The 241,041-nt window shown below is 42.8% G+C and overlaps 4 protein-coding genes and 1 long non-coding RNA gene across 11 annotated transcripts; 4 read left to right on the top strand and 1 right to left on the bottom strand.

The window, feature by feature from the left end:
- Positions 1–17,744: 17,744 nt before the first annotated feature.
- On the top strand, positions 17,745–131,461 carry MAPK8IP3 (mitogen-activated protein kinase 8 interacting protein 3). Of its 6 annotated transcripts, XM_089682639.1 has the most exons (33): positions 17,745–19,139; positions 57,343–57,463; positions 58,959–59,029; positions 60,372–60,463; positions 64,190–64,213; positions 67,452–67,596; positions 70,151–70,385; positions 72,878–72,980; positions 73,080–73,198; positions 74,839–74,850; positions 77,531–77,548; positions 80,142–80,199; positions 82,823–82,975; positions 83,614–83,668; positions 85,582–85,730; positions 89,621–89,677; positions 91,871–92,041; positions 94,466–94,625; positions 101,145–101,240; positions 101,346–101,504; positions 102,641–102,806; positions 104,196–104,381; positions 105,172–105,355; positions 107,036–107,155; positions 108,928–109,008; positions 110,115–110,182; positions 110,276–110,424; positions 110,750–110,921; positions 114,374–114,487; positions 116,782–116,820; positions 121,541–121,723; positions 123,166–123,309; positions 125,205–131,461. In XM_089682639.1, the coding sequence occupies exons 1-33, from the start codon at positions 18,831–18,833 to the stop codon at positions 125,327–125,329; spliced, it is 4,038 nt and encodes a 1,345-aa protein (XP_089538765.1). In that variant the 5' UTR covers positions 17,745–18,830; the 3' UTR covers positions 125,330–131,461. The 6 variants fall into 6 exon arrangements, with proteins under 6 accessions (XP_089538765.1, XP_089538751.1, XP_089538743.1 ...); XM_089682625.1 differs by lacking the exons at positions 74,839–74,850; positions 77,531–77,548 and having other exon boundaries at positions 67,452–67,503; XM_089682617.1 differs by lacking the exons at positions 74,839–74,850; positions 77,531–77,548 and having other exon boundaries at positions 94,499–94,625.
- Positions 131,462–133,453: 1,992 nt separating this feature from the next.
- NME3 (NME/NM23 nucleoside diphosphate kinase 3) lies at positions 133,454–147,619 on the bottom strand. The gene is made up of 5 exons (XM_089682651.1): positions 147,491–147,619; positions 145,817–145,947; positions 142,573–142,674; positions 139,217–139,329; positions 133,454–136,349 (listed from the first exon to the last, which is right to left on the bottom strand). Exons 1-5 carry the CDS (start codon positions 147,534–147,536, stop codon positions 136,232–136,234), a joined length of 510 nt encoding a protein of 169 aa, XP_089538777.1. The 5' UTR covers positions 147,537–147,619; the 3' UTR covers positions 133,454–136,231.
- LOC149473132 (uncharacterized) lies at positions 147,197–160,887 on the top strand. 2 transcript variants are annotated; one of them, XR_016313503.1, is made up of 4 exons: positions 147,198–147,842; positions 156,294–156,366; positions 158,731–159,022; positions 160,801–160,887. It is a non-coding gene; the product is annotated as an uncharacterized LOC149473132 (long non-coding RNA). The 2 variants fall into 2 exon arrangements; XR_016313501.1 differs by lacking the exon at positions 160,801–160,887 and having other exon boundaries at positions 147,197–147,842; positions 158,731–160,447.
- Positions 160,888–184,187: 23,300 nt separating this feature from the next.
- Positions 184,188–187,623, top strand: LOC149473131 (histone lysine acetyltransferase CREBBP-like). The gene is made up of 3 exons (XM_089684292.1): positions 184,188–184,600; positions 184,720–184,837; positions 186,215–187,623. The coding sequence occupies exons 1-3, from the start codon at positions 184,503–184,505 to the stop codon at positions 186,320–186,322; spliced, it is 324 nt and encodes a 107-aa protein (XP_089540418.1). The 5' UTR covers positions 184,188–184,502; the 3' UTR covers positions 186,323–187,623.
- A 7,773-nt stretch (positions 187,624–195,396) lies between these two features.
- On the top strand, positions 195,397–196,959 carry LOC149473130 (E3 ubiquitin/ISG15 ligase TRIM25-like). Its single transcript, XM_089684129.1, has one exon. The coding sequence runs from the start codon at positions 195,397–195,399 to the stop codon at positions 196,957–196,959; it is 1,563 nt and encodes a 520-aa protein (XP_089540255.1).
- Positions 196,960–241,041: the final 44,082 nt, after the last annotated feature.

Genomic DNA, 241,041 nt, shown 5'->3' with positions numbered 1-241,041 from the left:
CAAGCAGCAGACAGCAACAATAGACCACTCCCTCAACAGTAGATCAGTTTCAGCAACAATATATCCCCCACCAGCAACAATAGATCCACATGCAAACACAGATCACATCCAGTGACAATAGATCCCCCAGCAGCTAGCAGCAATAGACCCTCCAGCACACCACAGCACCCCTTGCCATTACATACATTCAGTACTGGAGGTGCTGCGTTCCCCAACGTTTCCCCATGTTCCCCCACGTTCCCCTGCATTCCCCCACGTTCCTGCGTGTTTCCCCATGTTCCCCCACGTTCCTGCGTGTTTCCCCATGTTCCCCCGCGTTCCCCCACGTTCCCGCATGTTTCCCCATGTTACTCCACGTTCCCCTGCATTCCCCCACGTTCCCGCGTGTTTCCCCGTGTTCCCCCACGTTCCCGCGTGTTTCCCCCATGTTCCCATGTTCCCCTGCGTTCCCCCACATTCCCACGTGTTTCCCCATGTTCCCCCGCGTTCCCACTGAAAAAAGGCCCTGCCTACAGGTAAGCCTATAATAAAGCTAATCTGTAGGTAGAATGAATATCACCTGAATGTGCACCGTGTAGGAGATCTTCTATAGAGAAGCAGCCGGTGACAATACCGGTGCATGCGTTCTGAAGGAACCGCATACCAGTGCAGTTCCTTCAGAGCTGTGTGCTGTGGCCGAAACTCTCGTGTGCTTGCGCAGAAGTGATGTCATTGCGGCTTGGCCATTTGAGCAGCCACAGCCCGGGATCCCGGAAGGAAGACCAAGTGAAGATGGAACCTCTGCAGCTGTGACATCATGCCGCTGGAGGGCTTAGTTCTAAGCGAAGTCTTTCATATTGTGTTGGTATGTGATGCATGTAGCACATTATATTGCCTTGCAGGGAGAAGATTTCTGTTTTTTTAAGGCAAGTTTACTACCACTTTAATTATGACCTATGAGGCTGAATGCATGGTGAAGTATCAAAGCGGTATTAGGTCTCATGCACACTGGGGATTTTAAAACCGCCGGTAGCGTTAGCTATATAAAGTTGCATTAAAAATGCAAGTTTTTCCATCTTAGCGTTTAGCCACATTTTGTCACATTTTGTAACTTTTTTTAGTGTTTTTTACCAAGAAAAAATTTGGCCTCAAGAAACAATCAAATGCCGTGTTTTACCGCATTTACCAGCGTTAGAGCGGTTTTACAGCTACAAAACTCCTCTAGAAACCCACTAGTTCTGTTCTTTTTCCAGCCAGAAAATGCTCCTGCCAAAAAATGCTGATTAAAGCCTATGAATGCATGGACACATAGGATAACATGCTTAGGTAGGAAAAAATGGCAGAAGCCAAAAACAGCAGCTGTAAAAATGCCACGTGTGCATGAGACCTGAACCTAAAACTAAAAAATGTTATATATTACAGCTTACCAATCAATAGATGTGGTGGCTGCATTAGTTTTCTTATCTTTGGCTTTTCCCACTTTGTTTACACCTGGTGATTTGGCCCATCATACATATGCTATGTTAATGACCACCATATGAATGTAGAAGAAGGAAAATCCTAAAAAAATGCAGCGATCAAATCTAAAAATTGGTAAGCTGAATTATAATAAATGTTTACTTTTGGGTTTAATACTGCTTTAAACCCGAAAATGTAATACAGCATATTGCAAGTTACCAATCATTAGATGTGGTGGCTGCATTAGCTTTCCTTTTTTTTCCTTCTTTTTTCACCTAGTGATCTGGCCAGTGACACACCTCCTGTATTAGAGTGCCCCCATTCTGGATGAAGAAGAAATACAGACACCTTTGGACAGCAGCATTGTTGATGAATGTGAAGAGTGTTAGGTGTACTAGCAGGTTTGCATACACTAACAATATGAAGCCAAACTCCAGCTCACACTTTATAATCAGTTACAGCAACATTTTTTTTCCTTTTGAGATAAAGGTTTAACATAAATAAATAAAAGTTGATCACTGTGAATACTCCTGTGAGAGTTAAATGGTTTGTTTCAACCCTGTAACTGTTACTTCTGCAGGATAGCTTGTGCTGTTGAAAAACAACAGTTTTACTGGCAGGATCACTAGGTGACAAAATAAAAAAAAAGAAAGCCAAAAAAGGAATACTAATGCAGCCACCCCATCTAATGGTAAGCTGCAATATAATAATGTTTGCTTTGGATTTAATACCGCTTTCATATGCAGGATTCTTGGTAACTTTATTAAGACTTCTACCTAGCTGCCACATTGATCCAATGGCTTTGTTACTCTGCCTCGCTGACCCAGAAAGACTAAAGACGCCCAACATTCTGATTTTTCTCCAACATTCTGGCTGTGCAGGACTTCAAGGGTACCCAAAACTCAGCATCTCCTACGGGGGTAGTGCTACAATCTTTTACATTTTCTTTGCATGTTTGAAGTGTATTTAAAGATATGTCTTTATTTATTTTAGTTTGGAAGGGTCAGTTTTTATTGCTGTGTGTCTCCCAGCTGGAGAGATTTCGCCTTGTGCAGGAGCATTACTAGTGTAACAAGGTACTGGGAGCAAATTTAGGACACTGTGCTGCAGTTGCTCTATTTGTACTCGTCTCAGACTGCCATACTGAATGGATTAATGCCATCTCACCTCCACCCACCAGGGGGAGCTGAAAAATCAAAAGCGCTAAGGAGACTTGTATGCTGGTCGCATTGGACTGTTAGAGGTGAAGTTCAGAAGGGGAGCCAACTGTGAAAGAGAATGTGATAAGGAGGATAAAGGAATTGTATTTGCCCGGGCTGCAGATGGAGTGACCCTCACTTGCTGCACGGGGATTGAAGTGTGCACATCTGTGCTGCTGAGTGCATGTAATTTAGCCATGAGCCATCAGTCTAGCCAGAGATTGGGGTCCTGTGTGCTGTGGAGTAGAGAGAGCAGGCCGGTGCACGAATGGGCCACAGACTAAACTACGGTGTTTTGTTGCAGGGAGACCAGAGTGCTGTTGGCCTGAGGGCTGAGGACCAGAGCCACTCCAGGCAGATCCAGAGGATGTCCAGACAGTGGGACTGTTGCGGCTGTATCACTGGGACTGGTGAGAGGGCATTGCTGCCATTGACATGTTGCTGCTAGTAGAGACTGAGCATGTAGTGACTGGGCATTTGATTAGCAACATTTACATTTGAATGCAGACTTTAATGGGACTGTACTTATGTGCACCATTTTAAAGACTGGGCCCCAACACTAGCTGGCTGAAGAACTAGGGCAAAAGACTGTCTCCTCAGATAGCTCCGCTACAAGGACTTCACTTGCTACTATAGAAAGGGGTACCTCTGCAGTAAGGTCTAGATCTTAGCATAGTTATTACCATAGAGTGCACTCTACCGTATAGACTGAACATTTTGAAAAAAAAGTTTTTCTTTGTTTCTATTATAAAATTTTGCAGAGAGGTAATTATTCTCCACTGATGTGCACTGATGAAGTTGCGCTGGTAGGCAGCACTGATGGGCATTGATAGGCTGCACTGATCATGTGGCACTGGTGGGCAATGATGAGGCTGCACTGATATGAGATTACTGATGGGCACTAATAGGCAACACTGAAGGACACTGATTGGCAGCACTGACTGATGGCACTGACTGGCGGCACTGACTGATGGCACTGACTGGTGGCCCTGCTGGGCACAGATTGTCAGCACTGATGGGCACTTTTGGGACTTAGTTGATTTTCCTCTGAAGACGTGCGGTTGCACGAAAGGCATCAGGAGATCAACTAGCTGTGACGTCTAGCCGCCGGAGCCACGAGCTGGTCCGGCGGCCATCTTTTTAATGGTCTTTATGGAGCCTTTTAAGCCTGCAGGGCCTGTGAGAAGTACCAGTCTGAGCAAGTATCCAGAGGAAGGGAATCCCTGTAAACAGGTGGCTGACCCTATAGGAGATCTCTGGAGCCAAGCAGACATCTTCCCCTGACCGCAGAGCTGCCCATTCCTAGACAGCTGCCCCACTGATATCCATCATACATCACTACCATAAGTCCCTGAGGAGGAATTTTTATATGCGCATATTCGATGCGCATCTGGTAAGCGCACAATCCTACCATTTTCTACAGTTATTATTCACATTGGCGGACTTCTGGAATATTCATACGTGCATAGACTGATTCCACCACCATAGTTGTTTACTTCAAGCGCTGCACTTTATTTTTTACTGTAATTATTCTCCACTGATGTGCACTGATGAAGTTGCGCTGGTAGGCAGCACTGATGGGCAAGGATAGGCTGCACTGATGATGTGGCACTGGTGGGCAATGATGAGGCTGCACTGATATGAGATACTGATGGGCACTAATAGGCACTGACTGATGGCACTGACTGGTGGCCCTGATGGGCACAGATTGTCAGCACTGCTGGGCACTTTTGGGACTTAGTTGATTTTCAGGGCACTGACAATCAGTTTCCTAATTATCAGTGTAGCTGTGACAGCATGAGAAAAGTACTGCTGATAACGGCAAGTGTATTTACATGGTGATCAGCTGTGATTGGACACAGCTGATCACGTCGTAAAAGGCAGCTGTGATTGACCCTTTACTGTGTCATGTGATCAGCCGGGTGTGCGCCGCAGGGTCATATGATGCCCTCCCAAAAATGGATAACCACACTGTAGCTGTCATTCAGCTACAGCGCAGTCAAAAAGTGGTTAATGTTAGTTTTCATATTTCCATTGAAAAATATAGAACTTCTAAATTGCTACAGTATGGTAATTCGTTTGTCTAAAATTGCATTTAACTTATTTTCTAACTGTGTTTATATATACATACCGCCATCTACTGCGCTTCATTATTGTATACCACAGTTCTCTATCCTAGTCTGCCGTTTGCTGAATGGCAGTGTGTGTGGAGTAGTTCTTTTTGTGACATAGTAGCGCAATATCCTCTAATATTTAACCTGGTGAGTCAGAGGAAGTCGTTCACCGAATCAAGGCAAAAGAACAGAGAACCCAAACTACCAAGTGGCCCCATTCAGGGGGAGCGCTACACCAGAATTGTAAAAGACCTGGGAGCACTTTTAGGGACCCCAGGGATGGTAATAATGCACAGAGCACTGTGGGAGTGGCTAAAATGTGACAACAGGGGGAGGGGCTTAAAGGGGCATGGTTAAATAAAACGCGGTCCTCCTTTTATCCATAAAATATACTTTGATTGCTGTGCCACAAGCAAGAGTCTGACAGATCTGTATGAACTAAAGCATAATCCATTTTACATATACTGTACTTTTCTGCAGGTAACACTTTCTCTGAGTCTACCTTAAAGAAGAACTTTCTTAAAAAACGTTAGGGACTGCTTAGCAACCAGCAACTGTGGAGACAATGTACACTTTGGTCAGAAGTATGTCATGTACAGCATAGTGTATATAGTGCAGGGGTGTGCATTGTACAGAGTGCTGTGGTCATTGCCAGGTTTAGGAATACATAACACACACATGCAGTGCACGGGTCAGGAATACGTAACTCACAGAATGCAGGGGTCAGGAATACGTAACTCACAGAATGCAGGGGTCAGGAATACGTAGCTCACAGAATACAGGGGTCAGGAATATGTAGCTCACAGAATGCAGGGGTCAGGAATATGTAACTCACAGAATGCAGGGGTCAGGAATATGTAACGCTCAGAGTGCAGGGGTCAGGAATACGTAACTCACAGAATGCAGGGGTCAGGAATACGTAACTCACAGAATGCAGGGGTCAGGAATACGTAGCTCACAGAATGCAGGGGTCAGGAATATGTAGCTCACAGAATGCAGGGGTCAGGAATATGTAACTCACAGAATGCAGGGGTCAGGAATACGTAACTCACAGAATGCAGGGGTCAGGAATACGTAACACTAAGAGTACAGGGGTCAGGAATACGTAACACTCAGAGTGCAGGGGCCAGGAATACGTAACGCTCAGAGTGCAGGGGTGAGGAATACGTAACTCACAGAATGCAGGGGTCAGGAACACGTAATGCTCAGAGTGCAAGGGTTGGAGCATGTAATGCACAAACTACAAAGGTCAAGTGTGTGTAACATGCCAAGTGCAGGGGTCAGGAGTATGCAATGCAGGCATACAAAAAAATGAGAAGTCAGGAATTAGGATTGTGTAATGCACAGAGTGCAGGGGTCAGCAGAGTAAAAATGTATCATCCCATCACAAATCCTCCACCCCATTCCCCCTCTTGGCGCAGCGCCTCCTCCCCCAAATCCCCCCCCCCAGCACAAATTGTCTTCACTCCATGCCCCTTCCTAACAGAAATCCTCCCCCCAATGTCCCCTCATTGTACAAATCATCTCTCCCCTCCTAAAACCACTCATCAAAAATCCTTTGCCCCATCCTAGCACAAATCCTCTTCCCCCAGATCCCCCCTATTAGCAATCCCCCCCAATACCTTCTTCTAGCACAAATTAAAGTGGTTCTAAAGGCTGTCTTTTTTTTTTTTACCTTCCTGCATTCTATGCTTGAAAGTAAAATACATTCAGTGTGCAGCTCTCCCCCCAGCTTCCCTTTATACTTACCTGAGCCTGATTGCAATCCAGCGCTGTGTACAAGAGCCTCGGCTCTCCTAGATCTCTCTCTAATCATTGGCTGAGACACAGCAGCTGGAGCCATTGGCTTAATCACAGCCAGTGAGGAGGTAGCAAGGGGCAGGGCCAAGCCTCGTTCTGAATGTCTTATGGGCGAGCTCAGGAGCAAGCATGCATGAGTGCCCCCAGAGCAAGCAGCTTGCTCCAAAGGCAATTAGGTAGGGGGAAGGGGCCAGGTGCGCCGGCAGGGGACCTGAGAAGAGGAGGATCGGGGCTGATCTGTGCAATAGATTTGCAGCAGGTAAGTATAACATGTTTGTTATTTAATTTAAAAAAAACAAAGCTTTATAACCACTTTAATTTCTACAGTAAATCCTCCATCCTAACATAAATCCTCCCTCCTCAATCCCCTTGCCTAGCACAAATCCCCCTCCAAGCCCCCCTCCTAGCACAAATCCTCTCCCCCCAACCAAATCCTACCTTCTAGCACAAATGCTCTCTCCCCCAACCCCAATCCCTTTTTCCAGCAGAAATCCCCAAACACACAAATCCTCTCCCCCGCAATCCCCAAACCTAACACAAATCCTCTTCCCCACAATCCCCAAACCTAACACAAATCCTCTCCCCCGCAATCCCCAAATTTAACACAAATCCTCTCCCCCGCAATCCCCAAACCTAACACAAATTCTTTCCCCCGCAATCCCCAAACCTAACACAAATTCTCTCCCTCCAAATCCCCAAACATAACACAAATCCTCTCCCTCTCAATCCCCATATCCTAGCACAAATCCTCTTCCCCCAACCTAACACAAATCCTCTCCCTGCAATCCCCAAACCTAACACATATCCTCTCTCCCGTAATCCCCAAACATAACACAAATCCTCTCCCTCCCAATCCCCCATCCAAGCACAAATTCTCTTCCCCCAGTCCCCAAACCTAACATAAATCCTATCCCTCCCAATCCCCAAACCTAACACAAATTCTCTCCCTCCAAATCCCCAAACCTAACACAAATCCTCTCCCTCCCAATCCCCAAACCTAACACAAATCCTCTCCCTCCCAATCCCCCATCCAAGCACAAATCCTCTCCCCTAATCCCCATATCCTAGCATAAATCCTCTTCCTCCCAACCTAACACAGATCCTCTCCTTGCAATCTGGAAACCTAACACAAATCCTCTCCCTCCCAATCCCCAAACCTAACACAAATCCTCTCCCTCCCAATCCCCCATCCAAGCACAAATCCTCTCCCCCCAGTACCTATATCATAGCACATATCCCCTTCCCCAAACCTAACACAAATCCTCTCCCCCAATTTTAGCACAAATCCTCTCCTCCCCAAATCCCTCTGTCTAGCAAATTCCTCCCTTCCCCCCAACACTTCCTACTCAAACAAATATCCCCCCAGCACAAATCTCTTCCTCCATTTCCCCTCCCCTTCCAAATCCGCTCTTATAGCCCCAAATCAATTTTATGGAAAGTTTGCCTTCCCAGCACAAATACTATCACCCCCAGCACATATCTTTATTCTCTCCCTCCAGGTCATTCTGTCTCCCTTGAATTTACCTTAGATACAGCACGATATGAGAGATGTTCTTTCTTCCATCCTCCTCCTTGTGTTCCTTCATGTGACACTTCAGAGGAACAGCCTAGGGGAAGTTTCCCTCGACTCTAAAGTCAATTACTATGACAGACACTTAGCAGAGGAAGATATCAGCTTCTGCAGTGGCTGGGAATCCCAGCATCAGGAACTAGTGATGCCTCTGCCCCTATGTTTGTCCTGGGAACCATCATCACCAAGACAGAAAGTGAAGGGATATCCAAAATTCTAGAGTAGAGTTGTCACCAGACCAGGAGTGACAGTAAATTTTCCAACTGGGATAAATGTTCTGGTGACAACTGTCTATGATGGGAACTAATAAATACACAAATCCAAACCAAACACTTAGGTGAAGGACATAAATTAACAGGTGGAAATGCCATAGTAAAAACTGCTCACAAAACTCATCTGAACCACATGAGATAAAGCACCACATAAACCCAAAGTGGAGCACATACAATGCTTGGTGTTCCACCGCCATATGATGTAAATCCAAGTTTAGCTTGAGCCCAAATTAATACCAGGCAGTAAGTCAAAAAAGGTTAAAATCCATATTTATTTATGCATTTGTCTTTATAGTGCAATTATATTTGTGCAACAATTGTATATGAGGACTTACATGCAGCTTGATAGAGGAGATAAACTTTCCCCACGAGCTGTAGAGATGGAAAGATGCAAAATCGACAAAGAGCAAAAAGCAACACTAACAAAAAAGGAACACACCTTTATTTGAATGATGGAATCCAAATGTGGGTGCTCAGGCTCTGAAGTGTTCTCCAAAGACTGGATATAATATGTAATGTACTAGGAAGAGCCGGCGACTCCAAGATCCATATGAAGACTTCATTTGTTACATAGGAGTGACATAAAAACTGACGCGTTTCAGCAAGTAGCCTTGTTGACAGCATAAGAAAAAAACAGGACATATATACACAATCACTCCACCAAAGACAAGGGCTGGCTCCAACTAATAACACAATATATTTATAATTAGACTATTAAACAATTAAAACCAAGTAGGACAAGGCAGTAGACAATGCATCACAGTAAGGACTTGATAATATAGATTATGAAAAAAAATAGTTTTTTTTGTGTATATACAGCTCAAAAATCCAAACGCAAATGCCTTTAAAAAGACTCGTAAAAGTAACCCATAAAGATAAAGAAAGAAGGAAAATACAATATTATAAAATAGGCATTGCCATTATTCCAAAGGTTTATACTATGAGATGAGTCTTCTAATCGTCTAATCTCCTCTAGTCACATTTCAAAGTCTCATGTAATATTGGGCATTTGGAAGCCATATGTCCCAGTCCTTGGCACTGTCAGCACCTAATATGCCATGTCTCTCTCAAAGAAGAGACTTCATTTGTGCTAAAAGGCCACTCACTCATATATGGCATCCACAGGTGTCTGACCCCTTTCCTAAGAGCCTGTTTACCCATTACAAAAAAAAAATTACCTAAGGTCAACCTTCTCTGGTTTTAAGGGCTTATTAACTTGGAGGAGAGATCCTGGAGATAGTCCTCTGTAGCAATATGTTGTTCCACATGAGTATCTGATCCACCCTCTTGGAATCTGTGTGCCTAATGCACCACTGTATCCTTACAAGCAAGGCTCTCATGTAATCGTTGCAGACCATTCACTCCACAATCTGAGTGGTTGCAATGCAGTTGCAACAAGCTGGTAATAACGTGGAACAAATCATAGATCTAAAACCTTGTGAGGGCTTGCCAGGTTAATTCTCCTATTATGACATATGCTGCACTCAGACAGCCAACATAACCCTGATCCTGGCTAGGATTTATTCTTTGAGTTTAGGATACTCTCTTGCATCCTGAGGCTGCAAGTCATAGTATGTCTTTTGTCGCTTCCTGGTTCATAAAGGCTTCCTGGTTCATCCATCAACTGCTCCTTGGGCAGTTTCTCCCATTCAACAATTCTCTCAAGTTGCTGAGGTAGGCTTCAACATTATTCTCCAGTGACAATTTTCATAATGCATTCTGCACCAGCTGTCAAAGTGTCCACGTGCCACCATCTGCCTTTCTGAGAGAGCCTATATCTGCTTCTGTAGAGAAGGGTTCACTTGCTGCTGTCCGTTTAAGGAGGCCTGGAGAGCAGTTGTATCTCTGGGGCAGTTAAGTGGTTTGCCTCTTGCAGTAGTCTACTGTTGGGCAACTGCATACTGCTGCTTTCAGATCCTTACAAATGACAAATTTAAATACAATTTAAATACAAATTTAACTACAATACGTATGTAGGCAAGTGCAGTCTATGCTTTCCGCTGTAAGTGACTCTGTGTTATAGCGGCAATACAGTAGGAGGAGGAAGTTGTGTGGAACTTAGTTCCTCTATGATTTTCTTTGCTCACCTGGGAGCAGCTGTGTGGTTGGGCACAGTGGCCCACATTACCCCCATGGTCATCTTAATCAGGCCAGAACTTATTTAAGTCCTCGACATTGTGCAAGTGGGTAGTGTGGGGTCAGAGTTCCCATCTGTTAGGGATAGCACTGGCAGCAGATAAAGAGTAGGGAAAGCACAGGGACTACAGTTAGGTCAATATATATTTAAATACAGGCACAATTTTATTTTTTTTCAGGTATTTACCAAAACATATTCAAGCTACAGTCATATAAAGGAAATGGGCTGAAAGTGCACAGTCTCAGGTTTAATTTGAGGGTATGTACATCAAAATTGGAGAAGGGGTTTCGGAATTACAGCTCTTAACAGTAGCCACCCCCCTTTTTCAAGGGACCATATGTAATTGGACAATTAAATATAATCATAAATAAAATGTTCATTTTTAATACTGGCAATGTTCCTTTACTGGCAATGACTGCCTGAAGTCTGGAACCCATGGACATTACCAAAGACTGGGTTTCCGCCTTTCTGATGCTTTGCCAGGCTCTAGCTACAGCCGTCTTCAGTTGTTCTTTGTGGGTCTTTCTGCCTTTAGTTTTGCCTTCAGCAAGTGAAATGCATGCTCAATTGCGTTGAGATCAGGTGATTGACTTGGCCATTGCAGAATATTCCACTTATTTTCCTTCAAAAGACCCTGGGTTGCTTTTGCAGTGTGTTTTGGATCATTGTCCATTAGTACTGTGAAGCGCCATCCAATCAACTTTGCTGCATTTGGCTGAATCTGGGCTGACAGTGTATCTCTAAACACTGCAGAATTCATCCGGCTGCTTCTGTCTTCTGTCACATCATTAATAAACACCAATGCCCCAGTGCCACTGGAAGCCATGTATGCCCATGCCATCACATTGCCTCCACCATGTTTTACAGATGACATTGTGTGCATTGGATCATGAGCTGTTCCAAGCCTTCTCCACACTTTTGTCTTCCCGTCATTCTGGTACAGATTAATCTTAGTTTCATCCGTCAAAGAATGCTTTTCCAGAACTGGTCTGGCTGTTTTAGATTTTTTTTTTCGCAAAGTCTAATCTGGATTTTCTATTCTTCAGGCTTATAAATGGTTTGCACCTTGTAGTGAACCCTCTTTATTTGCTCTCATGAAGTCTTCTCTTGATTGTAGACTTTGACAATGATACGCCCCACCTCCTGGAGAGTGTCCTTCACTTGTCTGGATGTTGTGAATGGGTTTTTCTTTACCATAGAGAGGAACCTGTGATCATCCACCACTGATGTCTTCCGTGGACGTCTATGCCTTTTTATGTTGCTGAGCTCACAGATGCGTTCTTCTTTCCTCAGAATGTACCAAACTGTTGATTTGGCCACGCCTAATGTTGCTACTATCTCTCTGATGGATTTGTTTAATTTTTGAAGCCTTATAATGGCCTGTTTCACTTGCATGGACAGCTCCTTTGAACACATGATGTACTGTAGGTTCACAGCAATAGATTCCAAATGCAAATACCACACTTAGAATCAACTCCAGACCTTTTACCTGCTTAATTGACGAAGAAATAATGAAGGAGTAGTCCACACTTTGCCATTAAACAGCTTTTGATTCAATTGTCCAATTACTTTTGGCCCCTTGAAAATGGGGGATGGCTACTCTTAAGAGCTGTAATTCCTAAACCCTTCCTCCAATTTTGATGTACATACGCTCAAATTAAACCTGAGAGTGAGCACATTCAGCCCATATCCATTATATAACTATAGTTTGAATATGTTTTGGTAAAAAGGTGTTCTATCGGGTTGAGGTCAGGCAGGCCAGTCAAGTTCCTCCACCCCAAACTGGCTCATCCATGTCTTTATTGACCTTGCTTTGTGCACTGGTGTGCAGTCATGTTGGAACAGGAAGGGACCATCGCCAAACTGTTCCCACAAAGTTGAGAGCATGAAATTGTCCAAAATGTCTTGGCATGCTGACGAGTTCCCTTCACTGGAACTAGGGGGCCAAGCCCAACCCTGGAAAAACAACCCCAGACCATAATCACCCCTCCACCAAACTTTACACTTGGCACAATCCAGTCAGTACAAGTACCAATCTCCTGGCAACTGCCACACCCAGACACGTCCATCAGATTGCCAGACAGAGAAGTGTGATTGGTCACTCCAGAGAACGCGTTTCCAATGCTCTAGAGTCCAGTGGCGGCGTGCTTTACACCACTGCATCCCACGCTTTGCATTGCACTTCTTCTTGGGTCCCCCAACAGTGCTCCTAGCTCCTCCTCCCCTGCTGAGTGCCCCCATAGCAAGTCGCTTGCAATGGGGGCACTCATGTGGGCTCATGCCCTTGCCAACTCCATAGACATGCAGAGTGCACCTCAGCCCTGTCCACTGCTACCTGCACACTGACTGTGGTTGACAGCAGTGGGAACCTTTAATGACACCCTGTTTAATGGCAACACATGGTAACCCACCATGACAGAGTGAATCCAGCCTAAACGTATATGTATATAGCACTACCCTTGTAAGGGCCGCTGGATTTGATTGGGTCCCCCTGAGCTCTGCACAGCAGGGCAACATGCATTTTCCACACTTGCGCTCTGAGAGTCAGTATAACAGTCCTTGAGCTGGTTGTTAGTTGTTTTTATAAAGGGGTTAACAACTTGGATGGGGTCTAGGGGTATATGGGATGCCCACGGAACTGTAGGGCTCAAGGACAAACTTCTCAGCAACTATGTACAAAAAGGTTGAATTGGCAAAATAAAGCAAATATAGCTCTGTCCCTTTCTTTGGTGTACCTCCTCAGACCCTAGATGAATTCTCCTCTTCACCGAGCTGTACCGAGGGTATCCCCGAGTAAAGGGGTGCCAAGAGCTTACAATCAAGCAGTCCCAGGTGAAGACTAGTTGGGTATTGCACCTGACCGTCCTCTACCCTTATCCAGCCCAGAAAATGTAGGAATACTCACACTGTCCTGTCAGTGTGGTGGGTTGGTAGCTGCTTTCAGGACGTTCGCTGGGCTGGCTCTTTCCCTGCTAACAGGCTGTCCCCCCAAGGAGATGGTGAGGCAGTGGAGATCCTCCCCTCCAGCGACCTGCCTGTAGGTAGGCGAGCCTACCTAGGGCCTCTCCCAGGCTCCACACTCCAACCGTCCTGTAGTCCATCTTCCACCAGACTCCTCTCTCTCCCTAGGCTGTCATATTTGAGGGTTGGCCTGGTCACCATGCTCAACCTTCTGCCAGGGATTGGCCACGTTCTTACGTTTCTAGAAAGGTGGGAGGGCTCCTTAAGTAGAACCTCCCAGCCTATCCTGAAGTAAACTCCTGCCTCACTACCAGGCTGACTCATCCCAGGCTGCTACTAAGCCTCTATCTAAAAAAGAATACAACAAACTCTATCCAGCTAACCTAGAGGGTGTTACATGTAGATCCTAGCAATTAATTTCTTTTATTTGCTCTTTTGCTCTGCTAAATATACCATTGGAAGCATTTGTTATTTCTGTTACTTTTAGAGAAATGTTAATGATAAAAGCATACCATACATTCTCTTTAGAGTTTATGTTGATATACATTCTGGTCAAATGTTGCATTTTCTATGCAAACATATGCAAGCTGCTTGTGAGCTGCTTTGGGCTCATGTCTACAAGCGTTGTTTTCCTGCACTTGACATGCGTTTGGAATTTACATGAAACCCAGGTTAGCAAAATCCTATTAACTTCAACTGACCAGTACACATGGCAGTTCAGAGGCTGCATTTGACCTGCTTTGCATTGTTGTGCATTTCTTTGGATACAGCATGTCCTAATGAGGTGCGCAGGAACTGCCAAAGCAGGTCGAATGCAGCATTTTTTGGGGCAAATGCTGCTTGTGCCATTCCTACTGCCCTATAGGAAAACTACTGCTACAGGGCAGCAGGGCTGCGCAAAATCACGTTTATATACGTGATTTTGTATTTCCAGATAGGGGGCGCCCTACCCGCACTGCCATTGGCAGCAACAGCTGTCGATCACCAGGTCTCAGCTGGAGATTCTCCGCCAGCACGTGGCGATCACCGAACACTGGCAGGGGAGAGGTCTGTATGTAAACAATACAGATCTCTCCCCTGTCAGCTCCAGCACACTGCTTTGTATTGCTCTGCATAGTAGAGAAAAACAAAGCAATGTGCTTACACATGTGCTTACAGCACAGCGCACAGCACACAATGTAAAACACACACAGCACATAGATAACCCTTTGATCGCCCCAGATGTTAACCCCTTCCTGCCCAGTGCCATTAGTACAGTGTTAGTGCTTTTTTTTAGTACGGAGGGCTGAGGTGAGGAACATTTCTGAGCAATTAAATTATAGAACCCACTCGATCCACCGCAGTGCCCAGGGCAGGGAGTCCCTGTCTCACAGGCTTCTACACCCACCCATCCCTTAAAGGGACCTCTGGTTGACTGGATCCTTTACCACCTGAGAGTTGCTGAGGCACCACCGATATCCAGAGGGAGGATTATCCTTGTCTTGATCTACATGCGATTCCTAAAGGGGACCTCCACTGATTGATTTAATGCGTATTAACATTACGCATCTGGTGAGTGCGTATTCTTACCTCACTATTCTGGAAGCACCAGCACTGAAGCATTGCTGCTATTTCACCTATACCTGCACAGATTGTCACTTATGGACTAATACCGTTTAGTTGACATGTAATATATTTCATTTTATGTGGACTATTTCATATATTATTTTAAGCACTGCACTTTCTTATTTGATTGTTTTTATTAGTACCAGGGGCAGACTGACCATTCAAGCACTCGGGCAATGCCAGAGGGCCCAGGGTCAGTAGGGGGCCCCATGCGATGCCCTGGTACCTTTCATTGGCTTTTTCATAGGCTTTTTTGGGTGTGGGCGAGGACACAGGGGCCCAATGATCCCCTATTGCCCGGGGGCCCCATGAGTTTTCAGTCCGCCCCTGATTAGTACTGATCACTTAGTGTCACTGGGGATGTCAGTGACCGTTAGTCAGTTCCCCCCCCAGTGTCAGAATGCCTGCTTCAGTCCTGCTATACGTCGCTGATTGCTGCCATTACTAGTATGAAAAAAAAATCCAGTATATATACCTCCATTTGTAGAAGCTATGTAGACCAAATTTGATTTTTTAAATATTTTTACTGGATATGTTTTATTGCAAAAAGTTGAAAATATTGGTTTTGTTATCAAAATTGTCAGTCTTTTTTTGTTTATAGTGCAAAAAAACGCAGAAGGGATCAAATACCACCGAAAGAAAGCTCTATTTGTGGGGAAAAGGACATAAATTTCATTTGGGTGCAGCATCGCATGACAGCGCAATTGTCAGTTAAAGTAATGCAGCGCCGTATTGCAAAAAATGGCCTGATCAGGAAGGGGGGTAAATTCTCTGGAGGGCAAGTGGTTAAAATGCAGGCTCTGAATTTCCATATATGCTGCTCAAGTTAAAAAGATTTTGCTGACCTGAATTACCAATCCACATATAACTCAGGAAAGCAACACCTGCCTTATGCCCCGTACACACAATAAGAAAATCGTTTGAAAAATTTTGCGGAACCACTGATCGAACAATTTTCTCTTCGTTGATGAGCAGGATGTTTTAAATGATAACGATATTGTGAAATAAAAAATCCAGTTGAACAACAGTGAAAAATGTTGTCGTTTCGCATACAAACGACCAATTTTCTATGCGGTGGTATGACGGTTGTACGAAAAAAATCTATCAAGTGCTATCACACATGAGCGGAAACAGAAGATGACCCGGATGTTTATGTCCAAGGAATCTTCGTAAACACAAATGAAAAATCCAAATGTTAAAAGTAGATCGGCCTAATGAGATAATGAAAGCAGAATTCTGCAGATTATATTTTATGTATCACTATTTATGTATATAGGCCATGTAATAAACGATATTATACTCATTGCTGGTAATTGTTGTGTATATCACTCATTCTGGCTGGAAGGGCGTGGCTACAAGGTCACACGCACGCCACATCACTTCTACTTGTACGGAAGACGTCAACGCTACGTATTGTCTGACAAACGATATTTTTAGATTGGTAAATGTGGGCCACGATTTCAACCAAAGAACGAATGCCTCTTGGTCATCAGATGAACGATCGGTCGATTTTCTATTCGTGTATTCTCACCTTTAGGCTCAGATCACACCAGCAGGTGCGACTGAGCATGCACTTTTTTTGTGCGTTTCTACGCATTGCGTTTGGGGCAGCACAGTATTTCCAACGGGCTGACTACACATGAGAAGCATGCAAAAAGTTGTCTACAAGATTTTTGATTGCATGTTTACAAGATTCATGGGGCTGCCATTAAGAGTTAATGGCACCGCCGGGTGTCTGCAAAGTGGCAGCATATTTTTGTGCCTTGCAGGAAACCGCGCAATTTTGCATGCGTTCCCACAACGCATTGGTGTCCCAAAGTGTTGTTAGCTACAGCAAAATGTTTTTTTCAATACTGATTCAGGTTACATCAGTTTTCATATCTGTCTTCAGTTCATTTCAGTTTATATCAGTCTACATGTGTTTTTGCATCTGTTGTTTTTACATGCCCATTGTTTATTTTTTTTAGTTTTAGAAGAAACTAGTGATGGATGAAAAATGATAAACAGACATAAACAGATTGGATGTAAATGAATGCCATCTACTTACACCCATCTACGTCCACAAAAATGGACAAGGACGCAAACCTTTTCTAATTTTTTCTGTGGCCATAAACTGACGTAAGTCCATTTACGTCCTCCCACCAATAGACATAAATTGCGGTTCAGTCTGGACCCGTCTGAAAAACTGACAGATGGATCTAGACTGAACCCCCATGTGAAAGGGCCCTGCGGAGAATGGAATTATAGAAACGCATTTCAAAGCCAACGTCCTATGAGCAAACAGTGATCTGGAACCTGCCAGGGAAGTATGGTCATCAAGGAGGGATGGGATATATGTTCAACACTTTGAACAGGAAACATTATTTTACATTTTGGCCACTTAAAAAAAAATTTTTTTTTTAAACTATCAAGATGCAGTTTCCTGCATTCTTCATTAGTGACACCTAATGACTCTTGCATAGCTAACGATGGATGTGATGGTATCTGAGGCAGCGCAGGGAGGATCTGGTTAGGTACCAGCAGCCAGCCTCCCCCTCCCTCCTGCCCTGGCCTCCAATAGTAAACAGGCAATGGCTTTGCAGTGCGGGAGATGCTGGGAGTGAATCAGCTGTATTCTTTACCCATAATGCAGACAAGCCTGACGTCAGATCAGCAGCCTTGTCAGAGGAAGGAGGGGAGAGCCTGCCTCCTATCCCTACACACAGCAGAGCTGGGAGGTGCCTCTGTTTGCTGGGACCACCATCACCTCTATAATGAGATGGAGGGGTCCCTGTGACACCTAGGCAGCAACATCATCATCAGCAGGATCAGCCCCAGGACCGCTGCAGGTGTGTTCTATCCATTTTACAGACATACATTTGCATCCAGGGTGGGGGAGGGAGAGGAATCAGGTGCACGGATCCTATAAGAGAAAAGGAAGATGCCTCTATTTCAGGGCTCTGCCTTGGCGACCATCCATACCATGGACGTAACCTCTGTATAAACAATTACCCTAATTACCGGCAGGGATGGACTGTTAGGATCTGCCGTCAATCAAGTAAATCTACGTAGGCAAGGATGCCCTAACCCCCCTCTGATTCATAAATTTTGCATGTTCTAAGCTTGGTTGGTAAATGATTGCACTGACTGTATTTGCAGGTGTAAATCGGTGTTTTTGCACGTCATTTTGGCTTGTTGTTGCTGCTGCCGGGCCCGTCAACAAGACAGCTATGATTGTAAAGGTTGCCGAAGAAGAGGAAAGATAAGAGATTTGCACAGATTTGGGGGCAGAGAAGTCAGATGGAGAGCGGTGCTTCATTACCTTGGCGCAGATATAAACCCTTATAGCAATAGCAGGCCACGTCAAGGTTGCTTGTATATACTGTACTTGGAGATGTGCATGTAGCATTGATGTAGACATTTGCCTAAAGTATCACCTTAAGTGAAGATAAGTGGACTGTCCTTTCAAGAGTTTAACCTTATTGGCAGCTTTTATTTATTTTTTATCTTATATATTGCACTAATAACAAGAACAGAAGAACGAGGAAATCACAACCCATTGATAGAACATCAACTCTGAACTGATTCCATATTGTCTTAAAAAAAAAAGCAAATCAATGCACCTGATTCCTTCTTTAAGGAAAGAATAGAAACAGCTAAAAAGGGATTTATTTCCCCAGAAATCAAAGGGACAGGTCTAAAGGCAAGTAGCCTTTTATTGGGTGCCATCCCTGGAGCACTGGACAAGCCGCCAAGATGATGGAGATACAGATAGACGATGGGGTGGTGTACCAGGATGACTACTGTTCCGGGTCGGTTATGTCAGAACGGGTGTCGGGGTTGGCCAATAGCATCTACAGGGAGTTTGAGCGTCTGATCCAGTGTTATGATGAAGAGGTGGTCAAGGAACTGATGCCCCTGGTGGTCAACGTGTTGGAGAACCTGGATGCTGTCCTGACCGAGAATCAAGAACACGAGGTGGAATTGGAGCTTCTGAAGGAGGATAACGAGCAGTTATTGACGCAGTATGAACGGGAGAAGGCCCTCAGGAAGCAGGCGGAAGAGGTGGGTGCAGATCTTCTAACTAGCCAATGTTGTATCATGGCTGCTGAGTCACTAGTCCACACAGCTTACACTTCACTGTGCTTGTCATAGCTGTCTTACCTTTGTTGTAATGTCATGATTCACACTATGAATAGTCTTTTGACACTCAGAACGACTTTGCTAATGGATGAGTAAGATATCACTACAGATATGATTTTGAGTGCTTGGTTGTGTCAGATTGCAGGACTTCAGGAAAATCCTGCATAATGATGTTGGTACATACAGTATGTGATTGTACAACTCAATAAATAGCAGCCTTTCTCAGCCAGGGTTCTGTGGAACTGTAAGATTCCTCCAGAGCAGCCTTTCTCAACCTTTCTACCCTAGAAGAACCCTTGAAATTATCTTCAGATCTTGAGAAACCCTTTCTAAAATTAACTCATTTGGGTTCAGGAAAAATACTCGGTGACTCTGTAACTAGTGGTCAGAATGCCACCCTTATAGACTGCAAAAAAGATCATTGGTGTCATGTAGCTGGTTCTGCCAAGCCCTGGAACTATGCAGGCACCATCAAATGGGAGGAAACTCAGCCACAATTCAAGGAATCCCTATCAACCTATGGAAGAACCTTAGGGTTCCATGAAACCATGGGTGAGAATGGGTGCTCCCAAGGTTGCTAGGGGTTCCTTGAGCTATAGCTGATTGACTTCACACCTGATGGTCCTTGCATAGTTCTGGGGCCAACACCACTTGACACAGCCAGTGGCATGACTATAAACTATTAGGGCTTACCCCATGTATTGGTGGGTCAGAATGCCACCCTTGTAGACTGCTAAAAAGATCATTGGTGTCATGTAGCTGGCTCTGCCAAGTAGCGTATGCCCTGGAACTATGCAGGCACCATCAGATGGGAGGTCAATCAGCCACAATAAAGGAAGCCCTAACAACCTCTACAAGAATCTTAGGATTCCATGAAAACCAGGATGAGCATGACTGCTCTTGAGATTGCTAAGGGTTCCTTGAGCTGTGGCTAATTTACCTCACACCTGATGGTCCGTGCATAGTTCTGGGGCCAACACCACTTGGCACAGCCAGCTGCACTTGGCACAGCCAGCGGCATGACACCAATGAACTACTGGGGCTTGTACAGTCACCTTTCTTGACACACAAAGATTGTGATTGTATAATCCTTCTGGCTGCCATAAAGAATATTCTATAAAACGGTAAACACACTCACTCAGCCCCTCTGCTCTGATATACTATAATCTTCATCCAATTACTTTACAGCTTTATCAAATGTTATGATTGGATAGGAATGTTTGTGACCCCCACACACAGAAAGACGTCTGAGTCAATCTAAACTTATTACAGTATGCATTGAACTTGTAGCATGATTGTAGTAATTTGGTTTGACTTATTGGGCTCTGATGCCCGATTTGTATAGTTAGAATCCAACCTACAAAGGGGAAATCATAGTCTGATTGCAGTGTGTACTGCATATAGGTTAAAGTGTGCAAAATCGTTGAGCGCACACAATACAAGTCAATTGGAGACATGCAATCATATTGTGTAAAAAAAAAAAAAATATTGCATGACTTAGAATCGTTGAATGCTGTATGATACGCCTGTAATGCAGTGTGTGTGTAGTTGTAGAACTGTATAAATAGAGCCCTGTAACAGCATACACATTACAATCTGTCTACAATATCTGTAGGATCTCATTTAGATTTACCAAACTTGTAAAATGAGGTCTTATCTGGACTATCCAATCAATGTCTATCCAATCAGGCAGGCTCTTTTGTTGGTAGATTTAGGCTCCATTTACTGTGCATGTGTTTTGATGCAGAAACTCAAAGTGTAACCTTTTTGCAGGCGTGTTGCGGTGCTGTTAATTTTTAATGGCACCCCAACACACCTTGCTAATGTGTGTGAGAAATCACGTGCCAAAACGCAGTACAATACCATGTGTTTAGTGCGGCGCCATTTTACAAACAATTCACTGTTGTGAAATATTTTGCGTAGGGAAGCCCATGGAAATGAACAGACTGCCATAAATACAATGCAAATGCAAAGACTCGCGTACGCTATCACACCTGCATAGGTATGGAGGGAGCCTTAACGCAGGATTAAACACAAAACCAACAATGTATTATATTGCAGCTTATCAATCATTAGATGTGGTGGCTGTATTCATTTTCTTTTTTTAGGCTTTCCCCCCTCTGTTTTCACCTGGTGATCTGGCCAGTAACATACCTCCTGTATTAGTAAGACACAACACTGGATGAATGAGCACAGGAGGCACAGCATACAGCAGCATTGTCAGTTTGATTGGAGGGTTGTGTTAAATGTACTAGCAGATTTAAGTACACTAAACAACCTGAAGCCAAACTCCAGCTCACATTTTACAAGTATTTACAGCAACAGTTTTTCCCTCTTGAGATAAAGGTTTTACATGAAAAGTAAAAGCTGATCATTGTAAGCACCCATGTCAGTGGTAAGTGATTTGTCTCATCCATGTAAACCGATACCTTCTGCTGGAGAGTTTGTACTTTTTAAAAGCAACGAACTGATTGGCCATATCACCAAATGAAAACAGAAGAAAGCCTAAAAAAGAAAACTAATGCAGCCATCTCATCTAAAAATTGGTAAGCTGCAATATAATAAATGTTTGCTTTGGGTTTAATACTGCTTTAAGTGGATTGTACAGCCAGACTGTAATGTGTGTGGTGAGCCTAACAGGAACAAAGTTTGTACAATCACAATCTGTGTGTGTATGGAGAAATGTAATCTTCTCCTTTGTAAATTATTATCACACTATTCTCTCTGGTGAGAAAGGATTAAGGATATGAATGAAATATAGACAATATGCATGTGTAGTTATTGTATGTACATACCTACCTAAGACTGAAGGATGGAATTAGCATTAAAGGAATCTTGTAGGCAGTCATTGCTGACTTACTGAAAATGCTAGATGCCTGGCTGTCTTTACGAGTTAAAAGCTGCAAAACGATTGGTCTCTGACCTGGATCCAGCATGCAGATCAGATGATCTGACTTCACTTGCTGCTGGTCCCAGGTCTGTGACTCAGGAAGTATTGAAGCCAGAGACAGCCAGGTATCTAGCATTTTCAGAATCGAGTCATTAGTGATGTTTTGTTTCTTTTCCTTAGTTCAGGTTCTACTTTAAAGATATAGGTTGTCTCCAGCTTTAGAGTTTAGTCTTAGGACCACAGGTCCCAGCATGACCTGCTGGTGACCCTGTCACTAACAGCATAGTACATTTTGGGCATAGATTTCCGTTAAATGGCAGATATAGGGCTCATTCACGCTAGCAGTTGGGAGGGGGGATAAAACACACCGGTTGAGCTGCGGTTTTACCTCCCCTTTTATCTGCAGAGGCAGCGGTCGAGGGTGTACACATGCCAAGGCTGCGATGCTTTGCTTCGTGGCTGTGGCAGAAATTACACCCCCTGTCACTTTTATTTATTATTATTATTCAGGATTTATATAGCGCCAACAGTTTGCACAGCACTTTACAATATTAGGGAGACAGTACAATTACAATACATTTCAGTACAGAAGGAATAGGAGGGCCCGGCTCATGGAGCTTACAATCTAAAGGAAGGAGGAGGTGATACAAAAGGTGATAGCTGCGGGGGAAGATCTGATGCAGGTGATTCAAGTACAGTTCTTAGGTGGAGGTGGGGTAGGCTTCCCTGAATATATGAGTTTTCAAAGATCGCCTAAAGGCTGACAGGGTGGGGGCTGACCTGACATACTATGGTAGGGAGTTCCAGAGGATGGGAGAGGCTTTAGCCGATAGCCACCCATTCAAGCGAATAGAGCCACTCTGCAAGCACCCTGCAACTGTGTGTAAGGGGTTAAAGCAACACATACTTATTGCCTTTCAAACACCTCTTAAAAGTGATTCAAGTGTGGATTACTTTTCAGAGTATCAGCATATATGAATGAGCATATGGATTTGCAAATTGTCTAAATACAACTTGATTTAAAAATTGATACTGATGGTTTTTTGTGGATGCTGGCAGACCAATGTAAAGGTACATTCCAACTTTAAGGCCATATTCCCTTTTACATCCATATTTAGGGTGTGGCATGAAACATGGTTGCATTCCCCAACCCCCATCCACCCCCCCCGACTTACCTGAAGCGCAGGGTGCTTCTCCCTGCATTCTTCTGTTTTTGTTTGAATTTTGCGCAGCTGAGTGTGGATCCGACTGCACAGCCATGTCATTCGTTCATAGGGGTCTTGAATGGGAAGACTACAGATCCCATCTGCTACCAAGGCACAGGGATGCACAGATCTCAATGGAGCACAAGTGCAGTGATATCACTGAACTTCTAGGGCCCGGTCACACTGCTCTTGCCATATGAAGCAGGTGTCAGCGCAAAGTTAATGCAAGTCGCAAACCCCATGCATTTGCCTGCGTCATATCGCATGGCACAAAAGTACCATGCACTCCAGTGGCAGCGTGTTTCAAAACGTGGTGAATGCATTACTTGCAGTGTGATTTCAGTCTATTCAAAGTGCTGAAATCTCACTGCACATAACTGCATATGAATCGCACAGGAGCCACACAGCGTTCCTGTGTGATTCACATGCGTTTGCTAGTGTTAATGTACCTTAAGCTGGCCATAGATGGATCGAAATTCAGGCCAGTTCAGCAGGGAGGATTCTTCCATTCACTTCACATGTGTGGTTAGTCCATTATTTATTTCCTCCAGCCTTAGGGCTCATTCACATGGACAGAGAAAATGCTTGCTGACAGAGCTACAAAAGATTATGCGTAAAATACATGTCTAAAGTACTCGCGGCTATGTGCGCTTACATGCATTTATAAAAGTTATGTTACCAATAAAGTAGTGCCTATCCAATGCAAAAAAACAGATATACAAGTAAAAACAAAATACACGCAGATTCCAAATTATGCAGCTGCCCCTTTAGGTGTGAAACGCTAGTGATACAATATGCTGAAATAAACAGAGGCGCTTGCTAGATTCCTAATAATACATCATAAATACGTATACACAAATTTGTGCAGAGTAGAAAACAAAAAAAAGAGACAAAAAATAAAAGTTAAAGTCCGCCAGAGTGTATTACCCAACACTACACAATGATGTAAGTCCTTAGATGTTTAGATGTGCTCAACGCATAATTTTGTACCCATCTACATGCAGCAAATACAAATTTGTGTAGAGTAGAAAACAAAAAAATGTGAAATAAAATAAATGTAAAAGTCAGCCAGAGTCTATAACCCAACACCATACAATGATGTAAGTCCTTCAATGGATGTGGGATCAACCCAATCTCCTCAACTCTTTACCACTTATGTCCAAATAAAATGCGCACTCACCAGAGGGTTTTGACTCCTTTTTACAGGTAGGTCAAACAGCATATGATCAGAGGTTTTTCTTTCCCCAGTTTACACTTACCTAGGTGGATGGTGCACCTGTCCCCGACAATCGCTGATCTCTCACTGCCGATGTGAGTAGAGAGCGGTGACTGTCAGTCACCGCTCTCTGCTCTGCTCCCCCTCCTGCTCATTTCAGCACTGGGCTGTAGAGGGGGAGGGAGCAGCTGACTCAGGATCTCAGCAGATCACTGAGAGGCTGCGCCAGGTGCCACTCCAGAGTCTGAGGAGAATCCTGACTTTACAGTCGGGATCTTTTCCCAGCCTGGACCGGCTGAGTGATGTCAGCCGACAGAGGGCTTCAGTCCGCTGTAGGCTGAAAACGGGTCACAGGAGTGCAGAACGAACTGCACTCCTGTGATCTGCAGGAGAAGTACAGCCAAAAGAGCTTTCTCCTTTAAAAAAGAATTTTCATTTTTGTCTTTTGCTGCATTTTTTATCACTTCCTGTCTTTTGCAACCTTTGTAACCACAACAGAAAGGAAATCTCTCTAATGTAACCCCAGATAGCAGTTAAAGCTGAAGAAAAACATCTTGCAGTAGGGCTCCTCCAGCAATACAAGGGTTAAATGCACATTTTTGTCTAGGGGGGGTCAGAGAAAGCAGTTATACTTACCTTTCCCTTGCTTTCCCAGTGGCCGTCCCTTTCTCCTTTCTCTGGTGGGTTGGTTGTTGGCGGGCCTTCAGCATCCTCACTTACAATGTGGGTCTGTGGGCCTTTGGTGGAAGCTGGAAATTGTTGTAGTGGGCATCCCTACTATAGTGATCTCCACTAGCTTCCGGGTCCCGTGCCAAGAGGTTGGCCTGCTGCATTATGAACACAGGAGGTTACTCACCCGACATTGATGCCCCTGCCTTTCCACCCCATCCATTTAGAGACACTTTGCATTAATTGAGAAAATGCAAAGTTTCCGTGAATGCCACCTATGTTGCGCGAGCGACCTCCTGTGTACACAATGCAGCAGGGCAGCTGACTAGCACAGCACCCAAAACCAAGTGGAGATCAGTGAAGTAGCAGTGTCAGTGATTTCCAGCTTCCATGGGGATCCCAAGCTGGCCTAATGTACAGTAACTATGTAAACATTGCCATACCTAATCTTTAGCATTAAAGAATTTTGCATTGCTGTGTTGCTGTGTCCAGACATATTTTTTTCTCCCTAGGTATGCATTCCCATTTTACGTTTTCTAAACGCATGCAAAATTGCACCATGTTTTTGCACCATACGCATAGGGCAGTCCATTGATTTCAATGGGCTGTCCTACATGCAGAAAAGTAGCTCACGTACCTTTTTGAGCGTCAAGCTTTGCACAGTTTTTTACTTTGCGGTTTACGGTGTTTTACGCACATTTTTTCATATGACAAACATGCATCTTTTTTGTTGCATTTGGGGTGCAATTAACAATGAATGGCAATGCTTGTGCAACAGACATTTTTTGTGCGGTTAGTAAACATGCGTGAAATCGTGTAATTTTACGCACATTCCTGAAATGCTAAAGTGTGAATGCAGCACAAGTTTGTTACTTAACAAAAAGAAAATCAATTCTAGAAATCAGACAAATCAGCATACTGCTATTTTTTTTCCTGTGCCTGAACATATGGCAGGAGACTTGTCTGTCTGCTAAAAATTATATATTTCATAGCTCAGGATTGTCTCCATTCCCTGGTTGAAAGATTGTCTATGGATCAGAAGGTTCTTCATGTAGATATCCAGAAGAATAGAGAAACCTGTCATTTGGTTATTTTCCCTGAGTGGATCATCACTATTTATAATAACTTGTCACACTTCATTTATAATGCTGCAACTATTTGCATAATTTTATACTCCTTTTGTATGCTGTATTTCCCAGAACAGTGACAACTCTGGTAAAAATAATAATCCGATTTACAGACTTTGAAGGCATTTTTAAGTATGACTTTTTTTCTCCCAATGTATATTGTGATCTGGTTTGCTGTCCATCCTGTGTCTCCTGTCTCTGGGAACCTTCTACAGACAATTGAAGCTGACACAAGAGACTCAATCCTGCCCCCATTAGACTAGGTTCACACATATGTGAGTCAAGGAACACGTGCTCATTGCATGCATTCCTCGACCCACAGGTAAAACACGCTGCTGTTTAGTAGACACCTGGGGGTGCCATTAATTCCTAATGGCACACCCAACACATTGGAAAACAGGGTGCATTTTCGGGTGCACATGGTATCGCAGCACCTTGTACTGATGACATTTCTCGTATGAAAGTTCGTACAAAAATCTACCAGTGTATGGCCAACTTAAGTAGCTGCTGAATTTTATGGACCTTCCTACCTTTTCCACTGGTGACTTGCCCCAAACACTCACTAACCCACCAACCTACAGAAAGATGTCCACATCATCAATCTTCTTTTAGCAGCTTTATTTGCTCAAAAGTCTAGTGAATAGAGGGTCGGGGTAGAGCATACCCCACAACAACAGTGCAACTTCCCTCCATTCTGTATTATCTATTAAGATGTCTTGTGTCTTCTGTCTTTATGCCTTTATCACAAGCCATTGCACATTAGGTAGGCCAGATGGACAGCTACCTCTAAATATCATCAGCCCTCCTCACAGGCTAGTAATGGACCATTAAGCTGAGACTGGCAATCTGTAGTTGTGGGCCTTTAGGCCAGGACCGGCAATTGACTAATTAGAACTCTTGAGCTTCTTTCCTTGGACAGCAGGCCTAAGAAGCATGAACTGGACTTTTCTGGAGGTTTACTCTCTCCACATAGTAGGCCTGGGAAGAAGGATTTTCCAACACTATATCTTCTCCAAGGAAACCTGGGAGGGATGGACTGAGCCACACATGAATTCTTTCTAGGCAAAGCTTGGGAAAGCAGGAAGCTTCGAGAGGGTCTACACAAATATTTATTCCCTTCCCCAGCCTACATTGCTGGCCTCAGAGATCGGCCAGGGCAGAGTAAATATTGAAAAACGTTAACATTGTAACTTCTTCTCACTCTTTCAGCTGGAGGGCACTCCTCAGAAGCAGACAAAAGCAATCCTAATCTTAATCAACCTACAAACCCAACAAACCCAGATAAAACAAATAACCAGTGCTCAGGCTGGCTACAGCCTAACTGCAAACACTACATTTTAACTAGAGACACTTCAGCTTTTGGCAGGGTTCCTATAGTGGGGAAAAAAATATTTAGTCAGCCACCAATTGTGCAAGTTCTCCCACTTAAAAAGACAAAATGAGAAAAAAAATCCAGACAATCACATTGGCTGATTTGGAAAGAATTTATTTGCAAATTATGGTGGAAAATAAGCGAGATTTCTGGCTCTCACAGACCTGTACCTTCTTCTTTAAGAGGTTCCTCTGTCCTGCACTCATTACCTGTATCAATGGCACCTGTTTGAACTTGTTATCAGTATAAAAGACACCTGTCCACAACCTCAAACAGTCACACTCCAAACTCCACTATGGTGAAGACCAAAGAGCTGTCGAAGGACACCAGAAACAAAATTGTAGACCTGCACCAGGCTGGGAAGACTGAATCTGCAATAGGCAAGCAGCTTGGTGTGAACAAATCAACTGTGGGAGCAATAATTACAAAATGGAAGACATACAAGACCACTGATAATCTCCCTTGATTTGGGGCTCCACTCAAGATCTCACCCCGTGGGGTCAAAATGATCACAAGAACGGTGAGCAAAAATCCCAGGACCACATGGGGGGACCTAGTGAATGACCTGCAGAAAGCTGGGACCAACGTAACAAAGGCTACCATCAGTAACACACTACGCTGCCAGGGGCTCAGATCCTGCAGTGCCAGACGTGTCCCCCTGCTTAAGCCAGTACATGTCCGGGCCCGTCTGAAGTTTGCTAGAGAGCATTTGGATGATCCAGAAGAGGATTGGGAGAATGTCATATGGTCAGATGAAACCAAAATAGAACTGTTTGGTAGAAACACAACTCGTCGTGTTTGGAGGAGAGAGAATGCTGAGTTTCATTCAAAGAACACCATACCTACTGTGAAGCATGGGGGTGGCAACATCATGCTTTGGGGCTATTTCTCCGCAAAGGGACCAGCACGACTGATCCATGTACAGGACAGAATGAATGGGGCCATGTATCGTGAGATTTTGAGTGCAAACCTCCTTCCATCAGCAAGGGCATTAAAGATGAAACGTGGCTGGGTCTTCCAACATGACAATGATCCCAAACATACCGCCCGGGCAACGAAGGAGTGGCTTCGTAAGAAGCATTTCAAGGTCCTGGAGTGGCCTAGCCAGTCTCCAGATCTCAACCCCATAGAAAACCTTTGGAGGGAGTTGAAAGTCCGTGTTTCCCAGCAACAGCCCCAAAACATCACTGCTCTAGAGGAGATCTGCATGGAGGAATGGGCCAACATACCAGCAACAGTGTGTGCAAACCTTGTGAAGACTTACAGGAAACGTTTGACCTCTGTCATTGCCAACAAAGGATATATCGAGATGAACTTTTGATATTGACCAAATACTTATTTTCCACCATAATTTGCAAATAAATTCTTTCCAAATCAGCCAATGTGATTGTCTGGATTTTTTTTCTCATTTTGTCTCTCATAGTTGAGGTCTACCTATGATGCCAATTACATGCCTCTCTCATCTTTTTAAGTCAGAGAACTTGCACAATTGGTGGCTGACTAAATACTTTTTTGCCCCACTGTACATGTAAAAATTTTGTATGACACACTTAATGCTGGCCTTTCTGGGATGAGAAGAACAGAAGGTGGAAATGATGCATGCCATTCATCATCTAATACAGAAGATCGTACAGTGACAGATTGTCTACCAGTGTATGGTCTCCAGATTTACATCATCTGAAATAATAGTTGCATTTCTCCCATCATACTGAGTTTCAACAATTCTATAATCATTTATTCTATCTCCATCTCTGCTGCACTACCCATTATTTAATTGGTCAGGTCAAGGCTCTCACAGTAGCTCACTTCTATGTAGAGCAATTAGTTCTATTGTTAACACCTGATCTTGAGATTGGTGGAATCTGTGAGTGTCAGCGTGACCATTGGCAACATTTGAAGACAGCAGTGTGATATCCCGTGCAAGCTGAATATGGCACCTTGGCTTTTGGCCAAAATGAAGACTAACTCCTCCCACTCAAGGTTCTAAGCTCTACCAGATGTCAATCAATTGTCCAATGGCAGAAACCTAGGCAGCTCATAGATGGTTCGACTTTATTTCCTTCCAATACGGGGCATGGGGAGCCTTCCCGGCCAGCAGCACACAATGATTACTGCTAGTGGCTATAGCTGCTGGTAGTAATCGCATGTAAAAAATCCAACAGGCTGGTTATACCCAAGTTGATGGATGAATATACTTGGGTACAATCAGCCTGCCCATACATGGATCAAGTCTCGGCTGGTCCCTGTTGAACCGGTTTAATTTCGATCCATGTATAGCTTTAGTGGCCAGTAGAATTTCTGCCTTTTGATAATTGAATCACAAGGGAACATGTGCAGCAAAATTAAACAGGGGTTTTACTCCCTTACTTCTCTATCCAAAATGAAAATAAAAAGGTATTGGCTATACATTTAACTGTCAGCTGCACCTACTTACTTTTCCTTCAATCCTCCACCAATCTGCTAAGCCTACCTAGTATTTGTAGCTTTGAAGAGCAAAGACTACAGGGACTAATGATGATGGAATGGCAACAGGACCACTCTCTGCTCCATTAAATTGTGAGCGCAGGGTGCCATGGTGGGGCCCCCTCTGGAAGAGGGCTCATGATGTCTTGCTCTCACAATGTGCTCTCAGAAAAACAGAGGACATGTTGTGGTTGAAATAGATTACTGTGGGGACAACTTCAGATTGAAGGTGAGCATTAGAGCCAGATCTGACTTTTCATCTATGGGGGGACATACAGAGAAAAAAAAAAGAACAGAGTTGAGATTGAAGGTCTTTGGGAGTCACACCCAGCGGCAGCTTTGAATTGCTGAAGAATAGGAACATCAACTCAGAGTATTTTACTGCCTTAGAAAAATGGGACTTAGTAAGCAAAAATAATCAAGTGCTTATCTGTTACAGAGTCCTTTTTTTTCAGTAATGATGGTGAGGTTATGCTATGTGACAGTTTAGATGCAGAAAGTGCTTAGCAGAGGTCTTCTTTAATTACATTTGTTTTCTGTCTCCGGTTTCTGAATTTTTGGTCCAGGGTTGGCTACTCATAGGCTAAAGGCAGTTAAGGTCACCAGCAGCAAGGCATTTCCAGGCTTAAGTTCAGAGTACCGGGGATGATGATAGTGATCATGACGTTTCAACAACTTTATTTTCATACAAGAACGGAATCAAAAATAAGACTCCCCTTTCGAGGAAACTATTAAGTAAAATCAATAAAATGTTCTTCTGTGGGTGTGTTACATAGATGACATAGCAGTATACATAATGTAAGACAACTGCTTTACACCGCTGTAACTTTTTTTTTTAATTCCTTTATTTTCAGGGGTTGAGTAAAATACAAACATTGAGCATGAACATACGGTCACTCAAGTATTACAATCTTGAGAGAGTAAGTCGAGCCAGATCTGCTAGTATGGTACGCAGTAAATAACAAAGAATAGTCAGTGAGGTTAACTAATATCCATACAAAGCAAACGACATGCACCGTGGCTAGTCTTACAAATATTTAGTTGTATTGGCTAATAGATACAGTATTGGTAGCATACTTCGTATAAACTGGTGCGGTCAGTAATAGAGCAATAATGCCAATGTGCGGGGAATCAAAATAAGTATTATATAGAGACATGGCTGAAGTGGTAAAAAGGGCATAAGAAATAGGGGTGGAGGAAAAAGTGAAGGAGAAGAAGGCAGGTGAGGGAGAGAGGGGTGGGGGCGCAGAATCGCTCCTCTCTCGGAAAAGGGTAGGGAAAGCAGGGCTTCACTGGGAGTTGGGCAGCTCGTTGACATATGAATCAATGCAAGAGGATATATACTCTTAGTTGTCATTAAAACAAGTGTCCCATAAGGAAAATTTCTCTTCACTTGTTCACATGAGAATTCATAAAATTTGGATTTTCTATCCACATGGGTTGACTTCCCATGCAGGAGCATAGAAGAAGCAAAAAATTGACAGAGGTTCTAACCCTTCACCACTCTATGCAAAACAAAACAAAAAACATTTTTTCTGCACCAACACAAGCAGACATGGCCTTCCCTTTACCCCATAGCATGCTCACCCCAATTGTTAGTGGTGTTCTATGGACAAGCATTAGGTGAATGTATATAGATCAGGGTAAGCAATTCTGGAGAGGTGGAGATGTACCTGAACAATCTGAAGGAGATCAAAGATTACCAGGGTACAGTGTGCATGATTATTTTAAGGAAATATGCTAGAGAAGCAAAGGAAGGTTGAAGAGTTAAGATGTCAGTAGTAACACAGCGGTCAAGAGTAAATAACGCAGAGCGCAGAGGTCCGTAGTAAGTAATGTTGAGTGCAGGGATTAGGAGTAAGTAACACAGAGTTCAGCAGTCAGTAGTACGTAATGCAGACTTCAGAGGTCAGGAGTAAGTAAAGCAAGGTTCAGAAGACAGTAATATGTAATGCAGAGTGCAGGCGTCAAGAGTAAGTAACACAAAGTGAAGATATCAGTAGTATTTAACACACAGAGCAGGGGTCAGGAGTACGTAATGCAGAGGTCAGGGATATGTAACACACAGTACTGGGTTCAGTAGTTTTAATGTCATGCAGCAGTAGTGCAGAATGCAGGGGCAGCATCCACAGCAAATTTCCTCCCTTCCCCTGTAAAATTTTACTTACTACACATTAGATGCAGCAGCCTACGGAAAAATGAAGAAAGTCCTCCCAGGTCTCCCCTCAGCTGTGTAATATGACATGCCAGACCCAAAATAGAGCCTAGAACTTCCCTCAGATCTGTATTCAAATTGTCACTTTGATCTGAGGTCTGAGAGGCAGAAAGCAGGGCCAGGAGCTGGCAGCATGGCAAGGTTGCAATCTATCCATCACATAGTCTCTAGTGATTGACCGGTTGCTGACCCCCCGATTAGAACAACATCAATTGGATAATGTTGAAGAACCACCAACAATTGAAATGTGAATTTTTAACCTTTGATAAAAAGTGTTTAAAGAACCCTGCACCAATTTAAATATGTATTCTGACCTCCTTGTAAAAATACTATTCGCCAGGTCGTGACCTTTGTACTTTAACACAGTCTTTGTACTTGAGAGGGCACTTTGGTAGGCTACATTATCAGAACAACATCTGATGAAGGGGGTGGCTGACAGGCATTACAGAGGTGCAGGCGTCTTTAGTAACCAGGTAGGAAAGTCCTCATCTCAACTCTCTAGGGTTCCCAGATGGCAGAGTCAAGCATAGTATCCCTGCCCTGTCCCTCCTCGATCAGTACCTCTCCCTAGCATTAAATGCTCTTTCTCTAGACAGCAGGGATTGTTTCCCTACACTATCCATTTCACGAATGCATGCCAACCACAGTGGGACAGTAGTATTTATTAGCATTGCCCTCCTAAAGATGGTCACGGAGGTCAGCCAGGGTGGCAGCATCTATAAAGTCATGGTTTGATGAGTTTGCTGTGGATGAAGTCAAGTGTTTTGCACTGACCTCAACCACACTGAACACCTTTGGGATGAACTGAAATGGTGATTGTGAGCCAGCTCTTTTTGTTCTATATTAGTACTTGATCTCACACATGGTTAAACAGGTACAAATTCCCACAGACACACTTTAAAATCTTGTGGAAAGCCTTTCTGAAAGAGTAGAGGTTACTGTAGCCATAAAGAGGGAGTCAGCTCCATACTCATGGTTTTGGAAAGGCATGTCCAACAACCTCATGTAGGTGTGATGGTCAAATGTGGAAAAACTTTTGGCCCTATAGTGTACACCAAATTTAAAATGACCGTAATTTTAGAGTCTTGAGTGTCAACGAGGTCTGTGCAATAACGCATAACCCATGCTGTATTTCTGTATATGTTATGTACGATGTGCCATATTTGTGTAGTACCCTCTAGGTCATGTTACTGCAGGTCAGCTGAATAACTTCACAGGTTGTGGCTCTTTCGCCTCCTCCTGAACCTGGAGGACCATAGAACCTTCTAGAAGCCGGTAAGCAGGAAGGGGTGGAGACCTAATCTGCATGTTTATGGTAGTCTGGCGAGTCCCAGGTTTGGAGGCCCTGGTAGAGTGGTGGACTGGGCCAAAAATATGGGATAGTCAGGTTGACAGGGGAGTCAGGTGGAAGATGGGGTGCTGAGGAAACTGTCGGTGCCTGGGAGGGGTCCCCTAGGTTTTGGGGGGGGGGCAGCCTCCAGGCTAGGTTTGGATTGGCTTAGTAGGATACATGCAGCAGTGTAGCATCAATGGGATCGAGACCTGGAGCAGTGGGAGCAAAGAGGACAGAGTGAGTACATCAGCACACCCTGGGATCCACAAGGCGAGAGACTGCCACATGTAGCAATCTTTCAAAGGAGAGCGCTGGGCTCGATCCTTTATCCTTGTCCTGGTAGACCTTCAGAGCAGCCAGGAAGGCTGGTAGTGTCTGCAGGTTGTGGATCTGGGAGCAGTTCTACAGGGGACAGGAAGTGTCTCTGCATGCAGTTACAAGAAGCTAAGCTGATTTTCGAGGGGCTGCGAGTTCCTTTCCCATAAAGGGCAGTTGCTACTGATCTGTAATGACTCCAGGAAAAGAACAGTCAAGGATCTGTTTCTGTATATCGGAAGGACGTTCTCCTCCATTAATTAATTCAAGCCAAACTGGGCATCCCATAATCCCTATTACCCTAGCCAAGTTATTTCCCCTAATAATATAACAAAACCAAGCTCACGGACTGACTGTGGATGAAAGTGTAAAAAATGCCTGTTGCCTGGCTGTGCAGAGCTTACAGGGTTCCCACAACATAGCGGCCCTTGCAAGGATAACACTACATTCGCAATTTTTTTTACATTCAAAAACAGTGCTGTAAATTCTAGCTTTTATGATAGAGTGAAGATGGGTCTGAAACCCTGTTATGCTTTTATTGCTCCCTGCGTCCCAGTTAAAGGATAAGTTCACCTTTCATAACATGTTACATGTTACACCCATATTCTAGCAGGGGATCTTCTCTCTAGCTGTCAAATTTTTTAAAATTAGAGAGCACAAGTGGTAGTTCATTCATTCTTTCTGTCAAATTGGACGAGGATGGCAAAATATCTAAGAGGGGTGTTAAACATTTCCTATAGTTTCCAAAATGAAAAAAAAAAAAAAAGTTTTGGCTTTGCGATATACTTCAAATCCACATATAACAAGAACTATAGATAGACACAATGCTAGCTTGCCCATTCAGGGGCATGGCGACAGTGCAAAAAAAAAAAAATAAAGTAAAAATATTTGTTAATTATATATATATGTATATGATTCAATCAGTTTGATGAGAAAAAAATGATTGAGGGATAAAATAATGAGCCTGCTTAAAACAGGCCTTCTGCTCTAGATACCCGGGAGACTATTCCTATTCTTTTCTCTCTGCCTGGGTTTTGTGTGTCTGGAATTAACTTTTCCCACAGGATTCTGCATTTAAATAATCATCGTCTGGTAATAATAAGCAAATACCTGGCAGTGCTTGTATTTGGAATAATCCCCATCCCTGTCATTGTGGATTACTGAACCACAGGCAGATCTAACTATATTGGCCGATGGCCAAATCCTAAACAGGTGATGGGGGGATTTAGCTTTCTGATGACCCCTGTGTGTGGCAGGCTTTGTGATAGTGCTTAAAGTATATCTGGACACTTTTTTAAATTTTGAGCAGAGTGGTAAAGGGGGGGGGGGGGGGGTTTGCTGTCTCTGTCCCCGTTATTTCTCTCACTATTTGTTCTGTTGACCGTTGTCACCGGATCTGCAAAGTGAAAAGAAACAAAAATGAGTTGACACCAGAACTGATTAAATACATATATGAAAGCTGTTTTACCTTTTTTTTTTTTTTTTCCTGTCTATCCAGTCCTGAGATTTGCACAGCTCTGCCACACAGCATAGTCCTGTCTGACATTTTTCTGCTGCAGTTAAGTAAGGTCCCTTTCACATGGGTTATCCTATCAGGTCAACCTGTCAACTTTTCAGGCGGACCTGATCGGAAGGTCCATGCATTCCTATGGACAGGCGGGTGTAAACTGAGTTGTTTCCCTTTACATCCGTCTACTTCCATATCAAATCCAGTCCGTTAAAAAAAAAATTGAAGGGGATTTGTCCTCTTCTGTTTAGGTGGATTGGATCAGAGGGTAGTTGGGTGCAAACAGACAGCGAAGTCTGTTTACTTCCGGCCCACCCATAGAGCAGAGAGGGCTTTGTCCATGTCTGTAGAAATTGATGTGTCATCTGCCCGCTCTGCTCCAATCAGCAGGGGATCCCCTGCTGATTGGAATGGAATCTGCCCCATGTGAAAAGGGCCAAGCACTTACAGATCTTCTCTCTCCCCCACTCTGTGACTGGACAGTAAAAGGAGAAGCAGCAGACTGCTGAGATTATCTCTCTTGTCACTCTGCTCTCTCCTCCTATCAGAATGTCCCTTGTTAGCACATGAGCACTTCATCACAACCTGTTGGCGTTTAGTGCTGCTTCTCTTGCATGTACAAGAATACATTTTGCATGTACATTTAATAAACATCTTGAGAGTTGACAGCAACAGATTTCAAATGCAAATCGCACACTTGAAATGAACTCTGGACCTTTTATCTGCTCATTGTAATTAGGATAACGAGGGCATAACACACACCTGGCCATGGAACAGCTGAGAAGCCAATTGTCCCATTACTTTTGGTCCCTTAACAAGTGGGAGGCACATATGCAAACTGCTGTAATTCCTACACCGTTCACCTGATTTGGATGTAAATACCCTCAAATTAAAGCTGACAGTCTGCAGTTAAAGCACATCTTGTTCGTTTCATTTCAAATCCATTGTGGTGGTGTATAGAGCCAAAAATGTTAGAATTGTGTTGATGTCCCAATATTTATGGACCTGACTGTAGAGCTGCATTTTTTGTGTCTATTTATTTGCCTGAAGTTCAGTATTAATAGTGACATTATTTTGCCATTTACTACCCATTTTTTTCCTGTCAGTAGGCCTGATTCTGGGTGAGAGTGCTGATAGATGTAATCTGGCAGTAATAGGCCAGAAAATGTTAACTGATAGATGTGAAGGGTTCGAATGCTGTTTGAGCGGTTTTCCCCAAAAGTCAGTTTGTCCAAAGAGAATTGTGGTTTCACTAGAAGAAACCTATACAGAGGAAACTCTATAGACTTCTATTCTCCTGAATGAGAGTTGGAGCCATCGTTTTTCCATACTTTCAATCTTCTCCAAACTTGAAATGTATATAAACCCGATAATAAAAAATGTAATAGTGTATTTAATGTAATGTAACCCAATAATAAAAAATGTGTAGCTCACCGGTCCTTAGATGTGTTGGCTGCATTTGTTTTTTTCTTCAGACTTTTTTTCTTTATCTTTACCTGGAGATCCTGCCAGTAACACACTTTCTGTCTTAAGACATGAAGTGCTTTAGGGCTACTGAACGACTCCCCTTTTTCTCTTCTCCATTACATAGGGATCTGTACACTTACCTATTTTCAGGCCACTCCGGCCCAGTCACGTGATCTAGCTTCCCTGTCAGTTAAAAGTGGCTTCAGGGGAGAGTAGGGAGCACTGACAATAAATGGGCCATAGTAAGCCTATGGGTGAGGTCACCATGTCCAGGCTCTATGGCCCATCCTTTGTTGGTGCTCCATCCTCTCCTCTGAAACAGCTACTAGCTATCTCAGCAGAGGTTGGTCCTGGATGATGCAGAGAAAGGCCTGATGCACCACTCTCTGCATCAATGCCCTGACACCCTGCACTTACAGTCTTTCCTTACCCTAGGTTCACACCTAAGCATTTTGCGTTTTGCAGAAACGCACTACAGTCCATTTAACATGATTTCCTATGGGACATGTTCCCATCTCTGCATTTTAACCTGGTGCATTTTTTGGAAAGGGTCAGGGAATTTTTTTAAAGCAAAAAGTTGCGTTTTTGGTTCTATAGACTTCAATGGAAATGCTGCAGAAAAGCTTGCAGTGCAGTGAAGGCCGCCTTCACCTGCTGAGGATGCACAGGTAATCCATGCAGCTGTGCACAAGCAAATCATTGACAGACCACTGGCTGCATAGACCTGTACTTGTCTTCAACTTCATTGTGGAGTGTACATCTATGCAAGACTGATTCCTGGATCCGAACACAGTCTATGTTCATTGTGATCCATGTATTGGACCCGCACAGATGTACACTTCAGGATGCACTTGGAGATCCGTGGAGGTCCGTGCTGCTGGCCAGAACACTTGCCAAGCAGACCATGGGCCTCTTGGCTGCTTCTCTGATTAATGCTCTCCTTGCCCAACCTGTCAGTTTAGGTGGACGGTCATGTCTTGGTAGGTTTGCAGTTGTGCCATACTCTTTCCATTTTCTGATGATGGATTGAACAGTGCTCCATGAGATGTTTAAAGCTTGGGGTATTTATTTATAACCTAACCCTGCTTTAAACTTCTCCACCACTTTATCCATGACCTGTCTGGTGTGTTCCTTGGCCTTCATGATGCTGTTTGTTCATTAATAATCTCTTACAAACCTTTGAGGGCTTCACAAAACAGCTGTATTTATACTGAGATTAAATTACACACAGGTGGACTCTATTTACTAATTAAGTGACTTCTGAATTGGTCTGGCAATTGGCTCCACTAGATTTTAGTTAGGGGTATCAGAGAAAAGGGGGCTGAATACAAATGCACGCCATGCTTTTCTGATATTTATTTGTAAAATATTTTGAAAACCATTTATCATTTTCCTTCCACTTCATAATTATGCGCCACTTTGTGCTGGTCTTTCACATTAAATCCCAATAAATTAAATTTTTGGTTGTAACATGACAAAATGTGGAAAATTTCAAGGGGTAAGAATACTTTTTCAAGGCACTGAATTTTTAAAATTGTGCTACTTCAAATTGCACTGATTAAGACAGTGCCACAGAAATACCTTAGATGCAACTTCACGTGCGATTTGTAACTTGCATGTCGCACCTGAAGTCGCACTGGTGTGAACCAGGGTTTAGAGAAGCATCATGTCATCCCCAGCACCCCTCTCCAAGAAAGGCTCACAACAATAAACAATAAACCTAACAGCAGGGGCGGACTGACAACTCATGGGGTCCCGGGCAATAGGGGATCATGGGGCCCCTGTGTCCTTGCCCAAACTCAAAAAAGCCTATGAAAAAGGTACCAGGGGCATCTCATGGGGCCCTCTACTGACCCCGGGCCCTCGAGCAGTGCCTGAGTTTCCAAATGGTCAGTCTGCCCCTGCCTAACAACATTTCTGAGGATAGCTGTAATTTAGTCCCAAGCTCTGTGGAAACTTTGGGGAGAAGCAGCAAGACAATCACATCTAGGGCATTCTGTCATCAAACAGTACAAGAAATGTGAAAGTCTGATTTTTTTTTTTATGCCAGTAATAGGAAATCTTATGTAGCTACAAAATGAAAATGAATAGGAGACTTTTTTTTTAATATCACTGATTAAAGAAATGGAATATATAGAGTATATATAATGTGTATTTTTTATGACATATATGATAAGATTGGAAAAAAAAGGAAAAAACCTGCGCTAAACCCCAGACAATACAATATGTGAATAAATGTGTACAAAAATATATATTCTGAAACAATAGTGAAACAATTAGTGAACTGCTGCTACTCTTTCCCTGAACACCTGAAAATACAAAACATATAAAAAATGAGTGCGCTGTACACGAACAAATCATAAACAATAATAAATCAAATATATACTGCTGCATACAAAATGTGCTTAAATTAATTGAAATGATATAAGTCCACATTCATATATTACATAATTAAAAGACCCAAAATCCACTAACAGTGCTGTGTGCTAAAGAAATCCTCCAACTGAAAGTCCTCCGTTGGAGGATTTCTTTAGCACACAGCACTGTGTTATTGGATTTTGGGACTTTCAATTATTTAATATATGAATGTGGACTTACATAATTTCAATTAATTTATGCACATTTTTTATGCAGCAGTATATATTTGATTTATTATTGTTTATGTTTTTTTAATGTACAGCACACTCATTTTTTATATATATGATAAGATTGCAAGCTCCATGAGCAGGGCCCTCCTATTTCTTCTGTATTGTAATTGTATTGCCCTTATATATTGTAAAGGGCTGCGCAAACTTTTGGCGCTATATAGTATAATAATCCTATATAATGATGAGCTTTTTGATTCTATAATTATCCTTTTTTGGGTTTCCTTCCTAGCCTGCTGTGTGAATGGTCTCTGTAACAGCAGGTCTGGTTAATGTACATTGTATAGATTTGTTTTGCGGTGGGAGTCAGTGATGCGCCACCTGCTGCAGAGCATTCTGGGAGTGAAAGGGTTGCAGAGTGCAGTAATATGATACAATGGGAATAATGCATGAAGGTCGATGCATCAGTCCCTGGAGACACTCTGGGCTGGGTCTGTCCATTAATCCACTTTAGAGCAGATTTCCAGTGTATCAGGCCTCAAGCCATTGTGTCGGACAAAATAAAATCTGGATACAGTTTTGTTCATATGGATGATTCTCAGTTAGGTTTAATTGCCAAATATTGATGTTTAAGAGTGGAACTAATTATATGTAAACCCAAACACTAAAATCCTCATATAAGCTTGAACATGGTAACATCATTCGAAAATTCCTTTTTAACCACTTGCCTACCAGGCACTTTTACCTCCCCTCCCGCCCAGGCCAATTTTCACCTTTTAGTGCTGTCGCAATTTGAATGACAATTGCGCGGTCATGCACCACTGTACCCATATGAAATTTTTAGCTTTTTTCACAGAAATAGAGATTTCTTTTGGTGGTATTTAATCACCACTGGGTTTTTATTTTTCTGCTCTATAAATTAAAAAAAGCCTGGAAATGTTGGAAAAAAAATCATTTTTCTTTGTTTCTTTTACAAAATTTTGCAAATAAATAATCTTTCTACACAAATGTAGGCCCAAATGTATTTTGCTACATTTCTTTGGTGAAAATAACCCAAATTAGTGTTTATTATTTAGTTAGCAGGAAAGTTATAGAGTCCACAAACTATGGTATATATCTAAAAATCAGTTACGACCTTTCTTATTTCTTGAGGCCCAAAAACGCCAGGACAGTACAAATATCCTCCAAATGACCACTTTTTGGAAAGTAGACAGTCTGAGGTATTTAGTAAAAGGCATGGCAAAGTTTTTGAAGTTGTAATTTTTTTGTCATAATTTTGTGAAAAAAGAAGAAATGAAAAAAAAAAGGTTTTCACAATTTGTTTTTTTACATACTGTCACCAATGCAGTGCAGCATATAACTGGTGTGGCGGTGATAAGGGACATCGACTGGCAACAGTATGTAAAAAAAACAGAGCAAACAGGAGGCGCAAACCCCTAGTGCATTATCCAAGGTTTATTAAAGGTAAAAAGGGATGAAAACATACTCACAAACATGGCATAAATGTAAAGTTTAGTAGAACGCTAGAGATGGCCATAACAGTGGTGGGGTATCCGACTGTCAGTATGGTTGGCTAACTGATGCGTTTCCCTTTCCTCAGAGCTGGATAATGCACTAGGGGTTTGCACCTCCTGTTTGCTGTTTTTTACAGTTGTTGATTTCCCTATCTGAGGAGGGCAGCATCTCTGAAAGACTATCCACAGGCGATTTTGATCCTGGTTCCCATGGCTTTCCTTTGGCATTTGATCCCTGGAGCGCTGCAGAGTTTGTTCTGTTATCCTAAAAAAAAAAAAAAAAACAATTTAAATGTTTTTATTACATTTTTAAAACTTTTTTTTAGGATTTTTTTCTACTCAATACAATGTACTACTCTGGGCAAGTGATCAGGATTTTTTTTTTTTTACACATTATGATTGCTTATACGAATTTCATTTGTATAAGCAAGCATTTTACTGAATGAAACTGATTTATTTAGTAGTTTTAGTTGTGATCAGCTGTGATTGATCACAGCTGATTACATGCTACATATGGGCTATAATTGGCTCAGTAGCAGCAAAGTTGTAAGCAATGAATGGCATGAAAGGAAGTCATTCAGTCATTCATTGTTTACAACTGTCATGTGATCTGCTGTGATTGGTCTCAGCAATCACATGACACTGACAGTGGGCCAGAGTAGAGATCTGCCATTGGCCATGTCTAGTGGACACAGCTGGTGACAGATCGCACCGGAGCATGGCTCATGGGGCACGCACGAGGCGTGATCCCGAGAAGACATCATATGGCGTCTTCCCAGGATGATAAGGATTTTGCTTGGCTGTCATCTTACAATATGCCAGACAGGAAGGTGGTAATATTTTTAAATTAGCAGCTTTCATTAATATAATACTCAGTGATCCTGCCATGAAGGTCCTTGTTCAGATACTTCCTGTGACAACGTTCCGTTGCTGTTGTCCAGTTGTGCTCCTCCGTTGTTGTATTGTCACTTACCGTCCCAACGGACACTACAAGTGGCTTCTCTAACACAAATAACACAGCTATGTTTCAGTATTGTTACCATCAAGAAACCTGCTCCGAGAAATGCCATGCAGCTTTAACACATAACCCTGGAAATGCCCAGGGGGCATGAAGGATCGATGATCATGTGACCCTGTCATACTGGTCACATGATTGGAAGCCAGTCCCGCCAACTACTGATCTTTAGCCTGAACTGAGAGATGTATTTGATAGCTCAGTCTTTGTGGGCTCATATGTCCAATGTGTGCACAGGGAAAGCCCATCCTTTTGCTGACGCACATATGTGTTGGGTAGTTGTACAGTAGTTACCCCCAAGGAGCTGCTGTGTTGATTGGGTTCTTCTGTCCTGCTGCAATAATGAACTGCCTATTATTATTCTTATTATTATTATAATACAGGATTTATATAGTTCCAACAGTTTACGCAGAACTTTACACCATAAGGGCAATCAGTACAATTACAATACAAACTAGAAAAGCTACAATTTCTGGGGAAATTGTTTGAAGTGTTCTTGCCTCCACCAGTAGTCTACAACTGGAGTGGGCGGAGTAACTGGGTGGAGTTGCTTGAGTAACTGTTGTGTGGTTGGAGTGGCTGCAGTAACTGTGAAAAGGTTGGACTGGGCAGAGTAACTTTATGGAGTGGGCAGAGTAACTGTGTGGAGTGTTTGGAGTGAGTAAAGATAGTAAACATTACACTAACCAATTGATTGATCAAATTTAAAAAGTGCGCATGGCAAGCTTGATAGAGTGAGAAATGCATTTCAACTTTTAATTATTTATATAACACATTTAATTGCAATGTTGTTGCCCAAAGTGCTTCACAGCTACATTAAAACATACATTTATAAAAAACATTAGCAGCATTATCACCTCAAATATTCCCTGTTGTAGAAAACTTATTTCCAAACCTTTAACCAGAAGCCAGCCAAGAATTCAAAATTAGATTTCAAATAGGGCAGAGAAGAGCGGTTAAAAACAAACTGCTCTAAATTGCTAACTTCACTGGCATCTTCAAATGGTCGTAGTTTTAAAAACTATAAATCCTACAGTGAAGAGCTTTATATTGTGGATGTCGCTCCATTTCCTCAAACTTAACCTTTCCAAAACCGAGCTCCTGGTCTTCCCCCCACCCCGTGCCCCCCCCCATCCTCTCCATCAATACTAACAACGCCACCATCTCTCCCACCCCACACGCCAAACTCCTGGGTGTCACCCTGGCCTCCCACCTCTCCTTCCTACCCCACATCCAACTGCTATCTAGATCTTGCAGGCTCCACCTCCACATCTCTAAGATACGCACGTTCCTCACCCCAGACACCACCAAACAACTTGTACACTCCCTCATCATCTCCCGCCTGGACAATTGCAATTCCCTTCTCACTGGCCTACCCAAACGAGCGCTATCCCCACTCCAGTCGATCCTAAACTCAGCGGCTAGACTCATCCACCTCACCAACCGCTCCACATCTGCCTCCCCCCTCTGCCAATCCCTTCATTGGCTCTCGATTGCCCAACGCATTAAATTCAAACTGCTAACTCTGACCTACAAAGCCATCCACAATGCCGCCCCAAACTACATAACTGACCTGATACCCAAATACTACCCTACCCGTGCCCTCCGCTCCTCACAGGACCTCCTACTCCCTAGCTCCCTGGTCTCCTCCTCCCACGTCCGATTGCAGGCGTGGTCTCCTGGTCTCCTCCTCCCACGCCCGACTCCAGGACTTCCCCCATCCTCTGGAACTCCCTACCCCAATCCATCAGACTGTCACCTACCCTCCTCACCTTCAGGGGCACCCTGAAAACCCTCCTCTTCAGGGAAGCCTACCCCAACCTCACCTAACACCTGACCACAACTAACCTCCTCCACTCCTCCCACCACTCCATCCCCCACAACCATCTCCTCCTGTACCACTTTCCCCTCCCTCCTAGATTGTAAGCTCGAAAGAGCAGGGCCCTCGAACCCCTCGTGTATTGTATTGTTACTGTCTTGTCTCATGTCCTGTCCCCCTTGCTACTGAGCATACCCTTTGGCGCTATATAAATACTGTATAATAATAATAATAAATAATAATAATAATTGTGAGAATCACAAGACCCAGACCTACATTTTGATGCATAGTATGTCTCTGAAATATTAAAAATGAAGGCACAGTCGCAGTTTAGAAATTGCCCTTCAAATTTGAGGTGGCTAGAGTGGAGTTTCAATGAATGTCAATGGGCGGCATGAGTTGCAAACAAATGGTCATATTGTGAAAACTATCAGGACTATAACTTAGCCGTGGACATTTTTAGTGGCAGCAGGGATAGCTGAACGTTTTGATATAAGATTTGTGTAGGTGGGCTTGAAAATGAGGGAGTGATGGCAGTTTAGAAATCATGTCCTGATTTTTCAGCTCACACTCTAGCTTTGTCAGCTCCCAGTTTTGAACAATCCGCCATTCATTCCTATGGGATGAATTTCACCACAAAAACGTTGATATTTCGTGAACCATTCGGCAAAACATTCCACAAAGTAATAGCACACCAATTGGGAACAATCTGCACGTTTCGGTATATTACTGTCTATGTAGTGTAAAAACTGTGGGAGGAGTTAGGTTGGTAAATTTGGCTATAATAATAAGAATATTTATGTGAGATAACAGTAAGTGGTCTTGCCATGCTCATTAGAGCTTACAATCTAAAAGGGAGGGTCAATTGATACAAAAGGTAATAACTGTGGTGGATGGGCTGATGGAAAATATACAAGTACAGTTGCTAGGTGGAGGCAGGATAGGCCTCTGTGAAGAGATGAGTTTTTAGGGATCGTCCTAAAGTGGACAGAATAGGAGATAGTCAGACACGTTGGAGAAGGGAGTTCCAGAGGATGGGAGTGGCTCTGGAGAAGTCCTGGAAGCGAGCATTAGAGGAGGTGATAAGGGAACTAGAGATCAGGAGGTCTTGTGAGAAACGAAGAGAGCGATTTGTGTTGTTGTGGATGGTTTTATAAGTTGTGTGAGTATATTGAATTTAATTTGTTGGGTAAGTGAAAGCCGGTGGAAGGATTGGCAGAGAGGGGTTGCAGACACTGAAATGGTGGTAAGGTAGATAAGCCTGGCAGCAACATTCATGATGCACTGGAAGGGGGATAGCCTAAGTAAAGGTAAGCCAGTGAGGAGGGAGTTACAATAGTTGCGGTGGGAGATGACCAGGGACTCACTGACACACCTCATGGGTTTCGATAGGTTTTCTCAATACATAAACCCTGCAGGAAGAAGTTTGGATAAAGAAACAACAACAGTATATTAGCACAGCATATAGCAACATAAATTAAAGACAAAAACACTGTACTAACACAGTAAGGCACAGTATACTGTTATATGGTCTGACTAAAGAAGACAAAGTCCCTGATTGACCTACTGGCCAATAGATCTATACCTAGTCTTGCTGGCTTTGAGGCCATAGTCCTTGGTAGGTGCTCTGTAGTAAAGTATTTTTGTAATCCCATACTGGGGGAGGGTGTTCCCAAAGAAAAGGGGTCCAAGGTAATCCCCGAAAAGGGGCAACACTATTCCACTAAACAGGCAACAAAGAAATTAGTGGCCAAAAAGCCTCACACTACTGTAGGTGTTCTCTGGGTCCCACGCATTCTCAGCCTGTCCTCTCAAATCCAGGTATTCCTCTTGTTGAATTGGACATGCCACAAACTTTCCAAAACATCACACTACTGTGCGTTTTTGTGTGTTGTGGGACGTTGCAATGCATTTGTCTTGCCTTAGTGCAATGGGTTGCTATTCAAAATGAATTGCACAATAACACATGTAATGTTGGGGGAAAATTGCCCTTTAGGGTTTATGTCTACTTTAACAGTAGCAGTAATTTGTTTGTTTATTTTTCTTTAGTAGCAGAGTGTTGTATTTTTTTGCTGGCATTAATCTTATTGCAGCACAATCCAACTGCTGAAAATCTTTTCTGGTTGAGAAAGATAGATAAACAGGAACCCTCCTATTGCTCCTCTCTTGTTTCATTGCTTAAAGCATGACTCCAAACATTTTTTCCTTTGTTTTGGATAGTGTAGTTAAGAGTTAAAATTTCTGTCAGGGTACTAACACACCAGTCTTTGACCCCTTGTGAGATTGTCCTTTGAATAATGTGATGATCAAGTAATGTCTGAATTGGTCTAAAGTGCCACTCACTTCTTCTGCATTCTAAGTCTGTGGAGGAAACGTGTGATGAGAGGTGTGACTGTTACTCATCTCTGCCAACGCAGGGCACTGCAGAGGGAGCATGAAGCAGCATTTTCACCGAAATCTCAACATGTAGGGCCGCAGAACTACAGGGTTATAAAAGGGTGTTAGATTTTTAATTTGACTTTAAAACAAACAGGCAGATTTTGTAGGTACAATAACTATTGCCGTATGCAGGAAGTGCTGCAAGAATTGCTTCTGAACCATAAAAGTGCAAGTGAAAATATTGTTCCCTGTAAACCATGGAAAGGAAACACGGTCTTTTTATTGCTAGCGATGCTTGAATCAGTTACAGGTATAGTCAGACTAAATCAATAATGAGGTGTAAAAATATAATTAAAGATGACCTTTCTAGAGGTAAAAAGATTATGCTGTCTAGCAATAAGCGGCAGATTATGGGACTCACTGCTATAGTTGGTATTTTTATTCTTACAGGGAGAGTCCACCCAAAAATTTTATTCCAGTGACACTACTATTTTTTCCCTTTGATTTGAAGTTGTGTTTTTTTTAATGTTATTATTTTTTCTTTAAGGTAGATCATTTTTATTTTATTTTGTTTTTTTTTTTGTGTAGTTTCAAGTTATTAGAATAGTTTTTTTTATTTTACTTCTGTTTTCCTGTCTTTTTTTCTGGAAAAAAACATAAATTATTAAAGTTAATTACGATGCTAACAAAGGGGTGTTTTTTACTACAAAACCAGGTCTTGGTTAGCTAAGAGGAGCTCTCTTAAAGTGTTACTAAACCCAGGACCCTGCATTCACTATATCTGGTCTCCCACAGTACACACAACATGGAAATGCAATCATTTTAGTAAGCATAAACTGCTAAATACATTTTCTCATCAACAGTTAGAGCAGTCTTGTGACTTCTATCAGTGTCAAACAGAGCACTGGTTAAAGCTTGTAGGAGGAGTTTTCATTCTCTCCTATGAGGCTGTGTAACCCCTGACCCTCTGTCTGGACAGTGCTGATTGGCCATTTGCTGATCACATGCACTCTCCGAAGAATACAAAACAATCTCAAGTAGTACACACCAAACTGAATATGTGCAGCTTGCCCCCAAGGCGCTGTTCTATCAGCAGATGGATTGGGGACAATAGAAGAAGGTGAGGATCAGAGAAGACAGGATCAAACATTATTTTTACACACTGTGGAGGATTAACCCCTTAGGTGCCAAAGTGAGTATAACAAGCATGCTTTACTTTATATACAGACTGGTTTTACTGTTGTGGGTTTAGTAACACTTTAACTCCAAGACCTATTGAAATACTGTTTTACCCTCAAAAACCACTAAAGCACCTTTATTTTTACCTTCCATCTTAACTTCAATGCACTTTGCCAAAATGATGACATTTTGTCAAAATGTTTCTGTTTGCCAAAGTTTTAAAAAGCTGAAGACTCCCAATTTTGCTCATCTCTACCCATCAGGTGGGTGAGAACCATTACCATAATATCATAGGGAGAATGTTGTTGATCTGTGCATATGGAAGATGTTTCAGTAGAGAGATATAGGACATAGATAGTCATGTAAAAAAGTATGTACACCCCATAGAAATAGTTGATGTCTTCAACATATTTGATACAGATAAGGTGATATACTATGTGATTTACATAAACAAAAATGCAGATTTGTAAGTATATATACCCCTACATTTATCATCACGTAAAATCCACAAAGGATATACAGACTATAGTCTTCTCAGCATATACAAACTTACATATAAAATAATTAATATTAAAAATTGCAAGCAAGTAAAAATAGGAATGTCACCATAAATTAAATAAAGTCCAACTCTGGGTTTTCTGTACCACTGCTGAGAAAAGTATTATTTTGATGTAACAGGGGAGATGAGCTTTAATAATTTAAAATGTGTCTTTCTGGATAGTTCAATTTACGTGGAAGTATAGAGTCAATCTAACCCCTCCATTAAACACTATTGATACTCAGTAAAGCAAGTAAGGTCAAACATGTCTTCTGGGGCTCCTATTACTCCATGTTTTCATTTATTACCCCCCAGACCACTTCTGTTCAGGCCCCAGCCCTCAGCATTGCTGGCAATTCAATTTGTAGTTTGGCCATCAGAGAATTTTAGTAAGCAGTGTTCATACATGGGGAGAAATAAGAAGCGAAGTACGGGGGTCATTGTAATGACAAGGGGAAACAAGTGCAACAGCAGACCCTCCATCATCTTATAATGAACAGCTGCATTTTATGTTGCAGTAGCTTCAGGCTACATATCAATAATGAGTGATGGCCCTAGAATGACTCACTAACTGCAAAGACTATGGAGGGCATTTCACTGACTGCAAGTACAGGAGTTCTGAGGAATGGCAATTCTTTTCCAAGAACAGCTGTCAGCAACAAAGTAGTTGCCCTAAAATTTGGGTTAATAAAAGTCATTTTACAACTGCTGTTTTCCTTGCTTGTCTTTAGACTTGCACTGTAGTTGACTAGCTATATAAAAGTGTAAGTAGAAAATGGAACCACACACTTAATAAGGTGACTATACTCCCCTTTCCATCTATAGTAGCAATAAACGGAAGTGTATACTAAAACAGAAAAAAGAGGAATTGCTACTATCATCTGCCTTTCTCTATAGTGTGATAGAGGTATGCTATTTTACAAAGCTGGCTATGGCCAGTTTTGTAAGGCCGTGGAAAACCTCTGGCAAAGAAAACAGATTATATGGTTTCAAAGAGATAAACTCTGGAAGCTCTACTCCAAAAAAATGCAGGCAGAGGACTAAAGATTATTCACCAATATTCTGAATGGTCTCAGTGCAGCTGTTTTCCCCATTGACAGCTTACCATGTTTACTTCTGTAAGGTATCTCTGAGCAGCAATCTTGATAGGGACATGGTTTTGCTTCCTTTTGTCAGAGCCTTCAACACTGAGCAGCACAGTAGTGACATCTCCAAATGTCACTCCAAATCTCCTGAGACTAGCAATCAGAGGAAGTAGTGCCTTATAACTCACACTGCAGATACACAGTGAAGCCTAGGCACCCTCACATGCCAAGAAGTGCAGTGCTATTTTTCAGTAATTCCAGAGAAAAGGTAGATTTTTTAGGGTATTGATTTAAAAATGTTAAATGTTTTGTGAAACAATGCAAATCTTCACTCTTTCAGTAAAGGTCTACTTTACCTAGAGCAGGGTTTCTTAACCAGAGTCCCACCAGAGGTTTGCTAGAGTTCTTTAAGCTATGAGCAATTTCTGGGCATCAGAAAAGTTCCCACTGACACCATTGATCATTTTGGATCTCTGTAAGGAAGTAAGTCATCCCTAAGACCGCAAGTGTAAGGAGCATTTTTCCCATTTACTATCATACTAATATATCATCAGTTGTAGATATAGTAATTTTTAGAAGGGGATCACTGAGACCGGAAATTTATTTCAAGGGTTTTTCTGTCTTGAAAGCATTGAAAAAGGCTGACCTACAGTTTGGTTTTAACCCTCAAAACATGAATTTCTTAAAACTGAGCTTGCAGTACAAAAAAAATCACTTTTGTAACTGGGACTGCATTCAGGAAAATTGTTTTGTATTTATCAAATTGGTAAGATAGCTACAGTGAAGTAGGACCAACTTTAAAAAAAAATGTGTAGAAATCTACTATATGATGTGAAATCTTGCCAGGTTTCTTTTGTTAAACAAAAGAGACTACTATCTGACCAATGATTATTCATGCTTTAATTGATGGTGTCTTTCTGTTGGTGGCTTTATTGCTCTGCCTACCTTCCTGCCTACCTTACTAATGTATTTAACTTTTATGTTCTATATAACTGTACCTTTTTGGATTGAATATTACAGATGTGCCTTTTTTCTGTTGTATGTTATACCTTATGCTGTTAAGCTGTTCTTGAAGCCTATTTCTGAAAAAATAAAAACGTTTGTAAACAAAAAAACAAGAGACAATGGTATAAATCCATAAGCAAATTCTTGAAGTGAGTTGCCTGGCAGGACTACCAAAGATTGCAGCCTTGTTAGGTGTTGTGTCAATTACATCAGTTTGATATGAATTTAAGATGCTTTTGAGATAATCCAGAATCCGTTGACAAGTGTAGTTGACCTGCTTTAAGTAAATTTTGAACTCCTAGAGACTTGTTTAGGGATGCAAAAATTAAGCAAAGATGAGCCCAGTGACACACATCCTAAGGTGGAATAGGGGCCAAATTTGGAACTATCAGTGCCCCACATGGACCTCAGGGCTGTAGCATTCTATTCTTGGATATGTACAGGCTTATCCTCGTGAACCCCTTTCCCTCCTGACAGGTCACTAGCAGACTCCTTTAGCACATATTTGATGACATTCTCACAGATGCGGTGTGATGATGAAATTTTTTAGCAATCATCATTACATCAACCCTGTTCCTGAAATCATAGGCAGAGTTTAATTGACATGACTGTCTTTTAATCAGTGGAGCAAAACCCACCCTGTCAGCTTCAGGAATCTGACTCATCACTTGCTGGCATTAGAAAAGGCCAGGAATAAAAGAAAAAATTACAGGAAGTATGAATAAAACAATGTTCCCTTATGCTTTAATTCTTCCTACATCTTTTTTGCTCAGCGACCGTCTTGAATCAAAGTCAATACACATTAATTTAATTTTGCCCAAAGCCAAACAAGATCCTTTCCTGACTCTCACTAGTGATAGAAAATAGCTGAGCCGGCAGATGGTAATAGACGAAACAGCGGAGAGATTAATAGTGGCACCCAGCGTTGGAGCAGTGAAAGTGCAGCCATTTATCTGTTCTGGATAAACATTCAAAAGGAAGCACTTCTGACACTTATTCCCACTGTAAATTATTAATTGCAGGCAATTCATATGACCTCACTGAGCATTATCCATCATGTTGAGAAATTTGGGCTCCTCTGCTGTCTTATACACGTTGTCTGCTAGCTACAGTATGTATATTGATATCTAGAGCTTCAACTCCCAAAGGATTTGTCCCCGAAGATGGAGTAGTGTCCAGATTGAAATGATAAGGAAAATGTCTGTACTAGTTCCATTTCAAACACACCTGGTGTTTATCTCTCTTTCCTTGTTGCCAGGAATTGCTTTTTTCATTCTGTTAACATAAGCCCACCGTGGTCATTTTCAATGGTACCCAAAGTCCTGAGATGATTGTGGTCTGATCTGGCCATATTTGGCTAGAATAAGCAAAAACCATGCCTGTTGGCATCTGCTGAGGGAAAAAAGGATTGGTCAAAGCACAAAGCCTTTCTTTATCACTGTTGTTCCTCCCTTATAAGGCAGTGTCTTTCTGGAGTTTCTCCCCTCTCTTCTTGGTTCATGCAGACACGAATGGCCACCTTCTGTAGTAACAGCATTTTTAATTAGCTTGCCTGAATTTATTAAAGAAGTTAAGATGTGCAAACAGAAGGGTTTTTTTTTATTATGCCACCCACCCAAACCTGATATTTCAGTTTTTGGTAGACGTTGGAGATGAAAAGCTACTAACAGATTCATCAAGCTCTCAATGACCTTATTGGTGAGATTCCTAAACTTCACTTCTTTGGTCTGCTGTTAAGATTGTGAATGGTCCAGTTCCCCCTGTTGGATTATTAATTTATTTTATATTATGGAAAATGCAATAGGAGGGGCCAATAAAAAAAATCAAAGGTGGACATACACACCCAAGACTCCCAGGCAAACAGGAACAAATCAGGAATTACGGCAGGCACATCTCACAGTTGCAGTAATCAGGATATGTAAGATGCCAGGGGCTGCCTCAACCCTTGGGCTCTTTCTATAACTAATGCAGCCTTTTCCATTTTTTTTAACATGAAGGAACCGTTGAAAGAACTCTCAGGCCTTATGGAACCCCTGAGACTAATTGCTACATCTACAACTCACGGTACATTAGCACAACGTTCAGTGGGAATATTGCTCCATACTTTAGTGGTCAGTGGTAATAATGCCCTCCTTACAGATAGCTAAAAACATCAATGGCATCAGTGGTTACTTTTCTGAAAGGCAGAAATTGTTCATTGCTTAGGAAATCCCTAGCAACTTCTGAAGGAACCCAGGTTGAGAAAGGTTGAACTACAGCATCACTTTTGATGGACTGACCTATCTAGGACTACACAGGCGTTTTTAATCACAGAGTCTGAAAAAAATGCTGTAAAAGTCAGTCACTTGTGCTACTGCAGGAAATGGATGGGTAATTGTTAGGACAATATTATCATGAGATTAACTTCATACTCGAATTGGAAAAATCACCAAAAAATATTCTAATTGAGAAACTGTTAAGTGATCAAAATCTTATCTTATGAATGAGAATAAATGTCATCACCTCTCCTCCATTAAAGCACCTCCATCTTTCAAAAAATCTTGTTACTCAGAGTTTTCTAAATAGTTGTGTGACATCACAGATCTTGGTCACTCTCTTCTTCCTCCAGCGTAATTACCTGGCACCACTCTCTCCTATGAGCTCGAGGAGGAGCGATGGACTCTTGACAATCACCTTTAAAAAAAATCTTGCTACTTGGAGTCTGACATACAGTTGTGTGACATCACGGGGTTTATTTACTAAAGCTGGAGAGTCCAAAATCAGACTCCCTTCTGCATAGAAACCAATCAGCTTCCAGGTTTCATTGCCAAAGCTTCATTGAACAAGCTGAGGTTAGAAGCTGATTGGTTTCTATGCAGAAGGGAGTCTGATTTTGGACTCTCCAGCTTTAGTAAATAAACCCCCACAGGTCTTCCTCACTCTCTTCTTCTTCCAGTGTAATTACATGGCACCGCTCTCTCCTTGGAGCTCAAGGACAAGAGCTGGGCTCTTAACAATCACTGTGGCCTCAAAGAACATTGGAATGAGGATTGGTGGAGCATCACTGGATCTGTGAGTCTGAACAGAGCCAGAGAGGAGGTGAGTATCGTAGCGGGAGCTGTTTTTTTTTTAAAGATTCTGAAGACTACATTTTTAGATTTCTGCCCAAGCTGGGCTATAATATTTTTTAGATGGAAATTTGGATTGAGAAACTATATATTAAACCTGAACGTCACTGGTAAGACTGATCCTGCTCTAAATCAGTTTCTAGACAATGACGTGATTTGTGAGTCATTTTGGGTTTTTTAAATCAGCCAAGTTTAGAACATTCTTCAATTGCATGAGCAAGAATACTTTATTGTAGATCATTAATTTGGACCTTGCACTAAAATGTAATTGACTACATCAGGCTGTACAAAGGATGTCTACGTTTGCCCAATAACAGGCTAAGCCCCTCTGCCATTTAGCAGTCCAAGGCCATGGCCGCTATGCCAAATGAAGGCAGGGCTTACTGTCAATTTTGACAGAAGTGGAGATCCTGTATCCTGGGCCATGTTCCTGGTTCTCTGCGAGGACATGGAAATAGATGATGATTAACAGATTAACACAGGTTCATGCAGACGTTTAACTGAATCACTAATGTGTACATACTAAAGAAACCTTGTCACTAACTAAAAAAAATGCAGGTAAAAGCATAGAGAAAAAAAGTTACATCCAAGATGGTGGCACTCAGTAACAGTTTCAGGAAGGCCTTTACAAGTAAATAACATTTATAAAATATGTTAAATAAATATATAAGCTTATGGGAAGATTTTGGTGAAATTATTGGTCTGGTGACATGGCCTCTTTAAAGTCTATTCAATACAACTCCAGTGCATCCAGTCCAACTGCCACCAATGTGTTTTATCTTCCATGTACGTTCCTATAGAAAAAATCACATGAGGAATTTCTGAGGTGAAACCTCAGCAATTCCATAATGAAATAATGTGCTTTTCTTTATGTGTGTGTTTGATTAATAAAGATTGCACATTTTTCTTTGCAGTTGCCCATGGACTGGGCATTTTGTACTAGCTGATAGGTATCTGTGAGTAAGGTGAACATTTTCCTGCATTATGATGGTCAGATCAAACAACCCCTTATTTATTTGCAATGCATTTATATTATTAACACTCTGTTGTATTCATGAACATTTTTTAGAGTTTTACATAGATTTTTATTGCCTTATTACATGGAGCAAGTCTTGTCTTTGAGACCATACAGACTCTCTGTAGTCTCTGATAGCAGTAAATAATTCTGGTCCTGGCAAAGCAATGAAAGTGCTATGGAAACTTTTATGGCTTTGAAATCTATCATTGTGCTGTTGTGCGTACATTTCATTCTACTTACCTTGCTATCATGAATGGTCTGGCATTGAAGATATGCAGCTGGCTGTAACTTGAGTTTCCATAATTGAGTAAATGATTTTAGCAGCTTTTTACTGTAGCGAATGAAAGTCTCATGAGATTAAGGAGGTGAAGGGAAACCTTTTCAGACTCAGCCAAAGCTGATTGATTATTTCCTTTTAGGGGGTAGGATAGAAATTCTCCCACATGTTCCAATAATCAGTAATATTTAAAACTGTCTAAGCTGTGGAAATGTAGGGCCTATGTGACTGTACCCTTCCACCCATTCTATTTTCATTGGAGAAGCTTATAAATGCCCCAGCTCTTTTGGGTGCCAAGACTTTTCATTAAAAATTAGGTAATTGAGAGGCCTATAACCATTTAGCAGAGCCAGCCCAATTCTGACCACAAAGGGATGGAGTGTTAGGACTTTCTAGCTATAATAAGGAGATTTGGAGGTGGGCACATTGTAAACATGGCATAGGACATTTGCAAAATCATGGAACAGTCTGTCAAAATTTTTTAAAAAGTCAAGAGAACATGGACTTATAATTATATATGTACAGTATATACAGTATATTAGTACCTCTGTAGCCGGCCTTGCATAACTTGATGTTATTCATCTAACTCTTTCACTGGTATTAGCCTCTCATTGTGGCTCTGTCTTTCTCCTGCTAACTCTTCGCCAAAGCCCTTGCAACATCTGAATCGTTGTTTTGACCTGGACTTTCTCCTTGCTGCCTTGAATGTATAGTGTTATTTCCAATTCTATCTTATTGATACCCCTCAATGCCAAACTTTGCCAAAGACTCTCTATTAGTTAGAAGTGTTGGACTTTCAGATTGTAGGAAAGGTAGTCTCATAGTTCATTGTTTATGGGACTATTGTAAAGGAGGAATGTACTGTATCTTTTGGCTGCCTGGAATTCCATTGTAATTGTTTAAAGAGCTCCCAGTTTTTCCATTCAAATGGTTTTCTGGCATGATCCAAAGATAGGGGACTGGATGAGAAATTTTCTGATGAGGGGCTTCCTGTACACATTCTCTGGATTCCCACTCTACCATTCCCACTTTTCCCATTTTACATTTGGCTATTGTGTGCAGACTTTATCATCACTCATGTGATGATAAACCTGAAGATATTTCATATTATTGAATGTCTTCCCAATAATCTCTTCATAACTCTCCTTCACTTTATTTCCAGCTAAATTCATGTTCACACTACAGTCTCTGTTTGTCTCTACCACTGTTTTCTTGTTGTATGTAGACACGAATGTTCACCTTTTGAGCCATTATGTTTTTTGTATAGTTGCTCTGAAACTGGGTTATAGTAGCACAACACACATGTTAAGGAAGACCTCTTTTTCCCTGAAATTTAAGAGTAACAGTGAGGCATATGCAAAAAGTGTAAAGGTTACTTCTTTTGGGTCCATTTTGTATTTTATGATAAGCTCCAACTCACCAATCCAATCATAAATGGGGTTTATAGATTGTCATTTGTTGGGTTGATCTGTTGTGTTAATGGTATCTCTGTATGTCCTTTTCCTTCTGTTCTGCAAGGAGGCTACTTCTTTGGTGAAAAAATTCAAGGCTGTTTTTGATCAAGCCAAAGCTGAAAGCAGAATATGCAATGAAGCAAATAAACATGTTCTGCAATAAATATAAATTATAAGCTAGATTGTTTAACAAATGTAATAATAGGGTAGGAGGAATAACAAGTACCTGGAAGTGAGTTGGTCTGTATGTTTCTCATATGCCTAGTTTGGAGGACCTCAGGGTGAAAAAAGGCAAGGGTAAATAGAAGAGAATGCAGGCACCTTTGTGTGAACTCTGCTACCGAGTATTTGCATCTGAAGAGATGATATTACATACAATATTTATTTCAAAATAATAGCAGTCCTTTTTGTAGAAATTCACTAATTAATCATTTTAACAACACTATGAGTATCATAATAGTACTTAGGTGGCCCCAGGCCTAAAATGTATGCATTAGTATGATAATGGTACTTAGCTGGCCTCAGGCCTAAAATGTGGGGATCCAGCTCTGCCTACACATACCTTTTGGATCTCTCCAATAAACTTTGAGACTTTCAAGCACTGTCAAGAACTAGCCTGCCACCTATTAGCCAGTAAGGCTATGTCATACAAGCAATCCTGATGCTGGCACTAATTCAGCAGCAGTAGGATTGCTATTGAGAAAATTTGTCTGTACCTATAGTGTTGCCTCCTAGGCAGTCTGAAATGCTGTTAAATCTTCCTTGTCAGCAAGTTAGCACAGGATAGCAGAGGCAGAACAACACCTCAATGGTTCAGGCAGCAAAGGAGCGACACAGTAGGAGCAGATAAATGTTCTCTTTGCTCTGCTGATGATCCTGTGACTAATGAGTTGACACCAGTGACAGTATCACTAGTATGGCATAACCTTAAGTCCTGAGGAGGCCTACTAACCTGAGATGTACTGTATGCTATGTGGTGTCAAAGGTAGGTCAGGAGAGTATTTTACATTAAGTTTGCATTCATTTCAATAATCTAGATGGAGCAATGAATGAAGGGGGAGGTAGCATTATTTTGGCAGTAGAAGGTAAGGCATAATGCTCTGTGGTATGCTCTGCTAGGTCCCATAGGAAGGTCAGGTAAGTATTTTTAATTCAGGTTTACTTCATGAAATATTCTGAAAATGTTAGTTGCCTGGCTTACAGGCTAACCCACTTGCTTCGTAACTGACAACAAATTTGCAGATAAGGCCTTCTGACTTTCCTGATCAGCTTATTTTTTAAAGTAAAGCTATTGAAATAACTGCTTTGTACTTATCATATAAAAAAATCTCTATATACAACTATAAAATATTTGTGTGTCCTTTTTTGCAGAAATTTATTGAATTTGAAGATGCTCTTGAACAAGAGAAGAAGGACCTGCAGTGTCAGGTGGAAGGCTTGGAATTTCAGTCCCGGCAACAGGAGCTAAAGACCAAAAACTATGCTGACCAAAGTAGGTGCCATTATAAATTCTGGGAGATTCCTTTAACTGCTCTTTTACAGTGTTTACCTGACATTGGTTGAAATTGAAAAACTCTCTCTCTCTCTCTCTCTCTCTCTCTATATATATATATATATATATATGTCTAAGTATATATTACAGGGTATACCCACAGCACTTTTGCCACAGAGCATTGAGAGCTTGTTATTGAATGTCTCTGGAAAACCATACAAAATAAGGGGGAACTTGGGGAGTTCTCTGACTCATTCAACTGTGTATGTAATCAGAGTTTGAGCTATTGAGGTCTTTAAATAACCTTTTTTTCAGCAAAACAGTCCAACTCCAGACATGTTTTTGGGTTTGAATAGCGTGGAGAAGAGTTAACATTTCTGGCAGGTTTTTATTTTATGACTCGCTGCTAGAAGATGACATGCTCTAAATAAGACAATGACCTTTCCTACAGAAGAGCAGGCGTGCAGATTACACAGTGCTGATCAACTCAGAAGAGGCTTTCTGTGACCTCCTGGAGTAGTCAGTTTACACATGTTTCCCTCTGCGTATTTTGAAGCCTATGATGGACAAGAGGTTGATTTACTATAGGTTGTCCACTTTGCATGGGAAGTTGCAATTTATAAAGGAATTTCCCTTTAGCTTAGTGAATGTGGTCAAATTCCACTTTGCAAGGAATACCTAATCTTGTTTAAGGAAAATAAAAAACAGCATTTTGCTTGCACACGACTGGAAGTGAGCAGACCTTATTCACTAAGGTCTGGGGCAAATTCTCATGCACAATACAACTTTCCATTCTAAGTGAACTGTCTTTTTTCCTTTAGTAAATCAAATTTTGTTGTAAAATACTCATTTTGTTAATGTAATTAAAGTGGAGTTTTGCCCCCCCCCCCCAAAAAAAAGATAATTAACAGTCAGCAGCTACAAATAATGTAACTGCTGACTTTTAATATTAGGGCACTTACCTGTCCAGTGATCCAGCGGTGTCCTCATCCCAAGCCGATTCTATAATCAGCTGTCGGGTGCTGGCGCCTCCATCTTGACTAAGGGAAACTGGCAGTGAAGTCTTACAGCTTCACAGCTGGTTGCCTACTGTGCATGCACAAAGTGTGCTGCACTTTGTGAATGGGCCACAGTCCTCTGGGACCTGTGAAGTGTCCCAGAGGGCTGCGGGCGTGCAAACTTTTGGCTCAGTTTGCTAAGGTGAACTGAGCCAGGAGTGGGAGCAGGTACCTGTCAAAACCAGGAACCCATTCCCCCCTCCTCCCAAAAAGGTGCCAAATGTGGCAGCGGAGGGGTAAACAGAAAAACAGAGCTTCCACTTTTGGGTGGAACTCTGCTTTAGGAATTATATATGTTTCTAAACTGAAAAAATACTAATAAAACCATAGTATGTATTTATATTATACTTAAATTTTTTCATTTGTTTTAATATGAAATGCAATAGGTTGTAAATCATAACATATTGGTATTTATGGAAGCTTTTGCTTTCTTCTAGTTTCCAGATTAGAAGAAAGGGAGTCAGAGATGAAAAAGGAATACAATGCCTTACATCAACGGCACACCGAGGTATGCAAAGTTAAAAACTTTTTTTAAGGATAGAGAAGTTTGAAGCAGGGCCAATTTAAGACAATATTGGGCTGAGGGCAAAACGTTTATGGGTGGGTTCCTTTTCCTCCACGAATATATTTAGTACCAAAAAAAAAAGCAGAGACCCTCATTATTTAAGCATGCAGTATTTACAGATTGGGCGGCCAGGAGTATGTAACATACAGTACAGTGTACAAAGCAGAGCAGTCTGGACTATGTAAAGAACAGTATAGCATACAGTTTGAGGCAGTCTAGAGGATGTACCGTATACCACAGTGTGTATGCTTGGGTGGTCAGGAGTTTGTAATGTAGAGCACAGTGTACAAAGTGGAGAATTTTGGAGTATATAATCTACAGTACATAGTGAAGCAGTCAAAAGTATGAAACATACAGCACAGCATACATAGTCATGTGGTCACAAGTATGTGACATACAGTACAGTGCAAAGTGGAGCAGTCAGGTTTTTGTAACTTACAGTACAATATGCAGAATGGGGTAGTCAGATGTGTGTAGCATACAATATAGTGTACAGAATGGAGTGGTTAGGAGTTTGTAATGTGCAGTGTAGGTAGTGGTGAGGTCAGGGGTATGTAACGTATAGTAGTGTTCAAAGTGGAGTTGTCAGGATTATGTAGCATACGGTACAGCATAGAAAATTGAAGCAGTAAGGAATATGTACTATACTGTATAGTGTATTGTACAAAGTGGAGAGGTAAGCATCTTGTAACATACAGTCCAGCACACAGAATGGTACAATCAGGAGTATGTAACATACAGTAAATAATATAGAGTTTCTCATACAACTACCTGTATGAGAAGGAGAGATGGTTTCCTATTTCCTGAACTATTTGTGAGTCTTCTGATGTCCCTCAACATCACTTGCATTCCATTCCCTTCTTCGGTTTCCTTGCTGGATTTACCCACAAATGTCTCAGTATCCCCTGCACCTCCTTTCCTTCCCACCCTAGGCACTGATCAATAGGTGTCGTGCCTGGACATTTCTGAAGTACAACCTGGAGTACTTTTGCCTGCTAAAAAGCTGCAGCTCTGGATATGTTTCAACGCACAGTGTGGATACATCTTTAAACTCATACTTAATGAGAAGTACATTCCCAATATTGTTGGAATGGGGGCATTAAAAGAAAACATGTTAAAAAATATATCAATGCCTTGTATTCTAAGTTGACATTTGATAATATTTATTTTAAGCAGAGCAAGTTTGGGTTTCTATAGGCTTCCTAACTCTTTGTTCCCTTGATATTAAATTTAGCCATTTTTTCATTTGTTTCACTTAATCAGTCATTTTGTTTTGCCCTCACAGATGATCCAGACGTATATGGAACACATCGAACGATCAAAACTGCAGCAGGTAGCTGGAAACAGTCAATCAGAGGGTGGCGTCACAGGCAGAAGGTTGGTGTTGTTAAAATATCAACATACAATTAATATTTCAGCTATAGTTGGATTTTGGTGGCTTTAGGCATCTGCTGACTTCCTAGCTGTAGCGGCAACAAACCTTTCAGTTATTGCTGTGTTCTCTTAAAAAAAAAATAACTGAAATATTTACCAGGGGAAAGTCCTTCTGTCCCCTTGTACAGCAGTGGGCTTCTAAGGTGCCCATCGCCATGCCCAAGTGTTATCACATGGGGTTCAGTATGTGCTTCTTGGGCCTCGTGCTGCTTTCACCTTTCAGAAAGTTGAAGCTTGTACAGCGGTTTTGGAATGCTTTGGTAGCAGATGATGGTGGTCATGCAGACCCTCAACTTGACCTCCAGAAAAGATGCAGATCAGTGAAGAGACAATGGGGTTAATTTAATAAAGGCAAATAGATTGTGCACTTTGCAAGTGCAATTTCACTCATTTCCCCAGAGCTTAGTAAATGTGGTAAAGCTCTGCTGATGTCCATCATCCAATCATGTGCAAGCAAATATGTTTTGTTTTTTTCTTACACCTGATTGGGAATTCTTTATAAAATTAAGCTTCACCACATTTACTAAGCTCTGGGGAAAATGAGAGTGCACCTGCATTGACAAAGTGCACAGTCTATTTGCCTTTAGTAAAACCACCCCTGTGTTTTTTTTGTTACATTTACTGTATATATATTGATGTGGGGTTGTCCCCATGTTTATATTAAGCATATAGATGGAGCAGTTTATTTTTTTAAAAGTAACTAATGTCATGAGCAGTTGATTGGGGGCTACCATTGCTGGCCCCCTTTTGAAAATGCTAGTTGCATGCATAATTATTTCCTTACCGGTATGGTATTTAAATCAATAAAAATGTTGTAAAAAATTTCAAGTTGATCGGCTGTGTCTGGCGTTTAGTCATAGACCCAGAAAAAGCATGCTGTAGATAAAGTTAGTATGACAGCCAGGGGACTGGGACTATCTTTCTCAAAGGAGAGGTCAGCAATGGCAGCCTCTATACTTTTCTTATGACATAGATGCTTTAAAGCCCAATTAAACTGTCAGCTTAAATCACCTAAATACATTTCAGGTGCTTTGAAATAAAACACGCACAAAGTCATACTGTTTGTTTTCTTTAGAGACAGATAAAGCCTGAGTAGAGATCAGGGGCAGACTGACAACTCATGGGGCCTCCGGGCAATAGGGGATCATGGGGCCCCGTGTCCTTGCCAAAATTCAAAAAAGCCTATGAAAAAGGGGCATCTCGTGGGGCCCCCTACTGACCCCGGGCCCTCGGGCAGTGTCCGAGTTTCCAAATAGTCAGTCAGCCCCTGGTAGAGAGTCTGCCCCATATCAGCATGCTGCAGAGAAGGACCCTTGTGTTCTGAGGAAGCAGTGGTCTCTATGCAGAGGTCTAACGTATTCCTGCTAGAGCTCTCCGCTCAACAAATCCCATGCTCCCTGGTAAATGGAGACCTCTAGCTCTGACTCGACAGTGGGCGATACAGATTTTTGGAGAGAAACCATTGCTTCCACACAAAGACAAATGATTTTTCTTTGCTGTTTGCTGGAAGAGGACAGTTTTTTTACTCAGGCTGTGGCTGCTTTCCAAAGAAAACAAACTATAAGATTTTACGCACCTTTTTTTTGATGCACTGGGATTATATATTGCTGATTTAAACTGAAAGTTTACTTATGCTTTAAGGAGAGGATTTTATTCCTTCATATGCAGATATCGATTGTTGAGATATATCTGTTTTATGCCTGTTATTATCATATACACTGTTTTATTTATTAGAAGTACTTCTATAGCACCATCAATTCACACAGCGCTTCACATATAAATATAGCACATTCACATCAGTCCTTGCCCTCAAGGAGCTTACAATCTAAGGTCCCTATCTTGCATTCATACATACTAGGGCCAATTTAGACAGGATCTAAAAGCCTACCAGCATGTCTTTGGAGTGTGGGAGGAAACTGGAGTACCCGGAGGAAACCCATGCAGGCACAGTGAGAACATGCAAACTCCAGACAGGTAGGGGTTTATTTACTAAAGCTGGAGAGTCCAAAATCAGACTGCCTTCTGCATAGAATCCAATCAGCTTCTAGGTTTCATTGCCAAAGCTTCACTGAACAAGCTGAGGTTAGAAGCTGATTGGTTTCTATGTAGAAGGGAGTCTGATTTTGGACTCTCCAGCTTTAGTAAATAAACCCCGTAGTGTCATGGTTAGGACTCAAGCCGGCATCCCTAATACTGCTAGGCTCCCAATCCAATCTTGCAGTATAAGGTTTTCCCAAACCTGTTGGTAGAAGCTGCAAGGGACTGGAATATTTAAGTCAATTTAGCATATATTATGTGATTGCTGCCTATTAGAAGAGCCGAAATGTTTTTCTCACATTCACTAAGCAACACATTATACAGTGCAAGCAACCATTAACAGAAGTGGATGATTGATGTCCCAGAGGATCCAGTTCAAAATTCAAACTTTGCATTCCAGAGCCTTATGAAACACTGTAGTAATTAATCCCTATACGTGTATTTAATAAAAACACGCTATAGTAACTGTATAAGACAAATTACAAAAGTGTGTAAATGTATGTGTGTGTATATATATATATACAGTATATGTATAAATTGTGTCTGTATGCACTATTGGCTATGATTGGCGCTGTGAGAATGTCGTCAGTGATACACATGCATGTTGCTGGCACCAATTTCTGTAGCATGGCATACCTTTCTCTACATTAAATTTAAAATTATGTAACATTTTATTAACTCTTGTTTGTAAACACAAAATATGTCCATATTTGGAGATAAGAAAAATATATTAAAAGTATTTTTTATAGGGTGTGGAAGGGTTGTCTTTGCTCCCACTGGGGATATATATACCCCGACTTCTTGTCCTGTGGACTGCGGGTTTAAAGAGACAGGAAATTTGAAAAGTAGCTTTATTGAAGACAGAGACAGCAACAAATACACTATTTTTAGTTTAGTGATTTAAAACCACTACCATATTTTTTCAGATATCTATGGGGGAGATTTACTAAAACTGGAACACTCAGAATCTGGTGCAGCTGTGCATGGTAGCCAATCAGCTTTTACTTTCAGCTTGATCAATTAAGCAATAAAACCTGGAAACTGATTGGTTTTCATGCAGAGTGTCATTATGTATTGCACTCTCCAGGTTTAGTAAATAACCTCCTATGTCTTCCTGTTCCTATGATCCCCTGCCTCTTTGCCTTGTTTCTTGTTCACGTGTCACAGGGATAAAGTATCTCCCCAGTGGAGTCACAAAGAACAACAACCTGATATGCTTTCTAACCCTTCCCCACTCTAATCAATGCTAGGACAGAAGTTTTGGCTGAATTGGGTTTCACCTTGTTAAGTAGAAAAAAATGTGGACAATTAGGAGGTATAGAAGAGGAGTACAACCTTTGTTTTAGAACCCATAATCTGTGTCTTGGGTCCTATGATTGACAAATTTAGGGCTCCAGAACCATGGCACAGAGACTGCTGGGAATCATCTTTCTTGACAAAGGTGGAGCTACCCTGCCAAACTAGCACAAGGAACAGCCATGACTGTGGCTCAAATTGCTGTTGTGAGCGCATGTATTTCATTTTTGGCACACGTTTATGCATGAACGGGCATCTAACTGCTGTTTTCTTGTCTTGCTTTTCGTGCTGTGGCCGCTGTGTTTTGGGTGTCTTGTCTGTGAATTGTCACTGCAGTCACCGCCAGACATGGAGGAAGAGGTAATTGTCACTGCCACTGTATCAATGTAAAGAAAGGTTAATTTATCAAGACCAGATAGCTACTTAGTCTTGCCTTAAAGAGACTCTGTTGCCAGACCTACCATTTCAATAAACATGTACCCATAAGATTATATTTTTTAGCTGTAAAAACTTTGACCATGTAGACATTGAAAAGACCTAAAGCGTTTTCTCAACCTTATAAAACACCTAAAAAGTGACACTTCTTAGTATTACCCTTTGCTCCTGCCTTACAGCTACATAATAATGTATGGAAGAGAGAAACACTGAAAGTAAGCGTTTAAAATGCTTAATCATGTTGTTATGTTTTTACCTGAAATGCTTTAAGTTGGTGGCAAGGTTTCTTATTCATAGAGTTCCAGTTTAGCAATTTTTTTCAATTACTCAATAATCTTGCCCTTATGTTGTCTTGTATAATATGGAGAAGGCAATTTCCCTTAGGAGCTTTTAAATCTTATTCATCAGGTAAATTTATGAGGGGTCTCCTACAGTAAAATAAAATGGTCCACTGCCCTGTAATTTCTCCTAGACATTTAGCATCAGAACCGGAGTCCCATTGGAAGATTACTCCCCAGCTCTTGTTCTGGTTCACTTTCTGTCCTGGTGACCATTATCACAGAGAGAACCTCCTTAGTCCAATAGTGGGGGCGCAAAAAGCATTTTACAGGTTCTGACCTTCCCTACTGTATACAAAAATAAAAAAAAGTTTTTGACTAGAGATAAACTTTAAGCTAATATACCATAATGAGTTCCGAACTGTCCAAACATTGCCTAATCATTTGACCACTTCAGTGGTGTGGACAGAAACTGTTTGGGTGGGTTAGTGACTTGTAGACTTCAGGCCCACATTGACTGGCTGCTTAGGACAGGTGAGTATATAGCCAACAGTGGTGGGTCAGTGTCTTTCAATAATTAATAAAGCAAGTAAAGCTATACTTCCAAATGCGCTGCTCCCCCCCACCCCCAACACTACCGTAGTGGGTATTCCATTGTAATTTGATATTCTGCTTTAGGGCCACTCTAACCAGACAAATAAAACCCATCCTGTGCTCCAGCTGTCAATTTATTCAGAAATAATTTACATGTATTTGAAATACTGTTAGTATTTTTTAGAATATTTGTGTGAGACGTTGTTTATGGCTTAAAAAGCTATAACCATTAAATATATGAACCCATCTTCCATTACTGTAGCCCAGTGGAAATCATGAATCAATCAAATCAATCCCTATGAAAAGTTATGTATGGGTTTAGGAAATGTCCTCTTAAATTTCATAAAATATGTGATCCTATGGTGTAACTTTACCCTCACCATCAATGTACTTTATGTCTGCTTCTTTGTATTATGTTATATAATGCATGTATGTAACAAAGTCTTACAGGAGACTGTCAGAGTTTCTGTCTCTTTATTTCATGCTGCATATCTCTATCCAGATGATTTTGCATATTCATTGTAACTGTTTATGTTCATACAATTCTAAAATTGTGTACACTTGTTTGAGTCCAATAAATAGAGATTAAAATTGCACGTTCCAGAAAAAAAAACCTCTCTAGGGGTTTGTTAGAGAGATTTTCTTTTGCTTCCTGTCCACCTGATAACATTTTAGCAGATCGAAAGTGAGAGGAACTCTCTAATAGCAACAGAGACACAAATAAATATGTCTTTTAGTAAAGTAGGGGAATGCTAGAACCCATTTCAGATTTATATTTCTGTCGGTGTCCCTGTTGCAGATTTTCCTTCACTTCTTGTCTGCTGAAACAATTGATACAAGTGATAAAAAAATGTTTTTAACAGAGCCTGAGATATCAGTAAAAAGCATACAGGAGTTCAATTTTTACCTACTCTGTCTAAAACTTTAAAATAAAAATTGCCTTGACATATACATTATTTTCAGCCAAAGAGTGTGTCCAGAGCCTTGTAATTGGCCAGTAAGAATGTTGTATGTCTAGCTTACGCTTGCTGTTGAATGGCGTTCCCTCTGTTGTCCTTTGTGCCCGCATTAGCTGTTTTCCCAGTTGTGTTGTTGGTCTCCTGATCAATCAGTATGGCTGTATACTTAAAGGATTTCACTGCCTTGATTTATTGGCCCTTGTATGCTTTCTTGAAATTTTACCAAAATGTTATTTTTCCTTCTACATTGTACGGTCTTCAAAACAATTGGAGATTTTTTAAATTGCCCTGAAAAGAGCACAGTATTTCTCCCTCCACCTACTGATGATATAAAAAAAATGGTTGAAGGGCATGGGAGGAAGCTGGGAAAACAAATAAATGTTTTATATATACTTTATTCAAAAGATTGAGGTGTCCTGCATTAATCTAACAAAGTTATTGGATATAAGACCTCATTGAAGGCTTCATAAAAATTGTAAAATAGTTTGGGTTTATTCAGAAAACCACAAGTCTAAACACCGATTTAGATTAGTTTAGTAGTCAGAACAGTTAATAATATCTGATTGTTTTCTAAGTAGAGATGAGCAAACGTTTGAAAAGTTTGATCAGTTGTGGTTTGGCCAAACTTCTTTTTTTTAATTGGAATTACGAATTCTGAAATTCAGAATTTCTGAAGTGGAAGTTCCATTGTAGTCCACAGTAATTCAAAGTGTATATTACAGAGCAGCAAATGATGCAGAATGGTTTGAGAATATCCTGGCAGCTCTGTCTGATGATGGGGAAAAAAAAAATCACTTTTAAAAATTGTAACAAGGATATAAGAGTGGGACCCGGTGGTGCTGGCAGTCAAACCAAGGGTGCCTAGGCAACAGCTTGAAGCAGCCCTTTATCCCTTTCTCCCAGAAGCCTCTTTGGGAATCTAAACTGCCAAAAATAAAACTGAATTTCAGATTAGCTTCAGGACATCCAACATATGAAATTCAGTCCAAATCTAACTTCATCCAGATTTTAGGATCAACCCTATTTCTAGGTTTTCTGGCATTATACAGGACATTGTTTGAAAAAAAGACATTATTGATGAGCGGCATTCTCATGATAGCAAGTCCAGACAACATAATACCTTGACTCTTGTAGACTGGTACACTAAAGTGCAATGTCGAGCAAGGAATATGCTGGAGATGATTTACAAAAAATAAAATGAAAGAGACAATGGAAGACAGTGCTCTATTCTTCTTCGTTTCAGTTTTCATGAAACACTTTTAGTGTGTGGTTGCTAATTCTTTCTTTCTCTTATTGTCACCAAAATACTAATTTGTTTTCCTTTTTTCCCAGCCGAAAGGAGCGCCCAACTTCACTAAATGTCTTTCCACTGGCGGATGGAATGGTACGTGGGCACATGGGTGGCAAAATCACCCCAAGCTCGGACCACTGGCACCTGAGTGACCTCAGCCAGCTAAAGTCCAGCTTCAGCTACAAGGTTGGCTCAGACAGTCATGGGAACCCAGTTCCCACCATGTGTCTCCATCACTGAACCCATCTCACTCATCCTGTTTTTAATGCTGGCCAAACACATGGTACTTATTTTCCTTCAGTAAACCTTAATCCACATATGTTTTTTAATGGTCTCAACCAATCAAATGGTAAAAAGTGGGGTGAGAATCAGAAAGACCTTTCTGGGAATCATTGAGGTAGTTTTGGTAAATTTTCACCCTATTTTATATCATGAGGTAGTTGGAAACTAGGTGATTGAATGCTGACTAAGAACCACCAAATTACCACCAAACTGCCTAGTGTATGTGACGTGCTCTCCATACCTGGAACTACTGGTTGGTATAGAGTGAATGAACTGGTGGGTAGTGAAAATGATGCTAAATAGTGGGGGAAAGTAAATGGACCTGTTGTTTGGATCCATGTGGACAAAGCACAGGTTTACCTTAAAGGCTCTACTAGACTCTATTAGGGCCCTAATCCAATGGTACAGCCTGGAAGGTAAACCTGTGCTATGTCCACATGGGTCCAAACAACAGGTCCATTTATTTGCCTCCTTTTTTTATGGTGCAATGCTATAAAAAGTGATACCTGTGACAAAATAGTTAAAACATACCAGAGATAAACAGTGAGTTCACTGTAAATGCCAACTTTGGGAAGCATCGCTTGAACATGATCATCACCTGTATCTTCATTTCATTGTTTACACTTTCCATTCGTTTCAATATGTGGCAGTTCATTACCAACAAACAATGGATTTCATGCCTACATAGTGTAGATAATAATGGAGCTACCCTCGATGGTATAATATCTGTCTGTGGAGACAGCTGTTTTGTGCTGTGAACCATTATTTGTAAGAATTGTAAAATGGTTCTTCAGTGTAATGCCAAAATAGTACTGGGGAGTGGCATTTAAAATTGGTGTGGCCTAGAAGCTCCTGGTCCTTGAATCTTGGTTGATTATCTTTAATATTGCTACATTGATAAAGTCTAGAGTGCCTTATAATGTACATTCAGCTCCCCTAATTATACACATTTAGGGCCTGAGTCAACTGACTTGTTTGCTTTACACAGATTTTGCATTTTAAAGTCTATAGGAATGCAAAACCCGCCTGAACCAAGTCAAATGCAGGTCAGAAGGAATTCACTTGCAGGTCAAATGCACCCGTCAATAAATTCTAAATGGTCTCAGAAAGGTGTAAGAGCTGATTCACACACGTGCGGTGCAGATTGAAGCTCAGGTTTCACAGCTAATTGATACAGTAGTTGTTCACCAGTTCATGTCAGGTTTGCAATGGGTTCAGAACAGGATTAGCTCTCAGGATTGTCCTGTTCACACATTTGAGGTTTAGACACAATTCCCATAGAAGTCATTAGCCGGTAATCCACACCTGAACTTAAACCGCACAGAATCTGCACCGCCAGTGCACTGGACATATGTGAACTGGCACCATAGTATGTTTTTTCACATGTCATGCAGATTGGATGTGGTTCAAACCACATCCAATCTGCATATATGTGAACCAGCACCTAAAGTGATATCAAACTAATGCCATCAATGCAAGCCCAAAACCCATCAACCATCATGAGGTAAGGGGAAAGAGAAGGAAGGGGTAATCTGCTGGGTATAATAGCTCAGATTATTAGATTTTGTCATTGAAAGTATGGCTCAGCTACATCTTGGCACAACACTCTTATGATTATTGGAGCCAGAGTTGATCTAGCAACAGTGTGTGGGAACTGGTTAACGTACTAGGCTTGAAACAAAGCTTAGGGGGTTTGTGTAAAGAAGGGGTGCTCAACCCCTGGCCCGAGGGCCACATCTCAAATCAGGGAAGCGCATGCCCATGCTCTGGGATGGAGGGTCGGCAAGCCCAGATTGTGATGGGTTATTAGGCTGCTTTCACACTGATCCACAGGTGCATCACAGTGCACCTGTGATTTTCCAGCAGGTTAGCTGCACTGAGCCATAGACTTCTATTAAATCCTGCGGGTTTGGTGCGCTTTCTGAAAGCACATCAAAACTCCTGAGTGTATGAGCTTTGGTGCACTTTCAGAAGATGCACCACACCCGTACAATATAATAGAAGTCAATAGCAAAGCACAGCTAACCCATAGGAAAGTTGCAGGTGCACTACGCTGCACCTGTGGTGCAGGTAAACTGCAGTGCATCAGTGTGAAAACAGCCTTATAGGGGACTTAGGACAGTTTGGGGGGAGGTAAAACCCCATAATTCATTGTGGCCCGGAACAGGTTACCAGATCATTTAAATGGCTCTTGCTCTTCAAAAGGTTGAGCAATTCTGGTGTAAAGCAAGCATACCTAAATCTACTAGATGAGCAGAAGCTTCCAGGGGATTAAATTAAGGGATAAGTGTAAGGGTTAGATTAAATGTTAAGTATTAGTTTTCAAAATTGAGTTAATACAAGGAGAAGTCAGGGGTTAGATTACCAGAGGAAGACGTAAATGGGGCTCAAACAAAACAAATTAATTTGACAGTCATCTAACATTGCTGCTTGTATTACTTGTTTATCCATATAACAGGATGAGATGTCCGAATCTGGCCAGTCCTCAGTGGCAGCAACACCAAGCACCACAGGTACAAAATCCAATACCCCCACTTCATCCGTCCCATCGGCCGCCGTGACTCCGCTACATGAGAGCCTCCAGCCCCTTCAGGACTACGGATTGACTGGAAAAAGCAAGAGGTCTCGGGAGAAACGACACAGCCATAATATGGAGGTGCAGGTGACCCAGGAGATGAGAAATGTCAGCATAGGTAATTTCAGCTTGTGGTTTCTTCTGGAGGAAGTTAAATCATTTTTAAGCTGCTTCATTTTTGTTTGCTGATCTGCTTATATCATTGCAAGTAAATCAGACAGTTCGGATTGAAAAAGACATACACCTAATTACTGCTGGAGACCATCTGATCTATGCTGCCTAGGGATGTAAACGGATGGTCATCCGTTTACATTTGTTTTTCCATAGAGATACATTGATGTCCAGTTTTCATCTGTGAACAGATGGATGAAAAACACACAAACTGTCCGCATGTGTGAAAGGGGCCTAAGTTGAGCTAACTTTTTTTAAAAATTGTAAGCATAGGATACTTTTTGTACTTAGATTAATATTCACTACAATTTGGAAATGCTGACATATATCCTATCGGTTTATTTAAAGTGTAAGTGCTAATGAAACTAATCAACTGGATTCCTTTAATCATTCACTAAAATATTGATTTCTTTTCCAATCAGTCTGCTGATAGGAATGACTGATCTTTAGTTGACAACCCATTTGATTGATAGGCCATATACTAGGATTTTGGTATTTCATTTTGATAGTTAAAAGAAAAGTATGGGCTTTTTTTCATTATACTACCTAGGTTTTTACAATTATACTTACCTAGGTGGTTGCAGCATCGGTCCGAAGCTGCATCTGTCCCCCACCAGCTCTGAGTTCTCACAGCCACTCTCAGCAGAGAGCGATGTCTGTCAGTCACCACTGTTAGTTGAAAACAGGTCACAGGACTGCAGAACGAACTTTGGCTTTGGCTGTACTTCTCCTTTAAATTGCATGAGATAGCTGTATGCCTTCAATTAAATGTGTAGATGCTATATGTGGTCATGCTATATCTGTTTAAAGGAAACCCATGTAGAGACAAATGTGCAGGCTAATGTTCCTGGCTTCTCTTAAAAATGCTAAATACCTGACTCTTGAGCTGCTTTAATGGCTCCAGCATTTTCTGATATACAAAACCAGAAGAAGTATACATTTCAGGAGTTGTGACTTCACTGGCTAAAAGCTTGTTCTGGTTAAGTGGCAAAGACAGTATCAAGAATTGAAAATAAACTTTAGCTAACCCTGCCAGAACAAGCATTTAGTCATTGGAAACCCCACTCGATGTTCACTTATTTGGATTCCATACATTGTGTAGGCTGAAAATGGTCTGCATTTTTAGTGACTAAGCAGAACTATATTTATAGGCAGGCATGAAGACAGTCAGTTTTGACTTGCGTTTTACTTTATGTGATTTTGAAGCTGTTGTCAAATGACTGGGATTTTCTCCATGACTTATACTAATTACTGAGGATATTTCAGTAGATGATTAGCACTAGTGTCAGCCTCATCACTGTGCGGTAAAGATTACCATATGTTACAAATTTAACAAGCTAACGCATCCCTTATCTCTGATAATCAGTGGTGCTCTGAATTTAATATTCAATATCTAAAAACTGCATAATCTTTTTTAGATTGTTTAATGAACTCCATATTATTCATATACAGGAGAATTTTAAACAATATGATGAAAATTGATAAAACAATAATTAAAGTGACTTAATAAAACGTCTGCACCGGCATTTTCTACAGGTGACCACTCGCAGCTAATACATAAAGCTCATGAGTCCAGTATATAAAGCCCATTATTTCCTTTTATCCTGTTGTCCTTTTCTCCAAAACACCCAATAGAAGGAGTGAAAGTCTAATCATTATTGACTTCTAAGCTTTGGGTTATTGATTAACGTAAACTGGTGAGGATAGAGTTATGGGAGCTGTGAGCGACTAGTATTTAAAGGGTTGTCGTTCAATTTCTAGATTCATTGACCTGAAAATAATAAGCAGGATGGTACTTTAGACCTTTCAGCTTGGCAGTGTACTTGTTCCAGATTAGTAATTGAATCTATCAGGATGACTTGATCCAGGTGTGGAATAAGAGTTCTGTAACTTGTACCTATTAAAACAATCATCATAAATTTTCAATTTCCATATTTTTTACTTTCCTTTAAGTGTCATTGTTGTGCAAAGTTTGTTGGACTGGGTCTTTTATGAAAGAATATATTTTGTTGAAGTTTTTAAGACCCATAAACAGAAGATGTACCCCACTCTTCAAGATCTCCGAGGGGCACAATACATGAAACAAAAGTAAAATAGTATTGACTGAGAATACAATGTGATCAAATAAATGTGGTGTTTAATGGATACGGGGTCTGAATACTGTCACACCAGATGTAGACAGAGGGGGTGATATACAAATAGTGGAAAGAAAAAGAGGTAAGGAAGGGAGAAGGGAGCCTGGGGAGGTCTGAGAATGTGAGGACATGTGAGGGTTGGAAAATGTAGCTTGGGTACCGGTAATATCCTTGCTTAGGTTTAATTCCATTATCATTGCTAGCCATTTATATGCAATTTAATATTCTGCTCCCAAACATTCTGCAAGCTACAGTGTAACTATGTTACTATTTCATAATGGATAATAAGGTGCTCTTCACACAGGCATGGGAAGCAGTGATGAGTGGTCTGACGTCCAAGATATTATCGATTCCACCCCAGAACTGGACATGTGTCAAGATCCAAGACTAGAACGTACAGGAAGCAGGTGAGATCTGGAGATATCATCATTTCATTCTTCACCATTGACCAGACTGCTCATAATGTCCCTCAACCTCTAACATGCTTTTCATTATGTATTGTCCAGTCCAACTCAAGGCATTGTAAACAAAGCTTTTGGAATCAACACTGACTCTTTGTACCATGAGTTGTCCACAGCAGGGTCAGAAGTTATCGGTGATGTTGACGAAGGAGCAGATTTACTTGGTAAGTAGGTCTCATTAGGTTTGAACTACTGATTAAAAATGTAGTATGGGTAATGTTAGTGCTTAGTATTTTCTTTTCTGCATTGGTCTTTTAACAGTAGTACCTTGTCCAATAGGCAGACCCTCTCATTTTCCATTATGCATGGAGGATCATTGATCTTTTTATTTAATTTGCTCTTAACGGTTGCCTGCTTTGCCATCTCATCTCTCTGCTTGCAATCATGAAAACCCTTTGTAATGCACCAGCTGAAACTGGCGCTGCTTCAGTTTTAATATTCAGTATTATTAACAGGGAGGATTGTGAGAAGGAGTCTCTAACATACAAGTGGACAAATGTGTACAAAATGTCTGGCACTTATTATAGCTGAATATATTTAAATAGTAGTAAGATACCAGAAGAAAGAGAGTCAGTTATCAACACTGAAGACTTCTTGTTTAGTAGACCCATAAACAATACTGCAGATGTCACGTTTAAAGAGAAGCAATCAGGAATGCACAATTGTGAGAATCTGGATCTTTAAACGTATGTTGTACCTTTTCCCACCCTATGCTGCTGCCCCAACCACTCCCAACACCATCACCAGTATTATACTCACCAGTACCCAATCCTGAAAGACACAGACTTTTGTCAGAATCTTCTGACAGGACCCACACATGCTCTGTGCATTCTCCATTCAGTCCTATAAAGAATTTATACTTTGCTGGAGTACTGAATATGAACCCTCCTATAGAACTGAATAGAGAATTCACAGAGCACGCACATGCTTGGCTTAGATGGTTTTGATAAGCAGTTGAGCAACTTTATTAGCAATATGTTTCCAGATCAGGAACAGGCTAGCATAACACTGGGAATGGGGGCTGTGGGCTTCAAAAAGATACAACTTAAGTGTAAATGAACCAAAAGGTGCTGTTACAATGTAACTGTAGAGATTCTGATTCTTGCAAATGCCACAATGGTATTTCCCATATTTAAAACAAAGCACACCTATCCTTTTTGCACTTTTGTAAACCTAACTTATCCCACCCTTCCCAAATGCAGACTTAATTCAGTCCAGTAGTTCCCAACTCCATAGTTTGTTTACATCCCAACCCAGACATCTTCTGTGTATTGGCCACCTCTATGCAGTAGCTTCTCCTTGATATCCATGGAGCCATCTACCGAGTATCTATGGCCTTAAGAGCCAACCCTTATAAATGTTTATGGGTAAGTATGCATCTGGAGATGGCAGGCTGGTTTAGTAAAGGGAAAGGAGCAAAGAAGGATAAAGTACACTTTGTTTTAAAGTGCAGTTATCCTTTAAGATCTCTCAGCATTGCTCAATTACATTTTTATTTGATATTTTCGGCAATTATGCTTTGAAAAAAAGCTACACAAATAATAGTACAAAGTGTAAAATGAATTAAAATATCGGTTTGATGTACTTAAAGCCCAAGCTTATATATTTTCTGTTCAGAGGTTATAGTGATAATCTACATTTTCTATCTCCGTTTGTCATCAGGTAGGAGTACCATAAACTTGCATGTCTTAGTTAGTATTGGTATGACTTTTGTTGGTTAAAAGCATTGACTGACCCTATTTTTCCCTCTGTTCCCTTCTCTCCCTACACCCCCTCATGTCACATCGTTGGACGGTCGACATAGGAGAGTTCTCAGGTGTGTATCCCGCCTCTGTCATCTGACCTCCTACTCATTTTCTCCCTCTTTTTCCCAGAATCCTGCCTTACTCCTGAATGAATGGCAATCTACCTTTCCTGGCTGGTCTGTTGCCTTTAAATAATCAGCCTGCAGTTCGCCTTCTCTTGTTAAGGCATACTAAATATTTGGTGACAAACCCATTTAAATTTCTATCAGGCTTTATCCACTCTTTATTAGCCACATTTGCACACTGTTTTATTGTCACACATTGTTTTACAAAGTGTTTGATGGAAAGGATTGGTTTGATTAGCCACAGCAACCAATCAGATCCTTTGATTGTCACATACTGCTGTGGAAGAATTAAAGAAAGAACTTGATTGGTTGCTGTAGCTAAAAACACAGTTCTCAATTCATAAATCTTGGTTATTAAGGAGCCATTGGTAATGGAGATTGGATATTGCTGTCTGCTGTATGCTATGCTCCTCAGGGTTATGCTCACCGCAGCCCATATTTTATGGCCCATTCATAAAATTTAGGCTGAAACGTGGAGCCTGAGATGTCCCATGTAGAGCTTTCTGCCAAACGGAGCAAAGAGAGCTCCATAATTGTGACTTTGACAGGTCACGTTACCAGGCCCTCCTCCCGGGTTTGTTTTACTCCCATTCATTTTTATTTCACTCCGACTTCAGACTCCTGAAGCCAGCAAAGCACAATGCACATTGGTAATGCACACTGTTGTGCTTAATGAATAAACTGTGTTTTTTTTTTCACTAAGGCAGCGGTAAGGCTGCTTTTTAAATTACCCCCTTCATTTTTTGGCTCCCCTTGTCACTAACCTATATTTTGTTGAATTTTTTTTTTGAGTAGGGGCATTCTAATGAATGTTGGCTTCTCAAGATGGCCTTAAAGTGGCTCTGTCATTATTAAAAAAACTTTATTCAGGTATAAAGTACAGGCAATTAGAGGTATGTGCCCATAAATGAAGTTGCCTCAAGATATTTTCCTTAACAAATACTAGGCTGTTCTGAGAGACAAAGCTACGAAACTGCCCAAAAAGTCAAAAAGCTTGCTGCTACCTCCCATCCTCCACACACTTTAATGGGCTGCCTCACTGCCCAATAGGAATGCACAGAAAGCATAAAAGGGTGGGCCCTGCCTCCTTGCTACATTTTCTTTTACTTTGTGAAGTAAAATACACTTTAATTGATAGTCAGGTCCTCCAGGGTGTAACATAAAACATAACATATGTATTTAAAGTAGACTAGTTAGTAACTTTACAAGTCTGCATGAATAAAATCCTGACATGTCACAAATTACAACAATATAATTAAAAAAAAGCAATTTGATTTTTTTTATTAAACTAGTACGTATAACATTTACATATTAAAAAGGATGCAAAATAATACTAAAATAAAACTTATAATTAATATATATAATAATACCTTAATAAAATAAAAATAGCTCTGTTGTGGAGTGATGGTAAGATGTAGCATTGTCATGGGGAATACTGTTTTTTTTTTTTTTTTTTTTTTTTTTACAAAACTAACATTACCGCACAACAGAAGTGAATCCAGCAGTTGGTATAATACTTCATCACCATACAATTAAATAGATTTTCAGCTTCAGTGACAACTCCACCCTTGCTATATAAACTGGTCATATAGAGGGAAATTTACTAAAACTGGAGCACTCAGAATCTGGTACAGCTGTACATGGTAGCCAATCAGCTTCTAACTTCAGCTTGTTCAGTTAGGCTTTGGAAATAAAACCTGGAAGCTGATTGGTTTCTATGCAGAGCTGCACCAGATTTTGTACTCTCCAGTTTTAGTAAATCAACCCCATACTGTCTTACAACCTCATTCAACTCAGCTTAAATGAGGGAAAGTAGATTTATGACGATCATATTTAGGTTTATATCTATGAAATTTAGTGTTAACAACATGCATGTAAAATGCCTGAAAGGAAAGTGTTTGTGGTTCCCTTACAAGCCAGTTATATTAATTTTTTAAAGCGTATTTAACCAAAAATAAAAAATGTTATATTTTGCAGCTTATCAGTCCCTGGAGGTGGTCGCTGCATTCCTTTTGCTTTTCTGGCTTTTTTCCTTCTATTTTTACCTGGTGATCCTGCCAGTAACACTCTTCCTGTCCTAGGATGACAACACTCACTCACTGCACTGTATCTGTGAAGGAGCGATGTTGCCACCCTAGGCTGCTCTCCTGATTTGCCTTCCCCTCTCTTCATCTCCAGAACAGAGGGGAGTTGGTTTGTAGTTCACAGAAGATAGTTGGATGAGCTAATAACATTGTGTAATATATCAGCCAAGTAAACTGGAAAGACACTCAATTTCTGGCAGGATCATTTAAACTGTACTTGCAGAAAACTTAGCGTGAAAAAAAAAAGAAAACTAATGCAGCCACCACATGTAGGGACTGTTAAGTTGCAATATATTAAATGTATATTCCTAGGTTTGGATATACTTTGATGTGATCTTTGGAGGAGGTGCCATGGGCTCTGTGTACACTTTCTTCTCAGAGACTTTTCTGAGGTCCAGAGGGTATAGGCCAATTACGAGTCATAGTGCATGGCAATAGTTGCTATATTGGCTGATCTCCAATCACTTCTTAACTGCTGCTGTTTTTTTTCCACCTTTCCTCCTGCTGCCCCCTTTTCTCTCCCACTGTGGCTGCGCTCCTAGTGAGGGATGATTTCTTTGGTAAGGCTGAGGCTTACATTCCTGTCAGTCTAGGCCTCATGTACTTTTCTGCAGCTTCTGTAATTGTTTTTTGTGCAAAGAATAAACCAATTAAGTTGGTATTCTATGATTAATGTATGTTTGTGTGTGTATATGTACATGTGTATGAGAGGGTATTGTCGTTTTATTTTTACTGTGTAACACTTGGATTTCAGGAATGCATTTTACAGTCATTTCAAGCACAACTGTCATTCAAATATTCATATACACCTTAAAAAAAAATTTTCACGTGCAAAAATTGCCATACCTTGCCAAACTTTCTAAACAAAAGGCCACTATGCTGTCAATTAGACTTCAGGGGGCTGTACTGTGCCCAGCAGGAGTAGAAAATGCCCCAGCGTTAGTGAGAGGGAACAATTCCTCAGGCTTGGTGGTCAGAGAGAATAAAAATGTTACACAGTGCCTGTGGTCAGTAGAAGGAAGAATATGACCTCATCGTTTGTATGAGTGGGAGTTAAAGGGCTCAGCCCAAGCTTGATGGTCAGGTCAAAAAATTACATACATCATTTGTATTAGTGGGAGGTATAGTGCCCCACTGTTGGAGTAAGTGGGAGAAATGTTGCCCAATTGTTGGTGTCAGTGGAAAGGATTATGCCCCATCGTTTGTATCAACAGGATGAATTATGCCCCATCGTTGGGCCAAAGATAGGAATTATGCCTCATCATTAGAGAGTTGGTGTCAATGCGGAGAATAGTGCCCTATCAAAGGCTTGGTGGTCAATGGTAATTAATAAAATTACATAGCGCTTGCGGTCAGTAGGAGAAGGAACAGTTCCCCATCTTTGGTATTAGTAGGAGGAATAGTGCCCAGTTGTTGGTATCCAATGAAGAAATAGTACCCCATTGTTGGAGTCAGTAGGAGAAATGTTGCCCAATTGTTGGTGTCAGTGGGAGGAATCATGCCCCATTGTTGGTGTCAATAGGAGGGTTTATGCCATACTGTTGGTGTCAGTGAAAGGAATTAAGCTTCTTCATTGGTGTCAGTGGGAGGAATAGTGCCCTACCCAGGATTGGTGGTCAGTGAGACTTAAAAAACCTGTGGTTAGGAGGAGGAGGAATAGCAGCCCATCATTGGTATTAGTGGGAGGAATACTTCCCCATTGTTGGTGTCAGTGGGAGGAAGTATCCACCATTACTGTTGTCAGTATAGGAATTATGCCCCATCATTGGTTTAATTGGGAGGATTTTTGTTTCACTGTTGGTGTCAGTTGAATTAATTGTGCCCGGTAATGGTATCAGTAGGAGGAATATTGTCCCATTGTTGGTGGCAATGGCAGGAATTGTGCCTAATTGCTGACATCAGTAGGAGGAATTATACCCATTTTAGGTTTCAGTGGGAGAATTTATGTCCCACTGTTGGTCTCAATGGCAGGATTTGTGTTTCATCATTGATGTTAGTGTGAGGAATAGTGCCCTGCAAACCAGGCCAGAAATGGGCCACATCTGGCCATGATTAGGGTAGTTCATAGTACTGGCTCTGTAAAACTTTGGCTATATCTGTGCTATATACCAATGCTTTTGGATGCGCTGATGGCTAAAAAGGCAATTCTATATACTATAGATCTTATAGTTCTTGAAATCTCTGTGATACATTTATTTGTCACATGTCTGTTTTTTTAATCTAAAACTTTTTTTTTCATTTTGGTCAGAGTTTGGAAACTTTTTTTTACCTTTTTAGGATTTTTATTGCTGTTTGTATCCCTATTTGGGGGATTTCGCCTCAGTGTTTTCTTGGTGACACCCTGATGGTGCTAAAAGGATAGGGGTAGGAAACTCTTCTTAAAATGGATATACAGCAAAATTATATTTAGTTTTTAATGGAATAACCCCTGTTAGTTTATTTTGTTTTGCTGTACAAGGCTTCCCTTGGTGGCTACCCAGAATATGTCTAAAAATGTAAAAACTCAAAAGGAGTGCCAAGCCATATGGTAAAAGAGAGCAGTAGTTATTTTATTAGTCTTATGTCTATTTTTTATGTGATTATTCAAGTTACTTCAAAACACATTTAATGTTTTTATGCAGTATGATTGTGTATTTAAACACTTCTATCATCACTTTTTTTAAGTTATGTACTTTTTAATACCAGTTTGCCATATATTCATGTATGTGTGCATGTATGTGGATACATCCTTTTTATATTTATTTTGTAGCCTGATGAAGGGGGAGTGTGTTGGTCTCTGAAATGTGTTTGTAGTTCTACGTGATCATATTATGAATCATTAGTGATTGGTTTGGCACTCCTTTTGTGTTTTTAATCTTAATCCAGACAAGGACTATACACTTTCCTGCTCCATTTAAAGATAGAAAAAGGTTTTGGCTTTAGATACACTTTAAAGGAAACACAAACAGGAAAAATGTATTATTAAAGGGAACTCTTCGTAACAGAAAGACAGCAGTAAAAACCTGACAGCTTCTTAGCCTTCCTCATTCTGACCAAAATTATAAAAAGGTTTGCCTGGAGGAATGAAAAATTAGTTTATAATGAGAATGAGAATGCAAGTTTGATAACTACCACTTGAGTGCCCAGGGCCCTAATTGTAGATTGCTTTTTCAGGGATGGGAAAAGAAGTGGGCAACTTACTTCTAGAAAATTCCCAGCTTCTTGAAACCAAGTAAGATATTATCTTTTTTTCTGTATTGTGAAATGTAATTTAGGGCTTTTGCCATTTTCCAGATTTGATAGGTCCTACAAGGCTCCTGAAAAGCAGACTAGGAGTCCATTCTGTTGAGTGATGCCACGGACCCAGCTTTTCCTCCCTGGGCTGGGGTTTGACAGGTGCCACCCACAAGAGCCCATCATCACTCTGTGTGCCATGTTCAGTATGCAGCCATTTATACACAGATATTGTGAAGTAGATTGGTAGGTTTAAAGAACTTCTAAACTCATAAACAGAAATGTAATATATTGTAGGTTACCAGTCCTTAGAAGAGGTGCCTACAGTTTTTTTCAGGAGGTTTCTCTTATTTTCCCCTTCTGATTCTTTCACTGGCCATACACGGCTAGTTTCTTTTCATTCAGCCAGTGGAGGAATCTCCATGCCAGGACATTATATTCTGACAGTGGCACCCACCACTGTCAGAATACACTGAAATAGTTAGCTAAAATAGCCCCTGAATCATGCCAATGGGTGAAAGTCTGGTTTGCAGCTGTCAAGTATTCCAAAGGTAAACAGAGAGGTTGACCACACTCCACTAGGCATTTAAAGTTAGGACTATCAGAGATGCTTTGTTAAGTACATTTTGGGTGAAAGCATCAACATCATGTTCCTTGCCTGTTTGAGCTGTGATCTGTTTTATCATGGATTTATATCAATAAACTTTGCTTGATTCTCTGCCTATTGCAGTGTGACCAACCTCTTAGTTTATTTGTTCCTTCTCTTTGACACAAGTTGATAAAGCGATTGATTTCTATTGAGTCGAAAGGGCCACACACTGACCTAAATTCTGCCCATCCCTTCTGATCATTGTATGGTCATCTTAACACATTTACTGTCCCTAGGATGAAAACATTCATTCACTGTGCTGTATCAGGACACAGAAACTATAGAACACTGTCCCTCTACTAATCTTTATAACATAGAGGCGAGTGGTTTCGTAGTCCTCAGAGATCCCTGAGAACCTTGTAATTGATAAGAGTCATCACTGGCAAAAGATTTCAGCAAATGTTTTCCTTAACTTATCAAACAGATATGACAAAATGCTTTTCTCAGTATATTTAACAGACCAAAAGGGAACAAATTTTAAACTTTTCTTTTTGAGTTTAGGTACGCTTGAAAAGCATTCAGGTTAGACTTGGATATTAGAGTGTTATTGGAAGAACCATCTGTCTTGTGTTCTTTCTGTAGAAATATAATATCCTAAACACGCAATATAATTTTGTCCTAGCATTCTTCTTATGGTTTTCTGCATGATCTTGGAGAAACAAACGTGGAGGTCTGGGAAAACAAATTTTTGATGTTATTTAATCCAAAATTGGAGTATAACTTTTGATGTGATTGGTTCCTAGACTCTAGACAATGATCAAAAACAGTCTAAGGTAATCAAAGGGCATTTCTGGGCAACCTTCTGCATTTTCACTGACTTATTCTGTGCCAGTAACACAGATTAGCAGCCATTCACAATTTTTGATTTGATCTTACTTTTGTTGGTGGGACTGCCATGAATTAATATGTGATTTGATGTTGCAAATTGCAGCTCACATGTTCTATCCCTGTTGTATGAACTATAACTTTTATTATTAGGCCCATGTTATGTGACATATTCTGTTTATGGCAACAACCAACTTGCCATTAACTGGTTGCTATCAGACCACTTACCTTTTGCTATCTGGACTAGATTTCACTTTCCCGCTGGTGAGTTAGATTTGGTAATGTTTAGGTCAGAAAAGAAACAAAGTCCATTATAGTAAGTGTGTGATATCTTTTCGCCATGATTCTGCTGCAAGGTGTTGCCAGTGGCGGAATGACCCATTTGTCATGACCCTAAAAATGCTTAGCTTATTAATAAACAGTTTAAAGCCCTTCACACCTGCCCATTTCCAACCCAATTAACAATTTAAAAAAAAAAACAAAGCCACTTGTCCCTTGTCAGCATCAATTCCATTAGTGGGGAACAGTGATGTAGTGTAAGCCCTCCACCAGTTTTGTTGCTGCCCCTCATCTTGACATCACTAAGCCGCTGTTAGCGTCATCAGCATATGTGTGAACCCTGCTGATATACAACCATTGAGAAAGTGTCCACGTCACCTGGCAGTAATGTTGATACTCCAAAAGGACTTCCACACTCTTCCACTACAACGAAAAGAAGACTTGGGACCCAGTGTGTAACATGACCACAAATACTGGCAAGTATTTGGGACAGTTAGATTAGGGATTAGTTGATGTAGCTACTACTTACAGGGGTGTTGGAGGCATTGTTTATGGGGGGGAGGTAGAGGTGGACACCTCATTAAAATATTTTCCCTTGCATTACCTACTTCACCCTGGACAAAAACAAGAAAAACATGTCTTCCATGTCCACAGGAATAATATACAATGGAAATTCAGTGTCTTTTGAAAGAACTGATACTCGTCCAAAATTTTGCTGCATAATAGTATGAGTTTTATTTATGCATTAGAAGAACTATCTTATGCTTTTGATTTGGAAGTGCCACGGTTACTTTCAGGCCACTTGTGGAAATGTTGCCTTAGCTATTGTGTTCATATATTTCATCTATGTTTACATTTATTTGTTTAGGAATGCATTAAATGTGGTTAAAAATGACTTGATCGCAAAGGTGGATCAGCTATCAGGAGAACAGGAGGTTCTTAAAGGGGAGCTGGAAGCTGCTAAGCAGGCCAAGGCTAAAATGGAGGCACGCATTAAAGAGCTGGAGGAGGAACTTAAGAGGTATCAGTGAAAATAAAACCTTGTTTTTTTTTTAGTTTAAAACCAACACCAGCCAAAATGTTTTATTTCTTTTTGGATAGAGTGGGGATGGGTTAGAGCCTCAGGTTAGTGTTTTTTATGATTGTGTCTTATTGGTTAAATTATTTATTAGTGTTTGTCAGGACAAGAAGTAATAGGAGATATTTTAAACAGGAACACAAACAGAAACAAAAACACATTTTAGTAGAGTGAGGCAGTGGGTAAGAACCTTTGACAAAGAATAGGAAAAGAACTCCAATTTTCCAACATAGGATACTGAAGCAGGGAGATGTAATGAGTGTCACTTAACACAAAAAGTATATAAAACAAATATAGCTTTATTCATGAAATGGTTAAAAATAATCCATATCCAAGAACTTTTGACAATGTTATTGCTTTTGGTACTTTGCAGTCCTGGTGATAGCTGCACCCTGCATAACTTGTGTGGGCATCACAGAAACCGAAAAAACAATGACTGGAGATTGGCTTTTTTGTACCTGGCACAAGAAAATTCATAGAGCATATTCCTATTTTCTTTCATATTTTATATTCATATTTTTTTCTTTCATATTCTGCTTTAATTAAACTTCAAAAATAACATTTTTGCTTTACAATTATAGGGTGAGGTCGGAAGCCATTGTGGCCATGCAAGAACCCAAAGAGGAGGTGGATGAGGTAAGTGATTCTGCTCCGTGGTGAAAAGTTATAATTCATGAAAATGCTTCTTCTCAGTCTAAATAGAAACAACTGCTTTGGTTCTGTATTGATGTAAAGTACATGTTTGCTAACAGGACCAGTTTCTTACAGTCTATACACACAGGCTTTAAACACAGAAGCAAATAAAATACACTATGCTTTCAGGTGATTTGAGTGGCTGGGATGTACTTTTGCGTTATGCTGATTGGCTTCTGAGTTACTTTGATTTGCCTTGCGTTTCTGCTCAAGGAGTTGATATGAAAGGCTTCACGCTACTGCAATCTGCTTTTGCATTCACATTTATTTGTATAGGGGGAAAAAAGCAGCTCAGAAGCATACAAAAGCCTCTCTACAAGGGCTCTTAGGGGCACAGCATTATTCAAAATCAATACATTTAGAAATAGCATTTGCTTTTCTATACTTTTATATGCATCTAAAAAAGATTCAAACAGGTTGCAAAATTTTCAATTAAATTTAAATTTTTCAATATAACTGGAACTCAGCTGACTGCGCAGAGGAACAAAATGTCCCATGCATCATCCACTGTGTGCTTCCTCATTGACCTTGATGCATAAAGCATGGTCATATGTGTCATATGTATTTCCATGTAATTACCACATACGTACTACTGTGTGTTTACTTTATCAAATAAAGGAAAGTTTTAAATATTACTATCAGTGAAAAACTTTTCCCTATATTGCTCAGATCAATTGTGAATTTTGGTCTGACAGTACTTCTATCGTTTTGATTCACACATGTGCGGTGCAGATTGAAGCTCAGGTTTCACAGTCAATAAATACAGTAGTTGTTCAGCGGTTCAGGTCAGGTTTAGATCAGGTTCAGAACAGGTTTAAATCAGGTTCATGTCAAGTTCAGAACAGGTTTAAATCAGGTTCAGGTCTGGTTTAGATCAGGTTCAGGTCATGATTTTATCCTGTTCACAACTGATGATATGTGCGGTTTAGAAATGGTTCCCACAGAAGTCGGCCAGGATTCTTTTTCAATCTGCACTGAATCCGCACCGTCAGTACACCAGACATATGTGAACAGGCACCATAGGAAGCAATGTTATTCCACATGTCATGTGGATTGGATGCGGTTCAAACTGCATCCAATCTGCATGCTTGTGAACCTGCACTAATTACAAGGGCATTGCTTGACTGTAAAAGTGATTTCATGATGAGAGAAGTATAGGGGCTGGGATCATTGACCTTCTTCTGAATTCCAGGTGCCATTGCACCTTGATTCAATAATTTGAGTCTTTGACCTGAGACATACTGTACATGCTATAATGAGTGTCATACAAAGGCCACAAATGACAGCCCCCTCCTTCTCTTACATCTCATAACAAAGTCCTTTTACATTTTTTGATTTGCGACTGTAGGTCAGGAAGGGGGTTGGTCTCAGTGTCATATATTAAGACCATTGTCATATGTACAATGCTAAATGTGTATATAGCATTTCTAGGAAATTGTGTTTTAACTTGCTTTGTGGAGGTTCCCCTTTAGCTGCACATCCTTGGACCAGACGTTAAAGTGGTTGTAAACCTTTACATATACCCAGTGAAGTGACTGGCCTTAGGTGATACAAGGACATGAAACAATTCCTCCTGCATAAGTTGTACCTGTTTATCTGAAGCATTGTCTTCTCTACATCCATTGAATGTCCAGAATTTATACAGCTTACCTAAGAGTGCAGATATTGCCTGCAGTGGCACCTGCCTATGTCTCCATAGTCTAGATTTGCTTTCTGAGCATTAAATAAATTAACTCTGGCTTAAAAGAAGTGCTCATAGCAATGCCCCCTTTTTATTTTTTCTTAATATGATCCCAAAAATCCTGTTCAAATGGAGTTGACACTGTGTTTTGTTCTTTTCTATATATTTTTTTCAGAGCTCTTCCCCACTACAGGATAACATCCCTATCGCTCAGCGCAGGCGCTTTACTCGTGTGGAGATGGCTCGTGTCTTAATGGAAAGGAACCAGTACAAGGAACGTCTCATGGAACTGCAAGAGGCAGTCAGGTGGACAGAGATGATCAGGTGATGACCGTGCTGCTGATATCTTTCTTCCCAACAATATCAAATTTGGAGCTTATCAAGTGTTTGGTCAGGATCACAAAAACACATAATCTCTTCAAGGCAAAGAGAATGATAAGAATATTATCAATGTGTATTATTATTATTATTATTATTAATAATATGAAAAGAAAGTTGTTGCTCTGTATAGTTTGTAGTTGTATATGTGCGTCAGGGCAGTCATATTTTATTTTGTATATCCAGACTGTTGATGCTTTACTGCTTCTCACAATGCAAATAGCACAACACAAAAATGTATAAAAAAGCTATAGATTCCTTTGAAGAGCTTTAACCCCTTCCTGCCCAGGCCAATTTTCAGCTTTCAGCGCTGTTGCACTTTGAATGACAATTGCGTAGTCATGCACCATTGTACCCATATGAAATTTTTATCATTTTTTTCACACAAATAGAGTTTTCTTTTGGTGGTATTTAATCCCCACTGGGTGTTTTATTTTTTGCGCTATAAACAAAAAAAGAGCAAAAAAAAAGTTTTATTTGCTTCTATTATAAAATTTTGCAACAGGTAATTTTTCTCTTTCACTTATGTGCGTTGATGAAGCTGCACTGATAGGCGGCACTGATGCTGCTGCACTGATATGCAACAATGATGAGCACTGATAGACGGAACTGACTGGTGGCACTGCTAGGCACTGATGGGTGATCACCAGTGCACTGATAGGTGCCGATCCGTCTTCTGACAATTGCCGGTTATCAGCAGTACTTTCCTGTGACAGCGTGAGGAAAGTGAAGCCGATAACCGGCAACTGCATTTAACGGTGATCTGCTGTGTCATTGGATACAGCTGATCAGATGGTAAAAAGCTGCTGTGATTGAACTTTTATCACAAAACATGATCAGCTTTGTCCGTAGGACACAGCGATCGCGGAGATCGCCAGGTGCGTGCCCCCGTGGGCCCGCATGAGGACGCGTTCTGGGAGGACGTCATATGACGCTCTCCCAGAACTGGACAACCACGCTGCAGCCGTCATTTGGCTATAGCACGGTTGGAAAGTAGTTAAGGACACTTTTGCGTCATCTTAGTTGAGCTGAGATCAATGCAGGCTCAAAGCAAGAATGCATAGAAAACAATAGCTTTGTATGTGCCCTGTTCACAACATACAGGCCCATAGCAGTATGGCAACAAATGTTAGCACAATACAATGCTCCTATCAAGCTAAATAAGTTAGAATTTTGACTCTTGATGTGGCGTTTTTGTGTATGCTGCGGTGTAAACAAGTCTTAAAGGAAATCTGTAGTGATAGAATATGGAAGCTGCCATTGCTAATCTATTCTTCTGTCACCAAAATAAACCTTATCAATGCCCCTACATTGCAGGCACCACAACATACGGTACTGCAGTACCATGTGTTGTTGTGCTCTATATTACAATACAATATTGGATGCACCTTGGTGTGTTTTGGTGTGTTAGGAGGCCTAGAAAAATGAATGGTCTGAGTAATACAATTAATGATAATGTACCAGAACAGTTAAAACCGAATTGACTTTACTATGTCTTACTTAATGTGAAGCTATTACTAAATAACACATTTTTAAGATGCACAACCTTGAAAGAAAACCGTTAAAAGTGTATGTTAACTCTAACAATACACTTCTATTATTTTCTATTTTTTGGTCTGATAAGTTCATTATTGGAAGTATTTTTATTATTTGTTCGATAAGTGCAAAAAATATCAGTTGACCTTGATGGAAATGAACTGAACATTTCCTGTGCTCTCTGCCTGTGTTGCAACCTAATGTGTTAGCATTGTTCCCAGCTTTCTATATTCATATTTATTCTAATCTAGAAAACACCTCCCCCTATGTTGTGGAGAGCAGGAAGTGTTCTGATGTTTTAAATGCTTCCTGTCGTAGGATGACAACACTGCTCATCTATAGATACAGTACAATAAGTGAGCGTTGTCACCCTAGAACAGGAAATGTGTTAATGGCAGGATCACCAGATCAAAATAAACGTAAAAGATACAGGAAATAAAAGAAAAGGAATACAGCCTCTGCATCTAAGGATTGATTAGATGCAATATAAAAATGTTGTTTTCGGGTTTAAATATACTTATTCTCCTGCTCCACTGCCAACCTTTCTTTGCCCTGTTGCTGAGGTGGGAAAAGATTCTTTAGCATGCATGCTTTCTCCCATCAGCCATCAGGTCACTATTGTGTTCTGTAGGAGCTGGTGAATGGAACTTCAGAATGTAGAGGGGGGCCAGACATCAACACACCATGAAGTGTATAGGATTGTGGAGATTTAATTACCACCATGAATATAGAATAGAATGAAGATCAACAACGTGGTCTACAGGACGGAGTGTTTTCTTTACAAGACGCACTTTTTAAAAATATTTTTAAAATAGCCACAGTGTTGATTTAAGGAGCTTTTACACTGCCCTATTGAGATTTAGCTACAGCATGGGTGCAGTGCAGGATACCCATGGTTTTCATTACCAGTGGTTTTCCATGGACCTCTGTTATGTCCCACATTTTCACTTTTTTGGTAAGCACACCAGCATGTTGCCTCTTTAGTGTGCTTTTAGATAACGCAGCAAAAACATGGAATATACTAGAAGTGTGTGGGAAACGACAGGTAACCCTCATGCAAACCACAGGTACCCTGTACTGGATCCACACCGTGGCCAAACCCCAGTGGGGGAACGTGAAAGCCTCAAAATCCACATTCCTAATCCAGAGCAGTGACTTAGGAGGTACTCAGACCGGTCGGCCAACATAATAGACAGGCAACTAACATTTTCTGAAGGACAACAACAATAGAAGACTCCTTGTTTCTCTTGGGAATTTTTTTTAAAGTTATGTAAACCCTGACAATGAACGTCTCTTATTTGCTCCATGTTGGTTTGTTAAATATACCATTGAAAGTAAAATGTCTGCAATAAAAACACCTGTTGATCTTATCAGAAATTCAGAACTGCCCTGTGTTCTCTGCACACTATCTGTGTTATCTCAGGGACTTAATCAGACCTCCTAGTTCTTAATATGGGACTAAAGAACAGCTACTGTTTATGTTGTGGACATGAGAGAGTAGAAGGAAATCAGTAGTTTCACGAAAAACAGCCAAGCAGGACCTTCTTCATTCCTTGCAAATTCAGTCCAGAAAAGGCATGTGTTGTCAGTCCACAATAGGAATTTAGGAACTGAGTGCATTTCTTTCAGATCAATGGGTGTTTCTCTGTGGTGAAGAGTATTTAACTACTTGAGCAACATCCCTTGTTGTTCAAAGGATGTTATGACAGGTTCTCTTTTTGGATAGTCCTGGGGTCTATTGGACTCCATACCTCTCATCTGGCCTTCAAAGCATCTGATCAAACCAAGATCAGTTTGATTAGATGCTTTCAGGTTCTGACGTCTCTCTTTTTACTGTGTCCAGGGAAGCTAATGTCACTGGTTGCATCCTTACAAGGCTCCCTGATGGGACAGGAGAGCCCAGTAAAGGCAGGAGGTGTAGGGAGGGGGGTTTCCACCCCCTGTGAAAGTGATCCAGTGGCTGTATAGCTACTCAAATTACTTTTACGTTGTGCAGAATCACCTGCTGTAAAAAACAATACCAGGATCATGGTTGTAGCCTTAACCATGAGCCCAGTATAACCAGGCCAGTACAAGGCCGTATATATACACATGGCGGTATTGAGGTGGTTAAAGGTATAAGGCATAGAAAAAGGTACATACATTGCAGAAATGTTCTATATAAATTTTTTCTCAGGCCTACACTTTAATGTCACTACAAACACCAGGCTGTTTTATAGTACAATGAGAACCTGTGTATTTTATCATTTGTCAGACCCATAGTAGTGTTGTCAAAGATTATAACATTTATCTTGTTTTAGGGCCTCCCGGGAACACCCGTCCGTCCAGGAGAAAAAGAAGTCCACCATCTGGCAGTTGTAAGTAATGATATGTCATGTTTGTGACGATCAATTAAATGTGGATACTGTGTGATCCTGTCCCTCAGGGGAAGTCTAGACGAGTATTGGCATCTGGATAGGACATAGGACAATATCTTAATGTTGCTGTTTTCAAAATGCTGCTGATTATAATGTAATGTTTTGTTACATTTGTTGTCAGGTTGGGGGGTCACTTGGACATAGAGCTCTAAAAGAAACCTACACACACAGACCAGTATCTGTTTTTTTTTACTCCCATCAACCACTGTAACACAAACTGGGGGTTATTAGAACTCTAAAACATTGGGTTGAGTTTGTGGCAACCCAGACTTAGCTTTAGTGGAAACATCTACAAGGTTGAGCAAAAGCACAAGACTTTTGAACAGAGGAGAGAAGCTGAACACACATGATGTAGTCCTGCAGAAGGTGGAGTGTTGGAAACAATCAGAAGGATCCTTAACAAACATTGAATTTTTGTGTGCTTCAAACTCAGGAATACACAGAGACAGAGGCTGGTCCTAAAGACCCAACACCAAAACAGAAGCAAAGCAGCTTGCAGTCCAGTGTAGTGAGAAATGCAAAGATGTGTACATTGGGGGAACAAAATAATCCTTTAACAAATTAATTACCCAGCATAGGAAGGTACATTCTACAGGCCAAAAGTCAGAAGTTTTCCTACACCTTAGGAAAAGGGGCATTTTTTCAAGGAATGTGAAGTGCACTTTATCACAAATGTACTATTCTAAGTTTGTTCTCTCTCCTCAGGGCCCTATACATCTCTCTCTCTCGTGACTCCCGGCTATATCCGTAGGCACTTTGTGCTGTGAGGATGGTCCCAGCATGTGGGGAGACAATTGCTAGTGAAGGGGCAAAGTATAACACCCCTTCACTACAGAATGTCCATCACCCTTGCCATTCCCAAGCTAGTTGACTGATTTATCAAGTGATACATATATGGTAGTCCCTAGCAACAGCAATATAGCCTATACTAGACAGCATCCTACATGCTGGACACTCTGTACTCTATATTCCCTATCCCTCTGGTCCCTTGATATAAGCCCTGCTCTTTGATACACCATGCATCCACCCCTTGAGAGACAGAATCAAGGAAGGATCCTTACTGACATAGTTAAGGGTAACAAAGGAACAGTTCTCAAACTACATCTTTATACACATTCCTGTACAAAGTTCTTTAAGTACCCATGAGGTATTAATAACTGATTCAGCAGCACAGTTCATAAGAGTAATCTTTCCCAAGACAACAGTCCATTTAGGCAGTAATCCACAAAAGGCAGTAAATCCATAACTAGCAGCTGTAGGTCCATGTAAGTCCTTGGGTTCCAAACCCTGACTGGGCCCCACAGATAGGGGCACAGACCAACAGAGTAATGGCTACATCTCGGCAGTCTTTCAGCAGAACCCTCTTGGGGCAAAGAAAAACCCCTATTTATATGGTATAATCTGAGGGGTGCAGTAATCTTCTGAGAAAGAAGGAAGGAAAAGCCAGAGGAGAAGGGGGACCTACAGAGAGGGGGACAACTTATAGTGGTGAAGTGTTGATGGCTCTTCTGTTTACCTCTTCAAAAGCCATTCCAATTCATATCTAGGAATCCCGTACAGAACGGCTACCTGAGATTTTTGTTGCACAATTTTCACGAGATTTCCTGCATTACAAATAGGGCAATCCATTAATTTCCTTCTCACAATCAAGGTAGAATTGTACAGAGTTTGGGGTGCCATTAAGAATATGGCACCCAAATGGCATTGCGCATTTTGCCACCATGTGCATCTCAGGCAGAATCCCAGCGTTTCTGTTCGTGATTCCAAATTGCACAATGGGAATTGGGCCAATAGAGAATTTTATTAAGTAGAAATGTAATACATGAATGAAAATGCAGACTTGTCTACTCATAACACGTAACAAATGTATCAAATGTAATCTCATAGATAACTTTATCTTGTTTCTGGTGTAAGCATTGGTGTGCCTATGTACAGTATTGTCATGTACCTAAGAACTAACTTTGTAAATAAGTTTTACTTCCTATTTAAAAAAAATCAGAACTATAAGAATTATTATTGTTGAGTGTAAAAGATATGTTGATCCGACTTAAAAAAAAAGGGGAAAAAAAAGTGCATTTTTTCTCTGAAGCAAAAGACTTCTGTGACTATTTACTCTTCTTTCTATTTTTTCAGCTTCAGCAGACTGTTCAGTTCATCATCCAGCCCCCCTCCTGCAAAGAGGACCTACCCCCCTGTCAACATCCACTACAAGTCTCCAACACCAGCTGGGTTTAGCCAGCGTCGAAGCCACACCATGTGCCAGATATCCACAGGGGGACGCACCATAGAGTTCTTCCCTGATGAGTAAGCAGATTTTCTTTATATTATGGCTCTATTGTGCTCTTAGTTTTAAAGCAGCCCAACTCCATCCAAAACAATTCATTTTGTTTTGGATAGACTGAAGAAAGGTTAGATTGGGTTGCAAACAGATATTAAAAAACTGATACAATCTCACCTTTCTCATCAGATACTGGAGTTGTGCTTTAAACTGAACTTTCAGGTTAAATGAGCTAAATATATCGCAGATGCATCAAAGCAATAGGTGTGCAAAGTCTTACATTTCCTTTTCTTTAAAAACCAGTCCCAGCATGAGTGGAAGAGCCTGTACCCTGCCAGCTTCCAGAGGAAGAGCCTTGCTCTCTTTGCGGAAGCAGTGGTCTCTCTGCAAGGTTCCCGCACACTTCCTACAGAGTTGGATCTCTCCAACGAGTATGGAGCATGAGCTTTACTGTTTCTTGTTTGTTCATAGGATATAATCACCTATGTAGCCCTATCCTAATAAAGCACACAAGTCAGAGTATCAGCAAGTGAATTAGCATTTTCCTAAAAAAAATCAGCAACAGCAAACTTACATATACAGTATTTCTAATGACAAAATTCCTTCATACTGCAACATATTGCATAATTAACCTATTATATGAAATCAAGTAGTCTGTATGTCTGTATATGATACCTTACTGGTAAAATAACTCTTTAGGGCTGGTTCACACCTGAACTGCACAGAAATACGGTTTGCGTTCCTGTTCGATTTTGGTGTGGTAAGATTTTCTGCCCATTCATTTGAATGGACTGTAATCGCACTGGATCACACCAAAAGTAGTGCACTACTTTTCAAAAACAAACTGCACTGGATCGCATTGTGCAGGAAAATATACTGTGTTTGAAATCTACCTTTGAGGTGTTGTTAGGAAAACATTGACATCTCAGCAGATTGCCCAGTGTATTTGGGACACGGTGCGGGAAATGCGTACAAAACACTTTTTTACCACGCCTTGCTCTGGTGTGAATGAGCCTATAAAGTACATTTCACATGCCTCAACATATATGCTGTATGAGTATTCTCCATGTGTAAGTTTTACAATAAATCAGAAGGAATATTTATAATTATGACCAAAGCATTGCCTTTCTTTTTTCTCAGCAGTCTTCCTTCTGTGTTCCCAGTTAACTATCTATGCATTCCTTTAAAACCTGCAATGTGTATGCTACTAACAAAAACATTTTAAAAAATGTGCCTTGGCTTGCACGTAGTATGAATATTCTAACCCAACTAAAATATCCAGTAGGGTCACAGCTTACAAAGAAGGTTTCTAATTGGTCCATGCCACTGCCTTTTCATTTTGTACCCCACTGCTTGCCGATAGCTTGTGCATACTGCTCCTACTAATCTCAGTGATATGGAGATGGATATTTTTTGGGTGAACCTGTCAGTTTCAAGTGCCATAGGTATTGTCTGCTGTTACTTTTATTAGCAATATAACCCTGCTCTGTGCACCTCTCTGATTTAGTTTTACTTAGTGAGCTTACGCCTCTGTGTTTTGGGCTATGACCCACCTAGTTGCATGTATCCTGTCCAATGCCCTTTAAGAAGAACTTTTTTTTTTTTTAGTGTTCTGTTCCCCAGGAGTACAGGTAGTAATTTGTCCCATATTTCTATGTGCTTCATAAACCTAGCTACAAGGTCAGCCAGGTTGCCCCCTCTCCCCGACAGCTGTCTGACACACTAGCTAGCAAGGAGAAGGCCACTTGATAACAGGGTTAATTTGGTTTTTGATAGTTGGCTAACTGGCTGGCAGTTTGAACAGGCTTTCTTATCCCCCTCTTTTGATAAGTTATACTTATCCATGTTCCTTGCCGACAATAGCCATTATTAGACTGGGGTAGGCTGGCAAGTTGAACTGGATAGTCCTATTTTTTGCTTTGTGACGCCTTCCATGTTCACTGCCAGTCATCTAGAATGTAAGGCCCATGTGCAGGAACCCTTAGGGTAGAAGTGAGCATCTTAGAGTCTGTGTTGATGGGTTTTTGCTTGTTGAAAATGGTTTTGCATTCCCATACAAGTCTACTGGAATGCAAGAACCACTTGGAGCATGCAGATGCATCTGCTAATGAAATCTGAATGATCTCAGACTGATGTTCATCTAACTGACCTAAAGCCCGGCGACAAAGACCCTTATGATGTTTGCTCTTAGGCAACCTGTTTTCTATTACAAGTCTATGACTAAGTTGAGGTCATATTAGAAAGGCTGACAGGTTCACTTTAAAAAGAAAGGTTGCAGAAATAGGCAGACCAGCAATGTAGCTCCTATTCGGATAATCTATTGATTCTTTCATTTCCAGGTCACTCTGCATACTAGGAACATTGCCCATGCACTGCCTGTAACCCTTGCTGCTTTGCTTTCTGCTCTCCCCCTGACACTCTGCACCCTCTCCATCCCTCTTTTTTTCTAGATTGAGAAGTAACACTGTGGCTTCTCTCCTCAGCGACTGCGCATCTTCAGCCCGCCGTGAGCAAAAGCGGGAGCAGTACCGCCAAGTGCGGGAGCACGTGCGCAACGATGATGGTCGTCTGCAGGCCTGTGGGTGGAGCTTGCCTGCTAAGTACAAGCAGGTTGGTGGCTGAAGTTCACTTCATTGGTTGGAGTTTACTTGTCTTAAGAGAGTGGAGTCCTTTTGTGTACTGAAGCCATGTCTAGATATCTTGGATCTTCTCTGGGGACTAGAAAATAATTATGACGTTCTTAATTCTTTCTTATGAAATGCTATTTCAGCCTGTTAAATGGTCATCAAGAGTAATGGGGAAATGTGCAGATTATACGCTTATACAGGAGTATCAAGGACGGGGGAGGGGATGCAGGAATCTTAGTGCCGCCAACATGGAGAGCAGACAGATAGCAATGGGGAGGCCTTGTTTCTGGCTGTCCATCCACTGAACATTTCATTGACCACTCCCTAATGTGGGTACACAACTTGTAACTCCCAAAAAAAGCTTTTCATTAAAATGGTGAGGGTTAAAAATAACATCAGCTTGCATCCCCATCAGGGAGATTTCCCTGCACTTCCTGTCTTCAGACACCCCACAGGAAATAAATGGAAATTTCCTCAAATTGAGGCAACATCCCACCTTTGACAGTTATCACCAGAACAAGTCTCATTGGAAGATTTACCCTCAATTCTGGTGACAACTGTGACATGCTATTCTACCCTTTCTCTTCCAAAGGTAATGGTCCAGATGACAAACAATCTGGTTAGATCTCCCTAAATAGGAATGCAGATATCAATAGGGACCTAGTGTGCAGGAAGGAAAGTGCCAGGAGTGGTTCAAAGTTTATCAGTAGATTGTATTCAAAGTCACATTTCTGCAAATGCACTTCGGAGGTTCAAAAGAACCCCCCTTCATCAGGGCTTGGCAAATGCTGCAAATAAGGAATGTACACAAAACTGATATATCATGATCCTGCACAGTGATTTCTGCAAGACTGGATAGAAAGAATCTGCCCCAGAAGCTTGTTCCCCACGCTATCCAAAACTAAAAAAAAAATACTTTAATTTTTCTCAGTTTTGCTCCCAGGCCTAAGGCAGATAATCTCAAGTGTGTTTTCACATTGTCAGTACCCTCTAAGTCCCTATTTATGGTTTCCAAATGTCTCCTAATATGTTTTGCCTCACATGTATCCTCAGATACAATCAACACATAAATTTCTGAACATTCATCTCCTAACAAATGGTAACAGAGAGTACTGTGTAAGCTGCAATTCACTGGAGAGACTGAAGTGGCTATACACTGTGCGAATTTCATCCACTTTCTGATAAACTAGCCAAAATTCAAGTTGTGGGAGGCCTTGTTAGCCCCCTCCTGCCCGAAATCCTTCCACTAAAAAAATCAAAGAAATCAGACATAAAATTGTTGGCTAAACAGCGGCTGCATCCAAGCATATGCAGCCGATGTTTGAGTACTTTGATAGCTGCCACTCAGAATTGAATAGCTCAGCATGTGGATTCTCTCATTTATGCTCTATAATGTGGATGGAGGAATCTGTTAACTTGCAGTGTGAAAAAAATCTATGAGTGTATGGCCAGCCTAAAGCAAACAGTTTTTTTGCCCCGGTAATGCAAAGCACAGGTTTTCTTTCAGTTTACAGCAAAAAAAGGAAAATTCATCCTTGCATGTGACACCTGAATGTGTCTCTCAACTTTTTTACATTGCGAGGAACCTTTGAAATATTTTTCAGGTCTCAGGAACCCCTGCTAAGTAATTATACCTAACGTTTGTTGTACATTAGATGATCACTAAATTGTAGAATGGTTTATACCGTATACAAGAGGAAATAATATGGTATAATTATTATATTTTACATCCGAGGCAGATAATTGTAAACCCTCCTGTTCTGTACAGCAACATTTAGTAATATTCTTGAAATTAAAATGATAGTAATACCAGAAAAGAAATGCACACAGCAAAAATTGGGGTATCCCTAAATATAACTAAAGGCAAAACTTTTTTTTAGTTTTGGATAGGGTGGATTAGAAAGCTTGTCAGATTTTTATTGCTGTCTGTGTCCCTGTTAAGGAGATTCACCCTCTCTATTTGTCCTGTTTACCATTATCATTTAAAGTGAAAGTAAACTAAAATCCCAAATTTTGGGTTGTCCTAAGAAAAGTAATAGAGGGGAAATCTTCCAATGGGGACACTAGTTCTGGTGACCCAGGGGTCCCCAAGGAGTTCCCTTAATTTGTAGGGATTTCCTTTCACTTCCTGTTTGGCTATGGGACAAGAAGTAAAGGGAAATCTCTGAAATGAGACAAAGATGGGTTATAACCCTTCCTTACTCTATCTAAAATGAAAAATCAAGTTTTGCCTAAAGTTCTACTTTAAACATACAGAAGGGGCCCCCTAAGTTAAATGGGACTTTGAAGGTATAAACACATGAACTAAAAATATATGAAATCTTTATTTTCCATCAAATTTTCACACATATAAAATTATGGCATTACAAACTATTTCCAAAAGATCATATTGTAACATGACATCACCATCAAAAGATAATGTTTGTTTACAGAGATAATTTGTAAAGATCCAATGCGTTTCAGAGTAATTTCACTCCTTCCTTAGGGAAAGAAAAGTCTGCACAAAGGTGATATAATCTGCAACATTGAAAGTACATTTGTTTAGAACACAACATATGTCCATAAGAAATATCTGCATAACTCCAAGTACAGTATATGGATATACTCACAATATAGAGAAGTAAAAAGACACATGAATAAATCTTCAACCAAACTTAAAAGCAAGGCTTCAATTTGCCACCACCTCCCAGTCAGAGCACTGGCGGGTCTCGGGTGACCAGAACCCCCCCCAAAACGGGGCACGAGGGACACCCAGATTACTGCAAAAAGGGCTTAGATAGTAAAGAACATCTCCAATAAGAAATTCACACAGTAGAAAAAAGCCATTACATAACCTCTGGAATAAACCCACCATTGTACTTGTGAGCATCTAGATATTTCCAAAAATTAATTTACATCTATACAGATAAACCGGAGAATGTGTAGGTATGAATCTTCAAAAATATGCATCTGGACAAGCCACATGGACCTTTAAAAATAATATCAATGGGGAAACCGATAAACATTTATATAATTGAACAAACAAAAATGGAGGCAAATGCATAAATACAAGGCCCTTATTCCCAAAAAGAAGGGGAAAACTTCCTAATGGATATAAAAATCAGCATAATGCTCACCATGAAAAAAACGCCATACCACATTCTAGAAGAATCCGCACTGGCCCACAAGAGCAGGGAGTACCAAAGTGTGAAAGGCAGATCCCAAATATATAGGAACCTCATTAAGAGGTCCATCCAATCATCTGGCAGTGACTGACAGCATCCAAGTGGGCAGACAGGGAGGAAAAAATGGCGCCCAGACGCCAATCCCATTCTGCCTCAACAAGGAATGCCACTGGGATCCGCCCCCCGTTGCGTCACCCCACCATGTTGTGCAGAGTGACGCCATGCATTGGCGGACCATCAACACGCTAGGGAGGAAAACACAGCTGCCGGACCAGAGAGGAGCGGCATAAGTCAGGACCCCAGATCATAATGGCCGTGTATTGCTGCACTCATCAGGCCAGAAGAAGCCCAGTGGTGCAGCACCAGTGTGCCCAGCGCTGAAAGGGAAGGCCCAGGCATCCAAGTTCAAGCCCCACCCAACCCCATAGCCATGGAGGCAACAAAACAAAGCCATATATATAATACATCAAAACTGTACAAAAGACACACAAAATACAAGGCCGAAAATGAGCCAAGGAGATCTCAGACAATTATACAGAATGAAGAAGGATATACATTCCACATACATAGGGCACTGATGCAACATCATATTAAGTATGAGGCAAAATATCAAGCATGGCAACACAAGTGGGCAGGACACATGGATAAAGGGAGGTTCATTGCATAACTTATTTTTCCATACCGCAAGAAGAAACCCCTGTAGAAAGGGCTTAGGCCTTTTTTAGAATCAATTTTAGAATTGACCAATTCATTCAAGCCAGGGGGGGGAGGTAACATGTAGATGGAAAATCTATCTAACCTCCAACTGCAATGAAAACTTGTTCCAGTCGCCCCCCCTGCAGCTTGGATGTCAAGAATAAGAAATTAAATTTTTGGAAATTGACCATTATGTACCATAAGGACATGGCGCCCCAAAGGTAATTCAGGGTCACCTGTCCACATACTTTTTATGTGTCTATACGCTGGCCTCCAAAACTCCAACTTTGTCTTGCCCACATAGAAACAACCACATTCACATAGAAGTAAATATATCCCCCCCCCCGCAGTTCAACAATTGGCAAAATGTTTGGATTTGAAAGGAACCCCATTCGGTAATCTAGGTTGTGCTTCCATATACATGTATCTACAATAGTTGCATGCCCCACAACAGAAAGTGCCTTTTAGTTTGCAGGCATCTCTACATGAGTCACCCTTATATTCACTTTGTTTGATATGGTCAATTGGTCAATTTTAGGCCCTTTTTAAAGGGGTTTGTTTCTGGCGGTATGGAAAAATAAGTTACACAATGAGCCTCCCTTTATCCATGTGTCCTGCCCACTTGTGTTGCCATGCTTGATATTTTGCGTCATACCTAATATGATGTTGCATCAATACGCTATATGTGGAATGTATATCCATCTTCATTCGGTATCATTGTCTGAGATCTACCTGGTTTATGTAATTTTTGGCCTTGTATTTTGTGTGTCTTTTGTACAGTTTTGATGTATTATATATATGGCTTGTATAATATATATTAATGATGTGCATGACTTTGCTTTGTTGCCTCCACTGTTATGGGGTCGGGTGGGGCTTGAACTCGGGTGCCTGAGCCTTTCCTTTCAGTGCCCGGCATGCTAGGGCTGCACCACTGGGCTTCTTCTGGCCTGGTGAGTGCAGCAATGCATGGCCGCCACGGCCTGGGGTCCTGGCTTATGCCGCTCCTCTGTGGTCCAGTGGCCGTGTTTTCTTCCCCAGCATGTCGGTGGTCTGCTGATGAATGGCGTCATTCCGCACGACAAGTTGTGGTGACACCGCGCACCTGAGGCATCGGGGGGCGGATCCCAGCGGCATTCCTTGTTGAAGCAGCGTGGGGTTGGCGTCTGGGCGCCATTTTATTCTCCCTGCCTGCCGACTTGGATGCTGTCAGTCACTGCCAGATGATTGGATGAGGTTCCTATATATTTGGGGTCTGCCTTTCACACTTTGATATTCCCTGCTCTTGTGGGTCAGTGCGGATTTTCCTAGATTGCGGTACATCGTTTTTTTTCATAGTGAGAATTATGCTGATTTTTATATCCAGTAGGAAGTTTTCCCCTTCTTTTTAGGAATCAGGGCCTTGTATGTATGCATTTTCCTCCATTTTTGTTGGTTCAATGATACATATATTTATCTGTTTCCCCATTGATATTATTTTTAAAAGTCCATGTGGCTTGTCCGGATACATATTTTTGAAGATTCATACCTACACGTTCTCCGGTTTATCTGTATAGATGTGAATGATTTTTTGGAAATATCTAGATGCTCACAAGTACAATGGTGGGTTTATTCCAGAGGCTATGTAATGGCTTTTTCTATTGTGTGAATTTCTTATTGGAGATGTTCTTTACTATCTTAGCCCTTTTTTGCAGTGATCTGGGTGGCCTTCGTGTTCCGTTTTGGGGGGTCCTGGGTATCCATGCTCTGGCTGGGAGGTGGCGGCAAATTGAAGCCTTGCTTTTAAGTTTGGTTGAAGATTTATTCATGTGTCTTTTTACTTCTCTATATTGTGAGTATATCCATATACTGTACTTGGAGTTATGCAGATATTTCTTATGGACATATGTTGTGTTCTAAACAAATATACTTTCAGTCTCGCAGATTATATCACCTTTGTGCAGACTTTTCTTTTCCCTGAGGAAGGAGTGAAATTACTCTGAAACGTGTTGGATCTTTATTAATTTTCTCTGTAACCAAACAATATCATTGATGGTGACGTCATGTTACAATATGATCTTCTGGAAATGGTTTGTCATGCCATAATGTTTATATGTGTGAAAATTTGATGGAAAATAAAGATTTCATATATTTTTTAGTTCATGTATTTATGTCTTCAAAGTCCCATTTAACTTAGGGGGTCCCTTCTGTATGTTTATTCTATATTCTGGGGATGGTGGCTATTAATCAGGAAGTTTCCCTTTTCTGAAAGTTCTACTTTAATGTTTGTTGTAGAAGTGCCTCCTTGTGCTGTGGTCAGTGTAAGTAGAAGACCATTTTGCAATGCTCTCTGCTCAAAGAACTGCTCCGCTGAACTCTGGTTGAGAAAAGTTGCTCTAATTTTTGGGTATATTACACAGTCCGTATTTCAGACAAAACATGTTGTATCAGAATAAACAGTTGCTGCACACCACCATATTTTCTGACCTTTTTCTCTGGTGTAGTTGAACCTTTGCTTAAGGTGTTTCCATCTGGCTGAGCATTGCAACTGATTACCCAACAAAAGTGCCTGGATAAACTATGATGGCACACTACACCTCAGTTACCCCTTACACAAGTTGTGAATCCCCAAAGAACTTTATATATTTTGTCTTGAAACTTTTCAGCTGAGTCCAAATGGAGGGCAAGAAGATAATCGTATGAAGAATGTTCCAGTGCCTGTCTACTGCAGGCCTCTTGTGGAGAAAGACCCCACTATGAAGGTAATAGCATAACCATCTGTTTTTGCCTAGTCATAGTTATCTGAGATATTCATTTATAAAACACTGTTTTTTGAGATGATAAAATCTCCTTGTTGTCTCTCGCAGTTGTGGTGTGCAGCTGGAGTGGATTTAACTGGTTGGAAGCAAATTGAGGAGGAATGTGCAGTTGGTGTTAAAGCAGTAACTGGTCGGGATCCTCTGACAACTGAATCGGAAGTGGAAGGGGAGAGCAAGAGCACACATACGTCACCGGAGAAGAAGAAGGTAAGAACAAAGCAAATGAGTCAGATGATATCACTCCAAATTATAAAATCAAATCTATTTCAGCATTAAGAGGAACAGTACAGGATGTCCCCGACATATGAACATTACAGATTTTGGTACGGCAACAGATTGCCGTACCAACACAAGCAATGTTGGTGCAACGATTTCCGTTGCTGTGCCTTTGTGTTCTGACGGAGGATTCCTCCCCTTACCTGAACACACTGATCTGCGTTCGCAGCCCTTAGCTGCAAGCACAGACTTTGTTGGACGTATGAACAAATTGTACTCGCAAATGTGCTCTCGAAACAGAACTTGTTTGTATGTAGGGGACTTACTGTACTCATTAGTAGGTTCTTTGACCTTGCTGGTAACTTAGCTGGCTAGCTACTACCTTAACATGCTAGATTATTTTTTCCACTGTCAAAGTCTTTGCCTCTTTACACAAAAAGAGCAAAGATGGCATTGTTGCAGTTGGGTTGTCCAATTATTTTTCTTCATTATGGAGAATCCATTAGAAGTGCGCAACACCATCATTTGGCTTTGTAACAGCTACAACAGTTAGATTTGGGAGTTCTGGTGGGGATATTGCAACGCTGACATTTCTAGGTGATATAAGGAATCAACATGTAAGTCAACTTGCCAAGAAACTTACATAGCTCAGATGTCAGCACATTTCCCTATAAGTATATACAATAATTGCACTGACATTGTAACTTTACTTTCTTTTAGTGCATTGCAACAACTAGAATTGTGGTAGGAAAGCAAAAAAATACATTTTATAAATAATTTTAATTAAATGGTTTGCTTGCGACTGCACATGCTTTTGAAGTATTCTTTGTGTTCAATTGGGCATTCTCAAGTGGTACTTGATGTGGGGTGACTGTAGCATGTAATAGGCATACATTCTGTTGTCATTTGTAGAGAAACATAGACAACAGAAACTGTGGGACTTCTGGACATTTCAGTTTAGCACAGTAAGAAACTTCAAGGTCAGTGTAGGCAGAGCAGAAAAAAATAAGTGATGAATACTGTTCTCGAGTGCCTTACGTACAGCATTAGATTTGTGAAAATGGTGGGGGAGTTGTGCTGTAAATAGTATATTGAGTGTTTAATTATTGGATCAATTCTATTTGCAGACTAAGGAGCTTCATGAAGCTGATGCCACTTCCAGCCGAGTATGGATCCTTACCAGCACTTTGTCAACAAGCAAAGTTGTTATCATTGATGCCAATCAGCCCGGCACCCTGGTAGACCAGTTCACAGTCTGCAATGCCCATGTGCTGTGCATCGCCAGTATTCCTGGTATGATAATACCCCAAGATTAAATTCCATTTTTCCCTTGTTTAGTAACAATCCAGATTTATATAAAAAATATTCATCCTCCAATTACTACTACATATTGTGCGAGGATTCCAGCAAACCATATTTAAGATTCCTACTTTCTTCTAATGCAAAGACTCTTTTCCATAGACTGGTGATCTTTTCAAAATATGTTCTACATGGATGGCAAGGTCAGTTTCAAACTTGTTCACCAATGTGGCAAATCATCCGTGTGTATGATTCCTATTCAATTAGATTCCAACTCCATTCTTGGTTAACTTAGTTGGCACTAATTTTGGCCTTTAGAAGAACAAAAACACTCCTGAAAAGCCACTTAAACATTTTTGTAATTTATTCATATGCCAGTTGCTTTTGCCTAAATATTCGAGTTAGGGCCTGTGTCAACAGCCTTTGGTCTTGTGTCGATGGCATCAGTTTGAGAAGCTTCTGAGATTGTTCAAAATTCATCGATAAGTGCTTTTGACTTTCTGTTTGCCTATTTCTGAGCTGCATTGACCTACTTCAAGTGGGTTTTGCATTCCCATAGACTTGTAAACTGTTTGCAGCAAACAAAAGCCCTTAAACAGAGACCATTACGCTTTAAGGAACATAGTCAGTCTATGTCAACTTGTTGTTTTAAACAATGCTAAATTGTCAGAACTACCATACTGTAATATACAATACATTCTCAACTAAGGTAAGGTGCAAGTTCTGATTTTCTTAGGGAATTTGGAGGGTGTTCAAAGAAAAAACTTGCTTATCCTAATATTTGTTGTTCATAAAATGTGTTTATTAGATACATTAGGTACTAATACATTATACCTATGTGCTCATCTTAAAACTTTCCTATGAACACTTCTTTATCTTAAAAAAAAACCCACAAGAAACTCTAAGGAGTTAAAATAGTAATAACTCATCAAAGACCTGTTCATTATTGTTATCTTAGTCAAAGGATTCTTTTGGTCAGTTCTGCACAAAATTATCTCCTGTCCTCCATCCTGGCAGTATGAGATGTTCCAAAGTTACATATACCATTGGTTAATCCCTGTTCTGAGATAGTTCCCATCAAACTGTAATAGGAAGTGTTTCCATACTTATTGGCTTTTGAAGTTCTAATGAAGATGGTGGAGGAAGATCATTGGATAGCCATAGCCCATGACATATCGGACTCAAATTATTGACCACCACCAAAATAAATGCATTCTGAGTTGAACAGGGGAGTGATTAATAGCATGAAAACCTGAACCCTTTAAAACTGTGCACCCTTATATTTTGTCAGCTTAGGCAATAAAGATGACATCTCATATATCTACTGGTAGATGTCTATAAGTTATTTTACTACTTACTAACCTGTAATTTTGTATTCTGCAGCTGCCAGTGACAGTGATTATCCACCGGGCGAGATATTTCTGGAGGGAGATGTCAATCCCGAGGACTCAGGTGACACTGACGGGGTCCTGGCAGGAATCACCATTGTAGGGTGCGCCACTAGATGCAATGTGCCACGAAGCAACTGTTCCTCTCGGGGTGATACCCCAGTACTGGACAAGAGTCAGGGTTAGTGCTTCCAAAATCTCCACATCCCAGTACGAAATTACTTCCAGTTTCTAAAGAGTTGATTATGGCATTAGGGTTTGTACTGATATCTCAGCACAAGATTCAGTATCTGATATGCTAGGAGCAGCTGAGTCTGGTCATGCCCAAACATCAGAAAGGCCAAAAAAGCAAAAGAATACTAAATATCCCCAAAATTCGTTTTTTTTTGTTTTTGCTGCGTGAGCTTTGGGTAATGTTTTAAGAGAGAAGGTGCAGAAGATACAGAGGAAAAGGGAAGAGCAAAAGAATAATTGGGGAAGAAAAATGGGAAAGTGCAAGAAGGAAATAACAGAAAAATAGGGAAGGAAAGCAGGAAAATGTATAGATGGGAAAAGAAAGCAGGAAAAGGCAAAGGGATAGAAAAAACTCTCCAAAGAAACAGAAAGAGAAAGGAGAGGGAAGGGTACAAAGGAGAGCAAGAGAAAGGAAAGGAAAACACAAAAGTGAATGACTGGGCAAAATGGAAAACAAGATAATGGAAAAATAAAAATAATAGGGAGGGTAATAGAAAGAGAACGGAAAATAACAGAAAAAAGAAAAGGTTAAAAAGAAGAAGAAAAAAAAAGTTTCTTAGAGTCACCATGATCATTATTGCAACCCAATTGTCAGTGTTGTAATGCTGAACAGAAATGTTTTCTTAAACCATAAAGGCACTCCACTATTGTTATGTAACCTCTAGATTGTCTTTGTCTTTATCTGAGCCTTATTCAGCAGTACTGTGATAATAGTAGTGATGCCATCTGTTCCTCAGGGGAGGTCTCCACAACCAGTAATGGTAAACTCAACCAGCACCAATCAGCAGAGGAAGCTACAGAAGCCTTGGAGGTATCAGAAACCACTGCCAGTGAAGCAGAACCGGCGCAGGTCCGACCAGGACCCCTCACAGAGCATGTTTTCACTGACCCGGCACCTGTTGCCAATGGCAGGCTCTGCAGGTACAGAGTTAACATATTTAAATTAAAATCCATCTAAACCCTTTAGTTTTTTTTCTCTTAGAGTGATAAATAGATCTTTTTATTGCAAGCTAGCATGTTAAATATTCCTAAATTAAAGTCATTTAATTAAATGTCAATGGTAATTGCAGCTGGGAAGCTGTATTTCTCCTGCACCTTGATAGACAAGGCTGGAGGGGTAGGATGTACTCTCTGAGCAGATATTTTTATTTTTTTTTATGTAATTTCCCTAGGCTCTTGCAGATAGAGCAATATTTGCCAACTTAAAGAGATGAGGGCAGGACTAGGTGTGGCTAATCACCAATAGGACTATCCACTGTACCAACTTCTAAGCAGCTGCAGCAACAGTAGGGGGTATTGCTACTGTGATTTTACTGCCTGAAAGGGAGCATTGTAACTCTATCAAAGTAAGTGACTATCTACTGGCAGTATCATGTGTGTGAATCTATCCTGTAATCCCTGGTATAGCAGCACCCACATTGGAAGAGACAGGGCAGCTCATTGAGCCAATCAGACTATAAGCTCTAAAGAGCAGGGTTCTCTGTTTCCTCTTGTACCAAATTGTATTTTAACTGTAATGGCTGCCTTCATTTTGTAAAGCTCTGCGCAAACTGTTGGCGCTATATAAATCGTGTATAATTGTGCATAATAATAATAATAATTTTTTTTTGCTACATTCACACTGGCGATTAAGGCTGGTGCGAAGTGTAGGGGCACTTTGTGTTCATCCAGAAGCAATCACCAAAGGTAATCAATGGCATTAGCTGCTCTTGCCAGCGACCTGTCATTATAGTGAATGGGGTGGGCGGTCACATCAAACATGCTTATAGAGAGAAGAGCAGAGTGTTGATGTCATTGGTCTGTTGATGCTCCTTTATTATTCAAAAAAGGGCTACAGTGAGTCCAGGAAGAGGCTGTATTGCGGTTTGCCTGTATTTCAGCTTACCAGTCCTGTGGTGGCTGTTTTAGCTTAGCAGGGGTGTAGAACCTTTTGACTTTCCTTGGCCACGCTGGTAAAAGAGGAATTGACTTGCGTCACACATAAAAAACATTAATAATAAGGACAGCTGATGAGCAGAAAAAGTCAGGCAGATCACGAGTCACTGATATAGATAATGTAAGAAAACTTCATTTTTACATTTTTTTAAATTATAAAAGTAAAAGAAGGCATTATAAAACTAGTACGATATTTAACACTGTTTTTGATAAACTAACACATCAATATCTGGTTCTATGGATGTAGTATTAATTCTCAATGAATTCTCAATGTGCTCATCAGATATTTTGGTTCTAATTTTGCCCTTCGTGTGCTTCATCCTTGGATGTAGTTGCTTACAAATATACTGTACATACTGCCGAAAACTAATGACATAAGGCATGATTTTGAAGAGGGATATTTTTCTTTGGGAAGATAACACTTTTTTTCTTCAGAAGTATTCACTAAGTGTAAATGCATTTTTACAAAAACTTCCTCCCAAATTTAGTATTTTTAAGTAAGTTTTCAATTTTTTGTTGAGCCGCATCTATAGCCATCTTTGGCCACATGAACGCCTTGGACCGAAGTTTGGACACCCCTGAACTAGAGTAAAAGAAGAATGTGTTAGAATGTTTTGTGGAAAGATGTAACTGTTTTTTTTTTACTATTCTTCTTCCCATTTTTAGTGAAAATGGACATCTAAAACCAGAAGTAAGCACAGCACAGCAAGAGACGGAGACAAACAGTGAGACCCCTGCAGTCACAAGTGCAGCACCCACAATGTGGCTTGGAGCACAAAATGGCTGGTATGTTAGTGTAGGAAAGGCAACACAATTTACTGTTGAAAGGAGCATTCATGCATTTCGGTATTATGCTTTGAATTGAAAAAAAACCAATACTGTGCTAAAACATTAGTCTCTATTTAATAAGGCTGCCCTTACATAGACATGAAGATGTGACATTTCATGTTGGCACTTCTCTGCTTACTCTGACAGTCACCAGCTGCTGTATGTACTCCTGAATACATCCTCTATAATGTACAGGTGTTACTGCAAGGTACAAAAAGTAGCACATCGGCAAATTAGTAATTGCAGGATTTAGCATATCAGACAAAAAGCGCAGTTGTAGATGTAGTGCCCTCTGGGTTAAGTAGGACTTTTGTCTATGAGTCAGAGACTTGCCTCAGGTCAGAAAGGGAACCTCAGGTCAAGCTAGGAGGTTCTACGTGTCAGGGCTTCTGGAGCCCTCCCAACATTCTAGAAATCTCTGGCACTTTCTGGAGGAGGGGCGGAGGAGAGGAGGAGGCCTGGATTTGAATGTTTGAGGGAACCTGGCCAATCTCCAGGCAGGAGGCCAGGCAAGGTGGCAAGGACAACCCTTAAATGTGGGAGATCCTGAGCAGCAGGGGAGTTGGATTTGGGTGGAAGATGGATTGGAGAAAGGTGCTGGTGTGTGGAGCCTGGGAGGGGGCCCTGCAGAGAGAAGCCTTCCTACAGGCTGAAGCTGAACAGAAGGATCTCCATTTCCACAGCATTTTGCTAGGAAAGACAGCCTGTCATCAGGGAAGGAGCCCACCCAGCGTAAAGGCCTGAAAGCAGCTGCAACCCATTAAACTACAGGAACAGGACAGTGTGAGTATTTCTACACCCCCTGGGCCACAGAAAGGAGAGGGCTGTCAGGTGCAATATCCAACTAATTCTCCCTGGGACTACTTCATTGTAGATCTTGGAATCCTTTGCTCAGGGACACCCTCAGTTCAGCCGGTGGATGAGGAGATTTTCATCTGGGGTCTGAGGAGGTTCACCAAAGGGGACCCAGTGCTCCTTACAGAAATTGTTAGCTGATTTTTGTCCATTTTTGCTGCGAAGTTCATCCTCAAAGTTGTATAGTTTCTAGGTTATCCCATATACCCCTAGACCCCATCCAAGTTGTTAACTCCCTAAAAAACAACAAAACCAAGCTCAAGGACTTAAAACCAACACTTTGTACATGGGTCCACTGGGTAATGAATAAGCGCTGTCTTTAGCATGAAACGCGTTTAACTGCCAGTCTCCCACTGTACTTCCACTGTCTGTATTGGTTTTATCTTGGTTCAATAAAGTAGATTGTTTGGAGTACAGCCGATCGTATGTCTTTTGTTCTCAAGCTCAAGGAGTTTTTTACTGACTTTGGATGAGAGTGTTGGAAAGTGCATGTTGCCTGGATATGCAGAGCTTGGGGGGACCCAAAAACTCAGCAACCCTCGAGAGGGTAGCTCTACATAAATAAAATTGAAATATAGACAGATTGAAATATAAAAATGTAGTTGTGTGCATTCTATTCTATAGATGTTCAGACCTGCACTGTTTTGCAGTGTGCCCTGCAGTACTTTTTCTAACAGGTATCCTGCAGAAACCAATCATCTATCATTGTTCTGACTTCCTACATGAGTAATAAGGGAAAACTGGTTTGCGGCATACCACAGTTTTTTGTGCTGTTTTCTTAATAATCCTCAAGCATGTCCTGATATAAATGTTTAACACTTGTTAAGAGCATATAATGTATAAACCACTAATGAACAATCCCTTTCACATTTCAGGCTATATGTTCACTCAGCAGTTTCCAACTGGAAGAAGTGTCTGCATTCTATAAAATTAAAGGATTCAGTATTGAGTCTTGTGTAAGTACATACTAGTCATTTTATTATCAGTAGGGTATTGGTGCTTACCCATGATGTACAAATTGATCCATCGCTCAACATATCATTCCTTCAAGTATTACATTGTACAATTTAAGGCAGAGGTGGTCTATTTATCTTATATAGGGGCCTCAAGCGGCCCTAGATATTGCCGAGCGCCACACATATTATTCAGTGAATGCAATGCTACAAAAGCTGCCAGAGCCTGGAGACATACAAGAAGAAATGGTAAGAGACTACAGACATGCTATAGGAGTTGTTAGAGACTAGGTACATTCGTCAGTAGATGGTCATAGACCTGAGACACATTACAAGAGACTGCTAGAGATTGCTACTATTGCAGCCCCTTTTCCAAATCAATGCTTTTATATTTAGGCTCCCCACAGCCCCCCAAAAATTACTTGTGCTTAGAGATGTAAAATTTAAAGCCATGAGAAAAATATTTTGTTTCCTTGTATTTCTTCTGAAAAATTGAAATTTTCAGAACAATTGCTTGAGTAAGCATCTAGGGAAGGAAAACAAAGTTTAGTGTCTGCAGGGGACCTAAGGGACTCACAATAGGTGCTAGTGCCGCAGGTTGGGCAGCAGAGATCCTAAATGAGCCTGATTTTAAGTATTCCATAGGTTATAACAGTGCTGAGTTTCAGTTCTAAGTTTTCAAATTGATCCCTTTGTCCCCTTGAATCCCACTGACATCATGGCATTTGCCAACTAAATGAGACTGGATGGTGCTGGTATGGATTACAGCACATTATGCAAGCTTGCTATTCCCACATGTACATGTTTCAAATAATGTGGAAAAAGGAAATGTTTTTTTCATTAGCCCACATAACACAATTAGAACTACTGAAAAGGCAGATAGTTATGCTATTCCTAGCAACAAATTTGATGATATACTTCATTCTCAAAGAGGAAAAAACACATAGAATTAGGTTGCTGGATGTGAGTACTGGCATCACTAACACTTGGCCCTGTTTTAAAAGTAAATTCCATGGGGCTTGCATCAGGTGATGTAGTTTTGACACTAGAAATAGCTAATGACAAAATTCTGAATAGATTTATTTATCTCTCAATCTTTCTTTTCTCAGGCATGTCAAAGGACGGGTTTTGGTGGCCCTAGCAGATGGGACATTGGCCATTTTCCACAGGGGAGAAGGTAATAGCAGTTCTCTTTTATTGTGTTTTCACTTGTTAACCTAATAACATTGCTGCTTGAGTATAATTAAATTTTCCCTTTTATTCTGAAAAGACCGACAGTGGGACCTCAGTAATTACCACTTGATGGACCTCGGACACACACATCATTCCATCCGGTGTATGGCTGTAGTATATGACAGAGTCTGGTGTGGATACAAGAACAAAATACACGTGATTCAGCCCAAAACCATGCAGATAGAGGTAACCAGAGAAGACAACCAAAGAACCTATGACATCATGGTGGTATAATGGGTTGGGCAGTCACAGAATTTTCCTTCTAATTTGGATGTATTACCTGAACAGTATATACAGACTGAGATGGGGTTTCCTTTATAATGAAGTTTAGAGGTCAACATGGTCTTATAGGGTCTTATAGCTATTTTACTGTATGACAGTTTATGCAGACGATAGTTAAGCAGCTCCTACCCTAGTTTTTGAAAACCTAAATGTACTTATATAGAATACTTTTTTCAATACAGGATTAATAACTATTTGTTAATTAGTCATTTTCTTCTCTGGTTTTCAGAAGTCATTTGATGCTCATCCTCGAAGGGAGAGCCAGGTGCGACAGCTGGCCTGGATCGGGGATGGAGTGTGGGTATCGATTCGGTTAGATTCTACGCTCAGGCTGTACCATGCGCACACCCACCAACACCTTCAGGATGTGGACATTGAGCCTTATGTCAGTAAAATGTTAGGTGAGTGGACTAAGGGTACTTCTGACAGTGATCAGAATTGGTCAGTTCATGTTGTAGCTCCATAGGAAAGTACTGATGCAGCACAGTGCTGATTCCTTGCATACTAATAGGTTGATTTACTAGAGGTAAACAGACCCAATAGATTGGGTAGTCCTTGTAATGGGAAGCTTCACCTCATTTACTAAGCACTGGAGCAACTGCACTTGCAAAGTGCACAGTCTATTTGCTTTTAGTAAATCAACCCAAAAATCTCTATTCTGCCAGCAGGGAAAGAGACACTCCACCCATCTCCTACCACTTACATGTTTCACTTGGGATGGGAGCTAAATCATAGAGCTCTGTGATTAAGCTCCAGTAGCAGATGAAGCACATCAGAGGGAGGAGGTGGATGGAGTGTTCTGCCCCTGCTGACAGAATACCATTTTTGTACGCAAAGGATTAGCAGTGTGTGGATTTACTACTTTTGCTACTTTCCTATATAAACAATTTGGTGAAGTTACAGAAAAATTAATTAAAAAAAAACTACAGGAACTGCAGGGATATCTGTGGTGCTGGGACAAAAGTAGGGGAACTGAAAGTCCAGTGAGAAGGAAGAACCAGCTCATTATGGTTCATTTGATTTTTTTGCCACATCTTCATCTATTAGATCTGCAGCAGCAATAATTAGGACTATTTATATGAATTAATGAACTGTAAAAGCAGTCTTCAGAGACTGAAAAGGTCAATTGGTTGCTATAAATACTATAGTTCCTCCTTCGAACCCTTATGCATGTGACCTACTATTCTCTAATTATTTATCAGCCTTTCACAACTGGGGTATTGCAGCACCTTGGGGTGTCATCTGGTTTCATCAGGGGTGCCACAGCATCCTGATTAAGAAAGGCTGGGTTAAAAGTGGAGGCAAGTGTGTATGTATGTTTATGTGCATGTGTGTGTGTATGTATGTTACTTTTACTCCTGACCCCTACACACTGTACATAACACACTCCTGATGCCTACACTCTGTACATTACACAATCCTGATTCCTACACTCTGTACATAACACACTCCTGAGCCCTACACTCTGTATATTACACACTCCTGACCCCTATGCACTGTACGTAACATACTCTTAAGCCCCACACTCTCTACATTACACACTTCTGACCCCTACACACTGTACATAACACACTCCTGAGCTCATACTCTCTACATTACACAGTTATGACCCCTATAACAAGCTCCTGAGCACCACATTCTGTACGTTACTTTTATTCCTAACCCCTACACTCTGTACCTTACACACTTCTTACACTTACACTCTGTATATTACTTTTACCTTTTCTCTGCCAGGTCTGTACATCATACGGACCTGACAGCAGGGGTTTTTTTTACACAATCCAGTGGCTGCAGCCACTGAGATTGTGTGTAAAACTGACAGGCAGACTTCTACCTGTCAGGTGGAAGCAGTTGGGTGGCTGTACTGACGCCTGATTGCTTCCACAGCCCCCAGTACCGGTACTCCCCACTCCTGCCATGCATCCAGGCCCCGTTTGCCCATCTACAGGCCCGGGAGCGCCATGGCGAATGCCGACTTGTGGAGGGGAGAAAGGAGAATGGATGAATGTCTGTTCTTCTCCCCTTTTTTCTGTGACCCAGAAGGTGATGTGCATGACGACATTTCTGTGTCATGGCTGTCACTTTCCCTGGATAGAATAACAGGGATAGAGATGTATTGCAATGTGATTTGCAATGCAATACATCCAGTGGAGCCCAGAGGAGACATGTGGGGTCTCTTAGACCCTGCATGTTTCAATAAATAGAATCTGTCACCTAAAATTGTGTCCTCTATGTGATGAAAACAAAAATTAAGTAAAAAATTTTTATTGCAAAAAAATTAAGTTGCACATAACATCCCCCCAAAAAAATTTTTGAGGCCCCTCCACCCCCACATATATGCACGAATGTAAACGCACACAATGGGGCACCTACGCGTGAAAATGTCGATTGCGATACACATGTTACATATCACCACGCATGCCGGAGTAAGAGCAATACTAGCACAAGACTTCCGCTGTAACGCTAAACTCATGACCTATTGAGTCTTTTGAAGTGTTGCCTGTAGAAAATATAGGGTACTGAAGTTTGTCGCTATGTCATAGGCGCACAAATTTAAGGTTTGGTATGCTGGGTATCTATTTACTCGGTGAAACCTTGTCTTTTATGTTTTAATGGTAATTTATAGTGTATGCTTTCCCTAAAATTCACATTAGTGTGTTTTTTACTGACATTTTGTGTTTCCTCGACCTTGGCTGTAATATCGTGTGACATAAAAAATTGGAGCTACCACTATTTTATTCTCTAGGGCAGTCTTTCTCAACCAGGGTGCTCAGGCACCCAGGGGTGCCTTAAGGTTTCTTCAGGGGTGCTTTGGCAAAATGTCAAAAAATTTCCTAAAATTGTATACAAACCAGTGTGGGGAACAAGCCTGCCTTTTAGTTACAACAAAGCCATAGGTTTTCATTGTGCACCATTACGACCTTCTGGCCACCAGTGTCCTAACTACCAATGACATCATCAGTTGATAAGGAGGATGTCAGCTGCCTGCACAGCATCATAGTTTGACCCTCCCATGCCCCTCTCTGTCAGTGCAAGGGTCACACTAGCTCAGTGATGGAGAAAAATTGAGGGAGAGGAGAAACAATGGAATACTACTCAGTACCAGTGTGCAAAAGTGTATTTGCTTTGGAAGAATAAATCACCTCTAATGATGGGGGTCCTACATGTGTGGATGTTGCTGCGTTCTATAAAACTATTAGAATAGTTTTTCACATTTTAGAATGGGGTGCCTCAAGACTGTCCATAATTTTAAAGGGTGTCTCGGGACTGTCCATAATTTTAAAGGGTGCCTCAAGACTGTCCATAATTTTAAAGGGTGCCTCAAGACTGTCCATAATTTTAAAGGTTGCTTTGGGACTGTTCATAAATTTAAAGGGTGCCTCAAGACTGTCCATAATTTTAAAGGGTGCTTTGGGACTGTTCATAATATTAAAGGGTACTTCAAGACTGTCCATAATTTTAAAGGGTGCCTCAAGACTGTCCATAATTTTAAAGGCTGCTTTAGGACTATCCATAATTTTAAAGGGTGCCTTGACTGAAAAGAGGTTCAGAAACACTGCTCTAGGGTGTCTGCTTTCAGAAAATATATAATGTTTGGAAGTTTTGTGTAATCTTCAGGCTCTGAAGCTCTGGCAGCGAAAGGGTTCATCTTGACCCCTACACTTTGTATGATTATAACTGCTATTTTAGACTGGGTGCATGGAGACTGAAAATACTTTTAAAGGGTGCTGTGACTGAAAAAAGATTGAGGAACTCTGTAACACATTATTATAACATACAAGAAAAAAAGAAAGTTGTATCCATTGTTGCTGTTTGAAATCCTCCAAGTCATTCTTTTCTCTTTCACTACCAGGAACTGGAAAATTAGGGTTCTCCTTTGTGCGAATCACAGCTCTGCTTATTGCCGGCAATCGTCTTTGGGTGGGAACAGGAAATGGAGTGGTCATCTCAATTCCCCTCACAGAGAGTAAGTTGTGAAGGTTATTTCCTATTAAGTGGCAAAAGTCTAATTATTTATGGTTTAACTTAAAAAGATAACAGGATCAAAGAAAAGCTGGCATCAGACACTGACCAGAGAGGGCTGGATGTAAATTCCTGGGGTGGGCACACATGGAATAAATAATAAGAATTGCTGTATGTGGACACGAAACACGTCATTTTTTTGGGGAGGGTATTACGACCTTCTGACCCCCATAATGCCAGTTTAAAGCTGAACTGCAGACTTATATACTTTAAATGGTACAAATTAATGCAGCTATATAATCAATGTCATGTTATTTTTTGAGCAAGCAGAGTAAGTACCTAAATCTGGCTTATAATCAGTTTACTGCAAAGTCTGTACAGCAGAGCTCAGCGTGGGGGAGAGAGAAGCAGCACAAAAAGCCAATCAGATGCACTGTAGTGCAATTAGCAGTAAAATATTAGAAGATAGTGACAGAGAGAAATACGCTCATTACCATGCTGCTTCTCTTTTCACACTCCAATCACAGGCCAGGGAGGGAGATGATCTGTAAGTGTTCACTGAACTACAACAGAGAAGAATCATGTCTCCTGCCCTGTCAGACAGGACTGTACTATGAGGCAGAGCTGTGTACTGTCCATTCACAGGGTGGGGGTTGGGTGGGGAACTGTAAGTGAAAATGAAACTGCAACAGAGAAAGATCAGGTCCCCTCCCCTAGACAAGGCTGTGCTGTGGAGCAGAGCTGAGTAAATCTCAAGACTGGGTGGACATAAATGCAAATCCTTTGACACGTAAAACGTCTCTCATGTATGCACAGTATTTCATCTTCGTATTTAGCTGTTTGCCTGGAGTTCAGTTTTAAAGCAAGAGGCATTGTATTTTGATAATGATAATTGGTTGAACACCAGCAACACCCAACTAGCTGAAAGCCACATATAGCTTATATGTGACTATATGTGATCGTGACTATGGCTTATTTACTGGCTGCTGTTTATTTTTGTGTATGCAAGCCTTTGTCCCTATTCCCTCCTATGGTTATAAATAAGAGAACAATTGTTGGAAATACGTTTTTTGTGTGCAGGATTGCTGTAGTTACTCTGTAAGGTGGGTGAGGCTATAGCAGTCGTGAAGTGCAGCTCCTTGCTAAATCCTGAGCTTTGGGTGGCTTATGTAGCCTTTAACAATCACATTCAGCAAGGAAAGAAAGTGATTGTGGGGTAGATCCAGAAAATTATGGCAAGATTATATTTTCTAGCTGGCTGGCTAGGAGTATGTAGCTGGGCAAAAAAGACCCAAGGTATCCACCAGAAAAAGAGGGAAGAGGGAGAGAACCCTTATAGTGTAGTATGTATCTAAATTTAGTTATTTCCTCAATTAATTTTTACGATTTGGGGGAAAAAATGAAAAAAGAAATTAAAAAATTACCTGGTGAGGTTGTGGTAACTCAGGCAGGTAGAACAACTCAACTTTTCTTGAACACATGTGGAGAAAAGGTCCTGCTCTTGATGCCACCAGGGTCCCAATCTTGGATCCTCTATGGGTTCTCAGTTGGCTATTGTACTGATAGGATGAGAGGAGGTAAAAAGCCTATTGGTGAACTGTATGGCAGAGGTGACCGGTGTGGTGTGTCTAAAGATGGGTCAGAGTCATCAACATCATTTATCTTTATTTCACCAAAAGTCGCATTTCATGGCTATAACTCTCCACTTCCTCAGTTTACGGTAATTTACCAATGTTTGACATTTCTCAGTTTAATCTTCCATGGACACACTCGTGTGGAACAGTAAACCAAGAAATGTCAAACATTTGTGTATCACTGTAAACTGAGGAAGTGGAGAGCTATAGCCATGAAATGCACCTTTTGAAATAAAACTATATTTGTAAAAATTGATGACTCCAACCCATCCTTAGGCAAACCATACTGGCCACCTCTGCCATGCGGTTCACCGACAGCCTTTTTACTCCTCTCATTCTGACAGGTTCCTTTTTAACAAGCTTGAAACACAATGATGGTGGTGGTACACTGTTTATCTATTGTGGTTAGTCATATGGGCATTTATTTTTCAGAAAACAAACTGTATCTTGCTGTATGTTGTATTCCTGATAAAGTATCACTGTCTAGTAATAGATACCTGGGAATGTTGCATCTCAATCCCGAATTGAGTTTTTACACCCTGAAAGTCCTACCAATAATTTCTTATTTTTTGTGTTCTTCATGCTTTATCCCTTTCCTTCCCCCAACTTTCCCTTTCTACCTCCTTTTCCTTGAATCTGCTCCCCACCCTTCCACCTCCACTAGCGGTAGTCCTACATCGGGGGCAGCTGCTGGGGCTGAGGGGTAAGTCCAGGACCTGTCTCTGTCTCAGCTCATCCCATCTTTCTCCATCCTCATCTATTCATCGTTGGTGTTCACGAGGCCGATAGGCCGCTCATGTCTGTGGGTTTTGGTGGAGGGATGTCATTCATTAACAGCGATTGTGTCACATTACCTGTTGTCATAGTCAACTTGCTTTTCAACAGTAACAACTGACATTGCTGCTTACACCGCTTATATATGTTCAGCACAAAATGGCAGCACATGTGTTTCATTTTGCAGGCTGCACCACAGGAGTGTTCTGGGCTTCCTCCAAGCTTCTTTTACAATTTCCAAAGAAAAAAGCTACCTTGGGACTTTGTGGGTACCAACACAACTGCTTAAATTTTATCAGAAAATCGATATATTTAATACTTTACTAAAAATTCATAATATTGATATAATAAAATATAAGGCTGGCACAATTGCTGAAAATATATCATAAAATCTATATATTTATTAATACTTTATTAAAAATTCATAATAAATTATATCTGCATCACTTTGCTACAGCATCCCCACAAAGCCCCATCATTCATTCAAATAGCAATAAAATTTAATTCATATGAGTCCGGTTTAGTACCCGTTGCTTAATGATGGTGTCAGAGTAACTCCTCAATGCGTCCAGTGGACATATGAAGCTACTTCTTCAGGAAACTAGAAAATTATCTATAAATCTAATGAAATCCAAGTGCAATGTGTTTCCTGGATAATTTGGTGATTATAATGCATATGCGATGAACATGATTGTGACCATGTGTCCAAATAATGTCTAGATTCTTATCCTCTAGGTCTCCTCATGTGGTTTATGACCATGAAACGCGTCAAGACATCCCTCTGACCTCCTATTTATACAGCATGAAAGAAAAGGGACTCATGCATTAAATGATGGGGTGTTAAAATGGATGCTGTAGCAATGTGATGTGGATACATGTGCCAGTCTTATATTTTATTATGAATTTTTAACAAAGTATTAATAAATAAATATATGGATATATGATATGTTTTCAGTATTTGCATTGGTACCCAAAAAGTTCCATGGTAGCTTTCCTTAGTATATGTCAATATATAATGGATGAAGCTATAAGCGATGAATGCAGTCTCAGGCATAAATATTGATTATTAGGCTTCCTTTGCAACTGCCAACTAAGTTGGGACATAGGCACACTTGCTCCCATGCATCCCATGTTGCAATGTCTGTTTCTCACAATAGATTGGTAGACATCAGGCTTATGTGGGAATGCGGGGTGGGATCATGCCTCTGAACCAAATTTGAGGACATTGATACCTTGCCTAGGAGATTTGGTAAACTATTGAGCACTTTTGAGGTTCAGTTTGAAAGACAGATGACACGTGCTTGTATGCCCCTGTTACTTTTTGAAAAGGTAGGTTTACTTTAAAGTGTACCTGTCACACACAACCGGCAGCCATTTTGTGCTTTTGACTTGACCACATTATTGTAATCAAAATAAAATTGTGACAACATAGAAGCACAATACATCAAGGTTGTAACTGTTACAACTGTGTGTAACTGATGGGTAAAGGAAAAGTGCACCTGTCATTTTGTAATAAACATAATAATGTGAAGGAGAAAGGTAGGTTGCAGTTGCTGCTGTATCTTCCAATATCTGTTGCACGGTTACTATTTTCTTTTAATTTTTTTTCAGTTTCCTTATTTGTATTAACATTTTTTTTATTTTTTATTTAATTTTTATTCTTCCCATTCATTTGTCAGGGATGTCTCAGTATGTTTAAATGTTTTTTTCTCATCATTCAGTAGTAAATTGTGCTGTAATGAGAACCTAATAAATAACCATTCTTATACAAGTTAGCTTTGTTAGCTTGGAACAACCTGCTCTTTGAGAGGTGTCACCATAGGCTATGCCCCTGTAGATAATTTTTTTTTTTTATTCAGTCTGTCTGTGTCTGCACTGTACTGTTTAATGAGACATGTCTGCAGACCAAGAATACGAAGAAGAAAGGCAGCAGGGATCCTGCTAGATTGCATTTTGCTTTATGTAGTTAAGTATTTGGAATCATAAAGGACAGGGAGGGCTTACCTAAGCTTATACAGTGGCTTCCTACTTCAAACAATATGTAGTCTATTTCTGGAGTGTAAGGTGTACAGTTTAGAAATCATCATTTTGCCTCCTGGCAGTGAAGGGAGATGTCCAGTCTGCAGGAGCAGGCAGCCAATATGAAGCTAGTGCTTGGCTTTCTTATTGGAAAATCCAGCATGATCTAAAAAGCATAAAAGTACTGTTAAGTATTTATGTGCAAAACAAATATTTATTTTAATACAAATAATAACATATCAGTTATTAAACATAAAAAAATGTTTGCCCATAAATTAGTAGATACCCTCCCCCACAGCAGCAACATACACACACAGCCTCAGAAACGTTTTGTATTTTTTGTTGTTTGAGTAAATTTGAATCTTTTTATTGTTACATATTATTATGAAAGACTTTGCTCTGGTGTAAAAATTAAACTTGCTATGTACGAGAAATACGAGGTATGTCCAGAAAGTCATGAGAATGATATTTTAAAAATTCTTTTATTGAAAAATGTTAACTGAACCTTGTCTCCCTCAAGGTATGCACCTTGTGAGTGTACACAATGCTTCCAGTTCCCCTTTCTCCATAGCCTCCCTGGAAGTCTTCAAGTGGGATGGTGTTCAGAGCTTTTTGCACAATATCCACACTACCAAAATGGTGTCTTTTCAAACCTTTCTTTATCTTTGGGAACATGAAAAAGGAGCCAAGTTGGGGCTGTAGGATGGATGGTGAAGCACCGTGATCTGTTTTTCAGCCCAAAACCCTCTGACAGCCAAAGCACTGTGACTTGGTGCATTGTCATGGTGAAGGATCCAAGTTGATCCGATCTTAGGACACACACTCTCTCTGTCTCAAGAGCCAAGAACTTCCAGGTAATATCTTTGATTATCAGTTTGACCATTAGGTACAAATTCTATATAGTCAGTTACACGTGAATCAAAAAAATAATGACCATTGATTTGACTTTTGATTTGCTCATTTGAGCTTTCTTAAAGTGAGGAGACGTGGGTGTGTTCCATTCTGAACTTTGTTTCTTCATCTCGGGATCGTACTTGAACACCCAGGATTCATCTTCCGTGCTCACTCGACTAAAAAATCAGGCTCTCTTTCCAAATGGGCCAACTGGTCTTGGCAAATTAGTTTACAGTATTCCTTCTGATCAAGTTCTTTGAAAGAAGTATTGCACACACTTTCTCATGTTCAAATCCTCAGTCACAATTTCATGAACAATCGACTTGGTAATTCCCGTTTCCTCTGCAATCATTCTGATAGTAAGCTGTCAGTCATGGTTGAGAACAGACCTCATTGTGTCCACAATTTGTTCTGTTTTTGACAAAGAGTGGCATCCTGATCATTGTTCGCCAACTTTTCCATAAGCTTTCCTCAACATTTATTGCATATTAATGTTCCAAACTTGCTTGCATTTTCTTAATACAAGGCATTTGAACAGGGTGTCACAAAAAAGAATGCTTCAACTCTGACAGGGTTGGAATGCAGTGTTCTAACATATACCTGGCACCCTACCCTAAGTGACCTTGGCCAGCTTCTCCCTTTATAGAGCCCTTCTCAAGCGTAGGAACTTCATTCTCATTATATTCTGGACACACCTCGTATATGTGATTCAATCTATTTCTCAGTAGGTTTGTCTAGCAGCTCAGGTAATTATATGTGGAGTAGCACTGAGTTAGGGTTAGCACACGAAAATCTTAGGGCAATACAAACCTTTTATGTTAGAAAAAGAATCTACGAAGACAATGCCCTTTTTGTTTCCAGTGTTTTGGAAGTGCTGTTGTGTGGAGACAAACATGCTGGAGTATTTTCTAATGGACCAAATTACTACCAATGGACCAAATTTAGCTTTTCCGATGTTTCTGTGATGTTTCTGTGTCAAACCACCTCCTGTCGGAACAGCAGCTTTGAATAAACTGCTATTTTTTGGAAAGCATAACCATTGCTGTGCTAGATAAGTTTTTAGTAAAGAAGCTTACATGCTTACCTTTTCTACACCCAACCTTTTAGAGCTGCCTTAGTGGCTTGCATATAAAAAAAGCCCCTGAAAGGATTAGTCTACCATAAAATCTTATGCACACTGTCAAGAAAAAGGTGCCTGCATTTTATACCAGCAGTTTGTTTTTTTTCTAGACAGATCCTCTTTAAACATGGACTTTAGTGTACCAGTTGTCTTCATATATCACTGAGGAACTCCAACAGCAAAATATCCCTGCCATAGTTAATGGGTTTGTTTTAATTCACCCTGACTTTTTGCATGCTCCGAAGAGGTGGTCTGACACTTTCCAGGACATCCTAGGAACACCATTTTTGGTGGCCTGACGCTTTCCAGGGTGTCCTGGGAACATCATTTTGGGTGGCCTGATACTTTGCAAGGTTTGCAAGAAAGACCATTTTGAGTGGCCTTACACCTTCCAGGCTGTTCTGAGAACCCCATTTTGGATGTTTGACACTTTGCAGGGTGTCTTGGGAATACTATTTTGGGTGGCCTGATACTTCAACAATAACTTGCAGTAATTATTCTATGGTAGTTCTCCACAAATAGAATTTTCCTACAATAGCACAATCAGTCTTGTCAGCCGTTCCTAGTACTGAGAGGACCATTTTCAGAGAAACTAATGACTAATCTGTATCCTTAGCCAACAAGACATCTCCCACGTCTTCTGGAGAGGGAGCACGGCCTGGCGGAGTAATTCATGTGTACAGTGATGAAAACAGTGACAAGACTGCGGGGAGCTTCATCCCATACTGCTCCATGGCCCAGGCACAGCTCTGCTTCCATGGCCACCGTGATGCTGTCAAGTTCTTTGTATCAGTACCAGGTGAGTCCATAATAATAATCTATTCAGGTCTTGCTAAAATAATCCATCATTATTTGGATATACAGTATACATAATGTAATGATTTTTTTTGCCATCAATCATCATCCCTTTGGGCTGCAATGGATGTGACTGGAATATCTTAAATAGAATATTGAGCTCCATATGGTGCAGATAAGTGTCCTCAGATTAAGCTCTGAGTAAACATTCTGCTGCCTTCTATCCATGCTCTCTTCTACTCTGGTGGCCTCACTCCTTTTGGTTTTAAAACACAGGTCCCAAGTATCACTGCAATATTACTCTGGGATTCTCAAATTTGCTGCAGCTCTGTGACCTCTAACCAAGTAACTACCCAAAAAATCATTCTGGGGACTCTCTTTAGCATGTATAAAGCAGCCTTGTTCCAGATCCAGTCACTGCTTGACAGATAATAGATTGTGGTGATTGTGTCAAGTTTTAGAGTACGTACTTCCTAGAGTGAGATGCTTGCTCCAAGATGACACAATTATATTAACCCTGGTGCCCGGTCATTTCTTCTTTATGTTCACAAATGTCTAACACAAATGAGCCCCTGATGGAGCCTCTCACCTTTGTGACTTGCTACAAAGTCACAATATTACAGTCTGATCAGTGGTGGAGAGGAGATTGAAGAAAATTCTAATCCCGCCTGCAGCAGACCAATTACATTATCAAAACCTAGAAAAAGTCAGAAACTAAAGAACTCATGTTTATTGATAAAAGGGACAGCTTTTTTGCAAACTTTATTTTGCTACATATTGCTGTGGCAGCACCCAAATATTGCAAAGCTCCCCTTTAAGCGTTAACATTTCTAAAAGCATCTGTTTGCAGAACCAGGTCATCAGCTCACTTCCCCTCATTCCTGTGGAACAATGTGTTCCAGTCTAGCAGCTGACACCCTAACTTTCAGTTGGTGATATGTTATCTAAATGTGAATCCACAAAGGCTATATCCTGAACTGTCCAGAATGTATTTTAAAGGTACAAAAAGTAAAGAGGAAATATATGCATTGTGACGTAATTGTTGATATATACACCAAGTAAGATGCTTTTCAGTGCATTTAGCTTGCAGACACAAGTCTGGCTAGGTCAACCAGCTGGTAAATAAAAAGCTTGTCCCCTTTAAGTCATTGTCCCTGCAATGCACCACTGTCAGCCAAGTGTTGTTGTAGGGAAACTATCCACAATGACACATTTAAAGTGCTGCGCAACATTCAGAAATTTCAGGAATCATGGTGTTACAAAGCCCTGCTTCCTTACATTTCCCCCACACCATTTATTACAGTGTCGCAGCCTCAACATGAAAAAGTATTGACTGATGGTGCTTCTTCCTGCTGGGCCGACTTCAGATCCTACTTCAGAACAGAATAATGAAATGTACAAACTTACACTAAGAAAATACTAAAGCTTCTTCTGTGTGCTTCATAGGTAATGTTCTGGCCACACTGAACGGCAGCATCCTGGATAGTCCATCTGAAAACCCAGGCACTCCATCTGCAGAAACTGAGGAGCAAAAACTAAAGAATGTGCTGGTACTAAGCGGAGGAGAGGGATACATTGACTTCCGTATTGGTGAGTCCAAAGTAATGAGTTTGAAGGAAACAGTTTTTCTTGTGCTGAAGGTTTTTAAAGCAGAACTAAACCCCAAAGCAAACATTTATTAAATTGCAGCTTACCAATTCCCAGATATGATGACTGTATTTGTTTCCTTTCCTTTCTTCTATTTTCTTTTGGTGATCCAGTCAGTAAGTCTGTTGTTTTTCAACAGAAAAGCTCTCTTGCAGTTACAGGGGTGAGGCAAACCATTTAACGCTGAAAGGGGTGCTTAAAAAGATCAGCTTTATTTGTGTAAAACCTCTATCCCAAAAGGAAAAAAAAACTGTTGCTGTAACTGATTAGATAATATATTAGCTGGAGTTCAGCTTTAATTTGTTAGTGTATCTAAATCTGCTAGTACATCTAACACTCAGGGCCGGGGCAAGGGGTGGGGGGAGCAGGGGCAGCTGTGGGCGCAATGGATTACTGTAGGGATGGGGGCGCCTTCCTTCTGTTACAAGGCTGACAGTAGTGGTGACAGCGGCAGTTATTTTGACAATTGAGTGACTGCTGGGTGTAGGCTTGCTCATAATGAAGGGGGGGCGCAGTTTGGCATCTTTGCCCCTTGGCACTGGATGACCTTGTCCCGGCACTGCTAACACTCCCTTTCCCCCGGATTGGCAATGCTTCTGTCAAAAGATGCCCCCTGTGCTCCTTCACCCAGAGTGGGGGCACTCTGATACAGGAGGTGTGTTACTGGCTACATCAGCAGGTGAGAACAAGGGAAGTAAGTCTAAAACAGAAATCTAATGTCGCCATCACATCTAATGATTGGTAAGCTGCAATATATTACATTTTTGGTTTTGATTTAATGCCTCTTTAAGTTTCTAAATGACATCAGTCTATTACCATGAGCCCCAATCCTGTCCTGGATTCTAAACATTTTACAGCTTATGGGTATCTGTCAGGAAGCCTTATAGCGGAGAAGCCTCAGATGGAAGCTACTGTTCTCCATCTCCTGGACTGCTTTCTAGTTTTGGGGTAGTGATATTTCAGTGAAGTTGAATAGATTCCGGGAATGGCAACTTCCATCAAGGCATAATTTCACAGGTTATTTGATTTTTTGCAGAATGAATCTATACTTATTTTTCAGTAGTTATCTTTTGGTCTATCCGCTTCATTAAAGTGATAGTAAACTTTCAGTTTTTGTAAGCACTTTCAGCAGCTGATTTAATCACTTATTGAGTATGCAGCTTCATTATCTTTTAATCCTTGCCTATGTTCCAGTTTAAGCTGGTGCCATGACCACTGCCCCAGGTTTCCTGATTCAGGGTGGCTTCTTTTTCTTGCAGCATCCTATGGAGCCACTCTTGCATGGCTAGAGGCTATAGTTTTGTCTCCCTTCCCTACACTGTGTGAATCAATAGAAACATACAGCCCAATAAGCTAGGGTGGCAAGGCACTTCTCTGTTCCTCCCTCCTCCCCTTCCTCTCTTCTACAAGTTAACAGAACTGGGATAAAAATAAGCTAAAAAACACTGAGGGTTTAATACAACTTTAAAGGGCCCAGGAAAGGGTCCACACTTACCTGAATTGGCCAGTTGCAGCTTGCTGCCATCTTTAGATCCTAGAGAAATATAAAATGTCTTTAGTCTGGCCATGCCTATGTAGTCAATCCCTATGGAAATAAGAGAAGTTTGGGAGATGTCTCCATAGAGGTTTATGGGGATTGACTACACAGACAAGAGTCATTTTGGCCAAAATTTGGTAGAAAATTGTTACAAGCTGCTCCTGTCCAGTTGGGTGTAAGTATGCATTTTTACCAAAACAAAAAAAAAAGCTACATTTTGTTACAAATAATTACTTGTTATTATTACAGAGGTTGGAATGAGGAAATAAGAGGTAATGTTTATTTTATTTTTTTTTTTAAGGGGACGGGGAAGACGATGAGACAGAAGACCACTCGGGAGATGGTGGCAACCAGAGCAAACCTGTGCTTTCTAAGGCAGAGAGAAGCCACATCATTGTGTGGCAGGTGTCGTATGTCCCGGAATAAACACACCCTTCGCCTTTTTCCCAGAATGCCAAGACGCCTCCTACTTCTCTGCACCCGCTGGCAAAAAACTGAGACTTAGACCCAGCACTGCTGTAAACTCCTGGATCTCCTACTCTTACATCCTATCTCATGCTCCCAGCACCTCCCTCCATTCCAGAGCCTATTGAAGCCACCACCAAGTGCTGGAAATTCAATCTATTTCTGCTTCCTTCTGATTGGATCCTGTCAGGAGATGGTTTACTCAGTGACAGATATGATACAAACAATATCCTCTGGCCTGAACTGGCTGGCCATTGTCCTCCCTGCCCTCCTGGGTGACTTTTGTGGCATTACATTGAAGATGGTCACTGGTGTGGGATGGACTTCTAAATTGCTTGAGACTCTCTGCTTTGATGCCAGATAATTTTCCCATACTGTATTTTATTGATATTCATCCCAATCTAATTCACTAGATACAAATTAACAAACGAGGCTCGCCTTTTTCCAAACATACACTGTAAAACATTAGGAGGTCTGTTTATAAGGGACAGCAATACATAGTTTACATATATATACACACTGTATATTTGGCCACTATTTTTTTTTTCAAGTTAATTTTTCCCCCTTTGAAAATATAAAAAAAAATGTGCTGCAGAGCTTAAAGCAATGTAAAGGTTCTTTTTTTGTGGAAAATAACAAACATATCTTACCTGCTGTGCGCAGTGGTTTTGCACAGAGCAGCCTGAATCCTCCTCTTCTCTGGTCTCCCGCAAGTTTTCCTGGCCCCTCCCTCCTGTTGGGTGTCCCGAGAAGCAAGCAGCTTGCTATAGGGGCACCCGCTGCTCTGTGTGTCCATTCACACATGGAGCTGTGGCTTGGCCCGGCCCCCTCTCTCTCCTCATTGGCTGACTGACTGTGATTGACAGCAGTGGGAGCCAATGGCTCCCACTTACTGTCTCAGCCATTGAAGAGGCAGAGACCCGGGACAGTTGAGGTTGTTGTTCACATCGCTGGATAGCGATGAGGCTCAGGAAAGTATTGAGGGTGCTGGGGGCATTGCTGAACACAGAAGGTTTTTTTACCTTCATGCATAGAATGCATGAAGGTAAAAAACCTTGAGCCTTTACAACCACTTTAATTATAAGGCCATCTGCACTTACAGTTTTCTCATAGTAACACTAAGGCAAACTGCCACAAATTTCTGTTAGTCCTGCTACTGAAATCAACCTAACTCAGCTTCCTGAGATAGTGTGGCAACAATGCTGCACTGTTCCTGAATTCAGACTACAGTTGCTGCTCTCATGTAGTCTGTACAGGCTTGCACTACAGTGGGATAAAAAAATCCTAGGCTTCATTTGTGTGCCTGTCTATGCACTGTGTGTAGTGAAAATCCAGCACCTTAAATAGAAATACACATATGTGAGCTATTTATGTGCGAATAGATTTGTATGTCCATCTATCCTTAAATTTACAGAGCTCTGTGTGGTGCGGGGTAGGGAAGGTGGGCCTTCCTCCATGTTCCCTTGTTGATCGCCAAGATGTAGGGTGATATAAGAGGCCTACCTCTTATGGGGTGGGGTAGGGAAGGTGGGCCTTCCTCCATGTTCCCTCCTTGATCGCCAAGATGTACAATGACATGAGAGGCCTACCCAGGAGGTGGGTTTTCCTGGCTATGCTAGGTACTGTGAATGGAGTCACTTGTCCTGCACATGGGGTACCTTTACTGTGATGTGCTCATTAATGCCCCGGGACAAGGCAGGGACTACTGTCAGGGAACTTCAACCTTAAGGTGGTCCTCCAACATAGAGATAGCCATACACCATGTACACTGAGTGAACAAACTGAACTTCAAGTAACTTTTTGGTCCCTTGTCAATGCACACCTTGGCTGTAACTGTTGCATTTAGGAGGGACATGCTGAGCCTATGCCCATTCCACCTATCCAGCGTATCTCTATCACCATTGACAGAATGGGGTCCCGCCATGCACATAGCAAGGACCTCATGTGTGCACTTTGTCTTCTTACTCTCTCCTATACTTGGCGGCTAGGCCGAGGGCCTCCATGACACTGATCTAATCCCACTGTAATGAGAGATGGATTGCTAGGGAGGGAGCCCCAGAGACAACCCCCTAGCTACTGGAGGACACCTCACCTAGTACAGATACCACGCTTCATGACAGGCCGCTTGTGCTGGATAGTAGTCTCTTGTTTCTCTTGGCAACCACTTGCTGCTACTCTGCACTTGCTGCTACCCTGCACCATGTTAACTCTTGCAGAGGTAGACTTCATACCCAATGTGCTTTAACTGACCCGAATTTCAGATGTCTATGTAAAGTGTGCCCGTTACTTTCATACACCTCTTTAGAGTAACTTCAGACCAGGCAGGACAATGTTTCAAAGGCTTTACTGTGAAACTCCAGCATAACAGTTCAAACAGAATACAGTAAGTCATTCCCTATCTAATCCTAAATATGGTTGTGGCTGCCCCAGCATATCTGCACAGGATGAGTCCATAAATGTAAAGTCCAGGATGGTGGTAGTCTATGCTGATGGTGTCCTGAAGAGTCGGTGTCTTCAGAGCTGACTGCATGCTCCAGAAATCCCTCTAAATGGTAGTGTGCGGATCCCCTTCCAGACTTTCCCCAAGGCTTGACTCACGGGATCTGAACCCCTCCTTCCTTTTATAATTACATGGGACCAGTGGGTAGGACCCAGAAAAGCCCATGAGCTTCGCCCGTGGAGGGTGGCAAAGCCATTAACCCCTTCCACTCTGTCTGGGGCAGCCTTAACTAGATAACTACAGTAGCAACCTGTCTACAGCTCTGTTACACAGAACAGTCCTTTCTGGCAGGGGTGGAGACCTAATTTTCTTTTTTCCTGTAGTTAAATAACACTTACAGGTCTTGTTTCTACCTACCAGGCTGTGACTGGACAGTGAAAAGAGAAGCTGCAACCAGATGAGCTCATCTGTCTGTCAATCTGCCCTCTCCTCCTTTGCACCATCTTTGATAAACTGGAAAGCTTTTTTCCATAGATTTTTCTGGGTCTTTATTTCAGGAAGTAGGTTGCCAGGACTTTCCTTGACCCTCCCAAATTATGTTGCTTGGAACTGGCTTGCAGGATTTGATAACACAAATGGTGTATATGTATGTATATGTATGTACACACATGCTAGGGCCAGTTTAAACAGGAGCCAATTAACCTACCAGCATGTCTTTGAGTGTGAGAGGGAACCCAAGTAAACACAGGAAGAACATGCAAACTCCACACTGCTGTCCAGGGGAATGCAAGAGCCTGATATTAAGTCAAATTCAGGTCCCTGTACCGCATTCAATAAAAATATTACATTTAAAAATGTATTAATGAATACACAGCTGCATTAACTTTTATATCTGTCTGGTGTTCTGCTTTAGGGTGTACTTGCCTGCCTACAGCTAAGGGCTTTTTCACACTGCAAACCAGGCAGGTGTTCCTTAAAAGAATGGAGATAGGTTCTTAACACTAATAGTTCTCTACTCTTGTATCACCTTTGAGTCTTCCAAATGATCAGTGCATATGTACATTGGTGTCAACTCAGCATGCAGGTATATGCAGGCATCTGTGACCAGAACCAGGGACCAGCACATATTTTTTTGAGCTGGGCAAATTTTACAGAGAATGCTATTAAAGACGTCTCAGGACCTCCTCAGATGACATGACCTCAGCCCCATGATCTACACATGCTTTCGCACACTGTATTAAAGCCATGCACTGTACACAAAGAATCATCATATCGTAACTGGCATTAACTCAACCAGGTATGAGGGGAGGGGGCCTGGCATGTTATAGAGATGCACTTATCTTTAAAAATGCTTTGAGGCTCCCAGAGAGATGTCCTACTCTGAAAAACACTACCATTGGATACCCACCACCTACTACACAGAGATGATGCAGCAATCATTGAGGATTTCAGTAAAAAAAAAAAAAAATCACAGCCATTTACATTTCCCATGTGATCCAACCCTAAGGTCCCATTTGCACATGTGCATATTGGTACAGTAAGAGATATGCAAGTTGGCAAACAAAATGAGACTCGTACCATTATTGTCAATGGGACTGTTCTTGTTTTTGCCATTTCCAGACATCATTAATCTGAACCAAAAATGCACAAGTTCATTCAAGGATTAATGATCCTGATCACATAATGGCTCAATCCAATATATGAGTGACTATTAACTGAAAAACAACCCTCCAAATGTACTTGCCAATGGCTAAAATCTATTTATTCCTCAAAAAAATCTGTGTTTGTAAACTGTCAATGACTACAAGCATATGCGCTGAAAGGAGTATCATGCACGCTGCGTTGCCAAACTTGCCTGGTTGCCTGGCTGTCAAGTCTAGCCTATAGTTTCAATACTCCTGACTCAGGAGCAAGTTTGCTAATCAGATGTTGATTGCATTCTCATTCTGGTCATTAAAGTGGTTGTAAACCTCAGGCATTATTATTATAATACAGGATTTATATGAAATATGATCAAAGCATGTTCCTCTATAGTGTGTAATGGTCTCAATCCAGAGCACTAAGTGTCATATTTGTCTGCTGCCTCATTCATCTGCTATCTGCATGAGTCACTTCTGACAAGTCTTCCTGACACCAAGAGAAAAAAGGTGACAGGGAAGGGACCTCCAGCACACAGCCTGTGTTGACAACCTCAGCTCTGTTCTTGAGAGTTGTGTGAAGGGGGATGTGTCCCTTCCCTCCAATCAGCTCTCCTCACTGAGCTCTCAAGTGTATAACTGCATCTCCCAACCCCCGGCTTTCTGAAAGCTCAGACAAGCTGTATAAATGTTGCACTTTGAATAACTGCAGATAGGTGCAACTTAAGTAGGAGATTTTGATTCATCTGTGTGTATCAACTGAGGCCAGTCACTTCACTGGGTACTTCTCAGGGTTTACGACCAATTTAGAAAACACGGACACCAGAGGCAGCAAAGCAACCATTATTTTCAGAGGGAACTCAGCAATGGCCATCCAAATATTCCTCTAAGTACAGGTTTCTTTAATTATAGAACAACTCCATTCAGGATTAAAAAAAAATAGCAATACATTTGCATTATGAGTGGTTTTGATTAATGAATTGGGGGCAGCAGCAGTCCCTTCAAACTATTACAAATCACAAGTCTTTTCTTTATGATTATTGAAAACAGTTTATTGCAGGATGGAATTGCATTGGGTATAATGACTATGCTGGAACCCACAAAAATATCATTCATTTTTTATTTTGGTCAACAAAAGTACATTCATACACAAAGACAGCAAGGCATAGGTGTTCAGCTTTCCTTGTGATATTATATATTTTTTTATTTGGTTTCCCTCAAGGTGCATGTCTGGCCAAAATTAAACAAAACATAATCATCTCTGCAGGATATGCACATTTCCATGTGTCTTGCTGTAGTACAAAGCTCAACACTGCTTTGGGTTTCTGTGCCACAGGGGCAGTGTTGTCAGCTTGTAATAGGAATTTGGGAGCCCACTGGATTTCTGGCCAGATCAAACAGTAATTTTCTGTGCTTGCTGCAGTTTTAAAGAGACAATGATGGGGAATACTGCAGAAGTGGCTGATATTTTAAATCTTTTTGACCAGACACACTTTAGTTTGATTTACTGGAATCAGAGCCGTAGAAGAGCCTGAAAAGTCTCATTCATGCCTCATAGTAATACTCCTCTGGCTAAGGGCAGTGCTGGGACAGAAGAAATTTAATCTACAAGTGCTATTTTCCAAAATGGCTTCCCTGCATGTGATCCTAAAACTCCCGCACTGCCAGACTGCTTTCAGTACCAGATGCTGCAGGCCTGCAGGGGGGTTGAAACCGAAAAAAAAAAAAAAGAAGCACATTCTGACCAGCCAGCAAAAGTATTCCAAGCTTGGCTCTAACGGCTCATTCTACCTACAGCGGTGATGTATGTAAAGAGAGTGTCACAAGGGGGCGCTCCGACGTGTCTCTTCAATAAGGCTTGTAAACTCCGCAGTGTGTGTTGTCTGTCCTCTGGTTTTATTGGTGGCATTATGTAAAGACAGCTGTATCAATAATGCTCTCTGCTTTCTCGCTCTCCCCCTTGTGACATGAACACCATGTAATTGTTATGTATGTAATAAATGTATTACAAAATGACATCATAGGCTGAACCCATGTGTGCTCCATCTCTCTCCCTTGTGTTGCTACTGTTTAGGGACCCAGGAATGGTTGTCTTGTCTCTTTGGGCCCTGACACACTGATGATGGACAAATAACCTGAAACAGCTCTATGCAGTTTGGAATAAATGGCTCTATAATATTAGGCTATATTTGCGCTATACTCCTCCAGTTCTAGATTTGCATCTAGCAGATGGAGTGTAAAGCAATGATTTGCACAGCTCTGCCCAGTGTCCTGAAATGAGGAATAATCCTTCTGTATTCGGGATATGTGATGGAATGAGACATGTGAATACCGTTTTAACCCTTTTGCTGCCAGAGCCATTTTTGCAGGGGTTTTTTTTTTTCACGCGTTTTAAAAAACAACTTGAACCCCTTAGCGCGGGCGCCTCCCGGCCCTTTAAGGGTTTCAGAAGCTGGGAGGCGGGGCGGGGTTTAGGGTCATGTGACCGCCATGACGGCGGTCACATGATTGGGAAAGGTCCCGATTGAAAGAGGAGATTGGGACCTTTCCGTGAGTACCGGACATGTGTGCTGGGAGCGCGCACTCTCAGCACATATGTCTTTTTTTTTAATAGAACGCAAATGTGCGGCCGCTCGGCGTCTAGGCCCAGATGCCGGGAGGCTGCACAATTGCGTTTGGCCGGCATGAAGAGGTTAAGGCCCGGAGATTAGTTAAAACCCCCAAACATTTTCTGAAAGCAGACACCCTGAAGAATAAAATGGTGGCAGTTCCAATTTTTTTTTTGTCACGTTATGTTACTCAAACTTTCAGTAGAAAATACACTAAAGGTAATTTACGGGCACACAAATACAAAATATTACCTTTTTTTGGGTAAAATAAAAAAAGATGAAGCTACTGCGTATATAGCTTCCAAACATGTCAGATTGTGCATGGCCACCAGACTGTGACAAACTTCAACACCCTAGATTTTCCATAGGTGATGCTTTTAAAGCCCCTAAAAGGCCTCACTTTAGAGTTAACTATCAATATGGGCTCTAGAATTATTAGTCACTTTGGTGCTTGTAGCCATATGTAACACAAGTAGTGCAAGCAGTGTTTTTGTACATAGGTGCCCCTTTTAGGTGTTTATGTTCCGTGTGCGCCTACTTGGAGGCAGCTCACAATTTTGCTGTACAGACGCTGTTTCACTTCCATCAGAAAGCTGACAGTCAACTTATGGCACGGTTTCTCAACTAGGGTTCCTCCAGAGGTTACTTGAGCAAGTTATGCCTCTTGGATAAGCTCCCAATGACACCACTGATCTTTCTAGCTATCTGTAAGGGGGTAATTCTTCCCAATGACCACAAGTGTAAGGAGCATTCTTCCCACTGACCATCATACTAATATTTTAGGAGTGGTAAATAGAATCATTTTTAGCAGGGGTTACCTGGGACCAGAAAGGTATTTTAAGGGTTCCTGTGTGAAAGGCAGACTTATGGAGTGTACACAGTGTATGTAAAACCCCTGTTGTGACATATGGTGGTGGCAGTTAAAGGGCTAAGAAGTCTTTACTGTGCTATGCACTGATTCGGTTGGAGGGCTTTTAGATTGCTTTAAGCCGGCCATACATGGATCTAAAGTCAAACAATTCAGCAGGAACTGTATGAATTTTGATCCACGTATGGGCAGGCTGGCTGTACAGAATTCAATTAACTTCTGTACAACCAGCCTGTTGTATTTTCTGTGCTTGATGAACGACACAGGCTATAGCCAGCAGCGCTGATCAGTGCATTCTGACAGCAGGGAAGTCTCCCCGCTGTCAGAATACAATATCTCAGCGGTAAGGATTCCCCCATCCACATTGAGTGTGTGGATAGGGGAATCAAGTCATTTTTTTTTTCACTCAACCCAAGGGTTGATTGGAAAAAAAAAATAATAATCTATGGCCTTTTTTTAATCCTTTCTTGTCATAACATGTATTGTTATACTCTTTCATGGGATACCAAAAGAAATTACACACAAGTGGAATGCTTCCTGGAACAGATTTTATTATAAAATGGGGCAAAATGGCAGAAAAAAGAAAACAATCATTATCCCTGTAAACAGTGTATATGCACTTTTGTTATGTTAACCCATTCCCGCCCATACAATCTGTAGACATACACACTTTTTTCACAAGCAAGCAAAGAAGTTCAAATGCAGCCTTTTCTTGTCAAACCTGGTGTTTTCCATTTAAATGCATCCGCATGGGTTTGAATACAAAATGCAGCATTTAACTAGAATGCCTGTTGACATGAATAAGTAAAATGACAGCAGATTTCCATTTTCTTCAGACCTTTTCTGTGGTTATTAACTTTGTCACTCTAGCCATTTTTTGAATAGAGTAAGAGGGGTTAGAACCTCCATCAGGTTTTCACTGATGTCCATGTTTCCCTTCCTGTCTCAGTAACAATCTCACTGAGCACATGGAGTGAGGAAAAATCTCCAATTGGGACGCAGACATTAACAAAAAGATAATGATGGGTCCAACACAGTCTGGAGTTCCCCTTTAAAGCGACTGCCCTTAAAGGCTAAGTTCACCTATAGGAAAAAAAAAAACCAAATACATATATTTTGCAGGGAGAAAAATGTGCATTTATTATTTTTTTCCACAGAAGCCTACAAAGCATTGCACCCACAATCAGTGGATTGAAGGTGCAATATTAGGTTCCTGCACACTCTACCCCCAAATTTCTGCCTGTATTACTGTATGGGCTTTCAGGTAGAAAGCTGGAGGAAGATTAGATGGACTACAAGTGTATCGCTGTGAATGAATGAGTTGTGTGGGCAGAACCCCCGCACAGCAGCACCAATTTTAAATGTGACAGTGGCTGCGGGGGAGAAGAACCCCTGTCTGATGTCACGGTGGGGGGGGGGGGGGGCATTGGAGGTGGTATAAGGGTGCTTAGGAACATGTTGCATTCTACATATGGGTGTAACATGTAACATGTTTGTAAAGGTGGACTTGCCTTTAAATATAAGTATGAACAAAAGCTGTAGCTGGAAAGAAAAGTAAATACCTTTCCGGCTTCCTGAACCACTGAACACAACTCCATCGATGATGAGTTTCCTCCTGCAGTCTGTGCAGAAACCAACACTTTAGGGAGTGTTGCTCTACTGGCAGGTATTTCAGGGCTTCGTTTACAGTGCAACTCCAGCTATTCTTTTTTTCTTTTAGTTCCTAAGACTGTGATGTTAGAACTTCTTGTTGGGTTTTTATTGCTATCGGTGACCCAAATGCTGAGACTTTCCCCACTATTCCCTTCCTGAACAATGTCTGTAGAAGTAGAAAAGGTGAAGGAAATCCCTGCAATGGGTGGAGATCACAAACAAGACAGAAGATCTAATGCTTCTTAAAACTAATATAATAAATGGTTAATAAAAGGTTTTTAGCTGCTGGTTGCTTTACCAGAAAGAAGTACCACTTTAAAATAGTAAAGAGAAGGGTTCTCTTGGGAACTCAACTCCAACCTACTGATACTCAATATTCCCATTGCTTTGTTTTCCTGTTGGGAGTCACAAGTTCCATCTCAATTTGTGTCCAAGTTTAAACAGGGATTATGTTGTGATCCCTTCCCTGTCTTATAGTGTTCAGGCCATGAAGACAGCCCAGGTAGCTCAGGTCAGAACACTGAATCCTAGAGGAATTAAGCCGGCCACAGATGGATCGAAATTTTGATTCATCTATGGGCAGGCTGGTTGTACAGAAGTTGATCTTTCAATCGACTTCTGTACAACCAGCCTGTTGGAAATTTTTCACTTCATTAGTGCCGCCAGCTATAGCCAGTGGTGCTGATGAATGTATTCTGACAGCGGGGAAGCCTCCACGCTGTCAGAATACAACAGCTTCACAGGAGGTATTCCCTCATCCACCTGGAATGTGTGGATGGGGAATCGATAAATTTTCTTTTGTTCAACTTGCTGGTTGAACAAAAGAAAATTAATCATGTGTGTGCTGCCTTAGAGGATCACATCACATACTCCACCAAACTCCCAAGCACCAGACTCCACCACACAACTGGATGAGGGGGTGCAACAAAGTTGGGTACCAGTGGGTGGCTGTTCAAGAGTAGTGGTATTCTGCTGCAAGTCTACTTTCATAGAAATGACAGTAGTTTTGTGATATTGTTGAGAATGGGGCAACACATGGACCTACAACAAGTCCCAGCCGGCTGGGCTATCACATGTTTAACAGTCATAAATCTCATACAAGGGTCTGTGGTTTCAAAAGCACTTCAACAAATACATTCAAAAATATTCAAGTTTACAGATGTCATTCCGGCACTGAGACATTTTATGATCCCAGTTTCCTTATTTAAAGAAAACCACAGTATTATTTGTAGGTCAAAAAGGCTAAAGCTGCACTGATTTTCCTTATGTTCATATTGCCAACAAGTCACTGCTATTGGTGTAAGTGGGGGCAATCAGCAGAACTAACCCCTGTAAACTTTATTAATTCCAGCAAATAACAGTGCTATGTAGCGTCTTTTTGCACATGTAACATTTAAATTAATTTTTTATCCCTTACAAGAAAGGATTAAAGCTCTGTATTAATATGAGAGCTGGAGGTACACAAGGTGGCAAAAACTACCTTGAATGCTGATTGGACGGAAAGATTTAGTGTTTGCAGATGCCCCCCAGTAACCAATTTACACATTGTAACCCCTTAGTTTGCCTTACATTCAAGTTTTTACACTTTTTTTTTGTTATTCCCAATGAGGTCAATCCACTTCATACTCTGTAACAGCTTCTCTATTCCTTAATGGATTATTCATAGATCCAGCTCTCAGCACTGTGATCCCAGCAGATCAGCTCATCATCCTTAAACCACAGGGCAATCTCACGCTGAGCACTCTCTGTGGAGTCACTTCCATGTATGACATTCCTGGAGGAATAATAAAAAAACAGGTAAAGCATTCCCAACTAGACTGATGCATCAGAAAGGGGTGGGATGTCAGAGAGGACTGCTTACAATACTGCAAAACATCCCTAATAATATCAGTAATTTTCTCTAAGGCTGAATTCACACATGGGCATTTTAAATCGATTTCAATACAATCTGCTATAATAACAAATTGCGGAACTACATATTCCAGTGGCATTCATTTTAATGGCACCTGAAAATGCGGTGCCGTTCTGCTGCAATTGTCACACGCTAAATCTTGCTGCAATCACGGACAACAGCATCGCATGAAGTGTGTTTACCGAAAGAAGTGCAGGAACTTCTTTGGGGCAACACGCTTCGTGCGATGCGGTTTGCCGCAATTGCAGCGCAATATATTCTGCAGCGGAACTGCACCATGTTATCAAGTGCCATTAAAATGAATTGTATCTGAACACACGGTTCCACACTATGTCATTTTAGCAAAGTCTTGAATTTGAGGGCAGAATTGCGGCGATTCTGCCTACGACTTAAGATGCACATGTGTGAATGTAGCCTAAACAGTAAAAAAAAGCAAAAGAAGGAGAACATTTAAAGAAGTTTGGCAATTAAAAAAAAAATATAAACAAATTGTTGTGATGCTCCAGCTGTCCCATGTTGGCTTTAAGCCCGAGAACTGACAATCACAGGACCACTGATCGCTCAGTTCTGTCTGCAGAGAGCAGTGACTGTCAGTCACCGCTGTCCCGTAGCCCACTGTTGGCTTATTCTGGGTCTTAAGAGAGCAAACGTAAGTGCACTCCTGTTACCCTCAAACACTTTTGGCCATACGTCTCTTTTAAATGAACCCTGTACTAGAGGTTGCCACTATTGACCTCCATTTAAAGCCCAACTCAATTTTCAGTTTAAATCGGCTGATTGCAGGTATATTATACATTACTGGTACATGAAAATCTTGTGCAAATTCTTCAAGTTTTTATTTAAAAACAGGTACATCCTGAATAGAACAGCCTTACCCTAGAAAGCATGCTATAGAGAAGAACACTTACTGTCTTTGTGGAAGCAGTGGTCTCACTACAAATGTCCCACAATTCCCTGCTGAGTCAGATCTAGAGCATTCCAACCAGTAAGGAGCAGGATATTTGCAGATTGAAAAGAGGACATTACAGACTTATTTAAAGCGCTAGTAAACTTGTTAAAGAAAAAAAAAAAGCTTCCCCCTGCAAGGTAGTATCATAATGTACTAGAATGTATTGTATACTAGCACATTATGTGAAACCTATATTTAAACAAAGCCCTCCAGCAGAGCGCTGTCACCGCTAGCAGGGCTTTCATCTTCACCCGTTCTCTTTTCCCGGTTCCCAGGTTGCAGCTGTTTGAATGGCTGAGCTGTCAATGACGTCGCTCCCGTGCATGCACATGGGAGTTTCGGCCACAGCACACAGCTCTGAAAAAATTACATGGCATGCCGTTCCTTCAGAGTGCATGCACTGGTGACGTCACCAGCTGCTGCTCTGTAGAATATATCCTGAACGGCGCATTTTTAATAATATAGATATTAATTTTATCTACTCTCCTATGCAGCATGCTGGCAGAGAACAGGCTTATTTACTCATGCTGTAACTGCTTTCTAAAGAAAACAAATCTGTAAGACATTGAACAATTTCTGTTTTAAAGCACCTGGAATGTATTTAGCGGATTTAGAATAAAAGTTCAGTTGTCAATGACCCAATTAAAATATGCAGCAAGTGAAACCAGGGGAAAGTAAAAACTCTAATCACCATGCTCTGCCCCAGCCTCTTTTGTAAAATTCCAGCCTTGCGTCATGCGGTTATTTTAGTAATCATGAATGCTAGAATGTACTGTTGGTGGAAGCATGCTGTCTGCTTTACATGCTGGGTTACATTTTACCTGTATAGAGCTCCAAAAAAAACAACAAGTGAGAGATGTGTCAAAGGCAATAAAGAGCCTTCTGACTCCTGTCAACATCTCCTGCACCCCATTCACCCTACAGTTTTCTGCAGAATTTAGCCACAAATGTCAATAAGTGGACAAAAAGTGAGAAACAAAATTAGGACAAATCATCACAGTCTATAAATTGTAAGACTTGGTGCTGCCCCCACTAACCCTGCTACCCAAAGTACTGGCAGACCAATCCCTTATAGAAAAACACAGCCTGACAGGGAGTTTCCAATAGATGTAAACTGGTGTGAAAGAAAAACAATCAGAGGACAACTGACAGCTTTCCCAGTACTCTGAGCCTTTAAGTAGTAATCGATAAACAGTCATCAGAGCAGCCAGAGAAAGCCATTGTCCACTCTATGCATCTTTTTGGTGTCCTGTTCTGGATTAGCTTTCAGTCTACCATTGTGAGAAGTCATTTCTACTCCATACATCCCAATCCGATAGAAAGGCTTGTAGTAAATGAACATGACAGCTGTTTGGATGGACATGGGTACAGCCAAATGAATCTGGGCATGATTTCCATCTGTAATAATCTTGAATTTAGGAAAGCTGGGAATCACACAGCTGTACGACAAATGCAGATAAAGGATTCAAGATCCTCTAAAGCGAATTACACAAAACACTGTATTTTGACAAAAAAAAAAATATGAACTCCGAGCACTGTCAAAGGCTATTTAGTAGGGGAGGAATTCCCACCTCCCCTACTAAACAAAAGCACTTACAGTAAAACACTCGAACCTGATCAGTGAAACGAAGTGCTTCCCATACAGAACTATTGTATTTCATGAAAGCTGTGCTGCAATTAGTGCAATAGCCTTTCTTGAGAAAACCTGGGAGCTGTGTGAAGACAGGAACCCTCTGTGCAAGGGTCCTGAAAATATAGAGGATCTCTCGAGGTGGCTTACCTGCTGACATCTATACAGAAATCCCCTCGGATAGTACCAGGCAGGGAATCAGCTGGGTTGGTCTCCCCCATCATGAGACGAGCAGTCTTCACTATGTCCAGCCCCTGCCAGACCTGCAAAAACCATGAAGCATTAATACACACACAAATCTAATATAAATCACATCATACTTTGTATACTTGGTGAATTGCAAAGTGGATGAAAAACTATTTCAGAAATGCTTATATGACCTAAAAGATGATCAGGACAGGAAGGGCTTTATTTACTAAAACTGAAGAGTTTTAGTTTTAAGCTCTTCATAGAAACCAATCAGCTTTCATTTTTTTTTTGTCAAAGCTTAATTGAACAAGCTGGAGTCAGATGCTGATTGGCTGCCATGCACAGCTGCACCAGATTTTGCACTCACTAGTTTAAGTAAATCAACCCCAAAGGGTCTTCAGGAACACTAATATAATGTTATTCTAAGTATAGTGTAAATCAGTGGTCTCCAATCTACGACCCGAGGGCCGGATGTGGCCCTTTTCTTGCTTTTATCAAGCCCTTGGGACACTTTTTTTCCCACTGATACAAGGAACTATTCCTTCTACACCAGCAATGGGGCATGATTCCTGTCACTGATACCAACAATTGGGCACTATTCCTCTCACTGACATTAATGATGGGGCACTATTAGGGTTGCCACCTCATTACTTTAAAACTAAACACATATTAATTACACAGGTTCTGAGGCTAATTTAATGCAGATAAGGCACTAGATGAGTTTAACTACCACCTTAATCAGCCACAGAACCTGTGTAATTAATATGAGTTCGGAATTAAAGGGATGAGGTGGCAACCCTAGGCACTATTTCTCCCACTGACACCAACGTTGGGACATTCTTTACTCTCATTCACGGCAAGAGATTTTCTACTCCCACTGGCCGCAGTCCGGCCCCCTCAAGGTCTGAAGGACAGTAAACTGGCCCTGTATTCAGAAAATTTGGAGACCACTGGTGTAAATTAATACAAGGCCACTTCCATTCAGAACCACACTGCACAAGACATGATCTAACAAAGAGCTATTTCTTCACAGCAGAAACAGGGTAACGTGTTGGGTTAGTAGTAGCAGTGTAATAGGAGAGAGAGTTTTTCCAGTTAGCAGTCTGTTTTCGGGTGCTGGCCTTGGACAAAAAAAGACCTGTGGAAGTATACCCCTTTATATCAGAAGTTTGTCAGTACTACACTTGTAAGTAGTAATCTTTTGTTTAATAAAATGTGATTTATTTTATTGCACAAGGAGCAGCGCTCTTTACTGTGTTTTGTAAGGATGGTGGGGACTCCAGTCTAAGGGCAGAAGAGTTGTAAGGGGAAGGCTCCAGGACAGATTAGCGGCTGCAAGAGGGCTGCGACCTAAGGGTGGAAGAGCTGTGGAGATAAGGCAGCACTGTAGGAAAGGCTGTGCATTGAATAGGCGGAAGGAGGAGAAGAGCTGTACTATCACCATTGCGGGACTGAAGGCAAGGCTAGCGGCCAGAGAGATCTGCAAGCTAAGAGAAGCATCAGTGTCAGGACCAGTCTGCCCTTCAAATGTAGACTTGGTATGTACTGCCTAGTAAAACATTGTCTGCTGTGTAGACTTAGAACGAGCTGGACAGGAGAAATGTGAACAAACAATAATTGCCCTTGTACTAAAATTTCCCTTCCTATAACACTCTATTAGGGTATATTTAATCTCTTAGAGAAAATTGCGTTCTTGCAGACACTTTGGTGAATATGGCATTTTAATGGTTATCCAATATCTGACAGCGTATTATAGAAGCTGAGGAACAGCCTATGTTGCTATCATGTGGGGGCTCAGGAAGCTCCAGCTTTTATTGGTTTATTTATAATATCAAGCCAGGTAGCTGTTTGAGCAAGGTTTAAACAGCAAGGAAATAGGACAGGACACTGTATTTAAAAACAAAGGATTGGAAATGTCATGTTTAACATGTATGTCAGAGCAAAATAATAAAATAAACATATGCAGTACATCTCTGCAATAACATATATTTCCCCATATTTTATCACTTTACAGACCCTGCAAGTATAGACAAATAACCGTTGATCTGCGAGAAATGCACTCCTTGTTCTTTTTTTGGATTGAAATTGCAAGAAATTCTTTCAGCCCTGCCCTGTATTTGTTGGTAAAAACTACTAAATCCCTCCCCTCATCTCCACATCATAGGCAGTATCTGTATTGTAGAACACAATAAGAAATGGGAAGACTCCCTGAGATAATACAGAAAAGCTCTGAATTTGGTGACACAATCAACAGGTAATTAACCACCACCCGTCCGGCCGTTGTATATAAACGACCAGACAGTGGCAGTGCAGGGTCAGGTGGCCATTTATAAACGGCCTCCCTGCACCCTGCTTGTGTGCGCTCCGTGGGAGCGCGCAGAACCGCGATCCGGTGCCCGCTGTGTCCTCCGGACACAGTGGAACACCGATCGTTGGACGGGACCTCTGTGCGAGGTCTCGATCATGTGATCACTGATTGGCCAATCAGTGATCACATGCAGAGTAGTAAGCAAGATGTCACTTCTGACATCATTGCTTACTACATGTGAAATCTGTGAATGATCACAGAGGTCACATGGTACAAGGCTATTCACAACAGCCTTGTACCATGTGACAAGCTGTGACCAATCACAGCTCACACAGTAGTTATCAATGGCTGGAAGAATGCAGCTAGAGAGAAGGAGAAATTATTGCTTTTACAGCTTTTATGGGTGTAAAAGCAATCAGTGTAAAAAAAAAAAATCTTCATCACCCCCCCACAAGTAGTACGGTGACACTGTACTACTAGGGTGACAGTATGTAAAAAAAAAAAATAATAATATAAAAAAATAAAAAAAAATGTAAAAAACAAAATGTTTAAAAATTATAATTTTTGGTTACAAACTAATTTGTGTTTTTTTTTTTTTTTACTAAAAAGATAAAACGGAATAAATTTTGGCCAAGATTTATGATGAAATATTATTTATTTGCAAAATTTTATAAGAAAAACACTTTTTTTCAAAATTTTTTGACTTTTTCATTTACATAGAAAAAAAAATAAAAATCCCAGTGGTGAATAAATACCACAGAAATAAAGCTTTATCTGTCTCAAAAAAATGCAAAAAAATTCATATGGGTACAGTGTTGCATGACCGTGCAATTGTCATTCAAAGTGTGATAGCGCTGAAAATTGGCCTGGACAGGAAGGGGGTAAAAGTGTCCGGACTGGAAGTGGTTAAGAAAAAAAAAAAAAATCACATTTCCTGTTCAATAAAATATACCAAGACAATGGTAAACTGAGGTGCGAATGTGCAATAATGGGGTTCTTTAGTTCTCACCATGGCAATCACCGGTCCAGAGCCCATATATTTCACAAGGCGGCCATAGAATGGACGGTCTCGAAGGTCGAAGTAATGCTCCTTTAACAGTGCCTCTGATGCCTGTGTGAAAATAAGAAAAAAGTCATAGATACAGCTCTAAAGTACATACATATTTGAAGCCACCTATTTTTGGAGGTAACTTTTCATTTATAGGTCTTGATGTATGTATATATTTATGGGTACATTATGTGGCTTGCACCCTCTCCTTCCCCTCTTTGGGTTTCCAGGGAGTACTGCTCCTCTCCTCCTTTTTGTTTTCTCTCCCCTTTTCTGGTGCACTTACAATATGATGCTCTATTATGCCAGAATGAAAAAATATGTTTTTGTGATATTTTGTTTGTATTTGTTCTTATATCAGTAGTCAAATGTCTATATGGTGATGGCTTCTGAAGAAGTGGATTATGTCCATGAAATGCATTGAGCCCAAGCCGATAAGAATGAACCCAAAGTTTACAAAGAATTTGGATTACATGAAAAGAGATTTGCTGCTCCTTGATATTGTAAACTTTTCATTTTCTACACATTTTCAGGTCTCTCTTTTTTCGTTGGTATATACCGTATTTTTCACTCCATAAGACGCACCTGACCATAAGACGCGCCTAGGTTTTACAGGAGAAAAACAAGAAAATAAATATTCTGAACCAATTGACTGCAGACATAGTACAGGAGATGACCAGAGACTGCGGACACAGTACAGGAGATGACCAGAGACTGCGGACACAGTTCAGGGAATGACCAGAGACTGCGGACACAGTACAGGGAATGACCAGAGACTGCGGACACAGTACAGGGAATGACCAGAGACTGCGGACACAGTACAGGAGATGACCAGAGACTGCTGGCACGGTACAGGAGATGACCAGAGACTGCGGACACGGTACAGGAGATGACCAGAGACTGCGGACACGGTACAGGAGATGACCAGAGACTGCGGACACGGTACAGGAGATGACCAGAGACTGCGGACACGGTACAGGAGATGACCAGAGACTGCGGACACGGTACAGGAGATGACCAGAGACTGCGGACACGGTACAGGAGATGACCAGAGACTGCGGACACGGTACAGGAGATGACCAGAGACTGCGGACACGGTACAGGAGATGACCAGAGACTGCGGACACGGTACAGGAGATGACCAGAGACTGCGGACACAGTACAGGAGATGACCAGAGACTGCAGACAGTACAGGGCATGACCAGACACTGCGGACCTTTAGGGAGGGAGGGGGAGCGGGTACCTGAATTTGACAGGTACCCGCTCCCACTTTCGCGGAGCTGTCCTCCCTTTACTGTGGGCACCCGGCTTCTTCCCGCCCCGGCATCTGTGACAGCCGGGTGCCCACTGCGCATGTGCAAGAAGCGCTGCGCTTTGTGAATGGCCCGGCGTCTTCTGGGACCTGTCATGAGACGCCGGACCACTCACAAAGCGCAGCGCTTCTGGCGCATGCGCAGTGGGCACCCAGCTGTCAGAAGATGAAGAAGCCAGCTGCGGGAAGAAGCCGGCGCGGGAAGACCGCAGCGCTGGACCGAGGAACAAGTAAGAACAGCTGAGCGGCCGGCCCGGTATTCTGACATGGTGGCGGCGGAAATACCGGACCGACCGCTTTACTGTATATTCACTCCATAAGATGCACTGATATTTTCCCCCCCTTTTTTGCGGTAAAAAGTGCGTCTTATGGAGCGAAAAATATGGTATTCACAATATTAGGGATGTGGCATTTAAACACAGATTTTAATATCAATTACCCCTCTTATACTTACCCGGGCCTTATCTACATCCAGTGATTTGTATGAGAGCAACGGCTCTCCTGGGTCTCTCTCTCATCAGCTCACACAGCAACAGGAGCCATTGGGTCCTGCTGCAGTCAATCAGAGCCAGTGAGCCAATGAGGAGAGAGCAGGACCTGAGCCACGCTCCATGTGTGAATTTACACACAGAGCGCAATTCGGGAACAAGCCAGCTCAAGTGCTCCCATAGCAGGAAGCTTTCTACTGGGGGCATTCGGCAGAAAGGAGGAGCCAAGACCACCAGCGGGGGACCCAACAAAAAAGAGGATGGGGGCTGCTCTGTGCAAAACCATTGCACAGAGCAGGTTAGTATAACATGTTTGTTACTTATAAAAAAAAATTATTTCTTCTAGAATCACTTTAAGGCTTCTTCTAACAGGGCTCATTCATGCCAGCCTACACTCTAAAATGGGCCATTTCGGGATGCAGGCTAGTGTCTGTTGTGTAGTGGTCACGCCTTGCATTGTTACAACACAAGGCATGGTCTACCCATTTTTCTCCTTTTTTTAAACTTTGCTGAAACGTTTTAAAATGAGAATTCATTCATCTCTTTATGGCGAGTTGTACTGACATGAGGTGAGGTGCGCTGCAAAAAATGCATCAAGTCTGAATTTTTATGCAATGCACCTCAACCCACTCCATATTATGTGGTGAGCAGGGCTCGTAACAAACAGTTGTTTTCTATGTTTCCTCGCACTGAGTCTGCATTGATCTGTGCAACTCAATGCAAGATGTTGTGAATGAGTCCTTACTATAAATAGCAGGAGACTATTTCTGTTGCCTTCTACATTTTACACATTGGCTCCTGAATTCAACCCTAAATTCTGCACCCCTTCACACGAAGCAACTGTAATCACCTTTCCTTCAGTGCATGTCTATTTAATCTGCCTCTCTTGATAACAGGTAAAAAAAAAGCTTATGTATGATCTCTCCTCGAGTTGCATTGTAACTCGACTGTCTTGTCATAGACAAAGTTCTGGCTTCTTACCATATAACCCCTAAAATCTGGCCATACACTACAAACGTCTGTACAAAAATTCTCAGTACATTCAATGATTTGGAACATGTTGTTCGAAAGTACTACAAAATCTACTTTGCTTTTAATTTTCTTTTTTGGAATGAATGTAATTTTCTGAAAATCACAGAATTTTTTTGACCTAGAAAAAATTTCCATTCTGCTCCTTCAAATTTCTCATCACTGGTCGAAAATGAACTTTTGCTTTGATCCCACTAACATTTGAAAGAGCAAACGAACGTTCTTAAAACAAAAATTTTGAACAAAATGCTAAATTTTTCATCATCACTCTAACACTGGAACCATTAAATTTTGAATCTGATTGGTTAGATGGGAACATTGACAGTCCTTTGTGTCACTTTGATAAATGTCTCTTATACTTGAGATATTGACTCACCTGCATCATCTTCATGGCCACCAGTTTGAAGCCCTTCTTCTCGAATCGTCTGATGATCTCTCCTACCAGACGTCGTTGACACCCATCTGGCTTTATGGCCAAAAATGTGCGCTCATTAATCCCCGTCCATGCTATAGAGAAAACAGACGGTTAATAATGTGTATCCAGTCCTAGTTGTACACTTACCATTTACAGCATTTGAAGTGATAATTAAAGGCAATTGTTTAAAAAAAATACTTACCTGCTCTCTGCTATATGACAGGTTGGAATGTCCAATGAAATAGTTTTGAGGCCTGCCTGCGATTGGTTTTCTTTCTGCACAATTGACCTCTTGGCCCCAGCCAATGTGCGGTTTCCCGGCATCTGGGCCTAGACGCCGAGCAGCCGCACATTTGCGTTCTATTAAAAAAAAAATATGTGTTGAGAACGCGAACCCTGCGTGCTCCCAGCACACACGTTCAGTACTCATGGAAAGGTCCCGATCTCCTCTTTCGAAAGGGACCTTTCCCGATCATGTGACTGCCGTGAAGGCGAATCACAGCGGTCACATGACCCTAAAACCCCGCCTGCTTCCCGCCTTCTGGAACCCTTAAAGGGCCGGGAGGCGCTGGCGCCAATAGGTTAAACAACTGAATGACCATTTTCTAAGAGTGGTGATTCCATACTTGTCAGGGGTTGTACTTGGGGAGAATGCCTGAAATCCAAACCTTTCATGTCCCATTATTTCCTGTGCACAGTCCGTACTACATGTGTCCCCCAAGCGTGGCCGTAAAGCTGCACCCAAAAGGGGAAGTTCTGCTTTAAGGCCTCCTCCCCCACTCCTATTTGTGAAATGGAGCTATGGGGAGGAGGAGGGGGTACCTGATTTTGACAGATACCCGCTCCCGCCACCTAGGTGATTGGAAGCAGAAGGCCCCCCCACCTAGGTGATTGGAAGCAGAAGGGCCCCCCACCTAGGTGATTGGAAGCAGAAGGGCCCCCCACCTAGGTGATTGGAAGCAGAAGGGCCCCCCACCTAGGTGATTGGAAGCAGAAGGGCCCCCCTCCACCTAGGAGGGTCCCAGAAGACTGAGGGACCGTTCACAACGTGCAGCACCGCTCACGCATGTGCAGTGGGCACCCCCCCCCCCCCCCCCGTGACACTCAGGTACCCACAGTAAAGATGTCAGCTCCAGGGAGAGAGGTCACAGAGTGAAACTGGCTGGGTGCTGGATCCTGGACAGCTGATTGGCTGCTTATTATCCAGTTTTTGGATCTGCTTTTATTGTTACACAGGAGGAGTGCTGGAAGTGCCATGTGAAGATTTAGTCCCAGCTGGGGGAGCACATGTCAGGGGGGCTCCAGGGGACCCTGCAAGGCCAAGGAGCCCCCTATAGAAGGGGGTCCAAAGCCCGCCCCTACACAGGGTCATTTCCATACAAAGAGGGCTCAGGGCACCACGAGGACGGCTCTACAGCTACATTCTTCCATCATGGAGCATGAATACATGGCTTTATTATGTACAGACTGACCCCAATTCCTGGATAGGAGAAGAAGGAGCATCATGCTCTGAGTACAACGGGTGCCACAAGCAACATTGCAGAGAGCCACATGGGCCCCGCGGTGTGCAGAGAGCATACAATGTACCGTTCTAGAAGGACCACGACTTCCTGCCCCACCACACCGACCCCTCACCTGTGGGGAAAATGTGCGCGAAGATGGTCAGCATCAGACAGATCATGGCGAGAAGAGGAGGAGCCGGGGCCGCGCACGTCACCAAAACCGGCACACGCGAGAACGCGCACGTTGCCACCCCTCAGGATATCTATAAAAAGCCGATTTGCAGTTACAAGTGTTTCTAAATACACAGCGAGAAGACACAAGATACAAATATATATATATATATATATATCGCTGTAGTCTTGGACCAACCGGCACCGGGACATAGATGGGAGAAAACCGAACTATTCCTGACTGAAAGGTACCCGGATTAGGATGGATAGGCTCATCTCACTGCGCCATCTTGTGTCCACAAATCAGACTGCAGGTATTAATGTCTGAACCCTTCTCAATCCATACATCCCCTCCATACACTCCCCTCCATTCATCCTCTCCATATACTCCCCTCCATTCATCCCCTCCATACATTCCTCTCCATTCATCACAGCCATATACTCCCCTCCATTCATCCTCTCCATACACTCCCCTCCGTTCATCCCCTCCATACACTCCCCTCCGTTCATCCCCTCCATACACTCCCCTCCGTTCATCCCCTCCATACACTCCCCTCCGTTCATCCCCTCCATACACTCCCCTCCGTTCATCCCCTCCATACACTCCCCTCCATTCATCACAGCCATATACTCCCCTCCATTCATCCCACCCATTCATCCCCCCCATACTCTCCGCTCCATTCATCCTCTACAAACACTCCCCTCCATTCATCACAGCCATATAGTCCCCTCCATTCATCCTCTCCATATACTCCCCTCCATACACTCACCTCCATTCATCAGAGCTATATACTACCCTCCATTCATCCCCTTCATTCATCCCCTCCATTCATCCCCTCCATACACTCTTCTCCATTCATCACAGCCATATACACCCTCCATTCATCCCCTCCTTATACTCCCCTCCATTCATCTCCTCCATACACTCCCTTCCATACACTCCCCTCCATTCATCCCAGCCATAAACTCCCCTCCATTCATCCCAGCCATAAACTCCCCTCCATTCATCCCAGCCACATTCTGCCCTCCAATCATCCCATCCACAAACTGCCCTCCATTCATCCCATCCACAAACTGCCCTCCATTCATCCCAGCCACATACTGCCCTCCATTCATCCCAGCCACATACTGCCCTCCATTCATCCCAGCCACATACTGCCCTCCATTCATCCCAGCCACATACTGCCCTCCATTCATCCCAGCCACATTCTGCCCTCCATTCATCCCAGCCACATACTGCCCTCCATTCATCCCAGCCACATACTGCCCTCCATTCATCCCAGCCACATACTGCCCTCCATTCATCTCAGCCACATACTGCCCTCCATTCATCCCCGCCACATACTGCCCTCCATTTATCCCCACCACATACTGCCCTCCATTCATCTCCTCCACATACTCCCCTCCATTCATCCCCTCCCATACTCCCCTCCATTCATCCCCTCCACATACTCCCCTCCATTCATCCTCTCCACTCCATTCACCCTCTCCACATACTCCCCTCCATTCATCCCTCCACATACAGTGAAGGAAATAAGTATTTGATCCCCTGCTGATTTTGAATGTTGGCCCACTCACAAAGAAATGATCAGTCTAAAAATCGAATAGTAGGTGTACTGTAACACTGAGAGACAGAATAGCAACAAAAAATTCAATAGAAATGCATGTCTAACAAATGATGCACAGATTTGCATGTTCATGAGGGAAATAAGTATTTAATCCCCTTCACAAAAGATGACTTAGTATTATTATTATACAGTATTTATATAGCGCCAATAGTTCGCTCAGCGCTGTACATTACAATGGGAGACAATACATGAGACAGTACAATAACAATACAATGCGATACACGAGGGGTTCGAGTGCCCTGCTCCTTGGAGCTGACAATCTAGGAGGGAGGGGATAGTGGTACAGGAGGAAAAGCTGTGGGGGATGGAGTGGTAGGAATAGTGGAGAAGATCGGCAATTAGCAGAGGGCGGGGTAGGCTTCCCTGAAGAGGTGGGTTTTCAGGGTGCGCCTAAAGGAGAGGAGAGTAGGTGATAGTCTGTTGGATTGGGGTAAGGAGTTCCAGAGGATGGGTGATGCCCTGGAGAAGTCCTGGAGGTGGGCATGGGATGAGGAGACCAGGGAACTAGAGAGAAGGAGGTCTTGTGAGTATCTGAGAGTACGTTTTGGGTGGTATTTGGATATCAGGTCGGTGATGTATTTTGGAGCAGAGTTATGGACAGCTTTGTACGTCAGTGTTAGCATTTTGAATTTGATCCGTTGGGCAATCGGAAGCCAGTGGAGGGATTGGCAGAGGGGGGTGGCGGAAACGGAGCGGTTGGTGAGGTGGATGAGTCTGGCCGCCGTATTCAGGGTAGAATAAAGTAGGGATAGCCTGTGGTGAGTCAGGCCAGTGAGGAGGGAGTTGCAGTAATCGAGTCGTGATATGATGAGGGAGTGGATGAGTTGTTTAGTGGTTTCTGGGGTTAGGAATGGGCGTATTTTGGAGATGTTGCGGAGGTGGAGTCTGCATGAGTTTATTAGCGATTGGACTTGGGGCTAGAAGGATAGATTGGATTCTAGAATGACACCAAGTACTCTGGCTTGTGGGGTGGGCTTGATGGCGGCATTGTTGGACGTGATGGAGAAGTGAGTGGGGGGGGGGTGCGTGGGCTGGGGAGAAAACTCGGAGCTCGGTTTTGGAGAGGTTCAGTTTAGGGAAGTGGAGCGACATCCAATCTGATATGTCATTCAGTAGGCTGGTGATTTGGGCGGAGACTGAAGGGGTGAGGCAAGGGGTCGAGAGATAGATTTGCGTGTCGTCGGCATAGAGGTGGTAGTTGAAGCTGTGAGAGTGTATCAGTTGGCCAAGGGAGGAGGTGTAAATGGAGAAGAGAAGGGGCCCGAGGACAGAGCCTTGAGGGACCCCAACAGAGAGGGGGAGTGAGGGGGAGGTGGTAGCGTTATAGGTCACGCTGAAGGAGCGTTGTGATAGGTAGGACGAGAGCCAGGAGAGAGCGGAGTCTCTGATGCCAAGGGAGTGTCATTTTTTTTAAGGAGGGGGTGGTCGACTGTGTCGAAAGCCGCAGAGAGGTCTAGGAGTAGGAGCACTGAGTAGTAGCCATTAGCTTTGGTGGTTAGCAGGTCGTTGGTGCGTTTGAGTAAGGCTGTTTTGGTGGAGTGTAGGGGACGGAAGCTGGAATGTAGGGGGTCGAGCAGGTTGTTGTCATTGAGGTGAGAGCTTAGGCGATTATAGACTAAGCGCTCAAGGAGTTTGGATGTAAATGGCAGCAGGGAGATGGGTCTAAGGTTGTTCGGGTCGGTGGGGTCCAGGGAGGGCTTTTTAAGTATGGAAGTGATGTGCGCGTGCTTCAGAGGGGAGGGGAATGTGCCAGAAGAGAGGGAGAGATTAAAGATGTGGGTGAGGGAGCGTAGGATGGAGGAGGAGGGAGATCGTAGGAGTTGTGAGGGGACAGGGTCGAGGGGGCAGGTGGGGAGGCGGGCTTCAGAGAAGACCTTAGTGACCTCCTCAGTGGTAGTGAGGTCGAAAGAGTGGAGTGTTGAGGGGGCTTCAGTGTGAGGGATGTTAGGTGGGGTGGAGGTCTGGACCGTGGCGAGGCCAAGGGAGAGGGGTGTTGAGGGGGTTACCGTGTGAGAGATGATAGGTGGGGTGGGAGTCTGAGCAGTGGTGATGTCCCTGCGAATTGTGTCAATCTTGTTTTTGAAGTGATTGGCAATCTCGTGTGCAGTGAGTGAGGTACTGGGTGGAGGTGGGGGCGGAGAGAGTAGAGAGTTGAAAGTAGAGAAGAGCCGGCGAGGATTGGAGGAGAGGGTATTGATGAGGGTCAGAAAGTAGGCTTGTTTGGCAGCGTGGAGGGAGGAGGTGTAGGTGTGGAAGGCAGATTTATAACGGGTGTATGCTAGTTGGGATCTGGTTTTGCGCCATAGTCGCTCCAGCGCACGACTGCGTCGTTTGAGAGTTTTGGAGTGATCAGTCTGCCAGGGCTGAAGCGGTCGGGGTCTGATGTTTCGTTTGGTTAAAGGCGCTAGCGAGTCTAGGGCGGCTGACAGCGAGTTGTTATAGGCAGTCGTGGCCAGGTCGGGGCAGGACAGGGGAAGGATGCTGTTGTAAAGTACTTGGTGGCAAATCCCTTGTTGGCAATCACAGAGGTCAAACATTTCCTGTAGTTGGCCACCAGGTTTGTACACATCTCAGGAGGGATTTTGGCCCACTCCTATTGGCAGATCCTCTCCAAGTCATTAACCCCCCTGGCGGTATTCCCGAATGTAGGGTAAAGTTTCAGCACCACAAGCGGTAACCCCGAGCTACACTTGGGAATATCCTGCAGCGTTGCTCTGGGATCCCTTCTGCACTTACCTTGTCCTGGCTTGAGGTACAGGCAGTATTTCTGATAATACCACCCTGAAGAATAAGTAATTTGAAGATACCCACATTGTTAAATGCCAGTGGAGCCCCCCCCCCTTTGTCCCTGACCAGATCCATGATGACTACCAGGGTCCTTTTTGGAGATTATTATTATATCCGCATACAACTTGTGCTTCTGGTAAGTGCAAGCACACCTCATTTCTTCACCATAAGAAGTCACAAGCACAGGATTTTTGATTTAACATTCTTGCTTCTCAGTTACTGAATAGTGCTCCTGCGATTTGGAGCATTATATCGATCTTCATCTGATTTCATCCAGACACGAGTTTACTGGACTATTGATTTAAGAGCACTTTATTGAATTTATTATTGTATATGGTCTATAATCATATTGTTGACCACTGGATTCACTTTATTGAATTGATTTTCCACATCCATTCACATTTTCACTCGTCACTTTGTTGATTATATTTATATAGTCTCACTAATCTTGCGCAGTAATTTTTTGCACCTTTTGCAGTTGGTCACTTTATTTCATAGTGCTGCATATTTGTTTTATGTTTTGTTTGAGGATTAAGGGGTCGATCCTTTTATGCTAGCAACTCATTTGTGGTTTGTGCGCTCACCTATTTTACCTATTTTACTTACCTTGTCCTGCGCTGCCGCGATGTTCCTCCTGCAGCGTCCCAAGGCAATGTCCTCCGGCCGATGCCGGCATCTGTCTTCTGGGTTCCGGTTCCTGCGACGTTGGGACGTACGGGGACGGAACTGGCGGGAAATTTAAAAATGTCAAAAAGTGACATTCACTAAATACACTAAAATCACATAATAAAACATTACTGTATCAAACCATTTCACATACATTTTGTCCCGAGTGCTTTGTCCTGTGCCCTGCCTGCATTTTTACTGTTCTTTCTGCCTGGAAACTGAGAAATGTCCATGGCGTCCAAAGAGCGTCCCTTTAGGTCAAAAGCGGTTTTAGACCAGCTAGAGAACAGCGATAGTAAATCAGAACCACTTGCAGAATGGAGTGATAATGCGTAATTGACAGCGCTATACAAGTACCTGAAATAAATAAATAATGATTTGTGGGGAAATTCATCATCAGACACTGAAAACGATTTTGAGACTAAGCTCAGTGATGGTCGAACTTGGCGCTCTATTTCAAATTTCAGTGTTTTTGGTTTGATTATATTATTGAATTAAATGTATTATTATTAAATTATTATTTTTTATGATTATTTATTAAATTATAATTTATGATTTCGTGTTTCAAATTTTAACATACCCGGGATGTTTACTAGAATCTTGTTCGGACAGATTTCAGTGAGTTATTCCTAAGAATTACAGGCTTACAATAAAAAAAAATACATATTTCCATGCAAAAAATGTTACCGTTTTGAGCACAGAAATACTGACATAATCAGACCGCTAGGAAGACTATGGTTTGGTGGCTGACGTTTGGCAACCCGAACGTTCAGCTCCCTCCACAGATTTGCAGTTGGATTAAGGTCTGGAGAATGGCTAGGCCACTCCAGGATATTAATGTGCTTCTTCTTGAGCCACTCCTTTGTTGGCTTAGCCGTGTGTTTTGGGTCATTGTCACGACGAGTTGAGTTGATGCCAAAGAGCTCGATTTTGGTCTCATCTGACCACAACACTTTCAACTAGTCCTCCTCTGCATCATTCAGATGTTCAGTGGCAAACTTCAGACTGGGCTTTCTTTAGCAGAGGGACCTTGCAGGCACTGCAGGATTTCAATCCTTGTCGGCATAATGTGTTATCAATTGTTTTCTTGGTGAATGTGCTCCCAGCTGCCTGGAGATCATTGACAAGATCCTCACGTATAGTTCTGGGATGATTCCTCACTGTGCACCAGACCTAGGGAGACTGACAGTTGTTTTGTGTTTCTTCCATTTGCAAATGATTGCACCAACTGTTGTCACCTTCTCACCAAGCTGCTTAGTGATAGTTTGGTAGCCCAGTCCAGCCTTGTGTTGGTCTACAATCTTGTCCCTGACATCCTTGGACTGCTCTTTGGTCTTTGCCATGGTAGAGAGTTTGGAATTTGATTGTTTGATTGCTCTGTGGACAGGTGTCTTTTATACAGGTAACAAAATGAGATTAGCAGCACTCCCTTTAAGAGACTACTTCTAATCTCAGCTTGTTACCTGTATGAAAGACACCTGGCAGCCAGAAATCCTGCTGAATGATAGGGGATCAAATGCTTATTTCCCTCATGAACATGCAAATCAGTTCATCATTTGTTAGACATGCATTTCTATTGAATTTTTTGTTGCTATTCTGTCTCTCAGTGTTACAATACACCTACCATTCGATTTTTAGACTGAGCATTTCTTTGTGAGTGGGCAAACATTCAAAATCAGCAGGGAATCAAATACTTATTTCCTTCACTGTACTTCCCTCCATTCATCCCACCATACACTCCCCTCCATTCATCCCATCCATATTTTCCCCTCCGTTCATTCCATCCATATACTCCCCTCCATTTATCCCCTCCATAAACTCCCCTCTATTCATCCCATCCATATACTCCCCTCCATTCATCCCATCCATATACTCCCCTCCATTCATCCCATCCATATACTCCTCTCTATTCATCCCATACATAAACACCCCTCCATTCATCCCTTCCATTCATCCCATCCATAAACTCAAATCCATAAACTCCCCTCTATTCATCCCAGCCATATACTCTCATCCATTCATCTCATTCATAAACTCCCCTCCATTCATCACATTCATAAAATCCCCTCCATTCTTTCCCTCCATATATTCCCTTCCATTCATCCCCTCCATATACTCCCCTCCATTCATCCCATCCATATACTCCCCTCCATTCATCCCATCCATATACTCCCTCCATTCATCCCATCCATATATTCCTCTCTATTCATCCCATCCATAAACACCCCTCCATTCATCCCATCCATAAACTCAAATCCATAAACTCCCCTCCGTTCATCACATTCATAAACTCCCCTCCATTCATCCCATCCATATACTCCCCTCTATATACTCCCCTCCACTCATCCCTTCCTTATACTCCCCATTCATCTCAGCCATATACTCCCCTCCATTCATCCATTCCATATACTCCCCTCCTCATACTCCCCTCCACTTGCCCCCTCCATATAGTCCTCTCCATTCATCCCAGCCTTACACTCCCCTCCATTCATCCCCTCCATATACTCCCCTCCATTCATCCCCTCCATATACTCCCCTCCAGTCATCCCCTCCATATACTCCCCTCTATTCATCCCATCCATATACTCCCCTCCATTCATCCCAGCTTTATACTCCCCTCCATTCATCCCAGCCATATACTCCCTTCCATTCATCCCAGCCATATACTCCCCTCCATTCATCCTAGCCATATACTCCCCTCCATTCATCCTCTCCATACACTCCCCTCCACTTGTCCCCTCCATATAGTCCCCTCCATTCATCCCAGCCTTATACTTCCCTAAATTCATCCCCTCCATAAACTCCCCTCCATTCATCCCCTCCATTCATCCCTTCCATATACTTCCTCCCATTCATCCCTTCCATATACTTCCTCCCATTCATCCCATCCATCAACACCCCTCCATTCATCCCATCCAGAAAAGAACTGTCAATAGACCTGCTTAACAAGGTAACGGAGGAAAGAAGGAAAAGGGTATAAAAAGATATCCAAAGCCTTGAATATGCCAGTCAGTACTGTTCAATCAGCCATAACTGGCAGAAGAATTGTGTGGGATACAAAGAAAAACCAACAGGTAACCTCAGAAGAAATACAGGCTGCTCTGAAAAAAAGACGGTGTGGCTGTTTAAAGGAGCACAATTTGTACTGCAAAGTTTTTAATCTGCATAACAACTTAAAGAGCCAGAAGTCTTAAGGTTCTCATCCAAGAACCCCTCTACATCTCTGAGTAGGTATTTTTGCTGATTTATGAACAATGGCAAATAAAAAACACGCAATCAATCAAGTTTTATCATGTCTTCTCTAAGAATATAATTGATGGCATCCAGTCACAAAAGGGCGTTATTTTCCCTTTGGTTTCATTCACTTTGTATAACTAAATAAACTTTGTAAATTGTTTCTGGTACCACATAGAACAAGGCCTGAGCCCTGTAATAATACTGATCGCCTTTTATACAGGATATGTTATGATACAGCAGTCCTCATTTATCAAGAGGGTCTGAAAAAAGAACTGTCAATTCAGAGCCACTAGTCAGTTTTCAGTCTTTCATGATCCACAGCTGCTGTTGGGTACTGCAGACAGTTTTTATTTCAGACATAAGATAGGTCAGCATCTTGTGTAATTGGGAAGGCCGTGTAGATGGTCGTAGTATGATCTGATGATGTGACTCTTCATTGTGTTACAGACCCGCTTTCCTGCCGGACCCAAGCAATGGAAGCCTGTACATCCTGGGGGGAAGAAACAAGGAGGGACTTATGGTAAGTATGTACAGAAAATAAATCTTTGCTGACCATAGACGGAGCAGATTGTTCCCTGAGTATGACAAGGAGAAATGTGATTGTCTTCGATCCTATTGGAACACACTGGTGTACGTGTATGGCATAACTGATACATCGGCGCAGTTTCTGCACAAGTCCATGTGTAGTGGAAGGATCTGTCCAGATCATGGTCACTGACATTTTCCCCATAAATTGGTAAATCTTTGTAGGTGAAAATGGTCAACATTAGAAACAATGGTTTTCTCTACCAAGGTATTCCCATAAACAGCATAATCGGTGTCAGATCAGTGGTGAGGCAATTATGGTCTTAAGCCTAGTACGCACGATCAGAAAATCTTATGAAAAATACTGCTTTCAAAGGGGTATTTTCATACGATAATGTAATCGTTAGTAAACAGCTTTCATCCGAAATTTTTTGAAGTTACGAAAATTTTTCTCGTACGATACCAGATCGTACAATTTTCGTCCCGGTATACAATACATATACATTGCATCACTACTGAATTTTCTTTCTGTTGTACAAGAATTTTTGTAACTTTAGTAACCTCTTCATTTTTGATATGAGACTAGAATGCAAAAAACAACGGACGATCATTTGTCCGATATTCTCATCATGTGTATGGGACATTAGTCACTAAAGCTGGCCATACATTATTGAATATGCTTAGTGGGTGGCCTTGTTGGCCATCTCCTTCCTGACATCACCTGATTTAAAAAAATCAAAGGAGCCAGGTGGAAAATTGTTGGCGGAACAATGACTGCATCCAATCAGATTGAGCTGTTCTTCGGGTACTCTGATATCTGTCAGATAGCAATAATCCAGCAATAATCCAGCAGGGGAGGTTTTGTCCTTCCGTGCTGTATAGCTTGGATGGAGGAGAGTAATCTGTTGTATGGCCAGCTTAAGGCTTTGTAAGGATATGAACAGAGACCGCATTGTTGAAGTAGACCCAAAATAAAATAACTTAAGGCTAGGTGCTTCAAAGAAGAAGTTTCAAATAAGAAGTTTTTTTCTTCTGGCTCCTGTCCCCCATGTGACAAAAGGCATGATGCACATTGTCCCCTCTACCTAGGTGGGCCTGTTCCTGAGAGCGTTGTCAGAAGTGCACACCCCATTCCCTGTTTGCTTTCTGATTATGCATTAACCAAGGAGACGATTATTAATGATGGACACTACTTGCCTCCGGGAACCTCACAAGGCAAGCGCTGTCACATGTAGGGGGCATGTATGCTCCAGTGCCTGTAAAAGCTTGATTTTCAGAGGAATTTAACAGGCAGCTTGGAGGTTATATGTTACTACATTACACATGGTTGCAGAGTGGTTGTGGTGTGGCCCAATCACCTTACTGAGTCTCATTTTGGCGGGAGTACTGCCTTATGAACACCACCTATGTTATACATTTTGCCACACCACAACCATAGCAGTGTGTACTAGAATGGTGGCTGGACATGTTAATTTGCAGTCCAGCTCTACCTGGTCTTCCCCCCCCCCGGTCACCGACAGAATAAGGCTCCAGTACTGTGCTGTGAGTATACTTCTGGGAATGGTGCAGGGCTGATGTCTGCTAATGATGACAGAGGTAGTGGCAACTGAGCACTGCCACCACTGATCCATTGACACACCCACAAATTGGGCTTTCATAGGAGGAGTAACCTAATGCGGGCCATACATGGGTCGAATTCCAAATGATTTTTCGTCCGAAAAACGTCATTCGCTCGGTAATCCAATGGTGCCATCAATGATTTCGAAAATCGGCTGACCAAGTTCACCCCATATAACAGGTAAAACTTCTGTTCCTTCCAGGTCACAGCTCATGCGCGTATTCTTTTCGGAAAAACGATTGTTTGATTTGACCATCATTGAGTCGAAAATCGGTCGTTTTTCACGAATTTTGCAACATGCCCGATCACTGAAAAGGGGAGGAACCACGAAAATCGGCCGATGCTATTGACCCACTAACAGATTATGTACCATTATGGGTGTGTCTTTTTTTTTTTTTTTTCTTGGCCAGTACTGAGTGGTTTTCTCTAAAGAAATTCTGTTGCAGAAATAAAAATAAAAAAAAAGATTCCTGCTCAAGAAAAAACCTGATACTTGCATATGCTACATGTAAAGGCCAGTGGGTAGAAGAATAATTGGAAGTATGGCACACCACATTAAGGTTCTGCAGGCGGCTTTGCTCAACAGAAGCTAATTTAGCAAGAAACGTTTTTGTTTTTTTTTTATTTAAAATTCCAAGACAGGTTTGCTTTAATTCATATGAAAAGTTATTATAGGATGCAGTTGATGATTATGTAAGACAACATAGTCTCACCTGATCCTTCGTCTTCCTTATTTTGTAGGAATTACCCTTCACCATCCAGGAATTAGTCCAGTCCTCTCCCTGCCGTAGCTCTGATGGGATCCTGTATACAGATAATCACACTGTTATAAAAAAAAAATAACAATCTACAGAGGATAATGCAGCCACCAGAATGATTTGTATGAATATTAAATCAACTCTAGCACTTACTCAAAGTATCTTTTAAAAATGACATACCTGCAAGGAAGAAATACTTACCTCTCCTGCTGCCCACACTGCTGAACACCGCTCCACTGCTGAAGTTGCTTCTGAAACCAACCTTCAATCACCTGGTTAGTCTCCTATCAACCTTCGATCTTTGATCTCCTGGGTCCCCCACAGCACTTGCCGATTCTTTCTGCTGACCTCAGATCAATATTGCGTACTATAGTGAGTGGAGGTCAAAAAACCTGAAATACATACATGTATTTTTGTTTGTTTTATGCTTTCAAAAGGATTTTTGAATCTATTTGGCCAGTCTTGTGATTCACATCCCATTGCCATGCAAGTGGCACACGTTTCCTATTTCAGTTTTGTAGATTTCTCTCCTGCCTGCTAATTGGATAATAGCCTGGCATCATCACCTCCGTCCCTTGAGGAAGAAGAGACCCATAAAGTAGTGAAGCTGAACCAGAAAGTATAGTGCAGGGTTGCTCAACCTGTGGCCTGCAGGCCACGTGGCCCTCAGAGCCCTCTGATGTGCCCCCCAACATTAAATCAGGGAAGCACATGCCTGGGGTTGGCAACCTGTTGATCGCAATCTGGGCTTGCTAACCCGCCATCCCAGAGCATCAGAGCTGGAAGAAGCAGGCAGCCACGGAGAGAGCAGGACCAAATACGCTGATGATTCCTCTGTAGCGCCAACTCCTGCCCCAGGTGGAATGATACAAAGCACACTTCACTGGGACCTTTCTAGCAGCCAGAAGAGAGGAGAAAAGGTCAGTGTATCAAACAAAACATACACTGCACTTTGCAATGGGCATATTAGCACCTTTAAAAGGGTTAACAACTATTAGGCTGCCTTTGCACTGATCTGCAGGTGCAGTGCAGTGCATCTGAGGGTTTCCTGCATCATAGACTTCTATTATATCCTGCTGGTTTGGTCCCCTTTAGAAAGTGCACCACACCCGCAAGATTTACAGTAATAGAAGTCTATGGCAAACCCGCAGGGAAACCGCAGGTACGCTGAACCCACTGTGCAGGTAAAGCACAGAGCCTTAGTGTGAGAGCAGCCTAATAGGGGCACAGAACAGTAAGGGCTTGTTTACATTTGCAGTTTTGGAGGGGGGGGTAAAACCCCATAAGTGAGACGTGTTTTTACCACACACCCCCAAGCACTGGTATAATGTAAGGGGTCACAATGGCGGCCCTGCTCCATGCTCCAGGGGTGCCTGTGCGGCCTCCCTGGCACATTCTGTTTTACACAAGAGGGGCTGCATCTTAGATTGTAAGCTCCAAGGAGCAGGGCCCTCCTAACCCTCTTGTATTGAATTGTATTGTTGCTGTATTGTCTCCCATTATATTTGTAAAGAGCCGAGCAAACTGTTGGCGCTATATAAATCCTGTATAATAATAATATACAGGAAGTGATGCTCTACATTTCCCTCTTGCAACCTCTGAAAGCTAGCTTTTCCTCCTCTCTCTCCCATTGGCATTCAGGGGCTGCAGAAGGAAAGTCTTCATTATGCTATTCAAAATAAAAAATTTGAAATTCTAAACCATTTAATTTCATTGTGGCCTGCGACCGGCTACCAGTCACTTAGGCCCCATGTACACGGGGCACTTCTGAACGATGGAAACTGACTGCTAGAAAACGTAGGTTAAAAAACGTCTGTTTAGCCATGTTTGCATAACGCCTTTATGCACGGTTATGTGCGTTTGCTTTTAGAAGCGTTTTTTGAAGATAAGCACAGGAGAACCTCCCAAATGCCCAGAATGCACTGAAAAGTGGTCAATTATTAACTATTTCAGACAGTTTCAGAGAAATACAGAGAGTAGAAGCAGAGAGAGCAGTATGTGCTGAGATTAGCTTAGCTCTGAGTTTCTCATTAACATTTCTTTTGTTTCCAAGGGTGGGAAAGGTGTCTGGTGGAGTGAGTCATGAAGGTCACCTGGCAGGGGGTCTTCCTGAGGAATTTGACATGTGAATGGTCATTAACATATGTTTTGTTTTGTTTCCAAGGGTGTGAGATGTCTGAGGTGTGAATTGGTCATTACAATGTGTGACAAGCTTGGTAGGAACATACTGTGTTCAGTGTTTTGTCCATTTGAGTACCTTGAAAATGCTTTGCATGCATTTTTCATGATGAAAAAAGGCTCTGGACAGCATCGGGAACTGGAAGAGTTATAAAAACATTTCAGACACAAACGCTTATATAGCGTTTTGCGTTTGGAACGCTGATAAAATTGACTGCTGAATGCAAGTTTTCTGCATTCAAAAAAAGTCTGTAAACTCAAATGCCTGTAAACGAGGATGTGTACATGGACACATAGGAAAACATTAGGGTGAGTTTAGGGGCTGCTGAAAAAAATGCTGAACAACTCCTTGACGTCAGTTTATGAGCTGCAGTGTACATGAGCCCTTAAGTGGCCCTCGCTCTTCAAAAGGTTGAGCTCCCCTGGTACCCTGGTGTAGTGGGTGAAACCTTCCTGGCTGTGAACTGTGTAAATCATAAGAATGGCCAAGCAAAATTAAATATCATTTAGCAGGTAAAAGTGTTACCACTTTTTGAACGGTTTTCACTTTAACCAGCATTGTCTAATACATGAATTGCATAAATGCCGGCTGTTAATTCAGAGCTGGATTAGCAGCTGACACCGCCAGGGAACTCTTTCTCAGTTCACTGAGGGAAAACCAATGAATAAATAGCAAGTAGCTTACTTGTATATAAATATACCTTAGACACTATTGTTTCATTATTACCACTTGGAGTTTGTACAAAGATACTTCATATAATGCTGCTCCACTTCAAGGATTTCTTATGGCTTTTACAATTAGCAGGGAAAACCAGCTTCTCTGGATTTGCCAATAACTAATTTCCAAACTTTAACGTATGAAATACATTTTATGTTCTGATTTAATATGCCAAGGTGACCCATCAGTAGCTGTACAAATCTACATAAATACAATCCTGATCCCTCAAATCTACAGTAACAGTATAAAAATCACTAATTTATCACTAAAAAGCAGTCCTTTAGCTCCACGAAAGTGACTGTGTCTAGGTTGAGCATTGCAGTTTGGGAGAATGATGTTATCCTCTAGACAGGAAAAAGCATTTCCTTAGCCTTCTCTCCCCAGGTGATCACTCACTCTGACTGTGCATCGTAAATTTGTAGAAAGATGGGGCAGCAGTAAGAAACTGATCTGTATGAGGTAGCAGTTAGGATCACATTCAAGAACTGCACAGGCACCAGGGGTTACATGGCTGTGTCATTTTTGCTGGCATTTTGGCCCCAGAATCAGTTGCTGAGCCAAGTTGATGCTTGAATAAAGATGGCGCTAGATGATAGCACTGGGGGGATGAAAGCACAGTTTTTCCTGTGAAAGGTAATAGTGTGTGTATTACACTTGGGTCACTATTTAATAAAAGGTCCTCTTTAATAACCATTATTGTTTATTGTTTGGGAAATGCAATGAACGCGTATGCGTAGGTAAGCATTGACACAAAGAAGCATGGGCATTGACAAGAGTACAGCCATATACAGTACACTCATTCACTTGTAAGACAGGCTGTATGCAGTATCTGCGACTTCCTGGGCACATGAAAACACAAGGCATAACAAATAGCCTATAATAGTATGTGTGCATGCACCCTTAAGGCTTCATGCACAAGGGAAGAAAAAAAACACCAGTTTTAGGGCTTGTTCACATGTGCAGCAGCCCTTGCTGCCCCTATGAAAAGCATTCTGCAGTGGATCACATTTTACAGGCATTTGTACGTCGGTGAGGAGGCAATATGCTATCTCCTCGCTGCATGATTCAACTCTGTACTCTGCGATTGCAGAATGGCCCTATAGATTTGCATGGGTTTGCATTACCACTGCCGAATGCAACATGCTGTTTCATTTTTACCATGATTGCAGCATGTGTACAGCTCTGAGTGGCTGCATTGCTGTGTTCAGGTGGGTAGTCAACAGTGCAGTGGGCAGCCTTTAGAGGTGTTTTTTTCAGCCAATGTGTCTATGCACAGCTCTATTGCAGCCAATCTGCTAGTTTACATCTCTTTCATTTATTGTGCCCATGCACAGTTCTATTTCAGCCAATGTGCCCATGCACGACTCTATTTCAGTCAATGTGCCCATTCACAACTCTTTGTCAGGAAATGTGTCCATGCACAGCTCTATGTCAGCCAATGTGTCCATGCACAGCTCTATTTCAGCCAATGTGTCCATGCACAGCTCTATTTCAGCCAATGTGTCCATACACAGCTCTATTTCAGCCAATGTGTCCGTGTGCTGCTTTGTTTCAGCCAGTGTGTCCATGCACAACTCTGTTTCAGCTAATGTGCCCATGTGCTGCTTTGTTTCAGCCAATGTGTCTATGCACAGCTCTATTGCAGCCAATGTGCTCGTTCACACCTCTCTTTAATTCAATATATCCATGCACAGCTCTGTTTCAGCCAATGTGTCCATGCATAGCTGTGTTTCAGCCAGTGTGCCCATGCACAGCTCTATTTCCGCCAATGACCCTGATTTACTATTGTGCCATGGCGCATTTCCGTGGGCTAACGTCTACTTTTTAATAGCGACCGTCTACTTTTAGACAGCAAAGACATTTACTAAAGAAAGCATCAACAAGTAGAAGCCAAAGCGAATTTACTAACCAGACACAGTCCAGGAATCAGACTCAAAAAAGCAGACGTGCTAAGAAGCACGTCTCACACCATGAAAAATCACTGCAGAGACATGTTCATATTGAAAATTGCTTTGCCATATATCAGGACCTCACTTTAAACAATATCTGACATTTCAAAAAAATTTTAAAATGTGTAAAAAATAGTTTTTTAAAAGCAAGTCGTCACAGTGAAGAACTAGATGCTTTTCCAGTGTCTATTGCTGGATATAAATGTGCATGTGCAGAACACATTTTAGACGTCTTCTGTGGGCGCTTTCTTTTTAGACGCTGTTCAATAGTAAATCTCTGTGTGGAGTCCTCTGACAGACGCACTCGATGGCGTCTACTGTGTTTAACAAACAGCACTATTTTTAGCTAGGCATATCTTTATGTATTCTAATTTGATTTCCTTAGTTCTAGTGATTCTGTTTTTGTTTCTTATCCTTTATAATTATTTCTGTAATGATTTTATTTATTTCGAAGGTCTAGATAATATTAATTTTGACAGCTGAAAAACGGCATGGGGTCCCCCCTCCCATCCATACCAAGCCCTTTGGGTCTGGTATGGATATTAATGGGTAACTCGACGCCGAAATAAAAAAAAAAAACACCCCCCAAAATCCATACCAGACCCTTATCCGAGCATACAGCCCGGCAGGTGAAGAAAGGGGGGGTGACGAGCGAGCGCCCCCCCCTCCTGAACCATACCAGGCCACATGCCCTCAACATGGGGGCTAGGCACAATAGTAAATCAGGGTCCAAGTCCCAAACTATCTTGCCACTGCTCCCCATGTAGTCTGGGCATCCAGGGGGCTCCACGAAATCTTTTCCCTCGTAAATCCAAAACTTATAAGTATAGCCTGTTGCCCTCTCACAGGTCTTCTACATCTTGACCCCATATCTGGCACGCTTGCTGGGGAGAAATTGTTTGAATGCAAGGCGGCCAGAAAAATTAATGAGGGACTCATCAACGCAGATGTTTTGCTGGGGAGTACAGACATCTGCAAATTTTTGGTTAAGGTGACTTGCGAGGGGCTGAATTTGTGGAGCCGGTCAAATTCAGGGTTACCCCGAGGATGACAGAGTGTATTGTCATTGAAATGCATAAAACACATTATACTCTCATATCTATGCCCGGCCATGGCAGCAGAGAACACGGGCATATGATGAATCGGGTCTGCGGACCAATACAACCGCAATTCATTTCTTTTAGTAATGCCCATGTTGAGGGTTAGGCCCAAAAAAAATGTCAATTCGAAAACCGTAATGAGTTTCCATGCGAATGGTCTGGCAAGGTTTGAATTTGGGTTGGCGGCAATAAATTGTTGTGCATATAAATTGCTTTGATCCACAATCAACGCATACAGATATTCTGTGAAAAACAGCTCCAAAAATCAAGGAGGTATATGAAAGACCAAGATGTACTAGACCGCTGGTACTCGCCAGTTCACCAAAAGGTAGAGCGGCACTAGTACTGGCACTCTGCTGCATATGAGAGTCATCAAAATTTACCGGCAAGTGCTAACAGAGATCAGACCTGATTCTGCAAACACTGCGGTTTTGTGTGCAATGTATCAAGTGACAGTGATCTACTGACACTGCACTTGCTGGGGGAGAACGGGGGGGGTAAGCGTAGGGGCTAAACGCAGGTGCTGGCAGGTGCTAGAGCTGATCCCGCTAACGCTGCGTTTTTGGGGATGCTATACTAATGTGAATGCTGGTATAGTGCTGATCTGATCAAAGATATTGACCCATTCAAACACTATACTAGCAATGGAGGTTTATTGCAATCAAGGGGTTAAATGTGATGACTGGTGTACGGACGGGCAATCTGACGCTATCTGGGAGGGGCGTGAAAACTATGGGAGCGTGAATCACGTGTATATATATATATATATATATATATGTGATTTTGTGCACCCATGCCGCCCTGTAGCAGTATTTCTGCTGTAGGGTGGTCAGGAAGCGGTTACAGAAGCAGTTTGTGTTACGTTGCTGCGTTACTTTAACCATTAGCCGCCCGGCCAATGGCCGTTTGGCGGCTTCAGAAGTGTCTCTCCGTTCTGGGTACACGCCATTTGGCGTGCTCCCGCACATGCGCCGTTTGCGCTAATGCAGAGCGGCGCAGCAGTGCGATCTGTCACCGGCCGTGCACCTCGGACACGGCCGATGACAGATCCGAGTACCGGCTCCCGTTGCTGGTACCATGTGACCTGCTGTGACCAATCACAGCAGGTCACATGACAGTTGTATACAATGGATGGCTTCATTCATGATGCCATCCATTGTATACTAGTGCCTAGCTGTGAATGGTCACAGCTAATCACATGCACATGTCATGTGATTAGCTGTGACCAAATTACAGCTAAGCACAAAAAAAAAACTATGGTAACATTGTACTACTTTGGTCATAGTAAAATATGAAAAAAAATCTTAAAAAAAATAAAAAAAAATGTAATAAAAAATTAAATATAATAAAAAAAAAAAAAAATTTTTTTTTTTCATACTGTCACCAGTCAGTGTCCCTGTTCACCGCCATGCCAGTTATATGATGACACTGTACTGCACTGGCGACAGTATGTAAAAAAAAAATAGTGATTTTTTTCCGAAAAATTATGACAAAAAAATACAACTTCAAAAAACTCGCCATGCCTCTTATGAAGTACGTCGGACTGTCTACTCTGCAAAAAGGGGTCATTTGGGGGATATCTGTACTATTCTGACATTCTTGGACCTCAAGAAATTAGATTGGCTGTCAGTACTTCAGGATTGATCAATATTCAGATCTATACCATAGTTTGTGAACTCTATAACTTTCCTACAAACTAAAAAATACATCCTAATTTGGGTTATTTTCACCAAAGGCATGTAGTAGAATACATCTTGGCCTAAATTTATGAAGAACAATTATTTATTTGTAAACTTTTATAACAGAAACAAAGAAAAATGTGTTTTTAAAAAAATATTTTTGGTCTTTTTTTTGTTAATTTAGCAAAAAATAAAAACCCCAGCGGTGATTAAATACCACCAAAAGAAAGCTCTAGTTGTGTGAAGAAAATGATGAAATTTTAGTTTGGGTACAATGTTGTATGACCGCGCAATTGTCATTCAAAGAGTGAGAGCGCTGAAACCTGAAAATTGGCCTGGGCAGGAAGGTGTACAATTGCACGGTATTGAAACGGTTAACTGACAATTGCACGGTCATGCAACACTGCAACCAAATTAAATTTACATCCTTTTTTTCCCACAAATTGAGCTTTCTTTTGGTGGTATTTGATCACCTGTGCGTTTTTTTTTCTTTTTTGCGCTATAAAAAAAAGGCTGACAATTTTGAGAAAAAAACCTATATTTTGTACTTTTTGCTATAAAACATGTCCAGTAAAAAAATGTAAAAATCAAATTTAGTCATAAATGTCTACCAAAATGTATTCTGCGACATGTCTTTGCTAAAAAAAAATCCCAATACGTGTAAATTAATTTGTTTACGTGAACATTATAGCATATACAAATGGCGGGAAAGATACTGGGTTGTTTTTTTTTTATTATACTAATAATGGTGGCGATCAGCGACTTATGGCAGTGATCAGCGATTTATGACAGTGATCAGTGACTTATGGCGGGACTGAGGTGGACATTTTGACACTGGGGGGGAACTGACTTGGGGTCACTGACATCCCCGGAGACACCAATGCAGTGATCAGTGCAAAAAAAGAAAAACACTGACACTGTACTAATGGCACTGGGGAGGAAGGGGTTAACATTTTTTAGGTAATGAAAGGGTTAACTGTGTGAGGGGAGTGTTTTACTAGGGGGCGGGGGTGTGTGCTTCACGGGAACACGCTGATCCCGAGAGATAAACTCTTCTCTCAGGTTCAGCGTGCTCTGAACTGACAGAGAGCAGACTTGCAGTGTAAACACTGCAGCCATGCTCTCTTTCAGTGATTGCCGGTAATTGCCGGGACCCGGCGGGTAATGACCGGCTGGGACCTGGTGATGGATACCCGCTGCCGCGATCGGCGGGACCGGTAGGGCGGGCATATGCCTTGTGCCCCCTACTTGTTTTGCAGAGCACCGTTTAAAAATGGCGTTCTGCGCAGAGGTGCCACCCTGCCGCAGTAAAAAAAACTGTGGCTGGGCGGCAACCAGTTAAAGTGCACTCTATAAAGAGTTTTTTTCGCTTCGGCCACGTGCATGTTGGAGTCTGTGAGTAGCACATGGTGTTGGAGGGGATTTTGCATCGAGTTTTGGAACAGATCTGGAAAATTTTAATCATATCTCTGTAAAGTATTTATGCCTTTAAAGTTCATTTTATAAAGAGTTTTGAACAGATAAAACTTTTTTTCTTTTTTCTGACCTCAGGAACGGATTGTTTTTCAATGCATTTACAATTTTTTTTCACAATACAAAGCAAGTTTCCCCAGAATGAATTGTGCCTGGGAGGTTTATAGGGCCGGCCCCGTGCCTTTAAAGTGCACTTTATAAAGCGTTTTGAACAGATTACTTTTTTTTGTAACTTTTTTGTTACCTCCGGAACGGATTAATTGGTTTCAATGCATTTACAATTTTTTTTTCGCAAAAAGAAACAAGTGTCCACAGGATGAATTGCTCCTGAGAGGTTTATAGCTCCGGCCCCATGCATGCTGGAGTCTGTGGGTAGCACGTGCCGCCGAGTTTAGAGGTGTTGGAGGGGTTTTTGCATCGAGTTTTGGAGCAGATCTGGAAAATTTTAATCATGTCCCTGTACAGTATTTATGCCTTTAAAGTGCACTATAAAGAATGCATTCCTATGGGCAACTGCGTTTCGGCTTACAAATTTTTTGCAATACGAAATGTCCTGGAGAACGCATTAAATTCGTAAACCAAGGTACACCTGTATATATTGTACATTCATATCCGTCCGTAACCCTCAAGGGGTATACAATCTAAGGTCCCTAGCTCACATTCATACATACACATACCGGGGCCAATTTAGACAGAAGCCAATTCACCTACCAGCATATCTTTGGAGTGTGGGAGGAAACCGGAGTACCCAGAGGAAACGCACAGGGAGAACATGCAGACTCCAGGCAGGTTGTGCTGTGGCAGGGATTGGATCCAACGAACCTAGTATTGCTAGACAGAAGTGCTAACCAATTAGCCACTGGAGAGCCCTTAAAGGGTTAGTTCATAAAAAATTTACCATGCAATAAAAGGATCGCCAGTATTTTATAACACATTATTCAGTGGGGAAAAAGCTTACTTTAAAATGATTCTCTTATGGGTAAAGGGTGGCTTCCCTGAATGATTCTCCTATAAGAGAAGGGTGGCTTCCCCGAATGATTCTCCTATAGGAGAAGGGTGGCTTCCCCGAATGATTCTCCTATAGGAGAAGGGTGGCTTCCCCGAATGATTCTCCTATAGGAGAAGGGTGGCTTCCCCGAACTATTCTCCTATAGGAGAAGGGCGGCTTCCCCGAACAATTCTCCTATAAAAGGGTGGCTTCCCCGAACGATTCTCCTATAGGTGAAGGGCGGCTTCCCAGAACGATTCTCCTATAGGAGAAGGGTGGCTTCCCAGAATGATTTTTCTATAGGAGAAGGGTGGCTTCCCAGAACGATTTTCCTATAGGAGAAGGGTGGCTTCCCAGAATGATTTTCCTATAGGAGAAGGGTGGCTTCCCCGAATGATTCTCCTTTAGGAGAAGGGTGGCTTCCCCGAATGATTCTCCTTTAGGAGAAGGGTGGCTTCCCCGAATGATTCTCCTTTAGGAGAAGGGTGGCTTCCCCGAATGATTCTCCTATAGGAGAAGGGTGGCTTCCCAGAACAATTTTCCTATAGGAGAAGGGTGGCTTCCCAGAATGATTTTCCTATAGGAGAAGGGTGGCTTCCCAGAACGATTTTCCTATAGGAGAAGGGTGGCTTCCCAGAACGATTTTCCTATAGGAGAAGGGTGGCTTCCCAGAATGATTTTCCTATAGGAGAAGGGTGGCTTCCCCGAATGATTCTCCTATAGGAGAAGGGTGGCTTCCCCGAATGATTCTCCTATAAAAGGGTGGCTTTCCCGAATGATTCTCCTATAGGAGAGGGGTGGCTTCCCTGAACGATTCTCCTATAGGAGAAGGGTGGCTTCCCCGAATGATTCTCCTATAGGAGAAGGGTGGCTTCCCCGCATAATTATCCTATAGGTAAAGGGTGGCTTTCCAGAATGATTCTCCTATAGGCAAATGGTGGCTTCCCAGAATGATTCTCCTATAGGCAAATGGTGGCTTCCCAGAATGATTCTCCTATAGGAGAAGGGTGGCTTCCCAGAATGATTCTCCTATAGGAGAAGGGTGGCTTCCAACATGCGGCCCAGGGGGCCGGGCGATGGCCACATACGGCCAGGGGGGCACTCACTTTACACTCCTCCCCCCTTGAAGGCGGCCACTGGGAACCGATCATGTGACTGGACTGGAGCACCCTGAGGATAGGCAAATATATACATCTTCCTTCTACAGGATAGTTGGTATAGGTCAGGGGTCTCCAAGCTTTTAAACAAAGGGCCCATTTATGGTCTTTCAGACTTTAGGGGGGCCAGACTGTGGCCAACAGGAGTGGATATTTTACTGGCATCAGTGGGAGTAAAATCACATTCAGTATTAGGGGGGAGTATTAGTGCCCTCTCACTGGTATCATTGGGAGGAATACTGCCCCAGTATTGGTGTCAGTGGGAAAAATGGTGACCTATTTTGTTGGTATCAGTTGGCAGAATAATGTCTTATCAGTGGGAAAATTAGTGCCCCAAGGGCCACATAAAGGTCAGCAAAGGGCCAAACGCGACCCAGGGGCTGAATGGGGGCCAGCAAAGGGCCACATGCAGCCCCAGATGGGGCCAGCAAAGGGTCACATGCGGCCCCGGATGGGGCCAGCAAAGGGTCACATGCGGCCCCTGATGGGTGCCAGCAAAGGCCCACATGCGACCCTGGGGCCGGACAGGGGGCAACATGTGGCCCTGGGGCCGGAATGGGCAACATGCGACCCCGGGGCATGACAGGGGCCACAAGCGACCCCAGAAGGGGGCCAGCAATGGGTCACATGCAGCCCTAGATGGGGGCCAGCAAAGGGCCACATATGGCCCTGGGGCTGGACAGGGCCAACATGCAGCCCCCGGGCCAGCAAAGGTCCACATGCGGACCGGGGGCTGGACGGGGGCCACATGCGGCCCCAGTGCCGGACGAGGGCCACAAGCAGCCCTGGGGCCGGACGGGGGCCGCAAGTGGCCTGGGGGCCAGACAGGGGGCCGGACAGGGGCCACACACAGCCCAGGGGCTGGATGGGGGCCAGCAAAGGGCCAAAAGCGGCCCTGGGCAAGCAAAGGGCCACATGCAGCACCGGAGCGGTTTTGGGGGGAAACTAAGGTAACTGGCTGCAGAAATGCAGCCAATTAAGTTCCTCCAGAGGAGACTTAACAAGAGGCCAGACAAGGGCCACATGCAGCCTGGGGGCTGGACGGAAGCCACACGTGGCCCAGGTGCCGGACGGGGGCCACAAGCAGCCCCAGGGGCCAGAGGAGACTCAACAAGAGTCATGGAAGGGCCTATAAACATGACAATGCTCACCATATGGGGGCCAGAGGGGGCCACATGCAGCCTCGGGGCCGGAAGGGGTCTACAAGCGGCCCGGGGACAAGATGGGGGCCAGAGGGGGCCACACGTGGCCAGTGGGGCACATGGGGGACACATGCGGCCAGGGGGCCAGACGGGCGCCACACACGGCCTGTGGGGCAGATGGGGGAAACTAAGGTGACTGGCTGGAGAAATGCAGCCAATTAAGTTCCTCCAGAGGAGACTCAACAAGAGTCATGGAAGGGCCTATAAACATGATAATGCTCATGAACCAGAAAAATTGCCAGCTTGAGTGAATGTTCCCGGGGGCCAGATGGGGTCCACACGCGGCCCGGGGGCCACATGCGGCCAGGGGGCCAGATGGGTGCCACATGCGGCTCGCGGGCCGGACGGGGGCCACATGTGACTCGCGGGCCGGACAGGGGTCACACACGGCCCGTGGTGCAGATGGGAGCCACATGCAGCCAGGGGTCCGGACGGGGCAACATGCGGCCCGTGGGCCAGACGTAGGCCACACATAGCCCGGGGGCCGGACGGGAGCCACAAATGACCTGGGGGCTGGACGGGGGCCACATGCGGTCCGCGGGCCGGACGGGGGCCATATGTGGTCTGGGGGCCAGACAGGAACCACAAATGGCCCTGGGACCGGACGGGGGCACACTCGGCCACACGGCTTGATGGGGGCCACTTGGGGCCCTCAGTGCCAGCAAAGGGCCTCTAGTGTCCCGGGGACAGCAAACGGCAACATGCAGCACTGGAGCGGTCTTGGGGGGAAACTAACGTAACTGGCTGGAGAAATGCAGCCAATTAAGTTCCTCCAGAGGAGACTCAGCTAGAGTCATGGAAGAGCCTATAAACATGACAATGCTCCAGAAAAATGGCTAGCTTGAGTGAATGTTGCCGGGGGCCGGACGAGGGCCACATGTGGCCCCGGGGCCAGATGGGGCCACATGCAACCCGGGGGCCGGATGGGTGCCAAAAGCGGCCTGGGGGCCGGACGGGGGCCACAAGCGGCATGGGGTCTGGACGAGGGCCACATGCGGCCCAGGGGCCGGACGGGGGCCACATGCGGCCCAGGGGCCGGACGGGGGCCACATGTGGCCCGCGGGCTGGATGGGGCCACATGCGGCCCTGGGTCCAGCAAAGGATCACAAGCCAGAAAGGGGCCAAATGCGGCCCGCGAGTGGGACATGGGCCACAGGCGGCCTGCGGGCCGGAAGGGGGCCACAGGCGGCACGGGGGCCGGACGGCGGCCGCATTTGGCCTGCGGGCCAAATGTGGGCCGCATCCGGCCCGGGGGCCAAGTGGGGGCCACATGCGGCCCGCGGGCTGGACGGGGGTCATACACGGCCCGTGAGACAGATGGAAGTCACATGCAGCCCGGGGGCTGGATGGGGGCCAAATACGGCCCACGGGCCGGACGGGGGCCACATGCGGCCCAGGGGCTTGATGGGGCCACATGCGGCCCCTGGGTCCAGCAAAGGATCACAAGCCGGAAAAGTGCCAAATGCGACCCGTGAGTGGGACATGGGCCACAGGCGGCCCGTGGGCTGGCAGGGGGCCATAGGCGGCCTGGAGGCCGGAAGGGGGCCACATGCGGCCCGCGGGCTGGACGGGGGTCATACGCGGCCCGTGAGACAGATGGAAGTCACATGCGGCCCGCGGGCCGGTTGGGGGCCACTTGCAGCCCGCGGGCCAGACGGGGGCCAAATTCGGCCCGCAGGCCGGACGGGGGCCAAATGCGGCCCACGGGCTGGACAGGGGCCACAGGCAGCCCCAGGGCCAGCAAAGGGCCCCCTGCGGCCCCCAGGGTCAGCAATGGACCACATGCAGCACTGGGGCGGTTTTGGGGGGAATGTAAGGTGACTGGCTGGAGAAATGAAGCCAATTAAGTTCCTCCAAAGGGCCACAAGCAGCCCCAGGGCCAGCAAATGGCCACATGCGGCATTTGAGCGGTTTCAGGGGGAAACTAAGGTGACTGGATGGAGAAATTAAGTTCCTCCAGAGGAGACTACACAAGTCATGGAGGGGGCCGGACGGGGGCCACATTGGCCCGCGGGCCACACGGGGGCCAAATTCAGCCCGTGGGCCGGACGGGGGCCAAAGGCGGGCCAGAGGGGGCCAAAGGCGGCCCGGGCCCGGACGGGGGCCAAATGAGGCCCGCGAGCCGGACGGGGGCCAAAGGCGGCCCAGGCCCGGACGGAGGCCAAATGAGGCCCGCGAGTGGGACAGGGGCCACAGGAGGCCCGCGGGTCAGACGGGGGCCAAATGTGGCCCGCAGGCCGGAAGGGGGCCACAGGCGGCCCGGGGCCAGCAAAGGGCCACATGCGGCCCCCAGGGACAGCCAAGGACCATGCGGCACTTGAGCGGTTTAACCACTAGCCGACCGCGCATAGCCGAAAGACGGCTTCACCGCGGCCGGCCAGTTCTGAGTGGACGTCATATGACGTCCTCCCAGAACGCGCTCTCCTGCGCGCCCCAGGGGGCGCGCACCCGGCGATCTCCGTGATCGCTGTGTCCTACGGACACAGCTGATCACGGGATGTGGTGAAAGGCCGATCCCACCGGCCTTTTACCTCGTGATCAGTGGTGTCCAATGACACGCTGATCACAGGAAAATGCAAGTGCCGGTTCTCGGCTACACTTTCCTCACGCTGTCAGATCGTGAGGAAAGTACTGCCGAGAACCGGCAGTTGTCAGAGCGGGGATCGGCACCGATCATCAGGGCACTGATGATCAGTGCCCTGATGATCGGTGCCCAGCAGTGACCCCCGCAAGTTCCGATAAGCAGTGCGCCCACTAGCCCCGCCCACCCATTCCCAGCAGTGCCCCCACCTGTGCCCAGCAGTGCCCCCACCTGTGCCCAGCAGTGCCCCCACCTGTGCCACTCTGCAGTGCCACCTACCTGTGCCCAGAAGTGCCACCTACATGTGCCCAGCAGTGCCACCCACCTGTGCCCACCCACCTGTGCCCACCAGTGCCACCCACCTGTGCCCACCAGTGCCACCCACCTGTGCCCACCCACCAGTGCTGTCCACCAGTGCCACCCACCAGTGCCACCCACCAGTGCTGCCAGTCAGTGCCACCAGTCAGTGCCCAGGGGTTGTGCCAGTCAGTGCCGTCAGTCAGTGCCCAGAAGTGATGCCAGTCAGTGCCGTCTATCAGTACCCATCATCAGTGTCACCTATCAGTGCCGCCTATCAGTGCTGCATATCAGTGCCGCCTATCCGTGACCCCTAATTAGTGCTGTCTATCAGTGCCGCCTATCCGTGCCACCTCATTAGTACTGCCTATCAGTGCCCTTTAGTGCTGCCTATCAGTGCCCATCAGTGCCGCCTATCAGTGCCCATCAGTGCCGCCTCATCAACGCAAATCAGTGAAGGAGAAAAAATACCTGTTTGAAAAATTTTATAAAAGAAACAAATAAACTTTTTTTTTTTTTCTAATTTTTTGCACTTTTTTTAATTTATAGCGCAAAAAGTAAAGCGCCCAGTGGCGATTAAATACCACCAAAAGAAAGCTCTATTTGTGAGAAAAAAATTATCAAAATTTCATATGGGTACAATGTTGCATGACCGCGCAATTGTCAATCAAAGTGCGGCAGCGCTGAAAGCTGAAAATTGGCCTGGTAAAGAAGGGGGTATAAGTGCCTGGTAGGCAAGTGGTTAAGGGGGAAACTAAGGTGACTGGCTGGAGAAATTAAGTTCCTCCAGAGGAGACTCAACAAGAGTCATGGAGGGGTGCCGGACGGGGGCCAACCGCGGCCCGCGGGCCGGACGGGGGCCAAATTTGGCCCACGGGCCGGACGGGGGCCACTTGCGGCCCGCGGGCCGGACGGGGGCCGCATGCGGCCCGCGGGCTGGTTGGGGCCACTTTTGGGCCGCGGGCCGGATGGGGGCCAAATGCGGCCCGCGGGCCGGACGGGGGCCACAGGCAGCCCCGGGGCCAGCAAAGGGCCACATGCGGCCCCCAGGGACATCCAAGGACCATGCGGCGCTTGAGCGGTTTAAGGGGGAAACTTAGGTGACTGGCTGGAGAAATTAAGTTCCTCCAGAGGAGACTCAACAAGAGTCATGGAGGAGGGCCGGACGGGGGCCAAATGTGGCCCGCGGGCCGGACGGGGGCCAAATGCGGGCCGTGGGCTGGTTGGGGGCTACTTGCGGCCCGTGGGCCAGTCGGGGCCAAAGGCGGCCCACGAGCCGGACGGGGGCCAAAGCTGGGCCGGGAGGGGCCAAAGGCGGCCCGGGCCCGGACGGGGGCCAAATGAGGCCCGCGAGTAAGACAGGGGCCACAGGAGGCCCGCGGGTCGGACGGGAGCCACATGCGGCCCAGGGGCCGGACTTTGCCCAAAAGTGGACAGCGGGCCGGACGAGGGCCACATGCGGCCCCGGGGCCAGCAAAGGGCCACATGCGGCCCCCAGGGACATCCAAGGACCATGCGGCGCTTGAGCGGTTTAAGGGGGAAACTAAGGTGACTGGCTGGAGAAATTAACCGTTAGCCGCCCGGCCAATGGCCGTTTGGCGGCTTGAAAAGCGCTGCAGCTTTCCGGGTGCACGCCATTTGGCGTGCTCCCGCACATGCGCGGTTTGCGCGGTTGCAGAGCGACGCAGCAGTGCGATCTGTCACCGCCCGTGCACCTCGGACACGGCCGATGACAGATCCGAGTACCGACTCCCGTTGCCGGTACCATGTGACCTGCTGTGACCAATCACAGCAGGTCACATGACAGTTGTATACAATGGATGGCTTCATTCATGATGCCATCCATTGTATACTAGTGCCTAGCTGTGAATGGTCACAGCTAATCACATGCACATGTCATGTGATTAGCTGTGACCAAATCACAGCTAAGCACAAAAAAAAAAAAAAAAAAAAAAAAAGCTGAATGAATCGATTTCATTCAGGTAAATGCTTGCTTATAGCAAATTAATTCTTTGCTATAAGCAAATTGTGTAAAAAAAAAAAAAAAAATACTGATCACTTCCCCAAAGTAGTACAGTGTTACTATGGTAACATTGTACTATTTTGGTCATAGTAAAATATAAAAAAAAATCTTAAAAAAAAAAAAAAAATGTAATAAAAAATTAAATATAATAAAAAAAAAAATATATATATATTTTTTTCATACTGTCACCAGTCAGTGTCGCTGTTCACCGCCATGCCAGTTATATGGTGACGCTGTACTGCACTGGTGACAGTATGTAAAAAAAAAAATAGTGAAAATAATTTTTTTAATTTTTTAATTTTCCGAAAAATTATGACAAAAAAATACAACTTCAAAAAACTCGCCATGCCTCTTATGAAGTACGTCGGACTGTCTACTCTGCAAAAAGCGGTCATTTGGGGGATATCTGTGCTGTTCTGACATTCTTGGATCTCAAGATATTAGATTGGCTGTCAGTACTTCAGGATTGATCAATATTCAGATCTATACCATAGTTTGTGAAGTCTATAACTTTCCTACAAACTAAATAATACATCCTAATTTGGGTTATTTTCACCAAAGACATGTAGCAGAATACATCTCGGCCTAAATTTATGAAGAACAATTATTTATTTGTAAACTTTTATAACAGAAACAAAGATAAATGTGTTTTTTTTTCAAAATTTTTGGTCTTTTTTTGTTAATTTAGCAAAAAATAAAAACCCCAGCGGTGATTAAATACCACCAAAAGAAAGCTCTAGTTGTGTGAAGAAAACGATGAAATTTTAGTTTGGGTACAATGTTGTATGACCGCGCAATTGTCATTCAAAGTGTGAGAGCGCTGAAACCTGAAAACTGGCCTGGGCAGGAAGGTGTAAAATTGCCCGGTATTGAAATGGTTAAGTTCCTCCAGAGGAGACTCAACAAGAGTCATGGAGGAGGGCCGGACGGGGACCAAATGTGGCCCGCAGGCCGGAAGTGGGCCACAGGCGGCCCGCGGGCCAAACGGGAGCCACATGCGGCCCGGGGGCCGGACTTTGTCCAAAAGTGGACAGCGGGCCGGACGAGGGACACATGCGGCCCCGGGGCCAGCAAAGGGCCACATGCGGCCCCCAGGGACATCCAAGGTCCATGCGGCGCTTGAGCGGTTTAAGGGGGAAACTAAGGTGACTGGCTGGAGAAATTAAGTTCCTCCAGAGGAGACTCAACAAGAGTCATGGAGGAGGGCCGGACGGGGGCCAAATGTGGCCCGCAGACCGGAAGTGGGCCACAGGCGGCCCGCGGGCCAAACAGGAGCCACATGCGGCCCGGGGGCCGGACTTTGGCCAAAAGTGGACAGCGGGCCGGACGAAGGCCACATGCGGCCCGGGGCCAGCAAAGGGCCACATGCGGCCCACAGGGACAGCCAAGGACCATGCGGCACTTGAGCAGTTTAAGGGGGAAACTAAGGTGACTGGCTGGAGAAATTAAGTTCCTCCAGAGGAGACTCAACAAGAGTCATGGAGGGGGGCTGGACGGGGGCCAAATGCGGGCCGCGGGCCGGACGGGGGCCAAATTCGGCCCGCGGGCCGGACGGGGGCCGCATGCGGTCCGCGGGCCGGACGGGGGCTGCATGCGGCCCGCGGGCCTCACGGGGGCCAAATTCGGCCCGCAGGCCGGACGGGGGCCAAATGCGGCCCGTGGGCCAGACGGGGGCCACAGGTAGCCCCAGGGTCAGCAAAGGGCCACCTGCGGCCCCCAGGGCCAGCAATGGACCACATGCAGCACTGGGGCGGTTTTGGGGGGAATCTAAGGTGACTGGCTGGAGAAATGAAGCCAATTAAGTTCCTCCAAAGGGCCACAAGCAGCCCCGGGGCCAGCAAATGGCCACATGCGGCATTTGAGCGGTTTCAGGGGGAAACTAAGGTGACTGGCTGGAGAAATTAAGTTCCTCCAGAGGAGACTCAACAAGAGTCATGGAGGGGGGCTGGACGGGGGCCAAATGCGGGCCGCGGGCCGGACGGGGGCCAAATTCGGCCCGCGGGCCGGACGGGGGCCGCATGCGGTCCGCGGGCCGGACGGGGGCTGCATGCGGCCCGCGGGCCTCACGGGGGCCAAATTCGGCCCGCAGGCCGGACGGGGCCAAATGCGGCCCGTGGGCCAGACGGGGGCCACAGGTAGCCCCAGGGTCAGCAAAGGGCCACCTGCGGCCCCCAGGGCCAGCAATGGACCACATGCAGCACTGGGGCGGTTTTGGGGGGAATCTAAGGTGACTGGCTGGAGAAATGAAGCCAATTAAGTTCCTCCAAAGGGCCACAAGCAGCCCCGGGGCCAGCAAATGGCCACATGCGGCATTTGAGCGGTTTCAGGGGGAAACTAAGGTGACTGGCTGGAGAAATTAAGTTCCTCCAGAGGAGACTCAACAAGAGTCATGGAGGGGGGCCGGACGGGGCCAAATTGGCCCGCGGGCCGCACGGGGGCCAAATTCGGCCCGCGGGCCAGACGGGGGCCAAATGGGGCCTGCGGGCCGGACGGGGGCCACAGGCAGCCCCATGGCCAGCAAAGGGCCACCTGCGGCCCCCAGGGCCAGCAATGGACCACATGCAGCACTGGAGCGGTTTTGGGGGGAATGTAAGGTGACTGGCTGGAGAAATGAAGCCAATTAAGTTCCTCCAAAGGGCCACAAGCAGCCCCAGGGCCAGCAAATGGCCACATGCGGCATTTGAGCGGTTTCAGGGGGAAACTAAGGTGACTGGCTGGAGAAATTAAGTTCCTCCAGAGGAGACTCAACAAGTCATGGAGGGGGGCCGGACGGGGGCCAAATTCGGACCGTGGGCCGGACGGGGCCAAATGCGGCCCACGGGCCGGACGGGGGCCAAAGGCGGGCCGTGGGCTGGTTGGGGGCTACTTGCGGCCCGTGGGCCGGACGGGGCCAAAGGCGGCCCACGAGCCAGACGGGGGCCAAAGCCGGGCCGGAAGGGGCCAAAGGCGGCCCGGGCCCGGACGGGGGCCAAATGAGGCCGCGAGTGGGACAGGGGCCGCAGGAGGCCCGCGGGTCGGATGGGGGCCAAATGTGGCCCGCAGGCCGGAAGGGGGCAACAGGCGGCCCGCGGGCTAAACGGGAGCCACATGCGGCCCGGGGGCCGGACTTTTCCCAAAAGTGGACAGCGGGCCGGACGAAGGCCACATGCGGCCCGGGGCCAGCAAAGGGCCACATGCGGCCCCCAGGGACAGCCAAGGACCATGCGGCACTTGAGCGATTTAAGAGGGAAACTAAGGTGACTGGCTGGAGAAATTAAGTTCCTCCAGAGGAGACTCAACAAGAGTCATGGAGGGGGGCAGGACGGGGGCCAAATTTGGCCCTCGGGCTGGACGGGTGCCACTTGCGGCCCGCGGGCCGGACAGGGGCCGCATGCGGCCCGTGGGCTGGTTGGGGGCCACTTGCGGCCCGCGGGCCGGAGGGGGGCCAAATTCGGCCTGCGGGCCGGACGGGGGCCAAATGCGGCCCGCGACCCGGACGGGGGCCAAAGGCAGCCCCGGGGCCAGCAAAGGGCCACTTGCGGCCTGCGGGCCGGCAGGGGGCCAAATGCGGCCTGCGGGCCAGACGGGGGCCACAGGTAGCCCCAGGGCCAGCAAAGGGCCACAAGCAGCCCCCAGGGCAAGCAATGGACTACATGCAGCACTGGGGCGGTTTTGGGGGGAATCTAAGGTGACTGGCTGGAGAAATGAAGCCAATTAAGTTCCTCCAAAGGGCCACAAGCAGCCCCGGGGCCAGCAAATGGCCACATGCGGCATTTGAGCGGTTTCAGGGGGAAACTAAGGTGACTGGATGGAGAAATTAAGTTCCTCCAGAGGAGACTACACAAGTCATGGAGGGGGGCCGGACGGGGGCCACATTGGCCCGCGGGCCACACGGGGGCCAAATTCAGCCCGCGGGCCGGAGGGGGGCCAAAGGCGGGCCAGAGGGGGCCAAAGACGGCCCGGGCCTGGACGGGGGCCAAATGAGGCACGCGAGCCGGACGGGGGCCAAAGGCGGGCCGGAGGGAGCCAAAGGCGGCCCGGGCCCGGACGGGGGCCAAATGAGGCCCGCGAGTGGGACAGGGGCCACAGGAGGCCCGCGGGTCAAACGGGAGCCACATGCGGCCCGGGGGCCGGACTTTGCCCAAAAGTGGACAGCGGGACGGACGAAGGCCACATGCGGCCCGGGGCCAGCAAAGGGCCACATGCGGCCCCCAGGGACAGCCAAGGACCATGCGGCACTTGAGCGGTTTAAGGGGGAAACTAAGGTGACTGGCTGGAGAAATTAAGTTCCTCCAGAGGAGACTCAACAAGTCATGGAGGGGGGCCGGACGGGGGCCAAATTCAGCCCGCGGGCCGGACGGGGGCCAAAGGCGGCCCGCGGGCCGGACGGGGGCCAAAGGCGGGCCGTGGGCTGGTTGGGGGCTAATTGCGGCCCCTTTTCCGGACGGGGCCAAAGGCGGGCCATGAGCCGGACGGGGGCCAAAGCCGGGCCGGAAGGGGCCAAAGGCGGCCCGGGCCCGGACGGGGGCCAAATGAGGCCCGCGAGTGGGACAGGGCCCCCACAGGAGGCCCGCGGGTCGGACGGGGGCCAAATGTGGCCCGCAGGCCGGAAGGGGGCCACAGGCGGCCCGCGGGCCAAACGGGAGCCACATGCGGCCCGGGGGCCGGACTTTGCTCAAAAGTGGACAGCGGGCCGGACGAAGGCCACATGCGGCCCGGGCCAGCAAAGGGCCACATGCGGCCCCCAGGGACAGCCAAGGACCATGCGGCACTTGAGCGGTTTAAGGGGGAAACTAAGGTGACTGGCTGGAGAAATTAAGTTCCTCCAGAGGAGACTCAACAAGAGTCATGGAGGGGGGCCGGACGGGGGCCAAATGCGGCCCGCGGGCCGGACGGGGGCCAAATTCGGCCCGCGGGTTCGGACGGGGGCCAAATGCGGCCCGCGGGCTGGACGGGGGCCACAGGCAGCCCCGGGGCCAGCAAAGGGCCACCTGCGGCCCCCATTGCCAGCAATGGACCACATGCAGCACTGGGGCGGTTTTGGGGGGAATCTATGGTGACTGGCTGGAGAAATGAAGCCAATTAAGTTCCTCCAAAGGGCCACAAGCAGCCCCGGGGCCAGCAAATGGCCACATGCGGCATTTGAGCGGTTTCAGGGGGAAACTAAGGTGACTGGCTGGAGAAATTAAGTTCCTCCAGAGGAGACTCAACAAGAGTCATGGAGGGGGGCCGGACGGGGCCAAATTGGCCCGCGGGCCGCACGGGGGCCAAATTCGGCCCGCGGGCCAGACGGGGGCCAAATGGGGCCTGCGGGCCGGACGGGGGCCACAGGCAGCCCCATGGCCAGCAAAGGGCCACCTGCGGCCCCCAGGGCCAGCAATGGACCACATGCAGCACTGGAGCGGTTTTGGGGGGAATGTAAGGTGACTGGCTGGAGAAATGAAGCCAATTAAGTTCCTCCAAAGGGCCACAAGCAGCCCCAGGGCCAGCAAATGGCCACATGCGGCATTTGAGCGGTTTCAGGGGGAAACTAAGGTGACTTGCTGGAGAAATTAAGTTCCTCCAGAGGAGACTCAACAAGAGTCATGGAGGGGGGCCGTACGGGGGCCAAATGCGGCCCGTGGGCCGGACGGGGGCCAAATTCAGCCCGTGGGCCAGACGGGGGCCACTTGCGGCCTGGGGGCCGGACGGGGGCCACTTGTGGCCCGCGGGCCGGTTGGGGGCCACTTGCGGCCCGCGGGCCGGACGTGGGCCAAATTCGGCCCACGGGCCGGACGGGGGTCAAATTCGGCCCGCGGGCCGGATGGGGGCCGCAGGCAGATCCGGGGCCAGCAAAGGGCCACCTGCAGCCCCCAGGGCCAGCAATGGACCACATAGAGCACTGGGGCGGTTTTGGGGGGAATCTAAGGTGACTGGCTGGAGAAATGAAGCCAATTAAGTTCCTCCAAAGGGCCACAAGCAGCCCCGGGGCCAGCAAATGGCCACATGCGGCATTTGAGCGGTTTCAGGGGGAAACTAAGGTGACTGGCTGGAAAAATTAAGTTCCTCCAGAGGAGACTCAACAAGAGTCATGGAGGGGGGCCGGAAGAGGGCCAAATGCGGCCCGCGGGCCGGACGGGGGCCAAATTCGGCCCGCGGGCTGGATGGGGGCCACTTGCGGCCCGGGGGCCGAACGGGGGCCACTTGCGGCCCGCGGGCCGGATGGGGCTGCATGCGGCGCGCGGGCCGGTTGGGGGCCACTTGCGGCCCGCGGGGGCTAAGGATCTCCTTAACGTGGGTTCAGTCCTGGTTCCTTTGGGAGACTGACTGCTGCGAAGGGAACCAGAACACAGACCTCCCACGCTACTGAGGTTTACCTGGATCAGGTAGCACGCCTCATGACTGGCTGTGATGTACCTTGCACTAGTACTTGGTTACCCATAGCAACTCCATTGATCCTCCTGCTAGACTTTTGTAGGAGCTTTTTTCCATGCCCCACTTGTGCTTTACTGACCCAAGTTCTTTTGATACACTAGAACAACATAACCTCAGACCAGGCTCAGAACAGTAGGCAACCTGCCTAAAAGTGCAGCCAGCAACAGTGGTCTTAATCATTGCCATACTAATGCAGTGTTGCCTCTGCCTGTCACCTGTGCTGACCCTGGCCTATGTATTGACCATGTTTCTGCCTGCTGCCTGGACTGATCCATTGCCTGTTTGACAACCACCTCTCTGCCTGCTGCCTGAACTGATCCATCTGCATATCCCACTGACTAAGTTCCTGCAAGTCACCAATCCCAGCCATGTTCTGCTGACAACTGCACTTCTGGACCACAGGAACTCTTTTGTTCACCCTTTGCTCAACGTCCTACACTTTCTGGCCAGTGAACATAGCAGAGTATAATTCCTGAGGAAATCGATGTACCAGTAGGCTAGCTTTGCTTGGCTTATAGGATGGGAACTGCTATAGGTGAAGCTGCACTAAGCTCTGTTCCCTGACCACTTTTACAGAGGCATTACAGTATGTTTTTGATACAATGTTGGTTGATTTTTGCGATACACAAGATACAATGTTCAATACATAATAAATAAATACATTAAAAAAGTCTCACATATGTGTAATGTTTTTTGGCATGTAATTCTAAGTATACTCATGCTGTGTGTAAGAAACATCTTATTAAATTGACAACTGTGTAAAAAAAATAAATTTTTATTTTCTTTATGCACTTTCCAAAAACTTGTGGCAAAAAAAATTAAATCCTCACAAAGACTCACCATTTTACCATAAAAAATACTTTTTTGTGGGTGTCCTGGTGATTCAGAGCCTCCAAAATGTGATAGGTAGTCAGTTTGGAGGTGCTCCTTGGATTTTGGCCCCTCTATGTCTCACATACTGTATGTGGTATCCCCATACTTAGAAAGAAAGCAGAATGTTTTTTGGGGTGTATTTCTAAGTATATCCTTACTGTGTGTTAGGAATAACCTAACCTAATTTTCAACTTGCAACAGAATTCATTTCTTTTTACTCATTTTCAAAAACTTGTGACAAAAAAATTAAATCTTCAAAAGGCTTACTATGTCTCCTAAAAAAATACCTTGTGGTGTCTGCTTTTCAAAATGTGGTCATTTTGTGAGTATTTCTTCTGTCCTGGCACTCCTGAGCCTCCAAACCTGTGATAAATAGTCAGGTAATGAGATGCCTAATTGATACCTCTTGAAAGCTTGAGGGTGCTTTTTGGATTTTAGGTCCCTTTATGTAGCTAGGTTGCAAAAAAGTCTTACATACAGTATGTGATATCCCTATACTTAGAATAACCAGAATATACATTGGATTCTAGCCTTCTTAGCATCGTGACACCACCGTTTTTCCCCCTTACACATTATGATCATAGGGTCAGACCCTCGGATTAAGCCACACGACTGGCATAACGTGTAAGGTGCAGAACCGTTGTCGCTAAGGACAGAAGTAAGGTTGTTTGTACAGAGCTTGGTCACACAGACATACACTATATTGACAAAAGTATTGGAACACCCAATACAACAGAGTGAATCCAGCCAGCTGTCATCTAAGCCTCTTTCATTCAGCACATTAGGAGGAAAGGACAGCCAGACAGATTCATATTGTGCAGCAGGCACAGCACAGCTGCCAACTTCAGACTCTGAATCCAGGCTGGGTTTCATCTCTGCCCCGCATTGGCCCAAATGCAGAGTAAGCAGCTGGGAATATAATGGCACTCCCCACCCAACCGCACCTGGCAGAGCCATAGACCATTGCCAAAACCACACTTCACTACATGTGATCTATTATATAGGTGACTGGTCCCCTTCATAGACTCACAATGGCTACTGTATATTTCTGCTAATGAAAAATGCCCATAGTTAATGCTTGCTATCATTTTCTCATTTCACTTCTTTACTGAATTATGTAAATAATCACAGGCAAGATGGCAACATGGGCACTATACCAACTGCTGAGTGCGCTTCAGGGGTGAGGAAAGCCTGGCACCAACCCGTGACTCAGGATCTTCGAAATCACATTGTCTACAGAATGTAAGTGAATCTAAGTAGGGAAATAGTGTTGGGCTATACTGTAGGTTTAAGAACTGAATTGTACTGAATTCCCCTAAGGTAGTATATGTGAATGTTATCCAATGTTATTCTAATTACAGGGTCCAGGCAATCTTCCGTGCTCCTGATCCAGCTCCCATGAGAGATCGACGCATGGAGAAACTGGTGGCGTATGCTAAGAGGGTTGAGGGTGACATGTTTGTGTCTGCCAATAGCCGGGTATGTATTGTACTACAGTGTCTTACAGAATTTTGTTGATTAGAATGATAAGCGAGATATGAAGATGGCTTCAATTACTGACCTTCTTCTGAAAGTACTAGTAGTCTGGATACTGTTATACTATATTTACATTTATTAATACAATTTTGTATCTGAGGTTTTTTCTGCTTGCTACATTTGATGAAGCAGGATTGTGACTTGCTCCCTGTTTAAAGTCCAACTCTAGATTGGAAATACATCCCCTCCCTCAACCCCCGCACCCCAGCATTATCATCACTTGTAGTGCAGGGTGCAAAAGCTTAGCAGTGGGTTAAAAATGTAACTGGAATTTGGCTTTATACAGTATGTGATTTTGCACTTCCATCATAGGGAGGCCGGCGGATCACTTCTGCTGTTAACACTCACAGCAGAAGCCGATCTGCGAGTGCCGGTGAACAGACATCTGCTGGCACCTGCCAATCGTTGGGCAGCACACAGAACAGAGCTCTGCCTGGGGGGGGGGGGGGTGTGAAGAATCGTGTGTCCCTGCAATCATGTATCCTTCACTTCCCCTTGCAAAAGCACTACCTAGTGTACACCAAGCGCATAGCTAGGCACACAGTTAACCCTTTTATCATCCAAGATGTTTAACCCCTTCCCAGCCAATGTCATTAGTACAGTGATAGTGCATATTTATAGCACTGATCACTTTATTGGTGTCACTGGTTCCCACAAAGTGTCAGCTAGTGTCAGTTAATATAAAAATGTCTGCCACAATATTGCAGTCCCGCTATAAGTAGTTGATCGCCCCATTGCTAATATTAAAAAAAAATGTTTTTAAAATTCCAGTATATGTACCATAGTTTGTAGACGCTATAACTTTTGCGCAAACAGATCAAAATATGCTTATTGGGATCTTTTTACCAAAAATATGTAGCAGAATTCTGTCCTAAATTTATGAAGACATTTGATTTTTTTAAAATTTTTGTTTTGGATTGGTTTTATAGCAGAAAATAAAGTATATATATATATATATATATATATATTTTTTAATTCAGTCTTTTTTCGTTTATAACTCAAAAAATTAACGCAGAGGTGATCAAATACCACCACAGACATCTCTACTTGTGAGGAAAAAATTACATAAATTTCATTTATGTACAGCGTTGCATGACTGCGCAATTGTCAGTTCAAGTAACACAACGCCGTATCGCAAAAAAGGCCTGTTCAGGAAAATGGGTAAACCTTCTGGAGGTCAAGTGGTTAAAGCAATCCTGTGTTCTGCCCATGCAGAGAGTTTTTAAGGGACCATGGATTTTAAAGATAATGATTGTGTAATAGTGGAATTTAGTTACTTTCTGTTTGTCTGTTTACCTTTGTCTATTTCATTTCATCCAGGATGAGTACTACCATTTGATTACAGAGAAAACTTACAAAATCCAAAAGGAACTAGAGAAGAAGCGAAGGTTACGCCAAGAGAATGTTATGAAGAATCAGACCTTATAAATACACTATGTGGCCAGAAGTTTGTGAACACCCAGCCATTCCCCCTGAAGGGGAAACCTATACCCATGGGTTTTGATAAAATTTTGACTGCTGAAGCCAGATTGGAAAGTAGATGTATTTATTATACAAGCATGCAGGGCGAGAAACACAATACATAGTATCAGGGGCGGACTGACAACTCATGGGGCCCCCGGGCAATAGGGGATCATGGGGCCCCTGTGTCCTTGCCCAAACTCAAAAAAGCCTATGAAAAAGGTACCAGGGGCATCTCATGGGGCCCCCTATTGACCCCGGGCCCTCGGGCAGTGCCCGAGTTTTCAAATGGTCAGTCCGCCCCTGCATAGTATTGGATTCTAAAGAGAACTCTGTCTAACTAATGATCTCTAATACAATTTATATGTCCTAAACTGGATGGGACTTAGCTTTCTCACTTTCTCTGATGTTCCATCTGTGTAGTAGTTGTTGACTACTTATATTTATTTGCATACAATACCATTGACCAGAATTTTACAGAAGTGCTGAACTATTTAGGAGATAAAGAACATTTTTTACCTTAATGCATTCTCTGCATTAAGCTAAAAAATGTTCCAGTGGAAGTATCGCCCCCTTTATACTTACCTGAGTCCTATCTCAATCCAGCAGAGATTGGGGGTGGGGTGGGCTGCACTGTTTGTTTCTATACACACACACAATCCGGCACAGAAGCAAGCCCACAGTTGTGCCCCAATGAGAAGCAGCTTCCTGAGCGGTGCACAGAGAAGAGGAGGAGCCTACAGCCCTGGCAGGGGGCCCAGAAGAGGAACTTTGGGGCCTCTCTGTGCAATACCATTGCACAGGGTATATAAGTATAACGTATGTAGGCAGGTTGAAATTAGCCAGATAGGTCCTGCTCCAGATGGGAGGGTAGGGGTTAATGCGTTCCAGGTTCTTTGGCTTTTTTTGGCGGGATCTTTGGGTCGAACCCACTGCACATGTGATATAAAAGGGGATGGTGGGCCGAGTCCAGAGTTTTGGAGTGATTGCCTGGTCTTGCCCATTTTCCCAGTTCCCAGAGGAGAGCTACACCTGAAAAGAGTACAAAGATGTCATAGTCTGCCATCAAGATGTAAAGTTGCCAAAACTTTACTGTCAAAGACTCCAGTGCTGGAAAATGCCTCAGAAGGACTCTGTGTAGCCTGGCTAGACGTAGGGACTAGGGACTTAAGATGTTGACTGTTTTTTTGACACTCTACTGGATTGTTATGTCTGCTTGGATTCTATTGTAATGTTGCACTTTAATACAAGTAAAGCATTAAACTTTGCCTCCTGTCTGGTCTGAAGTCCTTGAAAAGGGTGCATTGCACGTAACTGGCACTATCACACACTCTACAGCTTGTGTCACATGGGGTATGAAGAGTCAGCACGTTAAGAGTCATTCTAGTGGAAGTTATACATGTGGTTGCCATGAGCAATGAAGGTACAGTCAGCAAGCAGCCTGTCGAAATGTGTACCTGTTATAGGTAGAATTGCCTCTAGCCACCAGGGAGATGTTGTTGACACTCCCGATGCCTCATTCCGTCTCCCTTAGCTAGAACAGAACTTCAGTGCACAGGTCCCATCCTGTAAAGAGGTACAGAAGTTCAAGATTTAAAGCCAAGTTCACTTTTGAGCCTGCGCACGATGGTGTTCCATGCTGCTACTGGGACCGGTAGTGGGAAACACTGGACAGGTGACTGTGGTCATTGTTTGACATGTCCTGTCTAATTGCAAGTTACAGTAGAAGGATATCATTTACACGGGGACTTAACTGGAGAACAGTGCAAGTGTACATGGTGTACATTCATCTCTAATAGTAGGGGCCTGCCCTAACACCGAGTATTTCTTGGCAGCCAGCTTAGCCTTGTCCTAAGGCATTGGTGAAAGCGGCACAAAGGTACCCCTTTTGTGTGAAGTAGGGGAGACCCTGTACAAGGTGCCTAGTGTAGCCCGGAAGAACCCACCCTTGCTTGGCACTCAGTGGGGAGGGAAAACATGGAGGATGTGACATACAACCACCACTTTGCCCTTTACATGTATGTTATGTAATAAAAAACCTGAACCTTTACAAACAGTTTTAAATCACATTTTTTGTAGAGTTAGGCAGGTTTAGAACATATGACAATGTTTTTATTGCTGTTTGTGCCATCCTGTCCAGGTTACTCCTCATTTCTTTCACAGGTGTCACAGGGACAGGACGTAAGAGAAAATCTCCCCAATGGAGTTACAGATAGAAAAACCTTCGAGAATTATTAACTCTGGCTAAAATGGTAGCACTTCCACCTGGCAGCACTAGGGTCGTCGGTTCGAATCCCATCCACAGCACCACATGCCTGAAGTTTGCATGTTCTCCCTGTGGTTGCATGGGTTTCACCCCACACTCCAAAGACATGCTGGTAGGTTAATTGGCTCCTGTCTAAATGGAACCTAGTATGTAAATGCATGAATGTGAGTTATGGACCTTAGATTGTACGCTCCTTGAGGGTTGGAGACTGATGTGAATTTACAATATATATATGTAAATTGACAGAGCTATATACGTAAGTACCTGTAATAATAATATTTAACGCTTCCCCATTCTATGCAAAACTAGAAAAAGTTTCTGGTTAGGCTTTAAAGGATATCCAAACCTTGAAACCAAATGTAATGCACTGTAGCTTCAAACGATCCATTATGCTCAATCTGCAGATTCGAACCATCCTGCGGGGATCGTCGGCATGCAACCTATACAGGCTGACACCAGACCCGCTCCACGAAAAGGTAAGTTGTAAAGAAAGCCGACGATCCCCGCAGGATGGATCAGATCTGCGGATTGGAGAGTATAATGGATCGGAGTCCGATCCATTATGCTCAATCCGCAGATCCGATCCATTCTGCGGGGATCGTCGGAGGGGGTGTCACCAAGCGTTATTGCACCGGGTGACACCAACCCTAGTCACGCCCCTGATGTAAGGTGTACTGCTTTTACTCACGTGGATCTGCTTTCTTCTCTCTCTCTGGGACGGAATGTGCCCAGAGAGAGAAGATTTAATAATTTCCTGTGCCTGTGTAAATGTAATCACAGGTACAGGAAGATCTCTGAAAGGGCAGGGATCATTCAGAAGATCCAGGCCGAACATCACTGGCCTGAATCTGTTGATTGATTGGTCAGGCACCAAATCACGGCACTGGTGGGTCGGCGGGTACGTGCGCGGTCGCCGCAGTCGCACGAATCACGTATATATACGTGATGTCGCACAGAGAGTCCCCCCGTAGCAGTATTTCAGCTATAGTGCGGACTTAAAGCAGTTAAGATAGTACCCATTACCCTCAATTTCCAACCACTGATTCAGCATCCCCCACCCTTTAGCTGTGTGATGAAGTACTGAAAAGTCCAGGATAACAAACAGACACTTCACAGGCAGAGCAAGGGCAAGATACCAGAACTACACAACAGTTCCATGGGAGGAAAGCAATGGAAAAAAAACACCCACCTCTAGAATGCCCTTAAGACAGATGCACTGTATACAGGACACTGGCACACGGCTATTTTTATACAAACTCAGAATAAAATGGAATATTTATTGAACAGTAACAAGGATGAAATAAAATAAACACAACTCATATAGTGTTATAGTGGTGCTAAATAAATAATAAATAAAAAAAATGTGAAGTGAATACCACAAAATAAATGTGACCAAAAATGAATAAAACACCCGTGATTAACGTGATAAAAAATCAATTTAAATTAAAGGTGATCAAAAGTCCATAACAAAACATAATAAAGTGATCCAAAGTCCATAAACTCAATTCTTCTCCTTCACTGCGTGCAATAGACTGATAACAAGTGCTTCACAGAAATCCCCCACATGGATGTGCACTCACCACAGATAATTGCCTTCCACTCTTGTGGTTGGCAAACAAGCTTCCTGGGATAATCTTCCTGTGATGGAGGTGTAGGTGAGACAGAACACACGCAGAGAGCGGTCGGTGCACAAGGTTTTTATTGAGGGATTTGGGGCACTTGATTGGTGCAGCAAGGGTTAAGTCCGGGGCACACAGCAGAGGGACAGTTCAGGCAGGTAATGGGTAAAGTTCAGGCTACAACATGGCAGTTCAGACAGACAATGGGTAAGTCCGGGCACACAGCAGAAGGGCAGCATGGCAGACAATGGGCAACTGGGCACACAGCAGAGGGGCAGTTCAGGCAAAGATAATCCGGGCACACAGCAGAAGGCAGCTCTGGCAGGCAGGTTAATCAGGGCACACAGCAGAAGGCAGCTCTGGCAGGCAGGATAATCAGGACACACAGCAGAAGGTAGCTCTGGCAGGCAGGATAATCAGGACACACAGCAGAAGGTAGCTCTGGCAGGCAGGATAATCAGGACACACAGCAGAAGGTAGCTCTGGCAGGCAGGATAATCAGGACACACAGCAGAAGGCAGCTCTGGCAGAGAGGGTAATCAAGGCACACAGCAGAAGGCAGCTCTGGCAGGCAGGAGGTCCGGGCACTCAGCAGAAGGCAGCTCTGGCAGGTAGGAGATCCAGGCACACATCAGAAGGCAGCTATGGCAGGCAGGGTAATCAGGGCACTCAGCAGAAGAAAGCTCTAGCAGACAGTAAGTCTGGGCACTCAGCAGAGGGCATTTCACAGGGAAGCAATCCAGGGACTCACCAGCCAGCAGTGGCCTCAGCAGAGGAAGTCTAGGCAGATAGGCACCAACTCCTCACGGGTCTTCAGAGGGCTGTGTGTCTTGGCCGCAGCTTCAAGACTACACAGGCAATATAGGACCACAAGTCCCAGCAGTGCACAAAGCAAAGCACAGTTCAATGCATCTTGAAGTTAGGTTTCAGCCATGAACGGCTCTGTCCATCCTGGATCAAGCTCTCCTATTGTAAGAGTCTATCTTCCCACATAGGACAGTATATGGCCTTCCCAATTGACCAAGCCCCAAGCTCCATAAGAAACCATGCTGTCTGCACTCCCTACTGGGATAACGTTTACCTCCCACCCCTTGCAGGGCACAGGAACTGCAAATTCTAAACAGACAAGTTGACTGTTGGCCGTGTTAACAAAACAACACAAAAATAAAAGAATATTTCTGCTGTCTATCACACTTCCCAATTATAGATGATGCTTATAAATTGCATAAGAAAGAAACTCCACTACCTCGAGATATATCATGTAAAACATAAACAGAAAGATGCTCCAATGGTGTAGTATAAAAAAACAGATTCTTTAATTTAGTGAATGGACATTACTCACAAGCAAACTAGTAAAACAAGCCCAAATGATTTGACCATGGATAAGCCTGAAGTGATCATAGACCAGGTGCTCTCACCATCTCCGGTTTGTTGATATCTAACGCCGTTGGGTCACTGCTGGTCACAGTCCATGTCACTCCCGGTCGCTGCACCGTCACTGACTGACGCGTTTCGTCACTTCAGACTTACTCATACCTCCATGGTCAAATCATTTTGGCTTGTTTTACTAGTTTGCTTGTGAGTAATGTCCATTCACTAAATTAAAGAATCTGGTTTTTTATACTACACCATTGGAGCGTCTTTTTGTTTATGTTTTACATGATATATCTCGAGGCAGTGGAGTTTCTTTCTTATGCAATTTATAAGCATCATCTATAATTGGGAAGATTATCCCAGGAAGCTTGTTTGCCAACCACAAGAGTGGAAGGCAATTATCTGTGGTGAGTGCACATCCATGTGGGGGATTTCTGTCAAGCACTTGGTTATCAGTCTATAGCTCACATTTATTTTGTGGTATTCACTTCACATTTGTTATTTATTATTTATTTAGCGCCACTATAACACTATATGAGTAGTGTGTTTATTTTATTTTATTTATTAAAGTGGCAGCTTTTTCATATATAGATTACATTCAGCGCAATATAATAGGTGTTGATAATTGTCACGATTAAATTATCACATTTATTTTTTTTTTAGTAACAAGGATGGCTGGTGAGCTGCCAACTTCCCAAAACTATGGCGTGGACAGAAAGGATGTCTGTTTAACCAATGGGCCTCTCAGAAGGCATGATGCCAGTCAGCAGCTGCTTAGCGGCTCCTTAGAGGGGTGCAGGAGTCCCTGTGCACCTAGAAGGCCACATAGCAGCATTAAAATTGATACAAGTCATTGTGATCGGACATGTCCCACTCGATCAGCTCTGAACTATGAAACCACAGGCTGATTTCCCACTTGGTTACTTCTACAGAATCGCTACCGTGGATTATGTTCCTGAAAGGGACATAAAGAGAGGTTCCTAGAGGTGCCTAACTTTACAGCCAGCTCCATGGCCTGGAGAAATGACCCTCTATTCCTTTCTATGATTCAAAATGCAGATCAGGAATTCTGACCTCACTGGCTCCAGTGGTTTAGTGACAAGTTATTGAAACCAAACACAGCCAGGCAACTAGCATTTACTGAATATGGGGTTTCAGCAATCAAAGTCTGCATATTTCTTGTATGGTTTTCGCAAAAAAGCTAGGCAATCCATGCTGTAACCCTTGCTCTGCCAAACCATTTTTGCACCTGTTTAAAAAAAAACAATTTATAGTGGAATTACAGGATCTCCAATACCCCCACTATTGCTGTATTGTCCATGTTGCCTGGCTCCTATAAATAGAACAAAGAGAGTTTACTTGATCACTTTTTGACAGTGGCCCACACTGCCTTATCAAGAAAAAGGAGAAAATCTGGTACCTCCTTTCCACTTGACTGGGCTTGTGAGCCGGACCTCCCCTTGGCCATCTAGAGGAGCTGGTCTTTGGGGAAAAAGACAAATCAGAGACTTACAAGAACACATGGACCGTCTTCTCCTATTTTAGATACTCTTCAGACTTCACAATGTATTTTAATTAACGTAAATTCTTCCATAACTGAGCACACTGGTCCTGGCCCATACCACTGGTTTGAAGAATTCAAGGAGGTGATGGGTTCCTATATTATTATTTCCACTCTTCTTTCTTTTCTTCTGTATGTACACTACTCATCTTTTAAGTGTTGCTGTAACTCAATGATACTTTGGACCACATAAACCCTGGGTACAGTGGTAAGCTCATTGTTAGGTGGCCACTCTTCCCACCTCCATAGGCATGTAGCCTCCTCTTTATCCCTACAGATTTACACTTTACCACCCATGCTGTAATAGTCTCCTTGTGTCACGATGCCTCTAGTCTTTGGGACGGCTGTTCTACAAGCTCAGGTTGTATATTTAAATGTTCTTGCATGGCAAGACCACTTACTTTTATCTCACATATATATTCTTATTATTATAGCCAAATTTACCACCCTAACTTCTCCCACAGTTTTTACACTACATAGACAGTAATACACCGAAACGTGCAGATTGTTCCCGATTGGTGTGCTATTACTTTGTGGAACGTTTCGCCGAATGGTTCACGAAATATCGGTGTTTTTGTGGTGAAATTGGTCCCATAGGAATGAATGGCGGAATGTTCAAAACTAGAGTGGGAGCTGACAAAAGCTAGCGTGTGTGCTGAAAAATCAGGACATGATTTCTAAACTGCCATCACTCCCTCATTTTCAAGGCCACCTACACAAATCTTATATCAAAACGTTCAGCTATCCCTGCTATCACTAAAAATGTCCACGGCAATTTCTAAACTGCGACTGTGCCTTCATTTTTAATATTTCAGAGACATACTATGCATCAAAATGTAGGTCTGTGTCTTGTGATTCTCACAATATAAAGCTCTTTGCTGTAGGATTTATAGTGTTTACTCTGCCCAGTCCAACCTTTTCACAGTTACTCTAGCCACTCCAACCACACAACAGTTACTCAAGCCTCTCCACCTAGTTACTCCGCCCACTCCAGTTGTAGACTGCTGGAGGCAAGAACACTTCACACAATTTCCCCAGAAATTGTAGCTTTTCTAGTTATTATTATACAGTATTTATATAGTGCCAAAGGGTATGCTCAGCGCTGTACAGTAGCAAGGGGGACAGAACATGAGACAAGACAGTAACAATACAATACACGAGGGGTTCGAGGTCCCTGCTCTTTCGAGCTTACAATCTAGGAGGGAGGGGAAGGTGGTACAGGAGGAGATGGCTGTGGGGGATGGAGTGGTGGGAGGAGTGGAGGAGGTTAGTTGTTAGGTGAGGTCGGGTGTTAGGTGAGGTTGGGGTAGGCTTCCCTGAAGAGGAGGGTTTTCAGGGTGCGCCTGAAGGTAAGGAGGGTAGGTGACAGTCTGATGGATTGGGGTAGGGAGTTCCAGAGGATGGGGAAGTCCTGGAGAAGTCCTGCAATTGGGCGTGGGAGGAGGAGACCAGGGAGCTAGAGAGTAGGAGGTCCTGTGAGGAGCAGAGGGCACGGGTAGGGTAGTATTTGGGTATCAGGTCAGTTATGTAGTTCAGGGCGGCATTGTGAATGCCTTTGTAGGTCAGAGTTAGCAGTTTGAATTTGATGCGTTGAGCAATCGGGAGCCAATGAAGGGATTGGCAGAGGGGGGAGGCAGATGTGGAGTGGTTGGTGAGGTGGATGAGTCTAGTCGCTGAGTTTAGGATCGACTGGAGTGGGGATAGCGTTCGTTTGGGTAGGCCAGTGAGAAGGGAATTGCAATAGTCCAGGCGTGAGATGATAGCTTTTCTAGTTATCTGTTATTATCTCTTCTGTTGTGACACGTGATGCATTAAATCTACTTTGAATAGGCAACGCCTGTGTTTTGTCTCTCATTTTACTCTGCATTGGATATACTTCAATTTGTATTGGGATTCAAGTTTTATGGATTGTATATTTGCACTTTCATATGTATTTTATCTTGAGTAACCATTGAATAAAGTATTGACTGTGTACAGTAATAGCACTGTTCTTTAGAAACATTCTGACTACAATTATGCTGTGATTTACAAATAGCCAGACAAAATAGCATTTTCAGAAATGGTATGCAAAGGCTGCTCCCATATTTCTCCCATGACAGGTCTATTTTCAATTGGCAGTGTTGACTGCATGTGTTAATGTTCAAGCTGAACATTCTGTGAATGTCTCCCGCCCTTCTAGGAGGAACATTTTCACTTTCATTTCTGCTTCGCCCGTTTCAGCATGGCGTCTGTCAATCTACAAGAAGAGCTGGACTGCTCCATCTGTCTGGACATCTATAAAGATCCTGTGTCACTAAGATGTGGACATAACTTCTGCCAAGACTGTGTGGTGTCTGCACTGAAAGCACAGAAGTCCAGACTGTATACCTGTCCCGAATGTAAAGCTGAGTATGCCGAGTGGCCTCTACTAGAGAAAAACAGGAAGCTACGAAACATAGTGGAAGGTTTCCTATCTATCCAGAGAGACCAGGAGAAGATATTATATACGTATTGTGTTAAATCTTCTACACCCGCTGTTAAGACCTGCCTCCATTGTGAGATCTCTCTGTGTGCAGAGCACCTGGAAGCCCACAACAATAACTTGGATCATGTTTTAACAGAACCCACCTCCTCCTTCGGTAATAAAAAGTGCTCCATCCACAAGAAACCTTTGGAGTTCTACTGCTGTGAAGATACTACTTGTCTGTGTACCTCCTGTTGTTTGGTTGGAAAGCACAAGGGACATGATGTGATTCTTGTAGAAGAGGCTGCCGAGCAGGTGAAGGAGAGACTAAAAAATGCTTTGGTTAAACTTACTCCACTGGAAGACAAACTTGAAAAACAAGTTCGAAGTCTGCAGGAGCTCAAGAAAAAAGTGCAGGGGAAAGCACATTCTGAAAAACAACAGGCTACCAACCTGTACAAAGATATCAGAAGACAGGCAGAGGTCCAAGAGAAACAAGTCCTAAGTGACATCTCCAAGGTGGAAGAACATGTTTTACTCAAAGTCTCTGATGTGATCAAGGAGGTGGAATCACAAAAGACCAAGCTGTCCAAGAAGATACGTGAAATGAAGAAGCTGAGTGACATGACTGATTCAATAGCTCTTCTACAAGAACAGCAAGCAAGTGTAAATGAAGCTTCTGAGGGCCAAGATGTAAAAGTCAATAAAGATACGGACATCCCTGGTCTGGATGAGGTTTTGGTTATGTTGACTTTGCATAAATCCATTACTGATTTTGTGAACAAGGCAAACTTGAAAGTTTCTTCCCATATAAAAGAGGCTTCTGACATGTTATTGGATGTCAACACTGCGCATATGAATGTGGCTTTATCCCATGACCTGAAGGTAGCATCATTTTACACAACACCTCAGGTCAGGTCAGAATTACCTGGGAGATTTACATTCTGGAGTCAAGTGTTGAGCACCAAGAGCTTCTCCTCAGGACAACATTTCTGGGAGATAGAAACCAGTCACTTTGGACTGTGCGAATTTGGGGTGTGCTACCCTAGCATGGAAAGGCATAAAGAAAGGTCTGGTATTGGAGAAAACAACAAGTCCTGGAGCTTACGACTTGCTCCGAATAAATATTTAGCTATGCATAATTCAGAAACACAGGAAGTTCCTCGCACGTCTCCCTGCTTGAGATATGTTGTGTACCTGGATTACAAGTCTGGACACTTGTCCTTCTATCAGCTGTGCGATACCATCCTACATCTGCATACCTTCAAGGCAACCTTCACCGAGCCCCTGCATGCTGCATTCTATGTGGATGATGGCGCTTGGGTAAAGATAAAAAGTTAAAAGGGGTACTCTGCTTTCTGACTGGTGCAAAACAGGTTCCAAATTTTGAATTTGTGTATTTAAAACCTGAACTAGGTTTTTTATTGTATATTCACATTGGAAATGACATGATCTCGTAAGTATGCATATCTCATACTGAGAGTTCGCTGTGGAAGCTCTCAATTACTGTAGTAGTCACTGCTATTACAGTGATCGTCACTGTCTTCTGGGTCTTGTGGCAAGCAGCTGCCCCACTCCACACTGATCACAGGGGTTCGCTCACTTGGCACTGCTCGTCATCACCCATTCACAAAAGACCTTGTATTTTTTCAATGAATACAAGACTGAATTAACTGAAGAGGAGGGATGGTGATATCACAATCTCCACCTCGTCCATTCAGAGAACATCATGTATTCATTAAAAATGAAGAGGACAGTGGTGATCAGTGTAGTACAGTAGCAGTGATTGGCAGCTTCGACATTAGCTCCTCAGGTATGATGTGCATACTTACATTGGTCTGAGCTGGACCAATCAAAATATGCAGTGAAGATCATACCTGAAGTTCAGCATCAATGATCTAAAGTGGTTGTAAACCCTTACATATACCTAGTGAAGTGACTGACCTTATATGATAGACAGGGGTGAAACAAATCCAAATACGTTCCAAGGAATTGTTGCTGTATTGTCTCCCTTTATGTTGTAAAGGGCTGAGCAAACTGTTGGTGCTATATAAAACCTGTATAATAATAATAATAATAAGTTGTACCTGTTTATTTGCAGCCATTTGTTCTGTACATCCTTGTAAAACTCAGAGATGAAAAGGATTATTCAAAGATTCACAGAGCAGGGGTGGGGAGCTGCAGTTGCACACTGTATAAGAGCTCTGAGAGCTGATTGGAGGAAAGGGACTCCCCCCCCTTCACACAGCATACAGGAACAGAACTGAGGCTGTCAATCACAGGCTGTCTGCTGGAGCTCTCTCCCCTGTCACCTTTTTAGCTCTTGGTGTCAGGAAAACATGTCAGAAGTGACTCATGCTGATAACAGAGGAACAAGACAGCAGAAAAACGACACATAGAGCTTTGGGGAGAGGCAAGTAAACACTATAGAAATATGTTCTTTGTTCAGATTTCATGTATGAGGTTTACAACCACTTTAAAGCTGACCTCTGGGGAAAATTTTAAACTACCCTTGTAGGTGGGGCTTTCCCTGCACTGCAAGGGTTAAATGCTCTTTAATCCTAGGGTACCATTAAAAGCAGCTTCACTTAACATATCCTATGCTATGGTTGTGGGGGACCCTCGGCATCCTCACTTATAATGCAGACCACTGGTCCTGCATTGTATGTGTATGATGTAAGAATGCCTGCAACTCATGGAGTGCTGAAGAGAAGTGGCTTTCGGCGATCGGCTACATGGAAAGGGAGAAGCCTGCAGGTGGAAGGATTAAGGTAAGTAAAACTGCATTTAAAGGTACCCTAAGGCCTGGCTCACACCTATGCGTTTTTAGTGATTTTTTTTATTGCAAAAACTCACTACAGTCCATTTAACATAGTTTCCTATGGGACAAGTTCACATTTATGCATTTTCAGCCGTTGTATTTTTGGAAAGGATCAGGGACTTGTTTTTTTTCTGCAGCAAATTGCAACATGCATAGGTGTGAACCACGCCTTAGACAAAAATGAGCATTTAGCCCCTGCGGTCCAGGTTGAGCAAAGGTCATTTTAAATTTTCCCAGCTTTATCTAGTATGCAGAGATTTCCCTATGCAGCAAGTGACCAGGGGCGGACTGACAACTCATGGGGCCCCCGGGCAATAGGGGATCATGGGGCCCCTGTGTCCTTGCCCAAACTCAAAAAAGCCTATGAAAAAGGTACCAGGGGCATCTCATGGGGCCCCGGACTGACCCTGGGCCCTCGGGCAGTGCCCGAGTTTCCAAATGGTCAGTCCACCCCTGCACGTGACTTTTCTATATGTGGACTTTTTTCTTTAGGATGATTTATCCAGATATAGGGCTGGATTCTGCACTTACCCCTGGTTCACATATCCGCGTTCCTGCGGTCTGCGTTTTACGCGGACACAAGAGCCCATTCATTTGAATGGATTCCCGCGCCCCAGGACACGCAGTGAAGAAGTCCCTGCACTTCTTCTGAAAACGCAGCCCGCATGGGAACCTCGGTTCCCAGTACATTTGCGATTTCCAGTGCGGGCGGAGTGCCATCAGAACTAATGGCACCTGCCCGTGGGTCCGCATTTCTCTGTGCGGGTGGTGCGGCTGCACTGATTTTTTAGTGCCGATCCGCAGCAGCACCACCCGCACATATGTGAACCTAGCCTTAGCGTATCAGTGTCTGGATTTGTGGAAGATGATAGGCACATTAAAAGAGCCATTACTGAGAAAGCACATTGACTGGCATTGCCTTTTGAAAATGCTAATTATCTGGCTGTTATGCTGAGTTTTAGCCCCCATGGGCTGGGACGTATTTTGGCTGGAAAAAGCCCCCAAAACTAGTGGGTTTCTAGGGGAGATTTTTAGCTGTAAAAATGCTCTAACGATGAAAAACGCGGTAAAACGACGCAAACTGGCATTTTTGGACTTTTTTGACCAAAAAGTAAAATTTTTTTGGTAAAAAAAACCACAAAGTTTTTTAGCTGTAAAAATGCTCTGATGAAAAATGCGGTAAAAAGCAGCAAACCGGTATTTTTGGACTTTTTTGACCCAAAAAATTTTTTTCTGTTAAAAAAAACAAAGTTTTTTAGCTGTAAAAATGATCTAATGAAAAATATGGTAAAACGCCGCAAACCGGCATTTTTTGACAAAAAAAAATATTTTTTTTGGTAAAAAGAAACGTTTTTTTAGCTGTAAAAATGAGCCAATGAAAAACGCAGTAAAACACCGCAAACTGGCTTTTTTGACTTTTTTGACCAAAAAATATATTTTTTTTAGTAAAAAAAAACAGTTTTTTTAGCTGTAAAAATGCTCTGATGAAAAACACGGTAAAACGCTGCAAACTGGCCTTTTTGGACTGTTTTGATCAAAAAAAAATATTTTTTTGTTAAAAAAACAGTTTTTTAGCTGTAAAAATGATCTGATGAAAAACGCGGTAAAACTGCCATTATATGACCAAAAAAAATATTTTTTTTGGTAAAAAAAAACAAGTTTTTTTTAGCTCCTCCTCAGCCTTTCCACCCACTGCTATCTCCTGCTGTGTAAGCAGATGGCTGTGTCTGCAGGTTTATCCTCTCACCCAGAGATTTAGTGCAGCACAGCTTAGGAGCGGGATAAACCCTGACTCCTGTTCTCCTCTCTCCCTCCTGGCAGTGCAGATTTGAATCCAATCAGAAGGCAGAAAAGAAGGAGCCAATGGGAGCATCAGTAATGACTCATTGTGCGGGCACCATGGATGATGGGAATTGTAGTTCTTAAAGGGATGTTTCACCACCCTTGTCAAATGAGGGCTAACAAGTTCTTGACTTCAGCTCCCATAGATCCCTGATAGTGGAAGATTTGGAGCTTCACCATTTTTCTGGGCAAATCTGCTGAGAGGGGGTCAGTTTTAGAGAGGAGAGCAAAGGATATAGGCCTACTGTAGGGGTCTGTATTACACATCCACGGGACCAAAACCATGTAGAGGAGCTAACGGACATTCTTCTGTGCCTGTCCATCTACACCAGAGAGAGAGAAGATGGATCTGTTTTGAGCCTGCCAAGCTGCCCCAGAGACTGAACTTCAGAGAGAGAATTGCTGTGCCTCCAGAATCTGCAATGACCACAGGAATCTGCAATTGTAAATGAACTAATTTCCTGCGAGGGGCTGAACTACACCTCTTAAACTCTTGCTATACACATTACACTCTGCAGAGAGCGTTCTTACCCAGATGTTCATATACATCCATTGCAAACACTTAAAGGGGCAGTTGATGTGCACCATCTAAATAAGGGCCCCACCGAAAGCCGACCAACATTAACTATTAGGCGCCAGATAATTTCAGCTGCCTTAAAGGAGTACTCCATACCTTGGGAAAGCATACTCATACCGGCTGCGAAGTTTATATGCAAAATGTTGTATCCATTAGCGTTTAAGCTGAATTTGTCTGTTAACTTCTCAGTTAAAAAAAAAAATAAACATGTTTGTCTCCAGAGTGTGGAACCTGAAGGTGGATGCAGTGGATGCCCTGGTGGCACTGTGGGATCAGTAGCCCTGATATATGCCTTTCTTCTGAAACATTTACCTTTTGAGGTAAAGAAACACATGCATTCCAGTCATTTTCAAAGCTCCAGATTGGCCTTGGAGAGCGTGATTTGCTAGCCGACACTCCATGACCTCTGCCAAATCTGTCAGATCTGTTATCTCAAGGACTGATCTTTCATCCTGATTTTTGAAGTATACACCATAGGATTGTAAAAGACGTGGGACACCTTTGGGTGCCTCAAGGGGCGCAGTAATGAGGCTTGCTACATTTGCCACACTGAACAGTGGGTGTGGGCAAATTGCATTAACAGTGGGAGGGGTTTAAAGGGGTATGGTTAAATAAAACTGAACAGTTTCAGTAGAGCAGTGGACAGTGTCAGTAGGGCAGAGGTTGGTGTCTCTAGGGCAGTGGATGTTGTCAGGTTTTTTTTTTTGTTACTGATTTTTTTCAAATATAATTTGTTTTCTACAATATTATTTTTTATAATTGTTAGGAGCCTTTGGGGGGCTTTGGTGAAATATAAGGGGTCTAAACAGACCTCTGATGTCTCACTTTTGACACAGAGAAAGGGACTAAGGACAGAGTTTCCCTGGTCCCCATCTCTAAATGACTAGGAAGCACTCAGGACTAAGCAGCTTCCTGTTCCAGCTTCCATGTGAGTGGAACTAAACAGAGGATAACAAAAGATAAAATGTCTGATCTCTGATGCCTTCACTTTATCCAGTATCACTCACATTGTAAGAGAGAGAGAGAGACAGTGACCAAAGCATCTCATCTATTTGACAAGTAAAGCAGCACTTACAGTCAGGTCCATAAATATTGGGACATCGACACAATTCTAACATTTTTGGCTCTATACACCACCACAATGGATTTGAAATGAAACGAACAAGATGTGCTTTAACTGCAGACTGTCAGCTTTAATTTGAGGGTATTTCCATCCAAATCAGGTGAACGTTGTAGGAATTACAACAGTTTGCATATGTGCCTCCCACTTGTTATGGGACCAAAAGTAATGGGACAATTGGCTTCTCAGCTGTTCCATGGCCAGGTGTATGTTATTCCCTCATTATCCCAATTACAATGAGCAAATAAAAGGTACAGAGTTCATTTCAAGTGTGCTATTTGCATTTGGAATCTGTTGCTGTCAATTCTCAAGATGAGATCCAAAGAGCTGTCACTATCAGTGAAGCAAGCCATCATTAGGCTGAAAAAACAAAACAAACCCATCAGAGAGATAGCAAAAACATTAGGCGTGGCCAAAACAACTGTTTGGAACATTCTTAAAAAGAAGGAATGCACCGGAGAGCTCAGCAACACCAAAAGACCCAAGACCAAAACAACTGTGGTGAATGACCAAAGAATTCTTTCCCTGGTGAAGAAAACACCCTTCACAACAGTTGGCCAGATCAAGAACACTCTCCAGGAGGTAGGTGTATGTGTGTCAAAGTCAACAATCAAGAGAAGACTTCACCAGAGTGAATACAGAGGGTTCACCACAAGATGTAAAGCATTGGTGCGCCTCAAAAACAGGAAGGCCAGATTAGAGTTTGCCAAACGACATGTTAAAAAGCCTTCACAGTTCTGGAACAACATCCTATGGACAGATGAGACCAAGATCAACTTGTACCAGAGTGATGGGAAGAGAAGAGTATGGAGAAGGAAAGGAACTGCTCATGATCCTAAGCATACCACCTCATCAGTGAAGCATGGTGGTGGTAGTGTCATGGCGTGGGCATGTATGGCTGCCAATGGAACTGGTTCTCTTGTATTTATTGATGATGTGACTGCTGACAAAAGCAGCAGGATGAATTCTGAAGTGTTTCGGGGAATATTATCTGCTCATATTCATCCAAATGCTTCAGAACTCATTGGACGCCGCTTCACAGTGCAGATGGACAATGACCCAAAGCATACTGCAAAAGCAACCAAAGAGTGTTTTTAAGGGAAAGAAGTGGAATGTTATGCAATGGCCAAGTCAATCACCTGACCTGAATCCGATTGAGCATGCATTTCACTTGCTGAAGACAAAACTGAAGGGAAAATGCCCCAAGAACAAGCAGGAACTGAAGACAGTTGCAGTAGAGGCCTGGCAAAGCATCACCAGGGATGAAACCCAGCGTCTGGTGATGTCTATGCGTTCCAGACTTCAGGCTGTAATTGACTGCAAAGGATTGCAACCAAGTATTAAAAAGTGAAAGTTTGATTTATGATTATTATTCTGTCCCATTACTTTTGGTCTCTTAACAAGTGGGAGGCACATATGCAAACTGTTGTAATTCCTACACCGTTCACCTGATTTGGATGTAAATACCCTCAAATTAAAGCTGACAGTCTGCAGTTAAAGTACATCTTGTTCCTTTCATTTCAAATCCATTGTGGTGGTGTATAGAGCCAAAAATGTTAGAATTGTGTCCATGTCCCAATATTTATGGACCTGACTGTATCTGGGGTCTGTGGTGTCTGTGGCTGCAGTGATACCCGACATGCGGTGATAGGGTCTCCTCCCCTGCACCTCCTCTTCACGGTCAGCTAACAGCCCCCCCGAGAAATGCCGCCCTAGGCAAACGCCTTGTTTGCCTCATGGCAGATACGCCCCTGAGTATACTGTCTTCAAAAATTGCTTCTGCACTGGTTGCTAGTTGCTAGAACAGAATATTGCCTTATAAACCACAATCTATTTGGGCTCATCTGTCAATCATGTGACAGAGCTCAGGCCTGGTGTTTGTCAGCTACACTTGAGCACTGTCACATGGGAGGAAGTCACAGCCCACCAGCTGTCAAAATATCCAATTAGTGGCTGCGTCTGATTGGGTGCAACCACTGTTTGGCTGACATTTCTCTGCCTGACTTTTTCAATCAAAGGATGTCAGGCAGGAGGGGGATGACAGGACGACCCACTAAGCAAATTTCAGCCTGTTCATCACATGTGTTTTAACCTCCTCGGGGGTATGATTCTTTCTGATTTTTTGTGCTGAAAGCGGTACCATTTTTTTGCATGGAAATATGTAGTTTTTTATTGTAGGCTGTAATTTTTAGGAATAACTCACTGAAATCTGTCCAAATAAGAGTCTATTAAACATCCCGGATATGATAAAATTTAAAACACAAAATCATAAATTATAATTTAATAAATAATCCTAAAAAATAATAATATAATAATAATACATTTAATTCAATAATATAATCAAACCAAAAACACTGAAATTTGAAATACAGAGGCAAATTCGCACATCGCTGAGCAAAGTCGCAAAATCGTTTTCAGTGTCTGATGACGAATTTCCCCACAAATCAGTATCACTCAATTCTGCAAGTGGTTCTAATTTACTATCGCTGTTCTAAAACCGCTTTTGACGTAAAGGGACGCTTTTTGGACGCCATGGACTTTTCTCAGTTTCCAGGCAGAAAGAACAGTCAAAATGCAGGCAGGGCACAGGACAAAGCAGTAGGGACAAAATATATGTGAAATGCATTGAAACAGCAATGAGAGCAAAAATGAAATTTTTTAAAAATTTCAAATTTCCCACCGGTTCCGGCGCCCATACGTCCCGACGTCACAGGGACCGGAACACAGAAGCCGGATGCCGGCATTGGCCGGAGGAGATGGCTGGGACGCTGCAGGGGACACATCGTGGGAGTGAAGGACAAGGTAAGTGCTGCAGGGACCCCCTGAGCAACGCCGCATGGTAAGCCCGAGTGTAGCTCGGGGTTACCGCTCTTGGTATAGAAATTTTACCCCGAGCTACACTCGGGATTACTGCTAAGGAGGTTAATAAGTTGGTAGGGCCCCTTCACATAGACACTGTTACTTTGCCCTGCATTCATTGATAAATATCACAAAAGCAACTTTTCCAGATAATTGTATTTAGAATGCTTGTTGAGCACGTAAAATCTATTCAATTCAGCTACTACAATATGTTACAACAAAAGGAATTAAATAAAATCACATGCATGATACTGACATTCTACTTCTCATACATCCCATGAAAAGAGGAATAGATATTACATAAAGAATCCCAACAAACCTGTGCGTTCACAGAAGCCACAGAGCTCTCTCGAAGGCCAGGGAACGAGTGTTTGGATTACAGATTAGATCTACCTTATATGGGAATCGAACTTGAGTAAAGTAGATAGCACAGTACAGGAACCGGGCTCACAATACTAGAACTATATTTCATGCTGAAATTCCAGTGCATTCCTGTTAACACAGACATGATTCTCTAAAGCAGAGGCCTTCAAACCTTTCAGTTCGAGGTCTTTAAACTTTTCAGGGTGAGGGCCACATCATATATTTTTTACTAAATTTTCATGAGCTGAAATCGGAAAAATTGGTTTTATCAATTAACAAATCAGAACAACAGAAAACATTCCAAATAAACTTAGAACTCCTCAAAGTCTTCCCTTAAGTCTAGTAAGCACATTGAGAAAATTAGACGTAAAATACCACTTTTGAAGCGATTGGTTGATAATCTCATCGTTTGTACACAGTTTTCAAGAGCCGATCATGACAGTTCATGCAAAATTATCCAAAGGGGCAAGCACAAAAATTGTTCTCGTACAACACCAGAACAAACGATTTTCATTTAATCGGTACAGTATTTGTCCTAAAAAAATCAACCGACCAAGACCCTGCATGCTCAAAAACAAAAGAATGCATTACAATACAATACAATACATTAACCAGGGGTGAGCAACTGTGGCCCTCCAGCTGTTGGTGAACTACAAGTCCCATCATGCCTCTGAGAGTCGTGCTTGTAACTGTCAGTTTTGCAATGCCTCATGGGACTTGTAGTTCTACAACAGCTCGAGGGCCACAGTTGCCCACCGCTGTATTAAACTATTTCTGAAGTTGTATTCTGTCGTACAAGAATTTTCGTAACTTTAGTAACCTCTTCATTTTCAATATGACACTAGCAAGCAAAAAATATGGATGATCATTCGTCCGATATTCTCATCATGTGTACGAGGCTTTACATTAGAGTCCCCTTCAGAGCACCCTTACATCACAGTCCTCCCTACAACAGCCCTTCTTGGTGGTCGGACCGGCACGGTACCGGAGGCTCTCCGGTAACAACAGCTGGAAACGTCAGGGGAACCGGGACAGCCGACGGTAAGCGGGGATAAGGCACTATTGTGGCTCTTTTTTACATGGTTGACTGAGAGGAAGATATACCATCCAAAACATTTCTACCTATCCATTGAGGCTATAGTGTGGAAGGAGGAATAAGGGAGACCTCTGGTGGCAGAAATGAGGCAATCCACAGCATGGATGGAAACAGGTGTATAGTGTGAAGATTTCCACCCTGTCCTGATGAAAACAAAAAGTGTTTTTTAGCCACTTTGGCTAAATAAGGAGGTGAGCGCACACCTATCTATAGAGCACGGGGAGTGTGGCACGAATCACTATATTTATCACTGAAAAGTTACAAGAGTATAAAAGAGGACTATTTATGAGTATTGGACTAGTATCATTTTTGCAATAGCATCACAAGGTGCACTGGTGTGAAGCACGCTAATTTTTTCACGTTATTATTTATATTATCACTAATATATGAGTTTATATGTATATTATGGAGCGCGGCACGTATATATATATTTGTAGATATATATAATTTTTTATAGAGTCCCCATCAGAGTCCCCTCTTATATCAGATGGCTGGATAAAATCTTGAAGTGGGCCACATTTGGCCAGAAGAAGTTAGTTTGGAGACCACTGCTTTAAAATGAAACTGCCTAAATAAATAGTTGAAATATACACACAGACCACTTTATTTACCAAAATACTTGTAAATCTTATCAGCCAGTGGTGTTATTCACACGCCCCTACCACACTGCATAGCAAGGATGGTAGCAGCACTATCAAAACACTGCAGCTCTGCAGCATTTTGTGTTCCAAGCCGCTTGATCAAGGTTTCTCAACCAGGGTTCCATGGAATACTAAAGTTCCTCCAGAGGCTGCTAGGGGTTCCTTGAGCAATGAGCAATTTCTGCCTCTCAGATAAGTTTCCACTGACTTCCATCGATCTTTTTAGCTCTCTGTAAGGGGGTAATTCTTCCCAATGATCACAAGTGTAAGGCGCATTCTTCCCACTGACCATCACACCAATGTATCATGAGTTGTAGATATTGTCATTTTAGCAGGGGTTCCATGAGACCAGAAAGTTATTTCAAGGTTTTTTTTGTTTTGAAAAGCTTGAGAAAGGCTGCTCTAGGCCTTGCACTGGGATATAAGAATTGCCACATTGATGGCTTTCCTAAATTCTACCCTCTTTGGGGCAATGGCCTTTGAATGGCTTCTGAAGGTTACAGAAGCTCCTTTCGATTGTCCTGGACTTGTTCTTGTGCCAAAAAAATGTTCCTTCACTCGCTTAATTTTTTTTAGACAAAGGAAAAAACAGGCAATGCAAAAAGTGAAAAATAAAACCGTTTAAGCAGCAGAACACAATAACATAAGGGAAAAAATAAACAAACACTTAAAAGAATTAAAATAAACGGCCCCAAATATCAATAACAAAATACCCTCTATTTTTCTAAGCATCTAAATGAAGTTTCATATACATATCAACGACAAGATTGGTAATTTTGCAGCAAAATCGGTGTTGCCAGAATAATGGATCCATTCTGCTTTGAAAACCGACCTACCTATAAAATAAAACCCTGGATACCACATGTAGGAAATAGCTACAGTGGTGAAAATAATTATTATACAGGATTTATATAGCGCCAATAGATTGCTCAGCGCTTTACAATATAACGGGAGACAATACAGCAACAATACAGTTCAATACAAGAGGGTTAGGGGGGCCCTGCTCCTTGAAGCTTACAATCTAAGCTATTTGATCCCTTGCAAATTTTGTAAGTTTTCCCACTTACAAAGAAATGAAGGGTCTATAATTTTTATCATAGGTGTATTTTAAATGATAGAGACAGAATATCAACCTATCCAGAAAAAACACATGATACAAATGTTATAAATGTTATAATGTTATAAATTATGTTGCAGTTCAGTGAGTAAAATAAGTATTTGATCCCCTACCAACAAACAATAATTCTGGCTCCCACAGACTGGCTATGTGCTCACGAGGTACACAAATTGGTCCTGTCAATTTAAGAAGATACTCCTAATGACAACTCATTATGTGTATAAAAGACACCTGTCCACAGATTCTTTCTTCTATTCAAACCTCACCACCATAGGCAAGACCAAAGAGCTGTCAAAGGATGTCAGATACAAGATTGTAGACCTGCACAAGGCTGGAATGGGCTACAAGACCATCAGCAAGAAGCTGGGTGAGAAGGAGACAACTGTTGGAGTGATTATTCAGAAATGGAAGAAATACAAAATAACCAATTGCCCTTAGTCTGGAACTCTATGCAAGATTTCGCCTCTTGGGGTATGATCGTGAGAAAAGTGAGGGATCAGCCCAGAACTACATGGGAGGAGTTTGGGAATGATCTCAAGGAAGTTGGGACCACAGTCACCAAAGAAACCAATTATAACACAATACGCCACCATAGATTGAAATCCTGCAGTGCCCACAAGGTCCCCCTCCTCAAGAAGCCACATGTACAGACCCATCTAAAGTTTGCCAATGAACATTTAAATGATTCAGAGAAGGACTGGGAGAAAGTGCTGGTTGGATGAGACCAAAACTGAGCTCTTTGGCATTAACTCAACTTGCCGTGTTTGGGGGAAGAACAATACTGACTATGACCTTAAGAACACCATCCCTACAGTCAAGCACGGAGGTGGAAACATTATGCTTTGGGGCTGTTTCTCTGCTAACGTTACAGGCTGACTTTGCCACATTGAAGAGCCAATGGACGGGGTCATGTATTGTAAAATCTTGAATGAGAACCTTCCTCAGCCGAAACACTGAAGATGGGTCCTCCAGCATGACAATGACCCACAAATTCCGCCAAGGCAACAAAGGAGTGGCTCAAGAAGAAGCATGTTAAGCTCATGGAGTTGCCTAGCCAGTCTCCAGACCTTAATCCTACAGAAAATTTTGGATCTGTAAAAAAGAGTGGACCACAATCCCTCCTGAGATGTGTGCAAACCTGGAAACCAACTACAGGAAACGTCTTACTTCTGAGCTTGCCAACAAGGGTTTCTCCACTAAGTACAAAATTATGTTTTGCTTGGGGATCAAATACTTATTTTACAAATTCTGCAGAGCGTCAAAGAATTTTTTTCCCCACTGTAATTTTATGAAGATCATACTGAATTAGGTACTGTTCTCTTAAAACAATTTCATCTTGAGATCTTGCATGCTATTAGGCTGAATAACTCAACATTTACATGTTTTTCTCATTAACTTATTTCAATTAAATCTTAGCACCTGAGTTCCCTGCTCCACCCACTTGCAAGGGCCATTACAAGGGCTATCACTTGCCATAAGGTACCATTGTGTATACAGAACTTTGTTTTGATTTGCATTTCAGGAACGCATATGTACAGATTATCCCTAAGGTTCACCATAAAAAATCCTGATCTTGCCCCTGCATTGAAGGGTACATAATTTTCAGTTCAGGACAGGGGCGGACTGACAACTCATGGGGACCCCGGGCAATAGGGGATCATGTGGCCCCTGTGTCCTTGCCAAAACGGAAAAAAGCCTATGAAAAAGGTACCAGGAGCATCTCATGGGGCCCCCTCCTGACCCCGGGCCCTCGGGCAGTGCCCGAGTTTCCAAATGGTCAGTCCGCCCCTGGTTCAGGACCAGGCTACTTAGGGCTACCCTAGGAGGCACTTATGAGTGAATCCAACTTTGGAAGCACTCCTAGCCATATGGATATTTTTCAGATTTCTAGGTCTATAGGTTGGGCAGCAGAACACTTAGCTTGAGTTCACATATATGCGGTGCGGTATAACGCATGTGATTCGCACAGGAACCGCACCACATTCCTGTGCAAATCGAATGTTATTTGTGTGCGGTGCGATCGGAGCCATACATTTTGTATGGCTCTAATTGCAATGCATCCGCACCAAAAATGTACAGGACCCTTTTTTGGGTCCACACTAGAATCGGATCGCATGGGTATTCACACCTATGTGATCCGATTCTGCACATTGCACCATGGTTTGCAGACCGCTTTTGGGGTGTTGTTAACTTAACATACACACCCGCAGTGGTTCGCATGAATGGGGTGCGATTCTGAAGCGGTGCAGAATTCGCACAGAAAATGCTACAAATTCCGCACCGCATCAGTGTGAACCCGGGCTTAAGTGAAGGGTCCCAGCATGTTGAAGGATGAACGCATGGTTTCCCAGGGAGATAGTTGCACATCTATGACCACACTATGGGGGTTATTTACTAAAACTGGAGGGTGCAAAATTGGGTGCAGCTCTGCATAAAAACAGCTTCCAGGTTTTATTGACAAAGCTTAATTGAACAAGCTGAAATTAGAAGCTGATTGGCTACCATGCCCAGCTGCACCTGATTCTGAGTGGATCAGGTTTAGTAAATCACCCCCATGTTTACCTGCAGTACCAGTCTACTGTCATACCTGGTTTATGGTAGTCCAGAGATACACATTAGCCCTTTAGTCTTCCTTCAGCGACCTCGTATAACAAACGTTAAGATTTGTCACTGCCTTTCTACCAGAAGTTTGCAGGAGGGAGGAGTTCTGTTGTGATGTCAAGAGAAGCGAAAAAAATGTATACACCACAAGAAAAGAGACTTGGAACTCAACATAAAAAGAGATGGGAAACAATCGCAAGCTAAACTGTATATGTCAAAAAGGGAAGTTTGTTTGAAAAAGGACAGCAAGGAACCTTGAAGATTAACACTTTCTGTCACTGTCAGTGTGGACTTCAGCAGAAGAGTTCTCAAGATCAGAGCAGGATTGGTGTCTCGGGCAGCAGGAAAGGTGAGTTTGTTATGTAGCACTACCCCCTTAGGAGTCGCTAGAGATTTGGGTCCCCCTATAGTCCTGCACAGCCAGGTAACACGCATTTCCTTCCAGACTTGCATTCCAGAGACAGTAAACAGTCCTTGAGCTTGTTTTTTTTTTTAATATTATCAAGGGGTAAATAACTTAGATGGGGATGAGGGGTACATGGGATGCCCGAGGAACTGTAAAACTGAGGACAACTCCCTGGAACTATGTACCAGTAGTCAGGGCCGCTGTTAGATATCATGGGGCCCCGTAAAGCCTACCTGACAGGCCCATTCCCCCCCCCGCCAGAACATATATATATATTTACGGTAAAAATACACTGAAAACGTTATTAATATACACAATCCCAAGAAAATTCTAAAATCTAAATGATAAAACTGTACTGAGTTAATAAATAAAGCTGTGTGCGTAATTGAGGTATTGGGGCTCATTCACATGGGTGCTGTGGCCTGTAGAGTGTGAATCAGTGGTTTGTTTATGTGGCTGGAGCCACTTGGAGCCGTTTGCAGGCAACCTATGTTACACTATGGAAATGCTGCAAATCCTAATTTGACAGGCATATAGGTGCAGGTGTACAGCCCTGAACACAGACAGTGAGCATTCAGGGCCATTTTCCCACGCTTGCACACCTGTCAGATGACAACCTGCGTTCATACAGCTGCTGTGTCCCCATGGTGTAACAGGTGGCTCCAGTCACGTGAACAGCTCACTCATTCATGCTGTACAGGCCAGACGTCCTGAATGAATGGGGTATTTTTGACAATTTGTTTTCCTTAGCCTTTAATTTCAGTGGACTGCCTAACTATGGGAACATGCAAAAATACTGTAGGCATATTATTTTAAACGTGTGTTGCACCTAACCACTCAGTAATGTGGTGCCATGCGTTTTGGTAGCTGTGAATGCATCTGTGTTTACTAGATGTGTGGAGGTGCACTTAAGTATTCACGGTACCTGCGCACATCTGCAAATGGCATTGCATTTCTTTGCTGTGCAGGAAAATGCATGCATTTCTGCACCACAAATGGTGAAAACAAGTCCTAAGGGCTGGTTCACACTATAGAAACACAGTCTAGATGTGTTCCGGATGCGTTTTTGTATGTGCGTTTTTTACACATTTTTAGCATGTTCTGGTGCATTCCAGTGCATTTCTTATGCATTCCAGTAAATTTTTTCCCCTCTCTTTCTGTTCAATTTAATTAGGTACATGTGCATTCCAGTGCCTTTTTGTGCATTGCGGAGTGTTTTTGATGCGTTTTACCGCGTTCCAGTACAGTTCTGTGCAGAAAAAATGCAGCCTGTTCTACTTTTTTTTTTCTTGCAACTGGAACTTCAAGCAATGATGTGAACTGTGACACTGACATCCATATAACCTACTTTCTGTGCATTTTGGATGCAGAAAAAAGCAGCTGAAACGCATACAGTGTGAACTGGCCCTAAAGGTTATTATAGGTAAGGGAACGGGACTGACCAGGAATTGTGAATGCAATCAGACTAGTGGTGAGATACAATTAGGAATCTTATAATAATGTGAGATCTGAGCTGTAGGTGATAGGAAATGGGACACATTAACTAGATCAGTAAATACATAGTTAAATAAAAATAATTCAGCGTGGTTTGCATAGAGAACAGGTGATGACAGTGGGGGGCCAGGGGGTCAAGTAGTATAAGGAAAGAGAGGTTTGTATCAGTGAACAGAAAGGGATCAGCAGTCTGAGGGAGAGGAGAGAAACAAAGTTGCAATCAACTATAAACAGAAGGAAACTTGAAAGTGTCAAACCTGTGGAGATGAATGACAGGAGGCTAACAATGGACTTTAGCAGCTGTAGATGGGCTTGTCAGCTGCCCAGTGCCTTCTCTGCAGCTGATGGGGCCGTGCCCCCTACAGGAGGGCCGGGGGTACCCCTTTATCAGTGGCCCTGCCAGTAGTCAGAACCGAAATTTGACCCCTCTGACTATTCCTCCAGCTCCCCCTAGCTACCTAGGAGGGTGCTACAGTTATATCTTCTTTTACAGGTATGGCTTTTTTTAAAACATTTTGTAAAGAGACAGGGTCATTTTAAAGAAAAGAGAGAGACCTCTGAAACACATTGTACCACAGTCATCTATTTTACCAAATGGTGAACTAGAAGGCTGAAACAATTCTGATTTTACTAGTGTTTCAGACTTGACTCAGCGCCCTACATTTTTCATGGTAACTGCATGCATGCTACATAACATGTAAACCTAAAGTGCTTCTAAGCGCAAAAGTTTTTTAAATCTGTGCATTCTTTGCAGTAAGGGAAAAAATTCTAATACCTGCTCCCCTAATCCTTAAACACTTACCTGAGTCCTCTCACAATTCAATGCTGTCCCCTCTGCTGAACCACTTCTCTTTTTTTCCTGGGCTCACATCAGATTCTGAGAGCAGCAGGAGCCATAGGATCCTGCTTTTATCAGTCAGAGGGAGCAGGGGACATGGCAAAAACACACTGTGTTTCTATGGACACACACAGCCTAGCTCAGGAACGTGCCTGCACAGGTGCCTGCATGACACAGCTTGCTATAAGGGTATCTACAGAAGGAAGGAGTGGACAGCGCCAGCAGGGGATGCCAGAGGAGTAGGTCAGGAGCATCTCTGTGTAATATCCTTGCACAGAGCAGGTAAGTATAACCTCTTTCTTATTTTACAAAAAAAAAAACCTCTAATATCACTTTAGCCATTTCCCAATAGGTGGACGTCTATGGACGTAAACTTTCATCCACTATACCAGGTATATTTCTTTTCAGCCAGTGATTCCCTCTTTTGTAAAAGCCATCCTAGTAGATGATTATCCACTGGATTGCTTTTACGGGCAGCAGTAGGGGACACCCCCCCTGGTGCCCACTGGTGCTTCTCTGGACTCTCCCATGTGTTTTTATGGAGCCCAGTATCCGATCCGGCATTGCCATTGAGCTCCCATGGAGCTGTCTCTATGATCCTGGGAGACGGAAAGTGACATCATGACGACATCATTTTTTAAAATCATGCTTTCCAGGGCAAAGGAGATATCTGGGGTCTTATTGACCCCAAATGACCCCAGTAACAGTGTAAAAATAAAAATAAAGAAATAAAATTAAAAAAAAAAAACAATTTAAAGTGCCCCCATTCCCCTGTACTCGAACGCAGAAACAAACACAAATGTAGGTCGCGCCTGCATATGTAAACAGTGTTTGTACCACACAGGTGAGGTATCGCTGCAAACGTTACAGCGAGAGCAATAATTCTAGCACAGTAACATTTTTAAAGTGTCGCCTATGGAGATTTTTAAGTACTGTAGTTTGGCACCATTTCATAAGCATTCACAATTTTAGATGTTAGGTATCTATTTACTCGGTGTAATATCATCTTTTATATTTTACCAAAAAAATAGGTTATATATTGTTTTTTTTGCATTAACGGTCATTAAAGTATATTTAAAAAAAGAGTATGAAAAATCACTGCGTAAATACAGTGTGACATAGAAAAATGCAACATCCACTGTTTTATTCTCTAGGGTCTCTGTTTAAAAAATAATATATAATATTTGGGGGTTCTGAGCAATTTTCCAACAAAAAAAATTATGGTTTTTACATGTAGGAGTGAAATGTCAGAATTTGCCTGGTAGGCAAGTGGTTAACACAGGGGACATCTTTGTTTAGTCATCATCCAGGGTTACCATATACTTCCTGGGTTGAGATGCTTTCTCAAAAATGACACAATCATATAAATCCTGGTGACCTGCAGCCTCTCACCTACAAAGTTACAATGTTGCATTTTGATCACTAGGGGAGAGGAGACTGGGGAAAACCTTCCTCTTGCCTGCAGCAGACTGATCACATGACATCAAGCAGAACTATAGGTAAAACTTTTTTTCCCTTTTTGGATAGAGTAAGGGAGGGTTATAACCCCTGTCAGATGTCTTTTTGCAGTCTGTTGACCATTTCAGAGGTTTCCATTCACTTCCTGTCCCATAGCCAAAGAGGAAGTGAGAGGAAATCCCTGCAGATTAAGGGAATTCCTTGGGGACTTCCAGGTCACCAGAACTAGTATCACCATTGGAAAATTTCCCCATTACTTTTCTGGGGACAGCCCAAAATTTGGGACCCTGCCTTCACTATATCTGGTCTCCCACAGTACACACAACATGGAAATGCGATGATTTTACTAAATATAAATTAATAAATACCTTTTTTCATCAGCAGTATATAACAGTCTTGTGACTTCTATCTGTGTCCAGCTGAGCACTGGTTAAAGCTTGTAGGAGGAATTTTCATTCTCCTCTGACTGTCCTATGAGGCTGCATAACCCCTGACCTTCTGTCTGGACAGCGCTGATTGGCCCTATGCTGATCACATGCACCTTACCAAAGAAGAGAAAAGCTCTCTAGCAATACACACTAAACTGAGCATGTGCAGAGTGACTCCTAGAGCTCTGTACTATTAGTAGATAGATTGGGGACAGTAGAAGAAGGGAGGATCAGAGAAAACAGGATCAAACAGTCATTTTACACAATGCGCAGGATTAACCCTTTAGGTTTCACAGTGAGTATTACAAGCATGTTTTACTGCATATATTACTGCATATACAAACTGATTTTACTGTTGTGAATTTAGTAACACTTTAATTTCTCTTTAGGTAATTCAAATATATTCAGCATTTTTTGAAGATAAACTTGACAATTACTTTTAAATATACCATTTGCATTTTGTGGTTTGAAAGAGAAAGAAACAGGTAGAGTAAGGCTTAGAAAAAACAAAGAAAATAAAGATGATAGTACAATACCCCTATTTAATATGCATGGATACAGGAAAGTATTTGAAAATAAACCACTAAGTCTAACTGCTACGAATGTCCTAGTTTCTCTTGAAGTTTAAACCATATTAGAGTTCTGTTTTTGTATATTAAGTAAATAAATTTGAGGAATTAGTTGTAAGCACCGAATCTTCATTTTAATGTACTGTATGAGTTTCCTCATTTGCTTTCAGAATATTTCCCTCTGGTCTAATGTATTCTGCTTCTTTTAACCAGAAGAATGATGAAGGTCTCACAATAGTTATTACATTGGCGCCATCAAATCTCTCCTGGGCACAGACTATAAAAGCACCTAAGTACAGAGAAATCTTTTCTACAGTAGAATTAACTGAACATTCTGAGGCCCTTTTCACACTGCATCGCTCATTCTTAAGGTGGCCATAGATGACCCATTTTTTTTCAATCAGCCAGCAGACTGATTGAAAAAAAAAATGAATGGCTTACTCCATCCACACAAGATGTTTTAATTTTTTTTATTGGATATGTTTTGTAACAGAAAGTAGAAAATAGTTAGGGTTTTTTTTCAAAATTTTTGATCTTTTTCAGTTATATAATAAAATATAAAAAAACCCAGTGGTTATCAAAAACTAGCAAAAGAAAGCTCTATATGTGTGGAAAAAGTATATACATATATATTTGGGTACAGTGTTGAATGGCAGAGCAATGTCCAGTTAAAGTAGCACAGTGATGAATGGCAAAACAATGGTCTAGTCATGAAGAGGGTAAAAACCTCTGGGGGTCAAGTGGTTAAACGCACTTTGAATTCTTGATAGACAGAACATAAGGCCCATTTTAAGCACCTGTTGAATGACCACATGACGTGTTTTATTGGCTTCTGTGTATCTTCCCAGTACTGCAGATCAGATGTTGGTTGGGTTTATAGTGTTGATTTCTTCTAATTTCTCTGCTGTGCGATTTTTAAATGATAAGATGTTTGTAATCATTATAAAATCTATTTTTTGGAGTCCATTGAGAGACACGGGAAGATTTCACCTTCAGTTTATACTGCTGCCTACAGGAGGATTAGACACTAGCAAACCAAAAAATTGTGTTGACCCAAGATAACAATTTCTACTACTGGCATGCTTCAGTTTTGTCGCAAGCAGTAACAGGAGCATGATCATAAACATGGATGAGTCAGACCTGTGTTCCCCAGTGATCTCCAAGAATAGCTTTTAATGTAAGCACAAAAATCTTATTTTCTTTCTTGTCCATGGAAGACCTTCCATGGACAAGAAAGAAAATAAGATTTTGGGATGCCCAAGAGCAGTCCAACTGAGAGGTGGGCAACAGCAAACAACTGCTAACAGCCCAACATGAATAATATAATACTGGAGACTGTCTATTGCTCGAGAAAACCATTTATCTGAAGGACCATACAATTGAAGTTGGCACCAGATGACGCCACAACACCCATTTGGTAACAGAATGTTAACAAAGACTAGGTGCTAAATCAAATATAGGGAACCGAAGCTGGATGTCAAAAGAGCAGAATACATAGTGAAAAATGTCCTCACATGGAAAAAAAGGACATTGCTTCAAAACAGTATAAGCTTGAAGTTGGCCTAACAGATCCATCTGCAAGGATGAAAATAAAATGAATTCCCTACAGGGAACATCAGGAAGGGCATCTAAGAATCAATACAGAAAGGAAGAGACTTACAGCCTAAACCTTGGCCAGCAAGAAGAAGGAGCTCCACTCAAGCAGACCATACACAATCAAAACCCGAAAGCTTTGTGGAGTGAAAAACATAAATAGCTCATAGGATTATGCCATCACTTGTTTAGTTTTTCTAATAAAAATCCATCATGTTGAATCAGGCATTTTCTGGCACGCTAATGCTGTGAAAAACAAACAATTCAAAATTTTCGTTCAGTTTTTGCATTGTCTGTGGCCTGCTTTAGAGACTTGGGGCTGGACAGAGGGAAAGCAATGTCCTGGTTAAGGGAAGATCAGTCAGAGCCACACTAAAATAGAAGTAGGTACTAGGGTCTCATTGCACATGAACCTAAAATAGGTACAGGATTCCCTGCATGGAATGGCTGTCAGGGCAGACATTAAGCCCACTGAGGAGATGACCAAGGAAGACCCCTGCAAAGTGAACTTAGTGCAGAATTTACTTCAGGAAGTGTATTGGTAATTCCTGAGATCCCATGGAGTCCCCCTTGGTGAGATCCCATGTAGTACCCCTTGGTATGATCCCATGAAGTCCCCCTTGGTATGATCCCATGGAGTCCCCCTTTCCAAACAAGGTAAAGAACATGGGAACACTCCATACAAGTGTTAGGCAAGAGGTAGAAGGCTGATCTCTTTCCCAAACATTAGTGAAGAAGAATTCAGACTTAATAGAACTGAGGACAAAGCTCAATCAGCTCTGCTTGTTCATTCATAATAGTGAAGGACCATTTAGAGTTGTGTATCTGTGTAAAGTATCTGCTCTGTGTTTGCATAAGCATCACCAGATACATTAAACATCATCACAGGCTGTGGGCTGTTTTTCATGGTCTCCAGAGCAGCTCCTGCTGCCAGATACCAGAGCTGTCAATCACAAATCCTTTCTAACAACATTATCTGATGGGATGGTGGAATGTCCAACCATGCTGCTTAGAAATGAAGAGACGGATTTGAACAGGACCAAATACTATATTGCACTTAGACTAAGCAGCTAAACTAAATATGTATAGTAATAGATCTTCTTTAAGCTGTATATTCTGTGTAGCACCTATCTGTCAGTGGCATCTTTTCCTCATCCGTGTGTACCTGTTTTGCAGCAGGTCACTTTACTGCCTAGGCTGTAAATGTGGAGGCCACATATTGTCAGTTCCTCCCAACTGTTTGCTCCTTGCTACTCATGTGCTAGTCATGCAACATGCAACAATATAACATATAACGATCATTTTGATGTTTCTAGCATGTTGAATGTACAAATTAAGATATTTAATCGGTAAAAATACTTTTCGATGAATTTGACCAAATCAATCGGTCCTGGCAGAAATAGCCAAACTCTGATTTTTTTGTTTTTGAGCAAATGATCATTTGAAGTAATCAAATACATGATCAATAATTTATTTCCTGTTATGTGCATGATCGAAATTAGAGAGAAGGGATGGCATGGAGTCTGGTGGCTACAGGGTGCAGCCAATAAATACAATTTGATGGATTTGCTACATCTTCCTTAGGACATGTATAATTAACTAATAATTCAGCTTGTGGCCTGGATATGCTTTTTCATCACTTTGGCAGATCCTCTTTAGACAAATCCAGAAGTAAATAAAGCCATATAATTAATTGTTTTCTGTTGGATCCACATTATAATCATTATTTTATAGCATTATCCCGTTGATTGAGCCATCCTACTTGAGATATCTAGCCCAGCATCTGCTGTTTGATTAGGTGATGAGCAATTACTGCATTCAGTCCTTTGATTTTGCAAATATAATCCAAATTTCAATTATGGCATGTTAATAATACATTGTGAGGTAAGTATTTTGTTAAGTAATGCACACTAAACAAAAAGTAGGAACAGGCTTATGATAAAGAATACAGGGAAATTTCAAGTTTGTGGCTCTTTCTTGAGAACTGGGACACATTTCTTGTTGCAGTCCAGAGGTAGTGTTGTTAACTGTCATGCTACAGGCAAGAGTAAGTAGGCCCAAATCATATTTTCATAAACATTTTGAAAATCAAAGTACATGTCTACCATTGTTTTAACAATGCCATGTCCAAGGAAGGTCAAATGTTTACTGTGTGTGCAGGGGCGGACTGACCATTTGGAAACTCGGGCACTGCCCGAGGGCCCGGGGGCAGTAGGGGGCCCCATGAGATGCCCCTGGTACCTTTTTCATAGGCTTTTTTGGGTTTGGGCAAGGACACAGGGGCCCCATGATCCCCTATTGCCCGGGGGCCCCAGGAGTTGTCAGTCCGCCTCTGTGTGTGTGCCTTCACAATGGGGACAATTCGCTACAAAGTGTGTTCCCACTGGACACCAGACTATGCGGCTGCATTTCAGTTAGCACAATCTAGAGCACACTTTCTCAACTACAGTAGAGTTCTTCCTGAGATTACTAGAGGTTCCTTGAGCGGGTAACAATGGGGAATTGATCTCCATCCTACACTGACCACCAATGCAAGCGGCAATGTAACCACCAATGTAGGGAGCCTTTTCTATGCTGTGATCACTAATATATAGGAATACCACATTTTTTTTCATTTCAAGATTATTACTGAAAATGATTTTGTTGTATAGAGCAGGAAGGTGGTAAAAAATAATAGGAGTATCTGTCCCAGGTGTCAAATATGCTAAGTAGGCCACATTTGTTAATCTTTAATTAAAACTTTTTACAACTTATGGATCATGTTAAAGTACCATGTGCCATAGGTTTTCAGGTAGAGGTTTCCAAAGACCTGAAAGTTATTTCACAGGTTCCTTCGAGGTTAAAAGGTTGATAAAGGCTGGTCTAGGGAGAAATGTTCTCACCTAGCCTCTGAGACAAGCCTCTGAGTGCATTTAATTTTCAGAATTCTGAAAAGGATGACCCATGTGACTTGGGTTCCTTCCAGTGCTTGTCCGCTCCTCTCCTGCTTTCTCCTCCTCCCAATATAAGTACTCCATGCAGGGTGTGACTGACAGCTCTTGTTTCCTCCTCTTCTGATCCCTTCTCTTCATTGCTGCAACAGAATTCTGCATGAGGTGCTTGTTCTCTCTCATCCTGCACCTGTGGGCAGCGGAAAATGCTCACAACATCATTTGGCACCACCCTAAGTGCTGTCAACAGCGCTATGTACTTGCCAGCAGAAAAGGGATTCCTGAACTGACTCCTCAGGTGAGCTGTGCACATTGGTGGCAGGGGTTGCACAGATAAAAGGGGGTGCAGAGGTGGGAGGGAGTGCAGAAATGTGAAGGGTTGCAATGCAGATGTTGAAGTAGCTGCAATAGTAGATGAGCGTGCAATGATGGAAGAGAATGCAGAGGTGGAAGTGGTTGCAGTGTCAGAAAGGGGTACAGAAGTGGACATTGTTGCAATGGTGGAAAAGGGTGCAGGGGTGGAACAGAATGAAATGTTAAAAGGGGCAGAAAAGGTGGAAAAGGGTGCAAAGTTGGAAGTGATTGCAATAGTTGAACGGGTTACATTGGTGAAAGAGTGTGCAATGGTGGCAGTGTTGCGGGGTGGAAAGGGTTGCAAAGGTTGACTGATGGAAGGGCGTGAAGAGATGGAAGGGAAAGGGGCTACAGTTGTGGAAAGGGATTGCAGTAGTACAAGGAGGATGGAGCAGGGAATGCAGATGCTAGAAGGGGTTAGAACTAGGTAATGCAATGATGAAAGAGGGTGTAGAGGTGGAAATTGTTGCAATGCTAAGAGTGGGTGCAGAGGTGGTTGCAATAGTAGAACGGGGTTCAGAAGTGGAAATGATTGCAATGGTGGAAGATAGTGCAGATGTGGAAGTGGTTGGGGCTGCAGTTGTGGAAGGGTGAGCAGAAGTGGACAAGGACATAGAGCTCTGTGGCCTAAATTCAGATCAAACAATGTTAGAAAATATACACATTTTGCATTTTTTACAAGGATAAAACCCCTGTAGATCAAACATCCTTGTATTTTTTTTAGGGGGTGAAATAACCCCCTTAACTAGTAGGGTTCTAAGATTAGCACTTTTTCTATAAACAAACTGGGGTTGCGTCGGTAACACATTACTCAGTGTTTGATCTTTTTTCAGAATAGGCCAATATCTTTTAAAAATACCCTCTACTTCTTTATACTGACAGTTGAATTTTGAAATAAAGGCAAATTCAGCTCTATTTTTATCCTCTTTCATCTTAAAGGCTAAAAGTAAGATGAAAGAGGATAAAAATAGAGCTGAATTTGCCTTTATTTCAAAATTCAACTGTCAGTATAAAGAAGTAGAGGGTATTTTTAAAAGATATTGGCCTATTCTGAAAAAAGATCAAACACTGAGTAATGTGTTACCGACGCAACCCCAGTTTGTTTATAGAAAAAGTGCTAATTTTAGAACCCTACTAGTTAAGGGGGTTATTTCACCCCCTAAAAAAAATACAAGGATGTTTGATCTACAGGGGTTTTATCCTTGTAAAAAATGCAAAATGTGTAGAGTGACAGGTATTAAGCAGAGAAAAATCTTGAGTTGCAAATCGGTTCACACAGGAGAAGAATTCAATATAAAAAAATGTATTACATGTAACACAAAGTATGTAACGTATGTGTTAGAATGTCCATGTCCATTACAATATGTAGGAAGAACTAAAAGGAATTTAGGTACCAGATTAAAAGAACATGTGGTTAATATAATAAAAGGAAAAAAGGACCATAATGTATCACGACATTTTAAGGAATTTCATAACTCTGACCCTAGGGGAATAAAGTTTTGTGGTATAGATACGGTGGACTCCCATTGGAGGGGAAGTAATAGGGTAAAAGGCATTTCACAAAATGAGACCTATTGGATTTTTAAATTAAACACTTTGAAGCCTAATGGTTTAAATATCGAATTGGATTTGAACTGTTTCATTTCGGATTTTTAATTTTAATATATATTTTAATAATATTTTAGATTTAATATTTTAGATTCATTTGGTATTATATTTATCTTATAGGAAATTATTATATAAAAAATTCTTTAAGTACTGAGAGGAGTTTGTATGGATTCACGAATAACATGTGAATATATGAAGGTAATATAATATAAGATTATAATTTTATAATTTTTTAATTATGATGGTAATATAATGAATGATTTTATATTTATTTTAGAGTATTATTATAGATTTAAAAAATTATTAAGTGTTAAGATATGTGTCTGGATGTATGGGTAAAGATGGTAGAGGTATATACATTTTGATGATGTATTCAAATATTGGTAGTATAATCACATTGGGATTTGATAGAAAATATGAGAGATGTAAGGTATTTTAATCAGTATAGGGGTTGTTCTATTTATTGACCAGTAGAGGGAGTATTGTGTATCCGTTAGGGGGATGTTATATATGGATATGTATATACACATAGGGAGATATATACACTGAATTTTAATGATATTTATAGGAATGTTCTAGACTGGAAGGTAGGGAGAATATATGAGTAAGGAGTATATATATGTATATCGGTATAGTATGTTAAGATGGAGTTATTTGTATGCTGATATTTTAAATTTTATTTTATTTTATTTTATATATGGGACATTGTATAGTATGCTTTGTATTGTGGATGATAATACAGAGGTACAGGATTTGGATGAGATCGATAAACGGCTTTGAGATGAAGTAAGGTGCAATGTGGACAGGTATGGGCGGCGTTTTCCAGCTTCCAAGATGGCGGTTTTGAAGTGCCTTCAGTGGAGGAAGGGCGGTATATAAGGAGTCGATGCACAGACGTCCTTACCCTTCTGAAAAAGTCATAGGAAGTGACGAAATGCGTCAGGGACACGTGACGTCAGACGCATCGACGTTAACCGGAAGTGCGATCGCGGCCATCTTGGAAGTGGGAACATGTGGCCAGTGTTCCCTAACTTGCCTACACTTTTATTCCTGTGAGGAGGAGCTGCTTCATCCAAATTTATATGTAAGTTGCTACAATAAAGGATGTTATCTTTGGATTCACTGTTGTAATGGCTGATTTTGTTATGAGGAAAATGGAAGATAAACCCTGAGACTGGATGTGACCCTAATAACAAGAAGTCAACCCGGATTTGTGTTATGCCCTGTCATTTTTCTTATAGGGTAATTATCCATCAGTACACGAGTTGGAGAGTGTTGGTTTGGGTTTAAAGGTGTTCACTGAGGAATATAGAGTGTGGTGATACACTCCTGCATTATTATATGTTGTTTTTTCACAGTTTGTGCAATAGACACGTTGTGAGGGTTTTTACTTATATATTTTGGTACACAAAGGAATATTTGTTTGTGTGTAGAGATTAGTACACGGAGTGAACACATATATATATATATATATATACATATATATATATATATATATTTTTTTTTTTTTTTGCATGTTGCACATTGCACGTGTGTATTTATTATTTAAGGTATGACACTATGTTAAGTTTTTGTTTTTTGAGGTATATTGCCATCAGGATTTGCGTGTATTGAGAAAAAGACTTGTTGGAAAAGAAAAGAAAGAAAAAAGACGATTTTGAACAATTGTTTACACCTGTGCGGGTTTATTTGTTTTGGACATTTGTTGGTTCAATTTTTGATTGTGATGTTTGATTGTTAGATAAAGAGAAAAGTTTATAATTTTTATTTGTTTAGCCTTCAAGGGTGGAGGTGGATCACTTTTCTGGGATATTACACGGGATTTTGTGCTGTGTATTTTAATATATGGTCTATGGAATTAAGCCCCATTCTCATCCCTGCACATTACACAGGTAAGCCAGAGATTTTGTCACATGACTTCATGGGAAAAAAAGGAAAATAGGTATTTAAAATGTGATTTATGCTCAAATGTATGAAGACCAATGGGAGGCAATGGGGAAGCAGCATTTAAAGGTGTTGTATGGTATAGCCTAAACTTGTACTGTAAATAAACCGCCACCTTCCATTTTGCCCCAAACATGTACAGGCACCATATTTATCTATATCAGCGGTTCTCAACCTGGGGGTCGCGACCCCTTTGGGGGTCGAACGACACTTTCCCAGGGGTCGCCTAAGACCATTGGAAAACACATATTTCCGATGGCCTTAGGAACCGAGACACCGCTCCTTGATCCGTCTGCAGGTGTGGGTGGGATGACATGCCGTCCCTGTCATCTGGACACACCCCCGGGATCAATCCTTCCTCATCGGTGATTGGCCGCCGGAACTGTAGCTCAAGAGAGGCACACAGGCGGCCAATCACCGGCGAGGAGGTGGAGCTTGTAAAGGAGGAGCCGAGCGGCACCGCGAAGCACGAGCGAGTGAAGAGGAGGAAAGCGGCCGGAGAAGGAAGCCATCTGACCGGTAAGTGTTTGTACCATGGGAGAGGGAGGGAGCGAGCCCAGGCTGGAGCCGGGGTCAGCAAGGTAAGTATCATTGGTGTCAGTGGGAGGAATAGTGCCCAATCATTGGTGTCACTATTACCAATGATGGGGCACTATTCCTCCCCCCACTGACACCAACGATGGGGCACTATTCCTCCCACTGACACCAACGATGGGGCACTATTCCTCCCACTGACATCAACGATGGGGCACTATTCCTCCCACTGACACCAATGATGGGGCACTATTCCTCCCACTGATACCAACGATGGGGCACTATTCCTCCCACTGACACCAATGTTGGGGCACTATTGCTCCCCCTGATGCCAACGATGGGGCACTATTCCCCCCACTGACACCAATGATGGGGCACTATTCCTCCCACTGACACCAGTGATGGGGCACTATTCCTCCCACTGACACCAATGATGGGGCACTTTTCCTCCCACTGACACCAGTGATGGGACACTATTCCTCCCACTGACACCAGTGATGGGGCACTATTCCTCCCACTGACACCAATGATGGGGCACTATTCCCCCCACTGACACCAATGATGGGGCACTATTCCCCCCACTGACACCAATGATGGGGCACTATTCCCCCCACTGACACCAATGATGGGGCACTATTCCCCCCACTGACACCTATGATGGGGCACTATTCCTCCCATTGACACCAACGATGGGGCACTATTCCTCCCCCCACTGACACCAACGATGGGGCACTATTCCTCCCCCCACTGACACCAACGATGGGGCACTATTCCTCCCCCCACTGACACCAACGATGGGGCACTATTCCTCCCCCCACTGACACCAATGATGGGGCACTATTCCTCCCACTGACACCAACGATGGGGCACTATTCCTCCCACTGACACCAACGATGGGGCACTATTCCTCCCACTGACACCAACGATGGGGCACTATTCCTCCCACTGACACCAACGATGGGGCACTATTCTTCCCACTGACACCAACGATGGGGCACTATTCCTCCCACTGACACCAACGATGGGGCACTATACTTCCCTCTGATACCAACGATGGGGCACTATTCCTCCCACTGACGCCAATGTTGGGGCACTATTGCTCCCCCTGATGCCAACGATGGGGCACTATTCCTCCCACTGACACCAATGATGGGGCACTATTCCCCCCACTGACACCAATGATGGGGCACTATTCCCCCCACTGACACCAATGATGGGGCACTATTCCCCCCACTGACACCAATGATGGGGCACTATTCCCCCCACTGACACCAAGGATGGGGCACTATTCCCCCCACTGACACCTATGATGGGGCACTATTCCTCCCCCCACTGACACCAATGACGGGGCACTATTCCTCCCACTGATACCAATGATGGGACACTATTCCTCCCACTGACACCTATGATGGGGCACTATTCCTCCCACTGACACCAATGATGGGACACTATTCCTCCCAGTGACACCAATGATGGGGCACTATTCCTACCACTGACACCAATGATGGGGGCACTATTCCTACCACTGATACCAATGATAAGGCACTATTCCTACCACTGACACCAATGATGTCGCACTAGTCCTCCCACTGCAAAATTACAGTTATGAAGTAGCAACGAAAATAATTTTATGGTTGGGGGTCACCACAACATGAGGAACTGTATTAAGGGGTCGCGGCATTAGAAAGGTTGAGAACGACTGATCTATATGTTTTACCAGAAGAATCCAATTTCCTTTTAGCTTTCAGATAACTGCCCTGTCATAGGAGGTTAGAAATGAGGAAACAATTCAGCTGTTGAAAAAGAACATTAATTACCAAAAAGCTTTCAGATAACTGCTCTGTCACAGGAGGATAGAAATCAGGAAACAATTCAGCTGTTGAAAAAGAACATTAATTACCAAAAATATTTTTCTTTCCTATTTCAAGGTATGGCAGGAGTCACAAATGCACCCTGACAAGTGTAAGAAAGCCAGTGATGAGCCAAAGACATACTGTAGGTAAGGCTGGCCACACAATATACATTTTTTGTTCAGCCAGGGGGTTGAACAAAATAAAAAAGTGCCAATTTCCCCATCCACACATTTGAGGTAGATGGGGGGAATCCCTTCCACTGTGCTTTTGTGTTCTGCCGGCAGGGAGCCTTCCCCGACATTCGAATACAATGATCAGTGTTGTTGGCTATACAATGATCAGTGTTGTTGGCTATTATTAATTGTTGGGGAAAAACCCAACAAGCTGGTTGTACACAAGTTGATTGACTTGCGTACAGCCAGCTAGCCCATACATGGTTCAAAATTTGCCTAGTCCCTGACTAATTTCAATCCTTGTATCACCAGCTTAAGGGGTGAGAAAGGTAAAGTGTGAGGACTGATAATGCTAAAGTCTGTCCTACTGTGATCAATGTATAAATATTATGTGACAGTCTCTGCATGTGGGGGCTTTAATGTAGGCAAGTCTGTACAATATTGAATAGGGGATTTATTTTCCAGCGTGCCAGAAGAAAGATAATCTAAAGCTTTATTTATTTGTTACTTTAATAATTTACTCATTCACTGTAAGGAATAGAGATTGCCATTTAAAAAAGACTGGATTATCAAAAATGTCCTTTTATTTGGGTATGGAGGAGCATGTGACTTGCTTTATGTGACAATGGTACTTGGTGATTGGCCCAGTGTTGTCACATGGGTGATGGTAACATGAACCCCTTGCTTTGCTCTGCACAGGTTCACTTTCAGCCAATTTGTTACAGTACTTGTAGGAACCCTGCTGGTTTTTCCAGGATTCCTCACAGGACCTCTTGCCGGGTCTTCCAGGATCCCTCTTGATAAGTCCAGGAATCCTATGAACACTAGCTCCAGGGTTACCAGTAAAGATGCCGAGCATGTCCTCTGACCAAAAGAGTATTTGAGCACCAGCCCTTGGAATGGCTAGTTCTGTGGCTTATCACCAGCTACCTTAGAGCTAAAAGTGCTAAAATACCTGCCAGTTGCCTGTTTGTTGCTGAACTTTTTTTTTCCGTACTTACCAAACTAGTATGCCAAATCACTTCCAATAATGCATTTATAATGGACCTTCTACCTTTGTGGCAAAGCCCGCTTATTCTTATTGTACCCCCTCCCCAAAACACTTTCGGGGAAATGGATAATATACTTACCTTTCTCTGTCTTCCTCCTGCAGCGCCTACTTAAGTGTGACCTCATCCTGCTTCCAGTCAAGAAGATGACCCTGCACCGTGCTGTGCTCAACATTCCCCAAGTTCTTGTCGACAGGAGGAGGATGTCACCCCCTGCACTGTGGAAGTTAGGGAAAGGTGAGATCTCTAGCTCCCTCCAGAGGTACTTTTATGCAATGGGTAGGGGAGGGGGCAACTTGAATAAGTGGTCGTTGCCACTGAGGTAGAAGGTTCACTATATCAGACCAGGGAGCAAGTAAAGAAGTTCATAGTTGAGGATAACATACACTTTAACATGAACTCTCTGATAATCACTAATCCAAACCCTTTTCCACAGGTTGGGATTTGATGACTGCTCCAATGAAGCTGCTCTGTATGCCGGTTTCCAGACTGACCCTCTCACTGGTACAGGAGTAGCATCCACATGATCCAGATGGAACATGTCTGAGATACCTGGCCATATTCCAGGGCTGATGATCAGAGGACTGGGACATTGGCCGTCATGGGTTAATGTGAGTGTTACTGGGGGAGTTAAGAGCTCTTACTGTGGAAAGTGGAGCTCTGTTTTTGTTACATGGCTAGAGCAGGGGCGGACTGACCATTCGAGCACTCGGGCACTGCCAGAGGGCCCGGGGTCAGAAGGGGGCCCCATAAAATGCCCCTGGTACCTTTTATAGGCTTTTTTGGGTGTGTTTTGAGTGTGGGCAAGGACACAGGGGCCCCATGATCCCCAATTGCCTGAGGGCCCCATGAGTTGTCAGTCCGTCCCTGGGCTAGAGTTGCCATTTTTCCTTTGTTATATTGGAAATCAGACAACTAAACCAGCACTGACCAACACAGACACCCTTTTCTTCCAGTGTTCTAAATTGGACATCTTGAGAATTACATTTACAACTGTAATGAATGGGTTAATGCTAACGTGTTAGTGCTGTCTGCATCAAAGCTGATATAAAAGATACAAAATAATGCAACAAGGTGTGAATAAATCAATAATTGCATTTTATGATGCAATTTAATGTAGGTACTTGCATTTGATTTAGTATCAGCTTCTTGTAATCCTTTATACAAAAACTAGGGACCATCAGGGCTGGGACCCAGCGAGGTGTGCTGCATGAAAATGTGTTGGAAAGGAGCATGGTGACAGGTAAACTCCCAGGATGTTGCTAAGTGAGGCCAAGTTATTACTGTTCACCTTCACCATCACAGTGATGAGCTCTCAAACTGTGAGCTCAGAGATACTGCATCGGGGGGGAGAGCGCAGGTGAAGGGGGTGTGAATCGGAGAAAGAGCTCACTTCTGTGAAAGTGAAGGTGAACAGTAATAGCTGAGCCATGCTTAGCAACATCCTGGACAGCTTCAGGTCAGGCTTCTTAAGGTATGTAAATGGCCTATCCCTATAGCAAGGGCATTATTCAGTTTTGGTCAAAGCTGCTTTTTCTTATCTGCAGACATCCCTTATCTGTATAGGCTTTTTTTTCATAAAGGTGAACTGTTCCTTTAAATATGAGCTGCATCTTCTTCTTCAAAATTTAGAAAATCTGTACACGTTTATGCTCGCACAACTCTTTAATTCCCTCCAATATTTACACAATTTTGAACCCTTTTTTTATGAAATCCAATTTAAAAAACATTTATAAATAGATCCCATAGTGTCAATACGGTAAAAATATTGATTATTTGAAATGATATTAGGTGATTTTGCGATATTTGAGGTTTTCCAAAAAAATGTGATGCCTGTCAGTTTTCCAGGTTTTGTTAGTAAAAAAAGTTATTTGGTAATTGTAGTGATTTATTGTTTTTTCATGATATGCTGTGCTGTTTTTGAGGTTTTTATTTCTTTTGTTTGTTCTTTAGTTATGTTCATGGGGCCTTTCATTAGTGAAGGGTGCTCAAAGTGGAGTCTACACTTGTAATTGAACATTTGCTCTTGAAGCTGCTTTTTTGTTTGCAGCATATTACTGCATTATTGAAATAAAAAAAAAAAAAAAGAAGTGCAAGAACAGTGTACAAGTAAACTACCACCCAATAAATCACTTACTTTTCACTGCGCTTCAAAACCCCCATAGAAAAAATAAAAGTCAGGCATACATTAGTTCTTTATCCCCCTGAATAAAATGGTTTTGCTGCTGGCCAATTTACACTGTTGTAACCTGTGCAGTATCTTAACCTCTTGACGCCGACGTCACACAAATATGCGACCTCACGGAACTGCGCTTTTTTCTGTGGGGCTGCATATTTACGTACCTGTCTTTGTGCTGGGAGCGCGCCACACTGCGTACTCCCAGCACAAAGACCGCGGTGTCACTGAGAGCACCGGGTCCCGTTCTAACGATCGGGACCTGGGAATCCCGATTTCGGGTCACAAGATCGCTGTGATAGCCTCTAATTGGCTATCACAGTGATCAGTCACTGTGCAGCCCGGCCTCCTTGTTTTTTCTCTCTATGAATGAAGAAGAGAGATACATTGTATCTCTCTAACTCCTGGCATAGAGAGAAAAAAATTTGTAAAAAAAAAAGATAAATAAATATTCAAAAATAAAATAACAAATAAAAAAAAAATACCTAGATCAAGGTTTGATCTAGTTCAGTGCCAGGGTTATTGTATGGGTCAAGGACAGGGCCAAAGTTCAAGGTCAAAAGTCAGGATTTAAAAAAAAAATTGGTATCAGTGTCAGTGTTTTTTAGGTAAAAAAAAAAAGACAAAAACAAAATGCACGCTATTGTTTCTGGGCTGTACTACGGGTACAAACAACAAATAACATACACATATATGGTATCGCTGCGATCGTCAAGAGCTGGAAAAGTTATTTTGGGTTGTTTTTTGGTGGTAGGTTATGGTAGTAACAAGAAACACACAGCTAAAAAATATTTTTACTATTTTGGGCCAGTTTTCCTTTGATAACAAAAAAAAATCAGGAGATATCCATTACCATTTACCACCAAATGAAAGCCCAATTTGTCCTGAAAAAAATGTGGTATAATTCACCTGGATGTACAAAGTAGCTGTGATGATATGTACAGTTTTACTAACACATGTCAATGTTGCAAAATTGTGCTTAGGCATTTAGATTTGTTTTACCCTTAAGCGAGAAGGGGTTAAAACAGTTGTAAAGGTTTGCTTTTTTTTATTAACATACATGTTAGAGTTACCTGCTGTGTGCAGTGGATTTGCATAGAACAGCCCTGCACCCCCCCTTCTGGGGTCCCCCACTAGCACTGTAGGCTCCTCCTCCCTTCTGAGTGCCCCCATAGGAAACTGCTTCCTATGAGGGCACAAATGCATGCGTGATCCAAAACTTGGCTGTGTGTGTTTATTGAACAGAGCAAAGCATACTCGTCCCCACCCACCCACTTCTGCATCTTAGGTCTTTGGTGAGAGAGAGCAGCACTGCTCTTATTGTACACAGTCCTGGTTCGAAGTCTGGCTCAGGTAAGTATCAAAGATAGAAAAAACCTTTAAACGTTACAACCCCTTTAATACTTATAATAATGCCCCAGCCCTTGTCTTTGGGTCTAGCCTTGCTATTCCTAATATTCCTGCTACTTGTCAATTTTACACTTCTGTGTCATCTGCTGTAAATAATTCTTGTTATAGAAAGCATGCCTGTGGTTTTTTTAGTACATTTTGGCCGATTTGCACTCCATTAAAAATATTCTGCTGCTGGCCAATTTTAATCTGATCATCTGCAGTCTCTTGTTTCCTTATGAAACTTGATGGAACATTGTCCTGTCGTTGGCCAATTTCTATCAGCTAGAACAGGGACAGCCACAGAGAACTACTGGCCAATTCTATCTGCCGGTCCAAGTGGGCCTTATTGCCGTTTGATGTAAAAGCATGTATCACTGTAAAGCTACTTAAAGTTTTTTTTTTAACTTAAAGGTAAACTTCAGAAATTTAGTCACTTTTTAAAATGTGCTAGCTTATATGGGATAAGGCCACCAAAGTGCATGACACTTCACAGACTTTCCTTTAATTCTGGTGCTCCAATGCTGCACCTTCAGTTCCTGCAGATTCAGATTCATATGCAGCCTCTCTGTCAACCCCTCCGCTCTGCTGGAGCGCTATGTATTATGTGAACCCATTCAGAAAATACAAAGCCTCCTGTGAATGGACAGAAGAGCAGAGGGATGAGCAGAGAGCTATATGAGAAAGCAGGATTACTCCTGGATCTGTTAGACCCCTGATGCATTCTGTGCTTGCAGTACCTGTAGATGGAAAGGACAAAGTCCCTGAATTGAAGTTTGCCAAGCTGCTGCCTCTGGGATTCTGAGGCCCTGAGCCCAAAAGTGCTCAGAGCTAAGCGCTTCCAGGTTTCAATCTAAGCGGAAGAGATTAGCCAGCACTCTTTCCATGTGGAACTCACCTGCAGGGATGCCAGGCACACAAAAAAGCTTCATGACTACATGTCGGTAGGAGTGATCAGGTAGCTTTACATCTACATGTAAAGATATAAAAATCATCTGTATTTTCTATGTTTAGCCAATCAGATTCTGTTGGCTGTAAAGCCACAAAATCACTTCTATCTGCTGGCCCATATTTACCCTGCACTTGTGTGCACTTGGGATGAGTTTTAGCAACAGTGGAGATGTTTGGAAGTGGGGCTGTGTACATATGGCATTGGTCACAAGACAGTTAAACAGTAAAACAAATATAAAAAAAGAAAACAAATCAACTAATATGCATTTTTATAACTTTATTGAGATGTTATGCTCTTGAAACAGTCTGATTAATTTGTGCTCCATCAGCTTTAAAAGAAGGTAAGTGAGATGTGTCCCATTAGAAAGAAAGAATAAAAATATTTCTATCTTCTATTGGATGATTTTCCCTATAAGATATGAATAAAGTTTTAGTAAAAGTAAAATAACTTCAAAATATAAAGTTTCATCTAAGCTAAATATCTCCCCTAAAAATGTTTGAGCCTATGCTGCCCCCAAATACACACAGGAATGTCATTGCACCCATTAGGGGCACCTATGTATGAAAACTAAAACTTCTGAATGAACCCTCTACACACTGCTAAACAACCTTTCTAGCAAACGTTGCATAAAAATAGGGATTTTTAGTTCACATAGATTGCAATACATGTTTAGGCTGGTCCACTGCATCACCATAACCCCTCTCTGGCCAGTCTCTTCTCTACTCAAAATGCAAAATACTTGCTTATAGAAAACTTCAGTTGATATTGTGCCAATATGGGGCAAATAGACACAAGATGTAGAAGAGCTATAGGTTGAAGTCTGGTCACTGACCTGCACTATGCAATATAAATTAAATATACCTGTGCTCAAATCCCAGCAGTTATACATTTACATGCAGCGGGCAAAATAACTATTGAACACGTCACCATTTTTTTAGGTAAATGTATTTCTAAAGTTGCTATTGACATGAACTTTTCACCACATGTCGATAAAAACCCATGCAATCAATACATACAAAGAGACCAAAACAAATATGTTCAGGAGATAAGGTATGTGTAATAAAATGGAATGACACAGGGAAGAAGTATTGAACACATGGAGAAGGGGAGATGCACAAAGGCATGGAAAGTCAAGACACCAACTGACATCTTTCAGTAATTAGAAAGCAATCCTGTCCATTGTCAGTGCAAATGAATATCAGCTGGTTCAGTCTCAACTGATGGCCTATAAAAAGGTGTCTCATTACCAAGGTGTCACACAAGAAACATCTCATGATGAGTAAAATCAATGAGCTCTCTCAAGACCTTTGCAACTTTACGGTTGCAAAACATACTAATGGCAGTGGTTACAGAAGGATTTTAAAACTTCTGAATGTTTCTGTGAGCACTGTTGGGGCCATAATCCAGAAGTAGAACATCATTTCACCATAAACCAGCCACAACCAGGTGGTGCTCACAAGATTTCTGATAGAAGAGTGAAAAGTATTTTCAAAAAGGTTGTCCAAGAGCCAAAGATTACTTGTGGAGAGCTTCAGACAGAAAGAGACATTTAAAGTTTGCTGCACAACATTTAGACAAGCCTGTGAAATACTGGGAGAATATAGTCTGGTCAGATGAGACCAAAATTGAACTCTTTGGATGCCATAATACACACCATGTTTGGAGGTCAAATGGCACTGCACGTCACTCCAAAAACACTATACCAACAGTGAAATTTGGAGGCGGGAACATCATGGTGTGGGGCTGTTTTTCAGCATACGGTACTGGCAAACTTCTTGTCATTGAAGGAAGGATGAATGGAAAAATGTATCAAGACATTCCTGATAAGAATCTGCTGCCATCTACCAGGATCATGAAGATGAAACGAGGGTGGACATTTCAGCAAGACATTGTTCCCAAACACAAAGCCAAGGAAACTCTCATTTGGTTTCAAAGAAAAAAGATAAAGCTGCTAGAATGGCCCAGTCAATCACCTGACTTGAATCCAATAGAAAATCTATGGAAAGAATTAAAGACCAGATTTCCTAGAAGGGGCCCATGGAACCTTCAAGGTATGAAGACTGTGTGGAAGAGTGGGCCAAAATCACATCTGAGGAGTGCATGTGACTAGTTTCTTCATACAAGAGGTGTCTTGAAGCTGTCATTACAAAGTAAGGATTTTGAACAAAGTATTAAACTTCAGTTAACGTGTTCAATACTTTTTCCCTGTGTCATTTCATTTTATTACACATAACTTAATCTCTGAGAGAGAGAGATACACACACACACACACACACACACACACATTAGGTGTCTAAGGAGCATGACTATATGTTACCAGTAAAAATACTAAATGAACCCTCTGCATGGTGCTATAGCCCCCTTCTAGTAATCTTTGCATGAACACAGCAATTTTTAGTTCACATGCATTGCAATACATGTTTAAGCTGGCCAACTGCGTCAAAGTAATCCCTCTCTGGCCAGCCCTACTCTACTCTAACTCTAGTCTACTCTAACTCTAGTCTACTCAAACTAATTTTTTTTTTTTTAATATATATATGTATATGTATTTTATATATATATATTTGTTTATATTTGTATATGTTTTATAGTTTTTAATTTTATTACCATACTCCTAATCTTCTCTACCGTAGTTTACTCTAGTTTACATTAGTAGTAGTGGTAGTAGTAGTAGTTTACATTAGTGTACTCCAACTCTACTCCACCTCTTCTCTAATTCCTGCTACTCTTCTCCTACTCTACTCCTCTCCTGCTCCTTCTCTACTCCTCCTCCACTTTTTACATTTTTACTAGTTTACATTAGTAGTAGTAGTAGTTTACATTCGTGTACTCCAACTCTACTCCAATTCCTGCTACTCTTCTACTCTACTCCTCTCCTGCTCCTTCTCTACTCCTCCTCCACTTTTTACATTTTTACTAGTTTACATTAGTAGTAGTAGTTGTTTACATTCGTGTACTCCAACTCTACTCCAGTTCCTGCTACTCTTCTACTCTACTCCTCTCCTGCTCCTTCTCTACTCCTCCTCCACTTTACTCCTCCCATATCCTGCTTCTACTCTACTCCTCTTCCTATGCTACTCCTCTCCTTCTCCTCCTCTTTCTCTACTGTACTGTATCTCTAGCCAGCTGCTGTACTCAATACTTACCTCCTCATATTTGGTATATGATTTGTTGCATAGTGTATATGAAAAATCAGTTGTTAGAAATTGGATGGTCCAACCAAAATTATGCCTATGTGGGTTTGGGTGGTTTTGGTGGTGGACGCTTGCGTTTCCTGGGAAATCGGGTAAATTTTTGATTTTCCAGGCATTGAATAAAATGTGGTCTTAGGAGCTTGTTATTGTACTTACACTCTGGATTACCTCCAGGAGTCAAAAGCTCAACCATATTTGCAGCTGAATACATGACACAACTGGGATCATTTGCTGCCTGCTGCTGCACTTTTAATAATATAATGTGTTTTAGTGGGTCTTTCAGAAGAACTCTATAGCATTCTTCAGTCTGTTTAAAGGCAGCTGATGTATAATCGATCACCAGTTGACTGTCGGCCATCACCACCCGTTTACCATTATAGGCCGTTACAAAAACATGTCCTGGCAGTAGGTGTAACTGAATGGTTGGTTTTAACACTGGTATTACAAGTGAGCCAACCATTCTTATGTGCATGTTCTGTGTGTGTTGAAATTGATTTTTTATTATTTTGACTACAGCATGGACAACAGCAGAGCTGACAGACTGATCATTTTCAATGTTAGCCTTGTCCTGCATGCGGAGTCCCAATTGTGGGATCCAGGCTGCAGTAGGGTCAAGTTTTAAAACCTTCGCCTGTGGCTCGCTGTCTTCACATGGTGGCCTCTTTCTTTTCCTCTTTCCACGATCCTGCTGGCGTTCCAACGTAGGCGGGTCCTTTGTAGAGTGGCTTGTTGAAGCTGAAGAAGATAAATCATCTAACATATTATTATATGCCGTGCTACTTTGCTATATATTTATATACAGTATATATATATGTGTTTTTGCGTTTTTTGCACACGTTTAAAAAATCATTTAGGGCCTAAAGATGACACAAAACTCCAAAACATTATATATATGTACAAATACACTTAAGTTAATTTTAGGGCACAAAAAGCAAAAAATTATCTATTTTTTTAGTAAAATATAAAAGACGAGGTTGCATCGAGTAAATAGATATCCAACATGTCGAACCTTAAATTTGCGCACACTTGTGTAATGGTAACAAACTTTAATAACCCTATATTTTCTATAGGTGACACTTTTAAAGCCCCTTATAGGTCATCAGTTTAGCGTTACAGAGGATATCTCGTGCTAGAATTATTGCTCTCATTCTGGCGTGTGTTGCGATATGTAACGTGTATCGCAATCATCGCTTTCATGCATAGACGCCCCTGCGCACGCTTTTATGTTTGTACGTGCGTACATATGTGGGGGTGGGGAGTCCTTGAAAAATTTGTTGGGGTTATATATTTGCATGTAACTTTTAATTTTTTAAAAATTAAACATTTTTTTTTTTTTTTACTTAACTTTTTTTTTCATCACACATGGGACAAAAAGTGATGATTTTTGGTGACAGATTCTCTTTTTTTAAAAACATACAGGGTCTAAAAGACCCTGCATGTCCCTCCTGTGCTCCACTGAATTTAATGATGTGCATATCGCAACGCATTACATTTTATTCCAGCCTTGATGTCCGGTAATCTGCCGACGGGGACCCGGAAGTGACGTCACATCACTTCCAGGTCAGGACAAGAAGGGGAAGGGAACAGATGTGTTCGCTCTCCTCCATCTGCTATACACGTCGGCAGTCACTGAAATGGTCCTGAGCCCGCAGATGGGCAAGCGGAGCCGGGGCAGAGGCTGGCAACATAGTAGGCTGTGTGGAAGCAATCGGGCGGCAGCGTTGCCACCTGAATGCTTCCACCTGACAGGTGAGCCCTGCTGCTTGCCCGGAGCAGGGCTACAGGTAACAAAAAACTACCTGACCGGCGCCCGGAACTACATGTCCTCGGCGTCGGCCCATATGAATTGCACATCCCTGAGAGAGATATACAGTCATATATATAAAAGCAAAGTGAAAACCATAGATATATGTAAACCTTAACTTATAGCAGATATTCAAAGCCCAGTTCTATCCACATAAAAACACTTGTGATTGGTGCTGCTTCTCCTTTAAAATGCTCACTCATCATACTGTATGGACCCCTTAATAATAATCAGGTCTGAATGCACGTTGGATGTAATCTCCACACTCTCCTGCTGTTATACTTCACCTTGCTCTTCTCCAACCTTGGAAGGTAAAAATATCTGTACCGCCAGTTAGGCTCCTTTCCTTTAACCATCATACTCCCAGAGTTGGTCACCAAACTGTCACTTCATAAAGCTCATGTGATGACACAGACCAGAAAGAACCCTCATCATTTTCCATCTGTATTATTTTTAACACACATATAAAAACATAAGCATATGTATTGTCGTTGCCCTGTGCCTGATCCTGCACCCGGAATGACAAGCCTGCATAAGCTGTAAGGGAACCCCGCTGCTCCACTACTCACCTGGAGCCAGAGTGTGTCACAACTTAAGCAGAGGTGAGGTCACCAACTGAAGTCACAACCAGGGGCGGACTGACCCTTTGGAAACTCGGGCACTGCCCGAGGGCCCGGGGTCAGTAGGGGGCCCCATGAGATGCCCCTGGTACCTTTTTCAAAGACTTTTCTGAGTTTGGGCAAGGACACAGGGGCCCCATGATCTCCTATTGCCCGGGGGACCCATGAGTTGTCAGTCCGCCCCTGGTCACAACCTACACATTTTGTCACATCCGAACATCATCAAGCAGAGGTACGGCTGCGACATCCTCCACTCGCTAAGAACTATTTTACAATGAACCATCTGCATGTAAGTTAGCCAGCTGGGCCATGATATATTATTATAAGCAATTATTTTTTACAAATATCATGTGGAAGAGCAGGATTACAATTAAGAACAAATAAGATCAACCAATTTGTACCCAGTAATAATAAAAATCCATAAACCGTTATCTAAGAAAATTGCCGTTTAGTGATGTTGTAATACATAACCATCATCATCAAAAATGCATATACAATCTAATGTCATCTAGTGGCCATTTATGAAAAATAGTAAAATGAAAATAAAAATGAAAAAATGTGTGCTCCCCATTTATAAAATCGCTATCAACACCTATCTAGCTTAGTTTGAATGATAAAATCTCAGAAGTATGAAATATCTCCTCCTTGATACTGGAGATAAAACAATTGAGATCTTTTTCTATCTTCAAATCCTGTGGGCTCAGGGCTTCCAATTTGTAAATCCCCTGGGTTTTCTTTCTAGAATTATTCCCCAGTTGTGTTTTCTTCACTATTTTTGTTTGCATATTAGGGTCACCTACACACATATATATATATATATATATATATATATATATATACTGTATATGGCTTGTTCTTTATTCTAGGAAACTATATTCTAAAGTTGAGTGATAATTCACAGACTTATAGGTAGAGCTGCCTGGAGGGTACATCTGAAAGCAGCGGCTGGGTTCATTTGCTAGTAGCACACTAAAAAAATTAGAGCTTTCAAAAATAGACGTGTTAATAGCTTATGTAATTTCCATTTTGCTCATAAAAATAAACAGCAGAGAATCCCAAATCAAATCAATATTTGGTGTGACCACCCTGTGCCTTCAAAACAGCATGAATTCTTTAAATCTTCTAGGTACACTTGCGCACAGTTTTGAAGGCACTTGACAGATAAGTTGTTCCTAAACATCTTGGAAATAACAACAGATCTTTAGATGTAGGCTGCCTCAAATCCTTCTTTCTCCTTATGTAATCACATACAGACTGGATGATGTTGAAATCAGGGCTCTGTGGGGGCCAAGCCATTATTTTCTGGACTCCTTTTTCTTGTGTACACTGAAGATAGTTCTTAATGACGTTGGCTGCATGTTTGAGGGTCGTTGTTCTGCTGCGGAATAAATTAGGGGCCAATCACACACCACAATGATGGTATGGCATGATGGATATGTATCTGCCTGTATTTCTCAGCTTTGAGAACATCATTGATCCTGACCAAATCTCCAACTCCAAATCTTCAGCTCCATTTGCAGAAATACAGCCCCAAACTTGCAAGGAACCTCCACCATGCTTCTGTTACCTGCAGACACTCATTATTGTACTGCTCCCAAGCCCTTTGCAAACAATCTGCCTTCTACTACAACCAAATAGTTCAAATTTTGACTCATCGGCCCAGAACACCTGCTGCCATTTTTCTGCACCCCGGTTCCTATGTTTTCATGCATAAGATATGGAAACAAGGCCTAGGCGACTCAACTATGCATGAAAACTGGCGTGCAAAAAAATGACAGCAGATGCTGTGGTCCAATGAGTCAAAATATGAAATATTTGGCTGTAGCAAAAGGCAGGTAGTTTGCCAAAGGGCTGGAGTGCGGTACAATAATGAGTGTCTGCAGGCAATAATGAAGCATAGTGGAGATTCCATGCAAGTTTGGGGCTGCATTTCTGGAAGTGGAGTTGGAGATTTGCTCAAGATCAATGGAGTCCTCAATGCTGAGAGATACAGGCAGATAATTATCCATCATGCCATACCATCAGAGAGGCGTGTGATTGGCCCAAATGTATTCCTCAGCAGGAGAATGACCCCAAACATACAGCCAATGTCATTAAAAACTATCTCCAGTGTAAACAAGAACGAGAGTCTTGGTAGTGATGGTTTGGCCCCCATAGAGCCCTGATCTCAACATTATCATGTCTGTCTGTGACTACATGAAAAAACAGAAAGAGTTGCGGCAGCCTACAGTCATAGAAGATCTTTGGTTAGTTCTCCAAGATGTTTGGAACAACCTACCTGCCGGGTTTCTTCAGAAACTGTATGCAGGTGTACCTGGAAGAATTTATGCTGTTTTGAAGGCAGAGGGTGGTCACACCAAATATTGATTTGATTTGGATTCCTCTTTTGTTCAATTACTTTCCATTTTGTTCATTAATAAAAATAAATGATTAACACTTCTATTTCTGAAAGCATTCCTTATTGACAGCAATATATATATAAAATCTGTCTAAAGTTCCTCAAAGTATAGGTGGAAGAACTACTCACCCCCCTGCCTCTAGGTCAGGCTGTTCTCCACCTCCTACCCACTCCTAGCACAACCCCTTGTCTGAGCCGCCCCCTCCTTCTAGCATTGCTCTGCATCTGCCTGAGCTACATGCAAACAGCCTATAGAAGTAGATGCATGTCACAATCTGGATCATCTGCACGGCCCTGTGTGCACACAATCTGCATTTGGGGCTGCGCAGCGATCACATTTTGACATGTGGCTGTGTCATTGCAGCTGCTGCATCTGCATCCGCTTCTGTAGTTTGTTTCTGCATCCACCCTGAGCTGCATGCAGGCAAAGGCAGCCTGCACACAGGACGGGTTCCAATGCCCATCTGAATGAGGCTTTAATTGCAATATTTGGCATGGATGCGCTTCATATTGTTGCGCTCTACTACTCCGTGCCTGGTGGGTGACAGAGACGTTGAGGGCTCATGCACATAGGCCCTCTGAGCCATATAGTGTAATACCAGGCATATCTTTGCCATAGGTC

The sequence above is a fragment of the Staurois parvus genome, unplaced genomic scaffold (genome assembly GCF_062004578.1).
Source record: "Staurois parvus isolate SC_StPar_1 unplaced genomic scaffold, SC_StPar_1.0 ptg000018l, whole genome shotgun sequence".
NCBI lineage: Eukaryota > Metazoa > Chordata > Amphibia > Anura > Ranidae > Staurois > Staurois parvus.
Note: the sequence above shows the minus strand (reverse complement) of the source record. Positions and strands in the feature narration are given on the sequence as shown.

What these genes read in the sequence shown, in the direction of transcription:
- MAPK8IP3 (XM_089682639.1), top strand. Translation starts at nt 18,831, where the DNA reads ATGATGGAGATACAGATAGACGATGGGGTGGTGTACCAGGATGACTAC. An exon ending in CAAAAACTATGCTGACCAAA is followed by an intron (nt 57,464 to 58,958) that starts GTAGGTGCCATT and finishes GCTTTCTTCTAG; the next exon opens with TTTCCAGATTAGAAGAAAGG. An exon ending in CTAGAACGTACAGGAAGCAG is followed by an intron (nt 72,981 to 73,079) that starts GTGAGATCTGGA and finishes TGTATTGTCCAG; the next exon opens with TCCAACTCAAGGCATTGTAA.
- NME3 (XM_089682651.1), bottom strand. Translation starts at nt 147,536, where the DNA reads ATGATCTGTCTGATGCTGACCATCTTCGCGCACATTTTCCCCACAG. An exon ending in TGGCCATGAAGATGATGCAG is followed by an intron (nt 142,675 to 145,816) that starts GTGAGTCAATAT and finishes ATTTTCACACAG; the next exon opens with GCATCAGAGGCACTGTTAAA. An exon ending in TTCTGTATAGATGTCAGCAG is followed by an intron (nt 136,350 to 139,216) that starts GTAAGCCACCTC and finishes TTATTCCTCCAG; the next exon opens with GAATGTCATACATGGAAGTG.
- LOC149473131 (XM_089684292.1), top strand. Translation starts at nt 184,503, where the DNA reads ATGGGCACTATACCAACTGCTGAGTGCGCTTCAGGGGTGAGGAAAGCC. An exon ending in AATCACATTGTCTACAGAAT is followed by an intron (nt 184,601 to 184,719) that starts GTAAGTGAATCT and finishes TTCTAATTACAG; the next exon opens with GGTCCAGGCAATCTTCCGTG. An exon ending in TTGTGTCTGCCAATAGCCGG is followed by an intron (nt 184,838 to 186,214) that starts GTATGTATTGTA and finishes CATTTCATCCAG; the next exon opens with GATGAGTACTACCATTTGAT.
- LOC149473130 (XM_089684129.1), top strand. Translation starts at nt 195,397, where the DNA reads ATGGCGTCTGTCAATCTACAAGAAGAGCTGGACTGCTCCATCTGTCTG.